The sequence below is a fragment of the Eucyclogobius newberryi genome, unplaced genomic scaffold (genome assembly GCF_026437365.1).
Source record: "Eucyclogobius newberryi isolate DKJ021-1_F unplaced genomic scaffold, fEucNew1.0.hap1 SCAF_12, whole genome shotgun sequence".
Lineage (NCBI taxonomy): Eukaryota > Metazoa > Chordata > Actinopteri > Gobiiformes > Gobiidae > Eucyclogobius > Eucyclogobius newberryi.
In genome coordinates, this window is record NW_027315746.1 from 16,779,005 (window position 1) to 17,051,394 (window position 272,390).

The 272,390-nt window shown below is 40.1% G+C and overlaps 13 protein-coding genes across 14 annotated transcripts; 6 read left to right on the forward strand and 7 right to left on the reverse strand.

Moving 5' to 3' along the window:
• Positions 1-7,206: 7,206 nt before the first annotated feature.
• cdh24b (cadherin 24, type 2b) lies at positions 7,207-172,236 on the reverse strand. Of its 2 annotated transcripts, none has more exons than XM_072440979.1 (14): positions 172,093-172,236; positions 109,805-111,517; positions 88,187-88,481; positions 78,687-78,806; positions 74,916-75,083; positions 41,685-41,866; positions 24,874-25,130; positions 22,934-23,070; positions 19,230-19,351; positions 17,375-17,492; positions 13,667-13,975; positions 11,409-11,616; positions 10,098-10,569; positions 7,207-8,896 (listed from the first exon to the last, which is right to left on the reverse strand). In XM_072440979.1, the coding sequence occupies exons 2-14, from the start codon at positions 111,254-111,256 to the stop codon at positions 8,060-8,062; spliced, it is 4,677 nt and encodes a 1,558-aa protein (XP_072297080.1). In that variant the 5' UTR covers positions 111,257-111,517; positions 172,093-172,236; the 3' UTR covers positions 7,207-8,059. The 2 variants fall into 2 exon arrangements, with proteins under 2 accessions (XP_072297080.1, XP_072297078.1); XM_072440977.1 differs by having other exon boundaries at positions 7,207-8,944.
• A 44,736-nt stretch (positions 172,237-216,972) lies between these two features.
• psmb5 (proteasome 20S subunit beta 5) lies at positions 216,973-221,947 on the reverse strand. The gene is made up of 3 exons (XM_072441000.1): positions 221,684-221,947; positions 220,760-221,066; positions 216,973-217,264 (listed from the first exon to the last, which is right to left on the reverse strand). Exons 1-3 carry the CDS (start codon positions 221,906-221,908, stop codon positions 216,981-216,983), a joined length of 816 nt encoding a protein of 271 aa, XP_072297101.1. The 5' UTR covers positions 221,909-221,947; the 3' UTR covers positions 216,973-216,980.
• Positions 221,948-223,283: 1,336 nt separating this feature from the next.
• On the reverse strand, positions 223,284-224,225 carry psmb11a (proteasome 20S subunit beta 11a). Its single transcript, XM_072440462.1, has 2 exons — positions 223,684-224,225; positions 223,284-223,614 (listed from the first exon to the last, which is right to left on the reverse strand). The coding sequence occupies exons 1-2, from the start codon at positions 224,223-224,225 to the stop codon at positions 223,284-223,286; spliced, it is 873 nt and encodes a 290-aa protein (XP_072296563.1).
• Positions 224,226-224,957: 732 nt separating this feature from the next.
• prmt5 (protein arginine methyltransferase 5) lies at positions 224,958-229,201 on the forward strand. Its single transcript, XM_072441001.1, has 16 exons — positions 224,958-225,140; positions 225,397-225,515; positions 225,617-225,702; positions 225,837-225,971; positions 226,043-226,155; positions 226,251-226,300; positions 226,376-226,539; positions 226,637-226,798; positions 227,084-227,161; positions 227,337-227,395; positions 227,467-227,589; positions 227,666-227,841; positions 227,932-228,135; positions 228,202-228,312; positions 228,393-228,457; positions 228,547-229,201. The coding sequence occupies exons 1-16, from the start codon at positions 225,043-225,045 to the stop codon at positions 228,697-228,699; spliced, it is 1,896 nt and encodes a 631-aa protein (XP_072297102.1). The 5' UTR covers positions 224,958-225,042; the 3' UTR covers positions 228,700-229,201.
• A 1,413-nt stretch (positions 229,202-230,614) lies between these two features.
• Positions 230,615-238,935, forward strand: ap1g2 (adaptor related protein complex 1 subunit gamma 2). Its single transcript, XM_072441002.1, has 22 exons — positions 230,615-230,770; positions 231,487-231,688; positions 232,048-232,172; positions 233,449-233,590; positions 233,660-233,756; positions 233,821-233,897; positions 233,991-234,086; positions 234,175-234,255; positions 234,337-234,435; positions 234,559-234,614; positions 234,979-235,092; positions 235,172-235,312; positions 235,599-235,653; positions 235,839-235,961; positions 236,069-236,158; positions 236,263-236,390; positions 236,489-236,593; positions 236,666-236,810; positions 236,889-237,036; positions 237,605-237,756; positions 237,828-237,926; positions 238,006-238,935. Exons 2-22 carry the CDS (start codon positions 231,488-231,490, stop codon positions 238,099-238,101), a joined length of 2,370 nt encoding a protein of 789 aa, XP_072297103.1. The 5' UTR covers positions 230,615-230,770; position 231,487; the 3' UTR covers positions 238,102-238,935.
• Positions 238,936-239,018: 83 nt separating this feature from the next.
• nedd8l (NEDD8 ubiquitin like modifier, like) lies at positions 239,019-239,875 on the reverse strand. Its single transcript, XM_072441003.1, has 4 exons — positions 239,685-239,875; positions 239,407-239,454; positions 239,253-239,335; positions 239,019-239,188 (listed from the first exon to the last, which is right to left on the reverse strand). Exons 1-4 carry the CDS (start codon positions 239,700-239,702, stop codon positions 239,071-239,073), a joined length of 267 nt encoding a protein of 88 aa, XP_072297104.1. The 5' UTR covers positions 239,703-239,875; the 3' UTR covers positions 239,019-239,070.
• Positions 239,876-240,273: 398 nt separating this feature from the next.
• On the forward strand, positions 240,274-242,302 carry LOC140355819 (zona pellucida sperm-binding protein 3-like). Its single transcript, XM_072440463.1, has 9 exons — positions 240,274-240,303; positions 240,504-240,713; positions 240,790-240,893; positions 240,995-241,086; positions 241,163-241,343; positions 241,421-241,526; positions 241,585-241,673; positions 242,028-242,119; positions 242,193-242,302. Exons 1-9 carry the CDS (start codon positions 240,274-240,276, stop codon positions 242,300-242,302), a joined length of 1,014 nt encoding a protein of 337 aa, XP_072296564.1.
• A 1,033-nt stretch (positions 242,303-243,335) lies between these two features.
• LOC140355690 (zona pellucida sperm-binding protein 3-like) lies at positions 243,336-244,967 on the forward strand. Its single transcript, XM_072440347.1, has 9 exons — positions 243,336-243,440; positions 243,517-243,683; positions 243,767-243,870; positions 243,951-244,039; positions 244,138-244,318; positions 244,399-244,504; positions 244,563-244,648; positions 244,727-244,818; positions 244,885-244,967. Exons 1-9 carry the CDS (start codon positions 243,377-243,379, stop codon positions 244,944-244,946), a joined length of 951 nt encoding a protein of 316 aa, XP_072296448.1. The 5' UTR covers positions 243,336-243,376; the 3' UTR covers positions 244,947-244,967.
• A 542-nt stretch (positions 244,968-245,509) lies between these two features.
• On the forward strand, positions 245,510-248,583 carry LOC140355691 (E3 ubiquitin-protein ligase RNF212B-like). Its single transcript, XM_072440348.1, has 13 exons — positions 245,510-245,582; positions 245,775-245,883; positions 245,961-246,013; positions 246,085-246,159; positions 246,227-246,333; positions 247,545-247,647; positions 247,723-247,751; positions 247,822-247,862; positions 247,938-247,962; positions 248,028-248,082; positions 248,274-248,331; positions 248,393-248,423; positions 248,499-248,583. The coding sequence occupies exons 2-13, from the start codon at positions 245,784-245,786 to the stop codon at positions 248,566-248,568; spliced, it is 747 nt and encodes a 248-aa protein (XP_072296449.1). The 5' UTR covers positions 245,510-245,582; positions 245,775-245,783; the 3' UTR covers positions 248,569-248,583.
• Positions 248,584-249,100: 517 nt separating this feature from the next.
• Positions 249,101-252,417, reverse strand: homeza (homeobox and leucine zipper encoding a). Its single transcript, XM_072441005.1, has 3 exons — positions 252,045-252,417; positions 251,307-251,369; positions 249,101-251,047 (listed from the first exon to the last, which is right to left on the reverse strand). The coding sequence occupies exon 3, from the start codon at positions 251,018-251,020 to the stop codon at positions 249,122-249,124; it is 1,899 nt and encodes a 632-aa protein (XP_072297106.1). The 5' UTR covers positions 251,021-251,047; positions 251,307-251,369; positions 252,045-252,417; the 3' UTR covers positions 249,101-249,121.
• A 1,040-nt stretch (positions 252,418-253,457) lies between these two features.
• dhrs1 (dehydrogenase/reductase (SDR family) member 1) lies at positions 253,458-256,408 on the reverse strand. The gene is made up of 9 exons (XM_072440349.1): positions 256,224-256,408; positions 254,774-254,917; positions 254,613-254,692; positions 254,397-254,529; positions 254,190-254,321; positions 254,042-254,111; positions 253,884-253,964; positions 253,610-253,805; positions 253,458-253,563 (listed from the first exon to the last, which is right to left on the reverse strand). Exons 1-8 carry the CDS (start codon positions 256,365-256,367, stop codon positions 253,669-253,671), a joined length of 921 nt encoding a protein of 306 aa, XP_072296450.1. The 5' UTR covers positions 256,368-256,408; the 3' UTR covers positions 253,458-253,563; positions 253,610-253,668.
• Positions 256,409-257,514: 1,106 nt separating this feature from the next.
• On the reverse strand, positions 257,515-258,424 carry cunh14orf119 (chromosome unknown C14orf119 homolog). Its single transcript, XM_072441007.1, has 2 exons — positions 257,859-258,424; positions 257,515-257,766 (listed from the first exon to the last, which is right to left on the reverse strand). Exons 1-2 carry the CDS (start codon positions 258,372-258,374, stop codon positions 257,593-257,595), a joined length of 690 nt encoding a protein of 229 aa, XP_072297108.1. The 5' UTR covers positions 258,375-258,424; the 3' UTR covers positions 257,515-257,592.
• A 205-nt stretch (positions 258,425-258,629) lies between these two features.
• Positions 258,630-268,250, forward strand: acin1a (apoptotic chromatin condensation inducer 1a). Its single transcript, XM_072441006.1, has 21 exons — positions 258,630-258,806; positions 259,446-259,511; positions 259,606-259,717; positions 259,822-259,874; positions 259,960-261,339; positions 261,382-261,502; positions 261,653-261,804; positions 262,015-263,013; positions 263,111-263,197; positions 263,292-263,368; positions 263,774-263,825; positions 265,018-265,057; positions 265,170-265,306; positions 265,413-265,556; positions 265,653-265,836; positions 265,932-266,077; positions 266,159-266,266; positions 266,350-266,457; positions 266,541-266,829; positions 266,902-266,999; positions 267,074-268,250. Exons 1-21 carry the CDS (start codon positions 258,669-258,671, stop codon positions 267,398-267,400), a joined length of 4,818 nt encoding a protein of 1,605 aa, XP_072297107.1. The 5' UTR covers positions 258,630-258,668; the 3' UTR covers positions 267,401-268,250.
• Positions 268,251-272,390: the final 4,140 nt, after the last annotated feature.

The following is a 272,390-nucleotide window of genomic DNA, read 5'->3' on the forward strand; positions in this document are numbered from 1 at the left end:
ACAGTGGAAAAACAGCCTTCTCAGCTAATTCTGACATAACAAAAGAAATATACACTAATGCACACTGTCCCTGAAACAAATGAATAAAGCACTTTGAATTGTGTGTGCACATTTACAAATAAACAGCATGCTATCCCAGAACAATGTATTTATTCATGCCTTGTCTTGTTCCAATAACCTACTTATTTAATAATCATAACCTTCAAATATATGCCCCGTTTTGTATCAGCACCACCATGCATCTCACATGTTTACTGTCTTTGTGCGCCATCTCCCGAGCAAAAGGCCATTTTAATTACCCTCTATTCCCCAGCCTCACAAGTGTAAATACCTTTTGTTTAATTCAGCCTGAAGTTCGCATTCACTCATTAGCCCTAATCCTACTGAACGTCACCTCTACAAATGTGGCGCCTCCTGCAGGTCTTTCCCTGTTACACTATGGATTCCTTGTCGCCGGGCTGTGGGGAGATCGAACTCTAATTAAGATTGTTAATGAAGATTTAATTTTCCACTTCAAATGAGCCACTGAACTCCGAGAGAATCTTGAGTCAGACATAAGAGAGTGGAGCAGCAGGCAAAAACTTCTGGGAGAGTTGGAAGTCACCGAAAGGTTTAGTGATAATTTTGTAATCCCATTTCAAAAGAGCATAATGTGCTGAGAGTATGGAGCCTTGAGCCTTGAGCCTATAGGCTATAGACTTGAGACATACTGTGATATATTATGAGACTTCAACTCTTCAACCTACACCTAGTCACAGCCCAGGGAAAGACAGTAAACAACATGAACGTGAGCTGTAAACAACATGAAATTATGACCCAGAAAACACTTATGTTTACTATACATGAACAGAGTATGTTGGTCGGCAGTACTGTTTGATATGAATATTCAAAAAGTTGGTGTGCAGTTACATAATTTCCATAACAAGCGTCAGACAGGTGAAAAGGCTGACTTCTACAATAGTAAAGGTGCATTAAGTAACTTTTCTGATGAAGGGTCCACCACTTGTTTCTCTCCAAAAGATGTTATTGTTGTACCTGAAATGTCCCACAGTAGGGAATTAAATATATCTATTCTGCGTTTAGTCAATTACAGTTGTTATTGCTAAAAAACAATGTAACATCATGCATTTCACTGTGAGTGGGCTCACCTCTCTGTTTTATCGCCTCGCCTGTTTATCTTTATGAAGATAATGCCATACTGTGAAACAAAGTAGTAGCATGTGTATTGTGACAAGCAGGCAGAAAGTAAGACTTTTCCCTGCACGTCCACACAAAGAGCACATCACAGTTACTGACTCGACCCGTGCCATTTTCAGCAGTGTGTAAAAGGCTGGGGTTTCCCAGAGGCAGGAGGAGGGTGTCTCTAACTTGTGGAGTGTATTACATATTATATCTGTCGCCTTCTTCAACATTCTATGGCTCAAAAGTGCCATCTTTAAAGTACAGTCGATATGCAAAGTTACTCAGAATGTATTACGGCCTAACACTAGTGCTTGATCGCTCACGGCGTGTGCTGGATCCAGAGGGATGCTGAGTGTGAGAAAGGTTCAAACAGAATGGAGAATGTCCATGCCAGAATATAAACGCTGCATGTCCTGTGATGCAACCATATGCAGCTCGGTCCTCTGTCCCTCCCTGGTGGACGTCTATCACTCTCTCAGAACTATGATCAATTATGCATGCTGTAATTATTGACAGTGCGATGACAGTGCAAAGTCTCACCTCCACTGCTGCATTGCAGTGTTTATGCTTTAGGCTGCCTCGTAAGACATCATGCTAATGTTATGTTGATAGCAATGTTTGCTTGCTGAAATCAGTTGTGGATTTAAAACGAGACTCACCACTGGGATTTATTTTCACTAAAGCATGGACTAGTTTGTTCCCTATCGAGAATAAATGTGAATGCTTTATGTCTATGCTATATTTCTTTTTTATTCACTGTTTATTATTACTTTTTTATTACCATTTTAACACTTAATTAAAGGTGCACTAAGTAACGTGGCGATTTAGCCACCAGCCATATGTCTATGGAGATATTACTGCAGCAAAGATACTTGACAAAGACATTTTGGACTGGAATCACATCCTGTCTTCTTGATTTCCAATAGGTGTGATTGACCAATCAAAGAAATGTATAATCTGTTTGTGTCAAAAGAAAACAGCTTGCGATTTTATGCTATCCATGCCATCCTCAAAAAGCTAATATAGACTGATTTTATACGCCACCTTTAACAATGAATTAATGTAGACAAAAACCTACTTTACACTGTACAATTACTACTTGACTCTTGACACATTGTTTTGAAATATGAGATCAATCCACACAGGCCCTTGGACTCTTAAGAATTACCTCAATGCATTAAAATGGCCTTTTTCCTAAGCCTTTGGGATTGTGCTATAGCCCAATCACAAATACAATTCTGTGTAATGTGAACGTTGTGGATATTAACTGCTAATATGCTCCCTCCTCCAGCCTTCTTCGTCTCCCTCTGACTTGAGGCTGGTATTATCATTGTAATCAAGGCGAGACCCGGCTAACACGATCATTCTCTAAACCATCATGTAGAAATAATCCCCTCCTTTATATTTGATTATTGTAATAAATCTTTTTAAACAGCTATTCAGTCACATGGCAATGGGGAACATCTCCTCTATCAATCACAGGGAAAGGACGAATGCACCGACATGAGGAGCACTGCAAGGATTAGTAAAAAAGGGACTTTTATTTTATACCTGTCAGGTATGGTCTGTTTGCCACCATTTTCAGTTTCAAAATGTCCTTTTCGTGATTATTTTCTTAGCCAGAGAGCAAACAGAGAACTCTCCTTCTTTGTCTGAAAGCATGATTGCTCCGTCTGTCCTCCATTACTGACCTCGCATCCGCCTTCCTGCCGGATCTGTCCAGACAAGGTGTTCCTTCATCTTACCAAAAACACACACACACATACACAAACAAAGACCGTTGGGAAATTTCAAGGGGCCAATTTGACAAGGCTCACCCACCTACTCACAACAAGGTGCACAATGATTCGTATGCACGGCACGGCACATCTCTCAATTGCTTTCAGTCTCACTGGAAAACACGACTAAAAAATACAGATGAGATCTGATTATCCAGAAGTTTTGAAGGCTGCGGAAAGGTGAAGGTTTGGAAATAGATGCTTTTTTATTCAAATTTACAAAAAAAGTTTAACAGAAATAAATACAGTGCACGCAATTGTGGAGTTGTATTGACGTTGTGCAGAAGCAATGAGATCCAAAGAGGGTGCACAACCAATGGGAATGACTAGTCAGAGGTTAAAAGGTCAAAGTTAGAAGTTTGAGAATGAACATAAGAAAGTCAAATAATAAATATGCAAAGAGTAAAGACATGAGATTACAGGTAAAGGCCATAACATACACACATAAGCTTTGTCATTAAACATTATTTGCATCTTCATTCATCTTTTAGCCAAAAAAAAGGTTTAAAAAAGCGATTAAAAAGGAACTAACTATAATATATGTATATGTATTTATGTAACTGAAATCCCAAACTTTGTGGGCAGACAGGGTTTCCTTCTCCCTTGTATGGTGCATCTATTCTCTTGAAAATGTAAAGAAAAGGGTTTTGTTTTTTCTCTCAGGAACGCAGACTTGATCCTCTTTAAAACAACTTATTCAACTAATCAGGCATTTGATTGGACCAATTTTGGGGGCTCAGGAGGGGGAATAATCAAAGAGTGGAGTGTTTCAGTCGGTGCACTGCTTCACACGTCTGAAATAAGAGAAATCAGTCACTCCTCAGTTAGATTTGGACCAATCGGCACTTCAAAGCACTTCAAAAATCCAGAGAGATGAAAATCTGGAGCCAATTGTGGCTAGGATTAACTACAAAGAGTCACTTATAGGCCCTGTTAAATGTTATTCTATATTACAGTTTTTTAATTGTATGTAAGGTGCTTATGTGGAGAGGGAAATGAAAAAAGTTGGCACATTTAATTTGCATTATATAAAACTGCTCACACTGTTTCGGCCAACTATTGCATACTCGATATACTTTATATTTCTCTGATTATAAAGATTAGTTCTACAGAGTAAATGCAATTCAACCTTTAACATTTTGTGAGTATATTTTGGCACAAATTCCCTTAATCAATGGCAAAAGTAATACACAAAAAAACAAAAAAAATAACAAATAAATTCATAAATACATGAATACTTTTACAATTATGACTTATCCAAAGTTTGAATGTTTTAATGTTTCAATACTGCACCGTGATGTTATTGTCTGGAGCAGTTCAACAGTACTTGGAGCGGTCCATTGCTGTAAAGTCAGACTCGTCTCATCATCGTCATTCCCGCTCAGGTTGTGCACCCCCGGCTCAAATCTCTGGTCCTTGTGCAGTATTACAGTATTGTACATTGGTCCTAATCCCATCCAGGCGCTGTGGGTGCTGGTCAGTGGCTCAGGTAGAAGAGTGTACATGTGGGTCAGCCGGCCGGACGTCCCATATGTACCTCGAGTGTTCACATTAGCAGACCATGACAACAAGACAATGGACCAAACAGGCAGAGCGGCTCGGTGGCTTTACAGTGAACCAGTGATGGACTGTGATGTTTCTGATATTGCACGCAGAAGATGCCCACATTCTGTATAGAGTATTTCAGTGGGACGCAATTTTTGGATTATAATAAATTGGGTATTTATATTGTTTCTATAATACATGACTTTGTTATGATATAATCAAAATATGTCGCTGTTTTTCCACAGATACACAGGAATTCCTCCAAATCAAAAACAGTTCTCTTTCTCACATAATACAGGTGCACCTCATTAATGTTGAGAAATACATTTATTGTTGTCTCATTAAAAGAGAAACAGTGGATTCTATAATATTTCTAATGATTGTATAGATTACAACCAAAATATACTATCTCATTAAGAGCCCGTATATACATTAATATAACATATTTTTGTATAATATATCCACTAATTTATTGATGTGCACCTGTATATTACCAAACCAGATCAAAACAGTAGACTTCTACACGATAATTACAATAAAATATCATTATTCTGTGTCATATTCTGATTTAGATTGTAGTCCTATGGGGATTTCTCCTCCCCCTCACCACTGGATATCGCTCGGATTGGTTACTGGCTCGGACAGGCTCGCTCTGAGGCCTCCTGTAACTAAGATTGTGCAGAGGAAACTTTGGCCGGAGGCTACATGTATAATTAAAACCTTTGCCTGTCCATCTAAAACGGGAACAAGTCACAACATGTTGACTGTAAACAGTTCCAGGAGTCTTGCTCTTTATCAATTTCTAATCTAGACGATACAAACACATTGTCTCCACAGTGCTGCGTTTGGACATATTTTACACTCATGTACAGGACTGTGCAAAAGTCTTTCAGGTTTAGGACGACATACAATTAAATAATAAATGCATCAATCTAGAAAAATACACAAAATTGAGAGAAAAACCTGGAGAACATTGACCGTTGCCAAGGCACTGGACAATGCAATGCCCCAAAACTGTAAGCTTCTAGTTCAGGGGTAAAAACAGTTATCCTCAGATATCAACAGTGATTTTCACAAAATTAAGAATTTAGATCTACACGTATTACATCTATAGTAATAAAAAAAATTAAAATAAGAATGAACTAAAACATGCTTTAATACATTTAAAGCACCGTTTTATGCACCCAACTCAAACCTTTTGCACAGACCCACATGTGATAATAATAATATGTAACAATATTTACAGTTTAATTTATACATACAGTCAGACATGTTAACTATTTTTGTTTAAATGTCATCTTATAAAACAACTATGACATGATTCATTGTCTAATATCGAACATCACACAGTAGAAAAGTGCTTTCCAGCGGAAAACTCTTTCTGACCATTGGCATTTGTATTTATTCACATTTTTGGCCAGATTTGATTGCCATAGCTTCTTTTGTTTTACTGGTTTTAATTGCATGCCGTGAGTCTGGAGGAGAGGTTTATGTATAAAAAATAGTAGGGACATCCTCAATAAAAACATTTATAGTCCAATAAAAGTGTTGAATTCTCCATAACATAAATGTAATATGTATTTTATGGCCGTACAATCAAAGCCAGTTGCTTGGTGTGTCTTTGTGAACGCAGGGAACACAAGGGGGACGAGGTGAGGCTGGGGACACAGTGCATCATACCCTAAGCTTGCTTCAATTTTTCACACTGTTTCTTCTTTTTATCCTTGTGGGCTAAAAGGAGGGGGAATCTTTTCCAGTGTTTAAATGATTCATCATGTTCATTTGGAATGAAGTAGTGAGCTGAATAATTCACTATTTCCAGCGCCGCAGATCACTTCTTTAACTACAGTATATGCCCTCTATAGATGTTTTATTCCACTACGGTTCTCCCCGTCTTCTCCTGCTTTTGTTAAATGTTTACTCTTACGTTTTCCTCTCAAAACTAATGTTCCACCTCAGATAGCGTCACTCTTTAGAAAGTCGCTTCCTTCTCTCGCAGTATTCATGGGTTTTAGCTTCCTGTCTATTGATGATAGTTTGCTCACTCAAAAGATGTCATATTTTTGGTTTTGAATGTCTAATTGCTATGGCAACGGTAGATATAGAGGTTATACTATATAATGACATTCCTTTATTTTAAAAATGTTCCTGAACTTTTAAGTGGCAGAACTGAATGGGTAACACAGCAGATAAAATGTGTTTCTTTACCCTTTCCGGCCTTGTAGCTATTGTATTGCTCAAATTAAATGATGGTGTTGCTCTGACCTTATTATAGAAGTTTCAGTTAGCCTAATGTTAAACCACCGTAGCTGTTAAGATGCTAAATTCTAAACTTAGCATTCAATAAAACCTATTCTGACACTATAGAGTGATACATTTTACCAGTGTGGACGTTTTGTCACTTCAAACATGGCCTTCTTGTCCTGTGTAGCTTTAATTTAATTATGTTTTATACTTGTCTTCTGTGTAACTTGCCAAGGGACTACAGATAGAAATGAGCATATTTTCTATAATCTCTCAACTTTACACTGAAATGTACATGTGTTCATTAATAAGCACTATCTCTATCAAATAAATAAAAACAGTTCTTTACGCTAACGGTGGTTTGAGTTCATTCCTCAGCAAAGAGGAAGGAGAGCAAGGTAATCACTTCAGTGTTTGATGCCAAAGTCACTGAGAAATATGAGCTGCGGTGTTTTGTTTATCTGCTTTTCCGTAGACCTTCATATTCGTTATTAAACTCTGGAGGCTCTTTTACATTTTAGTTGGGTTTTGAGCTTCTACAATTGAACATTTCATCACTCACCATTGACATTCATGCGTTTTAGCCACTCGCTGCTAAAATTCAGAATTATGTGATGTCATCCGCAGACTCTGTTCATCACTTTCCAGCCCCATTCACACATGTGGCCTGACCTGGGAATTGACCAAGCATTTTGCCAGAGCAGGGTCATGTGTGAACAAAGCCAGGACTGATTTCTCTGCATTTTTGATGTAGCAAGTGTGAATGGAAGTCATTGCTGAGAGTTCTGGCAATCTGCGCCCGGCAATATTCCTGGAATGTGTGAATGGGGCTTCTGAAAAGCACCGATAATAGATGCGTGTTTGCTCATATATATACATCCAAGCATGTTCAGAAACATTGTGCCACGTCTCCCCTCTTTGTCGGCCCGTCGTTTCTCATGCCCTTGCGAGAGCGTTGAATTAAAATCCAGTCTGGTGATTTTTGGGTTGTTTTTCTTTGTCCGAAACGTTTAACAAATTGTCAATGCCCCGAGCAGAAGCAGCCTGTGCATTGTCTCAGTATCTGTGCTCAACCATATCAGCGTTTCAACACTTATTGCTTTAAATTACATCAATCACTCCCTCCCCTGCCCTCACACGCTGCGTCCTCCTTGGGCTCATTTTTCTCTGTCTCTTTTTATTACTTTGCCTCTTCATCTTTCTCTCCTCTAACTTTTGCTGACATTATTCTGCCGTGGCCTCCCTTTTCATCATCCTCTGTTCCCTCCTTTTTCCACTACCCCTTTTGCCCCCCATTTGTTTCGTATGTATCAGTCCTTCTCGTCGTCTCCTCCCTCCTTATTCTCACAATCCTCATTTGCATTTTCCATACATTTTACTTTCTCCTCCTTCTCCTTCTCTCTTTCTTTAAAAAGTTGAGCGAGTTTCTCAAACCGCGGGCCCCAGTCCTCCATGCCAGCCCCCCAGTCGTCCTTGTCTCCATCTTTGTCCCCGTCACTTTCCAGAGAGCTCAGGGACCCGGCCCGCGACCCAGTGCCCTCCAGGCCGTACACTTGCACTGAATCGTACGGCGGCTGGGAGGGGTCGAAAGTGACTTGGGCGAGGCGTAGCCGGAGGAATTCGCCGACTCGTAAGGCCAAAGATGGACCTCCGTGGGCTCCTCGGACAGCTTCTACACCAGGGTGAGCCCAGGTGGCACCGAGTACGCCCGGATATCCCCCTCGAGGCAAAGGTAAAAGCTGTGGGCTCATATCTCTTCTTCCAACCACGTACCCTCCAATCCCAATGCGGTCACGCCAGTCTCCGATAAAACCTTCAGGAAAACCAGGCGGCGTCCCACCAAGAGAAATTCCACCTTCTCTTTCTCCTCTCCCTATTACAAAGTTGCTCCCCATTTCCAGTCCACCCCTTCCAAGTGTCCCAGGATAGTCTCTCTGCCCTTGTCCTTCGCCTGCGTCCGTCTCCCCTTGGAGGGAACCAGAGCATTTTTGGGACATCACGGCTCGTGAGGCTCTTCGTCCTGCCAGTGGGAGCGTGGCAGAGTCGCACACCCAGCCTCCCGCAGCACCATGGCCCCCCTGTCCCATCATGGAACCAGAGCGGGTCATCACCAGATTGTGCTCCCGGGGAACGCTCTCCGACTGCATCTGTGGGGAGTGGAGGTGAGTGGATTCAGATAGGACTTGGGGGTAGATCTAGGGGTGTTCGGTTCGGAGGTGAAATGTAATCAACAAAGGAAAGAGGGGATGTGGTGACAAATGAGACAAACAAGGGAGATGAAGAGAGGCAAATGAAAGATATTAATTCAAGACCAGAATGAGCTAACACTGCACTGTGAGGAGGAAATGGACAGGAAATGATAAAAAGATAAAAGGCCTATATTACTAATAAATAAACATCCATTATAGGGAACAGCAGGCTGTAAATGGCAATCCAAATCCCCATCTTCCTTACACATTCAAAATACATTAATACAATATTGCAGTAACCACGGCAACTATCAACATTCATTAGATTTATAATGGCATTTAGAGTGTTATGCCAAGTAAATTAAATAATTCATCCAGATTTAGTGCTTTCTATGAGCCTCGTATCATTAATTTAGCACAAAATGTTAATATTAGTCCAATTTCAACGTCTCAGGCTTTCTTTCCCCGTGCATTAGGACTGCCATCTATCAATCCTCCCACCCACACTCCACACATAACGCCTGACACTCAATACGCAAGGTAGGATTGTTTCCACACAAATATATTATAGACTTTTAAGTACCACTTTGTTTTTTTTAACTACAGGTTTAATACTAAGGGTAGTTCTGGATTCAAGCTAAAACATTGTCACATTATTAATGGGCACTGTTACAAAAGATATTTCTGCAAATTTCGTTTTCGCTTAAATGCCAAATGTTTTGCTGTACTTATTGAGTCAACTGAAGAAATACCTGGTCCGCCTCAAGTAAAGATAATAAAACATGGACTATTACAAACATTTGTAAATACATCTAACATAATGACACTACTAAATTGTAAATAAATAAATCTAAATAAATTGTAGCTACTTTTGGATTAGATATTGTGTGTCTCAAGGCTGAAACAGCAGCTCGCAGAAGCTGAGCAGCTCACATAAAACTATATAGTATGTGTAATTGCAGATAAAATGCGTTTGCGGGAGCACTGGACGTTTGCTGTCAGCTTTATAATCGGCTAAGCTTCATGACAAGGGAGTCAGGGCATAATCCTGCTGGTTTCACAAAGGTGTCAGGTGTACAGGTGCATGTGGCAGCTTTCTGCACTGCACATAATCATTAAACTCTGTACTCTGTTCACTTGAAGCTGGTCTAAATCTTACCCAGTCTATGTCTTGACCGTTGAGTTTGTCCTCACTGGCCTCGGTGCAGTTACTGGCTGTCCCCGTGCCCCCTCCTCTATCGTGACTGTCAGATGTTCTGGGCGTTCCTCCATCCGAAGTGCTCACCCTGCTCTGCGGCGCTGTCCCGTCTCTGCTGCCAGCACGACTCCCAGTGCTCATGTCTGTGGCGGGGATGTAGACTGCTCCAGACTCCATTGCTCCCACCATGGCAGCCTGGTTCTGGATGACAAGGGAATGGTCCGGCGGGCCCCCAGGGAAGCGACACCCCAGCTCGGCCAGGCCCGGCTCGAATGCCCCCCCGGGAGCGCGGCGCAAGACCGGGAGAGTGGCGCTGCTGTAACAGAGTCGGCCGTAGAGAGGACCTCCGGGGCCGCTGTAGGTCTGGTCCAAACCCTGGTTCTGAGCCCAGCTGTAAGTGCGACCCTTCTCCACAGCTCGTTGGGCGTAACGACTGGAACAGATAAACATCACATATTACACTCTGCAAAAGACACATCAACCTGACATACTTTTTGATCTACTCATTTTGTTTCATTTGCTGCTTTAATGTCCTGGAATACAGCTGGAGGTTTATTTTGACATGGTCTTATAGCACTGAAGAACCGAAACTCACATTTACATTTACAATGAACACTTATTAACATGGAGCTCTCTCTACTGCATTAAGCAGTATTGCTATGAGAAAGGTAGTGTATTGCAAAATTATTCCACACAATTGCACTAGAAGTTTGCATATGTCCACCTCCGCAAATAGTGGAAAACAATGTGCCTAAAGCAGCCTTTGTATTTCTCAGAATAGCTCACATGAATTAATTCAAACTATTTATTAGTCCAAAGGCAATAATATTGTTTCAATGGAACATCAAAACACAACACAACACTATTGTAGAGTGCATGAAACAACTATATCCAAACAGCGTCTTTTAACTGAAACTTGATAATCACAGCATACACTGCATTACTTAAGCATAAAAGGCACAAAATGCATAAAACCTAACCCTAGATTTAAAAAAACAAAACAGTTTAATTATGCGGACTGTTTAGCAGGTTAATTACCTACGTAAAACACAGGGACATAGCAGTGGCCTAGAGGACAGAAACACAACACATTTTAAAAGATGAATTCTCCCGCACCACGGGGCCCACAGCCCTGTCTGGTGGTTGGGGACCACTGTTTCAGGCAAACATACATAGACCTAATTTTAGTTCAGTCTAAACATATGCTCTGTTCTTCATAGATAAACAATTTCCTAAGGGCAAAGTGAATCATTTTGGGTACACAATACTGACACATTCCTGCTGTCCAGAGTGCGATAGCCTCTGGTGCGTGAGCTGTGGGGGGCGCTCTGGAGTGCAGCAATGTCAAAGGCTGCAGTGTCGGCCTCTCCTCCGCCCTCGTCGTCGTAGGTGATAATGTTCTCCCTCACATCATCCTCCTCCAGCGGAGACAGCGAGTCACGCTTCTGACGCCGCAGTGATAATGACAGGGCGCTCACGGCTGGGGACGGGTGACAGAAAAACACGACAGTCAGCCATGGAAGAGAAATTGGAAAAAGAATGATGAACAAGGGAGAAGGGGCACAAGTCACAGGGGAAATAAGAGGAAGGAAGGGTTTGGAAGAGTGAGGAGGCAAGAGAGCAAGGGAGCACATTCAGGGAAGTGAGACAAAACGAATACTGACGAAGCCCTGGGTTAGAGCTGGTATATCATATCAGCAGCTTGCATGCCACCGTTCGGTAATTGACTTTGAGCTGCAGCCAGGCAAATGGACCTTTTATTCTCACATGACTCTGCATGGCTCGCTCTAGTTCCCAGAGCACACCACGTTTGACCTGGGGCTGAGGGAGACCAGCCAGGCTCTTTGACAAACGTCTTTTGATTTAATACGTCTGAAATATGGATAACTAGCATGTTCATGTCTTTTCAGGTGGATTGATTTGAATTTATGTTAACGTGTCTTCCGTGGATTTCCGTGGAACAACCTAACTTTTTCTTCAATTAATTAATTCATACACATCATTATTGTTCATTAGCAGTTTTTTGGTATTTTGTCTTATTCTGAGTCTAGCCTGACAATGCTTCAAAGATTCAGCTTGTTCTGTATTTTTGTTAAACTATTTTAACTTAACATAAAGCGAAATCATTATTGATTGACACATATAAAACCTGTCATTATTGTCATTATTTTAAAATAGTATCTGCTGGATGTATATACATTTTGTATTTAAACTATATTCGATGGTTTTATTACTGTTCATGTCAATCTCTGTTAAAATAATCTCCCAAAGGCCTTAAGTCGTAAATAAAACTTGCATTAAAGATACAGTAGAAGTTAAAGTTTTTAATTAAGGAACTTTTTGTTGAGAACAAAACCAGTGCTGATTGTCCAAACACACTGCTTTAAAGTAGTGCTCTTTTCCCGCTGTAGGTAACGCCCTTGTCATTTGAGAACTCATTTTCTAACTCCAGCAGAAGTCACTCGGCGTGATCACCTTCACGCCATGTTGCGCTTCTTCCTTGATTGAACTAGTCTCCTCTGAAATGATAATGTCCTATCACCGAGGCATGAGTAGTGATCCACCAGACTGAATGGAAATGACAATGATGCTGGCTACCTGCCAGATCCTTCACAGCACCTGCACATTATCCAATTGAGCTTTGAGGATTTCTGCGCAGGTAGCACTGACATTTTATCATGCCCTATCCTAAACCATGGGGCCCAACACTCAGACAGGATTGTTATTTTAGCTGTGATTAGCACTGACCTTGGCAGAGGAGAGAACTGGGCCACAATATGAAAAAGGCTGCTAGCACAGAGCTGTGACTAAGGGCAATATTTACGCTGCTGCTTCCTTTATTTCCATATGCAGATGAAGCATCGATGGGAAGCAGTCAAGTGTAAACAGCCCTAAACACTATTTGCACATCTTTTTATTTGCAGATTAGCATTAAACTGCTACATCTCAGTGGATAAACTGTACAGCATAATATGATCTACATAGATACATAGTAAAATAATTAAAGCAAAATAGTGTGATAATATGTATGTGTATATGAATACACATTATGTCTATAAAAACAGGAAATATTTGTCAATTTCTGGGGGATTATTCTAAAGATAACTTGAGCTGATTTAAGGCAAGGGTAGACTCACATTCTTAACGCTGCATTGTTTTTTTGTATGGTATATATGGTATCGTAAGATAACAATAGCAGCTTTCTTCCTTTTTCTAGTCAATTTTATTTTTGTAACGCCCGAAATCCCAACAGTGGTTGCCTTGAAGGGCCGACAGTGAGAACAGATTAAACAATGCTCATAAGGACTTGGCAATGTCCCAGTATCCCTTATCCTTAGACAATATCCCAAGGTCTCCAGCAATACGACTCAGCCAAAGGTGTATGCAGAGGCATCTGCAGAGGACTACAAACATTTGGCCTAGATAAACTCTGCCAGAATGTCCCCATGGACAGGAACAGCCTGGGAAAAGGTGTTTACAAGTTGAATTAATGCACCAATGAAACATCTGGAAAAGTTCTATGTGTTTACCTAGTAGTGTGGCCACACAGGCAAGAATGGCCAGCAGGGCGGCGGTGCTGAGCCCAGGTGATGGCAGTGAGGACTGTTGAGGCAGACAGACCGCCTCTCTGTCCCAGTCGTCCTCTGTCTGCTTGTCCTTGTCCCCTGCTCTCGCCCCTCCTTTCAGGCAGGGACACACAGACACTGTGACCGTAGCGGTGCTGGTGAGGCCTGACATCCCATCCCGCAGGACTAAGGGGACATACATCGTCAGAGTGGAGGACGCAGAGCGGGACAGAGGTAGCAGCTGGGACATCAGCACCAGGCTAGCTGTGGGACCTGCACGGGACAGTGAGACAAAAGAGAAACAATCACATTTAAAAAGAAAACACATTACAGCCAAAAAGTGAGAGGAACCTTTTAAGATGTTTGTTGATCACAAAGCCCAGAATATCTGACTAAAATAACTACTAAATAACTACTAAATAACTTACTAAGTCCAGAGGGTGAGACTTCTATAAACTCAATAAAACTATTGGAAGAAATGATATGACATGTACAATACTAAATATGTAAACAACAAAGCCTGAGTCCATGTAAGCTCAGAGGTGGGCGGTCAGACTGTCAGGGCCTGAGTGAGAGAAGCACCATGTTGGTCTGTGGGCAGTGGTATGTACATAACAACTCAAATATGGAGAAATGCAATCAACGCCAATGGCATGAACTGGCCATTAAAACTTGATGATCTTGTGTGATCCATATTATTTTGTGATGGGAAAACTGTTGATATGAGTACCCCTCCTCCGTGTTGTAGCATCTGATGGCACATCAAAGGAACCTTTGATTTGTCATTCACTTTATTCTGTTTCAAGCCAAACCTGAATCATATGCATTATCAGGGCAAACATGGGCAAAAGAGGTCAAATCGCCATTCAAATTATAAACTGATAAAATATGGAGTCATGTTTTCAGCCATTGTACGCTGCAATTTTTAGCTTCATGATACTGATTTAAAAAACATTTATTTGAAACTAGAATTAACACTGTTGCCACACTGACTGAGTTTGCTGAGTAAGACATTTTCACCACTGAGGTGCTCAGGGCAGACACAGGGCTACATTTTGACAGATATAGTCTAAGTCTGTGTTTTATTTTAGGAGTTGTCCAATTAGCAGTTTATACTTGTGCTGCAGGTTGCCTAGAGAGTTGATATATTGATATTATATAATGTATAAATGTACAATGTACAGTGGGATAATTGACACAACAGGAAAGAGAAGTGATTTTAAAAAATACAAAAGGTGTTTTATGTATTTGAGAGGTAATATTAAATATTTAAATAAATATGCATTAAAACTTTCTAGCAGTTAAAGGTTGAATTTTTTGGCCCAAATCTGAGTCTTATTTCCTGGTGGCGTGGACTGCCGATTAGTCCTGCCACGTATCAATCATAAAACGCACCTACCGCTCACCTGCAGCCGCGTGCGGCTCGTCCCCAGGAGAGCAGCACGTTTCCTGTGTCTAAGCGCATTGATCTATCATAATATAGTTCCCTCAGTGTACGGGACAAAATTAAGACAGTGAAAGACAGTTCGAGCTTACTCGTGAAGAGACGGAAATCTACGGGAGACGAGAGATGCGATGCGATCTGTCGTGCTAATAAACAAACGCACGTGTGTGTTGTATCAGTCCGCACGGGGGAGTGAAAAATCGTCCATTCAACCTTTAAGATGTTGAATTGTGTACATGCATGAATATTGTTATCATTAAGAGAGTACATTTGTTCAAACGGATGAACCCATTTTATTTATGAGATCATCATTTTAAATCATCAATTTTTAATGTCTTGTTATTTCCATTGTGTGTCAATGTTCAAATTGTGCACAGCATCAACAAGCGGAAAATAACCCCTCATTTTACAAGAACTAATTAGGTCAAATAAATGGCTCCCTATGTAAAAATATGCACATGCAGAGGAAGTAAAAATAGTATGTGTTATACATGTTGTTGTTGCTGTTCTAATTTGTTCAATAAGTATTTGCAGTGGAGGACACAAGATGGATGTAGAGAATGTGGGGAAAGCAAACAAGAGGGACAAACAAAAGAAGGAAAGGATAATAGAGCAAAACAATGGGGACAGCAGGGTGTGGAGATAGATGTACAGGGACATTCACACAGACAGAGGATTTATAGGGAAGAGGCACACTGCAAAGCATCAGCAGACTGGGAAAAGGAAGGATCAGATTTAACTAGATTAGTGTAGATCTTCTGATGTTATATATTGGACCTGATTTAGCGAGACATGAAAGTGAGGATGGATCGAAAACTGTGCCAAACAGAAGTGGAAGATGATTGCTACGTGCACCATATCTGATAAAATCACAATCTGTTCATCTGTTACGGACCCTTCAAGTGTTTGTAAACCGAACGCTTCCTTTCTAAAGGCTTCATGAGTTGGCTCCACTGCATTTCCAATGGAAGAGGTAGCGTTAGCCACCAAACATCCAAAATTATGAAAAACCTGAGCTGTTTTGGTGACTGACAACCACTCGATCACACTAGTCAAATCAGAGTCAAATCAGAGTCAAATCAGAGCCTTGTTAGGAAACACGACTGTCTTGAATGTTTTGCGTAGCTTATTAGCACTGTAATTATGCCTCACATCTGTCAGTCAACCCCAGGGCAGCTGTGACTACAATAGTAGCTTATCACCACCGGGTATGGGGTGAATTAATAAGGACTAGAACTTTGAGAGTCTTTGACAAGCTTGTAATACGCAATACAAGTGTAATATCATTATTAGTGATGTGCCAAAAACAAACCAGACCACAACAGTTTGACTAAATGAGCTTTAGAAAATGTAAAACAACCAACATTTTTACTCTGCTGCCTTGTTAAACTGCATGGGATAGAATGTTTCTATGTCCTACACCTCACTCCTAGAAGGGTTCATTGGGACATGTCTTGGGTCAAAAAGACCAAACACTCAACACTCAATTGACTACAGTAGTTATATTGTAACTGTGTTGTGCATAAAATACTTTGTATTTTCTTTTTTCTGACATCTGTTATCTGTTACAGAATTACACACTTTGAGTCCAACTGGTGCCAGAGAGAAGGGTCCAAACATGAAGACTGTGATAGTAATGACTCAGTACAGACTGCGGCATCATCTGTGAACATGGATTAGAAGCAGCATGAGACAGAGCTGTGCTCTGCTCCTCACTAACTCACTCTCTCTGTACAAATTATTGGTATTATTGGCATAGTCCAAAAAAGAATACTTGTAAAAATGTTCACCCTTATTTCTGTACAACACATATTACAGATACAAACCTAAATGTATGTACTCATTCTTTGTTCCTCCGAAGCATTTGCATTCTACAATCAATCACATTTATGTAAGCAATTCCACAGCCACGTTTTAGACACACACATTTTAGAGACTATAGAAGAAAACAGACCTCAGTGTACTCATTACATTATCATTTTACAGAATGTTCAACTTCATCTTCACAATAAGCCTTGATCTTTCAGACGGTTTTCTTTCATGTTAATTTATACCGGGTATGTAGAGAGTATAGCTACGTGTATGTAATATGTTATTGTAGAGACACAAAAATGTCATCCATTCTACCTTAAGCCTGTTACATGATGTTATTGAACTAAAAGAACATCAATAAACCCCGTGCTCCTGGCGGATGGTATGGTAGTTGAAAATGCAGGGGTTATTCTTACCCCCGCTGTCTCGGACGCTGAAGTTGAGGGCAGCTCTGGACTCGGGGGGGATGCTAAAATACACGGTGCTGTCATTTCCTCCCTCATCTCGATCAATCGCCCGCAACACCTGCACCACCTGAAGCACATGGACCAAGAGAGGAGAAAAGAGCAGAGAATCAAAGCCTGAACGGAACACTTACACAAAGTAAGTTGCCTTTGGCAACAAACCATTAGCATACGTCAGCACGACTCAAAACAAGGCTGACAATTAGCAGCAAATGCTCGGAATAAATAAAGTCTGATGTGCATTGCCTTTCACAGATGCAAACGCCGCAGTGTGGGTTTCAAATTAGCAGAGGCAAAAAGGGAACAAAATTACTCTAAAAATCTTAATAAGCTTATAAGCTGATGGGTAATTTCTTCATAATGAAAAATGGAGATCATCACTATGCAAGGCATTCTTTTCAGAGACGCTTTCTAGAGCTGGCATGAATGTGAAGGAGTTAGTCAGAGGCTGCGTTGCATTGTGTTGCGTAAATACTGTATGTTTTGGCTAATGACGTGACATTCCAAGATGACATTCAGAGATATACACTTTTTTGTTGTTGTATTCGCTTGATTTAATGCGCAAACGGATAACCAGCACACAGGGACAAATCAACCGAAACACATCTTTAGTCGAGACAAAGGCGCTAACAGAGTAATGAAATAGACAGCAAAAACAGCAGATGGGCCCAAATGATGTTGATGTAGCCCGCTCGGATGATGGAGGAGGGAGGTAGAGATAGCATCAAATAAGCAGAGTGTCTAAAAATCTAAGAATACAAATACAGAGGGAAGAAAGCAGTGGGTAGAGAGGCACAGAGAGAGAGAGAAGAGGAGGCTACACTTTAATTACGATGTGAATGCTGTGGCGCTCAGATAACAGGCCGTGGAGGATTCACCTGCCTCTGTGCTAAATGAGCACTCGGGAGCGCATGCTGATATGTACTGTATGTGAATAGCTCTGTGGCATCCGCTCTCAAAAAGGTATAGAAAGCCCTATTCAAACGGAAGGGAAATGTACTGTAAATTAAAGGTGCACTTGGTAACTTTGCTGGGGCAGGGTTCAACACCTCCTCGTCTCCATGGAGATGCTATTACTTTGTCCGGTTTATGTCAGTGAACTATATGAAGACATAGGACAACTTACATTTTTAGGTTCCTTTTAGTTAAGTGGAAAATCCTAGGCAAAGCAATAACATCTCCATGGAGACAAAGAAGTGGCAGAGTTACAAAGTGGATTTCTTTGCACATTTTTCTCCAAACATTTTGTCATCTGGTAGGATAAGAGTTCCAATTACTGCTTATGTTTTCTGTGGTAGTTAATTATATCATCTGTAGATATTGCTGTATGCATATATTTATATTTGTGAGTGAGATTTCTGTGCGATTAAATGCAGTTTCAATGTTTTTGTAAAAGTAAAACATGCCGGAGCAAAATATGCCAAAAACACTACTGCTTTTATGATATTTTATTTATTTAATGAATTAAATCTAATTAACATATTCAACAATATTCAGCCAGATTACTCATATTTCCATTACTAATGTATTATTTTATTTACAAGCTTCAATTTGTGGTCACACTTTAGAACCTTTTACATACAGTTGCTTATCAGGAAAAATATACAAGGGTTTACTCTCCACTACGATATTCCAGCTCATAGTATTACGGCTGAAAATACTCATGAACTCATTAACATTCATTGTGTGTTGTGAACTGTATGAGTTTAATGGTTCTAAGAAGACTTTACAACCTGCTGGGAAAGAATCTGGTGAAGAGATAAACAGAACAATATGTCTTTGACGTTAAAGAATGGAGGTAACTCACCTGTCCGATTTTGGAGGAGTCGCACATGGCTGTGTTGTACTGCCTGTCAAGTTCAGGTGCGTTGTCATTCAGATCTAACGTCTCTATGGCAACGAGGACCCGGGACACCTGACTGGGGTTGTCTAAAACAGACGGACAGTTTACAGTCAAAAACATTGTCCTCCAACAGCTGGGACACACACTCCAGTCGCCAAGTGCACTCCAGAAAAGCGGCTCAATTGTCCTCTAGAGAAAGATCAAACTTCTAATGTCTGTCTAGAAACATAACTTGCTCTCATAAACCATTAGAGAGCTCACAATTGGCTAAATATACAGCAGTGTGTGGGGTCCATTTGGCTCCCAGCTGGAGTGTTGGTAATGCCACTGGAACAGTCAGTTTTTTCCACATCAAACTGTTGTGTTCCGAGCCAAACACACAAAACAATTTGAGTATGCTTCTAAAGAAAAGGTAAGATAATAGAGTGAGAGGGAACAGAGTCAGTCTGCATGGAGCTACACCAAGGCACAGTGTAAATGGATTGGCAAAGGGTCTAGTGTATAGCATTGAGCTGGATACACACTCTCAAAAATGGAGTCCTCCCAGTCACACATGAAAAAGCATGCGGCTCAACATCCTGCATTACATTCACAGTGCAAAAGGCTAAGGCACAATCCAGAGTCAGCAGTGAGCTGTGTCTGTCAATTACAAAAGGGAATTTAGCAGCCAAAGTGACACAAGTACATGATAAAACAGGTTGAAGGCGCAGTATGTGACTGAGGTACACCACCAGACTTTACCTGGAATATTAATATGGCATCTCCATGGAGACATGCAGATGATGCCATCAGGCCAAATTACAAGTCAACTCTGAGGGGAGGTGATCCATTTCACTTTTAATGTAATATTTTCAAAGTAAAAACACAGTAATTGAATAAATGCAGGATAGATAAATGTAATGCCACATTGTGGAGAATCCCAGGAAAAGCACGTGGCACTTCATCTTATATTACATAGTGCACCTTTAATCATAGTTTACTCTTCATGTTTCAGCTTCAGGTTACATGCAACATTTTGAGTTTTTCCCATTCAAAGGCTATAACTTTTAGTTTCAAATTGTTAATCGTTATGGTAACTATGGTAATTCCTCATCATTCTGAAAGCCATGGATAGAGTTGAGCTAATTGACTGCATTGTATGTCAGCACAAAAAAGACCCAAAAGTTTTTAATCTCATTCTTATTAATCCAGTGTATATCTAGACATAGCGTGAGGCATTTAGACAAATAATGTATATTATATACATACCTACTGTAATTTAAAACATTCAAACAAAAATCTGATTTACAGTTTATAGCAGATAACTTTTTTGTAAAGTAACACAATTTTACATGATAATTTATTTGAATAACGACTTTCAAAATGTCATTATATTGACAACAGACTTGAGCACTATTTTGTCCACTCAACCTGTAGTTTCCAACACTGTAGTTTCCTTTAATCAAGATCCACACTTAGCTGTCTCGCAGCCGCAGCAGTTACACACAGGGTGACAGCGCCTCGGTCCCACAGAGAACGAGCAGAAAATGAGCTGGTGCTAATGCTACAGATGCCACGGGTGAGCTGGTCTGCCCGTGGCCATGGCCATGGCAGCTCTCCTGCTGAGCTTTATGTCAACAGTGCCGTGACAGTCTGTTTATTAGAGAGCTCATTATTCAAGACAGCTACCTCCAGACGGCTACAGGCTTGCCACCAACCAAGAGCTTGCAGTGGATTTTAACTAAAGATTACCTCACAGGATGCAGGACTTGGCAGACTAACAACTTTCCTTCCCTTCACACAATGACCACTGGACAGAATTATACATCATGAGAGTTTTGACAAGAGCCAGTGATAGGGAAGATGTTCCGAGCCAAGACTTTCAGGAAGAATGTACTTACTGTATAACTCGGCCAGCAGTCCTTATTCCTCCTGTTGGTTATTTACTTTTAATAGAAATGTACTTGTATATTCTGAATGAGGGTCCCTACATTTGAATGTATATAATAGACAATCAAGTTTAAATGCATTTCTTTTGTATCTGTAGTTCTATTTCCCTTTGGTTGTGGGTCTCATTTGGACCCAGGTACAGTTGTTTGCACTGAATAACTGCTTTACAAATAATCCATGTACAAACACAAATAACGTGCAACACCTGCTAGTGTCTCACCCTGAAACAATATAAAGGTCTATAATACTTTGGTTGTTGAATGTTGAAAAATGTCAACAAAGTTAGATTATGTATGCGCCGCCAACCACCAATGCTTTGTAAAGTAAACCAAATGCAGCTTCATTTTCAAGCACCACTAAATTCATGCCAGTATTTAAGTAAACCCATTCATTTCTGTTCCTCCCAAAATGTAATATCAACTGTGCTGCACACTCATATCAACAAATCCTATTTCCATACACGCAACTACCTGATTTGATTACCTTTGAGAGAAACAACATAAATCACCCATAGTTCACATGTATTCCTTGTGGAGTATTTAGTACACTGCATTAAACAAGGATCTTGACAAGCAAGGTTACGAATATAGGTCAACTTAAGCTGTGCGGTTTCTCAATTAGAGGAAATGCTCTTATGATTGTCAAAACACCAGCATAATTAGCCATCACATGTGAATCAGAGCAGAGTGGTTCTAATGGTCTTAACCACAATAATGTTAGTGCAAGCTTGTTTTCTAAATATAACTGTGGAGATAGGTCCTGAGAGAAATACTGCTGCAAGTTTAGCTGGTGTATTTTAAAGATGAGGGGATTTGTGAATTTTAAAAACTGTAATGTTTTGTTTTTAAAATAGAGGTTGACTCTTAAACTTTGTGGGAGCATAAAATATATTTACGCTTGACATTAAATTATAGTAGGCACAAACCCAGACACATGTGCATATGGCACATGCATATTGTCTAATCCAATAATAATGAACAAAAAGGTACTCTCCTTCAAGCATCACTCCAAAATAAAATGAAAACCACATAGAACCATTAATCTTACATTTGTAAATGATTTATAATTAAGTTCTGCCAATAATGCATGACTATAGTCACATGTGGTAGGATGTTTTTACTTCTACACAAAATCTAAAAGGGTTCTGAAAGTGTGGCACTGAATTGTTTCCAAATAACTGTGAATAAATCACAGCCACACACTCTCTCTAGCACTGCAAGCTGAAACCTGTTTTTCTGCTTTTCTGTTGAACTGTCAAATATTTTGATATCCTGAAATTATTGAAGGGGCAATATCTCCATTCAGACCCTGACATTCTGCACTGTTCTTTTGTGGATAAAATAGTCATATACTTTTGAATTGCATCTAATTTTACATTTTCTCTCAACTTTTTACACCACACATGGACATAGAATATTACAATTCTATCTACAGTTTTATATTCACAGGGACTTTGTAAAACTATCTTTGATTTTCAGCTTGAATACTTTGTTTCCACTTGAATCCTTCTGTTAAAAGAAGTATCCACCCATCAGATTACTCAGACCTTATAGATCAATTGATTCCTGGGACCAGTGTAACAAACCAACCAACAGCATCGGCCTCATGGCCCACTGGCTCCAGAGCTTAATCCGCTTAGAGCTGTTTCTAATACACCACAAAGTACAGTTTAAACCTGTTCTGGCTTATGAGGTGGTGTCCCTTTTGTTCATTAATAGAGTCACGTGATGACCTCTGACCTCTTTGAGTGGCGATGATGGTAATGTTGTGCCAGTGCTCCCGTTCCCGATCCAATTCGACCGCCGTGGTGATCAGGCCTGTGTCCGGCGTGATACGGAAAACTGCCTCCGAGTCCGACTGAGGATCAATGGAGAACCTAAAGAGTGCGGGGGAAAGATATTTAAATATAAGTAGAAAGGAAAATAAATAAGAAGAAGCCTGCAGAGTTGGCAAAGGGGAGTGGAGTGGAAAAGGAGGCTAGGGCAAGTGTGCTAAGGAGTGATAAGCAAGTCAAATTCAAATTCAAATGGCCAAAGAATTAATATAGAAAGATTATCAGGGGGAGATAGAAGCTCTTTTTGAAGTGCTGCTGATTATCTGAATATCTTCATAAACGTAGAGCCTATCGTTCCAAACCACACAAGCACTCCTAGCACTGCGTTAATTGACACATCTCAAGGGGCTATCCAAACTAAAGAAAGAATAATTGGGATATGCTTTCTCTGTAACAAAATGCAGCGCCTCTATATCTCTCTCACATTTAGATCACAACTCAAACTCAAAGAAAAACTGAGGTGGCTTTCAATTATCTTGGAGCTTATTTATAATCACACCAAAGCTGGGGAGTGCCTTAAAGGGGTGGTTTTTAACTTTCAAACATAAGAAACAATCAATGTCAGCAGGGAGGAGTATTTCAATAAGTATTCAAACATTAATATATATAATGTGTGGTATCATCGTTCTGCAAACACAAACAGTGTTCTACTATATTCTTAAGGTCTTTAACAGCTTACAGCTTATTAAGTATTATTTGATTTCATACCTTAAAACCCCTAGCTTATGTTTTGTTAAGTATTTTTACATTCAAATATTATATGAAGAATGTATTATTTGCTGTGATGATACTATGTGTTTGTTTATTGACAATATTGGGAGTACTGCAAATCAAATAGAGAATATCTCTTTGCAGTGTATACCAGTATATGTATGTGTAAGTGTAAGTGTGTAAGTGTTCTTCACATTTCTGTACATATGTCATGGGGAGTTCTAAAGGTTTCATCTGGACAATGTGTAAAAATGAATGTCTTCTTTTTTAGCATGTCCAGATTATTGCCTTTTGAGCTTTTCTCTGCAATGGATCACTCCTGGACTATTAAGGGACTCCTATACCAACATATATTGTATATATTTTATAAACTGTTAGAAAAATTACTCTGGCGGGAGGGACAGGGTTTAATGGGGTTTAATTGTCTTGTCTCTGTGTATTGTAGATTGCCTATTGTATTGAAACTATAATGCTCCGTCTTTGTGTTATATGTTTTGTCCCCCATTGAAAATGAGATGGCACAACAACTACAAATACAATTCAAATGTGTAACAGATGACTTTATTCCTCTGCTTCTCTTTTCCAAGCAGAAAAGAACAGACTGAAAGTATTCACGACAATAAATGTGATTTGTGGCAGGAAGTGGATGCTATAGGAACACATCCATCAAGATATAAAGCGCTCTGTCTTGGACTATATTACATTCCCAAGATCTTTTTGGGAAAGCAATAATAACACCATTGTTTGTATTTTGGAAAATATTAAAGAATGAATAGCTTTAGTTTCCCTACAGCCCATGCACACCACATTTTATGGTCTATAGGTGCTAAAATGATTGTAATAACTGAAGCTTTATTATCTGATTTGTTTATTTTTTGTTTAATGTCCTACACCATTTCCAACCTTGCAACTGTCTTACTCTGTACATGTCCAGATCACCTCCGCTCGGCCTCTCTGACTTTATCACAGAAAACATCAAACACATGCTATTCCTTTGATGTGCTCATTTCAAAACACATTCTTGTCACTCCCCAAGAGGAGCCCAACGTCAGCTCTGCCCCTCTTCACCAAAGTGTCTGTCTCTCACCATTCTAAACAACGCACACAGAATACAAAACAGATGGTGAGTTGCACCTGATGTTGTTGGTCAGTCCTGTGTCGGGGTCGATGGCGCTCACTCTGCCGACTGTGCAGGCCGGGGGGCAGTTCTCAGACACGTCCATCAGATATCTGGACCTGGAGAACTTCGGGGGCTCGTCTGCATCCAGAACTGCCACGCGCACAGTGGCCCGGTCCTTGAAGGCACCCAGACGGAGAAACCGGGGGTCCACAATCGGGTTCATGACCTCCACCGAGAAAGAGAAGGAGCTCCGGCCCTCGTAGTCCACAGGCTAGAGATGGAAAGAGACACACACACAAGACTTTTGAGCGTGAATTTACATCTTTATCCTGTCTCTGGTGCACCCTCTTACCAAATAAAATCATATCATGAACAAATTATGAAATGTTTACACGACCGACCAAACCGTGACTTCCAACCACACAAACTGTAACTGCCTTGTATGTATGGAGTGTACATTGTGTGTGGATGTGTGTGACTGAATCTGGAGAGGGACCAGTTTGACTAAATCAGTTGATTAGATGAGTCATACTAATACACTTGGAATATGTATATCGTATTGCACTGTATTTTATTGGTATGTATGTCATTTTCAAACATCAACCTGTCCAGGAACTACAGGTAGAAATGAGACAAGCTTCTATGATCTGACACAAACATATATCCTATACGTTTTTCTCTGCGTTGTCCCTGATAAATAAACTGTCATGATTATACAGGCAGCAGTTAAGATCCAGCTGAATACAAACATACTGAACTGGCAAAAACTGTAGTAAACTGTAAATAAAATGACATATTTACTGTATTTACATTTTTATTATTAGATGCACTTATAATCTACGGTATGTTACACACATTTGAACTATTATTGACTGTACTAAGACCGTCACATTCTGTTTTATGCATGCCTTTTCAAGCATAGTTTACTAATATTATTCATTGCTTTATCTTTCACCGTATCACCAGTGGCAACAATACTTTTCTGCTACTGAAGTCATTATTCATTGTTTTTTGATGACTTTGTTTATTTAGACCCCTGTTAGCATCTGCATAGTTGCAGACTATCAGGACTATGGGCAAAAGATTAATTTTGCTTTGAGCCATTTAATGTTTGCTATTACACCTCTAGTCCCTTAAGAGGTCCTGAAAGAGAACACACAATACACAGAGAGGACTCCAATAGTGCTGGAATAGCAATACAACGTTAAAATAAACATCAGTCAGTAAAACAGCAATGCTAACCATTTAATTTCTGCCACTTATTTCAAACATCTAACAATGTAATTTCACTGACTGACATTTGGTTTCATTCAGACATTAATTGAAGGATAGATTTAAAAAAAAATATGCGCGGTCAAAGGCTTGGAAGTCGCATGAAAAAGCAGGAATTTATGCAAATATGCCACATTGCCTGATCTAATGATGTTTTGTGGTTAGAACTCGCGCCAACACTAATGACATCTTGATTAGATATCAAAGAGAAATGATAAATTATAAATGAATAAAATAAAATCCTGCTGTTGTGAAGTGGTAACATCCCAAATCAGCAGTTACAGCGTGTGGTTACCTTCTATAGCGGGTGAGACTTTGAGGGGTGCAGAGGGGTGCAGAGGGATGGTGGTATGTCGAGGGGTTTGTGTGAAGCCTGGATAAGACATTCATGAGGTGTTGATGTTTCCGCATAGCCAAAGAGAGTTCTGATGCTCGCCGGATTGAAAGGATTGTTGGAGAAGAAGCCACATGTTTGAATATGGCTTTGACACAGTAGACACTTGAAGTTAAAACATAGGGATCCGTGGCTGTGCACATGCTGCTGAGTGAGCTTTGGTACAAGGAAGATGTAAGATGTGTTTGAGTCGTGTTTGTCACGGAGGAAATAATACAATGTGGACATTCTTTGACAAGGTTAATGTAGTCTACTGTGATTGGTCTTTTGTGTAGACATGATTTAGGTTTTACATTTTCAGACTACAAAATAACACCAGTTTTATATTTTAACAAGATAAACCATATCAGTATATAGCAATATTACATGACTAAAAACAGGACAAAAGCACTAAAACGAGCCAATGCAAACCCAGTGTTTACCAGAAAACTGACTTGACTAGTGCAAAGCACTAGAGCAGGACTAAAGCAGGACTAAAGCAGGACTTAAGCAAGACTTAAGCAGGACTAAAGCGGGACTAAAGCAGGACTAAAGCACGACTAAAGCAGGACTAAAGCAGGACTAAAACAGGACTAAAGCAGGACTTAAGCAGGACTTAAGCAGGACTTAAGCAGGACTAAAGCAGGACTAAAGCAGGACTAAAACAGGACTAAAGCAGGACTTAAGGAGGACTTAAGCAGGACTTAAGCAGGACTAAAGCAGGACTAAAGCAGGACTTAAGGAGGACTTAAGCAGGACTTAAGCAGGACTAAAGCAGGACTAAAGCAGGACTTAAGCAGGACTTAAGCAGGACTTGAGGAGGACTTAAGCAGGACTTAAGCAGGACTAAAGCAGGACTTAAGCAGGACTAAAGCAGGACTTAAGCAGGACTAAAACAGGACTAAAGCAGGACTTAAGGAGGACTTAAGCAGGACCTAAGCAGGACTAAAGCAGGACTAAAGCAGGACTAAAGCAGGACTTAAGCAGGACTTAAGCAGGACTTAAGCAGGACTAAAGCAGGACTCAAGCAGGACTAAAACAGGACTTAAGCAGGACTAAAGCAGGACTAAAGCAGGACTTAAGGAGGACTTAAGCAGGACTAAAGCACGACTAACAGGACTAAAACAGGACTAAAGCAGGACTTAAGCAGGACTTAAGCAGGACTAAAGCAGGACTAAAGCAGGACTAAAGCACGACTAAAGCACGACTAAAGCAGGACTAAAACAGGACTAAAGCAGGACTTAACAGGACTTAAGCAGGACTTAAGCAGGACTAAAGCAGGACTAAAGCAGGACTAAAGCAGGACTAAAACAGGACTAAAACAGGACTTAAGGAGGACTTAAGGAGGACTTAAGCAGGACTTAAGCAGGACTAAAGCAGGACTAAAGCAGGACTAAAACAGGACTAAAACAGGACTTAAGGAGGACTTAAGCAGGACTTAAGCAGGACTAAAGCAGGACTAAAGCAGGACTTAAGGAGGACTTAAGCAGGACTTAAGCAGGACTAAAGCAGGACTAAAGCAGGACTAAAGCTTATGAGGGTGTGAATTTAGGCGCGCCTGGAACACAGGTGCACATTTCCTGGGATGGTCCATTTTAAAACCCGACCCATGAGACAACCACGCGCAGCTGTCAATCCTACCGTGCACTCGTGCAGGTTAAAGCCTTTCAATCCAATGATGAAGAATGGAAAACACACTGTCCACCGGTGCCACATCATTTACCAGCAGACTTCCAAACACATGGAGCACACGGTCCTTACGCATGTTACATTTATACCAAATCATCAGTGAAGCGCTTATTTACTGTATCTGCCGCATCAAAGTTTGTGCTTTGACAGAACAGTGTTTCAGATGAACCCAGGGTCTCTGGCTCTACTGTGACCAGCAGCAGAGCTGCTGCAAAGCAGCACAGAGCACCGTGTTGCCCCGCGGTACGTCGCGGAATAAACGTGAGAAAATTTGAAATATATATTTTCAACTATTGGAAACTTGGCCGTGGACCAGACAAAATTGTTTGGGGGTTTGGACTTGGCCCACGGGCCGCCTATTGAAGGCACCTTTGTAGTGCCGTCATTTTTGTCTAATTTATTGATGTCTTGATTTTGTTTGTTTGCTCTCTGGCTCGTGTTCTTTGTTTCGTGCTATGTGTTTAAATGTCAAGAACATTTTAAATAAGATAAAATAGTAGTCATTTTGTTTTATTTCTACTATGTCATTAGGTCTTTTCTGATATGTTTACCTGAGCATACTACTTTTGGCATCATTATACATACAGTAAACTGGAACTTCATTTTGACAGCCAGTCATGATGCCTTCTCAAGTCAAACCCTTTTCCAAATGCAAGGTTTTTTTCATTTTGCTTATAACTGTCACATTTTTAGAATTACCATAGTCAGTTTCTGGTGAGTGGTTCTCTGGCAAAAGAAGTGTGGCCACTGAGAGTCAGGGCGGTTCATTGGTATCCAGCTGATGCAGCCTAGAGAGGATATGGGACCATGCAGTCTACCTCACATGTGTGTATCTGCACTCAAACTGAACACCAGCGTGTGGAGCTGCGCTGTAGGCCCGATGACTGTGTAGGTGTTGTGTTACATGAATGTCAGGACAAGTGTTTTAGTGGTAAGTCATGTGTCCCAACACAGCGTTTGCATATTGTAATTGTGCTATTGCCGTCTACAATATTGAAAAGAAAAGTGAGGTGTCATTTATCATGGAAAGACTTTGTTTAAAATGGTCTCTATCACCATGGAGACCATGCTGTCACCATGGAGATATCCTGCATAGAGCCACATTAAAACTCCTCTGTGCGTGTGCTTGAAAGAAGGTGGGCAGATTTCATTTGGGATGGGGCCCAGGTGATTGTGCATAACTCTTATGGATGTTCAATGCTATGAAGCCCATTTGTCTGAGGCGTCTCATTATGCTCCTCTCTTTAGCCTCTGCACGCCCTGCCAACATGCAAGTGAGCACACACACTTCCTCACACACAGGCATGTGCCACACAAACCAGAACTGGTTTGATTTTGGAAAAGCAACCTGTTTGTGTGTTGGCTGCTTTTGTGCTGGGAGCACAATTACAAGTGGTGCTTTTGAGCCGGCGTCTTTAGATGTTCTGTGTGTCCTTAAAGTGAGCATGACTGGCAGAGAGAAGCGTTTTAGAGTGAGGATAAATAGGATTCCTGGCTACGGCGAGAAGCTGCTGTCAGATTCAAACGGGGTAAAATCATTCCGAGGATCCCAGCAGCAGTGGGAATATTGATATCCTCTCGTGTTTTCTTCCTTTTTTTGATCTCTCATTTTTCCATCTCCTTCCCTTGCAGCAGTAAACTGCTTTACAGAAAATCAGCACTTTCAGGAAAGCTGAAGATTGATTAAAAGTCATGCCAAGAAAAGGGGAATTGAGATACACGGAAATGCTTCCTGTTTGAGGAATGTTTCAGTTGAGAAATAAATAAGCAAAGTCCAAGTGTGGAGAGGTGGAGCCATGTGGGGGTGTGGAGTATGGATGAGGTGAGCTCTACATGGAACCCATTACAAACAGAGAGAGAATGTGTCTGAGGAGGAGACCTGCCACTTCCACTGGGAACAGACACTCATCACAATGGCCTCTCCCACACCCTCAACCCCATCACAGACCCACTCCCCACAAGCCCACAGTCCATCACTCTGGGACAGCCACGACCACAGGCATCTGTAACTGCAGCCTTTGGCAAACATAAACATTTCCCACTCTGTCACACACCCGCCAATTCCACAGTAATTTAATGTTTTTCAATGTTTTACCGCCACGTCGAATATACAAGTGCTGTTGACACAAAATCAATGTTTATAGCATCTAGCTATTCATTTTCTATCTCTTATTTGGGTCACTGGCAACAAGCAGGTAAACCATATCATATATCTCCTTCACCTCCTCGCTCTAAATATAAGACATGAAATTAAAACATATGTTTTTTTAATGTACATTATTTAACAAATCAATATCCCATTACTTAGTTTTACAAAACATAAAAACAGAACTGCTTGAAGGCAAATAAAAAAAACACCATCTCTAACATAAAGTAATGTAATATATTCAATGAAAAAAAAAAAAACAGTTTGTAAAAAATAGTGTGCTCCTTGTTTTTATTGTTGAAGGTTTAAAATGGTGAGGCAATTTATTCATTAGAAAAACTTGCACTTTTAGCTGATCACTTACAGTATAATGACCTATAATTTTCAGCCAGTCAAAGTGATTTGTACTCTTCTGTCAACCTACAAATTAGGCTACTTCTTAAATAATCAAACTAATTACAAATGAGAACTGATAGTGACACGAGTTGGAGTCCAAAAGAAAGCAGTAGATCTTTAATTCTGGCCTTTTCTTTGCACTTAGACAAACCCACACGCTCCACAAGTGCAACCTTCTGCTGTCTCGCGCCCACTGCTTTTTCAAACTCTAATTCTCTGTGTACTTTCCCTTTTAAATTTACTTCACAGTTAGCAAAAATTAATTGGCTAACCTACACGCTAGACTGGCGATACAAAACACAGCTCCGAGCGGCGTAAGTGTGCGTGTGAGCTGGAGAAGGAGTGTGTTAGTGAGTTCTGTGCAGAAAACACAAAGCTTTCTGGGTAATGCTTCCTGTCGCTCAGAAGGTGTTGCACTTGTCAGACCTTTGAATGAATTGGGGATTGTCCAAAAACTGTGCATTGAGCAGTTGAGTTTTGTGGCATGCAGTGTGTTCACTATAGGCAAGTCGAAGAATCTGCACCTTTAATGGCAATATCATTTTTTTGCTCACAATGTATTTTTGGGCAAAGAATCCGTGATTATATTAGTAATAGTAGAAGTAATACAGTTTTACCGTCTTAAAAATGTGAAAACAGAGCCCATCCGTAGAGGCTTTAAGGGCGTTCTTTCCCTCTCCATCCCCATTTTTAGATTCACTGTCCTGTCCAATAAATGGGCCAAAGATATATATAAAAAAACTCAAAGTACAACCCTGTAAAGCGGGGGGCTCAAAAACCGACTGGTGCCTACTTCACTTACAGCATGTGTCTGTGCAAAAACACTTGCCAAATGAACTGGAATACAAAATGACCCAGTGGCCTAGCTATTAATATAGCAATGAAATATGGTAAAAATACTGATATCTCAGCCAAAGTTTGCCCAAACCATTATTTTTATGCTAATGCCACGCTAAGATAAATAGGTTTGATGCATCGCTGAACCAGTGCTTTCTAAATCAAGATCACATCACATTTCACTGACTACAACCACTGCCAAAAACACTCTGCCAACCAGCGCCACAACAGATCCGAACAACAAAGACACATCTAAATCTCGCTTTAAAGTTCTGTCTCAGCTGTCTCCTGTCTCCAGCTGTCCATGTTTTCTGGTCCTAGCTACCAGCACTTATGTCCCTGTCCCCTTCTTTTTCCCACTCTTTTCTTCCGCCCGTTCGCTCCGTCTATCCCCTCCGAGCAGATTAGCACAATCTCTCCTCCGTGTGAGAAAACAAACGCAGATAATCCCAGGCGCGCTGCTGGCGTGTGACCGAGGATTAGCCGAGCGTTTTAAGTGAGAGCATATGGAAATAATAAAAGCAAAAAAAAAAATGACACATGCGCACGCTTGCTTGTCCCCCAGGTAAGAGGGGGGAATGAAAGGAGAGCGAATATGAGGCTTACACTGCTCACGGCATCCACAGAAAACATCCCAAAACCTGATTTGTATTGATGATGTTATGACACGCTTGCTGTTGCGTCGAGTGATCCTATTTTCTATTACACGCAGTTTTAGATGCGCAGCACCTTTGTAATAGGCTGTTGTCGTTTGGCAGCTAAGTGTTTTCGAGGAGCTGAAAGAAGAATTTCCAACTGTCTTTGGAGTAATCATCCTTTACTAATCTTGCATAAACACTTACTAGACACTGGTTAAAAGAGCATGACATTTGGTGGTCATTTTATAATGCTGAAGTAATGATCATGGGCGGACATAAAGTAACTTAAGTACTCTATACTATTCAAAATCGTGTTTAAAAAAAAATAATATATATATAGCTCCCAATTCTTCCCCTGAAAAAGCAATTGTAAATCTCAGTGGAACATTCCTGGTTGAATATAAGGTAAATTCAATTCAAGAGGACTTAAACTGAAGGAACATTGCATGAAACATAGCGTGGCCAGTGACCTAGAGGTGCTAAAAGTAGCTCTGCAGTTGGCAAAGCATCACTTTACTGCCTCTCACCACTCTTAGACCTCAATCACAATCAAAGCGGAGGGGGAGTTATAATCACTGCAAGAATGAGACCGGAAACAAAGTGTCAGTCAATCTGATTACACCAGCATAGCTTCAGGTGGAACACTTTTAAAACTCCAGACAATAAATCAGAGAAAAGAATGGAAAATTTTGGAAGGTTTTGATGGGAAGGTGATGCTGATGGTTCTTTTTATTGTTTTTTTTAAATATGAAATAAGGAAATGTAATCTTTCTGAAAAATATTATTCTTTAAGCCAGCCCCAAATCTGTAATACTACCATTATATACATTGCACTCTGGTTCAGCATATTTATAGTCAAGAGGAAAAAAGGAAATCCATTCATATGTTTCATCAAATGTATCAGATAAAACACACCGCCCTGCTCTTAAAACAAGAGCCAACAGAAGTGAGGGTCAAACTGTGGACTTTATGACCAATGAACTGGATGAAGGATGGATAGAGACAATGAACATAACATACTTTACATTTGCAGGACTGAATAGTGTCTATACCTTAAGAAAGTTGCCAATACAACAAATCAATATCACTGTTACGGACTATTTCATTACTTAAAAACAGCTTTATGCATAATGAGTACAGCCAGAGGGAACCCGTGTGGTTCTGGTATACATTCTGTGTTGCTATTTTTCGCTTGGCGCCTGAAGCAGAATGAGGTTAAAGCCAAGCAGACGAGCTCCTCACATACACAGACAGACTGCTGTGACCCCCAGACACCCAGCACAGCGCAGCGGGACCAATGGCCGGGTTATATGTTCATGTGTTGACTTTTTTGGACACGTAGCAGAAGGAAGAGATTAGACGGCGCGAGAGAAAGAGTGATGGAATGCAGAAAAACAGAGCTGATTGGGACAATGTGAAGAGAGAGAGATATTTCTTTCTATTCTTTGTGTTATTTTTTATTGCCAGGGGTCTCTGGGATGACATTTAAAAAAAGACCATGATAAGCAGCAGGCAGCTCCTTTTTGCACCCACAAACTGTTAATGACCAAGCTGATGTTTTGTCCCAGGATAACCCCCTTTTTAGACCACACTATTTCGCCTCCACATTTTTATCCAACTCTATGATGCCCATTTCACGCTTTCCAACCATGCTAACCCCACTCCCACCAACCTGACATATTAAATTGAGGTAAAGACCGCCACAAGCATTTCCTATGTGCGCCTTCAATGAGCAATCGAGCCTTTGTAGCTCTTTTTCCCCTTGCTCCCCACACTGGAAAACACAGGAGATGCAAGGTCAAGTATGTGGTATTGACATTTCCTTTCTGTGCGTATATCCTCTCGCTGCTGCTTGTGTAGGTGTATTTTATGCGTGTGTGTGTGTGTGTGTGTATCTTCAGATCGGCGGTTAAACAGATTCAGCCCACAGCAGAGAGATGGCCAGTCAAGGTCAAGGCCGACTCAGTGGCAACACAATTTGTTCCGCTCGGAAATCCGCCTTCCTCCGGGAGCAGCTCGTATACAAGAAGACCAAACTGGCCATCACTTCTTATGAGTTATTAGAGTGCATCATTAGCTAGGCATGTCACAATAATTACTACATCGACCCATCGTTCAACAGATGAAAGCAGGAACAATAGCTCTGGGGCTCAGCCTTTATTGGGGGTACTGTTTCTTTGCACTAGTGAGAAACGTTGTCTTTATTAATTGTGGTTTATTAACATTTGAGCTGTATGAGGTGAATATTCAACATCTATGAACTTCAACTACTGTTGCTGTTTATTTATTGCAGTTAATGCATTTTTATGATATTTTTCATTTAAATAAGGGTTCATTTGGGATTACTCTGTCTTTTTAGTAGAGTAGTTTGAATATTATCAGTTATTGTGATATTTTCTGTGACACTATATCACACACAGGCCAACCATTCATATGTTCTCACTACATGCACTTCCAATACTGAAAAAATATATAACAACCTGTGAGCTTAAAATGCATTACTTTGCCTATCCATTACTGTTTGATTACATCAGTTCAGCAAAAATATAATTGTCTTGCGCATTGCTCATTGTTGATAATTCAGTGGGGGTAAAACACAACAAGTAGCCACCAGTTATTTCTCTCTTTTTTGTTTTTCTTCTATTATTCATGCTGCCCTAATGCAATTCATTCAACATCATTGTTAACACTAATATCAGGAGTGTGGCACAACAGATTCAGGCTAATTCTATCACTATTAAAAAAGAGAGAATATGATTTCACAAACAGAAAAAAAGTAATGTTAATTGTATTATTTACTTGTGGCTGCGGATCACCTCCACTGAGGATGTTTCTGTCACTTTAGTGAGATATTAGTTTTGTGGATTAAAACCAAAATAGAGGGTTGAGGGTTCAAGTCTACAGAGTGAGAGCTTCAGGTTTGTAAGATGAGGTCAATGCCTCAAGGAAAGTCAGTGCTTCCTGACTTTTAACTTTAAAATAGAAAGTGCAATGCTGCAAAATACAGACTTTAAAGGCCACTAATGCATACAATAAGCCTTTTTTATGGAGGTGTTGTTATTAATCATTGAAACCTTTTTGGGGTGGGAGCAGGCTTGCCTTTTAATAGATCTGACCTGTAACTTGGCCTGGAGGTTTGTCTCCACATTTCAGAAAGACAGAAGAGGTACGGCATAAAAAGTTGCTGGTGCACCTTTAAGCACTTACACAACTGCATCGAAGAACAGAATGTTATACTCTTGATGAATTGGTATAAAACCAGCCATAGCTCCCCAAAGATGACATTCTTCTAAGTCGTTTTACTTCTTCTTCATCCCTATCCTTTCACAAAGCCATTGAAACAGGGCCTACATGAATATGCAACACTGCGCTCAAGCTCATTTAATATTTCATTTCTTCCTACCTAATCTATGTTTCACTTTCACTTGTGTTTAGGGACTACTATAAAGTTAAAAAAAATGCTGCAAAAGTTGTTTCAAGTGCACGCTTCACTCGAGATCTGAACGTGGCCCCGCTGTGGGAGGACGGCGGAGGCTGCGAGGTGTTTACAGAAGTTTTTGACTTGTAATATTTACCAGGGATGTTTTGCCAGTAGCTGTGTGCATGTTAGCCACATCGATTGGATCCGTTTTTTTTATTTAACTCCTCAGGTTTCTCAGTTCTCGTTGTGAACTCCTCTCACCTCTCAGCGCATCCGAATCCGCACCTGAATTAAAAAAAGTCCCTGTCAACGCTGTGCTAATTTCTTCCCATAACTGTCGCCACTTGTATCGTTGGCATTCCTTCGAACCCGGCGTGTCACAGGAGCTATAGGACCTTGTATCTTCTCTCACCTGCTTCTCTCTCCATCCTCACAGCCCTCAGAGCACATTCACTTCTGTCTGCGATGCGTTTCAAAAGGTGCTCGTAGGTTCAGCCTTGGAAACTCGACACAGCTCCACACAACATCACCGGGTGCTGGTTGTTTTATGGAATTCCACACGCCTGCAGTATATAGTCATTTTGCACAAGCTCAACTAGAATTGTCACGTGTCTGCTGCATTGTGCAAACAGAAATACAATGAAATGATTATGGATTTATTTCCTAGAGGTTTACCACAAGCCAATGGTGCTGAAACAAATTTGAAACACCCACATTTTTCCAGGAAGTTTTTATAAAGTTTTTTTGTGTGTTGTTGGTGCCAAAATATACGATGAAACTTTAAACTGCCTTTTTTTTTTATGGAACTTCTTGGATTTCAATGTAGTCACACCTCATTGACCAAGTTTGACCACATTTTCTTTTGGAGTTATGTAAAAGGTCAAATATCTTTGCTTGAATAGCCTCTGTGTAATGTATTATTAATGTACCAGGCAGTGAGCCAGACAGTGCATCTTTAAATGTAAGTTTTTCATCTGCTTTCAATATTTGTGTACTATGGGTATACATGGCAATCAAATACATGGCAGTTAATGGGGTATAAGGTAAGATAATCCTTTATTGTCCACACATGGGGAAATTTCATTGTTGCAACGCAGGGAGATACAGAGGAAAAGAACAGATCACTTATAGGAAGTTTGAAAAATAATGTAATGTATAATGTAAACTAGTGAGATCATTCTTCTAACAGGAAAAAAATGTGTTCAAACAGGGCCAGAAATGTAATTGATTGACACTTGAATTTAAATTTACATAACAATACAAACAAGTGAAATCAACACGTCAATTCAAAGAAAATGGCCACAAAAACTGTATTCACCATTAGTTTGCACGAGGTTTTGTGCAGAATTTTACAGGGCATGACCACTGGAGCAGGATGTCTGTTACTAGCGTGGCGATGATTCCTCTAGTTTCCTTTATGTCTCATTGTATGTCGATATTCAAAGGATGTGTGTTTATTCATGTACAAACAGCCTTCTCTTTGGTTGGAACATCAGATTCATCCTTTGTTGTCTTGTGTGGGTGAACAATAATATTAGATTGACTGTATTGACTGAGTTTCTTTGTTGAAAACCCCTGAGGTTTGCTGTCACAATAACAAGAAAATAAAACATATTTTGCTTGACTTGCTGGAATCTTGATAAAAACATTCAGAACTGACTGCCTGGGACACGCTGACTTTTATTGGATTTGTGCTCATGACAAATAGGAAAAAAACACGTTCATCATAACAAATTAAACCTAGACGCCCCGGGGACGTTTCAATCTTACATAATACATCCATGGTGATTATCCGCTGTCTGCGCCCTTTGGGTGACACATTTTATCTTTTGTTTAAGAAAGTATTGCTTTTGCATATTCGAAGTATGTGCGAAGGGCCACAATGCATATACTAAAATACTGTTCGCTTAGTCTACTCATTTCATACAAGGTGAACTAAGACAATCTAAGGATGCTCTCATGTGTCTCATTCAGAGACATAAATATATTCCAAACCTCCTCCAGAAACTCAAGAATCAACTAATTAATAATTCATTTAAGATAAGTGAGTTAAGAGAAGTTAGTACCTGTTACAAAATCTGCCCTTATAAGATAAGATAGAAAAGATAAGATACGCCTTGATTTGTCCCACAATGAAGAAATTCTAGTGTTGCAACACAAAGCAGGTACAAAAACAGATAACTTATAAGAGAGGGAGCATTGCAACGAGCAGCCAGCTCTCACCAGCGCCGGAAGGTATAGGAACTTAGAATACATTCATTAGAATGACGAGCTGAGATTAGAGCTGTCTGGGCCTTTGAAGGCGACATGTGCCACTGTGGTTGACGTGAAATCAAAACAGACCAGACAGATCGCCTACGTGGGCCCTCCCCCTGATTAAGAGAGCTTTACATATGCCGGCTGATCCATGGGCATTCTCCTCAGCCAAGTGTACTTCAACAAGTCTTAAAATGGTGTCAGCGCTCATCACCTCTACAAGCTCCAGACCAACATAATTATTGAAGACGGAGGGCCTCTCACACACTGACCCTTTGACACTGAAATCAAGACCAAGATATGGGCGGATTGTGAGATAAAGATTGCAATAGATCAAACACTTCAAAAACTGCCTGATTGATTGATGTATTTATTACAGTGAATGGATAAGAATAATATGAAGCTTTGATGAGGTTGTGTCACACTGTAAATAAAAAGCTTTGTCGAGGCTTTGTCATTATTATTCACACCATGACAAAACAGTAAAAATGTTCGTTATCACACAGTGGTTCTCAAACCTTTTACACCAAGTACTACCAAGGAAATATTTGGCTTTCAGAGTATCAGCAGATCAGGTCTATAACAGGACTGGTCCAGGTCCCCATTAGGGGTAAACCAGGTCTAGTTCTACAAAAAAAAGAACTTGAGGGAGAGCAAACATGTGACCAAAATGTACTCAAATTCTGTGCCGCCGCTCTCATTATGCACATAACGTGCAGTGTATAGGGCATGATGCTCCGAGAGGCATCAGCCTGACCAGGCCGTTTGAAGTGAATGACAGTAAAGGCTGCTTTAGCAACAGCTGCACAGTTCATTTTACAATCAAACAAGGGGCATAGAGTTGGCATACTCTGTGTCTTTAGTTCTTTATCATTTCAAAACTAACTCCAGGACTCGGTGACATTGCATCTGCAAAGCGAGATGTGAACAGGCAGCTCCACCGTACGAGCCACAGTTTAGACGGACGCAGACAGATCAGGGGCACAGTTGGAAGCAGTTTAGACTCCACTACTTTTTCTACAGTCCACAAAGAGCAAAACTGTCTTTAGATGATAAAAATCACATTTAACAAGAAACAATGAAAAAGAGCAAATGAAACAGGACATGCAGAGCCGTCACTGGGGCGCGCGCTAAGCCAAAGTGGTTCAGCTTCTTGCAGTTGTCTAAATCATAAATGTTATAAATGCAAATGAAAGCGTCAATGATTTGCAGCCAGTCGTGTTTTCTAGAACTACAATTTGTTCTGCAGAAGAGCAGGGACATTTAGGGAGTGTGGGGGGCTCTCATAAAATGAGTAATGAGTTACTAATAATATTACATCTAGTGCCACAGAACAGGATTTAGGATTTAGTGATTTAAGCAATATATTTAATTAAATACATACAAATTAAATACATACAAATAAAAAAACCTTTCTTAGTGCACCCAAATAGCTGTGAGAAGCTTCTGTACCACCAGTATCACACGTACTACCAGCTGTATGAAATCAAACTTTCTGAACGGTAAAGTAAAGTTAATGTGGCATTTAAAGCGCAATAAAAGCATTTAATATGTTTTTTTTTTTTTTTTTTTTTACAATTTACAATTACCTTTTTGCTATTGAAATTCTCACAATGGTTGTTCATATATTGTGACCTGAATAATCATTAATATCACACAATTAGCTTTTAACCTGCCATTCTGAAGAATTCATATCACAACGTGCAGTACAGTGTAAAACGAATAGATATCTATTTCCAAAACTATCACCAATCAATTTGAACAAGTCAGAGCAGCAGCTCACTTCTCGACACACATTTTAGCTTTTTATGACCACTTAGTTCACAAGTTGTCATGTTATTTACCATTGACTTTGGTTATTTTACATTCAAATTTTCGCTTGATTAAATAAACAATGTTGTAAAACATTGCAGTGCACAGTGACTGTTATTGTGATTTGGGGTTTTCAAAAATAAATTGAAATGAACCACTTTCCAGGCCACAGCTCATCTGGAAAACTGTTTAAGAGCTATAATTATTCATGCTTATTTCGATGCTTATTTTTCCTGCTCTGTACATCTCTCAGAACAAATAGGCATATTCAATTAACATGTTTGCCTATTTTTAAAGCCTCTATGAACATAATTTTCCTTTGCTGCACCATCAATTGCTGATTGACATACAGTATTTTACATTTGCTTTTACACTGTGGGGAAACTAACAAATAGTGTTGAATGGATAGACATAACTAAAGTAGAATATATTTTCTAATTAACTTTTCATGGACTTAAAGAATATGTCTTAAATTAAAATTCAACTGTTAGAATGTACAAATCATTCTACATGGCGGTCTATATTACCTGCTCTTTACTCCCCCACATCATATGCTGCATTCTGGTCTTTTTCAGACTTCCAGATTAACATTCAGACATACATAATTGTATTTATGTCCAGTACTGCAGAACTGAATACATCTTTTTTAACCAAGGTCACAAGTGAGTGAGTCAAGCTCTTCTGAAAACTTATTATGTATATGTTATATGTTAAAACTTGGCTTTGGATGTAGCAAAAATGTGTTACAGCAACGAAGCCACTTTGAGTTCTTAATCCTGTTGTCACACTGCGTCGGTCTGGATGACATTTATGATTAATGGAAACAGCCGTCAGTTACACAGGCAGACCTCACAGCCTTTAAATACGATTAGACTTACGCATGTCTTTCCTGATAAGCTTGTAGACATATATACAGTAGACCCTGACTGCATTTCAACTACTCTATGAGACACTTAACTGTTTTACTTTCATTCACTACTAAATCTCCTTTGCCATTGACTTTTCAAAAAACTCATTTTAAATATTACTAGTACAAACTGAAATAAGGGCGCGTTCAAGTGGAATATATTTAGTGGGAATTGGAGCTAAGACCTTATTTCCACAGATATGACTGAATGGAATAATATCCTCCCCAATCTTCTTCTCCAACAGCCACTTGTTCTTTGGTGCATCATTGGATATGTTCACATGCACAGCAAAATCTGATTATTATCTGGTTTCTGGAGCTTTGAGATTATTTAAATGTTATGCCAACAGCTAAATCTGAAGCGAGTAATGAAAGGAAACATGATCAGAAAGAAACCAGATGTTTCTGCAGTTTATATATCACTTTAAAAATGTTATAACTTAATCATAGTGTTCATAACCACAGCCACTGATGTTGCTATAACGATTTGTCAGTCTTACAATAACTTTATTTGAGTAAAGTATTGGTTTGCATGACCTCATGTTAGTTTGGTTCTCTCAGGTTCAATGTTTAAAGTATTTTTCATCAATGTAGTGGCAACAGACATTTCTAGGGTGTTACTCTTCTCAAGTGATGTCAAAATGATTGAGTGAATTGTGATTATTTGTAATGATTGTAAGAACCAACAAAATAATAATTGTGCCTATTTTTAGAGTCAAAGAAATTGGCTCATATTAATTCAATGTGTACTCCAAAAAGTACACTATTTATAGATCTTTTTATGTGGCTGTTTATTTTACAATAACTTTGATTTCATAAAGCTGGTCAGTACTAATGGAACGGTAATGTTTAAAAATGAAAGAAAAATTGAGGATTTTGCTTTTGTTTTGTGTCTATGTTTCTTGTCACAATAATCATATAACTAAAGTCTTTTACTGCTCCTAGTTTGTGAATTGTTCACCGACAAAGGCAATAAAAGTGATTCTGATTCTGAAAACAACAATCATTTATCAAATTTGGACACTCAAAGAGAACAGAAAACAGAAAAATAGTGGAAGAGGCTTGACGTTCCCCTGACCTTATTGAGTGTAATGACGGCCTCCTGATTGACAGACGTGATGTTGAAGGTGTCTCCAGACTCTCCGTCCAGAATGGTGTAGACCAGCCGGGCGTTCTCCCCCAGGTCTGCGTCTGTGGCTGAGATCCGGCCGATCTCTGCCCCCGGGATCGCCAACTCTGACACAGAGAAGGACCATGTGCCTGTGACGAGAGAAGTCATCTTTTTTAATAACTTGTACAGTGTTTTCCGGACTATAAGTTGCACCGGACTATAAGTCGCACCAGCCAAAAAAATGCATAATAGAGACAAAAACATATATAAGTTGCACTGGAGTATGAAATGCGGTTGCAAGTGTGAAAATAACAAATAATATCACATATAAGTCGCTCCGGAGTATAAGTATATAGGTATAAATATAAGTATATGTCGCACCCCGGGCTAGTTTTACAAAGAGTTACTTCTCCCGCTGATGAAAGCAGAACGTATTTCTCAACTAAGCCATTTATTTCCTTGTAATGTTTTCCCAAGTCTGCCGAGCCATTATCTACATGTTCAGCTGAGCAGAAACAACAGTGTTTAATTTAAGAGAAGATAAAAGATAAAGACAGATAAAAACTTGGGAATTGTCTTGTGTTTTTTTTTTTTTTTTTTATGAAATCTTAAACACACAGGTATGAAACAATAGTAATCCTAGAATCATGAAATAGCTGAACCTCTTTGCGCTCAATAAAGCATTTGCACTTGATGAACTGACTGTCGTAAACTTTACTTTATCCTCCCTGTCGCCGTCTATTTCCTGTCTCCCGCTAACAGCTCCTGGAATTAATCAAGACAACAGGCTTTCTTTTGCGTGCCCAGAGGTGGCAACGTCTACACTTCTTATGTCGAGCATATCAAAGCAGTGCGTTGTGGGGCATATACCAACACTGAGCTTCTCTGATGATGGACCAACTGGATATGATCAAGAAGATGTTTGCATGCAGAAATAATGTGGACAATGTTCAAGGCACATTTCAATCACACAGAGTAAGTAAACAACTCTGCTTTCAAAATGGCATGTAACAATGTAGGAACAGTGTGCTCTAAATGGTGCATTTACACATCATGGTCTACAGTGGTCAAAAGTGTCTTTTTACAACGACAAATACCAAAACCAGAGAACTAACGTAGCAAGTGGAAGCAGTGACAGAATGAGCAAACATAATAATAATAATAATAATAATAATAATAATACATTTTATTTATAACGCACTTTACATTCGAATGGAACCTCAAAGTGCTAACAGTGGCTAAAAACAACAAGCAAGTTACAGTTAAAACAAGTTAAAACAATAAAGCATACACACATTGTTATTAATCTTGTTCTTCTAGTGAATGTGCCTGTGTCCCTGCTGTACAGAGTTCAACATGCACCAAAGTTTGATCATATCCGCTGTGTCTAAATAATAAATCTATAATAATCTATATCTACATGTATCTCTATCTATCTATCTATATACAAATCTATGTGAAAAACGTTTTCACTTTGACACTTTTCTCCACCACTGCAAGTACAGTATATATCAACTCCTAACAGTGAATGAACCTCAAATGCTTCAGGCGACTCCCACTCAAAATCAGTTCGACTCAAATCAAACCAATCCTTTGGGACTTTACAACACAATAAAAATAAATGCTGTCTTAACTTTTGTGCCACTCACAGGCAGTTACACCGCGCTCCAGCAGCAAATGCACAGTGAGAGCAGGTTTAGTGCATCAGTATGTGGCTGGTGTGCAGGATAGACGAGCTCTGTCATAGTCTTATCTGCATCCACCGGAAGTAAAAAGGGAATCAGATAGACCATGTACATGCACAAGGGAACCATGCTCGCAAACACATCAGGCCGACATAATCAAAGGTAGGTCACTGTTCAACAAGGCGCTATCACAGCCACGGCAACACTGAAATCTGACAACATCACAGACCAAAAAATCCTCAGGTTATTTCAGTTCACACACAAAAGCGACTGCGTGCTTTGATACGGCCCTTTTATGAACGTATGATGGCCACCACAGGGATTTCCTGTTAGTAATTCCACTGCAATACCACGGAAATATGATGCCAATTTGGACTTGAACGCCAACATTTTAAATTATAAGTGAAAGAATAGACTCACTTTGTGTGACTCAGTGGTATATGTAGGGTTTCTCAGGTTCCGTTTTTTGATGAATGTCTCTAACCAGTATTTATTTATTTACAATATATCAATTAGATATGTTATAGATACTAAAATATGTCTGAACTTGTCTTACTAGTATCAAAATAAGTTTGATAGTCTTGGGGCTCGTTCGCATTTGCACAAACATCACATCAAAATTCGATCAGAACTATACCATGTCTAGAACGAGACCAAACTAAATATACATTACTCAAACTGGCCCCAAACCAGGACAAAAGCTGGACAAGTGTGAATACACCTTTACACTTAGAGCTGGACGAACATTCACAATATGATCTACATTTTGATCAATACATATTAACACTTAAATCAATATGGTAGACTGATGCTACACCCGTTGTGCTGCCTCTAGATCACAATGTACTGTGTTCATTACTAAACCAACAGATGAACCACAATGCATAGTATGTAGTGGGCAGAATATTAAACGCTCATTTTAAAGTTAGAAGGATGCTGATCCCACACCCACGGCAGATCACAAAAAGGGTAATTATTACACTTATATACTTATTATACGAATACGAACTCAATTATTAGTTGAACTTTTGCACAGACAAATTTGGAGTATTTCTTTGTAGAATTCAGCACAAACAGAAAAGAGCCGATAAACTATTATTCCCTGCGGTTTCATTTACCTGGCCATGTTGTGCAATTTGCCAGTTTATTATTTGCTAAGACTTCTATTCTGTCTCTTAGTTGATTAACAGCATCCTGACACTTAGTAGTGTAGATTGCAGCTCTGCACATGCAGCCTGAATTCTCACAGGAGATTACATAACAACACACTAACATTGGAATTATAGTTCTTTTCCAAAGTTGCACATGCAGTATTTGAGCTTTTAGATGCTAGAGTCACAGCCTTATGTGGCACTTTAGTGTGGCTATTGCTGTGGGCTGACTGCTGGTCTTCTGGTTCTAAAGGTGCTCTTATTGGTCCCATTGCAGTTAGCTACTCTCCAGGCCGCTCTTTTAAAAAACTATTTTTACTTTGGCACATTTACCTCCTGTTGGCTTCTTCTCTCAAGTGCTCTGAGTGCTATTTACTCCAGGTCACTCTCCAGGAGAGGCTCCCCACTGTTCTGCAAACTGTACCGATGTAACGGAAGACTCATTTGCATACATTTATTGTATAGGCCTGGAAAACTAGTTCATAGGGAAAAATTAAACTCTTTGCAAAAGCTCTTAGTTTAAGAATCAAAATAGTGGGGCTCTGAAAATGTGCTCAATGTCTTGCCCCATTTGTTACATGTAAAAATGTTGTTGAAGTGCATTTATGTAAAATTGTTTGTCATTGAAATGCAGAGCTACACTAAATACAAAGATATATACAGACTCATAAATCTATCATGAAACAATGTCAAGTAGAACTACTGTGACCCCCCTCACTTTGAATGGCACTGGAATACTATATACCAGTGCCAAAATAAACGCCTGCATTCAAAATGCATTCATTTTCAACATGTGTCATAGTCTACAAATATCACAAACTATTAAATAAAAAATAAAATAAAAAAAACTGAGCTGCGTTGCCAGCTGACAACCACTTGACTCATTATAAAACATTACCCTTGTGGCAGTGTTTATCACGGTTTATTGCCTTAGCAATTAGATACTTTTTTTAGCAATGCTTTTAGCAAAGTTTTATTTTTATAGTTAGAAACTGACTCTTAAAAGTAGATGCCAAATGCAATTAACTTATAATTTGTCGGCACAGCCAAAAAACATCAAAATTCATGTTTTAATATAATTTTCAAATGAATAGAATAAAACATTTATATCCATACCAGACTTTGCATAATAATTCTAAACACGTCATTCAATTGTCAATTGGTACTTTTATTGTAAATACAGGGCAAGAATAGAAATCCATTCATCATTTGGCATCCATTCTTGACCAAACTAGTGTGAAACAGCTTTTAATGATGCTGTTGGTCTTACCTGCCCACATTGACTTGGCTCTTGGTATAGTTAGTTTTATTTTCCATGACAAAGCGTCTGCCTCTCCCAGCTCAATATCCTTCTGTTGACATTATGACCATGCGATGGTGCCCACTATGAGGGACCGTGTCTGTGCTCCTGAATCAACACTAAATAGCAGTTTATGTGGCATGTCTACCATCGGCACCATCTGGGAGCGACACAAGCGACAGAAGGCTGAAAATGAAGACAAGTTGGACTTAAACAGGCCTGTTGCTAATGAGACAGCAAATTAGGGAGTTATTTACAAGTCAGAGGCTGCGAATTCTATTGATCCACACCATTTTACACCTACAACAACAAGAACAGAAGAAGTATCATTTCTGAGCAGAGCTGGGTCTTCACTTTATCATGGAAATACACTCATAAACAGAGAGGGAGAGCTGTAAATTCATCCACTCAATGTACATGCATTTTCCCACACATTATATTTATGTATTTATTTTAATAAACAGTATCTGATTTTTACACGCTTAAAAACAGAAGTACCAGTAGTTCATTTTAAACTCTTTGCAGCAGTTCACATATTGCTCACTCTCCTAATGCATTTTAGAAACCTAAATAATATTCACCACAATGAGTTAATAAAAGTGTTTCACAACTTTCAGAGTGCTGAGCAGAGTCTTGCTGTCACAGTAAAGCTACAGCGACAACTACCACGCTAACAGCACGCTTCCTGCTTCGCGGAGCATAAAACACTCTATAAGTAGATGCAGATGGCGCAGAATTGACTCTTTGTTCTTATTTTGGCGCATTCTATACTTTTTACAATCAGTAATTTTCATTGTTGTATGCTGCACCTTACTATAAAAAAAACGAAAATGCACGCAGCCCTTTTAATGGTGTACAGGATTGCCCACAAGTTTACCGACTCTTCATCGACAATATTTGAGTCAGAGATTGTTTTTAATATATTTTGGGGGCTTGACTCAACTTAAAAGTGTGTATTATTACTAATGTGTGTACCGGTATTAAGTACAAAAGCTCAAAATAGCTCTTCTTACAGTGGGGATGTTGCTACAGTGTAACTTTGTCATTACCAGTGGAGCTGACAAGACCCAATACATCATTTCCACCTGTGCTGGGCCAAAGGGAGAGGAAACAGCATCCGGTGGGATATAGAAATCTTGGTGAAAGAGAAGGAGGGAAGGAGGAGGAGAAGAAAGAGATGGCAAATAACTCCAATAGCTATTTCTGTTGACAGGGCCTTTGACAAAATCATACAAGAGACTGGTCCAGATTTGTCCCGCTCTTTTGTTGGTCCAGGTGAGTCCATTAGAGCGACGGAGAGAACACAGCAGGAGCACAGTGGGTCAGTGCTTCCCATCTGACTAATACAGCAGTGTCCCGCTGACTGGGTCTTAATTGTGCCAGGAGACGAGATGGAAAGGCCTCCTGCTCTCCGTCTGGGCTCCACTTCACACACAGGAACACCCACTGCTGCTGCCTGCACGGTACAGGCCGCCCGCGTCCAAAGTGAGATTATATTTGGAGTACAACGTCAAACTTCTTTGTAGTTTTTCAGGTAATGATTAGTGAACTATTTTAGCTGTCACTCGTTTTGAAGGTTCTTGGTCTTTAAAAATACTTTTCAATAAGGCTGATTTAACAGTTATTTTAGTAGTAGACGAATCAGAAATTATGTTTTTTTTTTTTAAATACATTATCAACAAAATAAATGTGGTGATTGAAAGCTTCTACATAGAGACTTTCTACAAATAAAGCGTGTTATAATCAGATGTTTTTTTATTATATTGTATTTAATAATGTCACTGTTTGTTATTAAAAATATATATATTATTGTATGTGTGTGTGAGTTATGATTATCAAAATACAATTACAATTAGACAATTCATCGTTGCAGCCCTACTTTTCAATCATTCTTTTCAACAGACCAGTGTTTTCTCACCACTATCCAAAACACACAACTGACCTTATTGAATTGAACAGTTTTGTACAAATAACCTGATTACCTGGGAGACCAATAAAAGTGTTGTAGCAAAGCCAGAGAAAATGGAAACTTCATTTGTAATCTATCAAGCAAAAATATGACATATATATGTGAAATACTGTATGTAATATTGTTCTGTGGCTTCGACCGTATTGGAACACACTCTGAAACAAAGACTGTGTTATGATGAAAGATAAATCACAGGCTTTTGGAGAACCTGGGAGCCTGTACACGAGCACCTCTGGGGAAGGATGTGGTTGTAAAAAAATGAGTCTAACGTGAAACAATAATAAAGACGAGCAAATGGTCTTTTTTGCAAATGCCCAAAAAGAAAACAATTTAAACCATTTCGCTCCAGGTCCAAACACACATCTACAGAGGGGCATACTGTGTCCAGAAGTGGACTTAAACCGGGAAGGAATCTTCAAGTTCAAAGGTAAATGCAACCAGCTACACAAGTATATATACATACAAGTATATCCTGACCACACTGATGCATTTTTCACTGCAAGAAACACTCACCACTGAATGATTTAAAAGCAATCAATATTGCAGTAATCGTTCCTTTGTGATGTTCAAAGTATATACATGCGCTACATCTCCAGGTGTAAAACTTTTAAAAAGGATGGGATTTCACATCAACTATAAAAAACACACAACACGGGCAAAATGTTGGAGCAGCAGAATGGGTTGTAAAGAACAGAAATATGTCTTGTTGTTTTTTTCATTAAGAAGAAAAACAATAAGGAAAAAGATAGAAAGCAGTTGCAGCCACTTATATAGAACGAAGGCGGACTAAAGTGCACTCCCAAAAACTGAGCACACAAGGGTTGTGAGATAAAACAGACAAATAATAAGTATTTGGTGCCACATTTGATCTGAAATACAAGCGAAGTGTTTCTCACAGAGCTGATGGTGGTGGGAGAAAAGTGTTCGGGGAGTCATTAAAAAAGTGTCTAGCTGGCTAAAATGCACGCAATGGTTTTGAAAATAGCTTGAATAAAATTAGCATCTGTTCATTTGTCGTTTGAAGGAAAGGCCCACAAACCCGCAGAAAAAGGCAATCATAAAGTGAAACTGGAATTTAAGATAATTAAATATAGAGACACAAAACAGATGACACAACCTTTTGTTTATCTGGAACAGTGCGTTCACTGACTTTGTGACTCTGGTACGCTACAGAATTCATACATGAAAGTACTCTGGTGATTTAAATATTACAATAAAACAAGGAATAGAGTGGTGATGACATTATGTATATTATGTCCAACGACTACGACTAATGTGGTTAATAATAAAACTATGCTACGCTTTTTACAGACGCTGCTGCCTATCGCCCGGTGCTCTCTGCTGTTTAACTTGTTCAAAGAGCAGGCCATTAGCCATTACCTGGCTCCAAGCGAATGCCACATGAAATAGAAAAAGTGGGGTTAGCCAGTGATTGTGTCCATTAGTCTATTAGATAGGACAGAAGTCCAGTGGAGCATGTGGCTGCTGTGTCTCATTGTGGGCATGATCAAAGCCAAAAACTACACTGCTATTATTTAGAAAAATGCAAACAGTAATTTGAGGCATCAAAAGGCTTTGCTTTAATGTGGCAATGCCTGTCTCAACATTCCAATGTCGAGTTAAAATCACTCAAAAAAAACCTATGCAAAACCAGTTCTCACAACCTCGAGTCCATCTGAAGGGAGTTCCAAGCTGCAGGAGCAGGTCAGTCCTTACAAGGGGCAGCTACATATCACGTGAGTGCAGGGCACAATGACCCTCTCGCTGTGTGAGGGCACACAAGTAGGTATAGGTGCACACTAAAACATCCAATATGAGAACCTTCTGGCACCCAAAGAAGGCCATAGGTAGATGCAGATGGCGCAGAATCCAATAACCCAATAGAGGCATAAACGTGGCTGATACCAGACGTTTACCAGCTTCAAGGGTAAAACAGACTTTATTACGTAAAACGTTTGTAGATGATCTTTAAAAGACAGCTCTTGGTCGAGAATGAAATCAAGGTATTTATAATTTCACTGAAAGGTCTTAATCAGGGGGATATACCCTAGGTGGCCTGGTTACATGGTTGAGTAACATATAGAATATGTCAGTTATGTTATGTTTTGTGCTAGTGCCACTAGCACTATCATAGAAGGCCACAATGAGAATATACTGCCAGAAGCCAAAAACGTTCAGTTCACTAATGTTTTTGGTTATAAAACAGATCGGCATGTGGTTTGATAGATAATACAATCTCTATATCTCTGATATGCAACAATAAAAGGAGCAAAACAAAATTAGAAATGTGCACAAAGTCATAATGCATTTGTCAGACTCGGGGAAGACTCGGGAAAGGGAATATCTCAGGTACAGCTCAGTAAAACCTGCGATCTATAATCTACAGGTGTCACATTCTCAACAGCCTGAGCACATTTTTCTTCACATCAAATCCAAGCGTCTACTGACTGATACCTGTTGGCTCTGACAAATGATGAAACGACAAAGTCCTTTGTATACGCTGAAGAAAATGACTAAAGAGTGGGTTTGACTTTGCCTTCCACCTTCAAGACTGACACAAGCAGAGGATGAGTCACCGACGAGAGGCTAATACTCACACTTGGCAAAATGTGACTGAGAGCCCTGCTGCCAGCAGTGATTTTGCTGTCTATTGAAGCAGAAAGCACTGAACTTTAGATGAAAAATTAAAACAGAGCAACGGAAACAGAGGGGATCGAGAAAATACAGGGATAAAAGCAATGCTGGTATTAGCAAGCTCCATTTTAATTAGTTCCTGCTTTGATTCGGCTCTCCCTCATCTCTCATTGGCTCAGAGGAACCTAATTAAAACTGCAGCAATCATTGTAAATTATTGCCTGTTACCCAATTATTTAGTTTATCTGCAATAATAATATTACTCCACAACTACTCAGATTATTATTTAATTTATCGATTTCTAAAGTGATGTTATCAAGGTTATATCTCAGCAGTTAAAAAACAAAAACACAAGAAATGACTGGCGTTGGACAAAATGGAGCAAGAGGCAAGTGAAGTCTGAAAACAAACAAATTAAAAGAAGCTGTGTCTGCTTTGTCACGCTTTTGTTTTAAATAAAGAGGCTTGTTAAATGGTATTGTTCTGCGCAAAATTGAACATAATTGGGAAAATGTGTGAGCGCAATTACAGCTGATTAACACATTCAAACTGATGCTGATAACAGTGGCAGATTTTGAATGAACAGTTGTCATTGTGAGCGCTAAACATACTTATCTAAGACAGAAATCTGGAGCGTATACTTGACTCAGCTGACTGTGTTGGGGTTTTACTATGCAAAGCGGCACACTCGCGTTCACACACTGTAACCAAACGAGCCTGGGAGGGTTGAAGTCGTAATTGCAGGAGCCGCCGTCACAAGTTTCCAAACCACGTGGGAGCCATTCCTACACATCAGTAACAACAGCGTCAGGGCAGGTGCATGTGTGACTCTGTGTCGGCTCAGGGAAAAGAATACCTGACAAAGCGTGGGGAAAGATGTTTATCTGACTCTGTAGAGGGTCATTACATCTTCCGTTGTACTTTTCAGGGCGCTGAGGATGACTTTATACTATAATACTATATTATATATAATATATTTTGGCGTTTATACACATTGGACGGATCTCAAGGCAGATCGTATAATGTGATTCAATTCAGTGAAATATCTGTTTGCATTTATATAGCACTTAACTTTGTAAAGTCATTTCATATTTCTAGCATGCATTATTCATTACAGCCCGTCCCACCAACACCATCACTTTTACACACCATTCAGCATTCTCATTACCCAGAGACAATAAAACTATGTGCTGTTGTCACTGTTTTTGGACAAACACATGAAGCCACTGCTGCATATTAAAAGTACATGTACAGAAAAGATTTACTGCATAACACAAATTAGTTGTAGGATACTATTCACCTTATTTCAGCCTTTGTAATACTCCTTGCGGTTGTGTTATTTGACATCATTTTATACAGGGCTGCTGATATCAATACGTTCTAGATGGACACAGGCCGTTTTCAGGCCGCCCACGGAATCAGTGCAGAGTTGAGTTGTGCATGTGAACACTGAATATTTTACACAAATCAACGTTTGTATAAGTTTATATAAAATTTTAACAGGGAAACTTTCCCCTTATTCATCACTTAAGTGCACAGAATTTCTGCTCAACTGGAAGTGCCAATCCATAGTAAAAAGAGGGAAAATTGGGCAAAATAAGGTGAATAGATATCCTAGTTTTCAGAATAATAATTGAAACTAAATATCGTATTATTTGAATGCTGAAAAGGCCTCAAAATGTTGCTTTATAAGACAGATTTTTTTTTTTTTTTTTACACGCTCCAAATTCAAAACAAGACGCCTCGAAGGGTGAATAATGCTCCCACGTGGATTTCAACTTCCTGTTATGAGGACTATTCACCATTAAAAGGGTTTTGTTCATATTCCTTTTAAATTCTTAATTTTCAAACAATTTTAAATAGGAAAATTGAAACCCATGAATAGATAAAACACGTTCTCGCATTCCTGTGATCCGAGAGCAAGCCAAACATCGCAAGACAACAGAGCACAAATCAGGTCAAAACAAATTGACATTTAGAAAAAAAGTTACCCACAATGACCCTAATCCAAATACCATGGGTCAAATCATAGTCAATTCTGACATATAACAGACATAACAACATTTTACTAAAATAATGATAACCAAAATTACAGTCTTTCAGCTAAGCCTTTCATTTATGTACAAAAGTCATATTCAATCTAAAGTGACATTTCAATTAACCAGCACATTTAAAAAAACAGCATGCATCAATATAAGTCAACCCCTGTGGGCAAATCATCTGTGACTGCACATTTGGACAGCCTTATTTAGAGGACAGAATGAGTACAAAACACGAGGAGATGAAAAGCTTAGCCAAAACTACACAAAACAAACTGGATTTGGATTATTTGCACCATCTAAAAATAAAAGAACACAAAACCGGAATCGAGCACAAATTTGTCATCGCTGTGTTGTCAAGAGCAGACAAAGTTAGAAATGTTTTAAAGGGACAATTTATAAGAGTATTAGAAGCACCAGAAACAAAATTACTCAACAGAAGAAAGCTGAAAAGTTGACTCTGCACAAGCTTTTATAGAGTGAAGCAATGATAATCTGTTTACACCAAATGTCAAAAGTGTACGTGTGATTTATGTGAGCGCTCCACACTTTGAGATAGCGCCGGCTTCGGCCTTGCCAGGGCTAATGTATAAGGGATGAGGTGGAGGGTGCTGAGGAGATGCATTGTGTACCCCTGTGGAGGAGCAGTTTACCCACCGCCATTCGCCTGACAGACTGTGCACTGGATGGAGCTACTTAACATATCCCCCAGAGATGACATGCCTGGCTCCCATCCAGCTGTGCGTGGGGTCCCAACCGGAAAGCAAGGTCACGGCTGTTCACAGCGGAGTGGACAACTTTGGGAGTGTTGTCAAGGCAGGGGATAATGAATAGGATTTACAAGTGATGAGCAAGGAGAATAATAACAATGTCTAAATAGTATATGGCACTTTAACCGTAATTTAATCACCCACTGCACTGTTCACTTTCTGCACTACATATGTAAATTTGTCTACATAGTATAGCCTATTTTTAGTTTTAGTTTTTATCTTATAGCCTATTTTCATTATTATCCCATAGCAGATTTGAATTGTTTCTCTTTTTGACTTATATAAGTTGTTTTATCATTGTTCATTGTTTTATGTTGCACAGAATCACCAAAGCAAGTTCTTATATTGTGAATTATGTTCATTGACAATGACAATAAACCTTTTCTGATTCTGATACTGAAAGTCTCAATAAAGCTTTCATACAAGTTTGGTCTTTTTTTTTGTATTGGTGTTGCTACAGACTTGGACCGGTCCTGTTCTAGGCCTGGTTTAGTCCTGGTCTGGTCAAGGTTTAGTTTCAAGTTTACTCCCTTGTGAATGCACAATTAACTAATGCTTACTGATATTTAAAGCAAAAAAGAAAAAGGTTGCGACCTGGCTTTGAAATATAATATTTATTTTTTTATTGCTTTCATCGACCTTCAAGCACTTTAATGGCTTGATGGCACAATACAATTTGTTAAGTGTAACAGTCATGAAATGTTTATTCACAAGGACGGGTCAAGACGTTTTGACTGGGCCCAAGTGTGGCATCAGGACCACCCCAAGTCTTTAGGGCAATCATTTTGAGTATTTTGTGAGCAATTCAATATAAATATAGAAGTTAAGAATATATTTCTCTATTTCCTTGTTGTCGTTATTAATTGTTGGAATATTGTAAGTAAAATTACAAAGAAATACCCCTGTTTATTTAGATTAAAAAGGGTTAAATCTGCATGGAAAATCTAGAATGATATCTCTGTATTTTTATCTATATCAGTCTGGTCACTGTCCTCATCTGTGCGAGTGACAGGTGAATTAGCCAATCAGGGACATGCATATTGATACAAATATGGCTTCTTACAAGGAAAAAAGGAAGGCAATGGAATGGAAAACATTGCAAATATCTCCAGAAACAACGAGTGAAGCACCAAATATTGTGAGGTCTCTGGTTCACAAGTATCACTGACATAAACTAATTTGATTACTCTTTTAAGTTTGACTCAAGGAGCGATGGAGGGTGTGGTGACCAGACTCAATCGTTGGAAAAAAACAAAAAAACATTGAAGAAGTGCCTATTTTGGATCGCAGGCAAAGGTTATCTGTGGTTCTCAGATGGTACTGTACCCATTTGTCTTGCACGGCTCACATAAATGATGCACATTAGTTAATCAGCATCTGTATTGACATTATACTAAGATGCCTTGTTAATTGTCCTAAATGGTGTGGGGGGGGGGGGGGGGGTCAAAATAACTAAAAATAAAAAAGAAAGATGTCAGCTATCAGACTGTCCGGTGTGGGATAAAGGCTTTGGATAAAGAAAGGACACATCAACATTTTCCCCTGCTGCTTGGAGATGTATTTTGACAGGCTTTACTGGATTTGCACTCGTGTATAGCAATGTAAGACGTGGCGCTATGGTAAAAAATGAACAAACAAACACTTGAGACACTGATTTAAGGCGGCTCGCGATGGCCCACCACACCCCAGTGAGGATGTGCCTCTCACAGTCCAGCGAGTCCATTCATCAAACAAGACAAGGGAGAGAGAGAAAGAGAGGGAGTGAGAGGAGAGAGAGGGAAAGAGAGAGCGAGGAGGCGAAGAGGTAGAAGTAAACAGGGCGACGGGGTGAGAGGTAACGCTGCGGGGACACAACGGCCAGTGAAGACGCCACGTAAAGGTTGGTAAACATAAAACACAAAGAAGACAATGATGAAGTGATGAGAAAGAGCGATTTGGACAGAGAAGGTTCCTATTAACATGGAAATGGGAGCTCGCCGTGGCTCACTGATTGTTCAGCGAAAAGGGGAATGGTTTTAGCCTCTATTATTCTGTGCAGGGAGGTGTACCGCCGGGTCAGATGAAAAAGTCAGAATAAATAGAAAATTGCCAGGACGGTCTCTCTGCGCCGCTGTCTTTTCCAGGTATGAGAAAGGAGTCTGGAAACACCGTATAGACCTGGTGATGGATTCGCCTAATTTCCACCCGAGCCACTAACACAATGGGATGAAAACAGAAATAGCCTCCACTTTCCAGTATGTAATGAAGTTTTCTTGTTTGTTTACTTAGTGGCTGGGACGTTGAAGAAGGGAGTGTGGAAAATGGAAGAGGATCTGGAATTCCCCGTTGCTGCGTGTCTATAAGTCTTATTGTATTGGACGATTAGTATGCGTTGAATCTCCGCTGCTTTGGCTGCTTGAGTTCTCACACACACAGAGAAATACTGTAGTTATGTAACATCTTTCGGGCCTATTTGTGCAATTGTGGTCGAGCCAGGAAAATATGGACTAAAATACATTCTAGATTGTATATATTATATTCGTTGGGTATAATAGAAGTTGAAAACAATTAAAGGCGACAAGTGGGCAGCGCCAGCAGGACATGGTACAGGTTTGTGGAGAGCCACGCCCGCTCACAGTTAGAATGCGTGTTTGTCAAGGTATTTTTGAGCAACAAATACACCTGTATTTTAATAAAATCAAGATGGATGAGCTAAATGTGATGCTATGCTATGCTATGCTATGCTATGCTATGCTATTTTATTTTATTTTTTACTTTGGCTCAGGTAACACTTGAAAAATAGATTTCAATCTCAATTAGTTTTGCCTGATTGAACAAAGGTTAATAAATAAACAAGTTATTGTTTTTAGTAATTGCCTCATCGGGCTGATTATTCTTTCGATTAATCAATTAGTTGCTTTGGTTGTGAAAGACTCGTGAAGTGTGATGTGATGTTTGCTAAATTTGACTGAGACGAAGCTAAAGTGAAGCGGCTTGAGAACATATTCACAGAGTATTTTTACATACATTTTACATGTTTGTGCTTTTATGGGTGTAATTCCTGGTCTGTTCTTTCAGTTAATGGCAGGTTTTATAGTCTGTGTATATATTGTTGTGGAAAAAATATAATCTGGCCCTTTACTTTTTAACTTTCAATCCTATTTCTAATCAGATTTAGTTCTAACAGCCTGACAACCCCTTTTGGCCTGGAAATTTACATGTCCGGACTCCCTGGAGTGGCTAGGAAGTCCCACGTTATGTTTCACACTAGGCAAGACATGTGAATTGAATGAATGCAAATGTTATGTACTGTCTCCTTCCTGAAACCACTGTTTCTTTGATGTCCCATTTGCTCCTTGATTCCTTTGTACCTGAGAGACCAGTGACCGGGAACTTCTGTGTGTGTGTGGTCATGTGACCATCTGTGATTTAAGGAAGGGGACAGAGGTGGGACGGAAGGACTTGGGAGAGACACAGTTTGGGAAGCAGGCAAGAGACAGACGTGTGGACTCGGCCTTCCATGAGAATGGCCGAGTCCACACGAGTTTCTTTCTGATTCAGCCACAAGATTAAACCGTTTACTTTTGAAACGAGACAACTTGCTTCTTTGTCTTAACAAGAGATTTTTGCCACTACAATACTTTACTATGTGTGTGTGTTACAGTATGTCTGGTCATGATGAAATAGCAACATAAGAAAAACAGAATTTGACCCTTATAAAATGTAAGAGCTCATCTTCTTTCCCTTGAGCGAGTTATGGTGAACTACAAAAGCCCTAGAAAGAGTCAAAGAGAACAAAGTCTGAAGGTTAACTGACCCCTGCTTCACTCTGGCACAGCCGCTGGACACAGGAACACTTCATGCACTTGCATACTACGCACAATACAGTCAGTGGGATGTGCTCATGCCCACACAGAACAGCAGCCCACAGGAGCACAGTGAGCAGCACTTCTCCTTCACTGTGCCTCCTCTGACTCCAGGCTCAAGTCGCTGCACTGGCAAAGACCTAATTGTGCATTCTGAGATGAGGGAGCCATTTTACAAAGCACAGTTGTGTGTCTCGTGCCAAAGAAAGCTATACACAGAACCAAAGTAAAGGGGAGAAAGGAATCAAATATTGTCTGAATTAGAAATGTCAAAAAATGCAATGCGGAGAAAATCAATGTATGTAATTGTAAATGTAAAAAATAAACAACATGGACGTAACAAACACTTATTAAAGGAAACGTATAATGCACAAACGTGAGTAATCCTGTATTGTCCTGCAACTGAAGCTCTAGTGCTTGGAAAATTCCTGTTCACCCCAGTGTTGGGTAAGTTACTAGTTACTTTTAAAAAAAGGAATTAGTTACATTACTTAGTTACTGCCTCAAGAAAGTAACTCAAGTATGTAGATTCCTTAGAATCAAAATAGAATTGAACAGTTTAGTATTGTAACAATAATAGAACTCAGACGTTTAGTCCTGGTTTAGTCCTGGTGGTGGCTGCCCACGAGTCCGAAGGTTCACTAGTCCGAAGGTTCACTAGTCCGAAGGTTCACTAGTCCGAAGGTTCGCTAGTCCGAAGGTTCGCTAGTCCGAAGGTTCGCTAGTCCGAAGGTTCGCTAGTCCGAAGGTTCGCTAGTCCGAAGGTTCGCTAGTCCGAAGGTTCACTAGTCCGAAGGTTCACTAGTCCGAAGGTTCGCTAGTCCGAAGGTTCGCTAGTCCGAAGGTTCGCTAGTCCGAAGGTTCGCTAGTCCGAAGGTTCGCTAGTCCGAAGGTTCGCTAGTCCGAAGGTTCACTAGTCCGAAGGTTCGCTAGTCCGAAGGTTCGCTAGTCCGAAGGTTCGCTAGTCCGAAGGTTCACTAGTCCGAAGGTTCACTAGTCCGAAGGTTCACTAGTCCGAAGGTGTGAGTCCACGCAGCAGGCTCTACTCGCCTCCCTTTGCCCTGCACACTTTTAAGACTTTTCTAGTGTTGATGCACTTTTTATGATTAAACTCACGTATTTTCCATAACCAACTTGTTTCTGTGCATAGCCTGAGCTCCTTATCGTATTAGTAATGAATGAATTAACTCAAATAGCCCAGCAGTTTCGGCCGCGCGCCGCGGCTCTGTAGACACTCCCGTCTTGGCAGCTGAATTTCCTTTTTGACTACCAATCCCACGGTGATCGGATCACGCATTTCTATATATACATACATCATTTCTATACTTATGATCAAATGAAGGCATAGAGTGGAGGATTCTGATCACGCATATTTCTTATGATCAAATGAGGGCATAAAGCGGAGGATTCGATATGTTCCCTTGTTATTTTCACATACACAGTACAACTTGCGGTGCCACTTGTGAGCAGCTGGTGCACTAAACGTGACGAGCCCCAGTGCGTGTCTCCGTGCTTCGTGCACATTTTACAGACTGACTACATCCCGATGCCGTCTGCACCTTCACTTTAGCCCAATGAGGAACTTTCGGACCAGTGAACCTTCGGACCAGTGAACCTTCAGACTAGCGAACTTTCGGACCAGTGAACCTTCGGACTAGCGAACCTTCGGACTAGTGAACCTTTAAAACCTTCGGACTTGTGAACCTTCGGACTAGCGAACCTTCGGACTAGTGAACCTTTAAAACCTTCGGACTTGTGAACCTTCGGACTAGCGAACCTTCGGACTAGTGAACCTTTAAAACCTTCGGACTTGTGAACCTTCGGACTAGCGAACCTTCGGACTAGTGAACCTTTAAAACCTTCGGACTTGTGAACCTTCGGACTAGCGAACCTTCGGACTAGTGAACCTTTAAAACCTTCGGACTTGTGAACCTTCGGACTAGCGAACCTTCGGACTAGTGAACCTTTAAAACCTTCGGACTAGTGAACCTTTAAAACCTTCGGACTTGTGAACCTTCGGACTAGCGAACCTTCGGACTAGTGAACCTTTAAAACCTTCGGACTAGTGAACCTTTAAAACCTTCGGACTTGTGAACCTTCGGACTAGCGAACCTTCGGACTCGTGGGGGGTAACCGTCCTGGTTTAGTCCTGGTTTAGTCCTGGTTTAGTCCTGGTTTGGACCTAGTTTAGAACTGGATTGGACCTGGTTTGTTGTACAAGCCTAATCTTGCCATAACAGTGCTCCATGTAGTTTTCGAATATGTTTCTGTCATATGTACTTTGCGTAACATGTTTGTGAATGACAATGACTCAACAATTAAAATGGGAAACATCTCTTCACAACATACGCAGCCTATTTATTTCTGTCTTTGAGGCTACTTGACAGTATAATTCAAGCCGGGATATCGTACATTGTGTCGGTGTCCCATCGGAGGAGGCAGCGGCAGTTTGTTTCTCTAGCAACGCTTCACATTAGCGTGTTGACGTCGCAAAGTGTTTCCGCCAGTAAAACCATGAGTGAAACGCCCTCAACTCACACACCGCTGCCATATAGCTTTCAGTGTAAAGACGTAAGCACGTAAGCATGCATCAGAGTAAGTTTATGTCCTATAGTTCTCCATTCTAGAAAGCAGAGCCGGTGGTGCTAGTAAAGAACGGATCACATTGTCAGTAAATTGTATTTTCATAAGACTATGTTAAGTTCCTTAAAATTGTTATCTAATTATATTCTAAGTACAGTTGCACCCAACACTGACGCTGCCCACATCTTGTTGTGATTATTTGAAAATTGAAAACTTCAAGTGATACATGTAGAATTCTTCAATGTCACAATAAATTACAATTCACTGCTTGCTAAGCCGTATTAGATGAATATTGCAGTTTACAAGTAACAAAATTTAACATTTTGATCTACTTATGTTTAAGTGCAATATGTACCTGAAAACAACTTTATATATTGGTTTTAATAATAAAAAAATAGTAAAACTTAACTATCTAAACCCAGCTCATGTCAGAATGAATGAGTGAGCCCCTTGTATTTGCATTATAGATTTCAAGATTCTCAACATGCTTTACAGTGCATTATTTATTCACTCTATTCTAATTAATAGTTACTTGTGTCGCCACATGGACACAAGTAACTGGGCCTCTCTGTCTGCCACCAATAACTGAACTGAAGACCAGACCGGTGAGCGCTCTAATCACTGTGCCATTGTCATCTTAAAACTTATTTGTGTTATTGATGAACTTCAGGGGCTACAGTTTGTTTCAAATTGCCCAAGTGCCCAACGAATCAGTCAGTCATTTTTCGATGAAGGATGCAGTTAACAGGGGGAATGAGGGAGTACACCAACTTCAAATTGAAATGTCCATTTATCACGTTGATTTAGTGGCACAACAGTTAAAACTTTTTTTCTAGCTTTTAACATGTATCCTGCAAATAATCCCGAACTCTAACCCTGGACACTACTACTAGAATAATACTAAGCAAGGTGACGGATGACGGTGATGAGCAGCCATGTTTGAGTGGACTAAATGTGCCACTCCTATACTACTAATGAGACAATTACAAGTCCACAATGTGCATTAGTATAAGTCGATTCATTATCAGTGCCCTACTGAGGGGACATTCAATGTAATTGGACTCCTTAACACGCTCTAACTAGAAATGATGTAGAATTCAGCCTATGGTAGCGCTCTTGTGTTATAACTGTTCCTTTTGTTCTGCCCTAATTCTGCGTTAAAGAATAGAAAGACATTGTAAAATGACATCTTTCGGCACTTTCCACGTTTTCTATTTGCATTATTTTGCACATTAAAATTACATGCATTATTCATTACTTAAGTATTAGCAGAAACCCGTGTGCTGATAGTTATGGACTCCCAGAATGGAAATGATTGCATGGTGGCTTACAACGCAAATGTTCATTATTAACAATGGTTTCTACAGTTTTTCGCGGATGGCTGGACAAGTGGGAATTCTCAACACAGACACTTTCTGCCACAGTGACTGAAAATGATTGTGCGCTGAGGGTGTTTGAAACAGGAGCAGCTGGGAGGGAGAGTGAGCGGGACGCAGGGGGACCGGGAGTGTGGAGAGCATGCAAGGACAGGAGGAGGAGGGACAGTGTTCATAATAAAGCACGTCTAATAGAAATAGGGATTTTATCTCTATGGTCAAAGTCAGATTATATTTAGCTTACCTTGAAGTAAAAAACAGGAAGATATCGTCACTGCAAGGTTGAATGTGTTATGTGTTATGTGCTGTGTATTAAAGAGCCATAACATTATGACCACTTCAGTCTATGGACTCCAAACATAACTGTGTTTTCTGACATCCTTTATCATAACCAATTGAGCTCAGCAGTGACCGCCCACCACTTAGTTCCGGCAGCGAATTTTCTAATATTTTTTCTAATAGGGATTCGGGAAAAATTTTCGAGTGGTTAAGGCACAGCACACGTACGCCAGGCTCCAAGTGCCGCCGGGACGCAGTGTGATGAGTTTGATTCCTGACTCCTACATTTACTGTATGTCCACCCTTCTCTCTCATCCCCCATTTCACGCTTTTCTGTCAATAAAGCCTACGGGCAAAACAACTTTAAAAGATTTTTTTTTTTTTTTTTAAATGTACCAGTAGTTAATATGTAAATGTCTTCGGAGCACACCTCAATTACCCAGAAGCCTTCTTACATAAGCCTAGCGCCTCCGCTTGACTCTGTTCGCTCGACCAGCCGCCCCTCCCCTTTTAATATGCTTTTCTTTCAGCTTTCAGTTTCCTAAGCGGGATCTGGATTTGGGTGGACAGATCGCCTGGATGGAGCTCCCACACTGAGTCTCTCCTCCCATCCATCCGTCTGCAGTTCAAGCTGCCAGGGATCATCAGCGTCCATCTCACATCAATAATCAATTGACACATCTTTGTGGTGACGTTGTACTTGCTAATGAACAGCTGTTATTAAAAAAAAAATCAGAATTCTAAGTTATAAACGAGTTACCACCTATAGCTGCTAACTGTGCTCAGCCTTCGCCGTGCATTTCAACTCTTACTATTATAGTTTTTTTTTATACCTTTACCATACCATAAATTATGATTTGTGAATGTTCCTACAAGATATGGCCTACATGGTGTCATGGTCATAATTACAAATATAAATGATCTGTTTCTTCATTAGTGCATTGAAACGGCTAAAGAAATCTGCTTCCTGCCCCCAAAACATGACATCATCACAGTCTACAATATGAAACTGACTTGTTACCAAAATAAGCAATTGTAGCATATCATCTGTTGCCATGTTCCTTCCTTGGATCACTTTTTCACTTTTTGCACAGACAGACGTCAAAAAATGCTGCTCTGACCTGGAAGTCTGACCATCACAAAATTACATTTGACAATATCCTACCAATTCTACTTGCTTCTAGAGAAACATCGACTTTGAGGCAGAGGCGGAGCCAGACATTCTAAACATCCGGGGCTTAGCCCAAAAAGAAAGAGAGGGGGTTCATTCGGGCCAATATTAAATGGTTTTAGTGCAGTTACATATAGAAATCCTCCAAAGGCAAAGACAGACCATGGCCTTTTTGACTTCTGAGAGAGCTCCTCCCTCCACAAAACGTTGAACAGAACAGCAGAGGTGGTAGCATTTAGTTACATTAACTTTTTCAAGAAATAGTACATCTTGGTGTTCTGATTTAAAACAATCAGTGACAAAAGAAAGATGAAAAAAAAACATGCCCCCCAACAGGGCTCGATCTCACGACCCTGATGTCCACAATCTTATGCCCTCAAGTCCCAAATCCCCAATCTCATGCCCAAAGTCAGTTTTACCTTTAGCAGACACCTGCCTCATGAGCTGTTTGTCCTGTACTTTCTCTGCTTTAGCTTTGTAGATGAATAAAACCTCTGAGCCACTGCTACAACCACAATGAATTCATGGTTTGAACGATCATGTGCTGTTGCTGTCTATTCTACGTTAGATAAACTTGCTTTTTCAGCACATGTTCTGAATGTCTCTTTTTTCCAGTTGATCTGCTCTTTAATATGCCCTTCAGTTTTTGCAAAACCTCAGTTAAATGATGTAGAAAAGGCCTTTTTGTCAGCTCCATGGTCAACTCACATGACGTGCTGTCTGTTGTAAACACAGTGCACTTTCTTCGCTCTCGCCCACTTTCTACATGCAGCCAATCATACATCAGTTCAACAAAAATAACCAATGAAACGGTAAAGAGAACAAGTGACCCTCCACTCTGCACAAATGACACGTTTCACTTTTAAAACATTTAAAATATGAAATGAAAGACATGATTAAAGTGAAGCCACTATGGAATTCAAACCCTGGTCGCCTGCATCCCAACCCAACGCTCCACCTGTTGCACTAATCACTTAGTGACATCATGATGCATTTTTAAAAGAAAGTTCTTTTGGACAAAGATCCGGGGCTCATGCACCAAAGCCAGGGCCTGGCTCCGCCCATGCTTTGAGGACAAAATTTTAACTTGCGGCCAAGTGAATGCTACCCACAACAGAAACCACAATGAAGAGATAATCTGTTAAATGATTTGATGGTGTTATTACGATGGATTTCAGAACATGCATGTAGCACGGTTTAGGTATCTCCTTCCATTCAACAACCATAAAGTTACAAAGGTTTGAAATGGTCAACTGGACAACATACCCCATTTAAGATGTTTACGCTTCCTTTTTCTATTCAATGAATGATTTGAGGGCTGAATATTGTGGAACATTGTGACTGGGATATTACAATGTTTTAATTTCATATTTCATTGTAATAAGAAACATATACAGTTAGTATTTATGTGACTTAATGGTGCCCTACATAAACACATACAAACACAATATTATGTTTGGATGAAACATCGCTAGTGTGTTGTGTAACAGCACAGCGTATTTGACTGTAAAGAGTAAAGAGTTGTGTGAGGGGTGAAGACCATGAGCTCACCCACCCACTCTCCTTTGTTGCATCTGCTCCTCTCTTTCTTGTGTTATATTTGCAGGTCTCAGTACCACTAAAGGACATAATACCCTGATTATACCTATGACTCCTAGTTTCCTCTCCTCCCCCGCTGCCTTTTATTCTCCCACATTGTTCCTCGTGCACCCACTGCCTCTTTGTCTTCTACTTCTGCCTCACTCCTCTGACAACTATATCATGTTTTTATGAAAAAAGTATTAAGATAATACATTGCTCACAACAGAGCAGGGAAAAATAAGGGTAGCCAAAAGTTGAGTACAACAAGAAAAAAATCACACTATGTATCCAGCATTTGTATTCAAGCAAGGGCGCTTTCACACCTGTTAGACCACTTAGCTGGTTCAATTGGGGACTAAAAGTTGAAACACTGTTGAAGTTTCATTTGGAGCGGATCACGTTCTCAACACACTTCAGTTCAAACAGACTGAACGAAAATAAGATAAAATTCCCCTTTGCCTGAGATGCTGCATCGCAAATAGGCGGAAAAAAGTGCAGGGAAAACAATGAACTAGTTTCTACCTGATCTTTCACTTGTCAACAAAGCTGTTGAGCTGTATAATTTTTTTTGCAATGTTTGGATGTCTGATTTGGATTTTACAAGTGGCGGCTGCCTAATGTGAGTGGCGGTCCAAACCACAGAGTAATAACAACTTTATTACCACTGTCCTGGATACAAAGACGCAGCTCAAGGTAAGACATGAATTTTGTGGCCGCTAGACCATTATCCTGGAATAAATCCATGTAAATTATTAGCCACAACGCAGTACTTTATAAGCCCATAAACATGGATTAGCCTGAAAATTGGTGCCAGGACCTTTGATATTGCCAAATGTTGTATATAGAATACTGGTGATGTTGGAAACTCATACATGAATAAAGTGACAGTAAACCAGGTCAGTGCAGAGTGAATGTATTATTCCTTGTCATGGTGATGTTAATCACACACGGTGCCTGTTGCAGATGGTATGTTGCATGGTTTTACCGTAGACTCGTGCACATGCTGGTAGCACAAAGGAAAGAATGACAGTTTGGTTGCTGCTTTTGAAGGGAGTTAATGGGTGATGGTGTGGCAGGGTGGAGCTTCTGTGCGCAGAGGCCTTTGGAGCAGAGCGCAATTGTGCATGTGTGCAGCTTAGAGGGAACAGTGGTCATTAAGACCTGCACTGGCGTAATATGTTTGGTTTGTCTCTCCATCGTTTTAGAACTAACTGGGTGAAGAAAGCTTTTTCCTAGGCTGTTCCTTCAGCTTGGAACTTCTTTCAGTCGGAGTTAAGATTGCGTGAAACAGTCTCAATTAGGGAGTTTGTTCAGTTTTAAAAGACAAAGAGAGTGAAACTTAAAAAAATTGGCTCAGCTTTTATATGTAGATTTTGAATGTCTTTTCAACGTGTAATGTGTTCAAATGTGCGTGCAGTTATGTCTTTACTTTGAGTCACAGGCGACTCAATGGGTTCTTAACTGTTTTTAAATGAAGGTTAATAAAATAAATAAAATACAAGAGCATGTATATGGCATAATTATATTCATCTCCTTGGAGACAGGAAAGTGATACCATCAGATTAAGTCACAAGTCAGATCTGTTGACAGGAAAGTTGGTATGTTTTGCCCCCCAAAAAATGCCTGTAATTACATAAGTGCTTAGTAGATACCATACTTTTCGGACTTTAAGCCGCTACTTTTTTCCCACCCTTTGAACCCTGCGGTCATTTTAACGGTGCATCTAATTTATAGATTTTTACTGGCAAACGGCCACCAAGGGGCAAACGAGCAGGAAGTGCAAGCTTTAACACGCTGTAGAAGAAGACGTCAGTGGAAGCACTGTCCAAGGGACACGTCGTGTTTTCTATATTTTAAGCTTCAAAACGCTGTGTGTTTTATTACGATCAGACTCATAATTACAGACAAATTAGTTTAACGAGGAAGAGAATCTACAAACGACTGAATACAAAGACAACATGTGTATCACTACCATGGACCAGACTTCTGTGTAAATATATATGGGGAATACATTTTCCCCATGCCTTTTCTTGCTGTCCCCCCACAGTAGCACCCTCACTTCCCAGAGATATGAATTAGTAATATTTATGATGACGCTCGCTTTCTCTCTTGCCTCTTTCTGCAACACTGTGTCTCATCTCCTCTGTGCATAAAATGACACTGATCTTATCGGTGCTACCTATGTAGTCATCTGTCAGGCCCTCTATCTCTCCATCCATCAAACCGCTGGGAGAGTGATGGCCCCCTCAGCGTTTTTATGTGGCACCGTCGACAAGCCAAGGTTGTTTGCAAAAGCACATAAAAATGGCGGGGCGACACCTGCGTCTCCGTCTGTGCACTATTCGGATTTTGTTCAAACATTTCTCTCGGGCAGAGCTGGAAGTTTTCTATGGCACACAACTTATGAGTCCCAGGGCGAGTGTGGACGAGGCTAACAAAGTGCCGCTTTTCAAGGCAATGAATTAGCGCTGTACCCTTTGGCAGTCCTAAGGTTCTGTGCGCTGTGGTAGGTGGCCCGAGCAAAAGCTGCGAAGAGAGAGGCAGATCGCATATCACATGTTGACATTTCACAGAAAGAGCTGTATAAAGACTGACATTTCACTTTCTGAGAGCTTAATGGGTTTCAGGGTCCCAATTGAAAAGTCGATAATTTAGGTGATTTCACAGCAGCTTCTGAAATTCTTGTTATACAGGAAACTAAGGTAGAAGCTGGTTCTCCTTCAGTGTTTCTAACATAAGATTATCATTAAAATGCGGAAATTGGCCAGTTTTCAACATTTCTATTTGCTTCAGTCCACCCCGCCCACTTTTGCCACGTTTTGCCACGGTTCGGTACTTATAATCACACTTCCGGTCGAGCGGGAACTCCGTGTCCTTAAGTGAAGAATGAGGGAAAAGTCATGTCAGTAAAATATGCTATATTGTTGAATTGTGTAAAATCTCCAATGTTTATGTAAATGCACACCAATGTGCTGATTCCCTGGGCGGCCTGAAAATGACTTTTTAATTTGTGTAGAAATGATTTTCTTTCGAGATCGACAGCCCTATGTTAACTAATACAACAGGAAGACGGATTATGTTGTATGACGGCTTTCAGAATAAGGTGGATATTTAAGGTCTCTTAAGAGCCCACCACAGCACACCACTGACTATTAATAAGGCTGTTAAAATGTGTCATCTTCTTTTTAAGGATTTTTTGGCCTCTGCATTACTAGACAGGACAGCTCCATGTGAAAAGGGAGAGAGAAGGGAGGACATGCAGTAAATTGTAAGCCAGGATTTGAACTCTCAACACTGCAGCCGGTTGCACATGGAGCCTAACAAAAAAATTATGTGCTGGCACCTTAACCACTCAGCCACCGGGCAGCACCAAATTTGGGATATTTCAATGGGAACCTTGTGGTATTATTCATCTCCCTTTGAAAAGTTCAAGGAATGGTTGGAATATGAAAAGATAATCACTTCATTTATATGCTACAATACAATACAATTTTAAAAAGGCTCCCGTACGTTACACAAAATTCTCTGCATGGAAGAAAGATCTAACAAAAAACTCAAATCACTTCACAAATCATTAAGGTTAACCTAAATTATAAATACATTATAAATGAATTATTATAAATTATGATCTATTTTATTATCATAGCCAGGCTGCAGTTTTTGGTATCTGGGCCCCTCTTTGGTGCAGTTCATTTGAATTGAGCTCATGCTTTTTACAGCTCCCTCCAGGCCTGGGACCATTTAACATTAAATAAAATACTTAAGAACCTGGACATTGCATGGATGCATCCTTAAGTTACACCATGCATGCCGTTTGCAGTAGCTTTGATTAAACTGCATTTCAAATCATGAAAGTAAGTCCAGTTGTATTGAGTGGCGCTCCCAACTGAAACATGCTTCAGGGCGATTATTCATGTTGCATGTATAATAGCTTCCATGATGCAACTTAAATCATAGAGAAGAAATAATTACAGCAAACAAGTTGATTAAAATATTAAGCATGTCTCAGCCTTTCAAGCTCTCTGGACTTTCATTTTGACAGTAGCACATTATGAGCGTCCACAGGGAGACACAGTCATATTAGGTCTGTATCAGCACTGGAGTTAATGGATGCTGAAGCTCACATGCTACAGGACAGAACTGTGTGTGAGTCTGATAAAACATCACCAAAACAAGCCTCAGTCCATTCCAACTGTAATGAAAAACGAAAAAGTCATTATGCTAAAAAAAAATCCTAGGAATTTTATGGGAGGAAAATGGTCTGAATATTAGGTATTGGTGACACAGAGAAAATGTCTATTATGATATTATCATACTGTTATAAAGTAGCCATTCCTCATTCAGGCATTGGCTTGTATGACGTTATTACAATAAGCAGTAAGTCTTGAGATGCCAAGTTATTGCAGCAAAATACATGTAGTTCAAAAATATGATCAGAGCAGTGCATGATCAGCTACTTAAATATCTTAACTTTAAGTAATTGTATTTGCAAATTAGCCAGTAGCATGCTAAATTTATGTATGTATACTCATTTGTGAACCCTCTTACATAATCATAAACTAATATAGGCACAGTTTTTAGCTGTGAGCCACCAAAAAGGCAGAATATTCATGTTAGGATTCAATTATGACACCACCATTTATGATGGAACCAAGAACTAGGTCAGAGTTATTTTAAGACAAAGAGTAATCTACCTTGCAAACCTGTTCCTTGCTGTATAGAATGAGTGTAGAAATGGCTGAAAACACAAAGTCAAATTTCTGCAGCAGAGGCAGAGGGCAAGGTTGATAGCTGCATTCTGTACCAAGGGAGATACCACACCATAAAGAAATATTAATTTGCATCACATAATTAGTTCAGCTTACACTCACTAGTAAATGTATAGTATCACCTACTTTCCAAAGTGGTCACTATATTTTTAGGTGATGTAACTGGCTCCTTTTTCCGTAGTATCCCGGTGAGGATTCAGCTGTGCCATACACATAAATTCATAAATTATTCAGCTACAGTAAACATGGAACAACATGTCTGAAGAGGATTTTCGCAACAACACCTCTATGGCCATTTTACGGACTACAAAGGCGAGGGGTGCAGCTGTGAAAACCACACTTTTGTTTAATTTCCCGGCGGAATTCAAATAATAGCCGACATATATACTAGTGCATTCCGCTTATCCTCCAGCATGGTAACAGGAAGTTGATAAATTGAGATGTGGTTTGAAAGTGAACATCCTTGTTTGCTTTCAGACAATTACCCGAGCATGTCTTTTCCGCGCGCACAGTCATAATTAAGTGCTTAATCAGGCAATGAGCTGATGCGAAATGAGATGATAATAGAAATTCCCCTTTAGCACAATTTTGCATCCATCTCCCTTGTTACATTTTAGAGAAACAGTGGAAGAAATAGAAGACAAGTTTTGAGTTAAGTCAGTGTCTTTAAATCTGTCTAACTGTGTTTTAATCAATGTGCATGCAAGGCGTAATAAGAATCATTCTTTGTCCTACATGTGTATAGCTTGTGAATAGAAAGGTATACTATAAAAATGTAGAGACCAATTTTGTACTGACTAATGCCTTTCAAACATATCGAACCTCCAATTCTGAAAGTTTCTTTGTATAAAATGTGCGTTAAAAAGATTTGTTTTCACAAATTCAACAGAACTCCATAAAATCATCAATTGGGTGCAATGATCCTAGTTTAGTCATATTTTTGTTTTGTCCAGGCTCAGTTCTGGGTTTAGTCCCAGTTTTGTAGACCGAATATATTAATGTGGTGTGTCTTCTTTATAGATGGATTAAAACAATAATAGTTTTCCTCAAATCCAATCAAATATTTGTAGTTTAGCTTCAACTATAAAACATGGATATGAAACAATGAAAGCATCATAACATCTCAGCACAACAAAAAGTACTACTTAGCTGTCCAAATACAATATTTGGCACAGAGTGAACACAGTTGAAAATGAGGCCCACAGGAAGGGTGGTTACAGCTCTGTGTTTGCCAATGAAAATATCCCGTTTTTGTATTCTTCGCATACAAAAAAAAGAAAGAAAAACTCCAAATTGCTTGCTAACCTAGTTTCCCTGTGCTTTACTGCCTCCTCAGGGCATATGAAAATCCCCTGACGGCATTCAAACCACACACCACAAACCCACTTTAGTTCCTGGAATTATGTTTCGTAAAAGCGCTAAAATACAAGGACATACTGCTGGACTGTGAATGTACAGCTGATACTTGGTGTTAGACTTCCGTGTAATCCTCTCCACCTGCTAAATGGCACGAGGAACACAGGCTTCTGACCTTGGACAGAGCAGGGCTGGATTAGTTTTAGGGTGTCTTTTTGAAAGCTCTGGACCATAATAGAGATGAAAGGTGGAGTGGCTTTGATAGCGTTCACATAGAGACAAGTGAAAAAGACAAGTGAAAAAGCTAAGCGAACACAGGCTTTGGGCTTGGAATATGCATGTGCTACACAGGCCAATATTTTATGGAAACAGAAAGTGCCTTAAATTGGGGACAAACTACACCACTTTCTTTGTTGTGAGAAAGTTAGAACATAACAGATGCAATACAATCCATTAAACAATTATATTATTACTATAATATCTATACAGCTCAATTGAATGCATTAATTAAGCTGTTATTGTTGCTGTAGGTTGCTGCTGAAGGATTACGAGTAAACGCATATAAGGGGTCATTGGCATAAGTGTCGCTGTTGCATTTATTTTTGCATTTGAAAAGTGGAACATTACTGTACAAGTTTTAGCCCAGATGCTATTTTCAGTACCCCCTCCTTTTTATTGGCCGCTGGCCCTGTGTGTGTGGAGGAGGGTCAGTAAACAGTCTGTTGTACAAAAGCTATACCTGCTTGCCAATGCCTGATCTACTTACTTGGGAGACGACTGGAACACCGGGTTCCACAGTGGGGCGGCTAGAGGAGAGTCCTTAGGCAAGACAACTAACCCACATTGCAAAGTAAAGCCACCTTGAATGTGGAAAAGCACTATACAAAATAAACTTTAATTAAAAGATATTTATTGTACATGTTTGAATGACTGCAACTGCAACTAGGTCTTTCCATGGTGTACACGCAATTAAAAGACCAGTCCAGTTGTAACTCCTCCACACTATGAGACTGAAACTGGCCTCAAGTATTGATGACTGGGAGTGAAAAGGTGAAACTGAAAATCATAAGAAAACAGCACTGATTCTGCTGATTTCTTGCTGCTGCGCGCGGACAGACAAACAGATAACACAAGGCGGAAGAGTCTGTTTTTACATTAATAACGCCTGATCTTCAGATGTGACTGTGGTTTCTGAATACTGCTCTCCTGCTCTGGAATATCTTTTTATTAACTACAAATCACGTTTGTGCCACAAAACTGCTACACAACTATCAGCAACGCCTTTCTTGCAATTCAGATCACGCCATGGTTCACCTGATCCCCACGTACAGACAGAGGCTGAAGCTCTCCAAAGCTGTACCGAGGACCAATGAGGCAGTGAAGGAGCTACATGCGTGTTTGGAGATTACAGACTCTGAGGTTTTCCGAGCAGTAGTACACAGACAAAGGTGTCTAGAGCTAGATCACAGTACAATAGGCGTCTGCAGCAGTTCTCTGACACCAACCCTGCCTCTGTGTGGAGTGGGCTCTGACTTTTCACCAACTACAATCTCAGAGCCCCCCACGCTGCAGATGACCCGGAACCTCAAGTCTTTCACCTCTTCCCTTCTGGACCCCCTGCAGTTTGCCTACAGAGCCAACAGGTCTGTAGACAATGCCATCAACCTGGCACTCCACTTCATCTTGTACCATCTGGACTCCCCGGGAACCTATGCCAGGATCCTGTTTGTGGACTTCAGCTCTGCATTCAAAACAATCCTCCCCACTCTGCTCCAGGACAAGCTCTCCCAGCTCAACATGCCTGACTCCACCTGCAGGTGAATCACTGACTTCCTGATGGATCGGAGGCAGTGCGTGCGGCTGAGGAAGAATGTCTCAGACACTCGGACTACCAGCACAAGAGTTCCACAGGACTGTGTACTTTCTCCCCTGCTCTTCTCCCTGTACACAAACTGCTTCACCTCCAGCCAAGACTAAAAATGATCAAGTTTGCGGACTTCATCGGGCTCATCTTGGACAGGGAGGGAGGTGGACCGGATGGTGTCCTAGTGCAGCGATAACAACCTGGAGTTCAGCGCCCAGAAGACAGTGGCGTGATCGCGGACTTCAGGAAAGTCAAAGCCCAGTTTCCTTTATTAAATTTACTTTTATTTAACCAGGAAAGCTTTTGTTTTTTTGTTGTTCTGATTTTAAGAAGGTAGTAGGGGGACCTGTAGGAAACCTACGCGGACACGGGGAAAACATGCAAACTCCACACAAAAAGGCTCCATGCCCATGCTCAAGAGGGAGATTGTGTGTCAGCAAGCTAGAATTTAACCCACCCCTTCTCAAATTTGACTTTAACAATACTGCTTCCCATGTGATTAACGTTTTTAACATGTGTTTAAAAAGCATTGTTTAGCTACAAGTTTTCAAGACAATGACAACGAAGACTGTAATGACCTAAAATATTCCATTTTGTCCCCACAGCCAGACGTTGCTTGCTCTCTAAAATAAAGCTTTTGGGAAAAAAAAGTAATTAAAAAAACACGTGTCTCATATTGCAAGCTTTGCTTGGGAGATTGGTTTGGTTAATTTTGAACATCAAACATGAATAAAATATGTGTCTATATTAGTACAGATTTGTTCAAAAAGGAATGCAATAAAATTCCATTAAAATAATAAGAATTGTTCTTGATTAAGACATTTAGTCATGAAATACCCAAACGGAAATGAAAAATATTAAAAATACAAACTGTGATAGCATTGATGCTGTAACATATGGGGTAATCTGTACATTTGGTGGGTATTAAAAGCAGCATGGTTTGGTAGACTTAAACAGTTTTCAAAGCAGCCTTTTGCTCTATGAGGCCCTTATCACTCAGAAACATCAGAATGAGTCCATTTCTGCCCCGAGAAGCCCTGCAGCATCTCAATCCCAAACTGCTTTGATGGGATCTCAACATAACCAACAGACTCTGCACCACGGGTCATCATTACTTCAAATCCTGGGTTTAAAATCGGAGATGGAGCCAAATTCACACGTTTTTCCAAGAATCCATCTGCTCCTAACACCTTCATTCTTATGGTTGCAATTACGACCAATTTTCTCAGGTCACAGTATGTTTTAACAGCTTTGAGGAACAATCTATCTTTCTTATTTACCACTACAAAATACTCCCAACCAAACAGCACTTTAACAATAAAAAATAAATATGCTGACCATCAATAACTTTGTGGTCACTTGTGGTGATGTCCAACTGTGCTCATTGATGCATCATAACTGCTACACTTTTGCTCCCGCAGCTGACTGAGCGACACAGTCCACGTTCATTAAGCTTCTCCCCTCTATGAGCACTGCAGCTTTGGGGTCCTCCTCCCCATTTGCGTGCACACTGGAGCCGAGCGAAGGTTTTGGAGCAATGTGCTCTGTTGCAGCAGAGTAGCGTTGTGCCTTGTTTTTGAGTGCTGCTGATTGCAGCTCCACTGTAGCGTCTTTCTTTCTGTCCTTATCATGAACAGGGTGTGAGGAATGTGCCGTGTAGATATGACTGTATCCTGGATCTGTCCAAAGCCGTGGTGAAACGGACTGGCGTTGTGTGTCGCCAAACTACCGCTAACAGCAGCCGAACACTCCATTGGGCCCTAACTAAATAATAATTGCCCATATGCTGGCTAGTGAAAGAGTCTTATTGTGAAAAGGCCAGAGAGAGACAGACCATTAAAGACATTGACATGAGAACAATCCGGTAAAGTGCATGGTTCCCTTCATATTAAGACAAATCTGAATAACTGAATAAAATAGAATAATCTTACATATATATAACTTTCTCAAGCTTTCATCAGACATACTTTTGTCAACAATACCAATTTCAAGCAAAGGCAACTCATTCTATGATAACTCCTGTCTGCGGTTATTCAATTCAATTTATTTTTGTAACGCCCAAAATCACAAAACTGGTTGTCTCGGAGGGCGAGACACTGTATGTGTTACTCTTTTGTATTGTATGATGCACAGTGCGGCTCCCGGCTGCACAGTGCGGCTCCCGGCTGAGAGGCTGCACAGTGCGGCTCCCGGCTGCACAGTGCGGCTCCCGGCTGCACAGTGCGGCTCCCGGCTGAGAGGCTGCACAGTGCGGCTCCCGGCTGCACAGTGCGGCTCCCGGCTGCACAGTGCGACCCTGAGAGGACCTGAGGGTCAAAGAGTCCAGCGCCTCCGGGAGCAAAACAAACACTCTGTTTATGCTAATAAGGCAGCCAAGTTTAAAAGCCATGCTCTGAATGAATAATGGAGAACAAACGGAGAACAAAACATCTAAAAATTTAGCAGCAGATCAAGTGAATGGTTGGGTGGAGTGGAGATGTGTAACCAGACAATCTATAATGCTGATTCCATTAACTCACTAAACCTTGTTAATATTAATATATTCAAACGTTAACAAGAGGCCACAGTGCCCAAAGCAAAAGACAAAAACAGATTGATTAGCAATGCAGCAAAGCAAACTAACATAGATGAGAGGTGCGAAAAATCCCTAAAAGTTTAAACTGGATAACACAATTCAAAGAACTCACTCAATTAGGCTTGTATCATAAAAACATATTTTTCTTCAACAGAAAATTGAGATACTACCAGCTTGTTGCACATTTTCCACAAGTGTATTTCAGAAAACAGCATATAATCTGATAATTGGATAAGCATCCAATAACTTACTCTGTGTGAATCGTGGGGGGCTGTCGTTGACGTCGGTGAGTTTCACAGTAACAGTGGTGGTCCCTGAGAGACCCCCCAGGTGTCCCCCCATGTCCTTGGCCTGCAGCAACACCAGGTAAGTGTCCTGCCTCTCTCGGTCCATGTCCGGAACAGCCGTCCTCAGAATACCTAAAGAACACTGCATTAGAATATCAAGCAGGAAAAGTCTGTTCTCTCACAGAAAAAAATGGCACTTAATGATATTACATATCTGCAATGGGCAGATTTTTAAACAATATTTGTATATGAGTGATTACTTCTTAGTGTAGCCCCTGGCACACACAATACACTGTCTGGCTCGTGCTGCTGTTTGGAACAGCCTGGGCACTAGGTTATCAGACTCTGACCGCTTCACAAAATAATACAAAGCCATATCATACAAAGTACAAGAAAGGTTCAGATGAGGCTATGATAAAGACGCCACCTTTATGCTTTGGTATTATTTATTAATTAATTTATAAGACAGATATTCTCATTAAATATTGTTGTACTCTTTAACAAGGAGGAAGTCTCAAAGTTGTTCATTGAAAACCACATAATAAGAGAAATCTGGTCTCTTCCTATAGCCCTCATTTCTTTTTCATGAATTTTCATGAAGTCTTGCATTGTTCTTTTTCAGGCACGGTAGATAGTGTTCTAGTCTGTTTTGAAAGATAGGACTCTCTTATGACCCTTTTTGGCTTTGGAAACTCTTTTCACAAATGTATTGGACGTTGTCAAAGGCACCTGTCAGACTGCACTGGACATGACGGCTTGGAGTGACAGCTCTCTGACATTTGTGACTAATGTCTGATGGAACATAACTCACAGCCCAGCACAGCCGTACAGGCACTCAAAACACTGTATATCCTGTGACATGTTATGGGAGTGTAGCATGGAAATAAAATATGGTTTGATTACATTGAGATAGTCTGAGAGTAACAGCACAGAGAGTACCTTGTATAATATATAAAAAGTTGTCGTTGATATAATAATCATATGCTGGAAACATGAGAGTCATTTTTAAATCAATAAAATGTACAGGAAGCATTCTCCCATTAAACTAAAAAGTAGGAAATTGACTTATTCCATGTTCCAAATTATGTGTCATTGAAGAATATGGGAGGAATAAATCAGCACAAGAGATATGCTGACGGAGAAGAAAATGCTCTCATATACATTGTAATAACACTTAAAAGCATCACTTAAACTTGTCCAATATTGATCACTTTATCCATTGCTAATGGCCTGATTCCATTATGTCACACACCAGATGCAACACACGTATGCAGTGACCAGCCAAATCAAGATGAGTCACATTTGTATTGGCCTTTTTATGATATCAACAGTAGCCTACTAATGACTCATATTGTGAACCTTTGCAAATACAAAACAATGCTATTTTACCAGATCTATATTTTACCTTTGAAGGACCAGAGCCTTTGAATTGCTAGCTGTAATTTTTGTACATTGTCATGAGTTTTGTCCCCACCCTCTGCATAAGCCTATCTAAGACATTAGCACAGTACATTTTAAGATTTATAAGAGGAAGATTACAATGATTGAAACACTAAACCTTGAATAGTTCCGCAGCTAATGCTCCAAGAGTGGAATTAGGCTTTTATTTTGTACTTTGCTTTTCAACCTTAAGACAGCAATCTTCCACACACGTCAGAGGAATCAATTATAAACATTAACATTCAACAGGCACAGCACAAGTAGTGTCTCTCTTAACCCTGGTGGGTGAATCCGAATCCCTTTCCGCCCACACAGAGAATAAAACACCCTTTAGCAGCTTCACCGAACGCCAAGTGTCAGTCTAACTACACCGCGCATCTTCCGATCAATTCAAATGTGATCTCCCTCAAAGGTATAATCCTCAAAATCATAATAAATGTGTTGGATGAAAAAAAAAAGAAAGTAAAAATAAGTCAATCTTTTATTCAGTGTTATTTGCCTTAGGTGTTAATATCCAGAACACAGGAATCCACAGTCCCTTTGAGTCTTCTGTAATCGTCTCGGTGTAATATAGAGCAAATCACTGCGCTGACGTCTCCCTTTGAACACATGTCTTTTGGTTTTCAACTTCCACCAGAAATAATAATATTGGGCTGCTGGGGCAGTGTCTGTATTTTTCATTCATTGCTCCTCTTTTTAGTACCTTGGTGTACAGTGTGCTGGCAGCATGAATACATTTGTGCCAGCCCATAGTAGAATGAACTAGACCAGGGGGAAACAAGTGGTGTCAACTTTGCAGGATGGAAGACTCTGCTTTTATAATTAAAGCCCTCCTCTGCATGTTAATCCATATTGGGATTACATTTTTTAATGAAAACTCGACACATTTTCAACATCAAAGGCTATCACTATGAAATTAACATGGACAAGCAGCGTAGGATTAAGCTCTGCCTCGACTGACAACATTCAATCAGACTGTAATTATGAGTCAACATGTTTGATAATGATTATGATGACTCCCTGTATAATTCAGTATTTATATCTCGCAAATAAGAACAAAGAATATGATCAAACTGAACAAAATACAGCCATATCACCAGAGGTCATGCTATTTACCAGAGTGAATTATCTAATAAAGTGTAGCATAAAATCTACCATTCTATTCAATTCGTCTTACTAAGAAAATGTATGTGTGATCTTTACATATTGGAAACTTGTTTTCTTTGTTCAGTATTAACAGTGTGCTTTTAGTCAAGGTTCAATGTCGTTTCGCTCTAAATTAAGGAAAAGTTCTCTGTTTAAAGGGAAGTGAAAGTTAGTATTGCCACATAATTGAGGACATTTTGGCACTACAGTCACTTTTAAATGGTTAAAGTAACACATCTCACCTTTTAAAAGCTACACCTATTAAAAAGTCTCAACAATCTGCTGCAAAGCTCCTGTGACTGCTACGTGTGAATAGAAGTTTTCTATTTATAAAAGTGTGGAGAGCTGCACGCTGACCCAGCCACTCTGCAAATGTGCAAAATCTCACGCAGCAGGTGAATCTATGAAAGATCGGTTTTCCACGAGCCAAGGAGGACATGCTTTTTCAGGAACTGGTTTCTTTGTATGTTAGAGAAGCTATTTATGCGTTATGATCAGCTTTTGATTGGATTTCAGAAAGGTCTCTGATGGCTCACGGTGTTGAAGTGATTTTATTATTTGGAGGAGAACCAAAAAAGAGTGGGTCATACGTCAGTGTGAGAAGGGGCTGCTGATATTTGTCAATAGAAATGATTACAAAAATAATTTCTGGTGTGAACAGATATTACAATTGTCTGAATATGTTTTCCTGCTGTGACCTGCATATTGCTTTGACAGAGATTTAGAGCAATATCTCCATTCTGCCCTCCATCCAGGCATGAAACTAAAATTTGGTTGATTATCATTCACATCTTAAATAACTAATGGCGTCATATGAAACAAAAAATTGTGTTGATGCTTTGATTTTTACCACATGCATGTTTGGCCCCGGAGATCTCAACCAAGTTTGCTTTCAGTCACCGTGTGCATATTTGCATGTGGGCATCTGTTCATCTTAAAGCCTGTGCCAGTGGTAATCGCTGCCATCACACACGCATGCACGCACGCACGCACACACACACACGCACACACACACACGCACACACACACACACACACACGCACACACACACACACACGCACACACACACACGCACACACACACACACACACACGCACACGCACACGCACGCACGCACACACACACACACACACACACACACACGTTTACCTGTCTGAGGATCCACGGAGAAGTACTGCTGCCCCTGCACCAGAGTGTACACCAGCTTGGCGCTGTTCCCATAAGTCGGGTCATCAGCATCTGTCGCTGTCACCTGGATTATAGACGTGCCTGTGTGGAGAGAGAGAGAGTTCAGCGTGAGACGAAAGAAGGGGAGAGCGAAGGAGCGTGGCCGACAGAGAGAGAGCGCAAACGCAGAAGACGGTGGGGCTGCAAATTGGCAAGAACCTAGAACTGTGGTATGCGACTGTTTCACGTGATGGCGTTTGGTGAATATGGACATGTTTCACCTCTCACTATCGCACATCATCTAAGAATATCATGAAAATAGACAAACACTTGGTTGTCACGGTGTGTGAGCATTGGTGGAACAAAATAATTAGGCCTATTGGAAATGAGTACGGGACATTTGACTCATTTCTCTTACACCTGCAGGAATTTAGGAGGAATACGTACATTTGAAAGGAACAATTCTTTTGAGTTGTTTCTCAGAAGGTTCTGCATTTGAAGGTAATGAGATAGCATTGTATGAAGACTGGCTCTCTCGGTCCCACTCCTTTTGCAATCTCCTTCCAGCAGCACTGTGACAAATACTTGATTTAAACCTACTTTCTCTATTCCCACACTTCCACCTCTCCTCATTTCATTCCTCTTCATCTCTGTCTCCAATTCCCCTCTGCTCCTCCATTGGACCGTCTGTCTTTTCAATGTCCCCCACCAGCGCCCCTCCCAAATGCCTTGAAATGCCTTTGCACCTCGTCAAGCTCCTATTTGCCTGAAATATTTGGGGAAATGTTGGCAGGCAAGAGAAAATAGATATGATAAAGAGTCAACATGTTTCTTCATTGTGTATTCGCATGTATCTAAATATAGACAGTGGAAGCAGATGGACTGTGTCAAGGGATATGAACCATGTGTGAGTGTGAGAGGGACATGATGGGATTGAATAAGGATGAAAACAAGACAGCATAAGTGTGATCAGTTTTAGTTTCATTTATTAAAGTGTTGCCTGATGGTATTGCCTTTGTTTGTTTTGGTGAAGCACTTTGGTCACCTTGAGTCTTGTAAAGGGCTCTATGAATAAAGGATGATGGATTCTAGGGTCTGGTCAAGGGTTTGATACCAGTAGAGATGAGAGAAATGTATAATATTGCAATTTTTGTTTTGGAGATATGTAAAATTAGAAAGCAGAGTATAATAATGGTCTATAATTATGATAAAAGAGTTACTCAAAAGAAACAGAAATGGCAAGAATAATAAAAAACAATAGTATAAAAAAATATTTCTGCCCTTTTGAGGTTAATTGTATTGTCCATTCACATTTCATGCAATACTTAAATATAAAATACTTAAACAAGAGATTTACAGGTAGATTTTAGCACATTCCTGATGCTTTGTGAAAATATCCTTTAAATCATTTTCGAGTCATTTTCAATATTGCCCAACTCTAGATGACCCGAGTGCAGTTAGTATGCACAATGATATGAGATATAGTGAATACGGTAGTTAGGGCCAATGACCACTCAGAGGCAGAAGATGGCTTTAGTGTTCTGATGAAGGCATTATAAAAATACATCCAAATGTGATTTAGGCTCTAAGAATGTATTTATTTGTTGGTATATTTTCAGCCCTTGCTCCAGCTTGTAACCAATTTGAGTCAGTGCTGCATTCATGGATGTGCAAAGAAGCCCACACTTTCTAAACTTAATGATTGCCCAGTGATTATTCCATTGTAAATATTTGAGAATAATCCAATCGGTATGTCAAAAATAACAGTCTTGACCTTGTAACAAATAAAATAAAAAGTCCTTTAGAATTTCTCTGAATAGAAATCAGGACTAACCTTCTTGACCTCACTAATGATTAATAACTCCACTTCAGTTGGCATAATTTTACATAATCTCATATACAAGTAGTTTCACAGTTTTCCCTTTCGTATATATACTAAAGTGTTAGAATATCCAGAAGCATTTGTAACATGTGTTGAAATAATGGAAACACAAAGGAAAACGGTGCTTATTACTCCACATGCCAGAGGTTTGACACATACGGCTCATTGAAAAAACAACAAAAAGAGAAGTTCAATTAGAGGTGGTATTCACAGCTCAAAATGTGATTGACATTTACAAGCATGTGGAAGATGTAATTATGCGTTGGAGTGTGTGCCGTTACGTAGATGTCCACAATCCACTGTGCACACTGTAATTAATCAATTATGGCAAACTAAACCAAAGCGTGTCACAGATTAAGATAATGGATTACTTCGAAAGCAAAAGGTTACTACAAACTCAGTGTGAGGGATACAATCATTTTCATCAGATGTAAGAATAAATAAATGCATTGTCAATAGGTTACTTTTTTTTTTTTTTTTCTTTTATGTAATTGCTCTTTTAAAGGTACACTCTGTAACTTTTTTGACTGACTGTGTGCCACTTCCCAGTCTCTGTGGAGATGCTTTGCCAGGAAAGTTTCACAATATGACTTTCAACTTCTCTGTCTTGTGTTTTGTGTTCTTATTGCCCAAAAATACATTGGAGTGGACACGCCTCTCCACAGATTTGGCATCACCTGCTTGTCTCTGAGTAGGTGGATAAGATTAACGCCATACTGTGGAACATTCCAGGCAAAGCATGGAGAGAAGCAGGTGACCAAACAAAAAGTACACACTGTTTTTATTTTGAATATATTATTTGGTATGTATTGTAGAGCCATAGCAAATTATTTAGATGTATATATATCATTTAACATAGTAGTCAAATGGAAAAAGGTGATCTAATATAAATATGTGTGTACATGACATGAAGACATGAAAAATGATCGCTTTCTCAATTAAAATTAGTTTTAATCTAAAAAAAGTACTCTTTGGTACAAATCGCATATAGATTTGAACATGCAGTTGCACTCACGTAGATAAGTATTATGTTTTCTGACAGCAGCGAAAACTAATAAGGCCTCCGGATGAAGCCGCTCGTCTCTGAGGTTGACGCAACAAGTGCAAAGAGCTAGTAAAAATATTTGTATGCAGACCGCCAAACACATACAAGCAAGCCCAATCCGCCAAGTTCAAATAGTCACACAAGTAACGCGAGCATCTGGAGCGCCTGCCTCTAAGACGCCTGGGCTCAGGGGAGCGGAGAATAACAATTGCAGCGTAGTTTATACATATCAGCTTTCAATATTTATGCTCAAGGTTAAACTTTGAATGTAAGTCGGTGTCCCTGAGCGAGGATGCACATCTGGTGAGGTGTTTACAGCAGCCAGTCAGTAAAAACTAGCGCCACTCAGAACAAGATGGGGGACTGGCAGAGCTCCAGCGCACCTCGCGTCACGGTGTCATTGCAGCAGATTAGCCCTCCCTCTGTCACCTCGCTCTTAAATGTATCATGTTAGAAGAGCACTACGCCGCATTAGCACGGGAGGAGCGCCGGCGCATCAGTCACACGTCCTGCTGAGCCTCGTAAATATTGAATTGTCAAGAAAGTGTTGGATTCATGATTGACTGAGCGACGCAATCCGAGCATTAAGTGCAGGCTCTCATAAAGACGCTGCTAGAAGTGCTGCTGTGATTGTGTTCCGCCAAGGTCGTTACACTTTTACTATCGCTACATCAAATGTTTATAATATGAATGACTCCGAATTAACATGGGATATTTGTTAACATCTTGAATGTTGTTTTGAAGATATGTAAAATATGAATATTGAGTAAATCATGGAAAGTAAAGAGATGCTACAGAAGAGCTAATTAGAAAGAAAAATGAAAGAATTGTACTTTGTAAACTTTAAGGTGATATATATGATGTATAAGGTGATATTTCTGCACTTTTGGGATGCATTTGAACTATATTTCTCATTTTTGTAATTTTTGTGATAATTAAACCTCAACTATTGTGTTTAAAAACATATTTTAACACATTTCTGTTGGACGTGACCTTACCGTCCTTATCGGGAAACTCAAAAAAACAAACTGTTGCCAATATCGCCCACTCCTACTTGTATGGTAGTGGAAAAAGTGCTTCTGAAATGTGCACAATAGTAATAACTTTGTATTTGATGGTTCTAGTTTCCTAGGGCTATTCGACAAAGACACAATTGAGTTTATCTTTGCCAAAAATATTTACCCACTTTTGGACATTTTCAAACTCTCTCTTCCATCTGAGGAGCCATCCGAATTCCATTTTAAAAAGCAAACAGCAATCCTTGACATCGTCGCTTTTAAGGAGGGCGCTGAACAGTTTAGGCAGAGATTAGAGGTCTCTCAGTCCATACGGGCTGTTTCTGTGGGTCACTCTCAGTCGTGCGCAGAATCTCAATGTCCCACAGTTATTGTTCCTGTGACATCTGATATCAGTGCAGGACTCTCACTTCTGCTCCCGAGCCACCTTTGTCACCTCTGCACCTTTTTACAATCTGCTTGTCTTACATTGTAGAGGAGACGTTATGTTCCCATAATCCTGCTCGTGTCACCGCTGAAAACCAACTGACTGTCAGCATCGGGCGTCGAGTTACATTTTAAATAGACCCACTTTGTTCTTTAACACCTGTAAAAACGTCTCTAAGACTGTTTGCAAACCTATAATAAAACCCTCCTACAAATATATACTTGTTCTATTGCTTTATAATGCTATTGTGAGCAGCACAGGAAACAGTCAAACGAGCCACATGAAGAAAGTGGTTTGAATTGGCTAATTTTGTACATTTCCAATTGCCTTTAAAGGATACCACTTTCCACGGGGGCAGACTGTGGAGCTTTTAAACCAAGGATAAGAATGTGTTTTTAGACTGCAGTAAAAAGTAATCAGAACTTCTTGGCAATTAAAGCACAACAAACAGTCCCAATGTTTCTGCCAAATCCACTAACATAGCAAATGGTTCGAGTTGTGCAAGTTCTTAATATCGGTAGAAAAAGATTGAAGTGTTTAAAACGATACAAGGATTTGGGTTTAGCTTGTTGATTACTGCCGGTTTAAGTTACTGGCACATCACCAGCAGTTCTGTGATTCTATCTCCACAGTGTTGTAGTTAAATGCCGTTCTGAACATTCAAGGCAAAACAATACACCATCTGTCACGATAATTACTACATCAAATTGGAATGGAACAATCAATATTTTTTATTGTTTAGTACATTTCTTGTGTAAAATGTTGTATTTATTCCTTCTTTACAATTAGATTTGAGCTGTAGGTGGCTGAATAAATAACTTGAATCACTCATTAAAGGTACTTGCTGTACAAACCAACTAGTGTTTCTTTCTGTCTATATCTATATATCTATAGTGGCTCATTTTAAAATATTTTTCTATCACATTTTTACAGTATTTCACATGTAGAACAGTATTTTTGGGGATGATACTGCTTAAGGTTTATTGTGTCAGAAGCAAATAATTAATGTCTTATCATTTATTTTCTCCAGTAATACTGTATAACGCAGAAAGATTAGTAAAGTTACACAGTGCACGCTAAAAAAATGACGTGTTTCAACACATACATACATGCACACATACCAATAATATTATACATGACAGGTGGAGTCAAATCAGGTTCCACTTAAAGACAACTGAGTTCACTGTTCTGAAGGCGAGCCACACTCTTCCTAATGAGCCAGAGAGGAGCGCTCTGTGGTGCAGGGGAGTCGCCGCGCTGCATCGTGTCCTACACTGATGGAATAGCAATACACCGCTACAACAGCCGACACATGAAGTCTTCTTTAAACGTTGAGTGGGTGCAGCTTTTACAGCATATAAACAACCTGAAGCGCAAATAAAATACAGTGTACAGTAAGAGCAATGTCGTAAATCCATTAGTTTAATTATGCATTTACAGGTCGTGATATTAATGCAATAATAAGTAGCTCTCTGGTGTGTAATTACAAGTTCTGAAATTAGCTGTATGTGTACGCTCTGGTATTTAATCAAAAGAACAGAAGCTGCCCATATATCCTAAAGCCACACAGCCTGACAGTGTTATTAGAGATGAACCATTAATCTATGGCATAACGGAGTCGGCACAGGATTGCGTTTGAATCCTATTTTGATTAGCATTTTATTCTGCTGTTCTGGAAAAGAGGCTGCTGCCACTGTAAAATAGCCAAACTCAAGCGTGATATTTCTCTCAGTCCAGTTGCAGTGCCCGGAAACAGATGCAATTTCATGCCAAAAAGTGGAATCATAAAATGGGGGGAGTTCTGTTGAAGCTGCTTTCCATGTGTGAAGAAAAGTCAGACTGTAAAGAGAATTTAGTACGTGCTAGGGAGGGCATCAGTGTAAACCTCATCTGCCAATCACTAATATATTGTGAGAATAAATCAGTAAAGATAAATTAACATATGAAATCAAACACACATTCTATTTATTAAAGGTGCACTGCGTGACTTTTCTTGTGGATGATCCGCCACCTGTTTGTCTCCATGGATATTACCCTTATTTTTTTTGGAGACAAGCAGGTGACCAGGTCAAGTTACAGGTCAGATCTGTGGAGAGATGAGTCCACTCACAGTAAGAATGCATGTTTTTAAGGTTCAAGCTATAAATGCACTGGTAATAGAAGGAATGCAAGATCTAAAAGTTTAATGCCGGACTGTGAAACATTCCAGGCAAAGCAATAACACCTCCATTGAGACAAGCAGGTCCCAGGAAGTGACTTTAGCGCATATTTAATTGAAAAAAAATCTGATGATGGTGATGTACAGAATGTGGCCTCTTTAAATCACTGCCCTTGACTCTGGGCCAAATTTAGCTTAAGTCAAGGCCCGTTCTGTACAGCATCAGTGTGTGCAAAGGGCATCCAGGATTCCCTCGACTCATATAACCAACTTATATGACAGGGACACTAGGCTAGATTGAAAGAGAGAGGAAAATAGCATTTTTAATAGTTTTTTATTCCTACTTCTTTTTGCTCACACAGAAAAGCTCATTTTAATCCTCCGTGTGGTCTTGTTAACCAACCGTATGGGCATGCATCGTTATGTGGTACATTCATTAAACAGAGGTCAGGTTAATTTGTGCTTTTACATAATTACGCTTCAGTAAACAGGAGGATTTAGAGATGGCCGATGGCATAAAGAGATGCTATGATTATCTTTTAGTTCAAAAATCACACATTTTCTCATTTTTAGAAGGGGCTTTTGGTAAGTAGATCAAGTACAGGCAAAATGTTTAGTTTTTTTTAATATATAAAGTAAAGTCAATATAGCCAGAACATTTGCCTCACAGCCAGAAGGTTCCAGGCAGATTGGGGAGTTTGCCTGTTCTCCTTCTGTCTGGATGTTTTACCCCATCAACCAAAAACATACCGTGTAATCCTAAATAACCAAGACCAAGATCCTGGCTCATCATCTGAAAATAGGTCGTGACTGGTTTTTAAAAAATAGTCTCAACTCACCATTTAGTGATCGACATAAACTTTGGGAGCTACCCTGTATTCAAGTAAACTTATAATGATCATTTAAAAAAAATAATCAAAGAAAGTGGCAAAAACTTGTATATGTGTTTTTATAACTACAAACTTCAGAGCCAAAGTCTGAAAAGTGAGTCTTTGAAATAGATGTTTCGATATTGGATGAAATCTGTGTCTTCAATGTGCCTGTGGATAAATGCAGCCTGGGTCTAATGACATTTAAAAACTCTAAAAAGCCTGTGCACAAAATGGTAATAGAGTGTTAGAGGCATTCAGGCAGCAACAGAAGAACATGTTGTGTGAATGATGAGGGGTTGGAGCTGTCAAAATCCACAAGTCTACAGACATTAATATGCAGTTGATTTTGTATATTTAGAGCCAGGGAAACCAGGGAAAAAGCATAGATTATCTGATGGTATCAATTTACTGCTTTCAATGATGAGCAAGGGAAAAACACTTGAAATGAAACGTGGAAGCAAATCCACAATGTTTGAATTATAAAATGTAACTGTGCTGGCAAACGAGTCAGTGTTTTAGCAACTACTTGAAAATGATTGTGTTAATTAAGTTGTTTAATTTGCAGAGCAACAGTCAAAATACACAGCTTTAAATAAAAGATGGAAGATTTTAATTAAAGTTGTTGCTGCAACACCAGATTGAGCAACAGTTCATAATGAAAATAAATGATTCTGAAACACTGTGTTATTGCAGGATTGGACTTAGTTTTAAGTTACATTTGGATATGTTTATTTGATTCATGACATATTTACAATATTTTCTTTGATCCAACCAGACTTGGACTGAACACAAAGTTTGGATGTTCACAACAAGCAAGCCCGTATGAACCCTGTAAGGTAAATGCCAGTTGATGTTTTTAACTGTTTAACTGATAGTTGGAGTTCAAGCTCAAAGGCTTGTTTAATTTCTACACAAAAAGGGCGAAGCAGTCATTTCCTGTCGTCAGTTCAGCTTGTGTTTGTATTACACATATTTACACACAGTTAGTCTTTAATGCTGTGCACAATGTCTGCAGACAGTGCTGCCCTGTTCAAAAGAAATGATAACAACTATTGTGTGCCTGTGATCAACTGGGACATCCTTCATGGGCTCTAACAGGGCTGACTGCTGGTACTCGAGCCTGATTAGACACACAGCTGTACACCGCTCTCTCTGGACTAACTTCTTATCTATTGAAAATGTGTTTTTTTCCAATAACTTTGATTGCAACAGTGATTCAGGCCAGATTTGACCGGGGCTCCTGTCTCGTCCGGCTTGTGTCCATGAATGTTTCATAGTGTTGCTGCTGGTGCACTTGTGTGTAAAGGTTACATGGTCAAACTGTGACAACAGAGAGTCCGTGTCGGCTCTGCTGAGATCAGGAAACAACTCACTGCGGTTGAGCCGGATCAGGCGGCAGATGCCTGTGCCGAGTTTATTCAAGGCTTGTATTAGGGCTGTGCAACAGTCTCCCATATAAAACCACTGCATCCTTTCTGTGAAACATTTTTCAGTGTCAAATATTTTAGATGTTGTCCTGAAAATAATCTCTAGAAAACAGAATCAAATTCAATATATATCTATTTTAATATATTGATGCTGATGAAACACAATTTAATCTGAAAAAGATGACTGATAATTGATTATCCTAATAATCATGATTAGTGATTATCGTAACGGTTATTGAAGGTTATCGTGACATTGATGATAATCGTAACAATGTCACGATTATTGGGATAAGCAATAATCATGATTGTTAAGGTTATGATATAATCGTAAGAGCAAAAAAATTATAATTGTGTCAATTTCAAGTATTTTTACTTAAATCTATCGTCCAAAAATTGAAACATTAAAATTTGAATTGAACATTATTTTGTCTTTCAGAAAGATCAATTTAACAAAGGTGATCGCAAACAGTAACATGTCAGACCAGGGGAATGAAGAGAATTAAAAATGTCACTGTTGTTTGGTCACAGTTTCAATAATTATGATTAATCGTTAAATAATGATTTTTATGTATCACTGTAATTTGATATTGCGACACAAATAATTTACCTTAATACTCAAATAATGTTTTATTCATATGAGTGACTATTTTCTTACCTATATTTTCCATCTCAGGCACGGTGGCAATGTAGGGACCCTGATCAAAGAGAGGCGGGTTGTCGTTGATGTCCTGCACCCTGATGATGAACTGGGACGAGGGCTCCAGGGCGCGGTCCGTCTGTCTGTCCGTTGCCGTGGCGATGAGGCGGTACTCGTCCTTCTCCTCGCGATCCAGCGGTTTGGTCACGTGGATGTTCCCCGTCTTCTCGTCAATCACAAAGACAGAGCCCGCCCCCTCGCCTCTAAGCACATACTTAGTGCGTCCATCATTCCTGTCCATGTCGGTGTGCAGCTGCGAGAGCGATGGAGAGGGGACACGGGGACCACAGACAACGTGACAAGGAAAGTGTGGAGAAACAAACAGAGAAGAGAAGAAAAGAGTACACACGGTTAGAAATTTTGCAGGGAAGACAATACAAGCAGATTATCCTCCTCTTGCATCCAGGACATAATGAATTCAAACAGAAAACACACAAAAGAACAGTGCACAATGCCTCATCCTCTCACACACTTCCTCTCAGTGCGACGGGCTGTTCCTGAAGAAAAGATCTTTCTAATCTTCATTACATCCAGAACACATGCTTCTTGCGTCACTCTGATGCCTTTTCACTTTACAGTAACTGTATATGAGCAGAATGTACTCCTTACTGCATCTGGATGCACACACAGCACAGGGTGTTTAATGAAAGTACAAAATCAAAGGCATAATGAACGGTGGGCCAATCAATTATTCTGTAACTAATAGGTGTGTATGAGGGCGAGCAGAGGGGTGCTTGGTGCTGGGACATGCTTTATTGATCCAGGCCTGTGTCGAGCCTTATTGGATGAGTGCCTGGCGGGACGGCAGAGCAGCAGAGCGCCCCGTGTCCTCTCATGCAGGGAGAGGTAAAATCAGAAACTCCTCAGTGTCCTCAGACAGGAGACTGCAGCAGGACGCACTCACCGCATCAAGATTCAATCTCATTACCCCACACTGACGTGAAGCGAATGGTAAGAGTGCCCGACAAAAAGAGTCCTAAAGTAGCCGTGCGCGAAAAAGTGTGACATTGTGACTTGAGACTGGGAGGAGATGCCTTTAACTGAAGGAGCATTGTTGCATGGCAACAGCTAAGCACATTTGCTAAATGAAAAGGGAATGATACTGTGAATCGAAATGTTAATTTACTTTGAAGATAGTTATTTTTCAAAGCAGGAAAGAGCAGGGCTTCCGGGAGGTAAATGATCTGAAGATGAAGAGGTTGTTTGGAGTTACACAAGCTGTCAAGAGTCACAAGTCAGAATGTTGTCATGATTCAATACATATCTCAATATATGGGTCACTACATTGAATCTCTAATAAAAAAAACAAATAAAAGTTCCATGTTTTTTGTGGTCATTAGAAAAACATATTAAACACCGATGATATTAACTTGAAACAGAACATTTCAATAAATTGCAGCATTTTCCTCCTGACTCTCTCATGTCTGTGTCTGTGTTGGTCTCGCTCGTCTCCACAGCAGCAGCGACACAGAAGCTCCTCCCACATTCTCCTGCTCTCAAAACACACACTCTTAAGATAATGTCTGAAAAGAAGATTGCTAAATGTGAGTCGCTATTACGAGTGCCAAAAAGAAACCAATAACAGTCCTAGAGTCTTTAGAAGTTCATATTTTTGCAATTCCTGGGTCTATCAACATAAAATGAAAAGAAACTGAAAGAGAAAACCCACCTCTGTTAAAATATACAGCAGCTGTGTCTCTGGGGAAACGTTTACTTTCCGAATTTGTGAAAGACGGTGCATCTTAACCTTTTGATTTCCAAACCAAAATATAAGACAACAGCGCGTATGGAGCGACACGTGCATATCGAGTGACGTGCATTGAATCGTGATATTTAATATATCGAAAATTTAATATATCGAATATCGTTGAATCTAAAAGCTTTTCCAGAAAACTGTGCCCCCATATGCTTTAGATTTACATAAGCAAAGTGGCTACGGTCAGCTCCAAGCAAAATGTCTTAAACTGCTTCGGAGGCACAACTTTCATTTGCATGTTAATGAAAGCATTTATTAGAGCATTTCATTCTAAATAGCTGTGTAGCTAAGTACAGTTTTCTGCTTCCCTTGAATTGAACACTAGCTTTAGATTTTCTTTATCCCTCAGGGTTTAGCCTGCAAGTATAGTATAATGGCTTTAACATGGCCCAATGCCCTGGAGTGAGGCATTTGAACATCAATCAATTGGACAATTCTATGTAGTATATCCCAACATAGAACATGTATGTATATATATATATATATATATATATATATATATATATATATATATATATATATATATATATATATTGGAATGCAATGTGTACAGATATAACCATTCTACAGTTCAGTTTTCTTGTTTGTTGGTTGGTTTCATGGTCCAAAGATTGTATTGAAATGTTAATTATTATTATTATTAATTAATAATTAATATCATGTGTAATTGGATCTATATGTGATGACTAAGAGGTAACTGTACTGGGTGTGGTCAGATATCACAGAGTGCATGTCTCAGAATCAGCTTCCATCAATTATGTTCACAGATGAGGGCACTCAGGGTCAAGTTGAAAGTGTTTACCTCTCCATTCCCCCTGAGCATGTGCCCTCTTCTCACACTGTACCATCTGAGTCACAAGGCCATTTGAGACCAATTGACCTAAACATGCGGCTGGTCAGGACAACCTGGGGAGCCAGGTTCCAAAGTCTCATTAACCAAAAGCCATTAACAATCAAAGTCTTAACGGCCCTGCGGCTTCACGAGAGGACTTAACGAGCGTCTTAATGAAGCCCGGGCCATCATTACCACAGTGAGCGCTGGTGTAGCTGATTGAAAGCACAGCTCCAGGCCATTCTGCAACAGGACAGTCCCGCCTTAGGAAACCAAATCCATTTAGGCAAGACTTCTCACCCATATCTGCACCCTTCCAACGTTTAAGAGGACGGAGGAAGGGAATAAGCATTTGAATTGTTATGGGTATTTGGGCAGAGGTGGCTCAACTTTGGCATATCTCTCCACCACCTGTGAGGCAAATAATGATACACAATATTATTTTTTTCAATTTAACTTGAATAATATAATATCTCATAACTCCTGCACTTCATATCCCCTGATACGCCATCTAATACTTTAAGGGCAAAACAATAAGAAGGCACAGGCTACAAAATCCAAATTTACCCATGTGTCACCTCTGCTTATCGAGGGGACCACTTCTATTTCTCTCCCACATGTTATGAATGCACCGCCTGGCCTTTCCCAAGTCCTAAATCTCTTCAATTACTTATATTATCCTAAGGTAATATGCTTATACTCTTATACTCAATTTCACATTTTTGCAATCACCATAAATCACCAAACGATGAGGAAAACCACTCTGTGCCAACCTCTAAATCACTGGAATAACACTACGCACACAATTTCACATTTCTGCCGCTCAATAAATCATGAAAATACCCTGTGAAAAGTGTTTTTTCACAGTCATACATTAGGCTAATGAACATGGCTGTTTCTCCCACTACCAATTCAGCATGTGTGGTCGAATAAAACAAACTCCACAACAAAGAAAGTTGGAGGAGAAAAAATGTAAATACAAACAAAATGTGACAAATTTCATGAAAATATTCTGTTTTGAGACTTTTTTCCCTCATTTCCCTAAATCAGAACTTTAAATTATATAGATGCATTAATGATCTGGACAGCCAATCTAATAAACATATTGACCGCAAAAAATGCAACGTAAAATGTAATTTTGTTTTGATGGACGAAGGATGGGAAAATATATGTAATTTAAGATGGAAAACCACAAAGTCAAAATGTCTGGAGGGAATTCTGTTGAAAGAATGTATTCTGTTTTTACCATAACACCATGTCAAAGTGCTCACTATTCATTGGGAAATACTAAATGTTGGAGAAGTTGTGGTTGCCATGAGGCCCACCATTATCTTGTGTTCTGGGACTGTCTTGTAGCTCAAAAATATTGGACTAAAATGAATAAGACACTGCAAACTGTTGATGTCATCTCAGGCTCAGATATCATCATCCCACTCAATTTCAGAACTATGTATTTGGGCCTCAAAACTCTTGCCAAAGACACAATAAATTGATATCTTTAGAGTACCCGTATACTTCTGGCAGCTGGGAAAAAGGCCATTCCAAAAAAAAATATGACACAAACTGCCCCAACTTAATTTGAAAATGGACAAATTTGACCGACTCTGGACCAAATAGTACGTTTTACTTCGTATACCTTCATTTTCTTTGGATGATTCTTTATTTTGTATTTAATTCCCCTGTGTTAATTCTGGTCTTGTTCCATTTCCTGTGTTTTTTGTTTTGTATTTTTAAATAAAAAACACCAATACCACCAGATCTAAAAGTGGTCAAAATAGGAGCACAGTTTGACAACAATTGTACAAGACAGGTCAGTGCAGCGGCTGAATGTGGTTCTGGCTGGGAAGATTAAGGAGTCTTGTGATAAATTTGACAACAATATAATAGTTGAGTATTAACAATAATTATGGGACATTACCAGTGTTGGGAAAGTTCACTTTCTACATGAACTAGTTCATAGTTCACAAATTTTAAAATGAACTAGTTCAGTTCATAGTTCATAATTCAAAATGTTGAACTAAGTTCACAGCTCCAAAAATGAACTAGTTCAGTTCCTTTTTTCAATATTATGCTATACATTTTCTAAATTGTTTCCACAGCCCAAATACAACCACAGGCAGCAATTATTGTATTAGTTTATTGCTGAAAATATGTGTCAGATTTCATCTTCATATCCAATTTTGAATCCTTCCCCAGGATTTACATTCACATTGAAGGGACAGACTTCCCCAGAGGCAAAGTTTGCACTGAAATGTTAGATAGTTCCCATCCTCACCGACCTTATCATAAAACTCACGTAACTGGTCGTAGGGCGACTCCTTGTAACTGGTCGTAGGGCGACCCCTTGTAACTGGTCGTAGGGCGACCCCTTGTAACTGGTCGTAGGGCGACTCCTTGTAACTGGCCGTAGGGCGACTCCTTGTAACTGGTCGTAGGGCGACCCCTTGTAACTGGTCGTAGGGCGACCCCTTGTAACTGGCCGTAGGGCGACTCCTTGTAACTGGTCGTAGGGCGACTCCTTGTAACTGGCCGTAGGGCGACTCCTTGTAACTGGTCGTAGGGCGACTCCTTGTAACTGGTCGTAGGGCGACTCCTTGTAACTGGCCGTAGGGCGACTCCTTGTAACTGGCCGTAGGGCGACTCCTTGTAACTGGTCGTAGGGCGATTCCTTGTAACTGGCCGTAGGGCGACTCCTTGTAACTGGCCGTAGGGCGACTCCTTGTAACTGGCCGTAGGGCGACTCCTTGCTGCTCTGTTGCTGTCGCGTCCAAGCTGCTTTTTGTTTTATGCGCATGCCCAGTGCGGTGCGACACGCAAAATCTCTGTCTGCGCTATCGGCCTCTACATCTTCAGAGCTCTCACACTTGCCAGACATAGGCTCTTTTTGGGCAACATAACGGTGTGTTTTGGGCCTGGAAGTCTCTAGACACCTTATTGAACGAAAGTTTTAAAAACGAACGTGCCGTTGCCAGACACCAGAATGAACATATTCACAGTATCGTTCGGCAGTAATACCGTTCATTCAGTTCATGTTCACCAAAATTATGATCAGGCACAACACTGGACATTATCTGCAAAACCTATGCATCACTGATAATCATCATGGGGATACAAAATGCAAATGAAAAGAAGTTTTAAGTAGTATCTTTGCAGTCTTCTGTGTTTATTTAAAGTGCTTGTACCTGGTTCCGTATTCGCCCCTCTTATCTGTGAGAGAGCGAGGTGATGTCTGAGCTCTCTGGCTCAAGCTGCTCTTGGCACTTCCATTGTGCAGAATGGACAGAGTGCCGAGGCGTGACTGGGACTAAGTGTGAGTGTCTGTATCTGTGTGTGTCCTGAGGAGCTGACCTGGAGAGAGGAGAGACATTTGAAAACGAGCCAGGGAGGCTCAGAACAGTTCACAGAGCACTGCACAAAGCTCAGGCCAAGAACTTACAGAGACCAATAATTAAAGTCAATAGTGTCTAAGGGCTGCGCTGTGATCAACTCTATCAGCACGTCTGCTCTGCGCTCCTTCTGGAAACAGTCACCACATATGGACGAGGGTCCACGAAGAGGCCAGAGCAACATGTGGGTCTTTGTAATCTAGATATCTGCAAAGCACAAAGTAACAATTAAGAATTTGCTTTGATTAATTTGACTTTTACTGTTATATTATTAATAAAACTACAACAATCCAACACATCCTCAAATTGGTGTTTTACTTGAATTGTGGTAAGGATTTTTTTTTTTAATTATTGGACAGTTGGGGCAGTGTATTTAAAGGCGCAATGGACGATTTTTCGGCGATTTGAGAACGCAGGCGGAAGTGCGCATCGATACAACACACACGTGCATTTGTTTATTAGCGCAACGGAGCGTATCATATCTCTCGTCTCCCGTAGATTTCTGTCCACTTCTGCATCAGCTCGAACTGTCTTTCTCCGTCTTCATTTTGCCCCGTACACTGAGGGAACTATATTATGATAAATCCATGCGCTTAGGCACGCGGAAACGTGGGGACGAGCCTGACGCGGCTGCAGGTGAGCGGTAGGTGCGTTTTATGATTGATACGTGGCAGGACAAATGATTTATCCACGCCACGAGGAAATATGATAAAAATTTGCTGAAAAAAATCGTCCATTCCACCTTTAACAAACATAAGTTTATGGTATACTTTATTAAAAGCGACCTTCTTGCTGTGAAGCATGAGTGCTAGCCACTCAGCTATGGGCCAATTTCCATTCACTAACCTTCAACTAAAATCAGTTTTCTTTGTTCGATACATCATCTCAGCTTTTCAGGAAACCATCACTTTAATATTGTGAGTATTATTTTGTTAAATGTACTTTAGTTCTTCCCCCTCTGTCACAATTGTACCCAATTATGTCCTCCTCTATAAGATTACTGAGAATGATAAAGGATCCGACAGTATAAGCTGCTGAACACAAGTAAAGACTGGACACTCAGTCAGAAGGTTCAGAAGAAACACATCCTGCAGCAACAGGAGGTGGAAGTCTCAAATCCTGCTCATCACATAGAACCAAGTTTGACTGAAATGAAGGGTTACCTGATTTATAATTATAGACTCCTAATGCAAGCACAAAGCAGTATTCTAAAATTGTATTTTGATCAGACAATAGATTATTTTAATAGTAAGAGTTACAAAGACAAACAATTAATGGTAACAAGGTAATAACCATATAAATTGGGTCTCAAATCCCATTATACCTGTATGAAAAATGATTAATAATACCATTGTATCCTTGCCCCTATCTCACATGTGATATTTCTCAATATAATACACCAAAATAAGGTCCTAGCCAGTGAATTTTGTTCACTGACAATGGCAATAAACCTTTTCTGATTCTGATTCTGATATACTAAGAATTTCCAACTCTTAAACACGCTCTTAAACACACTCTTAAACACACTCTTAAACCTTCCCAAGTGGCAATAATATCCTCCTTACTATATTTGTAAGAGCTTCTAAAGAGCTCTTTATACACACGTAAAAGCTAAAAGAGCATTACTTGCCTGTGTAATCAGGGCAAACATGCAGCGCAAAACACCTTTCTATTTTACCGAAAGTCTGTAAACACAAACTCGCTTTGTGAGGAAAAGAAACAAGGCAGCCTCTTAGGAGCATTTGTGAATGCTGAAGACAAACCTTTGTACTGTGACAACTTAAGAAAACGTCTCAACTTCCAATCCAAACCATTCTCATAGCAAGCTTTAAGTGGAAAGGATGAAGGGATGCATTGAAAAATGTGCTATAATTTCTCTCACAGTCAGCGGTACAAGAAAGATTGATGTCTAAATGTTTCAAAAGTTAAAGCATGACACACAGGAGAAGTCGTCTGCTATACATGGTTTGGATTGTAGCACCAAGAGGAACTCCACATGTACAAGAATGGCCCAGAATGCTGCAAATATGATCTGCTATGTGATCATATTTGCATTTAGGGCACAACAGGGGGTGCCAAAAAATGAATACATAAACATGTATTTACAGTAGCAGTGAGGTGGTAAAATAAAAAAAAGTCCAGTACATTTGCTTGATGACTTTCCACTACAGCCTGTCAACAACATGCACTTTTCCACTTCCACTTTGCCTATATTGGCACTTTGAATGTACCGAGGTTGGTCGTGTTAATTGTATAATATTGATCCAGGATTGATTTTGAATTGAAGATTGGTTAATGTCTTGGTGATCCACTTGCCACGTGAACATGTTGCTCTGTTCTTGTTTAATGTAATTCCAGCTGTCTCCAGAGGGCACATTGTGTGGCCTTCATCTCTTATTCATCATTATTAGACTTTTCCTTTCTGCCACAGCTGAAGTTTAATACATCTCTCCACAATACACCCCCCCCCCCCTCCTCCACTGTAATATGTATTATTCAGGACAAAACTGAGCTGTTAGCCTCCAATATGCAAATCCTTCTTTTGATTATCATAATCAGCTGATGCGAGAGAGGCAGAGGGATTGTCTGTGCGCTTGTATGTGTTTTATTGCTTTGGTGATCCACTCTGCACTGGGTGGACTTCAGCTTCATATTTTTAGCCGTGGAAGACGGGCACGGGAAAGGCCACTGGAGGCTTAACTCAGTGCTGTACGTTTAAAGGGCAAATCGCATATATGCCAGCGCATGCCATGGCCAGAAGAATGGCTTTTACCAGTGCAACCCGAGTGTGAGGGGACATGGAGGTGAGTGTGTGAGGTCTGATAAGGTTAGTTTATCCATTACACTGACCAAACATAAACCAGTGCTATTTAAACTTTGTTATGGTTCAAAGTTGAGCTTTATATTATAGCTTTACATACTATTATAAGTTAAATTAGTATGTTCAAAGTTTTTATTTATTATTTATACATTATTATTTATATTTTTTGGTCTAGTATTGTATCAAAAAAGCCATTGTCAATGGGACAGAAAAGAAGTCTATGTGTCTGTTAGAAGTCTGCATCAGCCTTCACTGTTGCGTCCCTGGGTAAGACACTGAACTCCCGTTGCACAAACCTTGACAAAAAAAGGAGCTGCCAAATCTGAAAAAAATCTGTGTCTGCTTGTGTGTGGTTATTTTACTGTTGTTCGGCCTCTACATTAATGCTCATAAATCATTTAGTGCCCTTTGATACGCGAGCACTTCCAAAGCTTTTCCTAAATATATTTATTTACTGTTATGACATAGAAGCGACGCATACATAATTTAAATCAGCCTTCTATTATACAAGACAATGCAAGTATTCAAGAACTATTGAAATTGAACTTGACTAAAAATCTCTTGAGATTGTCTTATGCCATTGTGAAATAAAACTTCAGAGCTTTGATCTCACAGAAATCTATAAATCACAATTTTTTGTTTGTTTCTGCAGTAAATCTTTTCCGCCATAAATATAGTACGTAAATACATACCTCAGCAGACAATAAAAACTTTGAAAATTACTTTCTAAAATGACCGTGCCTCTGCAGCTTCAAGGCCCAGGACATGTTGTGCCTTGTGCACGCTCTGTTTGCTCCTTGTGATAGTTTTCCCTCCATCTCTGCCTCCTCGTCCATTAGGTGTCACCTATCTCCTCCACCCTCTGTCCTCTTGTGGCCTGGGACTTCTCTCTTTCTGATGCTCTCTTCTCTCTCCGCCTTGACCCCGCCACACCACCATCATGCCCCCATTAATCTTAGATGCTGCTGCAGTGCACATGCCTCCCACAAGAATCACATTCTTAATTATTATGTCAAAGGATTGGACACATTTCACACAGAAATTTTGAAAAACATCTGCATTTTTGTGGCAAATTCTCAATGCCTATTCACCATTTAGTATTGCCTGAAGGCAGAAACATCTCTTGAACCAAAGGGCATTTGCATGTCAGTGCAATAACAGTAGCAATCTGGCTTTTTGCCCCCGGTGCTGGAAACTGCAAACATTAAGATATCCCAGAGGAAAATGAAGTCAAGTGTCAGATTATTCTTCTCTTATTTGAATGTATGTTTTTAGTACACCATTGTATGTTGCTTAAAGTTATAGCACTGGCTACTTCTGTCACCTTAATGAACTTTTGAGCTTTGATACAATCTACTATATAGCATTAGGTCAATAGTATGTACTAAACAATATTACCATTATTTTATATGTATCTATGACCAAACAACCTCTTTTACACTCAATACGAGTCGAGTTATTTTGAGTGGGATATTCGCCAACTGTCACTACGGTGTACTTCAATTCAATTCAATCTATTTTTGTAACGCCCAAAATCACAACAGCAGGAGCCACTCAGGAGGAGAACCAGTTCTTCGAGGGAGATGAAGAACCGTCCACATGGAGTAGCGACTGCTTCTCAACTGTTTTGTTGAGGAGCATCTACTCCTCTGCGGTGATCAACGCAGAGCAGGTTCACTTGATTGTGCTTGAGAACTACAGTACTCATCTTTTTACTTACAAACCTTGTGGAGTCTTTCAGCAGACCCGTGCTTCCGAATTCAGTGTAACAGCACGCATTGATTTTAATCACTTTGGAATTCTTGCAGGACCATGAAAGAAGATATAATATAGTTATAATAATATGCATATTATCTCTTGAGAGCCAAAGCAACAAAGCTCATTTGATTAGTCTTAATCTTAATCCCCTATGTGGCAGTGGTACATAATCTATAGGCCAATAAACTTCATAGACTACGGTAATCATCTAGACAGGTAATAACAATGGATGAAGCATTAGGCACATGTAATATGGATTAGCTATTGCAAAAACAGAGCTGCAGTAGTTCATATTTCATTGAAAAAAATGTGTGGTCACATTCATGGCTTGCAGTTTCAACTTCTTCCTGGCCAGAAAAGAGAAAATAAGCTAGGCCTCTTCTGGGTTAAGAGCCGCAACATACATTTTCTAGTAACATTTGTAGGCATGCCATTAATTGGCGTTGATCAGACCTGACTTTGCTGCCAGGAGCCTTGGAATGTGATCGCAGCTCAACTCTATATGGCTCAGGATACAAACTTATTAGTCATATTTGAAGTAGCATGGGGATATATTAAACAAATAGAGATTGGCAACTAACAGTGATTCCAACTAAAGTGTCACTGTGCACTCATATATTACTTTGGGACATAATGTCTATTGTAATCACACATTAAACTAGGAATGTAATATTTGTTGTTATGAAGATTAATTAAATGCTCAAGCCATTCATCCTTTTTTTTAATTGAGCAAAAAACAAAACAATCAGTCCAATCAATGACTATTAATACAGAAGCCACAATTCTGTAATAAAACTAGCATAGGAGCTAGAAAACAGCGCTGTTGTCCTGACAGCAGATATTGTATAGCAATGCTAACCAACAGGGGCTAAATGTGCACTCATGTATTCCAGAGTGACTGCTAAAGGATGTGTCACCTCACAGCATCCCTCTTGCCATTCTCACACTTGCCCTCTGCTCTCTGACTCAGAGGGCTCCACGGGGGACAGTGGAGAGCACGGTCTGGGCCAATGCATAAATATTAGCTCAAGGTCGCAGAAACACGGCTCACAGAGGGCTATGCATAATCATGACTCCTCCACGGCTCTACTGCTCTGCACTGCATTCTGCACCTTCTAACCCCTGTAGAGTTAATTTAGCCCTTTAATCCCACAATTTGAGCCAAGACTAACACATTTAAATTGCGAACGGATAACATTAAGATGACTGGCAGAAGTGAAAAGCACAGATGATCTGTTGTGGCAAACATGGCACTGGTAAAGTTCTTCATTCCGGTAAGAAATGTGTTCTGTATTCAGTGCTGGAAAGACACTGTGACAATGTGGGTCGCAGAATCCTGAATGAAAATGTATTTTGTAATGTATTCTGTTATTTTGTCTAATCAGAGTACTGTATTTTGAATAATAAGTATATTTTCACGTTGAGTTGCGTTATATTAGAGTAAAAACATGACATAGGATTAAAAAAGCAACATTTTCACCTGGACTCACTATGATAGCTGCATTTTCTATTTTTCTCACTAATTCACTAATTTGTGTGTTCACGTACCACAATAACTGAAAATGTAAATAATACAGGAATACAGTTACTCAAACACTTACTTCCTAATACTGCCTGTATTTGACCACTGGACCAACCTTTGAGGAGCAGTGGAACCTTCTCCAGAACTTGAGGTACCGTAGGAAAGTTGTGTGGAAGGATTTTGTTGTTGATATGTGAAGTATGAGGAGCTGAGAATGTTTGATTGCTAAACATAACTCGCTTGGAGGATGTAAAACTACAGCTTCTCAGTCTTCTCACTGGAACTCCTCCAGGTTTCTGCGTTTTTTTCCCAAAGAGGTTTTTTTTTGTAGTTTTTCCTGGCCAAGAAGGAGAGTCTAAGGACAGAGGACCCTGGGACATCGTCCCTCGCCACCACAGACATTGTCTGACTTCACCGCCACCACAGACATTGTCTGACTTCATCGCCACCACAGACATTGTCTGACTTCACCGCCACCACAGACATTGTCTGACTTCATCGCCACCACAGACATTGTCTGACTTCACCGCCACCACAGACATTGTCTGACTTCATCGCCACCACAGACATTGTCTGACTTCATCGCCACAACAGACATTGTCTGACTTCACCGCCACAACAGACATTGTTGATTCATTTCTCCCTGTGGCCCTCAGAGGCAAACTGATTTTGGGCCTTACAAAAATAAATTGATTTGATTTGATCTTCTCAGTGAGAGACTCAATATGTCTCACTATGTCACTACAGCTCCTTAATTGTGTCAAACTTTCACAGATACATACTATCTCTGGAAACTCTAAGAAAATTAAGTTATGTTTATAGATAATCACCATCTATAATAGAGGAAACGTTTGTTTTTGTTCATCTGAAGTAAACTAAATGTATGAAATTGGTATACGTTGTGTTGCTATCGAGATAAATGGTCACATTTATATAGCGCTTTTCTACCGTCAAGGTACTCAAAGCGCTTTACATCAAGGAACCAGTCACCCATTCACACACACATTCACACCCCAGATGTACGCAGACATCCGTTACTGTGGTGTTGACTGAACAATGTAAAATGGTGATCATATTATTTGACCTGATCTGTGTTTTAGTAGCACATTTGTATATTTACAATGTAAAGGGGCACACACAGTAGCTTTGCACACATTTGCTGTGGCATAAGCGTAAAATATTTCCATCCATTGTTGCATTATTGATCTTGTATTGACGATGGGAGAGAGTGACCACTGCACAAAGCCTTCTCCCGCTCATCCCAAACTCTCACTGGGGCTCAGATCTGTAGTAAATTAGCTTCTGCTTCTCCTTAGATTTTTGCTCTGCTCGATGCCCATGATTTGACCCTTCTCATGACCACAGGATTTGTCTTTCCACATGGTTGTTTGAGAAATGAGAAGCCGCTCACTGCATCTGCATTGTTACAGTTGAAAGATCATCACCCATGCAGCAGTTCTCCAGTAGGAGGCTCGTACCTACTGTATTTACTTAGTGGTGAGTGACAAGCAGTGTATCTGACAAAGAGAAAATGCAGTAACCAAACACCTTTCTGTTTCCCTACAGTTAGAAACACTTGCTTCTTACATTTGGGAGAGCCATCATTTAAATTCAGAGGCTCACTTTGCTGATTTGTTCGACATTATCCCGAGATGAAACCGCTGCTGTAAGAATGGAAGAAAGGCTGAGAAAAAAAGAAAGGCTGCCTACATATTTTCTTCTGTGAATTCCATCTTTAATAGACTCCACAGTCACTTCTCCTCATAGTCGGCTCCTTTAGTCATCCCATCTATTATTTTGCTTTATGTGATTCTGTAGCCACTCATGCCCAAGCAGCCCCACGAGGCGAACCCAATAAAATGGTATTTAACTGTGCTTTCCATTCTCCGTCTATCTCCCTCGTACTTTTGCAGAGATTTTGTCCCTTGACGTTTCAAAGCCAGAACCCCTTATTCTCTGCTTCTTCTTTTCCTTTTGTTATTCGTCTCTCCCCAAAGCTTTGGGCCTTAGCTGAGATCGGGGTCAGCATAAAAAATATGTGTGATCTCTTAGTCCTTCCCTTAACTGGCTCGGCACTTTCTTCCAGCCGCTACCAGTTGTTGCCTATTAACCTTTTCCGCACCTTCCTCGTCCTTTGTGCCTTTTCTTCACACCCGTATAGAATGGCTCTGTACGGAAACCATTAGCGACATCTTCAGCTTCCAAAATAGTATTATAACTTCTTTCTTCTCATATAGGAATTTTGTCTTCTTTGGTCAGCCGCTGTGGTCACTGTCTAATTGCCAGCTCACCCCTGCTGAGCTTGGACCCAAAGGCTAAGTAATTTTTATGGATAGACTACAAGGCCCCTTGTGTTTAAAAGATACTCTTTAATGAGTGCTGCGCAGTGTGCTCTTCTATCAGTGGCATCAGACGTCTCAGAGACTCTCAAACTCCTTTTGCTGCTTCATGGAGATGTATTTATTTGTGGGATGTTGTTCCTGACACGAACATAAAAAGTAGAGTTGTTTTTTGCTGAAATTATGTGCAAATGTATCCAAGAAGCATTGAGAGATTAAGGTTAAAGTTGATGGCAATTAATAGCTTGTGATTCTTTATGCATGCACATATTGTCTGAAGAAGCACTTTGCAAGTGAAATCCGCTGAACTGTAAATAAACAGTAAATAAAAGCTACAGTAAAATGTACTTTCAATGATCCTTGAGGTTAGTGTATTTTACCCCTTTTTCACAGAATACTGAATCTATAATGATCACTGTAGAAGTAGGGATTCACACAAGACACGGAACACGAAATTGGGTCCATGAGAAACAAATACAAGATTTTGACATTAAATTATCATTATTAAAGGTTTAGTTCAAGTTTGGGCCAAATTTGTATATATATTAGATTAGATTACCCTTACTTGTCCCCGTAGGGAGATTTTACCCATCCTGCTCCTGACAGGGACAACCTGTCAGTGATCCCTGCAGTGCAGCTGGACCCATCTCCTGATCTTTGTGCTAGGTTTGGTCAGGACTATCGTAGCTGGAGGATTTGACCAATTGTGCATGTTTTGGGTTGATGGGGGAAACCGGAGCACTCAGAGGAAACTCACCCAGACACTGGGAGAAACATGCAAACTCCACACAGAAAGGCCCGGTCTGGCTCAGGAGTTGACCTTCGTGCTGTGAGGCGAGAGTGCTAACCACTCTGCCACCGTGCTGAAATATTTTTGCCGTCTATTTAGCCCTGTTGTTTTATATATAGCTCACTAGTGCTGAAGCATTTTTTGGTCGTGCCAAATGTAAACACTTGAGAGTTTGTGTGGCACAATCCTACATCTACTGCAAAGTAACTTTTTCCTTTTACATTACATTACATTACATTAGCCTAACAATATACTGCAGATCCACTTTTTTGAATACATTTTGTCAGTCAAAAACACTATCAAGTAGAAGCATAACCCTTTCTCTTAAATAACCTCTAACACAAAACATGTTTGGTTTTGTTTCATTCCAGCTATATAGAGGTACAGATACAAGAACTATAGTGAGATTTGTCCTAAATAAACAAATACAAATGCACATAAATACTTACTTTAACACAGACTGCATCACAGTAGGTGTCATGTTGAAACGCTAGTATTATCAATAAAGTAGTCAATACGTGTGTTAATTATATGTTTCTACTTGCCCTGAAGCTGGAAGTCTCTTTTTAGCTCAATTTTTTTCGAGTATAATTATCAACCATGAATGCTCAAGAATAATAATCAGAAAGTTAAGTGTAGCCCTCACAGGGAATTGTTCTGCACCGGTGGTGTCAGAAGATGAAAGCATTTAATTAGACTTGATACTGATGTTTTATATTCACACTATGATGTAATAGAAGGGTCTTGTGTGGCAAAGACAATAATGCTGTAATATAGGCATGTTTCACTAATTATGAATTATTTATGCTCCTGTTGATGATAATGTTATGCAAATGATGATGATAGCCTAGGTCTCTTTCCTGTTGCTCTGTAGATTAAATATGCATATTTTCAGACTGATCTGTGCTCTTCATTCGATATTCAGGTGAAAAGACCACATTGAGACATTGTAATCACTGCTAGTTAGATTTCTGGATAATGTTTATATTATTTTAAGAGATACATTTAACAAGAGAGAATAACATAATGCTGGAAAACTGGGTCAGAGTGTTTCCGTACGGAGGTTATGCACTGATATACTTACAAATCAACTGACTTTTGTTTGTTTGTTTGTTTGTTTGTTTTTTGTCATTCAAGCTGTTGTTTCACTCAACTTAATTTATACGGCAAAATGGAAACAGAAAGAAGCTTCTTTGTTGTTGCTGCGACTGTGCAGAGTTTACCTATAGCTTGTTTGCTAACCACAGTTGGAGATTAAGGACAAGTCAACTGTAGCACCACATTTATTTATTCAAAAATATCTTAGTTAAGGAGTGAAAGCTCAACAGTTCAACTGTATGTGATCCAAAATGTATTTGTAATAAATGGGAGCGAAGCTGCAGTGTTCAACTAAACATTTAGTTGAAGACATTTGATATACGACTGTAGCAGCTCTTTCATATTCTAAATGTATTTTGAGCTCTTAAGGAGGAAGTATAATTCCTCAATATTCACTGCTAAAATTCAAATGCTGTGATGTGGCCTGCATAGCCTCATATTGTTAGGGCTGTAGTTACGGCTCGGCAATTTGGTGACACAAATCGTCATCTGATCCCTGTGACATATGCTATGTTTTGAAATTATCATATTCACAAATTTTCTCAAACACCAAAACTTTTCCCATCCACTTCTTTGTTAGTCTCCGGCTCTGACTGAATGACAGGTGTATTTAACCAATTACAGTGTGACATTTTTGAAGAAGCATTTGAGATTTACCACATTAAATCAATATATAAATACAAAATATATTCAAAACTCAAATTCAAACTGTGATCTGGCTCCAGAAAATCGGGATAGAATTGTTTTGGCATAACACTCACTTTTAGCCGAACCACATTTTTCGAAATTTTTTTTGACAAATGTATTATTTTTATTTGATTTATAAAGATTTAGCAGCAGAAAAGAGAACAGATGTTAGCTTAAGTCTCACACCATGCGCTTCTTAAATCAATGAATGCACGGGGCATGTATTTAGTAACAGCTACGGGTTGATTATACTTATATACATTTTTGTATTATGTATTGGGCTCCAAATGTTTTTCGCACTACTTTATATAGTAAATTGGTTGTAGAGTTAATGATATATTTGAATCAGTTGGTATTGGCAGGTGCAGAAGTATTGGGATTAATTTTTGGACTGAAAGAGCTGGATCGTGCATCAATAACAGATATCCACATTGTTGTACCTGACAAGAGTTTGTATTTCAAGAGAGAAATAAAGGAGATCGTATCAGCAAAATAATATGCATATGCTTACCCTTAATCCACACACTTCTGAGATGCCTTTATTGTACAAAAACAGCTAAAGTCAATGCTTTGTTCACACTTGTTTCTGCAATCACTTGAAACCTCATTAAAGTCCATGTGACAGCATCAGTTAAATTCACAATTATCATGTGGCAGACACACTGTGGCATGTGAAAATATAGTAACAGCAGCAACGACTGTCAACTCAAGTACAGATGTCAGCGTGCAGAAGAATTAAGAAAAGTGTTGATGGAGAAAAAATGACTACACACTTTACTTTGTGATCCACATATACAATCCAAAAACAATACATCACAGTAAACACAGCCTCATGCACACTGATGAGAGGCATCGAGGAGAAAAGGCTTGAGATAACTCGTCCTGCTGGAATCCATGGTTGATATGATTATATTTGGTGTGATGCATGCTTGAATTAAAAGCCCTGTTTCCGATTGTTTCGGTTCTGCAGCGACAGACAGGAAGCAGCTTTCAGAAAATAGATGCGCCCAAACCTTGACTGAGGAACATAGTTCAGTTTGAACTATTTGCTTTGGCCATTCAGTCCTTTCTCTCACTCTATTTTTGCACCATGACATCCAAACAACTACCAGGAATAGTCAGTTGTTACACAGTTCTGATCCATGAATGTGTCTCAGTGTCCAAAATAGAGCTTGAAAATGTTTATCCATGTTCAAAGACAAAAGCATTTTCTGCTTTGTGTCTGTCAAAATTTGCAGTGCAGGACTAATATTTAAAGAAAAACAAATATTAAAACCGTATTGGTCAAGACAAGGCTTTTTTTGTGATTTTGACCAAATCTAAAGCTATAACAACCCATGGGCTGATGTCATCACAAAATGTCCGTTTAAATATATTAAATGGTGAGAAATAAATAATGCAACGCAATCTCTTGCACCCTTAGGCCAATTAAGGTTTTACAGCTAATAGATAAACAAATCAAAAAGAATTTCGTATTACAGGCTGAAAAATGTTTCAAAATGTCTCTGTGCTCCAGCATCTGAAGAGCTGGCAGTGCTGAAGAGCCTTTGTCTCTCATTGACATCACAGATTACAGTTTTGGCTCTTGTTTGGAGCTTTTGATGCAGAATTATCCCAAACCCAAAACAGGCCGAGATCACACACACAACACAGCGTGAGTTGATTTTTGAGAAGAGCCTTTCCGTAAAACACATCAAAAACACACCTTAAGATTAGCACACGCAATCTTGAGAGCGGCCATGTTTCTGGCATCTGAGAAACTGCGTCACTGAAGGCAAAGTGGTGATTGACTTGATGTGGATTTTGGGCAGTTGGTTATGCAAATGGGGCGACTCTGATGTGCAGTCTTTGCTCAAATACAAAATGTTGTAACAAGTTTAAGCCCATACTTACTGGATATGTATGGGAATGATGATGTAAATGTCATAAATATAAAAATGTGAAAGAAGGGTCTGTAAAACTATACTTTTTGAATGGATTTCTAAAAAATCTTTGACGTTGCAGTGACATAAACATATTCATTGCACTAATACATTTTATTTTGATATCCCAAAGACTTTTGCTGTCTCAATTTTAGATCCATAGTGCAATGAGGTCCATGATCCCAAAAACACAGCATTTGTACATTAATTTGTACCTATAGTCAGTAAAGCAGAGCGGGAGATTAAACATTCATAAGCGTATTAGGATGTATAAGCGCATTATTGGTGAGTGCCGTCTAATACAGTAGGGGACTAATCACACAGTACACGGCCACAATAACATTTCTGGGTGTACTCCTAGAGTCAGCACTATCATATGGGCTTGTGTGTGTCCTGCCTGGCTGTGTTCCCTCCTTGAGTGCCATACAATGTGCTGGCATAAATACCTGCCTGACACAGCAGATTGGCAATAATGGCTTTACACACGGTACCATCTGCGAGCTGGACCGCTCTGCGTCCGCATCTTTTCAGTGGCTACTAACTTCTTTTTACAGCCATTGTCAATACTCAGGGCGCAGACAGAGAAACAATGGTAAATCATGTTAACTAACCCATTCCCTCTACTTAAAGCAGCACTACCCAACTTTTTTTTCATATATTCTGCTTTTCCTCCCAGAAAGTGTTTTGTTAAAGCAAAACTTTGTGATCGCTACACGTTTTCCGCATCTAATTACAAAATATTCAATCTATTGGGTTTATTACAGGGGTGGGCAAACTACGGCACGCTCTACTTGCCTGGATTCGAATATGGCCCTCGGAGGAAAACAATTGCCCACCCCTGGTTTAATATAAGACACATTAACAGTGACGGGTGTAGAAGGAATAGAACAGATAGTAATAGCAGCAAGTGTTTCTATATTAAATACATTTTGCAATTATAACTGTTTGTACTTCTATTCAATTTATAATGTTTATTATACTTATTATACTTATATTTATTGCTTTTACTCAGGCCAAATGCGGCCCTCAGACCAATTTTTATTGGCCCTGCTAAGTTGGTCGAAACAACAAAAAGTAGTATTTTTTACTGTAGAATTTGAAAAAATTCAAGCATTTTGATGTTATAACATCCTAATATTAGTGTTCCAAGTATCATTAAAGGTGGGTAGGCTCATCAAAACTATATCAAATGCACATTTTCAAAAGATTCACTTTGTTATTTGACAAATTTGACATTTTCGGGTTGTTTTAAAATGCGGCCCTCGGTGAGAAAAGTTTGGACACCCCTGCTTTTACTTGTAGAGTTTGCAGCATGATATGTGTAAATAAAGTACTTCAATTCTTGGGGAAACAAATCCTCCTCTGTGACACTTCCAGCTGAGACGCCACTCTAAACTGCAAACTGCCAAAACACACAAATACTAAACACCCCAGCTATCTGTGCGGTTTCCAACAGCCTGCAGCAGTCACACAGGGATCATTACTATTCATTTACTCATCAAACTGGCCACACAGCCTTATAAATTAGCTCCTCCATGGCAGCTGCATACAGAGACAGTGTTGGCTCATGATGCGATTGAGACCAAGACCATTACAGAGCACAGACATAGATCCACACCTTCTGTCCTGCCAACATGACCTCCTATCTCATCTGCCCACTGCTTTATAAGAGCAGGGAGGGCCATGTCCGCTCAATGGTTCTAATAAATTTCACATCAGACCAATACAAGCTTCCCCGAGTAGTGCACAGGGACAAGCGTCAAACAGATTCTAAATCAGTGAGATTGAAATGGTATTATCTGGGACCTTGCAGACCTTTGACCATGCCGAGTTGACAGGTGTGACCTACAGGAAAATGAGGACAGACTCGACTCTTGCTTTCTGCCTTCAGGTAAACATTGATGGTGGAAGGAAAAAGTAAACGCATTAATTCTTCTCCATGTGTCAATTCCCAACGGCGAGCGCAGATTGGCAGTGATCATGACGGGACCCTCAGGCGTTTGGGATAGGGGGCTTTGTCGCGCCTCGGCACACCATTGATTAATTGAAGGTTTTACGGCTACCTGGAAGGCACCGCATTGCAAAGAGAGTTATAAATCAATTGTGATTGCAATTCTATAACACATAAAAGAGTATAAAGTATAGCTTGACTGGTAGAGCGTAAAAGCATACAGATACCAACTACCTCTGCATTGTGGGGTGGAGTCTGGAGTTTTAATTTCCCCCAGGGCTTTCTATCATCCCTTAACTGCTTTGTTTATTTGAAAAGACCTCAAACTAACTAAAAGAATGCAGATATTACTGTCAAAAAATAACATTTAAATTCCAAAAGCAGTCGTATTATTGTAGTGAGTAGGGATGTCGACAATTGTGATTATTCACGTCACAATATAATCGTAAAAACTAAACATTTTTAGTTTTATTCTTACCTGTAAGTTTAATTTCAAACTTAAACTATTACAACGTATTTCTCTGCTCTCCTGTTTTCCGAATCAAGAAATATGAAAAAAATAAAATAGCTCTAAGGACTAAGGTTCTTGCTTAGAGAGCGGATGACCTTAGGTTAAACAAGCCATGTAAGTCAGACCATCTTAAATATTCATTAAACATTCATGTGCCATTCACAACCTTGCTAAATCATAAATGAAGTTGGTGCTTCCCTTACCCGTCCGATGAGAACAGGTTCAGGCCCGGCGTACTCCTCGATCACGAAGAACTGATTCCAGATCCAGCTCCTCCTACTCCGGGACCGCACAGCCTTTTCATCCGAAATCACACCTAGCATCTCGTCCTCCAGCTCCTCAAACACCAGGCCCGCACCGTTTTCCTGCGTCTCTGCCTTTTTGGCCTCTTTGCTATTGCGGTTGTCGAGTTGAGCGGGATGGAGCCTGAGGACATGACCGCTGCTACTGCTGCTACTGCTGTTGACAAGCTTGCCGTCTTCATCTTTGGGATATTGAGCCGTGCTGAGTTCCGCGTTGGCGAAGTGGATTGACTCTGCTAATGGGTCTCGGTGGGAATCGGCTGCTCTGTTCCCTGGCCGCGGTCCCTGGGGTTGCATTGTCAGCACGGAGGGAGCGTTTGTTTCAGAAGGGACAAACTGTGAGAGATGTTTTGTCGATGTAAATGGTGGCACGGTTTGGTCAATCGTTACGTCTTTCCTGGGGCTGTTGACCTCAATCGGAGCTGAACTGACGTGTTTGCTCCTGCTGTCACTGCCAACCATTTCTCCCAAATTGTCCTGATTGCTAAATGGCTTAACATGTGTCTCTGCACTTTGCCCCCGATAATGATCCAGTGGAGTGGGCTCCGGGCTGGTGTAGGGAAATGCGGTCTGATTATCAAGTCCACTATGAGTTTGAGTGACAGCTATATCTTGTCTCTGCGGCTTCTGGGCCTCTGACTGTCTGTGATTAACGTCAATCAAATCTCGTTTCCTGCTCCTGCTGCCCTTGCTGGGAAAACTCAGGCTAGGAACGCTCTGCATTTGGGAATTGACGATCCGTACTAGGTTCTCTTTGGACAGGAGTTTCAAAACCTCATAGCTCCCAGTCAGATTAATCTTTCTATTGGTATTGATTATGCTGAAGGCCTTTCCTGGTACACCTGTGGTTCTGGCGCTCAGATCCGGCCTGATTCTGGTTCGTAAACTTGTCTTAAACCTGGTCTTGTTGGAGTGGAGGTCTTGCTTGTGATGGATGGTATATGTTTTCTCTTGCCTCCCAGATTTCGACTCTACATTCTTGGTGTTGTTTCGCAGCCGGTGCATCTCCTGAGCGACCTCTTTACTCGCCGACATCACGTGCCAGTCCACTTCGCGCTTTGGCTTAAAAAGTTGCCTGTCCTTGTCAGCCGATGCGCCGTGACTTTGCAATAGTTTGACGTAAGATACCGTCTCCTCACTCTTCTGCTCGCGGCTGACCAGGTTCCTGAGCGTCACCACAGGCAACGCCTCCACGCTCGACTCCCATTGGTCTGCGGCTCGGCTGTCCCCCAGCTTCACCACACGAGGACCGCCCACTCCTCTCCTCCGAGCGATCTTACTGGACGCGGCGCCGCACAAAAGAGCCTCCCACAAGCATAGGGACACCAATAGGAGCAGACGTCTTGTAATCATGTTGACCAGCGATGAGATGAGTCCTAATTTGAGTGTAATTTGCAGTGAAGCCGGCCTTGTTTTCCGGTTGTCTTCATTCTCCTCTGTTTTCGTTCCCTCTTCTCTCGCTCTCTCTCTGCCCTTCACACTTTGCTGGAGGGCAGGTGTCAGTCACTTTGTATTTTTTTTCCTCGCTGCCTTATATATCTCCCTCAATCTTGGCTAGCGTCTTCTCCGTGGCACTTCTTCACCCTCTATCCATCCCCCGGAGCCAAGAAGACCCTGAGAGAAAAGATAGAGATAATTGAGTTAAAACTTTAATCATTGTGATGTGGTAATTAAAAGTGTGGCAGGATGGACAGGTACAAGAACTCACAGAGAAGAAAGGCGGGAAGGGCTTTGTAAAATCGCACAATCACATCGAAACAAGCACGCTGGGCCTTTTAGGATCAGAATAATGCCATTTATGTGGTTTTATGATGACAAATGAGTCTGCTCTATTAGATGAAATGGATGGATACGGTGAAGAAAATGCTCTAAAATTGCCATACAAATTGCATTTTTCATTATAACTTCTAATTGGAGAATATTCAATAGGCAAGGCATGTTGGATGTTTGCCTGAAAGTCCCACAAAATGGCATGAAATGTTTCTATCTCCATGGAAACAAGCAGGTGACTCCTCCAAGTTATTGCCAGATTTGTGATGTAAACGTGCATGCGTAAACAAAATCTGTAATTGCATAAAAGTGAGATAGATATGTTTAATGCCATACTGTGGAACATTGGAAACAATACACGCTTCAAAAATTGCTATACCAAAAAACAAAACAAATAGATAAATTATTATTAAGTTAATATAATTTAAAGGGAGTATCTACAGAGCCGCGGCGCGCTGCCAAAACTGCTTGGCTATTTCGTGCTGCGGCTCCTGAAACTGCTGGGCTATTTGACCGTGCCGGGTTAGGGTCAGGGTCAGGGTTAGGGTAAGCGTTAGGGTCAGGGTTGGAGTTAGGGTTAGGGTTAGGGTTAGGGTCAGGTTAAGGGTTAGGGTCAGGGTTAGAGTTAGGGTTAGGGTCAGGGTCAGGGTCAGGGTTAGGGTTAGGGTTAGGGTTAGGGTTAGGGTCAGGGTTAGGGTCAGGGTTAGAGTTAGGGTTAGGGTTAGGGTCAGGGTTAGGGTCAGGGTCAGGGTTAGGGTCAGGGTCAGGGTAAAGGTTAGGGTTAGGGTTAGAGTTAGGGTCAGGGTCAGGGTAAGGGTTAGGGTTAGGGTTAGGGTCAGGGTTAGAGTTAGGGTTAGGGTCAGGGTTAGGGTTAGGGTTAGAGTTAGGGTTAGGGTTAGGGTCAGGTTAAGGGTTAGGGTCAGGGTTAGAGTTAGGGTTAGGGTTAGGGTTAGGGTTAGGGTCAGGGTCAGGGTCAGGGTTAGAGTTAGAGTTAGAGTTAGAGTTAGGGTTAGGGTTAGGGTCAGGGTAGAGTTAGGGTTAGGGTTAGGGTTAGGGTCAGGGTATGGGTTAGGGTTAGGGTTAGGGTTAGGGTTAGGGTTAGGGTTAGGGTTAGGGTTAGGGTTAGGGTCAGGGTATGGGTTAGGGTTAGGGTCAGGGTTAGAGTTAGGGTCAGGGTTAGAGTTAGGGTTAGGGTTAGAGTTAGAGTTAGGGTTAGGGTTAGGGTTAGCCATGAGGCTATATGGCCGTACCGCGGCTCTTGAAACTGCTGGGCTATTTGACCGCGCCGCGGCTCTGTAGCCACAGCCTAATTTAAAATAGGGCTGAACAATTTAAAAATATATAATAGATTTGTTTTTGTTTTGTTTTTCATTTCATTGTGATTGGGAATTGTATTTTAATGGTCTGATCCAGTTCAAAGTTCATATTTTAAACACGTCCGGGGCACTGACAATTGCAAGAAGAGTGAAATATGAATAAACATTACAGGAATAACATGTAACTTTTATACACGAAGGCCATCTTTGTAATTTGATTTACAGAGTATTGTTGATTGCAGGGGAAATGAATATTACTTAAATAATTGCATGCAGCCCAATTTCAAAACATCTTTCTTACTTTTATCCATGACGGATTTAGGAGCAAGAGGAGAAAATCCGAACACCATTCATACCCTCATGACAAAAGAATCTATACTGTATTGGGATAAAGTTATCATCAGCAAAACCGACAATGATAACATTATTACAGAACGCTCTCAGCACTTTTTAGCAGAAAAGACTGTTGAGGATTTCTGACTTTGCTTCCAGTTATTTAATTAAAATGTGGGTTCTTATAACTTTGATGCAGGATTAATTAGGTGGATTAATATCAGGCTTTGATCACTCAGTTCGAGTGTCAGTCCAGAGATGGGAAGCCACTTTGTTCGACAAAGTGCCGTGAGCGATTTGAAAGGTTTTCTCATATCTCTAAAAGACAGATGATTTTCTATGGCAACCCTGAAGCCATCCAACATATAAATGGTTAGACTAAAATTATGTTGCTGTTGTTAATAGTTCTTTGCATAAATAAAAGATAATACTCGAGAAAAATACGATCACCACTCCATAAAACGAGGTAGTAGGGTGCTGCCCGGTGGTCGCGAGGCTGCCAGGTAGGATTGTGAGTTCAAATCCCGACTCTGATGATTTACTGCATGTCTTCCCCTCGCTCACATTTCCTATTTCACCCTGTCCTCTCCTGTCTAATAAAAAATATTAAAAATAAATAAAAATGTAGTAGCATGTTAAAATAAGTGTGTAGCATATCGTGCTAACACAAAATGTGTGTTTTAGAGCAGCATTAGTAGTAGTAGAAGTAGAAATTGTTGTTGTTGTTGTTGTAGTAGTAATAAATATAGATGTTTAGTTATAGAAATCTTACATAAGCTACTTAAATAGGACATATTATGCAACTCAAACTCAATGAGCTCTTAAAGGGGCTGTACCTGATTTAGTTATACCATTTAATAAAGTTAAATCTGTTTTGCCTCTGTTCAGATAAGTTGTAAAAGGATCTATTTGGGACTTTGCGTCTAATGTTAGTGTTTTATCAGAGCTCTCAAGGCTCACTCATTGGCTGTGAGAAACACACTTTTCACGTCACACGTTCACATGCCACACACCGCATTTCTCACACTAGAAAATTTGCTCTAATATTGAAGAATTGGTCCTTAATATTTTCACAGATGTATTATGTATATTTGATGCATATTTTCCGTAATCTTCAACCTTTCCTCTATGTACGCAATTAACACCACAACATTTACTACATTATTTTTCATATCCGGCTGAAGCCACAGTCCCTCCACTCGGCTTTGCTCTATTTATGCAGTTTGTGCACTGCCTCCTTGTCCAACCTTTTCACAATAAAGCTCTTAATGCCAGTGGTAAACGCAGGAGCTTTAACATTAAAAGCACAAGACAGGAAGAGTTCAGTTGTCAATCTAGTTTAGATTTTCACGTTTTAAGATGTGTGTTATAATTGTTGTTTCCTCATCATTAGCATAACTCAAAGTTGCATTTGGATTGATTCCCGCTTGTTTGAGAAATCCTGTATTGTCATTCATTTGAGACTTGAGTGCTCATAAAATATCTGTTTTCACCTACCCCTTATGTATCATAAACATAGGATTAAAAAATGTTGAGTAGCCATCCCTCAAAATGAAAACACGTAAATAAAAATGTGTTGCCGGCAAAATGTAAAATGGTGATCTAGTTGATGCCAAAAACATAATATGTCTTCTTTAACTGTAGCAGTATTTAATAGTAGTTCAAACCATGCTAATCATCAATTAAATTAATAGTGCAAACGTCAGCCTGTATTTTGTACTAACATAATAACATATTCATACCAGGGTAATTAATACCAGCATAAACTAATTAAGACAGCAATTATTAATGCACTGCAGTTTTATATGCTAGATATGTTTTATGGTTTCACACATCTTTTTTTTTTGCTGCCTGAAGTTTTTCGCCTGTCACAGAAAATTCTCACTTGCCGTATTTGAATGAAAGGTTAAAGGAGCAAGGCGCTGCCTCCAGGGTGTTTAAAATCAAGCTTGGCTTACCTTTTGCAAGAATCACACTAAACCACAGGGCAGGAGCAATACATTAAGGAAAACCACAGTTTGCGCCAACTTTAATTTTCAGAGGAATTAAAACATAGAAAAGGTTTTAGACCGTGTTAAAAGTACATGTATTTAGAGGAACTTGTGCATTTGGGGTTAAGCGGTGCCAGTTGCATTGAGCTTGGTGCAGCGTGGTGTAGTTGAACCGCTTGTATGACACGTTCTCCTCTGAGACACAGGCAGACCTTGTCAGCACATTCACTGGGGCATGACTGAAGTTGGGCTGTTCCACGTGGAATACTTATCACCCCCTCTCCTCTTCTCTAAGTCAAAGCGGCATTCTTTCTCTTCAGCCTGAACATATAAAACGATTGGCCATCCTCCATGCTTTTGCCACCTCTCCCACTCACCACCTGTCTTTGGTACTAACTGTCTTCATTTCTTTCTATCAAACCCGCTTTTGTTTTACCATCTTGTTCTTGTTGTTTCTTAGACCTATCCTTGCTTTCCCCATCTGTGTCAATCACAAACCTGTCACCGCGTCCCTAACCCAGCGTGCACCCTGAGACTCCAATCAATCATACAATCCCTTATCTAACATTGGAAATGACAGGTGTCTCTCCGGCTTCCACGTCAATGATAGGCTCCAGCACTATAATTGAACACATAAATCTAGTCATCGCCCGATAAACTGCCCCGTACAAGGTATTAGGAGCAATAAGATGAAGCAAGCTGCGAAAATACCTGACTTTTCTTTCCCGAAAAAGACATGTATATAAACGTCGCAGAGGTGATAATGTGGGATGTGAAGCAAAAGGTCGGGCTTGGCGTTATCTCCCACGTACAGCACAGGAAGGAGGGTATTTGGGGTGAAGTCAATGACAAAGCCTCTCTCTCTTTCCCGGGGGAACTTATCGGTTAGTATTTGGATGGCCAGGCAATCATGGCCACAGGCGTCTTGTTAACAAGCCTGGGGCAGGTGACAGAATGCAGGGCAGAATATAAACATACCAGCGCAGAACAAATTCATAAACATTTTGCTTCCACGGCGCAGTCACAATTACTATTTCTTGAAGAGCTCGCGGTAAAAAAACAACTTTTATCCTCTTTGTTCATTCTGGGCTGCAATCTCGTCCCCCAAACGCGCTCTTAGACTTTTCCAGTAGCATATCGATCCATGTCTTTAGTCTGTAGCGTTGTATACAGACGTCTTAAGGGAGAAGCTATTGTTGCGTCATTACCCTGGTGCTGCAGCCTGTAAAACAGTAAGGGAACATAATTGCGTATTGTGCTTGAAGAGTGCAAGGGAATATTTCCTCATTAGACTTTTATATCATGTAATGTGGCCAAATCGTTGTTTTCGCCCTTGCAAAACCGTGAGCATCGGCTGGAGGATTTCACCCGTAGCGCTTACATATGCTGCTATGGATTCAAGAAGCAAACAGAGATCATGGTGTGCTACAAATGTGTTGCTTTGGGGAATCCTTACTTGCTAATTAGATTTGTGTAAGAGTATGATTACTTGGGCTGTATTTTTTTTTCAGTAAACCTGCAGCATGTTCCACTCTGGTTTGTTTAATTGGACTAATAAATATTCAAATTCATTAAGTGATACGACTCCCATCTCACCTAAAAGTCTAAATTATGTTTGGCTTCATTGACTCCTCTCGGTCGATTGTAAGAGGCCACAGCTCTTTTATGATGCTGCAAATTTTAATTACAATTCGTCACCGCTCTTGCTGTCAATCTAGTTTTTTCCCCTTTTCTCTAGTCTTGTGGCAGAGTGGTTGAATGTGCAGCGTAACACCCACACATATTTTTACACTGCAGGCACGGCGCACGTACAGTGCGACTTCGAGCCGAGCAGACAAACCTGCCACAAGAATAATCCCTGATTTTGTTCCGCACACACACATAGACCAGTGCTGCAGGAGCTAACACTACTCTCCTCCTCCACCCGCTCCAGTGTCACATTCATGAAGGCACGCATAAAACATGACAACTCCAAAAGCCTCTCTGCTCACCAGTCACCACTACCATCAGGGCTGTGGGGAAAGCTCTAGGGACTGGGTTTCTGGGTACTCTAATCCAAAAGAATAATGTATGGAGTAACACTGATGGAAAGTACATACGAGATACAGAGGTATTTTTGAAACTAATATGCAGCAATATTTTTTCTGGGTACAGTTTAAAAGGTGTATTTTAATCTAAAGCAAATTTACTTCAAATGTATAGTTAGGAACCTGTGCCTTTTTTGTCTCAAGTACTTTGTAAGCTTTGTCTCACATCTCAAGAACCCCCAAGTCGAGTACAAGGCAAACAACTCTGTTTAAACAGTATGGTGTATTGTCACGTACATTGTCTCGTTTTAATGTTTGAATATATTCATTTGACATCAGTGGAAAATTGCAGGCAGAATAAGTGAAAATGGAAGATTGAGAGTTGTACTTTATTTTCAAGTGCGTCTCCCACCTCTATAAAGTAAGATATGCGCTGGAGAGTGAAGAAGCATAAAGTGAAGGTTGGGATAAGTAAAGAGCAGAGATAGCTCTAAGCAGACCGACCAGGACCAACTGCGTTTAAGTGCTCAGCTGCTCCGGCCTCACCTTGAACCCGGGATGATAAAAGCAGGCGTGTCAAGGTGTGAGACGCTAAAAAGAAAAAGCTCTCTCTTGAATTTGTGTGAGAACATCTAACACAGAGCCTTTGTCCCTGCGCTCCGAATGCCTGATCCATCCTGACAAGCAGGTGTTATCCTCTCCTAGGAGAAAAACTACAAGTCCTGTGAGGAGAGCCCACGTCTTTTACTGGATGCGAGACTATAAAGAACAGTTGGCAACAAAGCATTGTGCTTTCATAGTAATGCATAAATTATCAATGTTTTTCTATTATATTACAAAAAGAGCTGCTTATTGCCTGCTATGATGGTAGATAGTTTTGTCAGGATATACAGCAGTTATTTGTTTATTTCATTTTGCAGGGGTTGTCACATGACTGCTATTTATTTGGGAAGTCAAGTACGGAATGGTTTCTTTGCTACAAGCTGAAGTGAAAGCAAAATAATGAAAAGTATAAAGGACTTAAAGATATTTTAATATTTTTTTTAAGTGGCATAATGGTTAAGGTACACTGCATACTTTTTCAGAAGGGCTTGGAGAACACATCTTGCACAATCCTTGGGGTTTGAAGAAGACTCTTTGTGCTCGTAGTAAAGGTCGTCCTGCGAGCAGACCCTGGTGTGATGGACCCCCCAGGCATGTATGTGGCTGACCACCCTCTCAGCCTTCTTCACTGAGACCCCAGGCACATCCTCGACAATTCATTCTTGAATTTTGACCACAGGTGTATAATACAAGTCATGGATATTCACATTAGAAAAATGTAACTGTGCTTTAAGCCAATGAGAGACAGAGAGGTCAGTTCCTGAGCACAGAGCCAGAAATCCTCTTAAACACTAGGAGCCAACTCAGCTACAGCTGTTTTATTTTATTTGTAAAGGTAAATTAGAATTATATATGTGTAGATTTAGTAAGTAATATTGTGCTTTACTGTATTCATAAAATATGATGGGATCAAGTGAGGACAGTGTTCTCATACTTTTTCATTCAACACCTGTAAATAAAAACAAAAACTGGGTAGAACATTTCACCTAATGTGTAGTCATTTGGTTGTTCTCTCTTTCATTATTCAATCAATAACTAATTATTCTTACAAAGTCAAAGTATGTATTGCTTCCAAAAAGTGAGAAAAGTACATTTCTAAAACTTTCAGTTTACTATCGACCTTCATCAAGTGCACACCTTAATAAACATTGATTTTGTATTTTTACTTTTGAGTCTGGAGATTGGAACTCACTCAAAAACAAGATGGCACATCTCAAAGAGCTATCCTTCAAATAGAAAATGTGCTAATGGCACAATGAGCTCCCAACAGTTATTCTAGTATTGGCATAAAATAATTTGGCCAAGAGATAATAGAACATTGTTCTGCTGCTCACTACCTTTTCTTGGCACAGAAACTTTACATTTAGTACAACAGTCCATTCACAGCACCAGGCATAGAAATAAGTAAGATCCTCTAAAAACAATAGTGAGAACATCAATAACATCATCAAAAGTATCCATGGTTGTGGCTACAGTGTATAAACTGTGAGAGGTGCCATAAAGATCAAATAAACAGTGACAACAGACAGAGCCGAGCATCACAAAGCCAGGAGACGTGCCAGCAGGTCGGCACAGAGACAGCGTTTGTGGCCCATATTTTACGGCTCTGGCAAGACGTCAAATAGTTCAGTGTGATCCTAGGTACCACATGGTCTAGACTGTTGGAAATACCAGGACTGACAACCTCATAAAAGCCAGTGATTTAGCTCAAAGCTGCTCATCACAAACTTTGAAAAATTGTTAATAATGCATCAAAAGGATGCCATTACTTTTCAGAAAATGTGTATCAGATCAAGCCATTCTATGAAAATAAGTGAATGTGAATGAAAGTGAATGAAAAATGATAGGATCATCATTACACATGCACTATCCTCTGCTACTGCTCCATTTATTGCATAACAAAGTTTATCTGCTCTGACTCATGTCAAAGTGCAAGGATATTCAAGCTCCCTCCCACTGTCAATGGAATAGCTTGAACTCTGGTGAACTTGAAATACATTGGTTAAAGTGAATGAACGTGGACGTATCAACATTTTTGGCGTATCCGATAATGATGTCAGACGATAATATATAAAATCCAACAGAAATGTGTTAATGTAATATAATATCAAAATATTGTTTGAGGTTTACTTATCAGACAAATGTCTGTAAAATTAATCCATAAATATTATCATATAGAACCTTTATTTGAAAGTATACAACATAACTTTCAGCTATTTTGTAGCATTGTTTAAATTAAAAATGTTATATATCTTCAAAACAATATTCACGATACTAAATGTCGATATATTTCCCACCTCTTCCTAAAGGCACTTTAGAGACTAATGGTGCCAGCCCGACCCGGCCCAGACCCGCACATGCACTGTCCTAGCCCAGACCTAACCATTCCATTTCTGGAACCAACTCAAGACCGCGCACTCAATGAACCAGAGTAACATTATGTAAATTGAGTTTTTAAATTTCATGCTGAGTTTTATTGGCCGAACAAGCGTGCCTAATCCAACTTTTTTCATGCGGAGAGCTTCTACTTTTAGAGGTCACCAGAAATGAAGGGAATGATCCCTATAAAACATTAACACTCATCTGTTTGTGCACAAATTCAGACTTCTAAAGTATACGGCTGTACAATCTGTTTAATTCCTAAATCCTTTGGGAAGCTATACTTGGAAGATAGAGCTAAAGGTGCTAAAACTGCTTTACATACTTTAGTGTTCTACCTGCAGTTGTCTCCACTACAGAAGCACGTCTTGATAACACAGCGGGAGAAAGCAAACCCGGGATTCAAGCTCTGGCCTGGTCCAGTGTCTGTGCGAGCTCTTTGACCATAATCTGCCATTTATGTCACCTATTGGTCCAAAGTAGCTATGGAACTGTTGCTTTGATTTTTTTTGTTGTTCGTGTAATACAATGACATAATCCCAGAACATTTTCAAATTTCATTTTTACCTCTGGACAGTGATATTGTGCCAAAGCAACAATGCACTACTTACTGGTAGGTTTAATAATTGTGTTTAATTTTGAGTGTCTAGTAAAAACCTGCGGCATTGTGAACTTTATCTGCAAGAGTTTGACCTTCAGCTGTGCACATCAACAAATAAACCATTGCAAAATAACAGTTTAACATCACAGTGTTTCTCATTTGTTCCAGATTCCAGCCAGGTCAAGTCAAACACATTTAAAACATTCTAATGGACCCACGCACAGGGAACGAGCACATTGTATTTTTACTCCAACTCTAACATGAATTGGAACACAGCTCATCTAATTTGTCTAATTAACTGTGGCAAAAGGATCATAGTGGACGGTAATTGGCCGAGCAGTTGAAATATCCCCAAGCATTAACACAATATTCAGCCTCTGTTAAACAAGGTTGGGAAATTATTTGACTAGTAATATTCAACCCAAGATGCTAATAAGCTTTTTAAAGGTTATCAGCAGCTAATTAGTGGAAAAAGGCTTTCTTCATCAAATAAATCAACAATTAGAAAGGTCACTGTATTTCAGAAGTTCAATTCAATGTGAAAGGCATTTAGTTAGTGGGATATCGAATGTTCTCTCTTAATAGTTATTATATCAACTTATAATAGTAGAATAAATGGCAAATTAACTATATTTTTGACTATGTACTTTTATTTGCAATAGACAATTTTTTTTTTCTGCATTATTTAACATTTGAGTCATACTGGGTTGTGCTATTTGTTTAAGATAAGGTTAAGTTCATTAAGAAAAAGGTTTACTTGGAGGTTTTAAAGAGATTGTTTCAGTGGCAAAAAATGGTCTTCAATATTATTGTTTATCACACTATAACACAAAATATCACATTTATATTATATATGATAAATCCAAAAGGGTGAGAAAGCTAACCCACTAGGCCTTTACAACCAGTTTAAAGTCAAACTGCAGAATGGGAAAAGAAAAATCATCACGTAAAAAAGGTCTTTGACATATTTCATTCTGAATCGAAATAAAATGCATTTACTGCGCTAATGTATTGACACTCGCTCTACAAATGAGAGTTGAAGCGACACAGTGACCGAGCTACTTCCTACACAAAGCCAACTCAAGAGTATGTAATGAACCTGATGATCCTTACCCCTGTATGTACACAAAAAATAAATGCGAACGATGAACTCCATTGATCCTCAAACATAAAGGTCATTCTCTCTGTCAGTCCACCTGTTTGGAGCCATCGCTCATGTATTCATAATGATGAGTCATCTGCTGCCAAAGCTGTTACCAAAAATACACCTGATGCCTATCAAGACGGCCTCTCTCGCCCTCTTAAGCCAGGACCCAGGGGAACATCGAAAAGCTGATCCTTTCACCACAGCAAATAATGTTGGGAGAAGCTGATGGACGATATAAAGATGTAACTTTAGCACGAGCGGTAAAACACCATCAGTAAAACACAAAAGACTGGAAAATTAAACTGGACGTAACACATTGTGAATTTCAGATTGTAATATATCTGTATATCTATATTGAGTGGGTAATATGACTACATAAAATTGCTTCATGATTTTTAAGACCATATCATGGTTTGCAAAACAAATGGAATCTGACTTTCCATGCGTCCACAGTTATACAATATGAAGGTATATTGCACACATGATAAAATTGTTATAATGTGGAGGGCCAGCCAGCCAAGTGTACAGTTAAGAATGCAATGTGATAGTATAGCAAGAAACATGTTTATTCATTTATGCTGTGGGAAATATTAGAAAATAATCTGTAAAAATAAAGCAGAGGTTGTGCAAACACATCATTCACATGCCTGGCCTGCAAACTGTCAATAATGATTCAATAAAATTATTCAAAAGAGCAGTGCATTACATTACAGTGCCTGGAGATGAGATTGTGAGGCAGCTTCCCTTCACCTCTCCTGTTTACATTTCTAGGGCGTCCTTTTCAGACACGAGTGGTGACTGGACAAAAGTCTGAAGGAAAGGACACTTGGGAGTGAGAGAGGGGCAATTTCAGAGAATAATAAACACAACGCACTCAAGGTGGCGCTGATAATCCATAATGAATTGCCAGGGAGTGGATAGCACTTGAAAAGGGACCAAGGCTAATGCCAACAAACAAAAATGAATAATGACACTCACTAGCAGAGTTTAATCTGAACAACTCAACACTTTCATGTTTATCTGCAATCCAGACAGAGAGGAAACAACAGCGCCAGCTTACATTTAACAGCTTTCTGGTGACATAATAAGGGTTTGCTCTGTGGTCGTTCACAGTTTAGGTCAATAAATGTATTTCTCTGAAGTGTTGATGGAAATTGAAGTCCATTCAGTCAGTCCCATTTATGTTTTTGTTTTTTGTCTGTATTGATACTTCAAATTATATATATCTAGTTTAGATACAAGCTTTTGACAACCCCACATGAAAGCCTTTCTAATACCACTAAAAGTCACTCACATCACACAGTCTTGTCTTGTTTATTTGTTGATCATTCGCATTATAGTTGATCATAAGATGGATCATAATTTTATTTTCAGACAGTGTATATATTGGTGAAGTAATTCATATAAATGAGGACTTGAAATGTTCATATTACTCTTGAGACAGCTTGCATTCAACGAAAAGAACACTGAATTGTGCATGAATGTTAAGCCGGCACCTCATCGAGCAGCATCTTGTCTCTGCAGTGCTGTGTGGACACCTTCAGCAGAATCCTTATTACCATTCTATAGCTCCCCCAGGCCCCAGGTCCCCTCCTGCTGCTGCACTGTAACTGGCAGTCCATAATTTTCATGATGCAGCCCAATTTTAGGTTCATTTCACTTTTGTCTCTTCCTATTTGGGTCACTTAGCAGCTTTGTTTATGTTCTGGCCGCTCCGCTCTGGGGTTCAGATTGGGGCATGTTTGCGTCGCTCTATCTGTGGCAGGTTATTGTCGGGCCGCCAGGGTTAGTGAGAATAAAGGATGTGGAATTGAAAAGTGCTTTGTGCTGGCAGACATTAAGCACCACATAGTATGTGTAATGTTGTTTACTTTTCAGTTGCTCAAGCATCAGAAGCTCCAGAATTCACTCCATGGCTGCTATATCTACAACCCATATGTTTCAATGTCATACTGTATTTGATGCAGGGAAAAATCTATATTATTTTTTTTCCGAGTAGCAGAGCTGTATTGAAGTGTACAAGGAAAAAATCCATGCAAGGTTTAGTCCCATCTAAGGAAGGGTTTAAAAAACAGAAAAAGGTAAGTTTTGAGGTGAGAATACAGACAATGAATGAAGTAGATGCATCTGTTGGGAAATTAAATGGCTAAAGACCATGAAATTATGTGAGATTATGAGATTGTATTTACATCTAATGCATTATTTATTTGAACAAAAAATATTTATATTAAAGGTTGAATGGACGTGGCGTGGACTGCCGATTAGTCCTGCCACGTATCAATCACAAAACGCACCTACCGCTCACCTGCAGCCGCGTGCGGTTCGTCCCCACGTTTCCGTGTGTCTAAGCGCATGGATCTATCATAATATAGTTCCCTCAGTGTACGGGACAAAATGAAGACGGAGAAAGACAGTTCGAGCTGACTCAGAAGAAGACGGAAATCTACGGGAGACGAGAGATGCGATGCGATCCGTCGCGCTAATAAACAAACGCACGTGTGTGTTGTATCAGTCCACACGGGGGAGTGCGCATGCGCACTTCCGCCTGCGTTCTCAAATCGCCGAAAAATCGTCCATTGCACCTTTAAAAAAAAATCAATATACTGAAACTTTAACATTAGCTGTGATTTGGTGAAGGATTTTTAGTTCATCAAAGCTATTAACGGTAAGTTATTTAGCGCTGTGCACATTGATTATTTTGAATAGTTTGGCAATTTTCCTGATGGAAATCACTTCTCGTTTGAGGTCAGGATTGTGGTCAGGGACATTTCAGCTAAGATGATCATTTTCCCTGCTAACATTTCCCCCAGAGGTTGAAGTTGTTGAGCAGAGCCACTCTACACATGACTTTTGAATTTATTCTAGGTGTGGTAATACCAAAGAGAGATAATATTTCATGGATCCTTGGTTCCACCAGTCACTTCTTATTCTCTCAGTGCACACAACATGTGCTGTTCCTAATGGTTAAAGAAACACAGACAGGGCCCTGTGTGTTCCCAAGGTCACCTGTCCCATAGGTGCAATAATCGTTCCCCCTCGAGGGTAAGAGTTCAGAAAGGTGAGGCAGAGGGCGAGCTCCAGCTTATAAAGCCCTGCAGTAGTCAGACAGTGAGGACCACAGGGGACGATCCCGGTCCTGTCTCTGTCTGTATTATGACGCTGGAGAGCATAGGGCCAGCGCATTTAGAAAAGCTCTCTGTTTCTACTATAAAGCCACATCTATGGCCGTGGAGAAGCTTACGCTGTAATCCTGCATGACGGATTGAGTCTGCCACTGCAATGCCCGGCCTCTCTCCCCACTGACTCCCTCAGAAACTTCTGCAACCGCTGTGTTCCTTCACAAACAAGCATAAACATACAGGCATGTGCTAGTTTATGTCCACATTTCATTCTCGAGCCTCATCCTCTATGTCAGAGTGTGTACATTTGCACTTATACTGTCTCCAGAGTCAATAAATAGGCAGGGTAGATGCGGACAAAAAATAGGTTTTTCTTTTTGTGTTGAACAGAAAGTAAAAAATACATTGAGACGACTCGCACAGTAGCGGAGAATGAATCCCAGTGGAGTGGCTGAGCAAGAGAGGTATGGTAGAGATGGCCTGGATTTCATCTGTGCACACCCTGTATTACGGCACAGAGCACGAAATGGCCTCTAATATAAAGGACACTGGCACTCTCACGGATCACCACTATTATAACCCTCAGAGCCTGATTTGCTCCTGTCCTTATCCGCTCTTGTCTCCTCAGCGCTTTAGCGTCTTTCATGGACTACTTTCTTTTCTTACATAATCTCCTCTGTCTCGTCCCTACTCTCTTACTGGGCATTACACAGTCAAAGATCTTTTGGTCGCATGTGCTGCAAGTTATCACTCCATCTTGCCTCCTCCCTCATCCCATCTCGATAATCTTATTTAATCTTCAGTCCGAAGTGAAGTGAAAATTAGTTCCCTACTCTGCCTCATCAATCTCCTGAACCTGCCCCCTTCTCCCCCTCTCCCTTCTTCCTTTGCTCGTCTCCTTGAGTCGTCTCCTCATTTTGGCCAGCTGCTGTTTAATCTAGACTTCCTGCTCAGTTTGTCTACTCATTTAGCCTTGTTCTGTCGAGGTCTCTTGCAATTTGTTTGCCCATTTTCACTAACCTTCTGATTTTTTATTGCTCTCTGTTTGTTTAAAAGACTCCTTGAGATTTTTTTTTTTTTTTTAACATAAACCCTGAGCGCTCTCATTAGAGATGCATTAGTTTAAAGCAAAAGCACATGTTGAGTAAAGCCCTGAATGAAAAATAAAGAAGCGCACAGTCAAATTTGTAGTTGAGGGTCATTCAAGCACTGTGTATCAGCAGGAAAACTGTTGGCAAAGGTTATACTATATACGACTGAAGCAGTATTTTTCACAGATCAAGCAGAATATTGCGACCCTCTGGAGGTGAAGTGAGTAACAGATTATGTCTAAGGGCACTTGTTAGTGTGTGGGTTAAATCAATTAAATTTACCTCAAACCTGATGTGCTGGAAGCGGTTAAACTGGTTCAGCATAAGATGTTGTAACAGAAGGGAGTCTGAATCCACAGTACCTTGCAGTTTGTTTGTTTGTTTGTTTGTTTGTTTGTTTGTTTGTGTGTTTCTTTGTTTGTTTGAAATGCACTGTAAGGCTAAAACTCTGACAGTGAATGAATGGATGGAACCAAATAGTTGTTGCCAAGCATTTACAGCCCTAGTAAATAAACATAAGCTAAATAAGAAAAAAATATATAAGAAGGATGACAAACATGAAGTAAATTAACTTAAAAACACATTAGTACTTCAGGCATTAATACTGCAAGATATTTTAGGGAGCAGACCCATAATGCCCTCGGCTGTTTTTCAATTCAAAAAATTGAAAAATGAATTGAATAATGCTAAATCACATTCTTAAGCTATTTAAGTAGAAAAAAAGTAAAGTAAAGTATTTAGAAGTACACAGCTCTGAGGCAAGATATAATCAAAAATCCATTTTTAGATATCTAAATGTTGTTATTTTCCTCCAAATTGCATCAGTGTCACAGAGGAGGTAAAAGCCTCCTCCACTTCATTAGTGAGATCCCTTCACCACAAATTAGGAAAATAACATTCCCTGTGCACACAGTACTTGAACTGTAACTGTCTCAACAGTGCCAATTTGATTTATTTTAGTTATTTATTTCAAACAAGCCGTACAACATCCAACGCTGTAAAATATTTAAATGGAATAGGAAGAAGTCAATCGTATTGTAACCCACCCCGGCGCCAGAAAATACATAAAATGAAATAAAGAAAAGCTGCTTCCATTTCCAACAATGCTCAACAAAAACATACCAGATGGGTTGTATTAATGTTCACTTATGTAGAACCACAGATACATAAATATTCAAATGTTTACACAGGCACATTTTACACACTTTTTTGAACAGTTAAGCCTCGTTCTCATTGTATTGTAACCAGACATTTTGTTTATTTAAAATATTTCTGCAAAATGTTCACTTAGTACCCCATCAATCTCAATCAATTAAAACATAATTGTCATCGTCACAGGGTTAACACAGAGACATAGACACACAGACAATCATTCACTCTCACATTCATTCATAAGGGGCAATTTAGAGTTGTCAATTGACCAAACACATGCATGTGAACCCAGGGGCCCATGGCTTTTTATGGGCATCATTTATACACCGTAGGTACTGTTACGAATGTCCCATCTCAAGTCAATCAATAACATAGTTATAACAAATAGAGACAGTGAAAGACCAGTATCTGCTCCATATTGAAAACCATATGTAACCTGTACGAGCTAGAAATGTTAACATGCACAGAGTAAATCTGACTGCTCTTGTTTACATGACAAACAGGCCAGTTCGAGTCCGTCATACACAGCTTTATCGGACAGGGGTCAGTAAAAAACGTTCACCAAGGTCCAGTTTGAGAACATTTCCACAAACCGAGGTCCAGGACTTCACAGCATTTCCACTACTTGGCAACTTATATACATAATAATAATAATATATATTATTACACTATAACTATTATTTTTTTATTTTTCTTCTATTTTGCATTCAAACAGAAAGTAAGAGTGTCTGGCTTGCCAGGCAAATATCATTAATAAATGTATTTATTTTGAGTTTGTGCCAAGGAAAATATTACATCATCATTTACAAAGTCATATGTTCTGAACAACAGAAAAGGACATTTCTCAAAAGGAGTGGGAAGAAGAAATGTGTTATAATATATTAGATTTCATTCTAGATGCTCTTTCTAATGGACTTGGGACTGGCACAGACAGTATGCATTTGTGACATATAATGTCTTTTCATCACAGGATATCCCATTGTAGCTTGTTTGACAAAAGAATACGTTTTTGAAAAAGGGCTGCTACTTTGACTTTGAAACATACTTTTTGGGACTTATAGACAGACTTCTAAGGCCACACTAGAGTACACACATTTACAAATTCACGTCCCAATAGATTGAGAGGGACAAATGAATATTAATTCCAGTTTTTCTCATTATCGGGCTGCTTTAATCATGATGAATGAAAAGCCTTTTTTGAGTGAGCCTTTAGGAGCAAAAAACTAAACTAAAGAAAAAGTCAGAGTGGACAGATTTTTAAAAAGAGGGGAAAAGCTTTTCATTGGCACACTGATTACATTCAAACACACATTGATTCAAGCACACATTGCCAAACCAGCCTTTATATGCTTTTTTTGTTGCACAAATGTGGTGATAATCGTATTTGTATGTTCTAATCGTTTCACTGTAACAGCACATGTTCCCTTAATTCAGATAAATATGTTTGAATTCAAAAATGTCCATTGGGTTTTTTAGTTCAGACAGCTAATGCCAAATTCAGGCGTATTATGAAACATATGCGCCATCTGTTAGGTAGAGTACAATAGCAGCTAAAACACTAACCTTGAGTCAAGCTGGGGAGCACATAGGAGCTAAGTGCAGGAATCAGATTAAGGCTTCAAAAGGCATAGGCATTAGGAAGGGAAATTTGAAGATTAGTACGAGGGGATAAACGAGAGGGGGCACACGTATAATGACATGAAGGTTAGAAGGTTGACATTAGGTAATGGCAACCTTTTTTTTTCTTTTTTTTTTTTTTTCAGCTTGGAAAATTAGTCTGAAATCCATTAAAGCAACAGTAAATATGAAAAGGCTGATCATAACACAAAGGCAGGTTAGGTTTTCGTCTTAATTGGCAGTGGATTTGCGTAACAGATTCAGATAGTGTTTTGGTGAGAGTGTTGGAGATATAGTTGCCGCTGACGCCATAGTCATTAGCATGCGCTCAACAAGGCATGAGACATGACGTTAATCTATAGGCGTGCTAATGACAGTGATTGGTGTAATCGCAGTTACATGGGAGAAAGGGATGCTTATTATTCTTTCACGTGATCCCACCCCTGCCGATGGGACTCCTAAAAATACTACCACCGCTGTTCGTATATGTAACGTATGATTCATCCGGTTAGTGCATACTCTAATCTTGTAATAGTATGGCTTTTTAGCTGCAGGCAACTTTAGAAATTACGTGTGAAAGGTTGTTTTGTAAGATGTTTTTTCATTTTTATTCCGCTAATAGGGGTTACAAGGGGTTGGAGTCAATCTGGCTTGGGCTGCGCTAAAAATACAAATTAATTTGGGTAGATACATCTTTCAACGAAAATGTCTTAAAAGATATTCCACAATAAATGTAACAAAAATGCATTCAATTATTCCTGAGTCAATTATTCAGTGAGTCAGTGATTAATGATCACCATTACTTTTCCTTAGACATGTCACCCACATTACCTTCAGAGTCTGCATCAACTGGTGTGTGTGTTTGATTAGAATGTATTGGAATATCATATTTGGAAAATGAATTCAATCTTTGTTTTAATATTAACTCTACTATTAGAAGAAAATGCAATTAATTGGAATATCCAGTCCAATTCTTTTAAAGAAAGGTATATTTGAGATCTAGATATGTTATGTATATTTATACTTAAAGAAGATATTATATGTTTTCAGGTATTTAGTTGACAGAGTCCAGATGACTACAACTGAGTCTTTTTCAACAATGGAACACTCCTGGACCAATGAGGGATTACACCGTCAGGTATTTAGTATTAAACTTTAACATATGTAGATCATTATTTACATTGTCCATCCATCCATCCATTTTCTACCGCTTTATCCGGGGCCGGGTCGCGGGGGCAGCAGTCTGAGCAGGGACTCCCAGACTTCCCTCTCCCCAGACACTTCCTCTAACTCCTCCGGGGGGATCCCGAGGCGTTCCCAGGCCAGCCGAGAGACATAGTCTCTCCAGCGTGTCCTGGGTCTTCCCCGGGGCCTCTTCCCGGTGGGACATGCCTGAAACACCTCCCGAGGGAGGCGCCCAGGAGGCATCCGGAACAGATGCCCGAGCCACCTCAGCTGGCTCCTCTCGACGTGGAGGAGCAGCGGCTCTACTCCGAGCTCCCCCCGTGTGGCCGAGCTCCTCACCTTATCTCTAAGGGAGCGGCCAGCCACACGGCGGAGGAAACTCATTTCGACCGCTTGTATCCGCGATCTTGTTCTTTCGGTCACTACCCAAAGCTCGTGATCATAGGTGAGGGTAGGAACGTAGACCGACCGGTAAATCGAGAGCTTTGCCTTCCGCCTCAGCTCCTCCTTTACCACAACGGTCCGATGCAGCGACTGCATCACTGCAGCCGCTGCATCGATCCGCCTGTCGATCTCACACTCCATCCTTCCCTCACTCGTGAACAAGACCCCGAGACTATTTTACATTGTGTTTATTTTAAATTGCAATATTGATCAATTAATTGGCTTGATGATAAAAACAGGTTAATGGACTTCCTGTTTAAAAACTGCAGACCAAGTAAGCTCCACTTCTTCTTCTGGTATTTCTCTGTAACAAGGAGCAGATTTTAATGTATGTATGTTCTTAGTGTAAAAAAGTGTCATACACTTCATACATGTGAAGTTCCAAACATGGACAAATACATTCATGAAAATCTGCTCCGTGTTACTGTGAATTGTTTAGGACGTCTACTGCTTGTTCCTGAAAGGGGTCGAGGGTGACTGGAGCCAGCTCGTCACAGGGTTAACGCAGAGACATAGACACAAAGACAACTATTCACTCTCACATTCATTTATTAGGGGCAATTTAGAGTTGTCAATTGACCAAACACATGCATGTGAACTTATGGGCCCATGGGCCAACTGCGGGCTGTAGGTGAAAACTGAAATCTTCTTCTCACTCAAGATCAGAAAATGCAGGACAAGGGAGTACGCATGAATCAATCAAAATAAACAACCCTGAGTGAGCTAATGAAGAGAGGACACCATTATAGCACCTTTAATTAAAAAATATAAATGAAATGGTCCTTTTAAGTGTTTCGAACAACCAAACTTAAGAAAAAAAGGCTCGAGTAAGACCCTTCAATATGGGCTTTATGGTCGCACCCCAAAGAGATGGCATTAACTTTGTCACATCCTCTGATTAAGAATGAGTAAATGTTCTTTTCTAATTTTACAGACCTAATCATCAAATACAACTCCAAATATAACAAACCCAAAATGTACTGCGTCATAAGTGCCCAGCTGGCCCTGTTATGTACTCCAGCCTATTTCCAGGCGGACCTGATGACAAACAGACTATGAATATCTATGTAGGCGTGGATGAGGTTGATTGCTAACAGCTAACGCAGTAACAAATGGACTTGAAGGTCTGCGTTCCCGGCGGTATGTTGGGAGCTATATCCACAATCAAGGCAATTAACCTGTATACATCCACTGGGAGCCTCAGCCATGTGTGCGTGTAGGTGTGTGTGTTTGTGTGTGTGTGTGTGTGTGTGTGTGTGTGTGTGTGTGTGCGTGTGTGTGTGTGTGGTAGACTTGAGTTTTAACAATGTAACCTACCCGAGTGAAGCTGGTAAAGGGCATCTGTTCGACAAATCAGCAACGCTACACTATGTAATCACGTTTCACACCGCACTAATCGCTTCAGCCTAATTTATTGCCGCTACCAAAACAATCTAAAGCTGAGCAGACAACATACGCTGGGGTGGGGATGGAAACAGAGAAGGGAGGAGACGGAAGACAAACAATACTCCAGCAGTGCCCCTATTTCGACTCAAGTTAATTCAATCTGGGATGTGCAAAGACTGAGCTATATTGCACTTGTTCTTATCCCCGCTATTTGGAGTGCTCTCAAAGTTCCTAATCCAGGCGCAGATAGCAACACCCAGGAAGGAGAAAGTACTTTGTATACAGATGAGTAACACAAGCTCCAAAACAGATGAAGGCGGCGACAGATTTAGAAAAGGGGGACTCAATTGAACGCCAGTCTGTTGGTCGCATCAAATTCCTCTTTAATTAAAACTGTAAATCCTCCACCACTTTATAATTAACACTGTGATCTCACACACCACCCCTCCTTCCCTCCCTCCCACTATCTACATCCCCGCCTCCAAAACGGAAAAACAATTAAAACTTTTGCGATTTTTACTTCAAAACCCATTCATTAAAACTGGCCAATGAACAATAGTGCAATATCGAAAAGCTAGACCCCCTCTTTGCTCATTAGCCGCTGGTTAATTGATCCTAAAGGCAATGTTTACCGAAGGGACGCTAAAGACGAAAACATTATCATTTTACCTCAGCTAATTGCAGTCTTTTAAAGGAGAGCACGTCCTCGGGAAAATTCCAGCTGAAGATCACAGGGAGAAGTTGATTTCAGAGGTTCCTTTGCGGTTTGGTCTCGGGAGGACGGCACATATGAAGACGGTTATGTGATATCCAGGATTAAGCAGCTAAAGTGGTTCGAACTAAATACTTTGAAGGTAAAAAAGCACAGATGCTGTTACTCGTGGTCAGCTATCAATAGGAGTCCAGTAATATCCAACCCAAGCCATTATATACCCTGGACACCACTCATCCATCAAAACTCCATTACCCAAGATTCATCGCAACAACACCTATTTTTCAGGCCTCCATAAATTCTTTGGCATTAACTTTTTTCTCTTTGCTTTTTTTTTCAAAACAATTTGGACTTTTACTTCCCGCAAACTTCCTCGAGCGGTTCTGTCTCTTGCCGCTCGGGTCAAGGGATGGTTAATGAAAGGCTGCTCCCGGAGGAACATAGGCGAAACGTATCATGATGTCGCTGGTATAAAAAATTCAGGCCGGCTGCGGCAGATGCCAAACACAGAACTTCCCTCTGGCATTGAGCCACCTCAGGTACACCCCCCTTTATGCACCTGTCTGTCTTTCCGCTCCTTTTCCCCAAAGTATCATAACCTCATCAATATTCAAGTCGATACTTTTGTCCACCTCCACCTTCTTCCCAAGTTTACTTCATCACAATCCCTTTTTTCTACAAACCTCATTTCCATTTTACCCTTTTTATTTTCGTCTTCCTTTTTAGTTAGACGGATCTGATTTGACCCTGATTAATGTGTCTCCCGTCGGCATAGAATCAAGGTGCAAATGCTAAAATGGATTTTCTTTCCTTCTGTTATGTATTTTCTGCATTTTTAAAAAGGCAGCGGAGACAGAAGGGCATCGGAAAAGCGTGCAGTGTTATTAACATGACTGATGATGTCGTTAGCTTGATCCTGGCGCTGTCTAGTCGCGTTGTTAGCATGTTTGTAGCGTGGTGTGACAATTTGATTAGCGGCTTCTGCTGGGGTGCTATTGTGCTGCTAAACCACGTCTGTCAGAAAGTGCACGGTGCGGATTGACTGCCATCTGACGTTAGCTCAGAGAGTTCCCTACGAAAGCACTGACACAATAATCTATAGGTTTAGCACCACGCCATTGGAAAATGTACTGTACATGCCAGAACAGTGACTTCTTTTGAGATCGAAAATATTGTACTTTCTGGTTTCTTACTTGCAGTATTCAATTCTAAGTCATGGCTTTATGAGATGTAAGAATAATGAGTATAATAATGGATGCAACATTGAGTACAAAGGGGGGAATTAAATTATATAAGATTTTAAAGCAAAAGAAAAAAAAAAAGGAATTTCGTCTGGTCTGCCACATGCTTTTCTCCCTCCACTGTATATTGTTCTCTGACAGGCTCCCACTCAATAGGGAAGAACGATCCCATTCTAGGCTAGCATAGATCCCATCAGCATCCAGGGAACGCCCACTTACTGTCGACTGTCATTTTAATGGAGGACAGAAGCTTTATCACCCACTGTTCAAAAACTACAAGAGCAAATGCCAACTTTAGCAATTATTTTGTGACAAATACAGACACGGGGACATGAAGAGTGATAAAGTGATCAAACTGCCCAATTTTTGTAATAGTAATCCAACAATGCTAACAATAACTGCCACACTGCTAGTGCCGCCTGCTATATTTTAAAATCTACAGAACAATCTGTTAATGTTTCTGAGGTAACGTAAGGTCAATAACCTCCATTAAGACTTGGCTGTGACTTGATTTTAATTAGTTGTGCTTAAAATAAACATAATTCACCGGGAAACATATTAGAAGAGGGAAAAAGTTGCGAGAGAGTTTTACCCCTTGATAGACCACGCCCCGGAACATGACACGCTGTTGACTGTCTCTACACCAGGGTAGCCAGGCTTCTACAGCCAAGTCTGTGCAGGAGTAGGGATACATACCTAAACCCACGTTCAGGTTCAAGTCCGGATTCGAATCCAGAGATTTAGGTTCAGGTCCGGACCTAATGAGTCCGGCTGAACTCATGCCATATTTGCATAATGTTATAACAGCATAACACAAGCTACTTGGCTCAATTAAGTTGAAGACACATGAACAAGGACGACTATCAAACACAAGGCTTAACTGCAGAGTGAAATAAATTCAATTTATCTGGTTTATTCACTGTTTTTTAACAGAAGTTACAACTTACAAATCACAAGCTGCGAGCTGCTAACACACATTCATGTGTTTTACTAGAGGAACAACTTCCGAACAAGAGCAAGTTGAGTATTGGTATTGGGGCAGCAGTTTCAGCTGATACTATGTTTGTAACTGGTTTGACTGGGCTGTTCCCACACTTGAAGTTTAATGCCTTTAGATACATTTCCACTCTTTAATTTTGCAGATCCATTGGCATCAAAGTCAGGTAAAAACCTTCACAAACTAGAATAACAGTCAACTAGAACCACTATAAATCAATCAACTTAGCAGTATCAAAAATAGAATATGAAAATATTTTACACTACACACAATACATCATATTAACAGCATTAAACACAAGACCATATTTAACAACTGTAGAATACAAATACTATTACAAAATATAAGCTCCAATTAATGAATCCAGCAATTAAACAATATTACTTTGACTTAGTATTTACTTAGATGTATGAATATGTATCTGGCACATGAACCCACCTAAATAAATGCTACATCACACCACAACATAACAGTTATTTTATTCATATTGAAGCGACCCTAGTCTCTAGTGCGCGTGCGCGGTCTCTGGGGCGGAGCTAAGAGCGGGTTCAGGAGAGGAGGTGGTTTTTGATGTTCCTGTTCCATCGCCATGGTTACGGCCAACAGTAACCAACTCTGTTCAAGAAATAAAGTGACAACTTGTGAGCACTAAACCAGCATTACTGACCTGAGCGAGAAGTTACAATATTTACACCCAAACCACAACCACCCTCTCCTTTAACAAGCGTTAAACTAACTCACGGAGCGGCACGAGCGGCGACGCACGCGGCGGCTTCAAACGATTCAATTAAGCCAGTGTTCTTCCCGAAGGTTCGGTCTCTCGTACGGTTACTCTCGCGTCTTTAAACTCATTGCACCGGCTTCAACTTCTGCCGCGGGGAAGACGCGTGCGTCGCTGATGCTCCGGGCGCGCCATTGACAGCGATGTCAGTGCTTACGTCGTTTCCAGCGCAAATTTCGCGATCTATGGAAGGTTTAGGATGGTTTAGATTCTAGAACGTAAAGGATGTAGAATGTGAGTGGTAGATTTTTAATGAGTCCAGAACCGAATCACTGGGGTTTCGGTTTTTTTGGACCTGAACCGAAACGTTTTTACAAGTCCGGATCCGGTCCTGCGAAACGGTACGCATCCCTATGCAGGAGTGTCTGAAACACCACCTAAATGAGATGAGAGTGGGGACGGACACAGCAGCAAACTGTCGAGAGCCGCATTCGACCCTACGACGCTGGCTGCTCGAATTGAGCGTGCGCGCAGGAGCCACTCGACCACGGAACAGCACACCCCTTTTTTGGCATTTTAAAAAAATATCTAACTTTGCTTCGCCAATAGCTGGCATGTGAAAACATATTTAATACATTCTACATTGACTATAGTTTTAAATTAAGCTTGTCCCATTCATCTCTATTTGAAGACTATTGTGGAGATGTCACAACTGGACTTGTATCTGAACTGCAAAGTGTGCACGGTAAAAAGACTAGAGCCCAGTAGCAGTAATTTAAACATGTACTAAAGATGGTTAGTCCGGTAGACTGTTTACTGACACTTCCACAAACACGGTGCCCAGCCAATGAAAATGTGTGGAGGACATGCTTGAAACAGTGTCTGGGCAAAAACTTTACTTAAATATTACTTTAGATTTTTTAAGCGAGAGCTGCACAGACAAGGGCAACAGCAAGGCACAGCGTGATATTTCTGCCTAAACACCAAATGTGTAATACAAAAAATACAGTCAAACTATTCATACTTTATACAACTAAAAATGTGCGTATCAAACATAAATGATGGCCCTCACTGTATAGATCAGCCCTTCTCCTCTTTTTCTCTCATGTCTGACGTCTTCCAAATGACGATAAATTACTTTGGTCAGCCCACAAATAATAATTAACCACTGCATTTAAAGGGTTTCAAGCCTTGTTTAAGACTATATACATTTTATGTTTTCCCTCATATGTCTGGGGACCCCTTGAAATAATTTTGTAAGGGGTTCTTGAATCCCAGGTTGAGAACCACTGTCTTAAATCATGCAAGTATATTAAAAGCTCTAAAAGGTTTCTTTTAGAGTGTCTTATTTCTTGTGGTCATCTTCCACTACCGTCTTTAAGAGAAGCTTGTCCATTATTTATGCACCCACTTCATAAAAATGTCCTAATTGTCAATGCTTTTCCCTCACACTCGCTGCACCATAAGTAGTTCTTTCCGAGCCTCTTCCTTTTACACTTTCTGCTTCATTTAATCGCACTATTTCTCCATGAATTACCAAATACCTGTCCTTCCTCTGGATTCACTCACCAATCCATTGTCCCTTAACCCTTTGTTTCACTGCACATCTACACCAAGCTTCCAACTATTTTCAACTGATTACAGGCAGCAATGTTGTAATAATGAATATTCTATATGTCAAGCTTATACCTCCATTCCTTATTTCCATCTCTGGCAATCAGCAATTGTATTATTACTATAATTTGAGAGGCGAGTAGCAGTCATATTCAACTGGATCTGGGCGTATTTGCACGAGGAGAATGATAGAGAATGAGCAGAGAGGAAGATGTGAAAATGCAGTGCAAGTAGTCACAGTGATTAGCAGGCGAGCTGGGGAAATCCAGGCGTATGAGAAGTTGGAGGAGTCAGTGATTGATAATTGAAGCTGTGTGTATGTCCTATATGTATGTTAACAGTATAATGAGATACTTACCGGAACCATAATATCACATACTGTAAGACAATGGCCAGCTGTCAATTTGTCACCTATAACTTACTTTTAATAATACAGGAGAAAAAAAGAGGCAGCCTTGACAACGGGATTATATTTATTATTGCTTTAATTTATAACTTGTTTGAAAATGAGGGCGGCATCATACATCAAATACAGAAATCAGAAATCAAATACAATTGCTGTGAATGAAGTGGTTTTACTGAGTATGAAGTCTCTCTCCCCACGCTCCTTAAATGATTTTTTCATTCTTCACGGTTGTCCATTCTCTTGGTATAAATAACTGCAACCACTGCCAATGCAAAGTGCCTAAGTACCTCTGACCCAGTTTTGTACCTTACAGTATGTGTAAAAGTACTGGGGACTACTCAAACCTATACAGATGAGTTTATTATGTCGGTTTTATGATGACAGGAAATCCCAGGAGAAACCCACCTACATGTCAACCCCGCTTGAGGAGGAACCTTGTCAAATCAGCGTTAAAGAAGCGCATTATATAACCAACCAATATATAAAATCAGACTTTAAAGCTGGGCCGAATTACTTTGTTTTTGTATTGTTTTTCTATGTTTACTCCCAAAGAGTATATTTTAAACGCAGCTCTTTGTGACAAAATGAGACCACTGAGTACTGTCTGCAACTAATAATTATGTGTTCTAGTTCCTGTTTACCAGGAACAAAGACCCAAAGGCAGTGCTCTGACTGGCTGTGCTTGGGTGGTTCACCCCAGTTTGACTTAGCCGTATGAAAAAGCTTCTCTATAGCCGTGCAATGAAAACAAATGCGAACGCAATAAGGTTTGTGAGAGCCGAGGACGAGTTAGAGATATATAAATATCTACTACCTCCTTTGGGAGTTTGAAAATCAGATGGTAAAAACAAGCATACATTTATTCAAAATGCAATTGAATAATCACCAAAAAATAAATTAATAGACAAATAAATAAAGGGAAACTCAAGAGAGTATTTACGAATGAACTGGGGGACTGTAGCGGTTGGTGTATGTATGGTAACACAACAAAGAGGCTGTGATGGGATTATTACTGTGTACAAAGGCGTGTATGGGGGTGGGTGTATGTGTCCACTCTCTGTGGTGGAAAGAGGGAAGTGATGCTGTTGATCTTGGACCAGGGAAGGGAAGGCCGCTCCAGGCAATTTGAATGGAGAATCGGGGACACACATTGACATCAATGTAATTGGAGGAAACTAGCACAGTTAGGGACTCTATTATTTCTTGTCTAACGATGTGGGTTTCTCTGCTCTTCCCCATCTCATCTTATCAAAATTTACTTGTTCTAGTTCTAATTGCCTTATGTCTTGTCATACAAAAAACCGACACACTTCGAAGCCCTTAAGATGATCCCTTCTCTAACTTGTAATACACCACATCTCTGGAAGACTAAATTGCAATCCTTCTAACTTTCATTTGACTTTGACCCACATCTACTCTTCTATTGCTCTTAGAATACTTACACACACATTTAGTTGTCATGCTACTCAAGGTTCTTTGGGGAGATTGAGAAATTAAGATGTGAACATGAAACTTAAAGTGTTTACAAGCACGAGAGATTTCTGTCTGCGTTTTTACAAATTCTACATTTATTAAAAAGAATATGTCTTCTTTCAAAGTCAAATTTAATATCCAGTTAAAAAAAAGAAAGTAAAATGTGCAAAAAGTCAAGTCAAAGTCAGTAACACCAAATATCATCATAGAGAGTTAAAATCACTCCCTACTCAAGATTCAACTCAACATTTGAACTTTTAGCGTGCGCGCAGCTCTTACAAATGCACATAGATGGAGGACCAGATATTAAGAAGCATTTATGTGAAAAAGCATGAAATCTCTGGGTTTATGGAGAAATAGCTAGTCAGCTGCACAATCTTGACTTACTAACTATAAGCAATCAGACAGCTTAATTCTCCACTGGGAAAGGTGTTAAGCTCCTTCACTCCCATCCCGTCACTCATGATAAATGGCAGTGAACTGAGCCGAGGCGCCGGACTCTAAACATTTCCACTTCGACAACAACTTTCTCTGCCCGCGACCTGCGAAAACTTCTTAACAGGAGGACGCTGGTTCATAGAGCAGAAGTGCTGAGGGTTAATCCCTGCAGTAAACTGGGCACGCTCACATACATTCAATTACCCCAGAATAATACGGCCGTTCAACCTCTCCTGTCAGCGCCGCGCGGAAACCATTTAATCTTAATTCTGTTCAAAGACTGTGTCCGCTCCTAGATTCCTAAATGTATTTCCTCAAGTTTCATAAACAGTTGACATGTTCTGGACTCACGCTGGTGTCGGACTGATTGATGGGAAAGGACAGCTTGTTAATTTGTGAACCAGCAGAACCCACGCTGGCTCACGTGTGGAGAGTACTGCAGCTATTTGGATGCTGTGCTCCTGCGGGTGTTCACAAACATATGAGGATTAAATTGAATGTGCTTCTTTACGCGAGCGTGCGCATACATTTGCACTTGTCTGCCGGCTCCTTTAAAACAGATACACACAACCGAGGGGAATGTTTGAGTGCGGTTTCTCTCTGGAAAAGTGATAGGCCCTTGTGGAAGCTGGAACAAGCCCAAAGTTATAAATACTCGGAGGGAAATATATCCCCGTATAAAGCGCCAATACAGAGGCAAGTGAAACAGCGCAGTGCTTACATTTATTGCCAAATTTCCTCTCTATTGTTTATAACGCCAGTCCCAGAAGCTCAAAACTAGCGTTAAAGAAAGAAAGAAAGCTAACTGTGGCTATCTTGTGGCTACCTATCACTGACCAAATGTCTTTATTTGTATTTTATATGACACCATTCAAAGTCATGACAGCTGTTAAGCGCTTTTGCTGAATGCGCACGGCACCCTTTTGTAATGCCCTCCTTCACATTCCTACATTTCCATACATCCAGGCTGAGAGCTGCCCACTGTATACTCAGAACACTCAGCAGCATTAGTCATTTCCATCTCCAGTGGGCTTTAATCCACCACGGCCTTCTCCATTTCAAAAACCATCTTGTTCACATTCAAAACTCGTGAGGTGGTCATACATCAAGCGGCGGCAATAGTTTGTTGGACCTCTTGCGTATTGCAGTTTCCCAGAGTTGCAGAGCTTCACAACGGCTGTGCAGTTAATTGGAAAAGGCCTCTCTCTATTCGGGGGCATGATTAAAATGTGGTGTGCTGTGTTTTGGTGATAAAGACTTGAGATGAAGAGATAGGGAGAGCACAAAGGAGGGAGGACAGGCCCGCGGGTCCGGCGTGCTGGGATCCAATCCAGAGCCCACAGGGAGTCACCAGCCCAGGCAGGAGTATACGTGTCTCTTACTGTCAAAATGGAGCCACGCAAACATTACTTCTCTTAATAGTGACAATCAGGGACCGAGATCTAAGTCAAAACAAATCTGAATCAGTTCATTTGACTTTCATTTGTAAATAAGCATATTTAATACTAAAAGTTGCCATGGAACTACACATAGTATGACATACTGAACTCTTTGGGACATATTTACTAAGTGTTTGCACAAATGCAAAACGGGTGCTGAAAAGCAAAAAACAGGTCAAGTTGAGATTTGTGTCTCTCTCAGGCCACAGCAGAAATTTTTGTTCAAACATTTGAATTTTGAGGCAGAGAAAATGCTAATTATATCGTTAGCGGCAGACTGATTTATCAAGAATATGAGGAGAAAAATTGTGAAAAGCAGGTGTGAACCTTTGTGCAAAGTGAACTACAAGAGTTAAAATGTCAACACGTTCTAGACAATTTAAAATAATTGTGCATGGCTCAGTTACAATTATAAAATAATAATTGTGCTGTTTTGACAGTGGGCGGAGGATATTAAAAACACACCTGCGACACAATTCTCATCTGAATCTGAACTGGAGCACACAGAAGCTGTCCATCAAACAGATTATAGGAGTCCGTCCCAAGTTCTATTAATGTCCTTTGAGAAGATTGTGAGGTCTTTACACAGAGTAGGATTTTGACACAGGAGGAGACGTGACTAGTCTGTCCGCTGTTCCTCTTGTCCCGGGAGTCTAAAAACCTGCACGCATGTCCTCTGCTTTAAAATATTTGTCCCAGATCCGTCTTTTCAACGCATGCCGGTTTTCCACCACATCCCACGCGCAAAGACATATTCTTCTGCCCATACATCACAATCAATTTGCGTCACTAATAATATGTGCAGTTTCTAATGGTAAATGAGCAAACCACCAACAACAACTTAATCCTAAACAAAAAGTATTTTCAGTTTAATTGAAGGGGTGGGCCATATTGACAAAAACATCAACATTTTTGGGGGGGAGCATACGGAACAATGTTCATATGATATTATATCATGTGTTTAAACACCACTTTAAATGTATTAGTTGATGTTTAATCATCAGATGAATGTTAAATGACTGTAACATTGATAACAATTACACCCTTTTTAGAAAATTTACAACGAAACATTTTTCATTTGTATTTTAATCACCAACACAATATTCTCGATATTTAAATTTTGCATATCTTCAAAAGAACATTAACAATATTATCTAAATTTTGATATATTGCCTACCTCTATTTACTTGAATTGTAAAATTTTGAAAAACTTTGTAACACATTGTAATTCTGCGTAGATACACCACATCTCATGAGGATCAATTTGTCACTGTTTCCTAATGCCGTGACCTTTGTCCTGAAACGTGTGCAAATCTGAGGAAAGTTAGTGCAACAACAACACTCCTGTAAAAACATGGAATTGTTCCTTTTTATATGCACGCATACAATCAAGACAGAGGCTGCATTAAGCTTAATTTACGGGCTCATGAGATGCAACACTGACTTGAAGTGTGCATAAGGTGTCTTATGCATGAAAAATGATATAGGTTTTTATAAACAATGAGTTGATGGAAGCTGCTAGACTTAACCTATACCTACAGGGACGACGTTCTCATCTACAGAACAGAACCGCCTCTGACACGAATGCAGTTTTTCACACCACTGGGGGCATGAAAAAGGAAGTCTTCGCTCTCCCCTCTGAGATCCCTAGCTGCCGCTTCGCCACACTCTCACACACTGACTAATGAATATTTATGCTGCTCACACTGCCTGATCGCAACTCTGCCATTTCACAGCGCTGGTGATACTCTAAATGCTTTTGTGAGAACAAAGACCATGTGACATTGAGTCCCTAATGGGGTAATGTTTGTACTTTAGAGTTTTTAGGGGGCTTCTTCTTCACTTGGCACACGTGATGGCCTGGGGGTTCACAGAGCTGGTGCTGGCAGGCTCCCTTGGCCTTTCTTCTAACCTTCAGGGGGGCTTAAGTTCGCCTTTTTACTATGCCACTCATATCACCTCGAGCTGGGCTTTACCTCTGGATATTGTAGCCATCCTCCCCTCCGCCGCCGCCCTCAGCTCCCCTATGGCCAGGCAGGCTCCACGCAGGGTTCAAGGGCAGCCCGCTTAAGGGACCCAATCAGCAGAAGGCAGAGGTGTCTCCAGCGGGTGCACAGTAGGATGTGAGTTGAAGCCAGAGGGGCGTGTGGCTGCTACACCACAGGAGCCTGGACGCATACAGACATTTTCCTCCTCCTCAAGCACCTAGCAATCAGCAGCACACCTCGGCAGCAAAAATAAAAACGTCTTCTATTTTCACCGCAACTTTGTTCAGGAGCACTGAGCTGAATACAAGTGTGCGAGTAATTATAGGCACCAGAATGAGCAGTCTGATTGCACCATAACATTTGGGAAGCAATAGTTAGTGCAATATAGAGCAGCAGGAGGGGAAAAGGGGACAGGGACTTCATGTGACAAGAAAAACAAGAAAGGCAGGGGTATTTTTTTTTTTTTTTTAAATGTGACATTATCAAGTTATATCTCCTATATTTTGTCTCAACCCATTGATCTTTCTAAATGTGACTACTTTGATAAATTGCATCCTCATGTCAAGAGCGACCGTTTCACCATAAACAACACATTTTCAAATCTATGTTGATCAGCCAATTAAAAAATGCATCAATGTTATCAGAAATAGGCTAAATATGGCCAAAAATATCTAAATAATTTAATGTCATCAGTAATATCATAATATATCAGTGCCAAAAGTGCTATAAACATAAAACTGAAACCCATGAATGGAAAATGCCTTGTTCTCTGTCTAACGCCTTTTCCCTTGAGCAGAGTTGTTTGCTGTACAAACACTAAAATGTTTTATTTTATCTCCATGATGCCAGAAACTCCACTAAAACACATCTATTGATAAAACCACTAGTAGTCAACGCTAAAAAATGTTACCAGCTGCCCATTTCCTGTCTTTGGGGACTTAAAGATCATGTGGTGGCATAAAAATCGAAAAGCATGTGCACCTGGTGTGTAAAGTTCAACTCGAGACCTGTGCAATGGCGTTCCACACCGCTCTCTCCCTTCAGCCATCGATCTGAGGCTCTGATGCTCGGCCAAAGAGCTATCAACCTTTTAAAGTGTCACTTTCAGAGGGAAATGGATTGGCCTGGTGGGAGGGGGGAGGGGGGACAAACGAGCAGCATAATGAAATCAGGAGCTCATCATTCATGCCTAAACAGCTCTATTTACTATATTACAGGCCATGGCAGTGTATTGTGTGTAAATCAGCACATTAGGTATCCTCTCCTGGCTCTGAGTTTGCCTTTTCACAGTGAGCTGCCAATAAACTGCAGGCATAAATCTTAGCACAATGGTGATAGGTGCAGCAATTAGGAGATAACTGATCATTTGTATACTGTCAGATACTTTGGAGATTGGGGAACAAACTTCAAAATTCGTTCAAATTCAATTCAAATTCAATTCAAAATGACATATGACGCCTCATTCATAACAGAGCACGGAAAAGAAACAGTGGTCTGTGTGCATAGAGCTGATCTGTCACCCAGGCTAATGTTTGTTATCCGTTTAGAAAAGCATTTCACCGCGCTGCCCGGTGGTTGAGCGGTTAAGGCACAGCGCACGTATGCCAGGCGCCGAGTGCAGCCAGCCGCAGTGTTGTGGGTTTGAGTCCTGAATCTGTCAATTTACTGCACGTCTTCCCTTCTCTCTCAGCCCCCATTTCTCGCTCATCTGTCCTGTCTAATAAAGCCTGCGAGCCGTAAAATAAATAAAAACTATTGCTTTTGAAATGACAAAAGGTTATGATCTGGAGTTTGAAATAGTGACATTGAAACTATGTGCACTTCATTCATTGTTGCAAGATAGAGCCGCACTTCTTTAACTGATTCTAGTTTTCATGAGACTGACAGCGGTGTTTGCCGCTGTGTGCTCTGCTGGGCCCATTCCCGCAGACTCTTCTTTAGTAGAAAATTGCAAAGCTAACCTTGTGTCAAAAGAATTCACACGTGAGGTATCATCACCAAACACTCTTCACCATCATCACAAGAAGAACATGTGCCCAAATCCCAAAAATAAGTTCTACTCCACTTTACTGTTAAAACAATACTGTTACCTTAGTTATTATTTCTTAAGACAAAATTGTACTGATTAACCTTACTTAAATGGTAATCAGATTCTGGGATGATTATAGAATGAGTCTAGAGTTCAAGTTTGTTCTTTTTCATGCATAAATTGCCTTTCTTCAAAACCATTGTGCAGATATCTGCCTTTTATAATTCTTAACACTAGCTGTATATGACAATCATGAAAATCGACTGCCAAAAATAAGAGATGAATGACTGTAAAAATAAACTGAGACTTCAGAATCAGAATCAGAATCAGAAAAGCTTTGTTGCCATTGTCAATGAGCAGAATTCACAAACATAGGAACTTGCTTTGGTGATTCGGTGCAACATATAACAATGATAAAATGATAAAACAACCTATATGAGTTAAAAAAAAAAGGACAACACACGAGCTTGGACATAATTATTTTAAAAAGTTTCTCTCAGTTCTGAATCCGGCCAGCCCTTCACCCTCCATTCCCTCCTTCTTCTTGAACAAGATTAAATGCCTCGGGAACTCTTTAGGGTAAAAAGTAACATCAGCAAGAGTATATATACAGCAGCAATTAAGTGAAAAAAACGTGTTCCTCTTAAAGTGGTGCTTGTACTCCCATCATAAGAACCAGCTGCGATGTATCAAGACGAGGCAGAACTGCAAAGTAGCAAACAGGAAGTCTTCAAATGTAAGGGCGGAAAACGACCAGCGTCTTTGTGAATAACTGCTGATTTAAGTAATTTACAAGTGGATCCATAAGAAGATGCAGCAGAGAGTCTATATATTGGCGTATAGCATTAAAATACATGTAGGTGCATGCTCGTTCCCCTCTACCACTACTTAGATCCTTTAAGCCTTTGAACTCTCAAACCCTGATGTTGAAAATCTGAATAATTCAAACGTTTTCATATGGCCACGTGAAGCCTCCTTTCTTTAATGCACACAATTGTTTGACCTGTGCTAAGACCTGACCTTCTGTTTCAGCTTCACATTACATTCGCCGCAACCAAGTTTTTCAAGGTTTATTAATTCAGAAAGAGAGAAAGCAGCAGGCGGAGCAGGAACAAGCACATGTAACTTCTCTCAGATGGTGGGATGGAGGTGCTAGTCAGGCAGTAAATTATTAAAAAGGTTGAGTTTAGGTTTAATTAAAATACATGCATAACAGTAACAAATGTTTCCAATCCAAGTTGTCCTCTGCTCATTCATTCATTCATTCATCTTCTACCGCTTGTGCCCGTTAGGGGAGGCAGGTGACTGTAGCCCATCCCAGTGATTTTGGGCCTTAGGCGGGGTACGCAGGCTTAACACAATCAATACACGGGACTCACCTGAATCCTTGTTGGGAGGCGAGCGCTCTAACCCCTCTGCCACAGTGCCCCCCTATCATATGATTTTATTGATTGTAAATGCAACAAACAGATATAGACAAATAGCATCATCGACAGAGGTAATAACAGCTTACAAAAGCAGTAATTTGCTACTGACGGTCGTCACCTGCTCCATTCAATTGAAATACTACTATCATGGATTGTTGGTATGCTGCCAAACGATTGTCATTTTATTGCCTGATTATGGGTATGTTCAGTAAAGCTTTTAAAAAAATGAGAGTTGTGCTATTGTGATGCAGGCTGAGAAGCCCCTCTGGCAACACATGCACACGAGCATCTATCTTAGAAAACGCCACAAGCAGGGTGGACAGAACTCTATGTGTCTATTTCTCTCGAGGTGAGGCAGAACTCCAAAGACCTGACATAAGACAAGTCAAAGGGATCCAGCTCCTCCAGGCAGTAGAAAAATAAGTTGAGGGTTCAAGAGATGAAGAACGCAGAGAGGAGAAATATTCAAGGGAAAGTGGCAAAGTGACACAGTAAAAGATAAAAGGCAAACGGTAAGGAACCTTTAGAAGGTGTGTGAGAAGAACAAAACACTTTGGGCTGTAACAAAAGAGACGACGTGCTAAAGTAGTGGTGTGTTGCGATGAACTAAAGCTCAAAGTGTACAGAGGAGAATGGGGGGAAGTGTTTTAGGCCCGCACAGACCAAAATGAAAGTGACTTCAGATCAACTGTCAACCAACCGGGAGCGACAGAGAGGCCGAGTGCATGCACAGAAATGTTAAGTCTTGCATGTGCAGAGGGCTAAACGACCGAGCCGCGAAAGAAGAGAAAGACTGAGTGAAGAAAGAGATGGTGGCGCTGATCCACGATGCTATCTGGGCACAGGGAGATGTGTGTGACACAATCTCAAATTGGAAATCGCTGTTTCAATCTCGCCTCACTCTGTGGCTACCCGCTCAACTGATAACAAGAGCGGCCTAATTCTATTAAATACCCTGTGAGTGCGGTGGTGGCTGAGCAGGCAAAGAGAAAGGAGAAGATGGAAGCTGAGTGACTGTTGAAACAAAGTCAAAAGACGACATAAAAGTACTTGGGCTGTATGTCTCTGTATCTCTTCGCCCCATCTGCCCGTCATCTATGTGAACCTCTCCAGCTCAGCAAATCAGGCCTTCCATCTATCTAACTACCCATCTGTCTATTTATCGCTGTACCCATCTGCCAGCGCTTATCACTCCCTACAGGTTACTCTTCTCATTTAGGACACTGCTTCCCCCGACTTCATCTTTTTGCCTCCTTCATTCTTGACTCCTTGAATCAATTTTCTTTATTCATCCTTGGGTGCCAACTTAGCTAACCTTGCAGCGGAGACATTTGGCAATTTTCATTTTATCTCACACTTTGAAGCTGTTTTGTTTTCCTAACTTTGAAGGGGGAATTAAGTGGCGAGTTAATCACCAATCAGTGAGGTAATCAATTTTGGACAATCAAGAGAGCTGAGAAAACAGGCTCGAATTGAACAGTTTCTGTAGAGCCAAATGGGATTCAAATTGGTAATAAAGAAACGCAAAGTAAAAACATATCATCTGCATGAGAGCCTAAACTACGATGAAGGAATGGAAACCTTAAATGTCCTGACATGACATTTGTGTCTTGTACAAACAGAAAGTAATTAAAAGCCACAGATTTGAGGCAAACTGTTAAGAATTGGGTCTGTACATGATTAAAAGATTAAGTCTAAATTTGAGGGGTGTAATTAAGTAGAATTGTGCTGGTTAGTTTGTAAAAACGTAACGATGGACTTGGATAATTTGTTACATGTGAAAATCATCAAGAAATAGAGACCAGAGAAAAAAATCTGACCCAAAAGAGAACAAATACTGGTCCTGGAGTGTACGTTGAGTCAGAACGCTGTGTCATATTAATTGCGGGATGGGGTTTAAACAAAGAGATCTACTCTTTTGGTGCGTTCTTGTCTTTCTAATGTGATCCCGTCTGTATTTGTTAGTCTAGCGGTGCAGGAGATAGAGTCCCTCTTGGTGAAGCATGTCTATAAAGAGCTGTTTGTTCCTCTGACCCCCTTTTGACTCCCCAGCGTTGTCAGATAACACTTCACTCTGTCTTTCTAAAAATATAAAGTTAATCCCTTTCACAATGCAATTATCTTTTGGGGGTTTTATGTCCCTTCTAAAAAGCTTTAAGTGTGGGGTTTGCTCTGATCCCTTTTCATTTAAGACCTCGGTTTTGATGAGGATGAGAGGAGAATCGACTTTGCAGTAGCGCTGTGTGCCAAAAAGCTCTGCAGGACTACTGTATCATCTGGCTTTATATCTCAGGGTGCGAAGACAGATCGGATATAAAAGCGCGAGAGAAGAAAAGACACATGCAGAGAGCAAGCGGGTCAGGCGCCAATAAGAAAGTAAACATCTACGGCAGTGTCAGGCTAATGAATTAATCAGAAAGTCATTAGCTCCTATGTGTTGGTGTCTAAGTAGTCCATTTTTCCAGCTTCCTCCTTCCGCTAACAGGGAACGAGGAACGAGAGGGATAGAGAGAGAAAGAGAAAGGGAAAAAGGGAGAGAGGATCATGCAGAGAGCGAAGGAGCATTGGGCTGTGAAAGAGAAGTGTATGTGTGCTTCTGCCTACACAGTTTTATGCATGTGTGGGAGGCTTGCACCCATTACACTTTGTTTGTCGGCCGATGATTGCCTGTCAGGCCAATAAAGTCAGCCAGAAGAGGGGCAGTGTGAAAGGGGGAGAAAAAGATGGGGCAGTGTCACGCAGGCAAGAACAAAACCAAAGTTTGTGCGGAGAGCTGCCAAAAAGAGTGGAAATCAACACAACCTCTCACTTTGAATGCGAGGCAATCCATAATGAAAACGGAATCTAATCTGTGTATATTTGTGTTTGATTTTAATTGTATTGACCTTCCACGGTGAAGCGTCTTTTTTTTTAGATTTGATTTCAGTTTATGTGGACCTAGTTTATATTGCCTTTAAGGGGTAGCTAAAGTTATCTTCTAATTTGCAATTGGTTTTAAATCCTCAGGTCATTCACTCAGAGTATTGCTGAGGCTTACCAATGGGAGGAGGCGTCTTCATAAATAAAGATGTATTCAATTGAATGCACTTGAATGCACAGGTGACCGCATAGGATTAGATAATCTCAGATGGTGGTCAATGGCCTGTGTAACTCTTTGGAAGATTAACATTTTTGAATGAAGTAGAAATCCCCAAACATTGAACATTATTATATTTTTGGGGTCTTGGCTTCACAAACCTGCAATATTAATCAACAGTGCGACTGTTGATGAAGAGAGCAACACATGAGGCTGGGTCCATGTTCCCTGACGTTTCATTGGTTAAACAGCGTCATGTGATCTCTAATGGAGTCTCTAATGGACCCATAGTCTAATGTATTGACCTTAAGAAGTTGGACAAACTTCCCATGGATTTATCAGAGGAAAACCTGTCAGACATGAGAGAAAATGAGGAGGAGGGCTGATTTACAAATTGAGCGCCATCATTTATGTTTGAGGCGCTTTAGCTTTGGTGTAAAAATTGTTGGTCTATATTTTTTGCATTATACATTTGGTGTTTTTGCAGAAATATCCCTGTGTGCCTCCCTGTTTACAACTGTTTGTTCATCTCACTCTTAAGCTAAATTTAAAGAGGAATAAACATTTTTAAATAACTGCTACAGGAGTCTAGTCATGTCTTTCTGCGGTGCACACTTTGCAATTCAGATGTAAGTCCAGCCGTAACAGCTCCACACTCGACTGAAGCCGCTGTGACTGTCTTCAACTGGAGATGACTGGGGCTGACAAGACACGTCGGAAAATCAGAGGAAAATCGGGCTAAAATGTGTCCTCAGCTCTAAACGAGAGGAACAGCAGTTTGATGTGCTGGGTAACGAAAAGAATGTGATGTGAAAATGGTCTCAGCTCAATTAAACACCAAGCGCAAAGTATATACGAGCAAGCAAAACACCTAAATGTGAATAAGAGAAGTTTTTATTGTACTGTGGAAGATTAAAGGCAAAGCAAGACTCAACAAAACAATGTAAATATGGCAGTTGAACAACACAACGCATTGGAAAAAAAGCAAGAGTTCAAGCCGGGTACGTGCGGTAAAAGAAGGGGAATGGCCGAGGAGAGACGGGTAGAATTAGGTGGACAGTTGGGAGACAGTCGGAGCTCGAGTCCGAGATAAGATACTTGGATTAGTGGCAGCCGAGGCGCAGAGTTGAGAGATGAGGTTGCTGAGATAGGGAGAAGGGTAGTTCTGTAATCTTAGGCTTTAAATGAGTCCTCGACGGCTGTGGTCAGAGGAGGCGGCGTCTAAATTGAGATTATAACTGAGGGATTGTGCAGGAAAATAGGCACTGATACGTACACTAATAATCACGACAAAGATAAAGAGGGTCCAGAAGCCGCAGATCAAGACAAGTGCGGTTTATCAGCCTATTGCTAATCCCTCGCTTTAAATATCACTTTGGACCAACAATGCTCCCACAGGGCATAAATAAACAGAAAGAAAAAGGAAAATGAAAGATTCCTCTTCAACAAACCCAGTCTCTGAGTTGTAACCTGTAATGTCGACTTCAGTAAACGCCCCACACAATAGGCTCGCTGTTTCAATGATGTATGCAAATTGAACAGAAATGAGGAAAATGGGCTACAGATCCTAAAATAGCAAAACAAACAAGACAGAATAATGATTTAAGTGTTCTGCGCGTGCAGCTGTAGAGAGTGTTATTTAAACACAGGCGTATCACTATAAACACTGCCTTCTTAAGTTTGTGAATTGCTTGTTTTAGCTCCTACTGAAAAAATCAATGCACTAATAACAAAGAATATGGATTTGGAGCATGCAGCCAGGAGAGAAGGAAGGTTAGGCCCCCTTTTAAACAGCCCTACGAATTTGAAATATTTAGTTTGCTTTTGGCTCATTACGGATGTCTGCAGGTGTATAATTAAAACGTGAAATTGCTTTAGACCAGTGATGGAAAAGGAAGACAATCAATAAACTAGTTTTGATAATTTTGTGGTCCCTGAATAAATTGTATATGGATGATTGTAATTCTTGCAAATTTAAACAGAAAAGAATGTATTAAACGTTGCAAAGGAGGTAATAAAATACACTGTGTTCCAAATGATTATGCAAATTATATTTTTCTCTGCTTTTGCCAAACAGTCAGTATAAATGACAGTCATCATAATTTTCAAGTCATCATCCTCTAGAATACAATTTGAATGTTACTGAACAAACTTCCCGATGATAACAGTATTTTTCTCAAAAATAAAAAAACTGCTCTTGAAATCTGATGTATTTGTCTGGCAGAAACTTTCCTCATTGTGCCTTTACATGCACAAATCTGTCTGTGCTCGGAGTTAACTAAAAATATCTTAATAGTACGATGAACACGCTTAGGGTTTTGTGAAATGTCTAAGGTTGTCTTTTTTTAAAGATTATGTGGCCTGAAGGCTTTACTAGACAGGAAAGACAGTGTGAAATGGGAGGGGAGAGAAGGGAGGACATGCAGTAAACTGTCAGAGTCAGGATTCGAACTTGCAAGACTGCGGCCTGCAGTATTCAACTATATCACGCTTTTCTGCACTAGAGAGATCCTTTTTCTTTCCCATATTGCTTGAAAATGGTGGTCTGCTTAACAATGTGGATTGTCCTTCTTAAGTAGTTTTTTTTCCTTTAATTGGACCTATCTGGCAAACTAATTGGCACAAGTGTTTGAGATTGATTTCACTGACCCAAGAGCCCTGAGACACGACACCATCCATGAGTTTCACTGGAAAACAAACCTTACTGACATCAATTTGCATAATAATTTGGAATGTGGTGTAATTGTGGCAACAGCTGTGGTAATACTAGTTTATATCTGAAGCAAAACAAAAGGAGTTGCATTTTTTGATAATGTTCAAGTATAGATTTTGCCTTGTTTACTTGTATATTATTTTCATGTAACACTTCACTTGAGTACATGTATGCAAAACCACATGAAAGGCTGTATGTTTGTCCTTGTTAGTGTACCATGGGCCTCTACTTCAAATTGAGATAAAAAGTAGTCTTCAGGGTCAGGCTGTAGACATTTATTTTTTTTTTGTAGTATTTTTGAAGTCCATTCACATTTGAGATGCTTTCTTGTTTGAGTGCATCTAACCACTTACCCAGCTTAAATAATGCGTTGTGCAGGGAACTCATTATCAAAGCAAACACCTAATGCTTAACGAATGCTGTGGATAACAAATCCATTTTTGTTTTCAGGTCAATGAGCGGCTTAGAAAGGGGGCTCGTGATTGGCATTTGTCATGGATTTAACCTATCTCGTCATCTCCAAACCTGTCCTCTTGTCTCTGCGTCGCAAAGAGAAAAAAACATGAGATCAATAGGAGCAATCGATGGTTTAACCTAAGCCGTGGCCACCCTCACCGGGCTGTCATTCACCGCAAGGAGCCTGGACATGTCTTTTTCCAACAAGGGAGAGTTTTCGTAACAGTTATTCTATTTCCTCTCGTCCATTTGTTTTCTTTAAGGACTGAATCCAGGTCTTTATGGGGGAAAGTGTTTAAACACAGAAAGGAGCATTGTGTTGGGGCCTTCAAAAGAGCCACTGGAAGTCTGTACTCTGAATTCATCAAACAGCAGTTGGTTAAGGGTCTGGCTTGTTCTGCAGCGGCGCAGAGACGTGACACCCGACGATAAATGCAACTCGGGCTCCTGTAGATAGTGGCATTTTGTTCAACACGGGCCGCCTTTCTTCCACTGGAAGCCGCTGAATGCAGGCCTGGCATTTGAAAGGAAGCCGAGAGATTTGCTGGCGGATTAATCCTTTCATTAGGGAAAGTGAGAAGTTAATTGCGGCAACAGCTGCATCTCTCATGTTTACACGACTCAGGCTTTAAACTGTGTCTCTTTAAACGGAAAAAAGCAATTATCAATAAATACGGGGGCAATTTCGTCGTGATGAATTGAGCTCAAATTAGGCTTTATTTTTTTGTGTGCCGCTCACTTTGCGCACATAAGCGTGTTGGCTGGCAGCACGTGGTCTTTGCCAGGGCGAATAGTCACACGACAAAGATAAAACACTTGACTTTCTGGATTGAAGAGTTCCCACAGAGTGTGATCAAAGGTGAGTCAGGGAAGCGATTTGAACTGATGAGGAGCTGAGGAGGGAGCCAGGAAGTCAGGAGCCTGTTGTGTCAAAGCTCTGCGAAACAACAACCTCAACAGCTCTAACACTTGCCAGAAAAAGTCAAACTTGGCCCACACTGAAAGACTTGCAACACAAAGAGATTGATGAACGTGACCGACCCCACATACTGCTTATGTTATTTCTAAAATGTGTGAAAAAGCAGCCATTGACTTTTTCTGGCTATGATATAATCCTGAATGGAACGACTAAGCCTGTTGGCGTTTGTGGTTTAGTCAATCAATCAGTCGATGGGGTTTAGTTGACTAATTATTCAATTTAGATTATAAGGCGTTCAATGGGACAACAGCAAAAAGGAGAAGGCACAGATTGACCCTCAAAGATAAAAAATAAATCAATAATTAGTTATGTATGCATTAAAAAACAACATAAAACAAGCTAATAAACACGCACAAAAAACAACAACACTTTTTCATGTTGTGAAGGGAGGGGGAGGCATTCTACTACAGGCGCCTGTTTGTCATCCAGACCCAAAGATAGCATGAGGGCTGAAAATGAAATGCAATGTTTCCTAGAAGATTTTTGTGTAAATGGTGCAGTTGTAGCCTTGTGAGTGAATCATAGTGATACTTAATCGTTTTGAGAGCTTTAGAGCAATCAATCAGCATGGCACGTCTTTAATCGACCAAGAATTTATTTAGTTGACAACAGCCATAAAAACAACAAAGCATGTACTTCTCCACACCAAAGAAAGTGAAGAAACTCTTAATGTACATTGCTCAGTTCTACACGCTACACTCAAAACAACATTTGCTGAGTTGTGAAGCTCTGGCGTCTCAAGCTGTAACAGAAATCGTGAACGAACTTTTAACACAGAAATGAAGATAACCCCTGTTTGTCCATTCTAAAAGTTGAATGTGACTAAACCAGACGGTCTCTCTAACAACAAGAACAGTGTGTCCATCATTGAGAACGTTGGGAACAGAGGACAGTGTTTCAGTGACAGATCTGTGGTAGCACTGGACATGGTGGGTTGGCATTCACTGTTCGGGTCGATCAATTTCCCATCCCCTCAATAATAGATGTGACCAGTGCTGTGGCTTGCTATCTGTCAAGCTTGACTCGAAACCTGGAATACAATACCTATTGGCACCGTGCAGCCATATTTACACTGTAAAGAATGTTTAAAAGCTTTCTTTTCCTCAAGCCCAAAGCACGTTTTGTATTTTTCAAGTTTAGGGATGTTGTCACCATATCAAATTTTAGTGTTACGATTATTGTGAGAACAGCAATTTAATGATTATTCCCGATTATTGACCCCAAGACCAAACAACAGTGAAATCCTTAATTTTCTATCATTCAAATTGTCTGATAGATACACTTAAGTATGTGACCAGCTTATTGAAATCATTCTTTCTGAATCATGAGATCCTATCAACAAGGAAGCCAAAGTTACAGTGCGTTGATTCAAACATCGAAATACTTGGCCTGTGACTTATTATAGACTAACCTTGAAGCGCTTGGCAGTAAAAGAAACCAAATTTAACCAAATGGAAATGCGCTGTGCTCCATGTGTCCTTTATCATCTCCTCCGCGGTCGCCATGTGCTGATGATGCTCTGGTGTCAGTGATGTGCTCGTTCATCAAGTCGAGCTTCTGCATAGCGCACGAGACATAAAGCAGCTATCAACACTCGCCTCTTTTCTCGCGCCCTTGGGCCACATCCTCGTAGTGCGTGTTCCCGTCGCTCGTGTTTCACAAAAACCCATGTCGTGTGACACATCTGAGGCTGGGATACAAGACCCTTAGTGCTTTTAACCAGCGGAGTGTGTTGTCAACAAAGCAGGTCAAAGGAAAGTGGACCAAGGGATCAGATTCTTGAAAGCGTGAGTCTGGTAAGTGAAGGGTGATGAAAAGAAGTGTACGTTGACCTTAAAATGGTGAACTGAGAGCGTCGTACATCCCTGCATACGTTTTATAATGTAAAGTGCTCATTTTTATTTCCTTCAGGATAAATAAAGTATTTATCGCTCTGCAGATTAGGTTTGATCCATTTGATACCACAACGACAATAAAAACACAATATAATGTCATTGTAAACACAAAATATCAGCAAAAGATGACAGAAAGCCTCTACTTCGTAAATAAATCTAAAAATTATTCAGGATAGTACCGTAATCTAATTTATTCATTATTTCAGTATTGATCCTAATCAAACTAGATTTGCTTGACAACAAGACAGCAGATAATTGCTCACGTTCACAAATCTGAATAACTGGCAGCAACATTACCCAAACAACATTATGAAAGTGATGGAAATAACTGCTTTCACAAACAAAAGCATCTTTTTAAACAGGAAAAAATCTATTTTTGTAGGTGATGAGTTAGATTGAGGAAACTGTATTGTCCACTAAAATAAGAATTATCATAACATCTCTGCTGTTTGCAGACGATGTTGTCCTGATGGCTCCATCAAACCCGGACCTGCAACATGCACTGGGACGGTTTGCAGCCGAGTGTGAAGCGGCTGGGATGAGAATCAGCACCTCCATATCCGAGGCCATGGTTCTCAACCGGAAAAAGGTGGCTTGCCCTCTTCAGGTGGGTGGGGTCCTTGCCCCAAGTGGAGGAGTTCAAGTATCTCGGGGTCTTGTTCACGAGTGAGGGAAGGATGGAGCGTGAGATCGACAGGCGGATCGGTGCAGCGGCTGCAGTGATGCAGTCGCTGCATCGGACTGTTGTGGTGAAGAGGGAGCTGAGCCGAAAGGCAAAGCTCTCTATTTACCGGTCGGTCTACGTTCCTACCCTCACCTATGATCACGAGCTTTGGGTAGTGACCGAAAAGACAAGATCGCGGATACAAGCGGTCGAAATGAGTTTCCTCCGCCGTGTGGCTGGCCGCTCCCTTAGAGATAAGGTGAGGAGCTGGGCCACACGGGGGGACCTCGGAGTAGAGCCGCTGCTCCTCCACGTCGAGAGGAGCCAGCTGAGGTGGCTCGGGCATCTGTTCCGGATGCCTCCTGGGCGCCTCCCTCGGGAGGTGTTTCAGGCATGTCCCACCGGGAAGAGGCCCCGGGGAAGACCCAGGACACGCTGGAGAGACTATGTCTCTCGGCTGGCCTGGGAACGCCTCCGGATCCACCCGGAGGAGTTGGAGGAAGTGTCTGGGGAGGGGGAAGTCTGGGAGTCCCTGCTCAGACTGCTGCCCCCGCGACCCGGCCCCGGATAAAGCGGCAGAAAATGGATGGATGGATGGATAACTATGAAGAGGTTGGTGCATACATTGAACAAATGTACCAGGCTCTATTCATTCATTATTGGTAAAAGGTGACAATGTAATACTTGATAAAGACAGTAAATACATCGTATTTGCACAGGATGATTAAAGAATATATGACTCTTGAATATAGCTTTCAGCAGATAGTTAAAAAATACAAATATGTCTCATTTAAAAGGACCATAATGCTATCTGGGTCACTGTAACACGGCAGGCTGCAAACATGTGGAAGGAGCCTGAACCTGACTGAGCAGGAGCCTGGCCCTGTCAGAGCACCTCCTCAAGTCCCACCAGAATCACACTCACACAGACATCTGATGACATTTACATTTTTTCCAGATTCTCCTTCTGCAAATGCATATGTAGAAGAATAAGGCTGCTTGTACCTGGGCGAGTTCCAGTGCGCACTGACAAGTGCCATACTGTGCTGTCAAAGCCTATGATTGTACAAGCAGGCAGTAAGAGGTAAGACATGAGAAGGGTCTTTGAAACAAGAAATATAAAATATATTACACATGACGCTATCAAAATTGTTTTGCAGTTAGAATTTTTTTTTAAGATTCTGTTGCCCATAGGCTTTATTAGACAGGAAAGGATAGAGTGAAATGGAGGAAGAGAGAGGGGAGGACATGTCGTAGGATTCAAACTCACGACACTGCGGCTGGCTGCACTTGGAGCGTGGCATACGTGTGCTGTGCCTTAACTACTTGACCACCGGGCAGCACGCAAGTTACACTTGTAGTTGGGGAATAGGCTGTTGGAATATGGCAGGGGGGAATTATTATTAGGCTACGTTTCAGTCACAACAAATATAATATGGAGAGATTGTGACATAAATAGTGATGGAAGTTGAGGCAATTGATGGGAGTCAGCTGCACGTCAGCTATGTGCAAACACATCAGTCATCAGGCATGTGATAACATCTAATTACTATGTTTGGATACACCTATGATTTATTCACTGGTTGATGGGGAGAGATGTCAAGCAGCCATAGGAACAATCTGTTCATGCACAGAGCTATATTGAGATGCATTCTTCCTGGAGGCTGTTGAATAATATGTCTGGATTTAACAGAGGATAGCTACAGAAAAACTGAGGTCTGAGGAAAGAAATTCATCTAAACTGAATTTGTATTGGAGGCTACTCACATCCATAAAAGTTGCCCTTTACAACCAAATGAAACAAAGCTAATAGAATAATGATTGTGTTGGCATTCACAGAATGGCCTGTAAAGTACATGTGAGTGAGCCTTCTGAAACAATGTGATATTCAACAGTCACTGCAGAAGTGCATTAGCCGTCACTTGTCGGTGTAATCCCTCATTCGTCCAGGCGTGTTCCATAGTAGAAAAAGCTTCAGTTGTAGTCATCTGGACTCAGTTTGAAAAAATAGACGTTTCGACTCTCATCCAAGAGTCATTGTCAATAAAAGAATTTAGATCGAGAACTCCGATATTAATACTGTTCTGTGGTAAGACCCACCCATTGGTCACTTGTTGCACACATCCAGAGCGATCACTGGGAGCAGCTCCACAGTTTGCTTATGCTGCACATCTTCACTTACTCCTTAAAGGCCTTATAGCTCAAATCTGCCCCGGAGGCACAAGTCAGGGCACATCAGAGGTGATGGAAAAAGCACATATAAATAAAACATTGAGTATTTTCAGATTTTCTGTTTTGGGAGATGGCCCATTGCTTATATAGGTCCCATGAGCTGACAATTCTCAAAACAATAAGTGTCCAAACCAGCAGGTTAAACATATCTTTTATATGTATTTATTTATTTAACATCCCAGTAGAGCACATTAGAATCCTTACAAACATTTGCAATAGACAACTGTTAGTGTTTTGTAATCATGCTTGATTAAAAAGCCATAATTAATTATGGTTGGAAATATATTTTTAAAAATTGATTGCGCTGAAAATTAGAAGTACAACCCTCAACCAAGACATTTACAGGCACATTTTACCACAAGAATTATGAAACACAGACCGCACTTCAGATAATTTGCGTAGCGAACGTGATAATGTAAAACATCCAGCCGCGGAAAGCAGCGGAAAGCAGCGGAAAGCAGCTGTCAGCGGTGTTGATAAAGGGCAGATAAATTAATCAGAAAGCCAAAGCTTAGTCCAGGTTTGATGATTTGCTGAATTGGCCACAAACAAATAAGAACCGTGTTAAACATTTATCGGGCAGTGAAATATTTATTTAAAATTGTGTCTTTTTAACTGTTAGGGATTTATTTTCATTATATCCAGTTAGTACAAGTGCTAAGCCTTCTAGTGAAATGCATTGTGGGTAATGTACTTGCCTGAAGTCTGCATGGCTGCATTTGAAGTCTACAAAACGCGAGTGTGAGTATTGGGTACCAGAGTGTCCCTTAACTTAAGCTAATGTGATGTTCATTTAGATATCTGTCCATTGCTAGAGAGACATACAGAATCCTTTATGTGGGGCCATGTTAATTATTTCACAATTAAAACATTCATTTTTCAAATTTATTTCAAAAGCATTTACTAGACACTTTACCACTTTTACTCTTCATGTACTATTCATGTTTTAGTCAAACTTAACTTGTGCTTTTATTAATAGCCTTGTACTAAGAATAAAAAAAGATTCTCCCCAGTAGATTGTTTCAGTGGATTCAATAAACTGGGGAAAAGTAGGAGGCATTTCTAGGCCAGGACTGAAACTGGGAAAGAGCTTCCCAAGAATTCAGCATGGATCCCAAGTGAGCAGCAAACATGAAGCACAGCCTCACCACAGGATTCAGAGTGTAAGATTCTTGGTCGACTAAGACATGCCCTGTGCAGCAATTAGTCGACTAAAAGGGTCGACCGCAAAAGCAATCATTTCACAGGCAGCGCATCAAAAACTCTCTCAAGCATTTTCCCTCAAATACATTGGTGTCCGACTAAGGTTTGATCCATCACAGTCCTACAACAGTTCTGGTGCTGCCCGGTGGTGGAGTGGTTAAGGCGCAGTACATATGCCAGGCTCCAAGTGCAGCCAGCCGCAGTGTTGTGAGTTTGATTCCTGACTCCCACTATTTACTGCATGTCCTCCCTTCTCTCTCATCCCCCATTTCAGTCTCATCTGCCCCGACCAACAAAGCCTATGGGACAAAAATCCTTTAAAAAAATAAGAAAAAACTGTCTGACGTGAACAACAACGAACACACGTACGAGTGCTGTAACAAGAAGAGGAAACAGGCATTAACACTGTGGAGTCCCTGCCATGTGGGCCAAGCCAAAACAAATGCGATGTCAATACAATAAACGAGCTTTGTGTTTGAGTGCGTCCATGATAATTAGTCTCACTACGATATGTTAGTACCGAGAAGGTTCATAAAATATAGAGGCCATTTGGCTCACACTCAAGAACAAATGTGTATTCTTAGCGCGTGGGCTGTTCTACTAATGTTCTACACAGTTTAAGTCTGGCAGCGGCAGAGGCAGGAAACTTTGGAGCAAAGATGCTGACAGTTTCAGGAAGGGGCTACAAAGATTACTGACTCAGCACATGATTGCTGATGTGAACCCTCACGCACACACACACAAACTCATCTCACTAAAAATTCTCTTTTGTTGACTCCATTGGCCATGTAAAAGCAAGCAGCACCGTTCAAAACTCCTGACAAAATTGAGGTCGGCGCTGAACAGAGCAAACACTCAAGGTCAGGGATATGATAATGATGTTTATGAAGTCTAAATCTACAAAATAAGGTTTTTTGTGTCTTCTTAAGTGCCTAGCTGCAAAGCATGCTGGGATTGTAACCACGGGGGAATGTCTGCTTTCCCATTTCAGCAAGAATCATGTTGAAGTCTCTTAAGGAAATGCAAACGGACCAATGTGATCCCAGTGTTTTCCTATTCACAGCTGGGGTTTTAACAGCAACACGTTTCATCTTTAGAATTACAAGACTATTGTCCTGAACCTTCGGAGATCAGCAGGCCAGTGAGTGACATTTTGAACAGTAATCACCTCATTGTGAATGGGGTCCGTGCACTCAGTGGAGGGCGGTCTCCAGCAGCTGCAGACACAGAGATAGAAAAAAGAGCAGCAGGCAAAAATGTGACTCTTCATAGGTGTTCCTCGCCTCTCCGACTGAGTTCAGAAACGCCGGGCGCAATCACATAACAGCACAGCATATTTTCACAGCTCTCTAAACGACCCCCTTTTCATAAAACATATGCCCTGGGAATCAGCGAAAACGGTTTATGCCAACAACTAAACTCGCTTTGAATTTTTGTGAAAGTTCATGCCTTTTTGATCTACAAACTTCAGCCTTTCTTTTCTGTTTCAATAAGTATACATACAAAATGAGGCGTTTTGATTAGAGCATAAACACATCAAAACGCGGCGGAACATTTCGCGCATGGATTTCTGGAAGGGAAACTTAGACAGCTTGGTTGAAGTGCAGTTTAATAGTATTCAAACACACGCAAAAATCAATGACAATATAACTGAAAGGGAGCTGTTGGCGCATGCGGCTGGGCCGGCGTTGAAATCAAATCAAATGAAAAGAGATGTAATAGTGAAACGTAGCTACACATTAACTTATGGGATATTGATGATTGATGATTGATGGTGTTGCCTTTTTATACAAGTGTAAAGTGCATTTCAGACAATTTCAGTTTCAAAGCCTTTATATTCAGACAGTGGTTTATGTAAGATGAGTCAAGCGCACATTTGTCTTCAGCTTGTCCATTATTGATGGTATTAATGTTTAGGCTGGAGTAGTGGTGGACGCTCTATCGAAATGTGATGCTGGGTATGCTTTTTTTGAACATATGAAAAAAATATGAATATTGAGTTTACAGTTAAGAATAAATAAAATAAATAAAGCAAAAGAAAAGCGTGTGATTTCTGTATCTCACATTTGTCAGATAATTAAACCTCAACTAATACGTTTGAAGACATGTTTTAACACATTCTGTTGGCTTGACACAACATCATCTGAATATTGGTATCGGAACACTCCAAAAACTATTGAGATGTATATTTTTGTCAATATCGCTCACCCCCAGTCTAGAGTTTAGAAATTGTAACTCATTTGGTGATTCTGTATTATTTACTATCAAACTAAACTACTTTAATATCTCATTAGTTTCCAACTCTGGCAAAGGCTGTGTTGCATTACCACATCTTTAAAACACCCAAGCACCAAATAACACACAAGAGTGGCGCCCCGACCCCAAAGGCTCCACTCCCAATTACAACAGAATCCTGCACTGGGTCGACCTGGGGGACAGAGTATCGATGATTCATTTTGCGTTTTATCAGTGAAACAGGAGTGCTATTAAAAAGAGATCAGTCAGCCAGCAGGCACCAGGCCATTCATCAAAAAGCTTTCTCAAGTAGATTGCGGCGCAGAAATATCACGCATGACAACCGAAGCGTGCTACATTAATTACTGTACTGATGAACCTCACGCTCCACGGCACGCCCTTCAGATTGCGGGGGGCCCGGGTACGCAAGCACTCACCGGGACGTATGGAGAGAGGAAAACAGCAGCAGCTTGTTCCAAAACGAAACATCTGTGTTAAAATTAACGGCGTACCAATGGTATAATTACAACATTTATTTCACTAATTTGCGTTGACCTGTAACATACCCTCTGCAATGGACCAGTAATTTACAGTCTGCTGACACCACTGGTGCCTAATCATGTTTTTTCATTCCATTTTATTTTGATGGGTTTGATTTGAAGTTTGTACAGTTAAATAGGTCTTGAACGAAAGGTGTGGCTAGAGATGGGAGATATATCGAAAAATGTACAGTGATGTTTTGGAAATATGCAAAATTAGAATATCATCGTCTAAAGATTTTAATATTCAACATGTCCTCAAAAAGAGACAAAAACATCTAGACTCTCGATGTTTTTGTAGGGGGTGGACAAAATGCGGCCCGCGGGCCGTTTGTCTTTATAATCCGGCCCGCCAAACATAAACCCAAGTAATATTTATTTCTAATTTTTATTTTTATTTATTTTTTTGCTCTCAGGTATCTGTCTGCACTTGTATCCTTAATAAATATGACATGAAAGGAATTAAATAATAGATTCAAATAGCCTAAATTTGACCGAATTATTATTTTTTTTTTTCACACCAATGATCGCAGGGCTGGCCCTCCGCTTCTTGCCTGGATTCGAATATGGCCCTCGGAGGAAAATAATTGCCCACCCCTGATCTAGAGCAATCTTCCAAACAAGTGTATTTCTGCCCTTTTGTGGTCATATTCATGGTCTTTTCATGTGGCGCGACACAAAAACTTCAACCAGGACATTTTCAGGCACATAGCACGTTGCACTTGCTTTGTTGTTTGTTGTCTGAATATTGTTATTGGGATTACCTCCAAATTCAGTGGTTTAGTCACGGTGGTAATATATTCAGATTTGTTGCATTTGTTCTCATTATATATGCTAATTGTGCACGATTAAATGGTGTTGATGTCACTTGCTTGTGTGATCTAATGACGCTCTCACTTGTAGTTGATTGGCAGCAGTTATCAATACACTCTTGATTATCTCTAGTTTGCATTATTCAGTCTAAGGCATAGCTCATCAGACTTGTAGATATCTCTAAGTGTGGCTTTTACGTATAGATATGCAAAGACTTCTTCTCATTTATGTATTTTTATCTTCAAATACTTCAATCTCAGGGGTGCTGTCATTTCAACCGCTCAATATAATCAGTCAACCTTTCACAGACCGCTTTCAGGCATTTTCCATCAGACTGAGTCCAAAAAGTGTTCGCAGAGACACAGCACAAGAGAGCGATGCTGCCGTCTCCAGAGTTACAGCATCTTTGTACAAATTAACAGCCATCAGGACACACACACAGACTCCTTTCTTCCCTCTCTTCATGTGGGATAGTCTCGCTTTCATCCGTCTGCTGATGCGCCGTAACTAGACAGTTTACGGTCACGTCCCAGAATTACGAGAGTTACAGCTCTCCAGCCCTCCTCGCTCTCACACACAGACAAAGCCAGACGCAACAGCTGCACAGCCACCGACAATTCATCCATCTCCCAATCTCTCATTTTCTGGTCTGAGCGTTTTATTTCTTTTTTTTGCTCCTCCTCTGAGCCGCGGGATCAGCCGGGGCCCGGTCCGTCTGCACGCAGCTGCCCCTTAGGCCGAACAGGGGAGAGGATGGAGGTTTGAAATGGGCATAAAGAGAGTTGTTTGCATTTGCACACATATCCTGCCCCACAAACATGTATCTGCGGAGATTCCTTTAGGCACAGGGCTGATGAGGACGGGAATCTTCAAAGTAAGAAGTGAGGCCCAGATGGTGTTTGATGTGTGGATAATTATTTAGGTAAGGGTGTGCAACACTTTCTATTCATTCCAGCTAAAAACAAGCTTGAGTTTTGTGTAAGAAAAACAGAAACTGGGAGAATAAAACAACAAAGGGAACTCTGAAGTCCTGATGTAGAAGTGTTGTTAAACCTGGGTCTCTCGTTGTAACTACTTCCTGAAAAAATAATGATCCCAGGTGTAAAGAAGGAGACCACAGACCAGCTCGAGTTAGACAAAAGCCTATTTACTTATTTACACAATAATGGACAGGATTAGGGCAAAATCAAAATCACAATTATTTGGAATAATGGAAATCATGAAATCACTTTTTTTTTTTTTCAATAATTGCTTTTCTACTGACAAACGTAACCTGTAGAGAAAGTAAGGACCTGATATATTTTACTAGTAATATGTTGTTACCCTTTTGTGTTAAAACCTCTAGATTAAGTGGCTATGCTCCAGGTTTTGGAACAGACGTTTCGTAATTTGTATTTGACGACAACTTTTGCACAACTTTTTTGTAAGAGTAATTGAAATGACAACAAGAACGCGACAAACTGGGCAGGAAATTACTTTGCGGGTAGGAACAACAGTTATAACACAGTGCCCAGACCCTGACTAAAATAAATCAAATATTGAATATTTGGATAAATGTACTTTCAAGTGAAATGCAAAACCGTTGTATCGAAGAATTGTGAAAGATCAACTAAAACTAACCCTTTGTTCCTACAGTGATGTGTCTTTCCTGGATCTAATTTGTGTTCTGGATACACAACAACACTTAATTTGCTTGTCATTTGTCCATCTTTCTCAAAACACAATGATGATATCACAACAAGTGTTCAGAGTATAGTATGTTTAGCCCTCTATTGCTTAGAGTAGACTGTGTATAGACTGAATGTCCCTTGGCTCTGTGGCAATCAGTTTATCATTGTCATACAGTAATTCAGGATGTAATGTGGCTGTAAGTCCCTCAGAACCAAAGTCGAGTGTCACGGTGTCTACACGGAGCACGTTATTAGCCACTGTCCTAAGAGCAGCCATTTAACACACGAATAAGCCAATTATCTTCAAGGAGTAGACAAATGTTCAAAAGGATTTAGTCGATTCCTAAAGGACCTCCATGTCAAGGGTGGCAGTTATTATGTAGGTATCTCATGGCTCTGTGCACAATGCTCCTGGTTAGTGCAGAAACTCCTCATAAACCTACACATAATAGCAAGTATCTTAATGTACTTAACCGTTCTAACAATTTAACAAGACACTCAAATATGAAGAAAATTCCTGCGCAACAGAAGATGGCAAATTTCCCGGCGTTGATGAATTTCATTTCCGAATGGCGGTTACAGTTATCAGCATCTTTTGTGGCAGAGCTTATTAAAGCCGTCATAAATTGTGTTGAACCATCACAAAATAATTTAAGTGGATACAGTTTAGTGACTTCAATTTCATGTGTACTTAAGAATTGAGAAAGACGGAAAATGAATTTATATAATTACAAACATGCACTGTCACAGGCAGAGATATATGTGCAATGGAATGAATCGTAAGTTTTACATTGGGTATTATGATTAAAATAGAATATTGTCAGTGCCAATGTTAATGCTTTGCTCTTTATTGCACTGTTGGCTAAGATTGGACACTGTAGAATAATTCCCTTTGGTATGTTGTACATGGAAGCAAGCAATCTCAGCTCGGAATGATATGATACACTTTGATGTCTGCGTCGACACCTCCCACTAACATGACTCAAGCTTCAAGAAATCTTATTAACAAGCTTGTCCAATCAAGCAAAGCAACTAAAATGCTCATAGATTACATTAAGTACATGGTTGTATCTTCTCCTCGTTCTGTTTACAGATGGTTGATGCCTACGATGAGTCTTAGTTTGGCTGAATTCTGGGGACAGGGCCACTTTGAAAGGTCAATTTAATGCTGCACACGTAGTCCTTGGGTGTTCAGGTTACAAAATGAGAGGTCAGCTTTGCATTCATGAGGTTCTGTTTTGGAAACTCTGGATTTTGATGTGACTAATAATAAAATAACTGAGACAGCTCTTTAACAATGTTTAAATGTTGTTGTTAGCACACGCTTACTGGTAGCTTACTTTTACTTACTATCGGCTCTCATGATATGGACGTCTGATAGTAAACCCCAAAATGTCGTAACAATTAGTCAAAGAGCTCAAATGTTTAAGATAAATTCATATTTTTGTGTAAATATCTCATGTTTCAACGTAACACTCATTCAATAAGCACAAGCTCAGGAGTAGATGAACCAGATGTAAAGACACAGACACAGATAAACCAGCTCACACAGAGTCATCAAGGACAGAGGGGACAGTAGGGACAGCTGTGATGGGCTCTCTGTATGCTAAACTTCAAAATACTGTGTGTTTTATTACAATCTGACTCATTTCCACTGAGAATTAGTCTAATTAGTCCCACGGCGCAGCTGACTAAAGGTGCATCGCAAGACCCCCGGTTCAAAAGAAGCATCACTACCATGTAGTATATGTGTAAATATCATGTTACAATGTGGACACCTGCAGTTTATTGACAGGTTTTTTTCTTTCGTGTGCATGGCTTTTTTTTTCAGAAGCGCTGTATTTATCAATTTTTCTGAAGTTTGAGCAGCTTCTAGTAATTTTGTTCCAGCTATTTTTTGTTTATTACCTGGCAACTCACATTTAAAGATATGTCTCAGCAGCAGATCTTGTTTGTTGGCAATCTTCCATTTTATTTGACACCTAATCCTCCTACACACTTCATATTCGCACACCTGTCATGGATAAATACTGAGATTTGCTCAAAATTGTAAAAGGGACTGTAATGATCATTAGTCAACCCTCATAACTCCTCTTGTAAAAGGAAATAACTCAAAAAAGATTCCTTTTTACTCAGCACTTGCACTATAGTGACAAATAAACCCAAGTCATAGACGACATGTAAGTTTTTCTGTGCCATTGCTAGGCTCTCGTCCCAGTTCTGGGGCTTTCAACACAGTAGGATGTGAATGTAAATATGAAGAACACACACACACACCAATAAACACATACAGCCCCGAGCAGAGACCCGTCTTTCTCTATAATAATGTCTCCAGTGAAGCGTACTACTGTGCTTTCACTCTCCTTCATCCCACCCATTGGACTAGCCATAGTCCAGAGCAGCAGCACCAATCTCACCATCGCGAGTCTCAGTCCACTCCATCAGCAACACGAGCTCCCTGCTGGCTCCAGATAGAGAACTCACTGCTTTAGTCTGAGTGAAGTGGCAGATGTTACAAGACAAATTCAATTTATTAAAACTGATATAATGTGTGTAAAATACAAAAGAATGTGAAAGAAATATATGACTGGGTTGTGCTTTTTTAGTGAACACAACACTATGAACGTTTTCTTCACCTTCACAACAAAGGAGCTGTATCTGATTTATTTTATTTTTTCTTGTATTAAAATAAAATCAGTTGTAGCCACAGCAAAGTGCACATGCTAATTGTTGTTACTATGATGGCAAAACTCCCTCAGAGTTGTGAAAAGCACTTCAAAGGCCACAATAAATAAATCAAATCAATCAAATAAGTAAATCCAACTGCATTGCCTCAATAAATGCATTATGTTCGAGCTGTTTAGTATGTAAGACAGGAAGCGCTCTAGACCAGAGCCAGCTAGGTGCATCACTACATGGTTTTACCTATGAATAGATAATTGATTTTTAACCGTTCTTGTTTTACACCTGCAATGTGTCCTTGCATCTCTGGCATTATTGTCATTATCTTTTGGGTGACGCATGCAGTGTATGACACCGAATGTACAGAAAGCAGCACAAAAGCAGGGGCTGTGTATGTGAGTAATCAGACCATGGCTGACTCTGCCGCACCATCCAATGCCCCCACAGAGGCATCGCTGCACCACGAGACACAGCCATTTCCTCCAAATGACTGTGTCCCCTTCAGTCTATTAGCACTGGGGACAGAACATCTCTATGTCCCAGCCAACCACTGCTCTAGCTGGGTCAGTATGTCCCGATTTGACCCTAAGTCTCTGGATACTGGAGCCGGGGACCAGCAAGGCAGGATAAATCCCAACTGTCTGGGGATATGTTTGTTGTGGGAAGAAAATGTTCTTCACACAGCCATTAAAAGTCAACAGTCATCAGTTCTTTTGATGCATGACTTCCATCAAAAGACATGAAAATATGGCGAGAAGTTGCCTGGTGCGTCATCACAAGGACATCATCACAAACATCAATCTAAGGTCTAAAGGAAAAGATGAAAACCTACTCAACAGACAGCAGATGTGGGGAGCTAATTGAAGATGACACAGTCTTGCAAAGACACAATCAATCACACTTTTCACACATTCCTTCAAAAGACTCAGGCAGTGGTTCTTAAACTTCTACACCTGGGCTGAACAATGAGAAACATTAGGTTAGGTGCCTTTATTTGTACCCTTTGGTAAATTAGATTTCAATGATTAGGAGACATCAAACATACATGCACACATTTTAAAAAAACACAGACATAATGGATTAATAACATCAAGCTGAACCATGTCAAAACCAGGGCTTGAAGCTAAACTTGAGATCTAAAAGGAGTCTGAACCAGCACTAAACCAGGTCTACAGCAATCCCCCATTTAGGGACAAATACTATAAAGGTTCTCTCTCAACCAAAACAAATTCAGGACTAAAATAGGTAAATATCAGAACCAGATCTTGGATCAATTTAGTTCTGAATCAATGAGAAGAAACTGGAAACCTGCAAGTCTATGACAGGGTCGAAACCATGTGTAAACCATGACTCAACCTGCTCAGAAACAAACCTGGAACTGATCTAAATGTGCGGCACAGTGGCTGAGTAGCAAGCACGCTCGCCTCATAGTAACTCCTGAATCGCCATGATCTTTCTATGTGTATATCCAATCCATTTTGACTAAAGTTCCGCCAAATTCCCTTTTTTTCCCCCAGACACCAGAGTCAGGTGATCCGCAAAGAGAAAATAGTGAGTTGCGTGTTCAATTCACTCTCTGAATGAGTGCACTAGCCTGGTCACCTACACAGTGTGGGACTGTGCAGTGAATCAAGTACAGGGGTGGACATTCAGACACAGCAATGGTCAGTTCAAACTCAGACTGAAACTCTTTTTGTCGCTACTATACCTAGAAGCAACGCCAGTTATGAACAGATCTGAAGAGCTGTTAGACCCAGGGAGTTTCCTTGTTCCCTGTTTGAAACTACTGGGGAGGGATTTGTATCATTACATTATCTCACACTGTGAAGGGGCTCAGGGGAATGCCGGTGTCTTGAGCACTAAGCATTTGTTCCCTTGTTCCTCTCTAGGATCCCTGGGAGGCGGCGGCTGTCAGATTCATCTTACCGAATTGTCAGTTAATGAATGATACCAATCCGTAGCGTGCCACAGTCAGCTGAAAGAAAGAAGAAATGCCCCCCTTGGGTGTTCATCTAGTGGCTTCTTCCATTCTCATTAGAGGGAATCAAAAGGAAACAGCCTGCTCACTGATCATTTAACATGTTGGCTGTGTGTGCTGCCTTTCGGGGAGTATCAAGCAGTATTCCTCACGAAACCATGAGTGATTGAGAATACGAAAAAAAAAGAGACTGAGAGTTTATTTGGAGCTGTGCCATTCATGGAGACTTTAAAAAGAAGTGTTTTGTCTTGAAGAGTGTTAAAGAGTAATCTGTCTTCCTGGCAAAACATTACACAGGGCTTCAGACAGGAGAGACTACAAGGTTACTTTGGCTGGATACTACATAGCTTTGGCTGCTTTTGTGAACTGACATGCTGCTTTGTGCTTGTGCATTGTGCTTGCTGGTAATCATTAGTGCTGGTGACATTTAACAAGAACACCGCTTTAAACGTGAAACTCTAGCGTGCATTAACAACAACACAGCATACAGCTCTTGTAACCCGCAGTGACTCTTTAAAATCCCCCCATCTTACAGCGGTACTTTATGTCTGTGTACCAGGGGCAGAAATCTCACATTTAAAAGAAAAAGACAAATGTTCATACAGTTATTAACATGTTAAAACTTTTCTACATTTGCATGGCTGGACCTTGTTGGCCACATCAACATTCACTGCTTTTAATAAGAAATGTTGACTCAGACTGTAACCTTTAATGCCACCACCTTCTCCGGCTTTTCCACATATTTCCGCAGCTCGCCTTCAAAATCCTGCCCCATTACTTCAGTCCAGAGTTAATCTCCCTGCTCTCTTCCCATCTCCTCTGCTTGCTCTGATGTCTCTTAAACGCCTCTCCATCCCATTCCCCTGGCCTGCTTACATCTCTCTCCAAGCATCAGCGTAAACGATTACAAACAGGAAAATAGACTGCTGCACTTTCTCTGTCTGCCTCTTAAGCACAATAAATGTCCAGAGTGTGGGCCTCAACACTGGACCTATGTATTCGGTTCAGAAAAACAAACGCAAAAGCCATGTCTGCTCTTGAAAATGCAAAGAGAGAGGCACTCAGGACACAAGATGAAAAACAAATAGCATTCACACTTGCTGATTGGGTTCATGTATAATGCATGCGCTTTCCTCACAGATAAACATGTCTGGCAGTGATCAGAGCCATTACTGCCGCTTAAGGCCCATCATGACTGTGTGTCTGAGAGTGCTGCAGCCGCTCATGTACAGCATTAGTTTTGATGTATACGAGGCAACAGAGGAGCACTGGAGAATTGACCCAGCTGCACTCACCATGAAGAGCTTTTTTGCAACAACAGAGGAAGAAAAATGTGGCACTTTTCTTATGCTCCTATAAAAATATGGTACACAGAGGTGCTGCCATAATCGATATCACCTGTGAAGGAAGGCCATAAATCTGGACAAATGTATTTCCCACAAGGCCAGTGGATGCTTTAGGTCGTGCAACAGAGAAAACACAATTACATTTGTGTTCAGCGACTATTTCACAAACACATAAGCATCCTGAATGTGGAGTCAAATCCTTATTATGATGGGGTCGCGTTATAAATGGACACAATTAATGCGGCTTTGTGAAGCGACGGGAGCGAGATGGAGCTCATTAGAGACGCGCTGATCCGCGGACACATCGCGCGCACGTGCGCACGGCGCGTGCAGGTAAAACATTTGCCCCGGGCTGTCGGTGCTGGTAGTGACAGTCTGTCAGTTTCTGCCCCCCTCCTCCTCCTGCTCCGCTCCTTAGCGGCGCAGACAGACACGCACAAAGGCGCACGCCAACACACGCCTGCTCCGCGTAAAACACACCAGCTCCAAAGTGATGGCTCCCCTTCTCCCAGTTGTTCAGGGACAAGAGACGGGGCTACAAATCTGACCGCGCTAACAGGCGATCAATACGTGTACAATTCAATGTTAACACTCGTTATAAGACAGGATAAGCCACATATTTTGTGCGTAAAAAGCGTCTCAGTCTTCCTCCAAGTGACTATTGAAAATATAGGCTAGTGTTTAATATATTCCTAAATAAAGTAGCCTACTTAAATGGTAATTGACTCTAAAAGCAGCCTTTGTTTGTTTCTTTGCGGTGTTGAAATTGTTGTATAAATACAAAATCAGCCGATCGGACTGTTGCGATAAAGCGTAAAGTCCGGATCAGCACTGGCACCCGCACAGTGCAATCTCAGAGCACATATTAGGCTTTTTCAAGGATTCACGTGGGAAAAGAAGAGTATTTCAGCCAGCACATTACAACACATTATAGCGACATTTGATGAAGCTCAAACACTGATGCCACAACCCTCAGTGGAAGAACCGAAACTAGGTCTGCGTATTTGACAGCTCACAAATACAAGGGTGATCAGATGGAATAACGGTGGTCACGTTCTTTACCTTGTGGATGTCGCTCACCACTCGAGTGTTTTGGAAGTGTCTTCGTCTCGTTCTGGCCACGAACCGGACACAAAACTGACTCCAAGAAAGGACGATGGCTGATATCAGTGCGCGCCTCTCTCGCCTCGCGCTCGTCCTCTCTCACTCCTCACCAAAGACGTTGCTCTCCTAAAATGAAAAGGGGGGAATTACTGCACGTGTGGCCGCGTCTTACAATATTTTCTATCTCTCTCTCTCTCTCTTTGGATATGTGCGGGAAACAATCTCCCAATATTGAAGGTAAAATACTTCATAAAAGGCTACAATGCTGCGTGATACAAACACATTTCAAATAACATGGAAGGAAAGTTTATTTTATTCATTTTATTCATTTTATTCATTTTATTCATTTTATTCATTTTATTCATTTTTTTTTATTTTTTTATTTATTTTATTCATTTTATTCATTTTATTTATTTTATTTATTTTATGTATTTTATTTATTTTATTTATTTTATTTATTTTATTTATTTTATTTATTTTATTTATTTTATTTATTTTATGTGACTCAGACCTGCAACAGTCATGTTCACAATAATGATCACATGAGTGACAATCTGGAAAACTGCATTAGAATTAAAAGCAGCAATTAAATAATAGGGCCACTTATTATTCCATCTCTTCAGTCTACCAGCAGCTCCTGACGCGCAACCCTGTTCACTTCAAAACCATCAAGAAAATATGCTGAATTCACTTTTCCTTTTCTCCTATGCAGTTTTAAGTTGACAAGGCCAAACATCTGTAGGCTATTCAAGTACTCTGCTTAACTAAAGAACTATTTGACAAATGAGCCTCTTTTACAGGCCAACAGTCAATAAAATGTTCTCCGATCCGATGTTTGCCATAAAAGTAGATCCTTCACATTGTGCTCTTCGTGAACCTGTATTATTTGCTGCACACTGGCATATGATGTTTTTATTCACATCTAGTCGACTGTGCTTCTGGTGATAAGGCTGGAGTAACGGGAAAAGATGCAACCATGGGAAAATCAAATAATTATGGAAGAAAATCTCTATACACTGGCTCAGGGACAGGCCATGTGCTATTATTTAAGGCTCTTGACAACTGGTCTTTATAATTAAAACATTCTTAACTTTGCACTATATTTCATGGACCTCGATGAGCTCCTGTTGAGCCAATTGAGTCCTTTTGCACTTTACCCAAGTACATTTCACTGTGGATACTTTTGCTATGAATTTGAGAGTCAATATCCGTACTTTCTACTCACATTATTTTACTGTAGAAAGTAGAAAGTACTATGGGTATTTTTTTAGCACATTCATGGTTTTGAGTTTGAGTAGCAACTTTTAACAAACAAAATATACAACACAAAATTCACAAGAAAAAATGGGAACCAGATATTAATACTTTTACCAAAAATCATTTAAGAGTTTAACCAAAATCTGTGTATAATTACTAAAATAGTACACATTTAAACAAGTACTTCAGTAGATTGTGCTTGTTTTATTTTTACTTGGGTATTTTTTGCAGTTTAACAGTTTTATTGTGCATTACAGTTGTTATTTTGGACAGAAACTGACAAAGGTCACAGTTGTTTTTGGATGGAGTGGGAAACCTTCTATCAGACTCTTTACCATTCACCTTTTGAAATAGTTTTACTTATTTAGTTTTCATTTAGGACACGCTGAGTAGGTAGCATATTCTTGAACCGAACAAGATTTAACCCCTCATTTGGCATGTGTTTGATTCATATTGTAAATTGGGTTCACAGTCGATCTCTTTTAAGATTAAGTTCCTCTTTATCGTCTTAGAAACACCAGCTGATCAAAGATTGCATTATTATATTTGTGTTAATCATTTCCGTCTTGGGCACTATTTCAAAAAGCCATTACCTTTCTTCTTATCCCTTAAGAACAAATTACACTCTGACCTCTTAACCTCCGCGCACACATACACATTGGTTTCTATATTCTCCACAGCCACTGCAATTGCGCGAAGTCTCTGCTTTCAGCTTGTACAGGACTTGCAGATTGACTGTGCAGAAACCCTTTAAAGATGGAAAAGGCAGGGATCGAGGAAGACGCCTATATGGCCATTAGAATAGTCAAAGTCAAAGAGTAGAATTGCTTCAGCTCTATTATTCTGTAACAGCAACACAGTGCCAATATCTGACCGAGAATAAAAGGACTCCTCCACTTGTGACAAACATACACTACAGTCACAACTACCGTACAGAAACGTGGCGTGCATGGTCTTCTACAGTTTGATCACAGTATGTACAAAATGAAGTCTGTGCCCGCACCCGTGCTGGTTTGGAGTCTCTTTTCTTGGGCCAGTGTGGACATCATTGGCTGTGGCACAGTGTGTTGCTGCCTGCAGAGATGTCCATGCCATACATGTGTTTGGCAAAGGGAGAGGGTTGGCTAAAAGAAGCACAGGACGACCACATGTATAGTACCGAGCACCAGAAAATAAGCTTTGGGCCATTTGAAGTCTGTGTGAAAGAAACTTGTGTGCCTCGAGAGCTGAAGGGGATAAACATGTTTTCTACAAGTCAAAATTCAGTGGAGCTCACTGGTCAGTTCAGGAAGTGTTTGGAGTATATTTTACTGTTGAACTTTTTCAAATAATGTATCTTTCAATACCTCTTTTGAGGAGAGGGAAGTAAAAGTTGCTTTGGCATTCACAGCTACAAAAGAACTGACATTTGGAAACAGAAACATCCCAATACTCACACTGAAGGATCTATGTCAGTATTGAAGTGGGATTGCAGGGCGTACAGTTTGTGACCCTTGAAGGTCATGTTGTGTATTTGCAAATTTAAACAAAAGTCACATACTTTGATTTGAAGTTTTGTCTCTGTGAAGGTTCCAGAAGTTCCTGAAGTGTGAGAGAAATGAATTTTCTTGACAGGACACCACCCCAGATACTCTATTATCCCTAAGTCCCAGGCAATAAAATCCACTGTAATCATATTTGGAACACTAAATCACATTACTTTGAACAGGAGCTTTGCTCCCGGCAGTGATGATGATGATGACACTTGTGAAAGCAATTATTCTATCACTCTACACTCAGTAATAAGTCTTGTCTGCACCCAATCTGCGCCATCGGCCCCTCCAACCACCATACCCATTCATGCACACTTTTACACTATAGACTGAGATCAGATCTCCGACCTTCGGGTTGGTGGGCGAGTGCTCCAACCACTGTGTGAGTCGCCTCAGTGGTTTACTCACTCATCCACGTCTCAGGCTAGAGTATACTGTACTTTTGTTGTGTCCTTGGACAAGACACTTCATCTTACTTTGTATGAATTTGACAAATGAGTGCTGCCCGGTGGTCGAGTGGTTAGGTTGCAGCACACATGCCAAGCTCTATGTGCAGGCGGCTGAAGTGTTGAGAGTCCAAATCCCGGTTCCCAAAGATTTCCTGCAAATCCTCCCTTCTCTCATCCCCATTTCACGCTCAGCTGTGCAGTTTAATAAAGCCTACTGCCCAAAAAGTATTTTAAAAGAAAATATGATTTGATGAGTGAGTATGTGAAAGTGGTGGTCGGTGGTACTGGGGGGGCAGATAGGCAGCTCGCTTACATCAGGCGATGACAGGGCAGTAGCACAGCTCAGTGGTTTTCAACCTGGGGATCGGGATCCCCATGGGAGTTGCGAAATGATTTCAGAGGTCCCCTGATGATGTGGGGAATATTGAAAATAACAGTCTTAAATAAGGTTTCGTGGTAAATATAGATTCCTGTTTGCTGGCTTACCAATTCATATAGGCCTATGACCTAAAAATACCTCATCCCGTTGCTGGGAGTCTTTATTAGTTTGGTTCTCACGAACAGTTGTTATTATGGAGGTCGCGACTGAGTGAGAACTGAATGAATTGTGCACAAATTGAAAAGTAAAGTGACTGGGTGCTTAGAAACTGTAAATATAAAAATGTGTTTAAATAACAACAACAAAATGGTGTGCATGTTCCTAAAACATGTCAGTTGTCAGTTCAATCAGGCACAGTTTAATCAGTGCCTGACAGTTTTATGCCCTTGCTGTGTATCTATTTAATGTAAGTTGCCTTTGTCGCGGGTGTATTGTGCCTGGGGCTTGGAGTTTCTGGGACAGACTCGAGCCATCTGCGACCCCTGATGGGAATAAGCAGAAGATGATGGATAAAGAAATGTGCTAGATTTAAATGAAAAATAAAAAAAATGTCCAACAAAACACAGAGTCCAACAATCTAATGAGAAGATATTGTAGTTTTCGAGAACTGACACACTTCCCCTAATCACATTTTTAGATAATGCAGCAAAATTACACTATTCATTTGGTGCAAGTTTCCGCTCCCGTCTTCGGGGAAAATGCAAACAACGTGCAAACAACAAACCACCAGGAAAACAAACAAGCAAGTTCAATGATCTTCAGAGAAAACCTATTCTCTTGAATCGTATGGGTTGAATCCTGTTTTGAAGGCCACTGTCATGTTGTGTGAAGTGAGCAGAGAAAGAGGAGATCCCCTGCAGGATCTGAGGGGCTTTGATCCTTATATCTCTTCCAGCTATATCTGCCGGAGCCTCCATGTAAACACACAGGCAGGCACATGCACATTCAGTGACAGCATAGGATGTGACTAGGCCAACTTTATTCATGTTTCACGGAGTCGGACAAGCAGGTGGGCTTCATAGGCGAATAGATGGACTGATAAGTGTGTTTACTGCATCTGGGAAAAACGCACAGATTTGGCTTCCAGGAGAGATGGACACGAGAAGAGGAGACAGGCAGAATGGCAGGCAGCCCGAGGATAGCAGACGGCTGGACAGATGCACACCGCTCCTCCACATCAACATCCACAGATGACGTCCCAGGATGTTGTCAAAGAAAAGGTGGACGGTAACACGTTGCATGGGCTCTGTTGCATGTGTCTTCGTAGCATGGTGCATGACTGTTTGATATATTTGTGAAGGATGTCGTGGATACTGTCGGAATCAGAAAAGGTTTATTGCCACTGCCAATGAACAGGATTCACAAACATAGGAACTTGCTTTGGTGATTCAGTGGAACATAAATCAATAAACAATGATAAAACAACATACATAAAATCAAGAAGCGCATGCGTTAAGAAAAACTGTGATGTCTTATTTCATGTCTATCGATTTGTACAGTACAGCACTTTGTAAATGTTCTATATAATTCAAGTTGATCTTGACCATATTTACATATATTTTCAAAGATTGCGCTATTACTATACTGTTTTGTTTGTTAAAAAATCAAGACATGAAATCAAGAATCAGAGATTATGGTGAGTTCCCAGTGGTTTGGTCCTGGTTTAAGCCCAGTTATGTTCTGATGAAGACTTAGTTTGGTCCTTTCTAGTCCTGGTTCAGTCCCGGTCTAGACAAGCTTTTGGTTGACTGATGTACTTTTTCTATTTGTTTTTATTGCTCTATGTAAAGCACTTTGAGATTTTTATCTGTGAAAGTTGCTCTATAAATAAAGTTTACTTACTTGTACTTAGTCTTTTTAGTCTTAGTCTTTTTAGTCTTTAGTCTTAGTTTTTAATGTTTCTTGATTGATTGTTTCTTCATACTTCATACTTCATACATGTTGTTTATTGATTTAGTTCAGAATAAAAACAGGTTTCATTATTATCACGAGTGGGGATTGTTAGGGTAAAATGTCATGTTTTCAGAATGTCCAGATAGTGAATGACCTGTTGTCTGTTGTCGAATCATTTATGTGCTAATGAGAAAGCTAATCTAATCTTCTTGCCCTTTTCCTGTTTTCAACCAGTCTAAACTGGTTTTAGTGGCAGTCCATGTCTAGGGCTTTATACAGATGGGTCTGGATTGTTGCCAGGGCCATTGATGGTAGGGCCGCATTAGACTAATTTTAATTTCAAATATTCAGACATAAAGCTTTTAATACCAGATACAATTTAGGAACCCAACTATGATGATGGTAACAAGCAGTGACGTGCATTCAGGGGAGGCCTCACCTAACGTAATTATAAAATATAACAAATGGTATTTTATTATAAACCCCATTTCCTTTTGAATCCAATATGGAACAATATTCTTTCAATTAGGAATATCACTATTTTTGCATGTCCTGTAGCTCCCATTCAAATACAGGGAGAAGGGTGGTGAGGCAGCGCCTTCCTCTGCCGCTCGGTGCACTGTATAATTCCTCACAAACTGTGCTGTATGCGATGCAAATAATGTGTCCCTGTCCCTCTGAATAAAACAAATAAAACACTCTGACAATATACGTATTAATTATAAAACAGCAGTAAAAGTTTTCACTCTATGACCCAAACAAAAGGCCTGACTCATGGCAGAGGGCGCTTCTTAGCCCGTGGACTCTTCTTCGTTCTGGAACTCGATATTTCGTTAATTATAATCTTACAACAATCGACTTATGAAAATGTGAAAGTAAGACCATGAACTTGTATTTATTTATTGATGTGTGTTAAAATAGGTGCCACATGTCTGTGTAAAGAATGTTGATATGAGATATATAGCATAACTCATTGTCAACCAAATTATGTTTAAGGTGCTTTTTTGGGTTCATTTACATGTTGTAAACCTGATTCTGAAAGAGTCACCGCACATCACTGGTAATGAGGAATCTTCTTATACTTATACTTTTGGTACTTGGTTTGAACTTGCACTTGTCTCTCTAGATGTTAACAAGACAGAAGGGCCAAGTATGGCTTTCCACTGCAGTGTGCTGAGTAATGTAATTTCACTGAAGATCTTGCAAGAACAAAAACTTTTATCTGAGTTCAGATTAGGTGTCCTCTGCTCTCCACTGATCCTGGTACAGAGAGCTTGAAGCAGTGAGCCCTGACAGAGAGATGCCCTTCACTCTACAGGTAGACGAATCACACTGCTTCGTCTCCTCTCCTCCACCCGATCCACGCTGTCAACGGGCCGTCATCTCCTCCATCATGTCTCCTTTTTCTCTTTCCCACCACCATTTTCTCTTTCTTTTTCAATTTAAATGTGGCATTTACCATTTCAAGTGCACCCCTCACAAATAACAAAAGGACAGACGGCACACAGAGAATTGTATTTTTCTGTGTGTTGATGGCCTGACTCCAGGTATGAATATGACAGGGGCTCTCTGCCAGGGACAGGGCGCGCCAGCCATTGTCAGAATGCAAATGACCATTTACCGGTGCATTGTTATTTGGCGTTGCTCACTCATCCAGCTGGCAGTGGTTGCTTAAGGCGTTAAATGAAAGGAAAGATATGGATTAAGAGAAGAAAAGGAATTTAAAAAGATAGTTTTTTCTCGACAGGGCCTCTCGTCAGCCGCTGTGAGAATTACCAACAAGGTACACCAGATCAAGAGTAAATAATTGTTTGTTAAATAATATGCTGTTTAAAGCATCTATTAGTTACATACAATTTGAGTATGAATTTGGTTTATGTTTGGTCATAAATCCAAAATATCACCACATTTGAACATGGATTTGTTTAGATTCTTTGAGGGAAAAGCATTGGTTTTAATGGAAAAAGATGCAGGAATTAAAAAGTACAGTATAGGATTTATGACAATAATATTGGTGTGTTTCTGAAGTTATAACATCAACACTATTACTCGTATGTAATATGGTCTAATTTTTCTTAGTTGCTTTGTTTGTTTGTTTGTTTGTTTGTTTGTATACTTACAGATTTCCTCCCCATTCTCCCTCAGTGCTGTCCAGTGGGTCATGTATAGTGAGTTTGTGATGTCCAACTGGTGTTTACATTCTTCTGCATGAGCATGTTCCAAATCCTCAATCAGAGCCAAAATAGAAAACTGTAATAGCTGCAACTGGTTTGATCTCATACAAGACATTCATTTTTGCAAATACTGCTAGCCATCCCTGAAAAGCAAAATATCAAAAGTGTTTTAAAATTGGATATTACAATGTATTATAATCATTATTACAAAAATATTACTTCTGTTACTTCTAACAGTGTAAAGATTTTTTTTTTTTTAACTTTGCTCTTCTGCTCCTGACAGTGTTTAATCTCCTAATATGTATTACTAAATGTTCCTATAATTCAATGTCCCTGACAATACCTATAATGATAAAGTGCAACTTGTGGGAGAAAGTGGTCAAAAACTGGTGTCAACTGTGTGTTTAGTTTTTCTAACCAGTTGAGGACTTGGATATATTACTTAATTGTATACTATATATTACTGTATGTATACATTATATATATACATATATATATATACATATATATATATATATATATATATATACATATATATACATATATATATATACATATATATACATATATATATATACATATATATACATATATATATATACATATATATATATATATATATATATATATATATATATATATATATATATATATATATATATATATATATATATATATATATATATATATATATATATATATATATATATATATATATATATATATATATATATATATATATATATATATATATATATATATATATATATATATCACTTTCGCCCTCCGAGACAACCGCTGTTGGGCGTTACAAAAATAAATTGAATTGAATATTCAGGTAAATGAAAATGATCTATGACTCAAGTTTACCAAAATCCTTTTGTGCAAGAATTGAGCCGCAGTAAGGTGCGCATGCACTTTCAATAAGCCATTTTTCTCTGAGGGCTTGTGATGGATGCTGCAGTGCTGTGCTTAGGGGCCCATCTCCAGATCTTGAGCTGGGCTTGGCCAGTACCTGCTGGAAGATTTTATCTACTGTGAACGTTTTGAGTTGATGGGAAGAAACTTACCTAGACACAAGGGGAAGTGTACAAACTCCACACAGAAAGGCCCAGTCCAACTCAGGAGTTGAACTTGGAACCTTTTTGCTGTGAGGCAGTTTTATCCAAGGTGCAACCTGACATTTACTAAATTAGTTGGTTTGAGTTTTTTCAGTTATGAGTATTGCATTTGTAATACAATTTTAGCAGTTTTGAAAATATGTTATTTCTGTACAAATTGACCCCACAGCCTCTGCCATTTAGGGTTATGTTTAATGAGTAACAGTATAAAACAGTTCTAATATGTCTCCTGACTTATTCATACAGTGTCAAGTTGGATTTGGCTCAGCCTTTAAAAGCACCAATATGCAAAACCGATATGAATGAATGCCAAAAGCAATCAATGTGCTCAGGGTCACTTCCAAAATATCATATGAGCCGTTTATTATTTACCCTGTGCGTGAAAATTGACTTCAAAAACTGCATTACTGAGTGAAAGCTGATAGCATTGTGAAGACAGCATAACTGTGATTGGCATGTTAATTTGTTGTGCTGTGTGCTTTGGTATCGCAGACGATTTCATTTTGCTTGTGTATTTGGACTGCTAATCAAATATAATGACTAAATTAAAAAAGCTACAAAATAATGAAGGCAATGAATTCATAGGTAATTGCAAAATGTCTTCTATATTCTATACCTATTGAAATTAAAAGTGATCATGTGTCCAATTTCTAATGGCAAACCAACCAGACATTGTGGTGGTGGATAAACTGTGATAAAATGTGAATATATGATTATATTTCTGTGATGTATTTTATCTGCATAATAGTGATATTTTATCTGCATCATTAGTCTAAGAGAAGAACGGGTGTGTGACAAACTGCATTTGTTTGTGAAGGTATCATAAAGATGGGCCAAAGAATGTTTACCCTAGGGGGGTGACAGCCCAGAGGAGTTTGGGTAATGTTTACCCAAGGCTTGATCTCTAGGAAAAATACCAGCTGTAAAACAAGTGCCTTGATGTGAAGCTGACCAATGAGAAATGTGACCCGCCTATTCCAGAATATCTAATAAAACCAACCAGCATGGGAAAAAAACGGGGTGAGACGCGGGAGGGTCAGCCAGGCTGCTTACAACGGCCTGGCTGACGCAGCCTCGCGTTTTCTCCCAAGCTTGCCATACTGAGTTAAATTGTGTTCTCGATGTGTTACGGAATAGCATCGGTGTATTGTCTGATTCCATGACATAAACAGTAGAGGAAAGCTGTTGTGGTTGACGTGGCAATGCCAAGTGATGGCAACATCAGGAAAAAGGAACCCGAGAAACTGGAGAAATACCAAAGGCTCAAAGAATAGCTGGAGAAGGTGTGGAAGGTGAAGGCAAAAGTGGTGCCCGTGGTCATCGGAGCACTCAAGGCAGAGACCCCCAAACTGGAGGAGTGGCTTCAGCAGATCCTTGGAAAAACATCAGACATCTCAGTCCACAAAAGTGCAGTGCGAGGAACAGCAAAGATACTGCACAGAACCCTCAAGCTCATCATGCTCCTTCCTCTTGTTTTTACTATTGTACTGTCTTTTATATCACAATACTAAGATAAATAAAGTTCCACTGTTCCACTGATTCTGTTTCACACACTGCTGCTGCTCCAGTGACGACGACTGCACCTTAGATGTCCCATCTCATGCCGAGAGGAATGCTCTTTAATCTTGACGAACGGCTCCTCATCAGCCTGGATGAACTCTTTTAACGGCAAATGGAAGCATGTCCGTCTGTAAGAGAAGTATCTCTTCTTCACTGTGGTTCTTCCCTAGGTTTCTACATTTTCCCACTGTTTTTTGTTTTTTTTTAGTTTGTCCTTGCCGAAAAGGACTGTTTAAGCTGGGACAGTTACCCATTTGCTAAATGTATCTACACAGTGCTTAATCTACTTCTCTATTTCATTGTCAGCCATCGAGGCAACTGGTGTTGTGATTTTGGGCATTACAAAAACAAATTGTGCTTTTACTGCTCCTACTACCATTATTAATAACAAAACATCACACTTATATAGTTTTTTGGACACTAAAATATGTATTACAAGAAAACAAAGCAACAAGAGAGTAACGGTGTAAAAATCAAGGACATGCGTGTCAGTAATAACTACTACAACTACTACTATGTTGAATAATTCTCCTACAGCTCATGCTGATAATATACTTGACCTTGACAGGACACAAGGTAAAGGACACATAACAGTTTTACCATGGAGTCGTCAAGGAAACGCATGCTCAGAACAGTCCGAATGTGTCAGGGAACATCTGTTTATACACCAAAATTTACTGACCCCTTTTGTCTTGGCAGGTAACACAGATGCAATTTTAGCAGAGTTTGCTTCACAGTCAGCGCCTCATTTAGTAACTCAAAATCTAAGCAAAAGAGAGAAGCGTTATTATTTTTGGCAATATTATAGAAGAAGAGTTAAAACTACTGTAGAAATGCACTTGTCACAACAATATTATAACAATATGAGACGGAATGTACGTCATAATAAGAAAATGAGCAAAATATAATTTGTTATAATAGGATGCGAATTTTATCATATTATTAATTAATTAATAGAGATGGTTATAGGTAGAGGTGAATAGATTATTGAAATATTTAATATTGTTAATTATTATTAAAAAAGAGAGTACTAATTCAACTAATACATGATATACATCTGCAGATAGACCTTCAGGCGTTCCTGAACCTAAAATAGCTCACGAGCTGACAAAGTGTGGGAGCCAAACTTTTATTATTATCTTTTACTTTTATTTGCATTATGGTGTTCTAGGTATATTAGTGAATGCAGTGATGCAGTTACCTAAGTTTCTATTTTGACATCTCATGTGAGGTAAGATAAGGTGAAAAGTGTTATTACAATTTTAAGGGCAAAAAGAGTACTCATTAAAAGATCAACAATAATACTCACATTGGATTGCATTAGTAGGTTGTAATCCACAAATTGTAATCATGTTTTTAGAGGCCAAACCTTTACCAGAGTTACTACTTGCACATATACTGAATATAAATGAGGTCTTTTAAGAGGATGCCAAGGCTAAAGATAACTTTAAAAGGCAAACATCACATCACATCTTTATACAAAGACTATCTGAACCTGTTGTCTTTGACAGCTCAACCTCAATATACACATTTTTATAAACACGCTTTCCAAGTTCATACAAGGTTAGTCTTTGTCGCTTGCTTTCTGCAATTTCAAACAATAGATCATTAGATGTTGTTTTAGGTGCCAAGTATGTTAGGATTTTAATAAACCGTGGAGCGTGTACGGAGCTGTATTAAGATGTGATTGATAGACTTCTGTTTGCGCACTGTTGCCGGTGCAGACGAGTGTAAAAAGTATGAATGCAATTACCGTGTCATCCATTTGGAGATTGAAAAAAGCCATGAATAAATTTCCTCCTTACAGCACCTTGGAATCTGGGTAACAATCAATTATATGGAAAATAAATTATGTACAGATAATTACTTGATGAAAACGAGCGAACATAATAAATTGTAGTATGCATACAGGACATCGTGTATATGCACAATGTGGGCTGTGTTTCCAGATGCTTGGTGCCTACCAGCTGCCTCTCAAGTGCAAAGTAACCAAACAGAAGCCTAACCAAGCCGCAAAGGAGAGTCTGTTTACAGGCACAGCGTCAGCCAGGCAGTGAAATCAGGTACAAGGCGGCCCCTGGCTAAATCCGCCTCATATATGCATCTGCAGCAAACAGAGCAGCAGCACCTGCAGGAAGCAGAAGAGTCTGTACCTCATCTTGTATGTTTAAGGGCATGTTTAATATCAGAAATGTATAGATGTGTAAGTGTAGTCCAGCAAATAGAATAGAAAAACTACTTCTTGAGATATATATTTGTTCGTTACAGAGTAGAATATAAAAACTAAAGTTAACCAGCCACTGTTCTCTTTTCAGCTGTTAAAATAATGTGTACAATGTGAAATGTAGTCTCTCAATAAGAGGTTGGAAATATGCTGTAACAAGGGCTGAAAATAAAGAATGAGAAGAACAAGCAAGACAGAGGTAAGTGAGCAATGTTTCTTTAACTAAATTAATGCAAACAACTGATCAATCTACGAAACAAATTCGAAAGTCTGTGCGTAATGAAAATAAAAAGAATACTTTAAGCTTCTTGAAGTAGCACATTCATTCAAGGTCCTCCTCGTTATGAATTAATATGCTTTAAGGTTTCACTTTTTTTTTAAAAAACATTTCATCACAAGAAGATAACATTCTGTTCAGAACACTGGCATATTTTTGTGAGTTGAGAAACTACTAACCCTGACCTTGTGTGTGATAATAGGAGCTATTAAATACATTCCTTACCAGAGGATGCCAGCATTACTTTATATCTTTAGTATAGTCTTTGAAAGGCACCTGTCATACCTCCTCCAGGAATTCTGAGCCAGTGGCAAAAGACTAGTGCCAGTGACTGAGGCTTCCACTTTCAGCACCACGGACAGCTCTAGAGGATAAAGCAGACCTCAGAGTCACTTCAGCTGCACAAGAAACACAGCGCTTTCTAAAAAGAGAGAAACACAGTAAGGAAACTGTTCATTTTTTATGTTTATTTTAAATTCAAAGGGGCAGATGGGGCATAATAAACAGGATAATATTGAGAGAACCTTAGATGTTCTTTATGCAGCTATGGACCCTGGACATTCTCGTGACGTGTTTCAATTACAGCTAGAGCCAGCACCTATGTTCTTCAGACCATAGTTTTTCTGTTGTTGAGGGTGATGGAGAAGGGGCGGGTGTGTGTGCTCCTTTATTCTTCTCTATACAACTTCTCTGTACATTCTTTTCTACCGGTCACAATATACCTTAAAGATGATGTGTGCCAAAAAGTACAAAAGTACACATTTTTACATTTTTTAGATTTTTCAGGCTTTAAGTGAGAATTACAATTAATGGCAACTTTAATTTCTACTACTTATATTATAAAAACATACAGTGGCGCTTAGTTTTTTCTTTTAACTTCTAAACGTGCTTCAGCCTGACCTACCGTGGCAGTTACTTCTCTCCTTCACTGTGGAACTCCTCGAGGTTTCTCAAAGAGGTTTTAAAGTTAAAGACTGATACAACACACACGTGCGTTTGTTTATTAGCGTAACGGAGCGCATCGCATCGCTCGTCTCCCGTAGATTTCTGTCCACTTCTGCGTCAGCTCGAACTGTCTTTCTCCGTCTTCATTTTGCCCCGTACACTGAGGGAACTATATTATGATAGATCCATGCGCTTAGGCACGGGGGAAACGTGGGGACGAGCCTGACGCGGCTGCAGGTGAGCGGTAGGTGCGTTTTATGATTGATACGTGGCAGGACAAATGATTTATCCACTCCACGAGGAAATATGATAAAAAACTTGCTGAAAAAAATCGTCCATACCACCTTTAAAACTAGATTTGAAGCTCATTTTGCTTTGTGATTGGATAATCATCTTGAGAACCTCAACATGAAATAAAAACATCAAAAACAGGGCCATCCTGCCCAATGTTCTTGTAATTAAGAATACATCAGTGTTACAATTATTACATGTAAAAGATAGATTGAGTTTAAAACATTTGAAATACCAAGTTTTCCCTGCCTTCACACTTCAAAACACGCATGTCTATAAATTAAGATATTGTTTGACAGAGATTATATTCTAATTTAGAATATAATCTCTGTCAAACAATATCTTAAAATGCGCACCGGCGCGCAGGTGGATGGTGACAAGTAAGCTTTTTCTAAAGCTTACTTGTTACCATCCACCGATAGTTTGTGAGAAAGTCTCAACTTTTACAAACGCATGTCCTACCTGTTTGCTGTTTATGACGGACGAAATGGCTTTAATTCTGTACATCCTTGTACTCTGTCCCTAAGGAATCATTGAAAAACAATATCTACTTGTATTTTTCCTGAAGTTATCCGATTTCGAGATATTGTCAAGTAAACAAAGTTTTCTTCTCTGACGATGGCCAGGATTAAGGCTCGTCTGGGCGCATTTCTCCGTCCATAACAAATGACCTGTTTGACTTATAAGATGGTTTGGCATCAATCTTTTCTTCAGACTGTTACCTACAGAATGAGGCCGCTTCCGACGAACAAAGCTAACTTGTTTTTAGCCACATAGCTAACGTTAGCAGTGACTTAGCGGACTTTGATTGACATATTATTCTAGCCAATAAGAATAGCTTTAGAATGCGAGGCGGGACTTAGGGGTCCCACACACAGAATCCTCTGTATTCACGTGCGTAAGGCTGTAAAGAGACAGATTTTTGGGCAGGAGGCGACTAGATTTTACGCATAACGTTTTCTGATTTTATTAGCCTTTTGAACGCGCATTGTGTTAGATATATGTATTATTATACCAATACAAAAAAAATACAAATATTATATATATATAAATATATTTTTTCACCTATATATGGGAAATTCATGGGTAAACTCATATTTACACATTTTCACATACATTGTTTTTTAACAGTTATAATGGGTATTAGTGGCCTACAAAACATCAAAATGTATGTTTTATGATCATAGAGTAGCTAAAATTGTAATAAAGCAGTTTGGCACAGTTGGCACATATTTGGATAACTTGTTCCGAACAAGATAAACATCATGTACAGTGAACAGCATAAGCACACAATGAAGTATGTCATGCTCAGGACCATTACAAATTGACAATATTCAGGCGAGACTAAAAAAAGGATGTTTTGTTTATATTTGGGCTTCTGTAGTGTAGGTTTTGAAGCCCTGACAGTGTTCATCTGCACATCTGCAGAAACTAGAAGGCCTAAGCTTTCTAATGATGCATCACACTTGCATGTGGGCTGTAAGATCCTCTTTTAATAAGCAATGCCATTTGGGTATGTCCAACCATTGTGCACAGGGCCAAATAGGTGGATGGTAACAGGTTTTAAAAGATAGGAAATATTCTTAACTTCAGTGCAAAGAAAGAGTGAGTACCTCTTGCATCCATTATAGATGAATTCAACCTTTGAAAATCAAACTGAATTTAGGAGTGACGCTTGTCTGTATTCTTAATAAGGAAAAGTGTCAGTTCTCCAAAATATATTTAAGTGTATTTATGTGTGATCAGAATGAGTCTGTGTGTGGCACCATCTTTCATCTCAAAAAGTACAGGTTCAATGTCAAACTGCCAGCTGATAGCAGGCTTTTTCCACATTCCCCAAAGTATAAGGCATCAGCTGAGGCCCTCAAGGTAATGACAGCGCCTGAATACCAAGACTGCTCCAACGCCCCACACAGAATAACTATCAGACACACTCAAAGATATAAGAGCTCTTTACCTACAGCTGAGCCACTGGATATTTTACACTGTTAAACTAGTGTTGGCACAATACTGACAATTCAAGCTCGATGATACTAAGGAATATACTCAATACCATAATGATTCTAAAAACAATAACAGGATTTTCACAAAGAAAATAGTATTTTATTTAATACTATGCGGTCTTAGTTCAAATATAGATAAAGATAATTCTAAAGCCACTTGATATGATTAATTTTAGTCAATACTTTAAGTGTCTTAAGTATAGATGAGTAGGCATTGATTTTTCATTTGATTTATTTTGCAACGTTAATTAGGAGTAGAGGTGAAAATCATGCAGAATATACCTATTTCAGCAAAAGTATTCTTATTGGGCTTTGCTGGTGGTGCAGTGTGTGTGGTTGACGCTACAACTTTCCTGTCAAATAAAAGCCTTCAAGGCAAAATATGTATATGTATGACGAAATATAATATTTGAAGTTAGCATTTACACTACAATTCAAACAATTTAGTGTATTTCTCATTCATCAGTCACACAGGGATGTATTCGTCGGGACAAACTGTCGTTGAGTTCAGGCAAGACACTTGCACCTCGCCTTGTATGAAAGTGGTTTGTGAGTCACTTTGAACTGAACGAATTATGCATGAAATTGTGAAGCGACTTTGAGCTTCTGGAAAAGCGTTATGCATATGAAACTAAAGCATTATCTTTATTATTACAAATCCCAACATGGTGCTGACTACATTAAACTTGTTTGGAGGGGTGTAGGGTACGTACTCCACTGTTAATAGGCTAAATACCTGGCTGGGCACTGGCTGGAGCCACTGTTTCACTTTATTATCTGTGCTAGGTTTTGATCATCAATTCCATCTTTTGAATTATTTTTTTTTACAATGGACTGAGAGAAGGTGTCCCATGCAGGTTGGGAAACTGTCCCTATGATGCCCTATGGTGGAAACTGTCCTTTTGTCATGTTTGGTTATACCCTTTTGATTCAAATATGGCGAGAGGAATCTGGCAGTGACTGTGGATCATAGTTATTTTGAGTTAATTATTTAAATACATAAATGAGTACATGTTACATAATGACCCTTTATTTTAACATAGTCATAGATTATGTATTGTGTAGCCCTTTGATGCCAGTGCCCCCCATGGTGCAGAAAGTGCCCTTTTATTTTTTGCCTCTGCCGTTCAAAGAGACGTTAGTCCAACATCCCTTATGCCATTGTTTTTGAACTGAAGATCCTGTGTCATTGGAGCCCATAACAAGTTCAATTTTATCATTGTTATGGCTCACTTGTCACAATCAAATGTTTCAGTTTCCTTAAAGCTCTTTGACTTTGTGGACTTTTGTTTTGCCTCCGGATGTAGCGTTTACATGGTCACACCTTGCAGTCAGCGCAATTGATGTCAGCGCAAAGGGTGGAAATATGAGGTGGAGTAAAGCAACTAGAGGCCGTGGTGCATTCTGTGAATGGCCAGAATGGTAACTGATAAACTTCAAAACTAGCGTTAGTTTTAGATTGAGGATGTTTATGAGTTTTAGATATTTTCCCCAAGCGTAGATGACCAATATTAACCAGTGTGAGATTTATATTCAGATGAAGGGAAACTTCCCTCTGTCTCGCCTGATACAAAAGAACACAGCTGTGGACACTCAGTTGTGTTTTGACCCACAGATTGTTGGGCTGTGCCAAGAAATTCTCATTCATTGCGGGGCAGGTTTGGACAGGTTATTAAATGCTGACTCATACCAGTGCCATTGCATTTTGCTGCGTCTAAATTCACTTCCTCGTTTGGCTTGTTTCTCTGTGAATATGTGATTCATTGTAATAAAACACAAAGCCTTATGCAGCTTGCTACACTCCTCTCTCCACAATCTCTCAACTGAGCTAGTCTGTGATAATAATGTCCATAGCAACTGCATGGAAACAATTGTTGGGGATCACAAGCCCGGACCACGCAGCAGCCCACCGAGCACTCAGGTCCGGTACAATTGGCACAAGCCCATCTAGAGGACATACTGCGCATTGTGCGAAACCAAATGAAGGAGAATTTAATAAAGAAACAACACAACGAGAACACAACATAAATGTAAAAGTAAAAGCTGTATTTCAATATCTATCTTAATGTATTTATTTTATTTTTCTAATTTGGGGAACTCAAACCTTTTTATTGCTCACTTCTTTCATTGCCTGTTTGAGGCATGACTGCAAACATCTCCCACACAGGTGATGCTTTTGAAAGGGTTGGCACTAGTTCATATACGGAATCGGGAGGGAAGTTAGCCTACATGGTTAACCCTACATGGCGGCTCAGGAATCCAACAGGGCGGCGACCGAGACCGGTCCCGCTGATACACAGCCAGCTCAGGCAATAATGCAATCATTTTCTCTCTTGGGTCCAAATCCAAAGTGTACGAGGTATTTGATGTTTACCACCCTAACCCTAACCCTTAATAATACAATCTGAAGCGTATCGAGATCGAGGGCCGCCATATTGGATTCTGTAACTTCCGTCCTGATACACTATACTAGTGCTGACCCTTTTGATCAAACACTGTCACTATATGGACTGGCACCATCCCACTCCCGCCTCCAGGGCTAAGGTCGTCAAGGTAGTAAAATGGCCCTGCCCCCTGGAAAAGGCACCCGTTAACGCTACCTCCAGGGGCAAAACATACAACATAAAATGTACAAAAAAGATCTAAATACACCTTTTCAATTGAGTCATGATTAAAAGGAAAGAAAATAATTTTACAAAAACTACATATTTTTGAAGGTGTTTTTTCCACTCCCATTAAGCTTTGTGTGTGTCTGATTGTCAATCAAATTTAATTTCATTCAAAAGCAAGATCTGAGCCTGTTAAAAGGCTATATATTCCATTGAACGGAGATGAAGGAAAATTATTCTCCAAAACAATGAGCCAAATGAGTGATAATCAGAGTAATGATTGTAATCACCAGCCAGCCATGCAGTGCAAAAATAAAGTTTGCACCAATTATATGCCGTTTAAATCTTTCCAACCTGCACATGCACAGAGCCGTGCTGGCAGTGGTAACAATGATAAATTGCCAATACCTGCGTGCATATTAACAACAATTATGGCAATAGCCCATTTGATGAAGGAGATGCGTGTGAGAGAAATGCAAAAAGGTGGAATTTGAATCTCAATCTCATTGCAATGTCATTTTATGTTCTCTTGTATTGTTTCAGGATAGACACGGGGTAATTTCAGGTGGGACCCGGGCTTCCTGCCATCCACAGTAAATTGCTCTCCATTTTCTGACACAACAACTCTTGGAAAGGATGATTTCTTTGATCTTTTGAGACTTTTTGGTGTTTTATTTTACATCATTGCACTCTTTTTGGCTCTGCTGTCTTATCTTCTCTGTCTTTCAACCCACCTGTCTTTTGTTATTGTGTGTGTATATTCCAACCATTTGTCAAGTTTTATTTCCCTTTTCATATGGCTTCTTCCAGCATCAATGTCAATATCTGGAACATATTTGTCATTGCTTAGCTTACATCTAAGAACTCATCAAATGCCTTTGAATTTTAATTTGTCAGCTTTGGAAATTGTAACTTGACATGTGTTTGCTTTTATTAGATTATTTATTTTCTCAGAACATGAAAGCAATATTCTATCATAGTGTTGTGTTTTTTCAGACTGGAAAGAGTATGTTGTCCCAAGATCCTTTTAAATAAATGCAATTCAATTCAATTAATTTTTGTAACGCCTGAAATCACAACAGTGGTTGGCCTCAAAGGGAGGCAGTGAAAAATAGATTAAACAATGTCCATAGGAAATTAGCAAATGTCCCAGGATCCCGTGTTCTTGGACAAAAGTCCCATGGTTCTTTGTCCTTAGACACTCGTTCTCTGCAAGGACGAACTACCTAAACTAAACTTCTACTAAAAAGTAGAATTCTCGAGGAGTTCTACAGTGAAGGAGGGATCCGACTCACTCGGACGGACAGGCAGATGTGCTTCAGTTGTAGATTGTGGAGCTGGAAACCACTCAGGAGGAGAACCAGTTCTTCAAGGCAGATGAAGAACTGTTCAGCAGAAGAAGAGCCTTCATCTGGAGTAGAGACCGTTTCTCCAGGCAGTTGAGGAGCATCCACAGGTCAACATGTGTTCCACTCCCCATGGGGAAGGGAAGGAGAAAAAGATGTGAACAGTAAAGAACAGACTACAAGTGAAATTAAAAATAAATATTGTTGATAGGAATAATAGGAGGAAGCAGAGGATGGTGCTCAAGCTGCCATACTTCCTCGAGCAAAGTTGGTGTCAATTATGTCAAACGCTACTGAGGATCAACAGACCCAGAATTGAGACCACTCCATCGTCAGCAGCTAATAACATATCATTTGTGACTTTAACTAGTGCAGTTTTAGTGCTGTGGTGAGCTCTGAAACCTGACTGGAAAACTTCTAATAATGATTGTCTTCTATGTGTTAATTGACCTCGACTTTAGATTTTAAATAGGTTTATAGTTTACCGACAAGTCAGGCTCAAGAGTAGGCTTTTTCAAAAGTGGTTTAATGTTTGCATGTTTGAAGGACTATGGAATATAACCCCTTTCTAACCCTCTTCTGTTTTAACGGAGCTGCAACATCAAGAGCAGACTTCAGAGAAATCATGGTCAAGTTGACAAATTGATCACTTGCACTAAGACTAAAGCTGTTCTCAGCAGGATCACATGACTTGTCATATTATATAATATTGGCTCTATTATTTCTTTGAACTCTGAGATACATTTTTAAGATATTGTCCTTTTCATTATAATTTTTTTTCTGTGGGGCTGGACCCTTAACCCAGCGATGAGCTGGCCTCTGTCCAGGGTGTACCCCGCCGAAGGCCCAAAGTCACTGGGATAGGCTCCAGTCACCCGCGACTCCTAACGGGAACAAGTGGTAGGGAAATGAAGGAATGGGGCTGGATAATCTTTAAGAATAGAAAATGATTTGACAATATATGGTTAAGAGGACAGTTAGGTCACTAATCTCTATCCCATATGTTAGAACAAGATCCAGAGTTTGTTTGTAACTGTGGGTCGGTTTATTTATCTTCTGAGTGAAACCGAGCTATGAAGGCATTGCCGAGATAGTTGGCACTCACTTTCACATAGATATTGAAATACTTTATCCTAGTCTAACACTTAGTTTGATATAAATCTGTTAAAAAGTCTGAATAGGGATAACTATGAATAAAACTCATTTTTTAAATGAGCGAAATGCCTTGTTAGTTTTAGAACTCAAGAGTTGACTTGACACCACCACAACGGCCTGTGCTCCTGGAGGTCTGAAAGTTAACATAGGTCAGAAAGTTAACATGAAATATATATAATACAATATTTAAAACCAAAATGTAAGCACTCCAAAAATATTGAAAAATAGACATACATACAACATACTTCTCTCTGCTCATTGCCGTGCATCATATATTTCTTGTAAAGTGTTCCAATTACATTTGGAATATATATGTGAAGGTACTCTGATGTAGTTTTAGTTTGTTTGTTTTTTCATTTTTCAAATGCTGCTCTAGCACAAGTTCAGACTGGACTCCAGGTCAGGATCTATGTCTCAGCCATCACTGGCGCAGCAGCAGCCAGGCATCTGAAACAGTTACACTCAGGGGCAAAACAGCAATAAACAGACACAAGTTAATTAAAATATTGGATATTGTTGATAGGGAAAGTAGGAGGACCCAGAGGATAGTAATCAAGCTTCCATACTTCACCCCAGCATAATTGCTCCTAGGGCGTAGCTGGGAAACTGTAGGTTTTTATTTCTGTTCCTAACTGGCCTGACCATAAGCTGTGTCGGCCTCTTTAATATGAACAGGAGCTGATTCCATAACACCGGAGCTTGGTAGCTAAACTCTCTACCTCCTACTGTGCTTTTAGAGACTCTTGGGACCATCAGAAGGCCAGCATTTTGAGAGCGAAGACATTTGTTTCGATGATATGGTACAATAGCATGTTTGAGGTAGGATGGGGGTCATTTATGGCTTTATAAATCAGGAAGAGGAATTTAAATTTGATTTTAGACTGAACAGGGAGCCAGTGAAGGGACAAGCACCGGGGTAATGTGCTCTCTTATGTTAGTTCCTGTCAGTAATTTTGTTGGTGCATTTTGAACCATGTTGAAAGCTTTTAGGGCACGAGTTTCAGTACTAATTTAGATGTAACAAAGCATAATGTCGGTGTCAACTTTGGGCAAGATTTTTCTAATTTTGGCTATTATGCAAAGGAAAATAACAACAAGAACTTTTCAAGTCTTGTTTTTCAGCTTTATCAATACAAATGCATAATGATCATGCAAAGGTGAGTTTGTGGCTTTGTTTCATTTAAATGAAACTACATCCCTTGTGAAGAAAAGAGCAAGATCTGTCAATTAAAGATTATTAACTCACTCACCATGTCCAACTGAGTTAGGTCAAGGTTGCAGGTAAGTACAAATCACTACTAAAAGGGTTGAGACAAAGATACAAAATAGATTATCTCCATGAGCTTGTTTATCATAGGGACTTTAACTAGTTTCAACAAGGAAATGGCAAGTTTTGATACAGGGACATGAGTCTTTATCCCCATAAGACCTGCTCCTTTGTCTGTGTGTGTGTGTGTGTGTGTGTGTGTGTGTGTGTGTGTGTGTGTGTGTGTGTGTGTGTGTGTGTGTGTGTGTGTGTGTGTGTGTGTGTGTGTGTGTGTGTGTGTGTGTGTGCGTGCGTGCGTGTGTGTGTGTGTGCGCGTGCATGCGTGCATTGTAGGTTGCGGATTGAACATGTTGGGCAGCATGTTGGTGACTCGTGCTCTGTTCTCCAGCCCCTGGTTCAGAGCTGACCACCCCACTGCACATGCCACACTGACGCACACACTCACACTCACAACATAGTCCTCCAACATCCCTCCATTGCTCAGCCTTTCTGTTTCTTTTCATCCATCTCGTTCTCTCCCTCCACCAGATGGCTGACCCATCTGCTCCTATTTCCTCCCCTCTTTCCCCACTGCTCTGTGCTTCACATGGGCCACATCCAAGTTTGGTACACACTGGACCCTCACTCAGCCCTGCATACAAGCTCGGCACACGCTCCTGCACCAATCATTTCACATTTTTGCATGGAACTGTTTGAGCGCCACTTAATGTGAGTTTCTGCCCGGGTTACGTAGTATTTCCTGGTGGGAGTTCTTGAAAACGGCATTTTCTTGTGTCTTTGTGAGTCTGTGTACACATCTGCTTAGGTAGACAGTTTGGTGAGATTGCTGCACTCAGACCATCTGTTGGTGTATTTCTGTGTTTGGGAAGTGTTTGCTGGACTTATCACCCGGTGTTATTGCTGGCATCAACTTTATTTTCTTACTTTTGTTCCAGTCTCAACAAAACCCCATATTTCCTGACCTAAAACTATAGCGTAGATTATTGTGTAAATGCAATATATTTTTCCTTTGTGGGAGGAAGTTTGCGTTTTGGTTATGAGATATACGTTGTAATGTGTTTCTTGGACGACCCTGAACACAAGTAGACATCTCATCAGAGGCTAATGTGCGTAAAGGTGCACTATGTAATGTTTTGTAATGAGGGGTCCTCCACCTCCTTGTCTCCATGGAAATGTTAGGCTGGAGCGCTCCATTGTATGGCATTAAATATTATGATACAGGTGTTTTGTTGCTTAAGGAAAATTACCTGAAAAACATTTTTAATGTGGACAGGTTTGCCTCAATCTGAACTGTTCTACATGAGGATAGTTTAATGTCATACTGTGGAACATAAAATAACCTCCATGCATGTAGCAGACCTTTCACCAGTTTTAAAATACTCTTTTTGACTTTTGCAATTTGTTTTTTGATAAGAGCACCACAATTTAAAAACTAAAACTTCTGACATAAAATGTGGATAAGAAGGGTTAAAATGTAGGCGTGATGGATGTGTGGAGCCAATTCCCGCATATGTTACCCTGGATGGTGATTAAGATCTATACATTTTCTTTCCTGGTTGATGGAGCTGTTTTGAGAAGATAGAGGTTTCCACAAAAGACCTGTCAGAAATGATACAATGCAATAGGCCATTTACTTTTTGCCCATAAATTGAACATTGTTCACACTGGGTTTATACCTGCTCGAGGAAAGGAGTCTCAGAGACATCCTTTCATCTCCTCTAGTTAACTTGTGTATTTCATGTCACTATAAAAGTAATGGCCAACACTCAGCGGTCATCAGAAAATCCTTTGAGGCAGAAAAAAGGATAGCACAGCAGTGCTCCTGCTTCTGGAGTCACCGTGACCTTGCCTTTACAAAAAGCAATGCCGCAAGAGTTTGACTGGCAGGTGAGCGCACAGCCGCCTACCAAATACAGAAACACATGCACTGGCACACACAATAAGAAGTTTAAGCCCACATATGAATGAACGGACAGAGAGGTAGAGCAGTCTGCCAGAGGTGGGGGGGTGATTGCTTCGGAAGCATGCGGCACAAGTCAACCAGGAGAATCACAAAATAAAAAGGCATTTTACACACAATTGTGCTGTTTTGGCATGGTTATAAACATTTGAATGGTCATATTTATATATCGCTTTTCTACCGTCAAGGCACTCAAAGTGCTTTACATCAAGGAACCAGTCACCCATTCACACACACATTCACACACCAGATGTACGCAGACACTGGGAGCGAGTTGGGTTAAGTGTCTTGCCCAAGGATACAACGGCAGTATTAACATGAGGCAGCTGCGATTGCACCGCCAACCTGCGGGCCAGTGGATCTGACCGCTCTGACCGAGCGGGGAGTCGAACCGCCAACCTTTGGATCAGAAGACGAGCACTCTACCACTGACATTTATATTGTTTGTATGGAGCACTCCAATAGAACTTATCTTATAAGAATTCAGCGAACCAAACAAACACAAAAAGTGAAGAGGCCAGAGAAGGTTAAAAGATTTTTGGATACAACAAATTATTATACGGTAATTGAAAAACCAGGAAATGTTAGTCAAAAACATTAAAATTCATTCTCTGTCGTGTATTTTTCATTCGATTCGTCAAGGTCATGTCAAACCTTTTATCAGAGGAAGACTGTCTCTTAAAGCCCCTTCAAATTCTGGCTAGTCTGTAGAGACTTGTTTGACATTTTCTGCATGCATTCCATTTTGTTCACTAGATGACAACAAAATAACTGTCAAGCTCCTGGAAAAGTAATATATAAAAAGGAAATTATAACTCACTGATTGCTTTTCAGTCAAATCCATTATTCTGGGAAAAATCAGGGTCAGTTTATAGTCCTAACACAAATTTTAAAAATTACCCTGAAATGAAAAAATAAAATAATAATAGGTGCAAGGATGACTGTCTTTCAGATGCAACACGGTATTTCAACCCAACTGAACCCTATAGAGAATCACCCATCATCAAAACAAGATCTGAGTGAAAATATAATGTAACACTGGAATAAAATTAATCTTTTGACATTGTAGAAGCTTATTGAAACAATCAAATGTGTAATCAAAGTTAAAGGTGGTCCAACAACATATTATATTATATTATTATTTTTACTGTAGTGACTTTTTTTTTTGACAAGCAACAGTGTATTAACCAAGAAAATAAACCTGATAGTCCTCAGAGCTTGTTTCCACTTGTAATAGTAAATCAGACAACAGAGGCCAAAACTACAGAGTCCAGGGTTCAGGAACATCATCAATTGGAATTGGGAGAAATTTTGGTCAGGTGTTTTAGGAAAAATCTGTTGGAATAATAAGGGGTTAAATATTTCCTTACAGTTGACAGGGATGTCATATACTGTTTTTCTTTAACTCAATAGAATTAATCTGGTAGATATTTTCTGCTCACACACAGAAGGAGTGTAAAAATGAAAAACAAACTGAATTTTGGCATTTAAAGCGGAGTATGGCATAGGTTTGCTTTGCATAATCCTCAGTGTTCGTGTTAGATATAGATACGATGATATTTGGTTTGGCAATGTCAGCGTCAAATGTGATCACAGTGTGCTGAGGGAGAAGAGTGAACCTGGAGCAGCCACAGGAGGCTTCCTTGGATGTTCTGCTTGTTTAAATATTCAATAAAAGGGCAGAAAAAATGTGAATCCATGAAGAGGATGTAAAGGATGTGAAGGATGTGAAGGATCCGTTGCCATGTTGCCAAAGGTGTGTGTGGGTGAAAAGGATCCTTTTTATTTCAAGATAGTAATACTCAAGTAGAAGTAATAATACTATTTTGTATACCAGTGAAAATTCTGAATAAATTATTTTATTTTTTTTAATCTATTTAAATTTGATGTATTAATGTACTTTCTTTTCATCCCTTGCATTTTATTTATTTATTTTTCTATTTTATTTTTTCTAAATATATGTTTTACCTCATTTACATTTATTTCTTGGACCACAAACTGTGGCACTGTTCATAGCTACCCTTCTTTGTCATCAACATTTTGGCTCCAGTTTTCCATACCTTTTAGCAGTATTGGTAGTGGATGGAGAGGGACCATGAGGTGATCATAAACGTGGAGGTCACATTGTGGTTGGCTGAAGCACCAGGCCTTGTATTCAAGTGGAAAACCAGGAATTAGCCAGTGCTCATGACAGAAAATATCAAATCACATGGAAAACCTGCCCTGACACTGAAACACCTGCTCCCACAGCAACATACAAGCAAATGACTGGATTTTGCAACCATATCACAAATACAATCTATAGAGATCCAGAATAAAGAGCTTGTTAGTGTGTGCTTAAAGGAAAACCATATTTTTTTTGGGGCAACCTGAGAAAACTTACAACAGGCAGGGCCGGCCCTTCCACTAGGCCAGATAGGCGGGTGCCTGGGGGGGGGGGGGGCCCTCTGGATTTTTCCGTTTTTTTTTCTTTTGCTTGGCGGAGTTTTTTGCGCCCCCTTCTATGTATCCAAACACTAATCGAAAAATCGAAAGCAGTGTGTTATGTATTCTAGCAAGTCAGGGGTATCACCTCGGGATAGACAGAACAGGCTAGAATATCGAATGCCAGCAGCGCCCCCTTCGGGGAAAAAAATGTTTTTTTTTTATATATTTGATAAATATAGTATTTTCCTGTAGAACTGGTCCCCAGGGGAGTAGCTCGCCTAGGGCGCCAAATGTGCTGGAGCCGGCCGTGACAACAGGAAAATGCATTATAAACAGGTGGGGGACTAAACAGGAGGTTTTACTTAGAAAACCTATTCTACAACAAGTGGCATTCTTAATTATTAAAATGTGCATATTACTTGCCGGTTATCCAACAATACTGCCATTGTAAAATGTCGATCACGGTTTAAAGCGCTACATATAATCTTTAAGTGATTTTGTAGTCGTTTTTTGCCTGCTTCTCTATAGACATGTCATTTCAATGGCATTCTATGTATGTTGAGAAATTGCAGAAGTATTCAGCCAGACAAACCAATAGACAGTTTTCTTTGAATTTAATGCATTGTATTTCTAGGAACCTTTCTGAACTCTCGAGGTCACCTTAAAGTTTCACAGCTCAAACAGGGTTGTAAATATGTCCACTATTACAAGCATTGCACCGAAAACCCACAGATAAAAATGATCTTCTTTACATGATCAGAAAGCAACAGCAAACTGGGTAACTTTCTTGATTCGTTTCTTTCAGTTTGTCATAAATCATTCATTCATCCTCATTTTTAGCTTGTTCAAATGAGGGGAAATGGGTTTAAAAACATATTTCTACAACCCTCCGCCTAAAATGGAGTAGTGAAGTAAGGGGAAAAGTCGCAAAGCAGTGACGATTGCTCCTGGCACCAAGTCTGTTTCACTGTCACTAAATGTGGTGCAAGTGTTTAGCCCCTTTTTAGCTTTGGGAATGGCTCAGTGCATCCCATATGGTCAGACACTGCAGTCGCATTGCTCTTTTGAATCGAGAGCCGGGGAAGGAAAGGAAAAAGGAAGCTGCTCGGCTCCTGTCTCTTGAACTATGACCTCTCTCCTCATCTAGTTTAACCCCTCATTAATCCCACCTAGAGCCCTTTTAACTCCTCTCCAGCTTGTCCCAGTAAGTGCAGAATATTCACAATCTTTCATATTCCCAGCAGAGTCCATCAAAACCAATTGGGATGGATAAAGGTCTGAGCTTTAAACTGCAGATCATATGCAGCAAGAAGACATAGTCTTTGTGTTAAAATGCTTCAAAGATTGTGAGTGAAGCAATATGTCTATATAATATAAAACTGCAGTGTGTAAGTTGTAAATGTTTTTATTTCTACTGTTCACTCAATTTGAAGTGATCTGAAGTGAATGGGGTTTGCGTATAAATGAAATATAGTGGTTCTTAAACATTTCACACATATATGGCCTTCCAAGAACCACCTGATTTAAACCAAGTCTTGGGCTATAGGGCTAAAACAAATAGGACAAAAAACATAGGACAATTCCATTGCTATAATAGTTAATATAATTGTGGATTACACTGTAAATTCAGTTGTACTGCAGAGGAATTTGAGGACCACCTGAAGAAGCTTGCGTCCCCAAAAGAGTCTGCATGAAAAAAATGAGGTGTGAAAGAAGTTGTCCTTTCTTTTTCTTGCAGCCGCAACAATGATAAAAAATGTATTTAACTTTTTTTTTTCCATTTTTATTTAATGGTAAATTTACTATATTATTGTATTCCTATAAGTTATCTGTCCTTTTCCTCTGTATCTACCTGTGTTGCAACAATGAAATTACCCCATGTGTGGACAATAAAGGAATATCTTATCTTATTCTGTTTTGTTTATGTTTATTTCATAATTTTGTCCCGATTGATAGTAATGTCGGACGGACAAAACCAGCACTAAATCCTTACTGTACTATGGTAGATTGAGAGTATATTATAGCTCTGTCACTATATGAAGGTTGTTTTTTTCTCTTAATGTTTGTTTTCATTTACTAGGACACAGGGAGGTATAACGAGGAAGAGGTTAAGATAAAACATTGAAAGATTTTATGTCTTTTTTTAGTGCATATAATGGCCACTATATTTATGGGAGAAGGAAGCAGGCACAAAGCAATGTTATCAGAGGTGAGAAAAACACTTTAATGTTTTATGTCCTGGGACAGCGGTAATGCGGTAAGACAGTGTATAAATATGGCATACAATTTCACAAGGTTAGACAGAAAAACAAGGGTGTAATGGTGGTGGTGGCGGCAGCAGCAGGAGCTATAATATACCCAACAAGCTCCATAGGCCTCTCAAAGCTACAAGAAAGACACCACTGAATTGTTAGATGAAGAGTATTGTAGTAACAAGCACTTCGGGGATTTTGGGCCAAGGAAACAGCAAAGTCTACGCTTACAGAGAGGAAAGAAAACTGCAGCGCTGGCTTGTAAGAGGAGAACAGTGTGTGAAAATTTTAACATCTCCTAAAGGCTAAATTCAAACCTATTGGATGAGATAAAATACATATTGTGTTGCAGAACTCAAATGAAGACAGAGGTTGTCCGTTCATGGGACCTCAGAGTTGCACTTTGACATCGAGGCCACAGTCTGTGAGGTAATTGGTATCCCACGATCTTCTCTGAGCTTGCTACCTCAGATTAAGACAAGGTAACAACAATGTTTAACTTTCCTTTGTTTTTGATATTTGTTCAAGTCAAACCTATTTAAAACTGTGGTGTTATAGTATTAGGGCCTAATATTTTCACTGTTTTCGACTGCTTAAAGAAGGTGTCAAGGTGTTTGTCTCAATGGAGATGCCTGGAATGTTCTATTGTATGGCATTAAATATGTGTATCTTGCATTATTCAATTAAAGGTATTCATTAAGTAAGGGCCTCAACCTCAACCTGCCCAACACGCTATTGCCCTTTATCAAATGGGAAAGGAATCAGCTGATGATTACAGGCCTGATAATTGTGTAATGAATAATACATGGCAAAGAGTCAAAGCAGGCCGGTAAAATGACAAATCATATTTAATCAACATCAAATCTACTAAAAGCCTGTCCATGGCAAATACCCAATTCCATGGCAAATACCCACTGATGTAAATGTATTGACGTTAATGCAAAAAAAAAAGTCTTTGAGTTAATCACGTGTGCAAAATATTCAATCAAAACTGTATTTTTGATTGGGCAAAATAATCATATCCTGATACATTCGTATTCTCTGAAACATGGCTAACCTCCAAAATCTCGGAGGCTGTCATTTGATTGGACAATTATAAGCCAAACATTCCAGGCAAAGAAATAACATCTGCATTGAGACCAGCAGATCAGAAAAGTGAACCATACATAAGAAAAGTTACACAGTGCACCTTTAACACTAACTATAGTTCCAGTCGGTTCGCCAATCGATCATTCCCTGAGCTGGGAATTCAACATTTTGCGATGCCAATGCAATATTAGACAAAATAGTTAACAATTATACACATTTGTAAACAATATGAATTGCATACATCTGGGGAAATCTGTTTCATTTTGAGATTATCAAATTACCATAACTTAAATTTAGCTGATATAATAGCATAATTTCACAGCTCAATAGCCAATTATAAATGTTAAGTTTATTGTTCCAAGGTAATAAAGTTTCTTAGTGTGCCGAGCCTCGCTGCAGTTAACATCCAGAGAATCACAAACCATGACTTTAAGTGTTTTCTTTTTTTGCCAAACACTCACAGCCCAGTAGAGAAAAGATTCATATTATACCATAATTACAATTGCATTTTTATTGTCGAAGTACACTACACTTTACCTTGTACCTTTTTAATGTGTGTTAAATGCATGCACCTTCTCAATATGTCTATGATTAGGAGGGGATGGTGTGAATGTGAATATTTTAAAATGTAGATGTGTTATATCTCAGGGCCGCTGCCCTAAGAAGAATGTCCTGGTGGTGCCCTACTTCCCCCACCTGTGGATTATAGTGCAAAAGGTGAAGTCGTTTCAATCCATCTTTAAATGAAACCAAAGTACAACATAATGAGGTGTCTGGGCCCTGAACCAATAGTGTGGAAGTAACATAAAGTGAGATTGCCCAAAAGCACTCCTGCAGGTATAGTAGGCCTGCAACAATTAATTGTAAAGTCATTGTTGACAATATAAACAGGCCTTATAACTATCTGGAATAATATACTCAAAAACAATACCCAGAATATATTTTATCACAAAGACTGAGGAATTATGAAATAAAAATCCCAAATAGTTTGTTTTTGGCGTGTTGAAAATATAAATGTACAATAGAAATATTATTATATTAAAAAAAATTCAACAAAGTCAAATCATTTCTGATTGCCAACTATTTAAATAATTAGTAGTTGCAGTCATGTCAAAACATTGCCCAGATAATTTATAGTAAAACTATTTTAAAAACTAGATACTCATTTACAGGTATTGATACTGAAAAAACATGTATCACATCCTCAATCCCATTAGGCCTGTAAAATACCTGTGGTGTTGACCTGTCAAGTGCTTTGGAGATGTACAGACTGTATTTCACGATACAATGACACCTTTTTTTCTCAATTGAAGTGTCTATTGCTCAAATGCTTATAGAGCGTTCATATGAGTTCTTGTTCCAAACAGGGCCCATTACCAAAGTTTGCACTGGGGCCCCCTTATACACCACTGACACCATTTGAATCGTCTTTATCTATATCATTCAGACATTATTATTGAAAAAGAGATTTAAAATATTTTATATAATATAGTTATGTGGCAGCATTTGTAAGTAGCAGTAGTCCTATTGCAAAACTGTCTCAAGGCTTTACTTTTCAGTTAATTTTTAAGGTTAAGATTCGGGTCATTTGTCATTTGTCCTCAAAAACTGACCCATTCTTCAATTCTGCTGTAAAAAAATGAATGGACCCCAGAATATTAGACGCGTCACTCTGCATAATAATAAAATCCTTAACAGTAAATGTTCTTTTTCAGCACTGAGCACTCTGGCCTTGTAAGCAGCACATAGAAGCTACTCAGGTGGAACTAATCACGTTAATAGTGGCACAGTTGCTCTGAGGTGTCCCACTAAGGCCTTACCGTGAGTCAGCGTGGTGTGTGTCTCAACCTGACATGCACATTATTAATGTTATTAGTTACACAGGCGTCCCCCACTGTTACGTGCCAAAATCTCACTGTGGACACTCTGCTCTGCCACATGACGAATTACTAAACGAATTACGCTCCTGCCTGTGTGTAATCTGCCCCGATACGTCCCCGCGCGGCTCACTTACACCAATTAATTAGGATATCAGTTACTCCTGGGCAGCTATAGCAACGGCAGGTTCAAATGTCCACGGGAAAAATTGAGCCAATGAACAAGAGCTGCACATTCTAGTGAGATATTAATGAATGCATGCTTTGTATCAATTTGTCACATGAGTAGTTTGCATTTTACCTGCTGTAGCATGACAGATGGCAGAACAATCAAATGCAGTGGTGATTTACAAACTTCGAATTGAAATAGTTGTTGAGACATTATGTGTACATGCTGGAGAATAGACTATCTACATATAGGCCAATCAAATTAATGTTGTGATATTTGATCCTTCTGATACATTCACAAAACTATTATTAATTTATAAGACAACATTTTAAGTGACTCTATGTGGTTAGGGTTATGCTACTATTGATAAACACTGTATGTAATGTATATAAATTCCATATCAATGAAGTATTTTGGCGTGAGTGTTAAGAAGATAGTAGTCTACAACAGTACTGACTTCAATTGTGATAGAAACTTACAGAAGTAGAATTAGTAGTACAAGATACTGCCTTATGTATTGAGAAGAGGCCACCTCACTCTTTATTGTGTATGTGATCAACAACCTTTTGAATTTCAAATTAGTTTGAGTCATTTGTACAGAAGTCACTGAGTCCCGTCTGATGTGTTTCTGCCAAAAGAACAGCGCATCCACAGCCAACCATATGTCACACAGAGCCAACAGCCTGTAGCTCTGAGTCCAACCAAAACCTGATTAGCACGCCTTCAAGTGGAGGACGCACTCACGACTGCTGTCTCCTGCCGCGATGATCTGTTCAAACCAGAACTGGTGGCTTCTCCCACGACATATGGAAGCTCCTGAGCGTGGTAGGCGTGTCAGAAACAACTCTAAATCGACCTTCCCAAACTCACACCAAAGTCATTCTGCCTCCAGTAGTTCTTTTGGAAGGAGATTGAAGAAGGGAACAACTGTTTTAAATAGTATTACAAATATCTTTTGTCAGTGCAGCCATTTATTTCATCTTCTTCAGCATAAATATTTCAAACTGTTGCCATTTACTGGTTGGGTTTATGAGTTAACTGTTTCTCTATGTTGTCATTGTCATTTCAAGGAATTCTTGAAGGAACGTGAACTATTTTAGAAAACCATAATATATGCAGCTAAACTTATGAAGACATTACTATACTATTTATAAGTGCAAGAATATCACAGAGCCTGAGTCATACACTCAAAAAAGAAAGTTAAATCTCATTAGACTTCAACAGATTTTTACCTCCCAGAGCAGGTTTTAACGTGGGCAAACACTGTTGCGCTCCATAGGTTTTATTAAAATGGCTGAACTAAAATAGGAAAATAAGAAGAATATGAGATCATGTGAGTGACAGTGCTCACTAGTTGTTCTTGTATTTTCATCTCTCTGACAAAACTCGAACAGAGTTAAAATCTCAAACCGTTCTGAAAATTATCATTCACTCTTTCTCATTGTTTTTCATTGGAAATGTGCCATACCTGCTTGTCACTGCCTGATCTCCTCAGATCTCAGATGCTAAGCAGGATGAAGCCTGATTAGGACTTGGATGGGAGATCTCTGGATCAGCACAGCACGTGCCACAGTGGGGCAGAAAAAACGTCAATGTGCCTTTATGCAAGACACTTGGCAAACATTGGGCCTCATTCATGAAGCAGTCCTACACACACATTTGTATTTAAGGCTTCTTTCAAAGGTTTTTGGCATTCACAAAATTATTTTTTATTGAAAATGTTCATCTGGAAGAACAAATCCAACAAATACTTAAAATATTATCATTCTTATATTACTTATACTATTCTCACATGATTTTTGTTATATACAGTACATTTACAAATTATTTTATACTAAATTGATAGTAGTAGATACTAAAAGTATGATCAGGTGTGATATACTGGTAGCTGTCTGTCCCCGCCCCAGTGCCTCTGTATGACTCAACACCCCCCAGTCACCCCCCACGACCAGAGCACACTCGTCTCCGCGATCAGCCGTCTCCTGTGGGCCCACTGCCCCTGTTATTTGCAAAGGCCACACAGAGACGGCGAATCACAAAAAACACAATAAAACGATCAAAGCTCTAGTTTATTTCAATAAGTTGTTGACTTAAATATGCTTCCACTGAGCGTACTCATGTGTATTTTTGACATTTTAATTATTGCTGATGAAGTTGTAAAACAGTGATGGCCTGGATTGCACTGAAAGGTTCAAATCTAGCTTAGAATAATGCTCTAGTCTGTTGCAGAGGCATCCCAGTTCTACGTAGTTGATGTGAGAAACCAACTTGAAATCAACAGCTCCAACAGTGCAGCAAATTCTGTGTCAGCACAAGTGTAGTAGATCCACCAAAAGCCTTTAAAACCTAGGCACGTCCTGACTCTCTCCCTTTGAACATGTACAGTCACTTACACTGCACTGAATTTGTTTTTGTTTCTTATTCGTAATGGGTCAAAGGCCAAGGCCAAGGTTCATTTCACGACTGTAAAAATATTAAACTCTTGTCCTATCAAATGTAGAGGATCTGCAATTGTCCATTTTGTCTTTGTAGAAAGTGTAAAAAAATGCAGGGTTAGTAGCAGCTTCCCTCACAGCATTTAAATAGTGTAGACTAGAGGACTGAATTACATTTCACACGAATTTAGAGCCAAATGGGGAGGCATGGGAGCAAAAGAAATATGGGACAGTGTAGAACAAGCCCGGCACCATTTGCATTTTAGCAGTGGTAGTATCTAATAAAAGAGGAGGTGAACCACAGCATGCTCTATAAGTGACCAACCCTGCACCATTAGAGTTGAATAATAGAAAGTGGTTGTGGTTCAGGCAGCGCGTAGAAGTGGGGGCGGGTGCCAGGATCAAAAGGGGGACTCCCGCACATGGGGACTAAATTAAACCAGGAGTGGAGAGGAGAAAAACTAGATGACTAAAAATTCCCTTTCAGCTCATTAAAGGCTTTTCCACAGTTACACTCCAAAATGGACATAGCCACCCAAACTTATAACTGACAGCATAAAACTCAACCAACTTTTACTCCTCATACATGCAACGTAAAACATGTTTGCTATTGTCTCCCTGATAGACATATTACAATGTGTTACTTAACAGGCCTTTTGCTGAGGCCAAATTTGCAGCATAGCAATTAGTTAATTAATTAATCTTAGTGTGCTGAAATGATCCAAACCAGTTTGAAGAAGTTGTATGAACTTATGAATACCTGGGGAAGGTGATGATGTTTTGATGTAGCCTATTGTATCCGTTTCGAAGGAGATTACCAAAGTCTGTTAGAATTAAACAAGTTACAACTCAATTAAGCAGTTTGTTCTCCAGATACTTATCTCCAAGCTAATCTTTTCACCTATACATAAGTATTACAATTATACTGGCAAGTGGACCTTTTACGATACAAGTTAATAAGCCCAAAGCCACTCCTGACACTCACACACACCTGACCTGCATTCTGAGTTTAAGTTGAGACAATGAGTACATTTTCATACCCTCCATGTAGTGATTTCTTTGATAATTACTAAAAGTTATTTTTTCTTCTTTGTATTAAAACAGACAATAACAATGTCAAGTGACAAGCAGTGACAAGAGCTGACTGAGGCAGGCATGAATAAAGATGGAGAAGAAACCCCACTCAAGCATCAGGGCCATCAGAGTAATGAGAGGATCTGAGCAGACTGGAGAGGGAGAGAGGACAGCAGCCGCGTGGAGAAGTGTGAACTGATGGAAGGATGAACATTACAATACTGGGATGACCAATTAAGATGGATAACCAATTAAGATGCTTAAACAAGCAGTACTTTGTTGTGAATCAATAGAATCAAGATGCAACATTCAGTTTCTTTAGAGCTTTTTCTTTAACATAAAATGTAGCAGGTTAGCTTTTAATGCTTTGGTTATAGAACACCAAGTATTAACAAATAGCCAGTATACAAAAATAGGACTTTTCCGAGTCTAGATTATGGCTGAATCTGGCTAAAACAGGACTACACTATTGTAAACAATGCCAAAGGAGAACTGGAGAAATGTGAATCAAAGTCATATGCACAGAACAAAACTTTTTTAAACTTAGATTTGAACATCACCAGAGTAGAGGCCTGTCTCACATCTTCAGTGAGACAGGCCACTCCCTGTGGCCCTCAGAGGCAACTGTTGTTGTGATTTTGGGCCTTACAAAAATAAATTGATTTGATTTGATTTGATTCAGGAAGACTGATTCAGATTTTAGCTGCATAAAACTGAAATGCAGATTCCCCATGTTTTGTCCTGACTCTAGCACCAGCAGGAGGCCAGTCCCTGAGGTCCTCAGAGTCCGAGATGGTTCCTATGGCACTAACATGTCCAAGATGTACTTTGGTGCTAGGCCATGGAGAGACTTGTACACAAGCAGAGCTGCTTTAAAGTCTCTTCTCTGAGCCACAGGAGCCAGTGCAGAGACCTGAGAACAGGACTAATGCGATGGTACTTCCTGGTTCTAGTCAGGACCCGAGCAGCAGCGTTCTGGATGTACTGCAGCTGTTTTACAGCTCGTTTGGAGAGGCCAGTGAGCAGACTGTTACCAGTGTTGGGAAAGTTCACTTTCTACATGAACTAGTTCAGTTCATAGTTCATAATTCAAAATTTTGAACTAAGTTCACAGCTCCAAAAAATTAACTAGTTCAGTTATTTTTTTTTCATTATTATGCAATCATTTTTCTAAATTATTTCCACAGCCCAAATACAACCACAGGCAGCAATTATTGTATTAGTTTAATGTTGAAACTATGTGTCAGATTTCATCTTCATATCCAATTTTGAATCCTTCCCCAGGATTTACATTCACATTGAAGGTACAGACTTCTCTCATTTGTTGCTGTCCATTCAGTCCACACTAGCAGCAGTTGCAGCTTTCAGCCCCACAGTATATTCTCAAAAACATGAGGGAAAACTTGCAGGGCAAAGTTTGCACATAAATGTTAGATTGTTCCCATCCTCACCGACCTTATCATAAAACTCACGTAAATGGTCGTAGAAGGGCGACTCCTGCTGCTCTGTTGACTTCACGTTGTGGTCGCGTCAATGCTGCTTTTTGTTTTGATGCGCATGCGCAGGGCGGTGCTGTCTCCGCGATCTATCGGCCTCTACAACTCTGGAGCTCTCACACTTGCCAGACACAGGCTCTTTTTGGCCAACTTAACGGTGTTTTTCGCCTGGAAGTCTCTAGAATTCTGACACTTTATTGAACGAAAATAAAAAGAACGAACTTGCCGTTCACAGACACCAGAATGAACCCGTTCATATTATCGTTCGTCAGCAGTTCGTTCAGTTCACGTTCACCAAAATTATGAACGCGTTCATGAACTTTCGTTCAATGAACGCGTTCAGGCACAACACTGGCCGTTACAGTAATCTAATCTAAAGGAGACAAATGCATGGAATGCAAGTCTCTCCAATTCAAACACACATGTGCATAGGGTTCTGCATATCATCAGATAGTGCTTTTGTACCACGTGGCATTCAATCCCCAATTTGAAAAACCCTGGTTTAATTTGAATAACATGCTAAATACATTAGGAAATAATAATAATGGCTCTTTATGAATGGTTGACACAAATATGCATTTCTCCATTTTTCTAATCTGGCTCTGATATGTAGATCATCAGTTGGTTGATATTTTCCTTTTTTCTTTTTTTCATATCATATAATTATTTTTTATAAATATTTTCTACATCAGTGAATTGTATAAAAAATATCCCAGATTCCAACACTTTCCAGAATCAATTTAAGATCTTATTGGATATTTTGGTAACTGCATTAAGTTAAAAGCAGGCTAAAAATAATAGGCAGCATTAACACCTAAACTGGACAAAGGGTTTTTTGTCATAATATCTAGTGGCTCTATCATTTTAACTTTTCACTTTTGTCCTAACAAGAAAACATCACAGCACAAACCCACAAAAGAAGCCAACCGCTGGGCACCCCGGCACTCAAACTGTCACAGGGAGAAGCAAAAGGGCAAAGACAAACAAGAAAAGAAAAACCAACAACAACAGTCATTATAGACTGCTGTAATAATGTTCAAACCATGGTCTTCTCATTTAATTATACTGCCATTTCACATGATTAAACCCATTAAACTCCTCGCTCTCCGATCACCATCCGTTGTGCCACTTCCTTGTTTGTGATCATAGAAGCCGAACTTCCAAGAGGTCATTACTCACTTCTGGCATTCGTCTCGGCACCAGTTGAGGAACTCATCAATTATTTCCCTCTCTCTCTCACACACATATAATCCTGGTGCCAAAACTCTGTGTCAATCACTTCTGGAGTCCCTCTTGGCCCCCTTTGCGTTCACATTTGGGACAGGACACCATCTATCAGTGGACGATCTTCTGTTTTGGCCAGCTATCCCGCGCTATTAGTCGAATTCACCATTGCAGAGGAAGGAAGCAGCAGTACAGCACATGGACTACAAGTGTGGTTAATTATTACCTCCATTGAACTCCTTTGCTGTGTGTCATTGCAGGATAGGGCCAGATGGGGGTGGAGGCCCGCCCGAGAAGAGATAATTCAAATTGGAAATGTGGAAAGATAGATGGTGCGGTGAGGAGGAGAAGAAGAAGAGAAAAGGGGAACTGAGGCTCCAGGCTTGGCAGAAGTAGTTTGTCTTGAGATTGCACTTGTGCTGGTGCTGGCTACTCTGTCAAAAAGCCTGAAGCTGTGAGTGACACTTTAAACCAATAAGGGAGAGCGGTATTTCTGCTCTCATTTGTCAGTATGCTGTAATGCCAAAGGGGAATCATGTGAAATCTAAAGGTTTGTTTTATTGACATCATGACTTTGCAGGGGAAAAGACGGACTGATTTAAACTGAAATGGCATTAGAAACTACAACACGTATTCATGAGATATGTCTGTTTGTATATGTCTGTAATATCTTCTCTCTCTCTCACTCTCTCTCACACACACACACACACACACACACACACACTACTGTATATAATTGGAACATTGTTACATCTCAAATGATTCTCAAAATAAAATTGTAATTAAGAGAAACATATTGATTTTGCTACTATACTTACATTAGAATCACCGTGGCCCATGAGACTATTTGGTAGTAAAAAATAAATCAGAAAGAACTGGACAGCATATTATGATTTATATTTCCCTGATAAATGGTTTAAACTTAGTCAGGCCCACTGTTGTTGACGTGACAGTGACTGAGGTTGGGGCATATTTGAGATGCTTGAGAAACACGAGCCATCTGTTCAGCACATAAAAGCAGCTTGTTCCTGTTTACATCTGACTTACTGATTATGAAGAAAGGAAAAGTCCCAAGTCAAGGCTTCACATTTAAATTTAACATACACACACATTGATTCAGTCAAATGGGGCTAATGTTATTTCAAAACATACATACTTAACACACACACTTGTTTGATAGTATAGACATTTACAATACGTAATGTAAACACGTCTCCTCCTCAGAGAGTGCAGTTTTTAAAATGACGTAAATGTGAGCTTGGTGTAGACTTGCTGCTCCTCCAGATGAAAATAAGTTATGTCTCTCCATTGGTGTGTAAAATGCATTTGAGACATTACAGCAGGTATCCAGGTTAGTCCATCATGTTCATCTCCTGATGTTGTGTTTGGGCTAAAAATATCAGTCTTAGAAAAACAGACAAAAAACAGGCCATTGTTATAGTTTGGGTTGAAGCGCCAAAACAAACCAAAACAAACACAATTGAGATTACAGATGTAACTATGCCTATTTTTGCAGAAACATTAAATGTTTTGTTTTTGAAAACATGCAGAGGGACGTCATCACTCAAATCTGTGACTCTAATGTCTTAGGCTGTATAAACCTTGTAGCAAAAGGTATGATGTGGCCTACCTTCTTGACAATGCCTGATCTCGTCAGCTCTAGCAGGACAGGGCCTGGTTAGTTCTTGGATGGGAACCTGCTGGAACAGTGCAGCGGCTAGAGCAAATGTTGTTGTGCCCTTGGGCAAGACACTTCACCCACATTGCCTAGTAACGCACTTTGAGTGCCCTGAAGGTGAAAAGTGCTATAAAAATACACTGTGATGATAATGATCACTTGAAACCTGGTGTTCGCAAAAAGCAAAGACCGTTAATACAAAAGTACAATGCTGGTCAAAGCTTTGACTCATAGCTCTACAATGGTGCGTCACTCTAACAAATATCAAGTGAACGCACGTAACCATAGCTGAAAAAGCACTAAAATAGCAAGAGGCCGGGAAAAAATAAATAAAAATGTGGGCAAAAACAGATTCTACAATTGACTTTTGTCAGTGCTAGTCACCACATATAAGAAGATGTGGTGCTATAAAAACGCCAGTAGCCACATGGGAGTAAGTGAGTGACTGTGGCAGCCACCATCGCTCTCAGTGCACATCTTAAGCTTTAGTCTCCTGACCCTGTGTTTGCCTGAGAGCCAAGGACCAGTGCTGCTGACGATAAAACAAACAGACAGGCTCCATTTATACAGTCAGGTGTCATGACAGGGGATAAACTGCAGCGCCTGGGGCCTCTGGAGACCTGGGTCGTGCTAATAGAGGAGCTATCACCATCCTCCTTCCTACCACCCTCATGATCATCATCATCAAGAGCCGCAATGGAGCTGTTGGCAGGGGCCCGAGTGCTGCTGGGAAATGGACAAACAGCGACTCCGGTTGGATACAACTCAAGAGCTCCACTGTTTACTTTGCAGAGCTGAATTCAGTCGTGTCACTGAATTAATCAAGTCAAAAAAGCAATTGCCAAACACATTGTAAAAAAGAATGCTGAAACGGAAAGCAAAATGTGAAGTGGAGTGAGGCGGCTGTGGCGGGCACACAGCAAGAATGACAAGAGTGCGACTGTCATGGTGAGGGATGAAAAAGTACAGCTCTCAAACGAGCCGAGGCAGTTCCGAAAGGGGATGCGCTGGGACCACAAATGCAATTATTGTCATGCAGGCTTTGTTGTTTGTCAGAGCTGGCATGCTTTTAGGAGCTTGGGTGTGCTGATTGTATGACACCCAGACTCAGAGCCCCGGGGTGGACAACATGCAGCCAGCCGGGAGTCATTACCCCAGCCAAATAGACTTCTCATTTGTTTTTCAATCGTGGGATGCATCAGCGGGAATAAACAATGATTCCTCAATACCCAGTCACCCGTCCCTGATGTGGGGGTATTTGCCTTTGAGAATCCAATTACAAATTCCAGTATTAAAGCGAGTGCGTTTAGTTTAGGGAAAGGTATGGGTTTGAAAATGTGTTGTGCTCAGATCCGTCCTGGAGCCTTAAAGCACAACACAGAAGACCACCTGACAGATGGCATAATGTGGGCACAGGGGTTATTTTCTGACAGTGTGAAAATCATCATGCTGGCACCTTTCAATATCGCCAGCTGGTCTTTTTCATTGCGCTCTGTGTAATTTAGATGAAAAAAAAAAATAAAAGCAAGCCATTTTCCTCATTTTGCAGTGCCTCCCCAGAGTGTAACCATCTTGGCCTGAGTGTAAAACTTTGTGAAAAAAAATATGAAAGCCGGCACTGATAATAGCAGCTATTTTGAAAATACCTGTTGACAACCCGCAATCTTGGTGCCAGACAGACTCGCTTCTCCTTTCGCCTGGTGCTGCTGACTGTCTGCTGGGCTCGAGCCAAGGTCAAGCGTCAGGCAGGAGGGGCCGGGCAGCGCACCAGGAACACTGTGGGTGAGGGGCCAGCATGCACACGTCTCTCCTCAAGCGACCAGGCCTTCATTAAAGATAAATAATCTCACACATCCATGGACTATCTTTAGACTGGGGATGCTTCTAATCAAGGCAATGTCAAATGGTTCAACAAATAGGGAATGACTGTTTGGCCTGACCTTAAAAGCAGATCCCAAATTACAAAATTGTGTTCAGAATTTTTAAATCGTGGTGCCGCACCAGCATTTAGCAGTTGACTGATCATGTGGAGCACGCTTTAATTATTGCTGATTTCAATAAATGGTGTGAATATTCATGACTGTGAAGTGGTGAAATGAGTAGTGCAGCTGTAGACAAGTAAACAACTGATTGATTGATTTTCAAAGATTATTGTTGCCCCCCACAGTTCCAGTTGTCAATGTTCGGCAAAAAGGTGGTAACATCGCTACAAAGGCCAGACTGTAGTATGCACACATGCAACAGTTTCATTTGATTTGTTTTTTCTTTTCTGAATGTCTTTTACAAGGGTATTAGTATTTTAAAATGTGTTGTGCTGTTTTAATATTTACTTTGCCCCAGGTCACCCTTGAAAAAGAGGTTTTGCTCTCAATGGGGTTTTACCTGGTTAAATAAAGGTTAATAAATGAAAACTACATAAGTAACTGCTGATTCTGATGAGAAAGATTGGTTGTGTTAAAATAGTAATACTTCACATAGGCCCATACTGTATACAAGAGAGAATTTTGAGTTGTAATTACTTTCCAGAGTGTATTTACGGTGCTCAGGGCTGCGTGATACCTGCAGCAGCTCTTTCATTATTAACACCGTGCAGCACCCACTGGTCACGTCCCAATGTTTTAGATGAAAGGGGCGATAATCAAATCTCATCACATCAGGAACATCTTTATTATATGGCATTCTCATCTTCATGTAAAGGATGCAAGAGATGTTGAAGTAGAAATAAAGCTGCAGGGAAGGGTTATTGTAGGTGAACAAAACTGTTTTAAGAACATTTGTTAATTGCTTTTGTTATGTAACCCAATCATTTTCTTGGTCTATTTAAAAAGGGACAGTGAACTCACCTGCAGTTTGTAAATATAAGTTTCTGTTGTTTAGATTTAGGAATAATTATGATTTTTGACATACAAATACAATTCTACAACTAACTTCACTGCATAAACAGAAAGGCCTGGTGTATGGACTCATGAGTTTTGATAGTTTTTACTCTGGAAATTTTACAAGTGGGCAAAGTTATTTCTTTCTTTTAACAGTGCATCTTTCTGCTCTATATTGTGTAGTTGTCTTTGTTCCTAATTTAAAGTTAGTGTTGCATCTTTGTGAAATATATCGTACCTGAAGACGGTCTCATGAGTTGGTCTGATAGTCAAACAGTCCCTGCTTTCATTAGAGCTTACACATACATATCACTGCCACTTGTATTGATAGAACAATTTCACCACTTCATTTACTTAAGGCGGCTCCACAGATGAGCCCAGCTCATTACCATTTATTGAAATCCCATTTGGGTTCCATCTGCCAACTAGTCACCTGTGAAACTAGTTTTTAACCATGGTTTGAAGTGCGTTTGCTTCACGTTTGCCTACTTCATCCCTTTTTATTAGTGTTTGTTCCCAACCATAAAAACTGCTGGAGGGGCACACTGCTGGAGCAGGTCGTTACATTGTAAACCACTGTGGCGGGGCTGCACACGACATTGAGCATAGAGAAGCTAGTTGAGTCTGCAAGGAATTAGGGAATACATTTTCTTCCTATTAAAAGCAGCATTTGTGCAACATGAGTGGACGCAGGCCACATCAAGTCAGGGGGTGCAATTACTGCAACTGGAGGTATGCAATTAAATAGCACCATCTAAACAGTGCTGCTCCCCACTAATAAATGTACATATAGGAACTATGTAGGTTCTGGATTTAGCCTTAAAGGCGGTATGGACGATTTTTCGGCGATTTGAGAACGCAGGCGGAAGTGCGCATCGATACAACACAACCGTGCGTTTGTTTATTAGCGCAACGGAGCGCATCGCATCTCTCGTCTCCCGTAGATTTCTGTCCACTTCTGCATCAGCTCGAACTGTCTTTCTCCGTCTTCATTTTGCCCCGTACACTGAGGGAACTATATTATGATAAATCCATGCGCTTAGGCACGCGGAAACGTGGGGACGAGCCTGACGCGGCTGCAGGTGAGCGGTAGGTGCGTTTTATGATTGATACGTGGCAGGACTAATGATTTATCCACGCCACGAGGAAATATGATAAAAATTTACTGAAAAAAAATCGTCCATGCCACCTTTAAATTATAAGATAAAAACACGATGTAGCATGTCCTTTCATGTCTAGATTATCTGATTAGTAAAAAGGTGACATTTATTGAGAAATAAAATAATTGTAAAATTGCTTTTTTTTAATCATAACTTTGCACATTTTTTTTTTTTTTTTTGAGCCTGAATCGCAAAGACATTTGCAGGGACATTTTAACATAATATTGATTGACATTGCCATAATACTGTCAGAATATTGGCATCATGTAAAGCCAAAGATTATGGATCAGTGAAATGAAGAAGCGTTACATTTTCTAGAGTTTATTTATGTTTTGACAAGAGAACATCTTAAACATTTGTAGAAAAAGATTCAGTTGTAGTCACCTGGACTCTGTTTTTAGGAAAAACAACACGTTCATTCTCAATCTGCAAATCATGACAAGCAACTCAAGATATTGATTTGCAGATTGAGAATAACTCTAAGAGGAGTGTCGAAACCTTGTTTTTTCTAAAAGTCCAGATGACTACAACTGAATCTTTTTCTATAATAGAACACTCCTGGAGGAATGAGGGATTCCACCGACATCTTAAACATGTGAACATTTGCCTAAAAAACCCACTTGCTTTAAACCTTTGCCCTCTGTGGCCTAAGCCTGCCCCTTATACTGCTGGTGCAACTTTAGGACATCATCCTGGGAGACCCTGGTCCAGCCTTCACTGTGTACATGGTAGAGGTTGACCTGCCCTCCGCTGTAAGCATCACGATATGTTGCTTGGTAGATGGCACGGCGCCCCAGCTCACAGGCCTCCTCCACGGTCAGATCCTGCCGCAGGCCGCTGTCAATCACACCATAGGCGTACATAGAGCCCGAGCCCACTGCAAACAGGTCACCACACACTCTGTTCCCCTCAGAGTCCACGTAGTACAGTCCTGAGGAAACAGAAAACGGGTCATGAATGCGGGGGAACAAACTGGTCTCCCATCAGATGTTAAGATTTGTCTGCAAAATTCACATGAGCACAACCAGCACACCCTTCTAGGAAAAATGAACAGCTGCAACCTCTCCAAATGAAGTAAGGCTGGCAGATATGAACAGCTGCATCCTCAATTATATGAAGGCGACCGGGAACCTGCTGACATGGCATGAACCCAGCCCAGGGGCCCTGCTCACGGCCTTATTGATCCCTGCAAACGCGCTAAAAATTAACTATCGACCTGAAACCAGAGCTGTAGGTAACCAAACCTTGCACCTTAAAAAAGGGAAAACAAAAATCCTGCAAACACAACCAGAATTGTAGTTTGAAGATTAATATCCTTTCACACATGCGATGACACACACTTCCTCAGAGACTTGGACTGGCAGAAGATTACAGGCTCAAGTGGTCAAACAAGTTTGGATTTACTTGCGGAATGATTGTGCTATACCATGACACACTCGAGATCCCAAAATGACGTGGATTTTGGCTCTCACCAACTGCAGCTGACATACCTCAAAATATATTTTTTTAAAAAGACATGAGAAGAAGCACTCAATATGTAACGCTTTTGCTGTTCACCATCATTCGCATTAAAAGCCACTTCAATGTGCCCTTAGACTGCACAATGCTGTAACAGTCTATTAGTAATAGAAAGCCACTTGCTATTCTGAAAAAGCGGCTCACCATCGCTTCCAACTGCCAAATTGCAGCTTCCTCAGCCTGTCGTTAGTGTGCCATGATAATCATCTGGTGCCTGCCTATGCGCGGGGGTAATTTGCCATTCGGAGACCTGCCTGTTCCTCTTGAAAACTGTAAGGGACTCGTTAAAAACATAACAGGCGGGGAGAGAGTTGTAAAGACTTGTGTGGAGTAGAGACGTTAGTCGGATCCATGCCCTTATCCCTCTATAGAGGCATCGCAAAAAAAGTCCACACACCTGGAATCTTGTGGAAAATTATCATACACTGGTTACATAACCTTCTTAGAAACTCAAAGTATAAACTAGTGAGGACTGCTTAGGATGTAAAACTACATTTTTAAGGTCCACATTAGCCTAGGACTGCTGCTAGAAGTGGCAGTATACAGGAAGTGTAGACTGTCTGCTTTTAGAGGTAGATGAGGATAACAGTGCAACCAATGGATTTCTACTATCAAATAGGTCACGTCGGTCCATCAGATCTCCTTCCCACATGAGAGAATGAGAAGGGGAGAGAATGAGAAGGGCAGCAGCTGAAAAATGCATAAGAATCACTCTCCTTGGGATGGTCCAACACTGACTACCACATGGGTCTCTGCCATCAGACTAGACTAACTCATAAACACATTAATAAACTGCAGACATCCTTGTGGGAAGCAGCTAGGTAAGGTTAGACAGGCCACATCTTGATTACGGTGTCACAACACTGAACATTATAATGTGCAGCGCCATATTTCTCAAGGCTCTTCAACAAGGCTTTAATTTGATATACTTTGCATGCATCTTAAGACAACATCAGGGCAGTAAGTGCTCTTGACATGACTGTAGCCAGCTAATGAGCTTCCAACCTAACTGCAATTGATTAAAATTTACCTCTTCATTCAATCACTGCCAAACTGAGCAGCCTCTTATATTAGACTTGGATCATTATTTCACTCATTGATTGTCCAGAGTTTAACACATGTCATTCAGTACGGTGGGTACAGCACACTGGCAGTCAGTCAAGTAATCACTGGCCTCTCGACTTTCCAAACAAAGCCGGGATCGATCTTTGCAGGTGCACACACATTATGCATGCGACCCAATTGTCCAGCTCTGGGATCCAACGTCTATCATTCTGCCTTGTGTTTACTGGCCTGCAGTCCCAGCCTCATTGATTTTCCATTACTGTGTCACTGTGGCGGCCTCTTTAAGCACACCTTCCCTGATGTATGGCCTGACACACAGGGCACAGTGTCCAAGAGTCACTGCTGCAATTCCAAATGGGCACGGAATAAAAAAGCATAACACCACCATCTGGTGGCCAAAGAGTGAAAATACAGTACAGTGAAATACTCACCAATTAACATAATTTAAACATGCAACGTTCCCTCTAATTCTTTGTGTCTGAGCAAAAACACAAACTCCCTGAGCAGAACCACTGTGAGCAAAATCAGTGTGTGCACTGGTCACATCCATATCACATATGTCCAAGACATGCTTTGTTAAAAGAGTCAAATTACAGCAGTCATTTGTTTTTTTACTTTTAATTAAGTGCTTTAATCCACCAACAATGAAAAAGACCAAAATCTTGTTCATGTTCCTGACCTGGGTAGCAGGAGCGGCCTGGGTGAAAAAGGTGGCGCTAATATATAATGTCAGCTTGATTCAATAAGTTTGTTCCATAAACAGAGCTGAATATTGGTTCATATAGATTTTTGTATTAATTTTTCAAAAAAAATGTACAGCATGTAACCAACTATTTTTGAGGCAATAGAAACTCCTTTAACTAGCTAAATGATGGATAGATGAGTTTGGAAACTTCCAGACAAAGCAAAAACAATGTTCAAAAATCAGGAGAAGGACCCTCAACTAGAAACTTCCATAGTGCACCTTAAACATTAGCCTAATTTCACCTGAGGATCCTAATGTTCTGAGGGCCTGTAGTCTACTCTGTTTGAGAACCACGGCTTTAAACCAACTTTAATATATACAACGCAGAGTATAGCTTCAATAGGCCTAGTATTTGTGGGCTACGGCTCGACCGTTGCAGATCAAACTGCTGCAATGAGATGAGTCCGTGAATGGCCCATGTTTAGACAGCTCTGGACTAGAGACCGCACGCGACAGCCTTTTTAAATAAACTGAATTGAACTAATCCCACTAAAACTGTTAAGAGGGAGACATTTATGACACTGAAAAGCTAATTCACAGACTGCGCCACAGTCACGCCTTTCACATAGCGCTCAGCCTCATTAATAAAGTTTTACTAGCGTTGTTCTACTCACATGCTCTGACACAGAGCTCTCCTCCTCCTCCAGTCTCCACCTGCGAGTGGTCACGCATACACAACGCGCACTAACACGCAAATCCGCCTGATTCTGCAGCATTTGACCCGTGGGCAATCCCGTCCGCCACAGGTCTCAAGTCAGCTACTGCAGGGGCAGACAAGGACGAGGGGTCCCGGCGGCGTTACTCACCTCTACAGCTCAGCCCACAATGGCCCATTTACCCATCAGCCCACCGGGAAAATCCCCGTATGCCAGCCCAGTCCTTGTTTGCCACTCACTGAATCACATTGTATACATTTGTATGCGTTTAGTTTATCTTCAATTCAGGTTGAATTTTTATTTAGTGTGTAGAGCAGATTTTCTGTGCGCTGAGACCTTTGGAGCAGTGAGCACTTGCGCACAGCTTAGCGGGAACAATGCTTGCATGTATATAAAAAGGTGTTTTTCTTATTTACAAATTTGATTTTTGTATCATATTTACCTGGTCCTCTCTTGTCCCATCCACACACCATTGTCCCCATGCTGAGTCCCATGCCTTTGTACTGGTACACCATGTTCGCCAGCAGCTTGGAAGCTGCAGCCACAGAGATGCGCTCCTTGTTCCGAAGCTCGTAGATTCGACACTGACGGGCTAAAAGACGCTCCCAAAAGCTACAATCTGCAGCTCCTCCAGCCATTGTACCCAGTAAGTATGGGTTGATCTCAATAACTTTCTTCACCGTCTGAGAGGCGATATATGCACCCGCTGTGGCCCGAGAGTCCACTGCCACAATAACACCATGCTGGAACTGAAGAAAAGTGAAAATATTACAGAGTTTTACATTTAACATAAAAACACATAACACGATAAATAACAAATGTATATAAAACACTATTGAAGCAAAGTGCTTCAATTTACTTGCAAAGTAAAACTTATAGAATATTTAAGAATCCCAGTTATTTGGAAATCAATTTACTTTGATAAAAGACACTCAATTTGACCATTTATTTTCTACTCTTTAATTAACTAAGCAATACCCCAATGAGATCGAGACCTCGTTGTAAGGGCGACCGTGGCCAATGTGCGAAATTTGCAGCAAAGTATTAAAAACCTTTACACATCAACACTATTGAGCAAGAGACGTACTATAACAGATTAAAAACTGAACTGCGTTCTCTAGGTTCCACCAGTTATGTATCATAACGTAAGCATGTTGATTTAAGGCTTTAGCAATTTAAGGGTCTGTCAACTACAAGAACGCAACTGGATGAGAAAGCGCTTTATAGCCACATTAGCATGCTAACGTTAGACTCTGATCTGAAGTCGCAGGAAAGTCTGTGAAAGCTCCTAAACTTCATCCATCCGACATGGCAAACTAAGGCTTTAAACGTCTTCACACAAAACATAACATGTAAGACAATTTACCTTGAATGCTAAGGTGGTGGTCCCATGCAGAAACTGTATTTTCTTCTCGACATCATCGTCGGCCTCGCCAAACAAAGGATTTCTGACCGCGAAACTGAGACTTTCACCCGGTGCAGACTCATAGTTCGCAGCATTAGGACCCAGTCCACCTATAAAGTCGACCGGCTGGCATTTTTCATAAGAAAAATCCCCCAAATCACTACTTAACACACTAGCAAGAGCCATCTTTGAGTGTCAATGATGAGAAAGCAACTTCCTTCTTTAACGATCCAGTCTGATAGCGCCCCCTAAAGGCGCGGCGGTGTTATGAAGCAGACGTGAACTAAAGACTGTCATCATATCCATAAGACCCGCCATAAGAGTAAATCACGGGGAGCTCGCGCAACCTTTAATAGAAGTATTATCAGTTAAAACTATATATCAGAATAGATAAGATTACCTATTATTTTTCTTCTTTGGTGTTTTTATGGCAATATTAAGTCTGAACGTCTAAAGAGAACCGATTTACCCAATTGTGACACCTTGGTTAAGTCCGTTGCCTGTCACGTCATAATGGATCTATTACATGATGTGACGTGCACTTCCGCCTCACGTGTTGCTGAGGGGCTATACGTTTGTTTACATTTTCTTCGCACCAAGGCAGAACTTCTGTCAAAATGTTTCTCTTGAACCGGCACCTGCATTTAACTAAGCCCATTTAGCTAAGCCGGAAATGACAAGTACACGCCCACTGGGTACAATAACTGAACTCTGTTGATGTTCCGATATTTAGCCTTGCTTTATGCCTTGCTTCCCGCTGTATCTGGTAGGATGAGTAGAACTCCCATAGTGGTCTCATCGTTTTTGCTTTTTAAAGTAATGCCATTTGAACAGTGTTGTTGATCATTTAAGTAATTTTCCTCAGGCTGAGTTGTTTTAAGTTAAATAATTGTTTTGTGTTGTGTTAAGATAGAATTATCGATTAAAAAAAAAAAGAAAAAAGAAAGAGACAAAATAGGGTTTACACATACATAAGAGTGTGTCACCAATTAATCGTTTAATATTTTCATATTATTATACTGTTTATTTTGTTCAAACATTATTGCACTTTAGTTGTAAATAAACTGATTCTGGATACATTTTGACTGTTTAAAGGGCAAATACTTACATCAGTATTCTAATATTAATCATATTAACAATGTTGTTATATTTTTACAATGTCATTGTATTTTTACAATGTCATTTAAAGCGTTAAAGGCATTATAATTTCCATACATTTTGGACCACCCTAGACCAATTGAGAGTTTCGCCCCTGATCATATATATCATCATATGAATTATATTGAACCACTTTTGCAATAGAATTTCACTCTTTACAACTAACTAGGGGAAAAAAGCAGGGTGGCAGTCAAATGGCACTAACATTCAGTGGGTTTAAGACCCGTACAATGTGGCAAAATAACAGAATAATGCTGTAATCTGAGCTCTATGTAGACAAAATCAACACAAATCATTATTTAAAAAGCACGCTATATTTGGCTTGTCAAATAAAAAATGGGTTGCATTTATCAAATACATGTATGTGAAATTATAAAGAACACAAGAACATAATATGCTGATCTTACTGAAGCTTAATTCTTTTTTCTACTTCAATTTGTTTCTCTTCCATTTTCCTGTAATATTCCTCTTTCAAGTCCTCTCTCTTTCTTTGATGCCATCCCTCTGCTGTGATGTGAAAGAGGTCCACATTGTTTCCAGAGTATGCGTCCCTGTGAGTAGCTCTGAACACAGCTTCTCTGGCCAAAGAGACAGCCTCAGGAACACTCAAACTCCACTTCAACTCTCTGTCTAGGACCCCATAAGCATAAGGGGACCCAGAGCCTACAGAGAAGACATCTCCCTGGAACCGAGCACCATCGCTGCACACATAGATCAGTTTGGGGCCATTGCCAGTGGATGCAGATTGTGCTATGTCAGTAACACTCTGGTTTGAAATTGAATCATTGTGACCCATGTTTGTCTCCCAACCACACAGCGTAAGAGCCACACAGACATCAGTCCCTTTAAATGGATGCAACATAAACGAAAGGAGCTTGGCTGTTCCTTTTATTGACAATCGTTGTTTGTGTCTAAGTTGGTAAAGTCTTATTTCTCGTGTCAGGATTCGTTCCCACAGCATACAGTCTGCTCCACTGCCAGAAGAGGTGACAACCAAGTGGGAGTGAAGAGGAGTAATCTTGTGCACAGCTGGACAAGCTACAAGCCCCCCAGCACTTGCCCGTGTGTCTGCAGCAGCGATGACCCCACCTTGGAAGATGAATCCCATGGTTGTTGTCCCATGAGACAGACCAAAAGGTCTAGGGACAGTAATTGAAGGTTTACCAGAGTGAGACGTTAATAATGAAGATTCAGAGTTTGGTAAACTGAAGGAAAATGGAGCCCCAGGTATTATTAGATTTTCTGATGATCCTCTTAAATTGGAACATCCATCCACTTGAAATTTTGTTGCATTATCCAATGATGAAAGTTTACGCTTCAAGGCACAAATATCTTCCAAAGCCATTCTACAGCAGAATAAGACTTAAATCACAGTTGGACGAGGCATATTTGGTAGAATTAGTTCTCTTCTCTCTTTCTCCTTTTATAATGTCCATAAATGCAAACACATCAAATATGTGCTGTGAACATGATACTGAGATGCTATTTTCTGCACAGTAGTACTTTCTATGCTTATTTTGAGCATTTTCACTTGAACAAGTGTGAACAAGGTTCTTGAATCTACTCCAGAGTGGCGCGGGGCCTTTCTGTGTGGAGTTTTTGCATGTTCTATTTATGTTTGCGTAGATTTCCTCCAGCTGCTCCTGTTTCCTCTACCACTAAAACCCTGTACAATAAAGCACCCTCCCTTCTGGGGCCTGGACTCCCCTGAAAAAGAGATGCTACATCTCAGTGGGACTTTCCTGGTTAAATAATGGTAAATCGATAACAAACTGCTGATGCAATCTACGAACTTACAATTTCACATATTGTCTTTGACATAAACAAATACAAAACTAAATATAATATAATTGCATATGTGCAGTTTTCCAACACCAGTTAGGCGCGAATAAATATATAATAAAGTTAAATTAATTTAGTCAAATAGGCATGTACAATATATCATCTTAATAAACAACAGTTTGTTTAATTGTAACGAGTAAATGTCTTACATTATAGAAACTCGTGTAACTCGCGATAGCGCACGAGATGTTGCCCGCGAGAATCATTGTGGCTCTATAATTCCATTATCTACTGTGGCGTGAACGTCCTTGTAGATCCAACATGGCGCCTGTTTCCACGAGACCATAACGAGCCGTGCTGTTCGTAGCAGCAGTTCAGTCATGGCGTCTGCCAGCACCGGTGGCCGAGTGTCGTGCGGCAGAGACTTAAACTGTGTGCCTGAGATTGCTGACACGCTCGCAGCCGTTGCCAAACTTGGGTAAGAAGCTTTTATTCTACACTGTTATTAAGCAACTGGAGTGATTTTGTGAACGGCGACGCCATCCGTGAACGGTGTCTGCTTCTGCTCTCCGGTGAAATGACAACACGTGCACATCACAATGATAGCCTCATCACAGTTTCGCATGTTTTTTACACTGTTTTAAAAAAATGGCCTTGTGTTTATACAACACTACCAACACGACGCCGTTATGTCGTTGGTCCGAGTGTCTTATGTGCGTGTGTTCTTTTGTCAGGTTTGACTTCCTCTGCATGCCCCTTTATCACCCGCGGTTCAGAAGAGAGTATGAGCTTGAGCCCGCTAAATCACGTCCAGGTGCCCAAACACGCTCTGACCTGCTACTCTGTGGGAGAGGTGAGTTATTATCACTGAAGGAACCATATTTTACACTTCCGTTAACATTATGCTTATGTGTCATTAACCACTCAAATGTGCTTGAAATTATTTTTGGGCAGATTGGAACACTCTTATAGTTGGAAAGCTTTCACCATGGATAGACGTGGACTCGGAGTTGGAGATGGAGCGTAGAAATTCAGAGGCAGTAAGTTGTGTCCTTAAGAATTGTACCTTTTTTTTCCCCCCCTCAAGGTGTGGCCTTTGGTATAATCACTTGTGGTTTTGGTGGATCATGACCTCGGTCCTTTCACCATCAATAATGCAAACTGATCTGTCCAGGCTCTAGTCCAGGAGTTAAACTTCTCAGCATATCTGGGTCTGCCAGTCTTTATGCTGCCTCTGAGGGGACCTCATAATGCCAATCTCGCCCGCCTGCTGCTAAATCACACCCACACTGGCCACCACTCATCAAACGTGAGAATTCCTCAACTGGTGTTTGTAATTTATAAGTAAAGACCTCTTAAGTGTATATCCCTTTTTATTAGTTCTGGATCCGGGTTCCCCTCATGGCCTCAGAGGACACCCGAGAAGATCTGGTTGAGAATGAACAAGCCCCTTGTGTTGATGACTTGAGCAATGAAGAGAAGACATGGGACTGGTAAGTCCAGTTACAATGCACAGAAGCCCAAATGTACTCTTTGACAATTGTCAACTGTTTTCTTATTATGGATTTATTTGCTTCTGTGTATTAAGGTGGCACTCCTTCAGAACTCTTTGTGATTACAACAAGAGGATAACTTTAGGTGAGATGAGTGTTTGGAATAGGCAGCGTTTTTTTTTCCAAATGCAAACTAATAACATGCTCAATTCTGTTTCAGCCATTGAAGTTGGTGCTGACATGCCCTCCGAGGCTGTGATTGACAAGTGGCTTGGGGAACCTATCAAGGCAGCTATACTCCCCACGAGCATCTTCCTAACCAATAAGAAGGGCTTTCCAGTCTTGTCTAAAGCTCACCAGAGAATAATTTTCCGTCTTTTTAAGGTGGGGGAAAAGGTTTATTTTTTTTAATTTGCATTTGTCATTGCATTGGTGGTTGTTCTAAATCATTTGTAAAAAAAAAATAACTTTTTATCTTTAGTTGGAGGCCCAGTTTGTTTTTACTGGCACCAGCCGCCACACAGAAAAGGACTTCAGATCGTATCTGCAGTACCTAGAATATCTAAACCAGAACCGGCCAGCACCCAATGCCTATGAGATGTTTGCCAAGGGTTATGAGGACTACCTGCAGTCTCCCCTTCAAGTAAGGAAATACTCTGTGCCCTCCGGTTTACCCCATCAACCTGTCCTGACCAAGCCTCGCACAAAGACCTGGTGACTGGTCCTGCTCCTGAAGGATGCCCAGGCAACACTGAGGGATGGGTCAAATGCAGAAGACAAATTTCCCTATGGGGACCAAAAAGTCTACCTTAACCTTAAACCTACTAATCAATGTATTATTTTTGCAATTTATTTTTACTACTATTCAACTACCGGTAATTAAAATGCATTTTATTTTCACAATTGACCTAATGTTTGTTTATTTCAGCCTCTCATGGACAACCTGGAGTCTCAAACATATGAAGTGTTTGAAAAGGACCCTATCAAATACTCACAGTACCAGCAGGTCAGATTATCAAAAGTCTTATTATGCACTACTGAAAATAACACTCACAATTTGCAAAATAATAAGTAAAGATATTAAACAGGCGCATGTAAACAAACATATTAGCCAAACTTAACTTCAGCATCTAGTGAAAGTTTAGTTTGCATTACGTTTAACATTGCTTCTTTGATTGCAGGCTGTGTATAAATGTCTGCTTGACAGAGTTCCTGAAGAAGAAAAAGCCACCAATGTTCAGTGAGTCCAATTTTATCCAAGTTTATCATGCAAAATTAACTACTCCCTTCATACTGGTGCTTTTGAAACAGGGTGTTAATGGTTTTGGGTGCTGGACGAGGCCCTCTGGTCAATGCTTCCTTACGTGCTGCTAAACAAGCTGACCGGAAACTGAAGGTGTATGCGGTGGAGAAAAATCCCAATGCTGTTGTCACGTAAGTTGTGTAATGAAAAAAATCTGACTCATTAAGGGTTGATTTCCATCCAACTAAATACACATTTTTATTGTAGATTGGAGAACTGGCGCTTTGAGGAGTGGGGAGACCAAGTGACTGTTGTATCGTGTGATATGCGTGAATGGACAGCACCTGAAAAAGCAGACATCATTGTTAGTGAGCTGCTGGGTTCATTTGGGGACAATGAACTGTCTCCAGAGTGTTTAGATGGTGCTCAGCATTTTCTCAAAGGTAAGATTTCAAGCATGTGTATTGTTTTAAAAAAAAAATCTATACTCATTTGTAGTGCATGTTCACACTCTACTATCAATTTCTCATTAGATGATGGAGTTAGCATCCCCTGTTCCTACACATCCTTCCTGGCACCTTTGTCTTCTTCAAAGCTTTACAACGAGGTACGAGGATGTAGAGAGCGCGACAAGCATCCAGAGTGCCATTTTGAGACGCCATATGTTGTGCGACTTCATAACTTTCACCAACTGGCAGAACCCAAGCCTTGTTTCACTTTTGTTCACCCCACAACAAGTAATTTACCATAACTTTTAATTATTTATTTAAACAAAAGTATTAATTTTTCTTTGTTTTTACTAGATATGGATAATAATCGTTACCAGTGCCTCCGATTTCCTGTAACATGTAACACAGTGTTGCATGGGTTTGCTGGCTACTTCGAGACGACACTGTACAAAGATGTCACACTTAGTAAGTCACTGATTGTTTTTTTTTTTTTTTTTTTTTAACTAAGCAAATAATGTTTTTATAAATGTGATATTTTGTCTTAGGTATAAAGCCAGATACACATTCACCTGGGATGTTCTCATGGTTTCCCATCTTGTTCCCACTTAAAGTAAAAAATAACTTTTTAGTTTTGCAAAAAATAATGATTGTGTTAACATCTAGAGGTACCAACCCAAAACATTTTATCTTTTCATACAGCAACCGATCATTGTTTCCCGGGATGAAGATGTCACTGTGCGTTTCTGGCGCTGCAACAATGGGAAGAAGGTGTGGTATGAATGGGCCGTAACTGAGCCCTCCTGCTCTGCCATCCACAACCCTGCAGGACGCTCCTACACTATTGGCCTGTGATTCCAAATGAGCCTTGCTCTCATCAGGCGCACTTTCACCCATGCTCTCTCCGATGTGGGCTCACTTGTAGCAGCCTGCATTTTAATGTCTTGTGGCGTGAACGCTAGGAGTCAGTGCAGGTGAAATGTGGAAGCCATTTGAATTGATATTTTAAGACATAAGTATGACATAAGCAACTACAGTTTGATGTTCATAAAACAGAAGGACTAGGTCTCTAGTGACATGGCTCAAAGTTTAAGCACTTATACAGGAAGTGTATCAGTAATCTACAAGTGTTGACCTACAGGTCATACAGTGTACAACTTTTTAGTCTTTATGTCAATGTCATCTTTGCAGAAAACATGTTAATGTAACAACCCTCCTGCCTTAACACATTCCAAGTACTGCATACACAAAGCCTTGTTCTAAAATTTAAGAAATTGGTCAGGTTCCATGCTATCACTTAACGGTCGTTTCATGTCTGTATTTAGTTTGTAAATCATCAATAAACCATTGTAATGTTTTCTCAATGCCCCTGGTATCTGCATATGGTATAAAAATCTTAAATGCTGTGGTTAAGATTGGATATATTGCAATAACTTGCTTCTTCGCATTTCAATTTCCTTATTGTCCATGTTCAACTGTTAACATTTTTTTAGCAGCATTTCACACAATCTGTTGGTTATAGGCATACAAATTATAGTGGATGAGTTTAAGTATCTCCGGGTCTTGTTCTCGAGTGAATAAAGGATGGAATGTGAGAGTGATGGGCGGATCGGTGCAGGCTACATCGGACTGTTGTAAAGAAGGAGCTGAGTCGAAAGGCAAAGCTCTCGATTTACCGGTCAATCTACGCTCCTACCCTCACCTATGGTCATGAGCTTTGGGTAATGACCGAAAGGACAAGATCGTGGATACAAGTGGTCAAAATGAGTCCCCCTTAGAGATGGGGTGAAGAGCTCAGTCACACGGGAGGAGCTTGGAGTAGAGCCGCTGCTCCTCCAGTCGAAGTGGCTCGGGCATCTGTTCCGGATGTTTTCTGGGCGCCTCCCTGTGGAGGTGTTTTGGGTATGTCCCACCAAGAAGAGACCCCATGGAAGACCCAGGATACACTGGAGGATGTCTCGGGATCCTCCTGGAGGAGTTGGAGGAAGTCTGGGAATCTGCTTAGACTGCTGTCCCTGCGACTTGGCCCCTGATAAGCAGAAGAAGATGGATGGATGGAAGGAAATTCTTACTTTCTTCATACAGCACTAGTCTCTAAACTTCTTGCCATATCTTTTATCAGGATATTTTTGAAATTCTCGCCTAAATATGTGCCCACAGGCCTTTATCTGAAGCTCAAACGCTATTCAATCAACCTGTAGAAAAAAAGAACTTAACTGTGGTGCTGTGAACGCTGCAGCTGTAAAACTGCTGGTGGTAGCACTAGCCCATAAATGTTTCATCCACCTGGTGGAAAAGTTTAGCATAAGGAGGAGTCTCTGGGCTACTGGATCATATTGCGGAAGTGTCACGGTCCACGGTCCATGGCACACAAAGGTGTTCTTTGTGAAGTGAACCGTTGCAAAGAAAGGCAAGTAGATTCATCTTCCATAATAAATACCAAAAAAAAGCATGCTATGCTCTGGTTAACGAACAATTATAGAGCTGATTATAGAGCTGAATAGCAAAAGCTTGACATGTTTGACCAACGTGCAAAACGCCCATAGAAATGAGGTAAACAATTACCACGTCATAAAAAAGCCATGGAACAACACGCTGCTGGGTCATAACTCGACTGAAAATATCCATGTGACTACAGTAGAAGATAACTGCAGAAGTAGGCCTTTGTTTATGTATTTTATCAAGGATAACACTAATAATGTATTTTAAATTTGACTTACTGTGTTTTTTATTTTTTCAAATCTATTTACTTCTATCAACTTTGCGAGTCTTACTTTGAAGCTTCGCCCGGAAGTCGCTTGCTCGTGTTGTTGAGTTTGATCCTAAACTCTGCCCAGCCAACAGTGAACTGCCGAGTGTCTGATGGTAGTCGGTAAAAAAAGCGGGTTCACTTTTCCTCTCTGATCAGAGTTTGCACAGCTGTGAGGTACGTCGCCGTTAACAAAAGATTGACAAAGTGTTCCATGTCCTTGGCGTTGTTTTGCTAGTGAATGTTAGCTCATGAGCAGCAGGCCACTCTCCCCCAGAGCGGGCTTGACAGCATCTACAAGGTTAGCCCAGTCCAGCCAGGGCTAGCTGCTCTCTCTGATGTGTGACCTGCTCAAATATGTGGTCATCCTTTGTTTTTGCTTGTAACCAACTGTCACTCATCTACACTTTTGTACACATAAATGATACAATGTTCATAATATACCATAATCATACCACAAACAAATTCGAGTTTTAAAATTATAACTTCATTCTTTCATTTAAATGTTTGTAGCTTAGTTATTAATGTAGCAGTAACACTATGATGTGTTGTTACTACTGCATTAAACATACCCACCACCCAGGAAGTGAAATACCTTCCTGTCCATTGTTTATTTATTTATTTCATAGGGATAATATATTGTTAGGAACTTCTGCAATCACAGTGTAAATATGCTTCATTATAGCAAAGATACTCTTTTGTATCGTGTGCCTTGGCAGGAAACACAGAAGACAGTTACATATTACAAAATGGAAAGCATAGAAGAATAAAGGGCCAGAGTTAAAAGTGCTCACAGAGCTATTCACAGTCAAAGGTGCAATTTGAAAGTGACATTATTGATGTATTGTTCTTTTCCCTCCCATACCTGATTCCACATTAAACACCGACTGCAGCATGTCCCCATCAGTCCCCCTGCAGGAGATGATTCGGGCCATCCGGTCGGCCCGGACACAGTGCGAGGAGCGGGGGGTCATCCAGAGGGAGTGTGCTGCTATTCGGGCACAGTTCAGACAGGCTGACAATGAGGGACGGTCACACAATCTGGCCAAGCTCCTCTATGTGCACATGCTGGGCTACCCGGCTCACTTTGGTCAGGTGAGAGGATTTAGCTAATGCATGTCATGGGTTTGCTTGACGATTGGGCAGCTGTGAGGACAATGGACACACATTTAATACTAGCAATTAAAAAAAAAGCTCACAAATGATATTTGTAGCTGATATAGCCTGGCAACTTTCTTTAGGATACGTCATTATGTTAGTACACTCACTCTACTGTATAACTGTCCAATACTACAATGCTTTTGTTGCATTAGAATAGTGTTAATGTGTGTGCACATAGGAACTAGGTCACTGAGCTCAGATTCAAACCCTGCTAGCCAGAAGCAAGAAAAAGTCTTTGCAACCATCTTTTAATCAATCTTATCCTGAAATGTTGAAAAGATTTTTGCTCCTAGATGGAATGTGTCCGTATGATCGCCAGCCCTCGCTACAGTGAGAAACGCGTGGGATACCTGGGAGCTATGATGTTACTGGATGAAAAGCAAGATGCTAGCCTCCTCATCACCAACTCCATTAAAAAGTAGGATAATACTCTAAATATTTAAAGGTGCACTATGTAATTTATCAGGTTGAGAAGCGGCATCCTGCTTGCCTCTGTAGATTTTATTGCTTTGGCTTGAATGTTTCACAGTATTGCATTGCATCTTGTATTAATTCAAATGTTACATGCAAAAACACACATTCATGCATTCTCTGAGCGAGGACATCCAAAGATCTGGTGCTGTCGCCTGCTCCATGATAAGATAAGATAAGATATTCCTTTATTGTCCCACATGGGGAAATTTCACTGGTGCAACGCAGGTAGATACAGAGGTAGATACAGAAGAACAGATCACTTATAGGAAGTTTGAAAAAACACTTTCAGTAAAATATCTCATATAAACAAAAACTCCCATAGACAACCCCCCCCCCAAAAAAATAAGAAAAAATAATAAAGATAAAAATAAATAAATACATAAATACCATTGCATGTGATCACGACAGTAATTGCACATCAATATGTTTCACGACGGCACATGGATTGCAGATGAATTTCACAGTAATTGCACATGAATCATGACAGTAATTGCACATATGACGGAATTGCACATGGTTAAGTCAGTATTGCGAGTGTTCAGGACTAGCAGTGTTTGTTATAAAGTCTGACAGCAGCAGGAAGGAAAGACCTGTGAAACGTCTCCTTCACACAGCGAGGGTGGATCAGTCTCTCACTGAACCTGCTCTCCAGAGTGGACAGAGTGTCCTGCAGGGGTGAGACTCATGGTCAAGCATAGATGTGAATCTAGCCAGGACCCTTCTGTCCCCCACCTCCTGCACCGAGTCCAGAGCACAGCCCAGGACGAAGCTGGACTTCTTGATGACTTTGTCCAGCCTCTTCCTCTCCCTCTCTGTGATGCTGCTGCTCCAGCAGGCCACACCGTACAGGAGGGCTGATGCCACCACAGAGTCGTAGAAGGTCTTCAGGAGTGGCCCTGTCACTCCAAAAGACCTGAGTCTCCTCAGGAGGTAGAGCCGACTCTGGCTCTTCCTGTACAGTGCGTCTGTGTTGTGAGTCCAGTCCAGTTTGTGGTTCAGATGAACACCCAGGTACTTGTATGAGTCCACTCTCTCAATGATAGATACATTTAAAGCCATACTGTTGAACATTCCACCCAAAGCATGCAAGAACATCTCTATGGAGACAAGCAGGTGGTGGACCAAAAAAGTTACACAGTGAACATTTTATCCATCTACCACAATTAAGTCAATTTGAAATGTATAGTAATGCTAGAGAGCTGCGTGTGTTTGTATTGCAGTGATCTCTCCCACAGTAGCCAGTTTGTGCAGTCTCTGGCCTTGTGCACTTTGGCCTGTATGGGCTCAGCAGAGATGTGTAGAGATCTAGCACCAGAGATTGAAAGACTGCTTCGGTCCTCAAACTCCTACATCAAGAAAAAGGTACATTTGTCATTATAAATGAACTATTAGTAGTGCAAATCTCACCTCTTTATACCCTTATGTTTTCAGGCTGCACTTTGTGCAGTTCATATTGTAAGAAAGGTTCATGAGCTTGGGGAACTTTTTGCTCCTGCTGCTCGCTCCCTTCTATCTGAGAAGAATCATGGTGAGATGTCCCGTTGTTTGTACATGGCCTGAAATATACAGTCACTAAAATGTGTTTTGTTTAGGGGTGCTGCATGGAACTGTGGTGCTCATCACAGAACTATGTGAACGCAGTCTAGAAACACTGGAGCGATTCAGAAAGGTATAGATTTATATACACCTACAATCATGTTGACTTGTTTCATCACAGTCTATTGGGTCTGATGTGTCAATATGTTTACTCTGTTATTGTCAGTCGGTGCCAGAGCTGGTCCATATCATGAAGGGACTGGTGCTCTCAGGTTATTCCCCAGAACATGATGTGGCAGGGATCAGTGACCCATTTTTACAGGTCAGTCTGTCGGTAATTTAAAAAGCAGCTTTAGTATAATTTATGGAACATATTTGCTAAAATTCAAATGTACTTTCCTCATTGCCAGGTCCGTATCTTGAGACTGCTAAGAATTTTAGGACACAACAACGAAGTAGCCAGTGATGCTATGAACGATTTACTAGCTCAGGTAAACCACTTTTCTACCAACCGGTTAACTGGTTCAAGGCCATGAAAAAGCGAATATGTGAAGGATTTAACTTGCTTTCAGGTGGCGACCAATACAGATAGCACAAAGACTGCTGGCAATGCTGTTTTGTATGAGACTGTTCTCACTGTACTGGATATAAAGTCAGAGAGTGGCCTGAGGGTGAGAAAGTTGTATATATTCTAAATGGAGGATATATAGAATTTGAGCTTCTGTTAACCATTTATTTATATAGTGCAGACTGCATACCCTGCCTTTAATGATACTTATTTGTTATCTCCCCAGGTTCTAGCTGTTAATATACTTGGAAGATTTCTACTTAACAATGACAGAAATATACGGTAAGTTTTAGTTTTCGCTTCACAATAAAAACCCACCGTAAGACAAATTCACAACTGTATAATTCGTTTTGTCAAACTGAAATGTCAAGGGAAACCTCTACCAAAAGTCATAACTTTGTTTTACATATTCATTATGGGACATTTCACATTTCCTTTGGAGCATTGTGACTGAACTGGCCAGTCTGGTTTAGCTGCAGTTGCGTCCGTTTGACTGGTTTGACTTAAAACATAACATCTCCACTACTACTATTCACTAGAAGTCATTTACTTCAGGGACTTTGTGTCAATATTAATTACATTGGGGTATTCCCAGCATGTTAAAACAAATGTATTCAAGTATAATGTATTGATTGGGTGTGCTTAGGTATATAGCTATGACATCTCTTCAGAAGATCGTTGGGACAGATCATATTGCTGTCCAACGTCACAGGGGAACCATAGTGGACTGCCTAAAAGACCCTGATGCCTCTGTCAAACGGTAAATGTTTTCTCTAGTTTTCTGGCACCACACAGCTACTTGACAGGTTGATGCAGTGTTCGTTTATGTTCATTTCTAGTCGAGCACTTGATCTCTCTTTGGCCCTGGTTTCTGCCTCCAACATTCGCTCTATGATGAAGGAGCTCCTCAACTTCCTTTCCACCTGTCCACTTGAGCTCAAGTCTCAAGCAGCAAGTGGCATTTTCACCGCAGCTGAAAGGTAAGGAATAATGGCTTAAAATGATGACCCTCCAAACAAATCAAGTTTAATAAATGAACTTTATGTGCAACAGTGAACATGAATGCACACACTACCACTGTTTCCACAGCCTATAAGAGTATGTCTTTGGCTACCTCCACTCTGAATGATGTCTCTTCCTGTCACTGTTGGCACAACAGCCTTTTCTTTTTTTTTATAGTTTTTCTGTACACGCTTTCTATGGCTTTATGTAACCATTTTGACCACTAAAGATTTAAACCACAAATAAGGTTTTCTTGTTTGCCAGATATTCACCTTCTCAGCGGTGGCACATTGACACCATTCTGCATGTCCTTACCACGGTAAATGCACAAATTATAATTATATGTTTTGCTAGATAGTCTTACTTGTTATTGTGTTTTAATGTGTACATTTGTTTTAAAGAATCTGTTCTGTTGTTTTAATGTGTGTACGAGATGTATGCACCCAAAGGGTCTATAACAATAATATGATGTTGAGATTTTATTTGTAATACCCACTCATACAGGCAGGGGGCGATGTAAGAGATGAAACCGTCCCAAACCTGATCCAGCTCATCACTACAGCATCAGAACTGCACTGTTACACTGTGCACAAACTGTACAGAGCTCTGCTTCAGGACATCTCTCAGGTCTGTAAGTTTTACAATGGGAAACTATTGGTTTTATTGATGAATGAATTATTGGTTTTAGGACTCATTTTTACATTGTGTTTTTTCTCTCTTTTGTTTGTTAACAGCAATCCCTGGTCCAGGTGGCTTGCTGGTGCATAGGAGAGTATGGTGACCTTCTACTAAAAGGAGACTGTGAAGAGATTGAGCCAATGCAGGTATAATTTTAGTTTAATTTAATTTTCAACTTTATTTCTAAATTTGATTGCCGAATTGCCAAATGTCAAATGTCTTGCCTCACTGGTTTTATGCTTTGATAAAGGTAAATGAAAATGACATCCTAGATGCTCTGGAAACCGTTCTACAGTCCCACATGTCATCTCCTGCCACAAGAGGTTTTGCCCTTACAGCCACAATGAAGCTCAGTACACGCATCACAGAGAACGTAGAGTAAGAACTAATCGCTACATTTACCTGCATATCAAATATTTTTTACACGTACCCTCTAAAAATCTTTAAATTGTGTTGTTCTGCTTTATTTTTGCCAGTCGAATCAGAAGCATTGTCAGTATCTATGGCAGCTGTATAGATTTGGAGCTCCAGCAGAGAGCAGTTGAATATAATGCATTGTTCAAAAAATATGACCACATGAGGTATGAAACACAGTTGGATCATTACCTATGATTTATTGAATGTTTAGAGACAAAACTTTACTCGCCGTACAGGGCAGCAGTGTTGGAGAGGATGCCCTTAATTGAGAAAAACTCAACAGGTCAGATTAATGGAGATTCAACAGGAGAGCTTGTCAAAGAAGCTCAGTCTATAAAAGTCCTTCCGGATCCACCACCAACTCAACCCGCTGCCAGTCAAGTGTGTAGATTATATTTGTTTTATGTAACGATAAAAGTACATGTACTATTGTTTGTACATTATATTGTATGTCCTCAGATTAATGACCTCTTGGATTTGTTGGGTGGCCCTAACGAAACTGTGAAGCCAAGTTCTCCACCTGTTCACTCCTCCAACACCTCCAGCAGTCCAGGGGGAGACTTACTGGATCTACTGGGGGGTTTAGAACTCATGTCACCAACACCAGGTCTTAAAACACAAATGTTCGCCAGTCATTCAACACATCATTGAAAACTTGAATTGTCGTGCTGCCCAGTGGGCGAGTGGTTAAGTCATAGCACATGCAGTGTCGTGAGTTTGAATTCCGACTTCGACGATTTACACGTCTTCCCCTCTCTCTCATTCACCATTTCACCCGTTCCTTTCCTGTCTAATGAAGCTTATATTTGTGTTAGGCAAAATTGGCAACTCTAAATTGGCCCTAGTGAATGAATGTGAAAGTGAATTGTTTTCTGTGTGTCTATGTCTCTGTATTGACCCTGCGACAAGTTGGCCACTGTCCAGGGTGTGCCCCGCCCAAGGCCCAAAGTCACTGGGATAGGCTCCAGTCATCCGCGACCCCAAACGGGAACAAGTAGTAGAAAATGAATGAATGTCATATATTTGAAGCATCAGTATATATAGTGATTTTTAAGCTTTAATTGACTTGTATATAAGTAAAGGTTGAAAGCATTTTAATTTGGAATGGTTTTAGTCTAGCATTTCACGAAATATTACAAATACATTAGTACTTATATGTTTTTTGTTTCTTATAGTAACTGCATTACCAGTGTATGAGAAGAATGGTATAACTTTGACTCTAAGTTGTGAAAAACAGTCAGAAACAAACCTCACTGTCACTCTGACAGCCTCCAACTCCACGGACTCGGACATCACCACTTTCACTCTTCAGGCGGCAGTGCCCAAGGTTTGTCCCCTACCCACAAGGCACCACATTCACTTAACATATTTTCATTTACTCACAAACTCTGTTTTTAGAGTGTACAGTTACTTATGAAGGCACCCAGTGGCGACTGCCTTCCTGCTGGTGGCACAGCTAAGGTCACACAAGTGGTGGTACTGAACAATCCTAACAAGGTAAAATGAAATGTTGCCGTAAATGTTGTATTTCTTTTATCGTGTTAAAAAAGATAAAAATATTTGGATTTTTTTTCAGGTGAACCTGAAGATGAGGATACGTGTGTCCTTTACAAGCCAAGGAGTTGCTTTCCAGGATACGGTCCAGGTTGACTCTTTACCTGAATGCAGGTAGTCAGACCCAACATGGCGCACCGGAAACACTTCAACCTTGATGAAACTGTATTTGTAAAGTCTTATAGAATACAGGCTGCTGTTCCACTCCTGCAAAAAAGCTCTGAAGCTCTAAAGTCTGTTTATCTTTTGTGACCTGAAAATAATTTTTACTTTTAATTTTTACAACATGAAACAAGACAATATTTATAGAAAAAAACACTTGTATTTATACTAAATGGCCACTCAGTCAATAGGATCAATCACTGTTTACTATTGTAACGCTTGGGGAAGTTGGGATTTTGCTATGAAAGTTACTTTTCAAAAATCTAGTTTTAATTTTCTTGTGCCTTTCAAGTAGAATTCTGTTCTGACAACTGAATTTTATGAAGCAAATTAATTACTATGAAGGGTTTCTTTATTACCTCGATTATAGTTTACAACCTAGTAGAAATGTTTTAAATGTTCTTTCAATAAATGTAAATATTAAGTATTTTATGTGGCCTATGACCAGATGAAAAACCTTTCTGTTTGAGTAAAGAAACATCAAAGTTCAGAATGTTCCATTTTTATTATTCACAGAATTCACCCACATAGCTCTAAAATAATCTGTCCATTCTACATACTTGTGTGACACGAGGGGTAATGTATTACTAGTGTATAACAGCCGTTTTCTAATAAACTATTCAAGTTTTGATTTCAACGTGTTGGTTTTAAACTTGTATAAACTTAATGAAAAACGCTGTTTCCAACTCAAGCATCCATTCACAAGCAAAAGCAGTTCTCAGATTTGTTCTGTGTGTTGCCTTCATGCATGATCATTTCAAACTAAGAATGTAGGTGTGGTTTACAAAAACATTTATAAAGAATGTGTGCCAATTTTTGTAGATGGTTTTAAGATTTTTGACCAGGAGTGCATCATTTCCAGATATTTGTTGCAAAATGACTCGTGACGCACAGGCCCCATGGCAGGGCCAGAAAAGACAGTCACTCAGGACATAAACATGAGGGATAAGCAAGGCCTGTACACTCCTCCTCTCAATGCCAACACAAGATGGAGCACTGAGCCACCTTGTATCTTATAGTCTGCTGCTGTCTTTTCATCGTTCCTAAAGACAAACACTGTGATTAATAAAAGCAGTAAGCTGAAGCTGATACTATTGTAATGCTTACATCTGCTTTCCACTGTAAATAAGTCTTTGTTGCTGAGGTGGGATTCCCTCCTTTTCCTCCACCCTTTCTTTAATTCGTTCCACCTAAATTCAAAAAATACAAAATATATTTTACTACTTGCAGTAAAATAAGATATGCAATTAAACGTTTTGACCTTATCTGTTGGCTCTATGTCGATCTCAATTTCCTTTCCAGTGAGAGTCTGAAAAAACAATCATAATCATCAATAATGTATCAATACAAGAAGTAAGCTTTTACGAAACCATAGGTTGTCAAAACATTAGCTAAAAGCTTTAATGAGGCATACCAAGAATTTCACAATATGCAGTAATAGTCTATTCGCTCGACCATCGTTAGCAAGCATATTATTGTAAGCAGCATCTCAACACGATAACTAAAGACATGCCTGATTCAAGAAAAACAACTGCTTACCTTAACTTTAATTAACATATTGAATGAAGTCTTTATCCCTGTAAAAGCGGATAATTGTGTGATAACAAACAGTGAATGTTCTGTTCTGGCCGGTTGGTCTCACTTCCTGTACAGCTCAAACAATAGTCCCGGGGAAAAGCCGTCAAACTAAAGTTCCGCTAACGAGATTAAAGTGGGTTTTAGGAAAGGATGAAAGGATGGTTCAAAATATAATTCCCTCAGAATTATCTGTCTTTTGTTGAAATTGAGTTATTTATGTATTATATTCTCGTTCCTGAATGCATTAAACCTTAAATGTAAAAAAAAAAAAAATCTTGCTTTTATCAAATATATTTTTCTAGAAACACAGTTGCATCAATACGTTATTTTATTGGAAATCATGTGGTTGGAACCACTGTGGATGTTGTAGTACTAAACATACCACCAAAAATCACTCTGGAGAAGTGTTTCAAACTGTGTTTCGAAGCCTCGAAACGTTTGGTTCAAATGCGTTGCTGTTTCATGAGGCTTCACTTTGCCCATCACTACATGGATGTATGGTTAACTCAAATGCACATTTAAATGAACCAGTTAGAATGACTTCCTGAACATGCAGTTGTACTCGTGTGACGCAGATGTGGTAGAGACCTGCCATTAAAAGGAAGAGCCAGCAGACACACAGATGCGGATCATTGGCCTAATGAGACAGGACGTGTCTTCTTTCAAGTGTGAAGTCATGATGTCTTTACTTCATGTAGCCGTTTTACTAACTTTTTTTTCATCAACATTGGCTCAAGAAGGTTTTTTTTGCATATTGAAATCAGTGCTTTATATCTGAAGTCTAACACAAATTGTCTGTTTTCAGATATCAAAGTATCCTGCTTAAAAAACTCTGTGATCATAACCTGGAGAGTCCCTTCTGATCTGGTGCCATATGCAGCACGCGTGTTTCTTGGGAATTGCCAATCATCTAAATTTGATGTCTTGCCCACTGGAGAAGGGGAAGTGCGCTTTCATTATCCATTTGCTGAATGCAGATTTAGAAAGCAGGTAATATTTAAAAAAAAAAAATGGGGTTAAGTGCCTTATAACTAACATTGCCACTAAACTTGTATTTTTCTTCAAGATAAAAGGAAAGCACATTATATTTGAAAATGAATTCACCTTCAGGCCACAACCAAGAGTCAAATCTGCAGCCTTTGTGTTTCCCATAAAGTGTGTAACTAACAGGTATAGTTCCGCTTGATTTTAAGTAATCTGATCCCATGCTTTTTTGTTATTGGAGAAGGTTTTATGAAATGATGCTGGTGTTTGCCATGTTTACATTTCAGATCTGACAGTTGGATTCCCCAGTTCCTAAATCCTGGAGCAGGTTCTTCTGAGGCTCGTGGAGGCCTAGTTTTCCAAATGGCACTTCTTAATGGTGAGCTCACCGTAAGAAAGGGAAAAAAAAATATTTTATTTAAAAAAAAAAAAAAAAAAAATGTATCTTCTTGCAGCTGAACTAACCGGTATTGCAGAAAGTAATATCATCCCCTTAGGCTCATTCATGCCAATATGGGCATCAGTGGATCAAAAGTCCCATCAGCCTTTGCTTCTACTTATGGAGGAGTGTATAGCAGCAACAACTCCCACGCTTTATCCTGACAGCCAAGTGTACCCCCTCATTACAAATAAAGGGTGGGCCAGTTTTACGTATTCATTTTTTGAAAAACTTTTGCATTGTTCATTCTTGACATTTTGCAAACCTCCTTTAGGTGTCTTGTGGAAAGTCAATGGGGAAACTCTGTCTTCCTTCCTCGATATCGGCCATCATCAATCGTCTTGTATCTTCAGGCGTTCAGATTTGGACTTGGACAAGAGGTGTAACTGAGATATATTTTGCAAATTGTCAATAAATTAACTTTTTGTTTGCATGCAGGTGTACATACATTGTAAATTGGTTGCTTGGGACCCAGAACTTTTGCATGAGACGAAGAAGGCCTGCTATTATTCTAAACAGAGCCAACGGTACGGCTGCATTGAGTGTGGTAACTGTGACTAAGAAAGTGAAATCCTGATCTGATCGGTGACGATATGTAATTTTGATATCATTAAGTGATTTTTCTGTTTAATGTGGACATGTTTTCCCAGTCTGTCACGTCCTGTGGGAGTGACGGGTGGAGTTCATCAAACACTGCAGTTTGAACTCAGAATAATTAGCTTTTAGTTGTCACCTTAATACGAAATATAGGAAGTGAACATGAATCATCTAGGCTCCAGAAATTGTTACATGAAAGCCCACTCTACTGTGTGTGATTTTACTTTAGCTGTAAATATTTTTGTATACATGTATCATATAGTCACTAATGTTTCATTTTCTAGCTGGGAGCTATTAGACGACCCCGATAAAAGTTCAATTTGTAGTTGTTGTGCTTCAAACTGCAAGACGAGATCCAGGAGAAACGCTGATATTGGTAATTTAGAGCTTACTGATTCCTTTATGCGGTCCTTCCTTTTGCCCTTTATCATTTTTGTATCTTGTTTCAGAATCTGAAGGTCTCAGTTTCCGCTCTGTCCTTGGACCAGTAGTTATTGTCGCTCAAATGGACCAAGAAGCGAGGGACGAAAAGACTGGATCCATCTCTACAGTTGAATAAAAGAATCTTCAAACTATAGAACCTCAACCTATTATCTTAATGAATGTACTATAATATTAAATGTTGACTGACAAATCACCAATATACTTGCATTATTCCTCATAAATTATCATGTCACCCAGATTACTACCAGTACTATAATTATTGTGGAAAGTGTTTTCGCTTTTAATATTGCTGTGGTATCAAAATTGGTATTTAGCCTATTCCTTGGACTCCAAATGGAGAGACATTTTAGTATGACTCTAGAGCTCCTCTTTGCCAAAGAGTCTTTGGTTTAAAGGCATGTCAACTCATTGTATCAAATAAAAATTGCCAGTTAATGTTTGAAATGTGATTATCTGATGTCTGGGCCACAAAATTTTACATGAGCAATCAGAGATACCATGATAGAAGAATCAGATGAACATTGTAACCAAAAATCAAATACTATTTTGAGTGTGCACATAACCAGCCTTGAGCATTGGCTCAAGCAATAACAGCAATCATATCTGTTTTGTCTCATTTTGGGAAGAGGAGAATGTGCTAAACATTAGTGTTGATCAGTTTGCCTTTGCAACATTGCCTACTTTTCAGGATGAATAAATACATATTTAGTATCTGTGCAAGATATAATGTAGGGGTGGGCATGTGGCCCGGTTGTCTTTATAATCCAGCCCGCCAAACATGCCAAGTAATATTTCGAAATACATATATATATTTAATTTTTTCTTTCCTTTTTTGCCCTTAGGCATCAGTCTGCACTTGTATCCTTAATAAATATGACGTGAAATTAATTAAATAATAGATTAAATAGCCTATATTTGACAGAAAAGTGATATTTTATTTGATTTTTTTTTATTTTTATTTTTCACTCCAACGATCGCAGGCCGGGCCTCCGTTACTTGCCTGGATTCGAATATGACCCTCGGGGGGGAAATAATTGCCCACCCATGATATAATGAGTCAGTATGAGCTGTAATCAGTCAGTGGTCCTGCAGCTGGGTGTGGGGGCAGACACAGGTGAAGTAGCTGTGCTTGAGTACATTCTGCAGCAGTAGAAGCAGCAGTGGAGCTGTCGACGTTTGTCTGGTCACGATGGCTTTCTTTTGTCAGTTTGCCGTGTTTGTAGCTTTTGGCACTCTTGTGTCAGTGAAAGCAGGTAACAGTAAGTCAACAATTTCATCTTTTGGATTGTAAATGTAGCATATCATAACCAAATTCTGTTTACTTTAAAGACATGAAACTGGACTGCCAGCCAGATTCTGTTTCTCTGGTATGGACAGAGACCAGACCACAAGTTGATACTTCGCTGTATCGTTTGGGGAACTGTCTTCCCACCAGTGTAACAGCAACTCAGGCTGTTTTTAGAGTGGCGCTGGATGAGTGTAAATTCAGGCGAATGGTGGGTAGTTGGTATGTTAGAAACTTTAAAAAAAAAATACATATATATAATTTAACGGGCAACGATACTATTTCCATTCTTAGGTCACTGGAGATAGTATGCTGTACAGCAATAATCTAACTTATGTGCCATCACCGGAATCTCAATTTGTTCCCTTTGATCAGTCAGTTACATGTGTATATGAAAGGTATGAACTGTTTCAAGCAAATGAATGTAAAGATGTGCAGTTGCAATGAATTCATGCATAACCCTTCATCTTTTGTGTAGGCCAAAAAACTGGTATCCTATGATCTATAATCCAGTTTTTAGTACATATGGTGAAGGTGAACTGGTTTTCCACTTTGAAGTAATGAACAGTAGGTGTTTTTTTTAAATGAAGTTTTGGTCTAACATCAACTATCTAAACCAAATGGAGGTAACTGATTTAAATGTATTCCATTATGCCCTTTTTCAGGTGACTTTACAGGGCCAGCTGAGTCTGCCACTTTTCCTTTGGGTGCTCTCATTCCATTTAGGGCAAGTGTGCAGCAGGCATCCCATCAACCATTGCAGCTCTTTGTAGAGGAATGTGTTGCTTCCACCTCACCACAACTATTGCCAAATCATGAAAAATACACAATAATAACCAATAAGGGGTACTGTTATGCCTGATATATTACCAGTACTTGCCAATATACCAACTGCTTTAACAGGAAAATTACTTAAATATTTGCAGATGTCTTGTGGACAGTAAAGTCTCACGCTCAAGATTTCTGCCACGCCAAAAGTCATCAGAAATCAACGGATTACTCCAAGCCTTCAAGTTTTCAACTGGGGAACAGGTAACTCTACGAAGTATCTATTCTGTGGCTAAACTGATTTTGCTGTTCTGTTGGACAGGTATATCTTCACTGCACACTTGTAGCATGGGATCCCACTGTACTTGGTACCACAAAAAAGGCCTGCAACTATGTTCAGGGCCATGGGTAACTATTTGGCACTATCAGACTTGGCAATGAGCGGGTAATATGATGTTACACAGGTCTTTCCTAATCTTACTGTAGCTGGGAACTGGCAGACAACCCCTCGTACAGCAATCTCTGTGACTGCTGCGAATCAAGTTGCAATGCAAGAAGGACGAGGAGCACTCGCTTAGGTAGTTAAAATTACCTGCAATTTCATTTCTGCTTAACTTTTCAACTTTTAATTCCACGTTTTGCAGGAGATCGTGAAATGGTTCATGAAGCACTGCTTGGACCAATCACAATTACTGACCGCGTTTAACAAGTCTTTATTCCTATTTACAACTTGATCTACTATCGACCAAGGCTGTTTCTGCTCCTGCAATAAAAATTTTTTATAAAAACTGAAAAGCTTTACTTTTTTTTTTTTTTCTTCCCCAGTTTGCTTACTAAAATGTATAGCTGAAACTGAACAGCACCATGACTGAAGAATAAATAGTTCCAACGGGGAAAAATCCAGCCAACGATTGCAAAATGCCATGTTTGAAGGTTTTATAACAGTCTTATGTATTAAATGTTTTCAATGGTCTGAAAGGAGCCCTGACCCAGGAGAGTGACAGAGAAAAGGCCATTTTAATTATGTCTTGATGGGGTAGCTAGTTAACAAGCTGAAGACGGAGTAAACATTTATTGGAAACAGTGTGTATATTTTTAAAACATTCCTTTGTTGTCCCAAATGGGGAAATTAAGTGCACGTTAACTTTGACAGTGTTCTGTGTATTCTGATTCTGTAGCTGAAATGCATAAAGCCTCATCTGCGCTTGCGGCCAATCACAGCTCTGTGCTCAGACGCGCGCGCCCAGAGCGTACACACGCTGGTGCGCACGTACCTGAGCTCACGTCTTCTCAAAATCCCAGAAGAAACCGTAAATAACTTCAAAAGTAGATTACACGACAGGTAACGGAACCTGAAATTATTTTATGTACAGTGCTACCTGCTTGTGTTTTGATTACTAGTTGACTAAAGGTCAGATATTGTTGGTTTCAGAGCTTGCTAAATGCTAACTAAGCTTATTGTTGGTAAATAGTTTAATATACAGTTATCTTTACAATAGTTTTAACGCTGTAAGACATGACCAATCTATTATAGGGACACAAAATGGACTGGTTTCACTGCAACATGTGTTTTACAAGAACAGCATTAAACTATGCGGTTTCCAGCTGTGGTCACATATGCTGTGAAAAATGTATTACCTCCAGTAAGAAACCTTTCTTATTAATCCCAAATACGCTTTGTGTTTAACCTTTAACATGACAGTTTTGTCTTCTCACAAAGAACAATGTGGTGTATGTAGGTCCATGTGTAGTTTTCTATCCATTAAAGATGAGGTACATTTTTATTGAATATTTGTTGCTAATTGAACATTTGCCAAATTAATATGCATGGTACAACTGTTTAGATGAAGCCACAGGAAAAAGTATTTTTCAAGGATCCTTTAAAGCTCATCCAATCTCGCCAAGAGCACATATCACAGGTTGGTCCTTTAATCAGTCTTCTAATTCATAAAAAAAATAAAGTTAATCCCTATATTTTGTATTCAGATAGCAAGTTTTCAGAGGACTCAAATGGAGAGGGTAACGGCACACTACAAACACAAAGCTGCTGAACTAGAGATTCGCCTGAAGGAAGTGACTGAGCACTGCTACAGGTGATGTCTCCAGTGTTTGTTAAAATTGTTGTCTACTCGCTCTCCCTGTACCCTTCCTCTCGCTCCAACATGTGAAGGAAACGAGTGTGTGAGTGTCTTCAAAATCCCTCAGCAACAGCCCCTCCATCCAGCAGGGAGAGCTGTCACGCTATATCAAGTGGCTAGTGCATAGGGTGGGGGTGTAGACACGGTTTGGGAAAGGGCCTACGTCTCTCGGCTTGACTTTGAACACAATCCCCCCCTGGAAGAGCTGGTCAGTGGTCCTGCAGCTGGGAAGTTCGGGGCACCGTCTCATTTCTTTTTCCTCCCCTCCTGTCCTCAAATCCTGATTTCTTCTGCATAAAATGGTTGAGAAAATGTCAACCTCAGAGGCGAGGAGAGAGTTGAGGAACGAGGCAGAACGAAACACGAGCTGATGATCAAGTGGGACAGTCTTTCCTCAGGGCTGCTCTGCTATGAACAAATTGAGCGTTTTAAGGACTCTACTTGTTACTCTACTCTACTAGTTTCTATTTATATATTATTATTCCAGGAATATGAAATTAAAGTCAGACCATCAGAACATAATTTTAATTGTTTTAACATCACATCAAAGATTACGAATCGTGTTCAACATCCCTGATCCTTTGCTGCTGTTCCTGTACTTTATGTTGCAACAACATAAAATCCTCAATGTGAGGAAAATACATATTATATCTTATGTCTGCCTTCTGAACCGCTCATTTCCTCCTCTGAGCTTTGGAACACCACTTAATTTGGCACATTGGATTGACAGCTGAAGAATTGAGGCGACTGAGAAAGGAAACTCTATTCTATACTTAGGAATAGACTTGATTCTTGATACAGATTTCGATCCCACAATAATACATTTTCAACACAAAATACTATATAACTATGTTTCTATGTGAGCTTATACTAGTTCTGGCAAAGCTCAAGAACATTCTAAAACTGTTCAGAAAAGCACACATTTTGTATAGTTCAAGGCCCTTTTTTTTAAATTATTGATACTAGCTCCACTGAAAATCCAGTTTTGATTATAGTTAGTTTTAGTGTCTGATTTTGACAACCCTGGCTAGGACAGAGAATTGAGACGTGGCCTGGACCTTCCAGCTCAGACGGCTGCCTCCACGACCTGGTCCCAGATGGGGAGGGAAGGTGTTTTCTTTTGTTGTATAAATCAACATTTATGAAGTTAACCTCTTTTTTAACAGACAACTTACTGACCTGAAAAGAGAAAATGCTGTCCTGAAAAAGCAACTTTCTGAATTGCAAAGGGAAACGGCAGAGCTGAAAAAGCCACTTTCACAGAGAAGGGTATATTACTATGAATGTAAAATAAGAGAAGTGTCCTAAAAAATCCCAAATGTATCATGTATTCCTGGACTGTAGGTGTCCCCTGGACAGTTTCCAAAAGATGGGTGAGAAAATTAACTTCTAAGACGTGTGTTTTAGGAAACCTTGTTTGACTGTTGTCATTCTTATTTGCAGCAATCAAAGGATGTCACTTCCTGTGGCCGTCACATCCCCAGGTAAACTTCTATAAAGTTAAACAGTATTTGGACTTGTGGCTGATCTTTATTTTTCTTCATGTTTCTTTTGCTTAGTGACTCCTCGGTTAAGAACTATGAGGTACTTTAACCTTCTTAAGATGTATTATGGTGTTTTATTTCTTAGTTTGATTTCTTCTTTCTCAGTCAAATAAGTTCAGAATCACAGGGATGGGCCAGAGAGAGAGGTGTAGGCATCATGGTAAGTGCCATATACTCCGACATGCACACCCTGATAGCCCATGCACCATTTATTTGTGACTATAAAGTGGAGTTCAAATCATGTCTTGTAAATATTCAGTTTCCAGCTGTTTTGTGTGAAAATGTGTAGTTTGTGAATTCAGCAGATGAATTGACACAATTGGTTTTAATTTGAATGTACTTTTATGTCAGACTCCTGGATCCACGACCTCCATCTCCAGCCACAGCTCTCTTCAGGACCATGGACACAGTAAGAGGACATTGACATTTATTCATTTATAATTCTGTTTTGAATATCATGTTTCTTACAGGAACTCCAACCTCTTTCAGCACCCCTATAAGGTGAATCAATTTGTCTTTTAAAACAGACATTTAATTAATTTGAGTGCTTTAAGTCTAATGCTGGGACTTTTTCAGAGCTCACAGTCAGACGCCTCAGGTTTTTCAGTTTTTAAGTGGATTATCAGTACAATCACCAAGACGCTGATAATATGAAGCCATGATTACAAATTACATTACATAAATTATTAATGTCTTTTTGAATTCAAGTTGTTTGCCATGTTTTGAGGCAATTGTTGTCTTGTTGATATTGTATATTTTTTTCTTCACCAGTGTCATTAGCTTTGAACAAGAACGTTAATGGTTAACAGTTATCTAACCTGTCATTTTAACCAATAAAAAATACAGTTGTATAAGTTTTTCAAATGACTGAATATTTACTGCACAAAATGACAACAAACAAAAACAATACCATTGAAACTACAGCAGTGTAACAAATGCACAGGAATCAGTACTATGCTTGATGTTTTTTTAAGTTATTCTTCTCAATAGATAATTAGCAGCAGGCTCTCAAAGTGCAAGATTAAAGTCATTTTGCTACATCATAGAAACAACTGTAGTACTAAAAATATAGTGAACCAGTGTAAGAAAATATCCTATTTACATGAAAAAGAGAACAGTTTTGACAGTAAAATATATTACAATATCAAGTATCTGGGGGGTAAGACTTAACAGTGGGGTATTTTTGTTAATTGTTGTGTCTATTCCATAGCAACAGTTTGGTCTGGTGAATCCTGAGCTGCAAACCAGTCCCGGACTTGCTGGTAGCTCATTTTTGACTTCTTGCAAAGTGAGTCAAGGTCTTTTTCTTGTAGTAAGCCTGTTGTATGGTAATAAGTTACCAAAGGCTGGATATCGGGGAATGCAGATTTTTGTTTATGGCCAGCCCCGATCCGAGGCGATGAAACATTATTTACAACATTCTGCTGGGCACTAAGTTCAGCCAAGAATTGGTCTCTTACTCCCTTTACCCAGCGTAGCTGGCCATTTTTAACCGCATATCGGGTATCCCCAAACCACTGAATAATGTCGGCACGAGGTAAAGCTGTGAGTTTCACCAGCTCAGTGTAGTCTTCACCTTTGGGCCACTGACAGCGTAAAAAGTATTGCTTCAACGCGTCCAGCTGTTCTTTAGTCTTGCGTGGTCGCCCAGCAGGGGTGAGGCTGGAGGACGTAGAGGCCATCGAGGCATTCAAAAGTGTTTGTGAGGGGCTGGCTTTAGTTGAGTGGACCGACTTCTTTGATGTGGTAATGCTGTTTGAGGGTCGTTTGACTGGCGAGAATGACGGCGTTGGGCTGCCAGGGGGAGGAGATTTGGAAGAGATTTTTAAATTGCTTGGTTCCCATAAGACATCTGTCTCAGCCTTGCATTGTTTGGTGAGTTGCAATGGTTGTTCTTGTTCCTCTTTGATATCGTCTTCACTATCTCTTGAAAGCTCTTCCGACTCATCATCTGTTTTGTCCCTAAAAGCTTCCAAGCTATTAGACAAAAAATTCTGAAAGAATTCTGAATTTCCCATGCCATTGTTTTGAGGTTCCTCATCAACACTGGCACCATTTGGCTCATTATGCTTTTTAGACACTAATGGAAGGGATTGATCCATTGTGTCTGGTTTCAAACTAGCCAAACTAGCAGCAGAGTTGTGGGAAAAGCCCTGAGCAGCTGCCAAAGTCCCTCGGCCAACTCTAAGCTGGTAGCGACTGTCGCTGAACCATTTACGTATGTCATTACGAGTCAGCCCAGTTTCCTCCTGCAGGCGTCTTAGTTCACCCTCTGATGGCCAATTCTCTCGTAGAAAGCTCTTGCGGAGAGATGCCAGCTGAGACTTAGATTTCCTATAACGGCTGTGACGATTTTGTTGAGAATGCGTCTCTGAAATGCTGAGGGTGGGTTCTGACTGTGGTTCTTGCTTATCTTCTGGTGGATGATAATAATATGAATCTTGTGGAGGTGGAAGACTGGAGCTGAAACAAGGAGCAGAAGGTTTTGCCGATTTATAGGAATCTGGTGACTCGCATCTTGATCTCTTTTTTGGGTTAGCCACTAATGACTCCTCCACTTTTCCATCAACCACAGTGTCAGTGCAATTCTTCCCCTTGTTGCTTATCTCTTGCTCTTTCCCCGGTGTTTCAGAAGAATCGTTGTAAAGTTCAGGTACAGACAGCTTTCTGCGCGTCTCTTCAATTTCCTCAGAAGACCAACTGATGCCATATTTAATTCTTTGTACCATGAACCACACTTTCACTTTATCCAGTGGCAGGACACAAACCTTGGCAAGAAGGTTAACCTCACGTGATGACGGGTATGGAAATAAATTAAAGGCCTGAACCAGTTCTGGAATAGAGTCAAGTTCACTGGTCTGATCAGACTGTGTCCAAACCAACTTTAATCCTTCGGACACAAGTGGCAGACACACTGCTGAATTAGTATTAGTGGTGAAACTGGCCATACCATTTTCCACGGTACCACATTTATAACGAGAATCAGACTTTGCCTTGTCATTTCCTTCAATGATACACCTCATCCCCTTGACTTTCAAAGGGGATTTCAGATTCACTGGCTGTGCACCATTGCTGTTTATTTTATTGTAGATTTCCATCTAGGTTATCGGTGGTTGTCCCTTGACCTAGAAGAAAGAAATGGTTTAGCGTCTTTGGTTTTAACTTACTGTAGATAAGTACATGTGTCTGATCTGAAGTTTTTTGCCCATGCGGATGAGAAACATGTCACTCTACCCACGATTGTGAATCCCAACAAAACTCCTGGTATCCCGGGTTCCCCTCCCCCAGTGTTGTGACTGACTTTTGTTGTGCGAGAGTGGGGGATTGGTGGTAAAGGGTGTGGGCGTGAAAATGTTGGAAACGCATTGCAATTAAGTTTCTCACCCTTTCTCTGATCGGCGTATTTGGACCTCCAATACTTCAGTCCAAAATCAGTATGTCCAGATTCTGCAATACAAAGCAAAGAAAAATGTAGGTTATGCAGGTTTTCTTATTCAAATGCTAATTAGGCTCTGTATAATAGTGCATGGAATAAAAGCATGGCTCTGCAACAGGTGTTATTTGATTTAAAAAAAAAAAAAAAAAAGGTTAAAATGCTGATTTCTGTTGTAATGGTTATTGTCAATAATTGAAATGATCAGGTTTAACATTTGTAGAGTTTCTTTTTGGACACATTTTAGTTAGGTAATCAAGAGAAACCCACACCTGGGAGTCAAATTCAAGGATCAGAAAAACACCAATATTTTGGTCAAGCTACAAAATAGCAAGAATAATTTGTATCTTAAGGGCTTCTAAACAACTACCCAAGAGAAATAAGTCGAAGCCTGGCATAAGCTGAGCGGGTGTTTCTAACGACGAGAAAAGAGGTGAAAACTTTACGACAAGAGAGGCTCTTCTAGGCTAACTTTTTGATGAACGTGGCGCAGTGTTATTGCTATAAGCAAACGCTGCAGTCCAATTCAACGGGGTGAAGCAACACAAGTAAATAAACAAACATTAAACTGCTGTAATAAGAAACAAAGCTGGTAAACCTATGGCGTACCATGTAAACGCGTCTCTGCACAGGCGCACTCCGGCCCCGACAGAGCTACACAGAGAGCTGTAAAGTAAAAATAAACTTACCCAGACAGACCTCGGTCTTGGTCGAAAGCCAGAATGATACAAAAAGTACCAAAGCTACTCCATATTCAGCTCTCGGATGCGACGTTTTTCCAGCAACACGACGGAAACAATACCGCCTGACCGTATGTTTGACCCTGGCCTGCGGATTATGTTTGAGGAACAAACATACAAGTTGGTCGCCTTCCCCAAGAGTTGAGTAATGGTTTCCTGTCACAAAACGCACAAACACCCCGAAGGACTTGCACCCGCTCAGTTTATGACAATAGTTTGGACACTTCGGTCGGTCCGCCGTTGCTTTTGTTCTTTAACTCAAGCACCCTCCCGTCCGGTCAGATCGTGGCGAGGCGGGGCTGACGACGAGGAAACCCAAAAAATCCAAATGACTCGACTCTGTGGGTGTGTCCGTCTGGAGGAGCAGGCCGCGGATTGGTCCATGGAGGTGTCTGTAACGTGCTTCTCTCCACTGGGAGCCCGCCTCCTGAAAAAGGCCTCTGAGCCCGCAAAAACATGGGACAATAACGACACTGGGAATTCTCCTGAGCGGTGCAAAAACGTGTTTTCTTTTATGGCCCAAATGCCAGGCTCAAACGTGACCGAATAGGTTATTTTAGCATTTAGTCATTTTTAATTGCATATGTAAAAGGTTAATCAGCACGGCGTGACTGGTTAGCCTTCCAACTATCCGCTATCGATTTAGTGCAAAAATGAAATAGATAGCCTACTCCTTAAAAAAAGAAGCTCTCCCTTAGGGTCAAATGACCAGGTTTGGCCCGCAAACAGCGTAGCTGGGCTTGTTTTCACAGCTCTAGGATACACATTATATTATTACATATAGGATAAATAATACATACACACATGCATTTTTTTTAAACTCTATGTTCCTATTTATTTAAAAATATATTTCTGAAAGTAAATATAGTAAATCCAGCACCCTCACCCTGAATCTCAAAACCAGGACCTAATCTTAACTCTATAACAAGGTCATAAATCACTAGCATATAAACTTACCGTACCTTAGCATCGTGACACTGTCCTGGCATTTTACCATAACCTAAAATCAAAGATCTAACCATAATAAAAAAAATATTGAATACAATTTAGCCAAAATGTAAGAATATCAACCCTTTTATCAAAATTCTCCAACAAACACTGACCGTTTAAAAGAGAGACGTCTAACAAACATGGGAACAGAGAAGGTTGGCAGTGACCAGCACATTCTGACCTTGTGTCCTGGGTCACCCACCTTGACTTGCATCTACAGAATATAAAATATAAGGCGAGATGGACGATGGTTCGAGGATACCACAGGAGCAGATTGGCCAGGAACAGTTCTCCTAAATTTAAGATGGCCTAACAAAATTAATTTACAACTCTTCAAACATTGTGATTGTTTCAACTGTTTATATAAAGTGAAGCTACATTAGTCATTTTAAAACACATACAGCAAAAATTGAGAATTACAGTACATAGCGTGCTACAATTGTAGATCCTTCATAAGCAAAACTTCATAACTTCATAACTTCATTCGTTGATTAGAAATAGTATGACATATTAACACTAAAAACAGTCCTATATTGTTGTAGTGTAGACTCTTACATGAATGCACTGGAATGATAAATAATGCTCAAAAGTAATTGTTGTTCAAAGCAAACACAAAACGTGGCAGTCTTATGAAAGATGGAACCACATATGAGAGCCATGAGAGGTAAGGAGTCCGTCCCAGGTGGAATTTTAGGGAGGTGTAATCCAACACACTGCGCCCTGAAATAAGGAGGTAGAAATAGAAAAAGTAATAATATAAATATATATAAAATAATATATATGATGAATTAATATTACCATCAATATCTTGGATCCCATATAGTCGTGAAAGGGAGGAAGTCATCAGAATTTTGCCAGTCAGAGACATCTGATTTTTATCTTTTGTGGAGAAAATTTTTTTTTTTATTAATGACATTAAACATAGGAAGAATGTGACAGGATATTATTCACTATACCTTTTGCCAAGTTGACAATACACTTGCCGCTCATCTCAGTAGTTTCTCCATTGACAAAAACGTCTGTCATCTATGTGTCCAAAAACAGGTTACTGTTAGTGAGACACTTTTTAGGTGAATACATTTCAGTTTTTTGCTAATTGACAACCTTTGGATCAATCTTTTCTTCCATTACAAACTGTGAGATCAGTTCTGTTTGCACTGCTCCTGGCCAAAGGCTCACAGAAACAACTCCACGATTTCTGAGTTCAAAGGCCATGTCAACTGCCAGTCTGTCACACTTTTAAGAAACCACAAAAAAAATGACTAATTGATTTATTATAACTGTAAAAGCAACTAAATTGAATAAACCTACCGCTGCTTTACCGACTCCATAAGGAACATTAAACAAATAGCGTAAACCACCAAAAGAGGAAATGGTGACAATCAAACCATGCCCTTGAGCCACCATTAAACGTGAGGCAAAGACAGAGAAGATATAGTGGCCTCTGTAACAGAAACACGTGTATGAATAGTGAACATAAGCACAAGGATAAATAACCAACATTACATTCATTAGCTGTGGGCTCACCTGAGACCTGTGTTATTGATTGCATCCCACATACTTGGATCAATTTCCCAAAACTTCTTTCCCATATTATCAAAAATAGCCTAGTAAAACATATAATGGATTCAAATTAGGTTTGATAACATAGGTCCATGTTCTATTGAGACATAATCATTCTTATCTACCTGCACTCCTGCGTAGGCATTATTAACCAGAATGTCCAGTCGGCCTTGTTGTTCACGTTTAATTCGTTCAAAGAGTTCTTCAATATCTTTGTCATTTGTAGAGTCGCATTTAACTGGGACGCAGTTGCCACCTCTTTCTTTAATCTTAAAAAAAAACAAAAACATAAAATAGGTTAGGCCAAACTTCTCACTCTTTCAACCCCAACATCCAAAAGGCCCCCCCAATAATAATTTGCCATCTATTCAAACAAATATGTATTTTTTTTGTTTTGAATTTACATAAAAACATAAATGGTAAAGGCTTAATATAGATTTTAAATAGTATGTTAAAAAATATATTGTGTAATGTTGATTTCAAACTTGCACCCCTGCACTGTGATAGGTTAACACAAAACTGTCTTTTATAAGAAGAACATCGTATAATTATAACAATTAGGCTTATAAATGATTGAAAACTTGATTCTAAAAGGCCGCGTATCATATCCGATACATACTTTTCTGAGACCTTTAGCATCTCCATATAAAAACTTTACAATTTGATACTTGTCTTCGGCATATTTTTGCACTGCAATACAGTATTTGGGCAAATCAGTTTCAGAAATACTGAATCAAATGTTATGTATTGAGAACGCTTAGGTACACAAAAATCAGTTTTATAGATGGCTAAAATAAGGTACTACCGACAATGTCCTGTACCTCCCCAGGATCATCCCAAATTTATTTAGAACCACTCGAAACTGTAGACGACTCCGGGCCAATTTATACCAGTCCAAACCAAATCGGTCTGAGGCAATTCAAGTTGAAACTAGTCCTAACCCAGCCTAGTGCAGACCAAAACCCAGTTTAGACCTATCCAAACCCATACTATGCCACTCCAAAACCAGTCTAAACCTGGCCTAGATGAGTCCATACTCAGGCTGCACCAGTCTGAACCAGTGTAGAGTCTGCCCAGACCAGTCTGAACCCAGAGCAGACAAGTCAAGACTCTGTACTAATCAGAACCCAAACAAAACCTGCTGAAACCCACTCTTGACTGGCCCAAACCCAGTGAACAACAGTCCAAACCCAGACCTGGCCTGTCTTGAAACATTCGATCTGAGTGCAGACCAGTCAAAACCTAGTCTGGACCAATCGAAACCCACGTATTCCGAAAAAGCAGCCGTTCTTAATTGCAGGTCAAATGTAAAAGGTGTTAATACATTTCATGGAATGTGCAATCATAATACAAACAAAAAACATACATGCATTTCGTTTTACATTCTGTTTAAAAGAGCAATAAACTATAAATATAGATTTTTAAAAATCTGGATTTTCTTTTAAGTATTTCATGGGTCACTCTGTTCTTACAGGGCTATGGGGCAGTCCAGTTTACAACTCTGATGTAATCCCGTAACCTAACAGACTCATGCCCTTTACCTTTAATATATTGCGCAAGCAGAAGGACTTTTACCTGAGCGGCGCTTTCATGCAGCGTCTTCTCGCAGCGGCCGGTTATGTAGACAGTGGCTCCTGCCTCTGAGAGCTGTAGGGCTATGCCTTTGCCGATGCCTCTGGAAGCTCCAGTCACCACACACACCCAACTGGACAGGGACATGTTGGAGTCTCATCCAAGAAAAAAAACATTCATATTGGTGATGCAAAGTGCTAAAAAACAACAACAAGAACAACAACCACAACAAGGTTGAATTAAACACAATCAACCAAAATGTAGGCATGGACTATATAAGTTGGATAAAAGTTGTCCCGTTACTAATTCAGATTTAGAACAAATTACGTTTTAACATGCCTTTGCTTCTCAAACGTACGACTAGTCCAATGTAACTATGTTGTTATAAAGGTAACAAGGAAACAGTCTTACCTGCAAATATCTCTGCGACTGTGACAGTGACTAGTCTTACCGAATGCCAGTCCTCTGGTCAGTCAAGCGACAGCTACGTGTTTTCATTATGAATTCTCGCGAGAAAAAGCGAGAATTTTCACAAGATGTCCAACGGTGCCGCAAATGATGGGGTTTGTTTATGTTTCGGCCAACATGAGCTTTTATCACAGGCTTGTTTAAATAGCTAATATCTCCGCCTGGATTGTCGGTGAACGTGGGCAGCTGAAGCCGAGGGGCAGAGAAACAGCCTGGAGGCAAATTGATTAAAACACACCACGGTCTGACGCGCATATCACAAATTACGTGATCTTCATCCATTGTGAAAATGACTTTTAGCACACCAAGATCAGATATTACTTATGCTATCCATACTGTACAACAGCCTGGCCCAATCGGCTCTCTAAACAGCGGTCTCCTGTCTCCGCACATGCTACACAGCACTGCATTTCCCATCATGCATTTAGACTTTGTAGTCCATCAAGGCGCTGCAGTCTCTTTTCATCGGCTTCACCGCGTTGCAAGCCCCCTTAAGCCGGCTTGATCTCATGATATTACAGACTGGCGCTCAGGTGTAGGACCGTCCGCCTTCGCCGTCTTGCTCTGCTTAAATAAGGGTGATTCTATCCCTCTTCCCACCAGCACATACTGCAATAATCATTAGCCTGGCTCCAGTGACTCATCTGTGTGCAATGGTGTGAAGAGGGCTAATGTAAAGTAATGAGCTGTAGAACACAGTTAAATAATTAACCTTTAGATTTATTAAGACAAATATGTAAACTTAAAGTACAATGGAAAAGTCCCATTAATTATTCCTTTTTACTTTTACCCAAAACCTGGTCCAGAACAATTAGAGGAAAAACAAAAAAAAAACAGTCACATGATTGCGTGTATTTTCCTGCTGTACAAAGGGGATGTACAAAAGGTTGCCAATATTGGGGCATTACTCCTTCCCAGCTGTTCCTGCAACACACCTGTAAAAATGTGCTACAAAAATGGGGTCCTTTTCTTCCAAAATGTGTAAAAAATTATTCCTTTCTTCTTCATCCCAAGACTCAAACCACTGGCTCCAAAGTCTCAGCTGGCATTCAAAGATGTTTGGAAGTTTGTCCTTCACCTGGCCAATGTAAAAAACAAGAAAAGAACAAAGAACATACTGTTAGAAATATGGTTTGTGACTTATACATTTAAATCTACCACGTCAACTACCTGAAGAGTACTGAGTGAGTCCAACAGGGTGCACACCTTCCCAGGTACAGCCTTTCCCAGTAGGTCCTGCATGAAGCGCTCCCTTTGACAAGCGTTCCAACCCTGAAACCAGCTCAAAACACACCGCTGCTCCTGGAGGCTCACATAGGACACGGGCAGTGGTTCTTTATCCTGGGGTCCGGTGGAAGAACTGCACGACAGGTTCTCCAGGCTGGGGGGTCCTGATATATGGTGGGGAGCAGATGGAAAGTCTTTGGAACTGGAAGTGGCGCGACCGGGCCATTCATGGGGAGTGATCGTGGGCACAGCTCGGTCTGTTAATCCCTGGAGTTGGTTGAAAGCCGTGCAAAGGCGCCCAGTGCAGTCTGCAGAGTCTGTGTGCTCGTTCGAGCTTTGATGTGTACTATGAAACCACGCCATCGTCCAGAAATATATTTGCGTCTGTCGCGCTAACTTACAAAACGATACGTCAAAGGAATTAATATATCTCACAATTTTCATAAAATAACATAACATCGAAGGCTCACTAACCTCAAACCACAACACTTCATGGTCACTTCCTTAACCCGCTTTTGGACGTTGTCGCCACCTACTGGGTTGGAGCGTAGGCAATGTATAACGTTTGTGAGTTTATAAAACAGTTCCAAAAATAAATATTTGCATCTTGAGTACACTCTTTTATTATGTATTGTCTGGAGTGAATAGTTCAACATGCAGGATTTTTTTATTAGAGCAAAATTTGTCAAAGAGCTCTGACGTCACAGACAGGGAGGCGTCGCTCGCGCTCGGCTCTGGTTAGAGGAACGGAAAATGGCGGATCTCGAGGACGTAACTCTGGACGGGAGACCGCTCCAGTCCCTTCGAGTAGCTGATTTAAAAGCTGCCCTCGAAGAAAGGGGACTTTCTAAAAGTGGACAGAAAAATGCTCTCATCAAAAGACTCAAGGGGGTGAGTTTATTTCTACATAAACAGCTACAGTTGTTGCTAGCAGTGGCTAATGCAGAGACTGGCTGATGCTTTGCTGAGGGCCAACAAATTATAGCTAAAGAGGATCTTTATAAGTATCTGTGGAGCATATTTAACCAACAGCACGCATTTTGTGGAACAAAACCATGCATAATGTTTAAATGTGTTAAGTTTTGTAACTTTGTAGCTTGTGTGATCAGGTGGTGTTGTCATGATCATGTTAGCTCTCGCTGCTACACGTTTGGAGTTGAGCGCTGGCCTTAGCGCCTACCCGATATTTGCGTTTCTCTACAACCTTACATGGGAACACGATGTGCATAAACTGGGTATTTGTTGTTTGGCATACAACACGCCAGTTAAAACGACCTGAAACAAACCAGTGGGATTTTAATGTTTTATGTACGTGGCAAGATCGTTTAACCACATTGCGTGTTGCTCTGTAAACTGTTTGTTTACAGTGCAACACGCAATTTTGTGCCACGGATTTTTTTTTTACGTTATAGGTTCTGAGTATCATTATTAAATACGATTTAAAATGCATAATTGTTGGTTGTTTGTACTGTATTAATGTTCGTGTTAATTTTCTTTGATGGGTTTCCCCCCCTCTACTGCTGTTTATAGGCCCTCATGCTGGAGAATCTGCAACGAACCTCCACAGCTCATGTTGGACTCCAGCCTAATTCTCAGGCATGTCTAAGTTACTTGAATATTATTAATAGTTGTATTATAAGCAATATTTGAAAAAAGGTGACTTTTAAAGTTGGATGTTTGTTTTAAACAGATTGGTGAAGAAATGAGCCAGAACAGCTTTATTAAGCAGTATCTTGCAAAACAACAAGAGCTCTTGAGGCAGCGTTTGGAGAGAGAAGCCCGCGAAGCATATGAAACAAATGGTTAGTAATTAAATATTACCATATTTTTATGTCTGTGATCGCTCTTTTAATAATATACATTTTTATCTCCTGTCTTGGTGATCATATTAAACATTTTAAAATAGATCAAGAAGATCACAATGATGTAAATAACAGCGCCTGTCCTCCACAAGTCCAGGTAAGATGTATTTTTTGCTTTTGTTGAAGTTGATATCAATGACTGCTAGGCTTAAAGTGAATTTAAATAACTTTCTATTTTTTAGGACGCTTCACCTGCTGTGATTGACCATTTCAAACCACCAGGCCCCTCTAGTGGGCAAGCAGTGCCAGAGGGATTGAGTCACAGACATCAGGAGGCTGCCATGTCACGTCCACCCGCCTCTGGCTCTGTGGCTCAAGACAGAAGTGAAGCTCCAGTTGACAGTGATGAAGACGATAGTGAGGATGGAGAGGAGGATGGTGGTGATGATGATGATGATGACTGGGACAATAAAGTTCTCCCCAGACAGCCAGTGAGGGCACCCATGGTCAGGGAGAGATCTGCAGCATCTTGCCAACCTCAACAACAACATATGCCTTCACTTTTGTCCCCTCAGCTGCGCCAGCCAACACCACCACCTTCTCCACCACCAGAATTATCATTTCCTTTACCTGACACTCCTAAACAGAGTCCCCCTAGTCCTGATGAAGCTCCATCTGGTCGATCTCCCTCTTCCTCCAGCTCAGGTTCATCAAGCAGTGGCAGCCGTAGCAGCAGCCCCGAACCTCACGGTGGACATGCTGAGCGCAAGCCTGGCCCCTTGACACTTTTAGCAAGAAAAATGGAGTCCGAAGGTGCTTTTTCTGGAGCTGAGTGGCATAGCCGTAATACCAACAGACAGGACAATTGCTCATCAGTTTTGTTTCCCAATCAAGTTGGTCCTGAGGGTTTGGTGTCCTCTGGCCCACACTTGCCAACTGTAAGCCATGCACCAGTTAATCTAGGCTCAATCAAAGGCCATGCCCAAGTCCCTATAAGTGTATTGAAGGCAACGGCAGAGAGAGATGCTGAAGTTGAAAGGGAAAAGGCTCTCGAGCTCCGAAGGCAAGAGCAACAAAGAAAACTTGAGCAAGAACGGGCTTTGGATGAGGAACGGGTAAGAGCTGAACAGCAGAAAGCTTTGGAGAAAGAACAGTTTGAACAGGAACAAGCTTTAGAAAGGGAAAAAGCTCTTCAAATGAAGAGGGAGCTTGCGTTAGAAAGAGAGAAACGTGAAAGAGAAGTAGCTTTAGCTAAAGAGAGAGAACGACAAAGTGCTCTAGAGATTGAGGTGGCTTTGCAGAGAGAACAAGAGGAGCGCGAGAGGGAAGAACAAGCAAGAGCTCAAGCTTTGGAGAGGGAGAGGGCCCTGGAGCAAGAGAGGTTTGAAAAGAAGCGAGCTCTGGAGGCTGAAAAGATAGAAAGGGAGAGGATGGAGAGGGAAAAGGTTTTGGAGCAAGAAAGATTGGAACAAGAGAGGTTGGAGAGAGAAAGGGCTTTGGAGCGCGAGAGACTAAAGAAAGAACGGATGGAAAGGGAACAAGCTTTAAAACAAGAGAGAATTGAGCAAGAAAGAGCTCTAGAACTTGAGCAAGAAAGGGTGGCCCTTGAGAGAATCGAGCAAGTAAGAATTGAGCGAGAAAGGATGGTCCATGAGATAATCGAGCGAGAGAGAATTGAGCGAGAAAATGCTCTAGAGCGAGAGAGAATTGAGCGAGAAAAGGCTCTAGAGCGAGAAAATGCTCTAGAGCGAGAAAAGGCTCTAGAGCGAGAGAGAATTGAGCGAGAAAAGGCTCTAGAGCGAGAAAAGGAAAAGGCTCTAGAGCGAGAAAAGGCTCTAGAGCGAGAGAGAATTGAGCGGGAAAAGGCTCTAGAGCGAGAAAAGGAAAAGGCTCTAGAGCGAGAGGGGATTGAGCGCGAAAAGGCTCTAGAGCGACAGAGAATTGAGCGAGAAAAGGCTCTAGAGCTAGAGAGAATTGAGCGAGAGATGGCTCTAGAGCGAGAGAGAATTGAGCGAGAGATGGCTCTAGAGCAAGAGGGAATTGAGCGAGAAAAGGCTCTAGAGCAAGAGAGAATTGAGCGAGAAAAGGCTCTAGAGCAAGAGGGAATTGAGCGGGAGAGAATTGAGCGACACAGAATTGAGTTAGAAAAGGCTCTAGTGCGACAGAAAATTGAGCAAGAAATGGCTTTAGAACAGGAGAGAAAAGAAAAAGTTCTAGAACATGAGAGAATAAAGCGAGAAAAGGCTCTAGAACAGGAAAGGGTAGGGCGAGAAAATGAGAGGGCAGAGCGAGAAAAGGCTCTAGAACAGGAGCGGATGGAGCGAGAAAGGGCTCTAGAGCGAGAGAGAATTGCACAAGAAAAGGCTCTAGAACAGGAGAGAATGGAGAGAAAAAAGGCTTTAGAGAAAGAAAAGATGGAGGAAGAAAGGGCTGAAAGAGAAGCAACTTTGGAAAGGGAAAGACTGGAAAAGGTTGAACAGGGAAGACTTGAGCTAGAGAGGGTGCAGGAACAGGAGAGACGAGCATTAAATGAAGACCGAAAAGCCAAGGAAAGCACATTGGAGTTAGAAAAAAGATTAGCTGACAGCTTAGAGAAAAAAAGTACAGCACATGAAAAGACTGGAGCAGAGGAATCTAGGATGACTGAAGTGGAGAGTGAGGAGCATTTTCCTCTTACAGGTGAGATTGGTTTTGTGCCTACTCCTACCCCCCTCTCCACAGGAATATCAACTGACGCAAACAAGCAAGAAGGTGAAGTCCATGGTCCGGTTACCTGTGAAGGCCAATCAGAGGAGTCAAATAAGTCTTCACCGTCCATATTTAAGAAATTCAAATTCACAAGAAACACCCCACTACAACCACATGCAGCCTCCCGGATCATCAGGAGGCCCCGAACATTTTCTGATACCCCAACGCATTCTGCCCCTGTCATATCAGATTGTAATGCTGAAAGTCAACTGCAGAAAGATCAATCTGCAGATGCAGATGTAGATGATACTGGGAGGGTGATATCAAAGATAAAACATGTTGAAGCCACGGAAAGCGTAGAAAAGGATGGTGACTCAAACCTAATGGCAGAAGATAAGGAAGACCATGAAGTGAAGGGATCTATTAAGACGGCTGTAGACAATAAAATGGGTCCTTCTGGTAGGGGAAGAGACACAAAGAAGACTGAGAAGAAGGAAACAAGAAGGTCATCAAATGATTTGTCCTCATCCGAATCTGACTCGTCGTCCTCTCACTCCACTGGCTCATCCTCGTCTGTAGGGAAAGCCTACCCCTCACAACCGCGCAGAGTAAGTGTTCTAGACATTATTAACTTTTAAAAATATTTAATTTTTTGGAAAGACTTTATATCAAGCAGTATGTGTATAAAAATCTACTTTGTTGTAGGATGATTCATCGTTTCTTCAAGTTATTGAAGTATCAAAAGAGCAAGAGAAGATGGCTTCAATACAAATGGAGATTTCTTCAGAGAAGGTACAATTTGATAAAGGTGTTCTTTTCTAGGTCAGCTGATGTTTGCAGAAATAAAATAGGATCTAAATCCACTAATGTTTTCATCTAATCACAGCTAAATGAAGCACCTACCCATGATGCTGGCCAAAGAAGAAAGGACTTCTACAATGAGAATGAAAAGCCTGAGAATAGGTAATAATACACATACTTCAGTCAAAATTGTTGCACAAGAAGGGACAGTCACAGTATATGTAATTTTCACTCACATTTTCATTTTGATTTAATTATAATAATAATAATAATAATAATAACTTTTATTTATATAGCGCTTTTCAGTGACCCAAAGACGCTGAACATAATAAAAAAAGGGGGGGTATTTACAGACAGGGGGGACAACACGTACAGAACACATTAATATACAGATAAAATGAACAAGACAGAAGAAGTAGAGAGAAAAAGATGGGGATGTAACAGGGGGTAGAAGTGTAGGTAATTATACTATTCATGTTACATGTTTTCAAGTGAGACTATATGTAATTGTACTTTTAATATCCGCGGAATATCACATTTTAATATACAATTTCATGTATTGTACAGCCAAGGAGAGTTTGCTGTGTCAGAGCCAGAGAAGGGTATCGAGGGCAACGAGGTAAGGCACTTGTAGCTGTTAAAGTTACTGGTTATTAACCTGGGTTAGTCCATGAGTAGTTTATATTTATTGTCATTGTGTGTAAAGCCTGTCAAAGGCATTCACGTCAAGGGTTGTCTCATTGTGGTTGACTTTTAAACCCCAAATGATTGCTTTGTTAAAAGGTGGTCATGCTTCTTCCATTGCCCATATTGGTACCTGCATACTGCTACCACTTCTACTGCTGCCACTTCCACACCTGTCCACTGTCCCAAAGAACCCAGAGTTGACATCAAGCCTACCCCCTAGCCTGCTCTGCAGACTCTGGAAAAGGACTAACACCAGTGGCTGGCTATCTTATTAAGCATGGATTAAGATAGCAAAAGCTGCCCTGTTCCTGAAAACTCAGATTTACCCATGAACCCATGAACATTAAACCAGCTTTCTCCTGACACTATTGAACTTTTCTGGTTGCATGTAAAGACAGTTGGCGTTGTTTTTCATTCATGGATTATTTTATTCAGTATTGGACTTCTTATTGATTTATCTACTACACAAGATTGTGGAGCAATGGTGAACATTCATAATCCCTCACTAATACTTGATTGCGTTGAACATTAACGGTGGCAGCTTACACCTGCATGCTGGATACTGGATATACTTATTGGAGCTCGTCTATTTCTTCTAAGCTTCATCTGCACACCTGAGTTTGGACTGCTTTGAACTGAAACATTTTGTGGCGCTCTCTCAATGAACTATTGAATACACGAAGCCAAGCAACCTAAAGATTTCTCAGCCACCTTGATTGGACCTTTGTTGCCTAGATCAGTACTTGCAGTCAAGATTGGGCCATATCCAAACCAGTAAGGATCAGGTGTCTTTGATTCAAGGGAATAAGTAGACAAATCACAACACATTACTTTTTTAACACTTAGTCTTCAGCTACTTTCAGTGGTTACCACCAAAATCTGACCGTTCTACACATTTGATAATTTGTGATTTCATATAAAATGTTCACATTCATTTTCAAAGTGTTTTTTAGACATATTTTAAATTGAAGAAAAACACAGTACTATGTTTTAGATTTTTGCACCAGTATCTTCCCAGTTGTGTTTGTGGTATGATTTGGTTATATCCTTTATTTTTTCCCCACAATTTCCTACTGACCATTTCCCATGTGCTCTTGGTCTTGTTTTATCTCCTTTTGTTACAGACGCCTAAAGCCTTCTCAACTCGTAAGATTTCTCTTAGCAGTGAGTAACCCTACCCTTTCGAAATAATATTTACTTTTTATTGTAAACTATGCATTTACATGAAGTCCTAGTTGTAGAAATTGGTAATTGAAGATAATGTTGTGTTATACAGGCAGCAAATCATCTCCTGGCAGCACAGAGAATGATCATGAGTTGGGGTCAGCGGGTGGCCGCAAGAGGAGGTGGGGCTCTAGTACAGCCGTCACTGCCAAAAAACCTTCCATCAGCATCACCACAGATTCTCTTAAGGTAAGACTGTATGATGTTCATTTTGCAAAATGGCTGGTTCAATTTTAGATAACGTGTTATTCATACTGTTGATGTTTGAATTTAACACCCGTTTTATTTCTTACAGTCTTTGATTCCTGACATCAAACCTGCCTTAAACCAGGAAGTGATGATGGACCTTCACCCAGAGGATCCTGTCCTGTCTGAAACTGAGGATGAAGACAAGAACCATGCTGACCAAGAACTCCAGATCTGCCGAACAGTAACACAAGTTAGTTTATAGTTTCTGCAGAAATACATTTGATTGTTGTATATTTTGGTGATTTCCCCTTCATATCTGAGTTGTTTTTTTAATTGATATGTAAAGGTTGTAAATGTGGAGAACCAGGAAAATGGGCAAAAAGAAGCAAAAATAAGGCGAGAGGAGTCAGATGAGGAAGATATGCAAGATGAAAAGGAGACCAAATCTTATGACGAGGACCCAACATATTTGCAAGCCATAGAGGCCCCTTCACCATTGCACACCCGTCATAAAGAAGAAATTAACACTGGTATTAAAATAAACCCATATATTTAAAGTATTCATATTTCCTTCTTGTTTGTGGTGTTAACCTTGCTGAATTATTTGTTTAATTTCTTTTTGCAGTGACTCCTAGTGACATCCCCTTTCGTCGATCAATCAGCCAACAGAAGATGGGCGTCTCCATCACCATTGATGATCCTGTGCGCACAGCCAGGCAGCCATCACCTCCTCGGGGAGATGTTTCTAACATTGTTCATGTCTGCAACCTGGTAAATGAACTACTCATTCACACAAAATCTTGCACTTCTTTTTAGAGGTGCAAAAGCCCTGACCAAAGCTGTGTGTTTTAGGTGAGGCCATTTACCCTGGGACAACTCAAAGAACTGCTTAGCAGAACAGGCACTCTTGTGGAAGATGGCTTCTGGATTGACAAAATCAAGTCTCACTGCTATGTCACTGTAAGTTGCATGTTTTTTTTTGTTTTTCTACCTTAATCTGTCAGAATATTTAAACTAACTGCTATCTTAATATTACTGTTTAGTATTCTAGCTCTGAAGAAGCAGTTGCCACACGGGCAGCACTTCATGGTGTTAAATGGCCACAAAGCAACCCAAAAGTTCTTCGAGTAGATTTCTGCCATCAGGATGAGGTAAAGCCTTATGACATGCTGTTTTATGTTCTTGCACTTGTCACTTTTACCTTCTAAACATAATTTTTTAAATATATATTTAGCTGGACTTCCACAAAGGTTTAGGTTCAGGTGAAAGACCTGGAATTGGAGTGCAAAGTCATAATCAAGGGCTTCCTTCACTTCTCCCTGAGCGAGACCAATGGGCTGAGCGCGAGCGTGAAATGGGCCGCAGGGAGCGAGCACGAGCAGAGCGGGAATGGGACCGGGATAAGGTCCGAGAATTTGGGAAGAGTACGGAGGAAAAAGAAGCAGGTGCGCAGAGATCTAGTTCCAGAGAGAAAAGCCGCAAGGAGAGCGCAAAGGGCAAAGAGAAGAAAACTGAGAAAAAAGGTAAGTTTGATCTTTACAAGCAATAATTAATGAAAAGGGGCATTGGTTTACGTTGTTTTGGGGTTTTGACAGAGAAAGCAGAGGATCCACCGGCAAAACTGCTTGATGACCTTTTCAGAAAAACTAAAGCAGTTCCTTGCATATACTGGCTTCCCCTCACAGAGGAACAGGCAAGATATACATATTTTGAATTTAATGAATAAAATGATCAAGCAACTAATTTTATTTAGTTTTTTCCCTGTAGTATCTTCAGCGTGAAATGGCTAGAGTTGAAAGAAGGAAAGAACGAGAAAAGCAACGCAAAAAGGATGAAGAGGAAGCTGAGCAGAAGAAAAAAGAAGAAGAAAACAAGGAGAAAATGAGAGCTGGAGGTGGAGGTGGCATTACAGTCGACCGCAGTGAGAATGAGAATGACAAGATCAGAGACCGAGCCAGAGGCCGAGGTAGGGACAGGGAAAGGGACAGGGAGGTTGACAAACGCAGGGAGGGTTATCGTAGGCCTGGTGGCTATGCCCCCCCCAGTGGACGCCGCTCACGCAGCCGAAGTGACCCCCGAGAACGTAGGCGCTAGTGGAAAATTGCTTAATGGAACTCGAGAGACCATACTTCCATTTGCCTTTCACTACATGTACTTTAATATGACAGAGACCCTAATGGAGGACCAACTGATGTCACAGCATCTCTAAAATAATTTCTTTTTAAATCACATCTACACCTACATGCGATCATGCTGAGAGGGGACCATTATTCTTTTGCAGTGTTTTCCAGAATGCTGTACGTCATGCCTATGTCAAGAGTTTTGTTCTCTTTGTATGTTTGCCTTATTTTGTCTTGACAGCATTGCGTTATAGCACTGGGTAATTATAAGTATCCTGATGTTCCCTGTTGCTGCTTAAATGTAGGTGTTGACTAACTTGCAATCAGTTGCCTCAAGTGTTAGCAGCTCAACGGTCCAAGGTTCAGTCCTTCTGTTGCTGTTGTCAGAGGATGTCCTGCAGCACTGGTCTAAAAAGAACAATTCTCTTTTCAGCGACAAATAACATAAATATTTGGAGAAAACAGTTTTAACATTTTGTACAGACAAAATAATCAAAAGCCAAGTCTGTAAATGAGGCAGCTTTGGAATATTTTTGGACAGGTGTATATTAACAACCAAGGTATTTAGTAATTGGTAGTTATTTCTCACCTTGAGCCAACTCTTTACAGGCTTGACCTGTTTATGATTATGTCCTTAACATTTAATCTGTTCCATTATTCCCCAGCACCTCCTCCTGTAGTGTTCATACAGGCTTCAGAGGGAGTTCGCTCACTGATGGGTTTTAATATTGTTTATCATTTTAGTACAAAGGTTTGTTTTTTAATTTTCTTTAAGTACGCCTATTGGTGAATGTACAAATAATAAAAACTGAGACTTAAAATCATTTCATTATTTCCTAGTTCACTGTGTGCGGTGCTATTCTTACACTAAAGCTGTAAATAGTTTGTCTACTTATAATTGATAGCGTGATAGCATATACCGGTAGTCTAGAAATGATACAGAACTTAAGTTATCCAAATAAATTCACATTAAGTTTTTCAATCCCATCTGCATAAGCTGTCCACAAGGTGGCAGACATGCTAAATGGCTTTGTATAGACAATGTCAATGAAATGGGTTTACATTTAAATGGTTGCTTTTGAAGATATAGGTTGCATTCATATCAAAATTAAGTTTCCAAATGGTGCGGACAGCATTGGCTTATGTTTCTTAGGATTTTTTTATACATAATCATTTTTTATATTTGTTATGAAGAAATTATTGTGTCACTTTTCATTTAATGTGGATGGGTCCCGTAATGAAGGAAAAATACATCTGCAAAATTACTATCAGAAAATTCTACTATAAAATTGGTGTCCCCCTAAAACCTATGCACTTGAAATATGACCCAATCACAACCCAAACTAATAACTATGTTCTCTCCTAATAGAAACTGGTACAGGTGAGGGAAATGGTTATTGTTAGAGCCAATAAATCTTGCATAACCATCTTGTTTCCTTGCAGAATGACCGTGGGTTTGACGTTAGTCTTGCAGAGCTCAGCAGTGCTGCTATGTAATTACAGCTCTGGTTGCTGAGCTGGACATTTTTCTGGCCTGATGCAACTTTACTTGTGGACACAATGAGGACCAGTGAATCCTTTTGAGGACCAGTGAATCCTTTGCGAGCGTGTGTTATATATATATATATTTGTATATTTGTATATATATATATATATATATTTGTATATTTGTATATATATATATATATATTTGTATATATATATATATATATATTTGTATATATATATATATATTTGTATATATATATATATATATTTGTGTATATATATATATAAATAAATTTGTGTATGTATATATATATATATATATATATATATAAATTGATAGATATAAAATTATATTTATATATATATATATATACATACACATAAACATGAATATAATTTTGTTGTTGATCATCATGGAACATGTTTCTATCAATCACTTAAAGAGGTTTGGTGGTTCATTGTTTACAAGACAAGATATTAATGTTCTCTTTTTCCCTCCTTACAACTGACACATTAAAACAATGTAGGTTCCAGTGAACTCACTGACTTGGGGATCTTAAAGTGCTTAAGTGAACAAATGTATATATCAAGAAGATTTCAAATATTGTTTTTACAGTTGTGTGGCTTTTATGGAACCAGAGTTGACAGCTGCTTGACCACTGCAGACCACCAGACTGTAGGGTTTAGGTTAAATGTTCAGGCCTCTTGAGGTCTGTTTGACCAGGCACCAGCTGAGAAAGGCCCCTCTTATCCTGATCCAAAACAATGTAGGTTGCTTTGCAAGCAATATTTATCTTATGACTGAAGTTAAACCTGACCAGTTGTTGTATGGAATAGAAGTCAGCATTTCTTTTAAGATCACTGATAAGAACCCAATATCAAGGGGTGTACTAGTAATGGACAAATTCTGGATTTTTACTCAAGAAAAAAATTAACACATATTGATTACAATTTCTTTTAATTTGTTTTACATATGCATTCATATTTTTGGACAGTTCCATTACAAACCTCAAGACCAAACCTAAGCTTTTGGATTGTTAATACTATCAAACTACAATATGAACTGAGAAAGTACAGGAAGTCTTTTGACCGTTAGATTCCCCAAAAGTTGCAGTGTTGAGAACTTGCTGAAGCTTTGGGCTGTCCGCTCTGAGTCAGCAGGATGGTGGGGTTTTCCTGTGGGGCTTTTGACACCATGCTGCATCAGGTTTTTGGGGTTATTGTGGATTGTCCACCTTTTTTGGCACCTGTATTTCTAACTTCAACACCAACACTTCCAGTGTGTCCCTCAAAATTATATTATAAATTGTTTTAAAATGCTGGTACAATGGAAAAAGTATTAGATACTGAAAAGTATTCTTCCCATCATTGACTATGGTTTTGGGTATAGTTTTATTAAAGACAGACTGGGCCTATTACTTTACTTTAAAAATTGATTAATCTATGTTATAATTGTGATTGAAAATAGTCTGTGTTACTACCACACACAGGTTTAGTATGTTTCCCATTTGGCTGTAGCCTTTTGCTGCTGTAACAAACAAAAGCCTCCTTCAGAGCTCGAACATGGGCTTGTTCTCTTTGTTTTCTTTTTGAGATTTTCTTCTTGTTTTTCTGTTAGTGCCAGCATTGTGACTTATCTGATGAAAACCATGTGTAACCACGGACAACTGCTGCCCCCCTTCATACTGAAATCTCACTATCGGAGCAACTTACACCTCTTACAATCCATGATTTATGAGTTATTTTTAATTTGCATGCTACTCACTATTTGATTTGTATGAAAATGTCATTCCTGTTGGCTATTAAGGGCACAATAGAAATGAACGGGACATCCCCTGAACGGATGTTTCTATTCATTCATGCCAGATGTTAAGTGGCAAAGGAAATGTCTAGCAATGTGAAAGACTGAGTAGCTCGGTTCTGTTTGACACAGAGCTGTTTAGTTTATAAGTATGTAAGCTATAGGCTCACGGATATGTAGTGTTCTATAGGTTGTTTGACTGGAAGATGCTAAAAAGAAGCCAGGGCATTTTGGTGTGCTGTGCAGAGGCGTCGGACGGAAGATAATGGTTCTACAGTACAGTTTACCCAGGCCCCAAAAAAGTCTTTAATGTAAATGTATCATAGAGAATATGTAGAACAAGATGGTTTGTATTCAGGGCCTAGAAACTTTGTCTCTGCTCTATCTGAATAAGATACAGGAGGTAATTTATTCTGATATAATAGCATTCTAAAAGTCAATTTAAAAGTGCACTGTGGAACTTTTTTGGTGGTCTGCTTGTCCCCATGGATATGTTATTGTTTTGCCTAGAATGTTCCACAGTATGGCATGAAATTTACCTATCCCCATGGAGACAAGCAAATGAAGGCACCAGGCTTAGTTACAGGTCATATCTGTGGAGAGGCACGCCCACTCACAAAGACCCCTAACCGTTTATCAAGGATTTTTAATTTTTTTTTGTTAAGTTTAATGCCATACAGTGGAACATTCCAAATACCATCTTCAGGGAGCTGATGATGGACACTAACAAAAAAGTTACATTGTTACCTGGCTTTATCTATGGCTCCTTTTCTAATTAGTGTCTACTTTTAGTATTTAGTATTTTCTCTTCTTTTTTTTGATAACCCTTGTCTGTTGTTTAGGTTTCCTTAGCCATAAAGGGAATTATTTAGGTCAAAAAGGCTCTGCAGTTGTGAAAATGTGCTGATGCAATTCTTTTCTTTACCGAATCAGCAAAAAACAAAACTAAACATCAAATAAGTGACTTGTGACCACTCTTGATTGTATGATTTGGGACAATTTTCGTTGTCTATTTTGACAACTGGGACACTTGGTTCACTCACTTTGAACTTGCACCCATCCCCCACATTTCACTGCTGGATCCCGCTGCGTAGTCGACCATAAGATGCAGTTGGAATTCCAGATGTTGTTCATGGAATTCTCCTCCATCTCTGGCCTCCAAATGTTCCCCCTCCTTCCCCCTCGGCCCTCCCTGAATATAAAATGTCTCGTGACTCCTCTGCACCCCCAATTCCAACAAAACACTGCAGCTGAACTTGAAACAAATGGTTGCTCTAAATTGTCTTGGCTCCACGTGGAAGTGCGTCATTAGTATAATCGCCATATAAAGCCCTGTTGTTGTAATCATAACATATCGACCTCCACCCGCTTTTATTGTCAGTAAACCTAAACCGCTTTTCTACGTTTTTCATTATAGTAGACAAACTATGGTTGCTTTCTATGCGTTTTTAGCTGGCCTTACAGTTTATTGAAGTACATGTGTTGAGAAATACAAAATGTGTCCATATGCAGGCCTTTATAATTAATTAGAACTATGCAGTCCTTTTAAAATCAAGTACATTTACATTACCAATGAATGTGGCAACAATATTTGTACACTATTTCTTAGTCACTGTAACAATTTAAGCAGTCTTAAACAACATATGCCCACAGGTTTCACTAACACATGGACTGT

Bases quoted from the DNA above. Each gene is read 5' to 3' on its own strand.
- cdh24b (XM_072440977.1), bottom strand. From the start codon at position 111,256: ATGATTACAAGACGTCTGCTCCTATTGGTGTCCCTATGCTTGTGGGAG. The intron at 75,084-78,686 runs GTAAACGTGTGT...AGTGTTCTTTAG, and splicing joins CTCCGTGGATCCTCAGACAG to GTATTCTGAGGACGGCTGTT. The intron at 19,352-22,933 runs GTCAGAGGTCAT...CGTCTGTTTTAG, and splicing joins CATCATCGCCACTCAAAGAG to ACAACCCCAGTCAGGTGTCC.
- psmb5 (XM_072441000.1), bottom strand. From the start codon at position 221,908: ATGGCTCTTGCTAGTGTGTTAAGTAGTGATTTGGGGGATTTTTCTTAT. The intron at 221,067-221,683 runs GTAAATTGTCTT...ACTTTTCTTCAG, and splicing joins CCACCACCTTAGCATTCAAG to TTCCAGCATGGTGTTATTGT. The intron at 217,265-220,759 runs GTAAATATGATA...CTGTTTCCTCAG, and splicing joins ATGGGACAAGAGAGGACCAG to GACTGTACTACGTGGACTCT.
- psmb11a (XM_072440462.1), bottom strand. From the start codon at position 224,225: ATGGCTTTGGAAGATATTTGTGCCTTGAAGCGTAAACTTTCATCATTG. The intron at 223,615-223,683 runs GACAAACATGGG...ATCTGCATCCAC, and splicing joins CTTACGCTGTGTGGTTGGGA to TGGCAATGGCCCCAAACTGA.
- prmt5 (XM_072441001.1), top strand. From the start codon at position 225,043: ATGGCGTCTGCCAGCACCGGTGGCCGAGTGTCGTGCGGCAGAGACTTA. The intron at 225,516-225,616 runs GTGAGTTATTAT...ATTTTTGGGCAG, and splicing joins CCTGCTACTCTGTGGGAGAG to ATTGGAACACTCTTATAGTT. The intron at 225,703-225,836 runs GTAAGTTGTGTC...TGATCTGTCCAG, and splicing joins AGCGTAGAAATTCAGAGGCA to GCTCTAGTCCAGGAGTTAAA.
- ap1g2 (XM_072441002.1), top strand. From the start codon at position 231,488: ATGTCCCCATCAGTCCCCCTGCAGGAGATGATTCGGGCCATCCGGTCG. The intron at 236,391-236,488 runs GTAAGAACTAAT...TATTTTTGCCAG, and splicing joins CGCATCACAGAGAACGTAGA to TCGAATCAGAAGCATTGTCA. The intron at 237,757-237,827 runs GTTTGTCCCCTA...CTCTGTTTTTAG, and splicing joins TTCAGGCGGCAGTGCCCAAG to AGTGTACAGTTACTTATGAA.
- nedd8l (XM_072441003.1), bottom strand. The intron at 239,336-239,406 runs GTCAAAACGTTT...TTTTGAATTTAG, and splicing joins ACATAGAGCCAACAGATAAG to GTGGAACGAATTAAAGAAAG. The intron at 239,189-239,252 runs GTAAGCATTACA...GTTTGTCTTTAG, and splicing joins ATTTACAGTGGAAAGCAGAT to GAACGATGAAAAGACAGCAG.
- LOC140355819 (XM_072440463.1), top strand. From the start codon at position 240,274: ATGCAGTTGTACTCGTGTGACGCAGATGTG. The intron at 240,714-240,789 runs GTAATATTTAAA...TTTTTCTTCAAG, and splicing joins AATGCAGATTTAGAAAGCAG to ATAAAAGGAAAGCACATTAT. The intron at 242,120-242,192 runs GTAATTTAGAGC...ATCTTGTTTCAG, and splicing joins CAGGAGAAACGCTGATATTG to AATCTGAAGGTCTCAGTTTC.
- LOC140355690 (XM_072440347.1), top strand. From the start codon at position 243,377: ATGGCTTTCTTTTGTCAGTTTGCCGTGTTTGTAGCTTTTGGCACTCTT. The intron at 243,684-243,766 runs GTGGGTAGTTGG...TTCCATTCTTAG, and splicing joins AGTGTAAATTCAGGCGAATG to GTCACTGGAGATAGTATGCT. The intron at 243,871-243,950 runs GTATGAACTGTT...TCTTTTGTGTAG, and splicing joins GTTACATGTGTATATGAAAG to GCCAAAAAACTGGTATCCTA.
- LOC140355691 (XM_072440348.1), top strand. From the start codon at position 245,784: ATGGACTGGTTTCACTGCAACATGTGTTTTACAAGAACAGCATTAAAC. The intron at 247,963-248,027 runs GTACTTTAACCT...CTTCTTTCTCAG, and splicing joins CCTCGGTTAAGAACTATGAG to TCAAATAAGTTCAGAATCAC. The intron at 248,332-248,392 runs GTAAGAGGACAT...TGTTTCTTACAG, and splicing joins TCTTCAGGACCATGGACACA to GAACTCCAACCTCTTTCAGC.
- homeza (XM_072441005.1), bottom strand. From the start codon at position 251,020: ATGGAAATCTACAATAAAATAAACAGCAATGGTGCACAGCCAGTGAAT.
- dhrs1 (XM_072440349.1), bottom strand. From the start codon at position 256,367: ATGTCCCTGTCCAGTTGGGTGTGTGTGGTGACTGGAGCTTCCAGAGGC. The intron at 254,693-254,773 runs GTAGATAAGAAT...ATGTTTTACTAG, and splicing joins ATGCCTACGCAGGAGTGCAG to GCTATTTTTGATAATATGGG. The intron at 253,806-253,883 runs GTAATATTAATT...TCCTTATTTCAG, and splicing joins TGGGATCCAAGATATTGATG to GGCGCAGTGTGTTGGATTAC.
- cunh14orf119 (XM_072441007.1), bottom strand. From the start codon at position 258,374: ATGTTATGTTATTTTATGAAAATTGTGAGATATATTAATTCCTTTGAC. The intron at 257,767-257,858 runs GTAGTTGACGTG...TACATTGGCCAG, and splicing joins ACTCACTCAGTACTCTTCAG to GTGAAGGACAAACTTCCAAA.
- acin1a (XM_072441006.1), top strand. From the start codon at position 258,669: ATGGCGGATCTCGAGGACGTAACTCTGGACGGGAGACCGCTCCAGTCC. The intron at 263,014-263,110 runs GTAAGTGTTCTA...ACTTTGTTGTAG, and splicing joins ACCCCTCACAACCGCGCAGA to GATGATTCATCGTTTCTTCA. The intron at 266,458-266,540 runs GTAAAGCCTTAT...ATATATATTTAG, and splicing joins ATTTCTGCCATCAGGATGAG to CTGGACTTCCACAAAGGTTT.